Raw genomic sequence first — 288,358 nt, forward strand, 5'->3', positions numbered from 1 at the left:
TTCGCTGTTACTATGTGTCATCTTTTCGACACCCAACTCTAACCCTTACCCTAAACCTAACCTCCGTGGGGTGAGTCGCTAACCCTCCCGACGTTCCTTTGTCGAAATGACGGTCGTTCAAAAGAGCGAGATTTCCCCTGGTAAAGTCATCTTCCTTCTGGTAAGAGTCTGGGTGCTGGCCTGCTGGGAAATAGAGACGTTTTGGTTTCATTCTCTAGTAATTACTGTAGCTTGGCTGCTGCTGATCATTCAAACTCCAAGGTCAAAATGGAAAGCACTGTGGGAGTGTATTGTGTCAGACAGAGGAAATAAATCAGAAGCTAACCTAATTTTTTTTAAACAATATCTTTATTTTCTTTTTTATAGACATACAAAAAAAACATACCGGTACATAAACATACAATACAATAAAATCAAAGTTCAGACAAAACAAACAACAAATAACACAAAAAACAAAACACCCGTAGAACAGAACAATCATGAAACAAAGAGCACATACACAGTGGTGAAAGTGAGCCGGAACGGCCGGAACCCCCGTTCCGTTAAAACATTTGGGGCCGGAACGGAGTTCCGTTAAGACGAGGAGAAGCCAGCTGTCAAAATCCCATGTTAAATAACCTTCCACAAACGCACGTCCAGGAAGAAAACAATAGCCTATACCAAAGTCAGATTAACATACAGTAGGCTACACAAGTGTTACTAGTTAGGCTATATTTTCTGATAAAGTGCTTCTAAATTATTCCCGTGGGTTTGTGTAGGTCAGTGTGATCCATTTCTGTTCGCGTTTCAGTGTTTGTTTGACACGGAGCGAATAGAGGTGGGACGTTCGCGAACGAGTCGAGTCTTTTGAACGGCTCTTTGAAATGAACGATAGGATTCGGTTCACAGTAGGGAGCCGTTCCTTTCTAATGAACAGCGGCCGTCTTTTGAACGGCTCTTTGAAAGGAACGGATCCCAGAGATCCGGCTCACTTCAAAGAGCCATAAATCCCATCTCTAGGAGGACTCGCTGTGTCTGTGCCTGCATGGATGCTATTCTGCATGTGTAGTGGAGTAGAATTAAAAGTATTGGAAATACTCCAGTAAAGTAGGCTAGGCTATACTTAAAACCTGTACTTAAATACACTACTTTAGTAAATGTACTTAGTTTACTTTAGATAACTGGTTATAATAATATTAATAATAATATGTGTAATAATATAATAAATATAATAATAATATATAGATGCTTACCCTTCTGTATGGAACAATGAACAATATGAACAATATGAAGAGGCTTATTATAGATATTTCATTTAGGATTTCAATCATGTTTCATGTTACAGTAAGTGTAATGCCGTTGCCTAATTCAGGTGTAGGACCTGTAGTGTTTTTATTGTGTGTAGGCCTATAACTGTTCCAAAATGCAGTTTTCTATGCATTTCAGGGGTTTTGGGGGGTTAGAGCTAACTGGTTATAATAATATTAATAATAATATGTGTAATAATATAATAAATATAATAATAATATATAGATGCTTACCCTTCTGTATGGAACAATGAACAATATGAACAATATGAAGAGGCTTATTATAGATATTTCATTTAGGATTTCAATCATGTTTCATGTTACAGTAAGTGTAATGCCGTTGCCTAATTCAGGTGTAGGACCTGTAGTGTTTTTATTGTGTGTAGGCCTATAACTGTTCCAAAATGCCGTTTTCTATGCATTTCAGGGGTTTTGGGGGGTTAGAGCCTCCCAATTTTTTTCGGCCGCGCAGCTTCGCCGCGCGGCCAATTTATGACAGTTCCGGCAAGAATTTCAAACCACTTTCACCCCTGCACATACATCACATCAACATCCCAATACATAAGCCTCAAGGCCAGCCAAATGACCGTAGAGAGAAATAAATTATAATAAAATTTAAAAAAAAAAAGCAACTACCCCACTCCTGGTTCCTCCATCAGATAGGAAAGATCGTTTCCCTTGACATACTGAATAAAATTCCCCCATATTTTCTCAAATATCTCTTGTTTGTTTTTGAGAGTGTATGTAATTCTTTCTAAAGGAAGGCATAAAGATAGTTCCTTAAACCACTGAGCGATGCTAGGTTTCCCTGTCTTTTTCCACGAAAGGGCGATGACCCTTTTGGCTTGTAGGAACCCAAGGTCCAGACATTTTATCTCACAGTTTTTTATCTTATGGCCGATCGGGTAAAGGCCTAATAGAATATATGACTTCAGAAGGGTTGTAGGCTACTTGGTGGTGGATGGGTGTTCATGGCTCGTCATTTATAAATTGTTGCCACTTAGCTCTGTGCTGTTTATGTCTTTACTGTACCTCCGAAATCTGTACAGTAGGTACTGTAGTAGTTTTAATGGCTTTAGCCGAGCACTGGCATGTTGAGAGCTGTTTTCGCAGACAGCAGGTGCTTTACTCTTCAATGCAAACTGGGGAAAAAAAATGGTATTCCTCTTTCAAAACACTTCCAGACAGAGAAAGAGGGAGTGGCCTGAAGTACTCCATTTGGGTTATTTGTTGAAAACATATGACCGGAAAGACATGATTGAATTCACTTGAAACATTTGGCAGCTCTGTGTTGTTTTCCTGGTTTTAACAGACTGGTTTAATACAGTAAGTGTCACTCAATGCAGTCCTGTCCCAGAGATTCAAGATTCCCAAAAGGGCTTTCTTTTTTTTTTTTTTTTTTTTTTTAACATACATTTTATTCTGTCACATGCACAATCATTCACAGGGTCAACAATGTACAACATTTACATCATCACATATCACTTCTATGTGGTTCATTCTTCTGGATCGTGTAATCAGTCCATCAGTCCACGGCTCGAACGACCGAACGAACACATGGAGAGGAGAACGTGGCAATTGACTTTACCACACACCCTCGCACGCACACACACACACACACACGGCTCGAACGACCGAACACACAGAAAACGTAGCAATTAGCAAATCTACAAGCTCACAATGAGTCGCATCCCGGCCGAAATTGACTAGTAAAGGCGGCCGTACACTACACGATAATCGGGGCATTTAATTACCCTCCCGACAGTCGGGCTGCCTCCGACTGAAAGGGGCAGCAGACAAACACAATCACAACTACAATATTACCGCTGACGGCGTCGCGCGCAGCAAATACCGGAGCGTTGAAACGGCACATCTGTACTTAGACAGGGCGAGCTCCAGACAAACACACTCCACCTTGTACACGAGCACATAGTAGCCTACGTCCTTTATACAGTGCTCCCCAGACCCCCGCACCAACACAACAGTGACCACCGAATGCATGCAACAACGGCCAGAGAACCCACATAGCAAACAGGTTTGGCCCGAATCCGGCTGAAATCCGGCAGGTCTCATCACAGTGTCTCTACATCATAATAACAGCTGGGTTTCTCAATCACTTTCTCATAGTCCAGGGTGCCTCAGAATAATATTTAGAATGTATCAATATCTTGTAGTGAGCTTGTAAATCTGCTACTTTTGGTGAATATCCCCTTAGAATAGGGATGCTGGGGTTTATTGATTGAATGCCAAGTATAAATGTTTATTTTAAATCTGTCCTAATGAAAGATTTAAGGGAGCCTCCGCACACTCAAAAGTGTGCAAAATCATGTTCTTCATTTTCAGTTAAATAAAGTGCAAGCTTTTGGTCATAGACCTTCTTCAGGCATGCAGCACCTCGATGAGTGGTGGTCCTTTCACTATTAATCTGTCCTATAGATTCAGATATTTTCTCAAGTTATATGTTTGTTAGGCCTATTATGGACAGTATTTGTTATTATTTCAAATAATAGTAAATATGCTACATTTGCATAAAGCAAGTATTTGTCTACTCCCATCACACACACAGATCTAGAAGACATAGAATGTAAAAATATAGATCTAGAACACATAGAATCAATCTAAAAAATATAGAACTAGAACACATAATTTATAGATCTAGAACACATAGAATTCATAGATCTAAAACACATAGAATCAAAAACATAGATCTGGAACTGCTCAAATTCACAGCTCCACTTCAAACCGAGGTTTGATTTTTTTTTTTTGCTGGCTGCTAGCAGCACCTTGACCAGATACATGACGTCTCCATTTGTGTTTTCTGTGTCAAGTTTCCTAAATATAATACCACACTTGTCTTTGGTATTTCATATTTCAATACTCTTTTATTACTGACCACACTTCATCCCAATATTTGTCAATTTTTGGACAGTTCCAAAATATATGTTTGTGGTCAGCGTCCACGTTTCCACACAGTCTCCGGCATGGTTGTTTCTCTGCTGCGACTTTTCCTCTGATCTTTGGAGTTATAAAGTATCTAGTTTTTCCAGCTGAACTCTCTCCACACTCTAGAGCTTGTGGCCGTGCGTTGTGTCTTACAAATATTGTACCAGTCCTTTTCGGCAATCTGCACCCCTGTCGATACTCATGAAGCGATACTCAGCAAATCCAGTTGCCCAGATTTTCTTATTGTGTAATTTCTCTCCTATCTTTGCAGAAATTGGCCCCTGGCGTGAACCAGTTTGCCTACACCTGTGTTCAGGATCATCCCATCTGGACCAACCAGCAATTCTGGGAGGCCACGTTCTACAGCGAGGTCCAGAGCCAGATCCGAGCTCTGTATCTTACTGCTGCAGAGGAGAAAGTGAGCATCACTGCAAGAATCAAGGTAATTGTAAAGACCCAGCAATTACTCCCAATTAGACCCAGGCTTATATGCCTCCCTCTGTCCAGTTCACCTTGTCCTCCAACCCATTGTAAGGCTGGGTGATATGATTTCAAATCAGTATCAAAATTATTTCAAACTTTTTCCTCAATTTCCCAAAGGCAGTGGTTGTTGATCAGTTCCTAGGCCATGCCCACTGCCCACTGCAGCGTCCACGTTTTTCCCAATGACCCTAAGCGGGACAGTGGGGGTGCGGGGGGCTGCAAGGGAAAGTAGCGCTTGTTTTCGGTGATGACGACGGAGGCACGCCATCTCAGGCGACCGTGAGACACCGCCGAGCAAGCGAGTCGCCGTGTCGCATGAGCCGACTCAGCGCCGTTAACGAGTTATATGCCCCCTCAACGACTTTTGGAACCTCCGTGCGGTCCAAGTGAACACAGCGAAGCATTCCCTACCTCCTTGCCCACCACTGGCCCCCACCGCTATGCTTAGGTTCCTTGGGAAACACCAGGTCGCCCCACTGCCACGTGCCCCTTGCTCATCAAATCTCTGGGGACCACTGCAGCTCTGACAGCTCCATTTCTCAGGGGGTACTCCCATAGCCTTTTGTCTTCCCAGACTTTCCCACAAGGCAGTGGGACGGTGGTTGGTCACTTGCCAGGGCATGTTTGTTACACGTGAGGCCACGCATCCGTCCTCTGGAGACCACCACAGCTAATAGAGGCCAGCACCGCCATCAAAAACGGGTCATAAACGAGGTCAGAGAGAGAAAGATGAGGCTGGCTGGGCACTGCGTCAGGCATCCTGAACTGGTCCAGAGCAAACTGACACTGTGGGAGCGAACCCAAGGCACGGCCAGGAAGGGGAAGAGGCGCACCACCTTCATAGACACACTGCGGCCCGACAGTGGAGCTAAAAACACTGCAGAGCTAAAAACCCTGAAGCTAGACAAAAGTGTTTGGAGGGCAGCGAGTCCTGAGTTGTTTTTTGCTAATCTGCACTCTTGCATTTGCTTCGATTACAATTAATGATTACAACGTAATGAACAAAGTATTTAAACATATATTTTGTGAAAATTGCAAATTTACAAATGCATTATTTTTGAATGGCACCATTGTTCAACAAAGTATAAAATAGTGCTTAAGTGTTTACAGACTAATCAATTTAGTCGATAAGAATGCATTTGTGTTGATTTGTTTCATATATACTGTAAGAAAAAAAAATACCTTGCTTCTCGATTATTCCGTAATAGAGTAAGTCGGCTATTGGTTTTAAATATCAGTTTGGATATATTTGGTTAAATGCCCAGCTCTAACCTAGTGGTTCTTGAGGGGTGTCCACAGATGAACCCAGTGGTTCTTGGGTGGTCCCCAGATGATTAACTTAATGTGCAACATTGTTTTCTCACTCAACAGTAAACAAACCAACAGAAAGTTGAAGTGTACAGAAGGTATCTGCACTTTTGGGCCGGTCGTGGCCTGAAAAGGTTGAGAACCACTGCTCTAACCCACTGTGCATGTTTCTTCCAGGACCAGGCTCCTCTGCTCCCAGCCAGCAGAGATGGAGAGCATACAGCCATGGACCTCGCAGCAGAGCAGCTGCGTGCGTGGCCCAGCCTGAGCAAGGAGAAGCAGCTGGAGTTGGTGAAGAATGAGGAGAGCACAGTGTTCAGCCAGGCCATTCACTACGCCAGCCTTATGGTCTACCTGCTGGTACCCCTGGATACCAGCAAGAACAAGCTGCTCCGCAACGCTCCCGTCGCCGACTGGGAGAGCGGCAGCAATAGCATTGTCACCAACAGGTCAGGATAATGGCGGCACTTAACAACTAATGGAAATATATACTGTACAGTATATCAATATTACAACTTAGAGCCAAAATGAAACCAAGTTTTCCACTCACTCCTTATAGTGACGCAGTTCCTCCTGAAACGGTCCAGAAATGAGGTACAGAGCACTTGGGTGAATGTGATTTGACAGTCAAAAAGTAGGCAGGCCATAACTCATTGAAGACATTAATATGTAAAGACGGGAGGGCTGATGATAGGCAATCAGTATCACAACGTCGCGCTATAGACTGACAAGGCAGCGGCTAAGGAAACAAATTTGTGTTCATAGGACATCAGATGTCGGCCGCGGCTTGTGATTGGCTGGACCAGAGGCAAGCCAGTGCAATAGACTGGCTCTGCTGTGCGGAGAGGACGAATGGCTCCCTGGGCGTAGGGCTCTAAATGTTTCATTGTGTCAATTGTTTCAATACACAAATACTCAACATCCAGTGTTAGGTATGGCCATATTATCACTACAGATATGCTCTAAAAGTGTGAAAAACATATTTTTTATTTCCTTTCGGCTTTAATAAAGGCATTTAGCAGACACCCATATCCAGAATGACTTACACAGTGCAAGATCATGGCATGAACCCTAGAAAGAAAACAGAGTAAATGTAACTAGAAAAGTAACTAGTAACTAGAGTGCCAGGATGCTGCAAAGTACAGTAACTAGGATACCAGCCAGGTTAAGGGCCGTTTATAGTTACGTATGTGTGATTTTGTGTACGTTTTTGGGTGAGAGAGTACGTACGGTAGATCCGTCGACATGCATAGTTCCTCTCTACGTTATTCACGTGCCGACCCGCTCTCCGCTACAATCGACCGACGTGATGTTTGTCTGCTGTCTGTCAGCAACGTTATCGCGGTAAATGCAACTCCACGAGGGACCGAGGTACAGATTAACCACCCGGACTGAGTAATTATAACAAAACAGTGCACTGCACCCGTCTCGCTGTTGGAGAACAGGCAGTGTGAGTGTGTGTGCGCGCGCGTTTGTGTGTATGTTTTCTCATGCCAATAAAGCCGTTTGTGCCTGTGAGGAGTCCAGACGTCCTCTTCAGTGATTGCAATGACGTTCCTTTTTTCCCGTTTCTTGCTAAATTATATTTCTTGTTGGGACACATGTTTTCAGAACCGCTGTCATAAGTAATTTTCCTCACTACTACCACGGTTGACAAAAGTTCGCCATGGGTAGTTCAAGCGTACATATGTTTTTATCGGTTTTAATCCGTCGGGTTGAGTGTTGAGTGAGACAATTAAGTACGGACCTACGGAGCAACCGGATTAAATCACTCTCCCCCTCCGTTTCTTGTGTATTCCTGCGGTCCTTATGTACTACTATGCATGGTACTTTAGTAAACGGGGTTGTCGCACATAAGGTGTGAAACCCAGTCATACCAAAACAGAAGCTATTTATGTATCACTACATGTCAGGATAGGTTTTTGGCCGTATCGGAAATAGCTTTGGACAGGTGGAAAACTATAGTTAAACTTGCAGAGTGACACATTACTTTACCTGGATAATTAGGTTACACCTTCTTATAGTTGACATGAAATAATAATCCTGCTAGTGTTTCAGACGTTTCAGAAAGCATATAAAAATAGAGCTTGTAGTGACGGCACTGTCTGCTCAGCGTTCGTTGAAAACTAGGATAAAGAGTGATGTCACTATGTCATTACATTTTTCGGTTATAAAGGACTTTGATTAAATGCATAGCAGACAGCTGACCCAGAAGACTGGGCTTCACACAGCTTGTATAGACTTGGTGAACCCTTATATATATACTGCTCAAAGAAATGAAGGGAACAAAATGTTCCGTTAATTTATTTGAATTTATTTGAGTATAGTATACTGTAGTACTGCTCAAAGAAAGCTCAAAGAATTAAGGGAACATTTTGTTCCCTTCATTTCTTTGAGTAGTGTACATGTGTGTGGTCAGTAAAGCACAGACACGTTTAATTAGAAAAGAGTCGACAATTGTGTCCGAAACAACCCACAGTGGCCCTCGGCATCCTACAGTGACATGGGACATCAGATGTCCGTTTGACATCTGGTTTCCTTTTGGCGAACTGGGACTTTTATACAGCATACCTTTCCAAAATTGAATCTCTTTATTTGCATTTTTGGCCCACAGGCTTTTGGATCTGTGGTGCCAGTTGCGTTCCCAAGTCTCAAGTCTGCACATAGTTTAATTGTGAGTGTGTTTCATTTACAGTAAATGCTACTGTGTGCCACCATGGACAGCTCCTGTGACACTCACTATTACTGACTGCCATTTTGAACATGGCATCCTTCAGGCTTCACTGGCAGCATTTTCTTACCTTTTAATGTGCATGACAGTGCACGGATCTTGCACGCCGTTCACAGCTTTCAAACAAAAACATCTGCTTGGAAATCCGTTCAGGCATTCATGAGAAAGCGGCCATCATGTTTTCTTCATATGTAAACAAACATGGCCGCCATGTTTGAAAGATGGGTTTGGTCTGGGGGTCAAGCAATTTCTCAATCACGATCATGCCTAGTATAGGTAGTAGGAAGTAAAAAATAAATTAAAAACACTTATATAACTGGACACACTTATATAACTTGTCAAACTCGTCATTAGCAGTCAATGAGTTAACATTACCTTCAGCTGTGTTTACCTGAGAGAACAGCTGCTTTGAAAAGGATATATTCCAATATGTCCAATTTCAGAAAGGAGAAACATTCACATAATGAAAAATAATTAATTCATAATATTTTGGTCACAAAGACCTTCATCGGGCCTCAATACCTTATAAATCATTTTGACCAACTGGGGCTGTGTAAGGTACACGGATCACAGCGTTATCTGGAGAAAGCCTCAAGTCCCTGATTTGGGAGTATGTGTCCCATCCTAATAACGTGATGATTGGTGCGTGGGTGGTTGTGGCATTGGTCACGGCGTACATGATACTCTGACATTATAGCCAAATGAAACGCAGCACTTCCTTCCATATGCAGCCACATCCGCTCTGTGGGCTTACGTTGTCCTACCACACTCTGGAGTAACGCTTACACAATACTTTACTTTGGAAATATAAAACCTGCAGGGTGTTGTCAACTTTCCACTCAACAAGAGACCAAAGTAAATGGAAGTGAAAGTGATTTCTCTTAAAGGAACCAAAACTGGGCTTTTCTTAGAAGCTGAGATGGTGATGCCAAGGATTCATATCTGGATTATCTGTGATTATTGTTCCACAGTAGCACTAGCCAGTCATCGGTCGATTCTCCTGCAGGACATATTAGACACGGGAACTTTGCAGAATATTCACAGCCAAACGTTCACATGCCAAATCTCAAAATGTATTCCCCAAATATACACAATTACCCTTGGACAATATTTGAGTGTTTGTTTTGTTTCCATGTCTGTTGAAAGGAAAAAGAGACTGGGAACTTTATTGGTTTCTGACCACAACTTGTCGTTGCTTTCATTGCTTTGTATGAATACAGTATATCGTCTTGTATGAAACATTATGTCTGACTGAGAACACTCCTGTGATTGATCCTGGTATCTTGTGCCATTCTGCTGGCTTTACTCAGGCTTTACTCAGGCATTGTCAATGACACAGTTGACAACAGTTGACAAAAGTCATTCTTATATGTGAGTCATGTCAACAGTGTTTTCATTTAAAAATTGTTGTTTTTCTTAGCAGATACTTCTTATCAGTGTAAAACAGCCATAGACTTAACACTATGTAAAGAATAATGACTTGCTGTTCATTATACTGTTTATTTCACAGCTACATACTAAAGAAATCAATAATTTGACAGAAGATAAAATAACAAAATCATTTCAATGATTTAAACATTTCTGCTAAAAGAAATGGTCTGTTTATTCTAGGTTTGGCTCTGCGTGCATACTGTAGCAACCTAAACCTTAAGATTAGCCTACTTAGCGTTATAATTCACATTCAGCTGGAGCAGGACCAACAACCAAGCTGTATATTATCCCCACTTGTTTCATGGCTACTTACAATTACTCCATTAAGTAAGCGTATTAGCTTACAAGTTTCCACTTCCATTGCTGTTATCAAGAAATAACAGACCACAGAATGCTGTGATTGAGCGATCACGAACGAGCATTCAGCCAAGCCGTATAATAAATCACATCCATCTCTGTCGACACACAGCTTACTGAGACAACACTCCATGTGCCTATCAATCACCACCTCCCTGCTTCAGATTCTCTCATTAATGGTTGTGGGACTGTGTGTGTTCTGCAGCATTGCAGGCAGTGTGGCAGAGAGCTTTGACACAGAAAGCGGCTTCGAGGACTCTGAAACCAGTGACGTGGCCAACTCTGTGGTCAGGTTCATCGCTCGCTTTATTGACAAGGTGTGCACCGAGAGCGGCGTGACCCAGGACCACATTAAGAGTCTTCACAGCATGATACCAGGTAGTACTCACACTGTAGCACAAGCTGTGCCCTGAATTCATTATTCCTCAGCTGATGACGTCACACTCTGTCAGTGTCCTATTTCTCTCAGCTTTGCATGGTAACGCTTTTCACCTCAAACTTCCTTTCAAAAGCAGCTCATACAAAATTGGATGTGTGTATTCTAAGCACACATCCCTGAGCTGATTAACTCCTGACATGGGAGTTAACCGTTTAAATCTGTAAATATAAGCTGTGGTTGTAAGTAGATGTGCACATAAATGTATGTACATGCACGCACATAATGGATGTGACACACAGACAGTGATCATTATCCTGTAACCCACAGGCATTGTGGCGATGCAGATGGAAACGTTGGAGGCTGTACACAGGGAGAGCCGGAGGCTGCCTCCTATTCAGAAGGTGAGTAGTGTCTTAAGGGTGATTTATACTATACTGCGTGCAAGTGTCTGACGCTGAAAATAGCTAAGCTCACATCACATTGTACGGCACCACATCTTGAGCTATAGAGACAAGCTATTTTCAGTGCGTAACAAGTATAAATCAGCAACCAAGTATAAATTAGACATTCAATCTGTGTACAGTAATATCAGGTTTAAAGCAACATATGGCTCATAGTACCGCTGTGATGGGTTTCATCTTATGCATGGAGCTCCTGTTATCCAGTCATTTACTTTAATAATTAAAGTATTGTCAGCCAATCACACTTTCATATTTTACCCCTTAGCCTTTTTGACTCCCGCTATTTACCATGCCTGCCAGGTCTTAATAAATGCTTTCACACAAACACAGACAAGCAACATGCCAGTGGGAGCGTCGTGGGATTGATGGTGAGCAGTCTGTCCAGACCTTTGGTCTTGCTACTCTATGAAGGCTAACTTTAGCTTCCGTGGTGTGCTGGCTGCAAGTAGCATGTTAACTGCTGTGGTGTGTAAACAACATTGCCTTATGGCCATAGAACTGGGTGATGGAGATGATGATGATGATGATGATAATAACACCAACAACAACAACAACAACAGTGGCAACAGTAATGGCGGTAATTATATCATAATTGTAGCAATGATAAAGTTCAACTTTATTGATCCCTTTGGCTAAATTGGTCCTCTGCAATTAACCCAGTCTAACCATTCAGAGCAGTGGGCAGCCCCAGCTCAGCACACTTGCAGGAGTATCTCCTTAACAGTGGTGTATTGGTGATTCAATGTTTGGGGGGTCGCTTATCTAGAGACGTCCCGCGCACGTCGCTTAACACCTACTATACAGGTCTATTAATATGCATATAGGCTTGTTTCTTTGTTAAAACACCCTGTTGTGACACTAAGGCGTTGGCGAGATGTGAACTTGGGGGTTTGGGAACAATGCATGTCCGTTTGCGTGAGAGGCGAGACCCTTGCTCAGAAAAGATATGGGGCGGCGGGGGGCGCACAACCCAAGATTAATTCAACACTGCTCCTTAACATGCACACCTTTTGGTGCATGGGGGAACATGCAAACTCCTCCTTGCTGTGAGGCAACAGTGCTAACTGCTCAGCCACCGTGCAAGATAATATTAGCAGCTGTGTGTGAACACATGTACACATGGCTGTGCGACACACTGCTTGTAAGGGACCCAGCTGGAAGCTGTGTAGAGGTGGTGTGGGACTTCCTCTGTCCTGGTCTCACTGTTCCACACAGGACAGATCATATTATCTTATTATCTTTTGGACAGGCCTCAGTGCTCCCAGACAGGCGCTCGCTGTGCTGGGGAATGTTGTAGCATGCCTCCTCCAGGTTCTGTTTTTAATGACGATGCAACTGAATATGGAATTTGAAATGGCGCAGAACACAGGCGTCCGTCTTTTTTCAACAGACATTATTGGTGAATTGATAAGTTAATATATATATATATATATATATATATATATATATATATATTCGTTTTTTATTTAAAAAGTATCTACAAGCTCACAACTTAACTATGTGAGGCCTTTTGAGCTTGTAGATCCAGACCACTTGGAGACGTGTCATTGTTCTAGTTAATGGGATCTGGCATTTCACTGTCAGCTCGGAACCTGGCAAACTCCCCTCTAAATAATAACTCCAACCGGAACCCCTACCTCTACTGTATTTCGTCAAATAACCCAGCCTGCATGCATGCGTATGTGGCTCAAAACGAAGCACAGTGCATATATAATATAGGACATTACTCAACACTTGAATCATTGGCTATAATCTTTGATTGCCTTTCAACAAAACCCTATTTGATAGATATAAGTATCACCAACATGTTACTTAGTATAGAGAATGGGAAATTATTGTGATCGGTTCTTTATTGACATGGCATGCATAGCGCAGCACACATCTTTGTGTTTGAATAGAGTAACGTCTTATATAAACACAATTGACACAAGGAATTGACACTCGCATGATTAGAATCACAGAGATTCATTGAGAATTACATTGTTGTCATTGCTGTCTGTCCATGGTAAACTTTGTGTGGACTTTAGCCCTATATCCTGATCTAATTTCCAACCTGAAATTAGATCAGGCTATAGCGCTGTGGCAGTGAAGCGTCACAGACAAGATGTATGAACCGTGTAGCTCTCGCTCACAGCGATAAGCTGTTTTTTACATTTTTTTACGCGTCTGGGCACTGAGCACAGGGATGTGTAACATTTCCTAAACCAAATGATACATATTCAACATGTGAGGTTTGAGTGGGATTGAAATGGCCATTTAGAAAAGAATGGTGTCCCTGCTGCACGGGGGAGAAGGTGTCAGTGCTTGCGGAGCCCAGAGGGGAGCGAATGGCCAATGAAATAGCAATGGAAAAACTGTCAATTTGATCTGTTTGTGTGGTAGTTGGTCTTAACGCCGTCATGCAAGTGTATACAGAAAGAGTTAGAATTGGGTTTTTATGTGGCCACACCCCCAGTTCATTAAGTATGCATGGGTGGCATGGTGGGTGGTGACCCAGCTGATATAGCCACACCCCACAGTGTTGGGTGAATGGTAAATAGGGGAGGAGTTGATACTGTGACATACTTAGTATCTGTGTTTTTTAACTGACACTTTTCACCACAAGGTGGCAGCCTCCAAGAGAAAACAAACAAATACTAAGAGAATACATCATTTCTAAAAAAAAACACATAAGGGGGTCTAATGAAGTACTTTCAACCTCCTAGACACATGAAAAACAGAAAAAGTACAAAACTATGGCACCACCTCTTTAACACATTGACCGCCATTTTAACATACCTCCGTACTCCCACCTGCCATTCGTCTCCATAGACTTCCATGTAATTGGGTGTGCACGGATCATGCACACCCATGCCTAGATAATGCACCACGTGTGTCCACATTGCTCACAGCTTTCAAACAAAAAAATCCGAATGGAAATCCGTTCAGGCATTCATGAGATAACAGCCACTATGTTTAACAAAGATGGCTGCCAAAATGGCTGCCATACTTGAAAGATGGGGTTGCTATGGGGGTTAAACATGCAATTTCGCGATTGCTATCATGCCTACTCCATTTTTTTGGGGTCAAAATTTTTTTTTGAAAAAAAAAAATTTTGAATTTTTTTTTTTTTTTTTTTTTTTTTAATTCTCGGGACTATCGGGCCTGGCGGGGAAAGACATTGGAATAATCTCGGGACTATCGGGCCTGGCAGGGAATGAGTTAAGGGGTTAACTTCCATTGCTGCAAAAATATATTGAAACTTCTGAGAATTTATCGTGACACATCAAGACATGCTGTGCTGAACTCTTTGAAAATGTGATGTGAAAGTGCCTGTATAATAAAAAATATAATAGATACGTGCTGTTGGTCATAGCTACGCTTTTTATCTCACCCTTCTTGGAAGTGTGAAACAGCTGTCTCCTTTTAAACGGAACGTTCTGGGAATTAATAAACTGAGTTGGCTAATTCTACAGATATGAACGCATCAGGAACTGCCCGTCTGTTGAAATACTTAGGAAACCAATGATTGACCAGAGAGATATAATGAACAATTTTTACACAAATCCCAATGTCTACAGAGATTGATTTCTGGCTTTGTCTGTGAAATGACCTGTGGTTTTTATTTATAGGTCTCTATGATGCACAGTGTGCATGTAACCAGGGTTCTATTTGGGGATGGGGGATTCATGTCTCTGCTTTGATAGCCCTCCTAATGTGTAAAAAGAAAATGTCTGAACCAAAAGCTCACAACGCATTGTAATGGGCAATTAAGAAAATATATACTGTAGGGCAATTAAGAAAATGTCCCTCCTCTGTTTTATTACAAATTGAACCTGGCATGTAACGGAGTGATGTATATGTTGGCATTCTTTTTTGTGTGTGTGTGTGTGTGTGTGTGTGTGTGTGTGTGTGTGTGTGTGTGTGTGTGTGTGTGTGTGTGTGTGTGTGTGTGTGTGTGTGTGTGTGTGTGTGTGTGTGTGTGTGTGTGTGTGTGTGTGTGTGTATTTCTTTTACATGGGCATGTGGAGTTCAGTTTTCACTAGTGTAAGCTTTTGTGCAGTATAATGTTAATCACATCGGGTTTTTTTCTCTCTTTTCTTTTTTGAGGAACATAGTTGAACACCATACTGGCGATGCTTCATAATAGATCATGGCAACAGTTCTTTTTGTAAATGAGTAGTTTACTTTGAACAGTATCAGTTGACCATTCAGGAAGAAAGAACCCATGCACTGCTCTTGTCCAGCGCCCTCAAGTTTTTAAAACTAAATTAACATAATTTAACTTGAGGCTGCTGAGTAAGAGCAGTGTGCAGGTTCTCTCTTCCTGAATCAGTCCATATTATAAGATGAAAGCGGTGTATTTTGACTGCTGGGCAAACACATTGGAGAGATATTAAACTGACATATTGGAGTAATTTCAAGATGTCTCTTTGGGTTCAGACAACCTGTGATGAGCTTTTACCATCATTTTGTGCTTTATTTACTTGTTTGTCTGTCATTATGTATGTATGTATGAGATTTGTCCACCCAGTGAGATTCTCGGTGCACTTACTTTGTCTCTTCTCCAACAGCCTAAGATCCTGCGTCCAGCGCTGCTGCCGGGGGAGGAGTTTGTGTCTGAGGGCTTGCGGGTGGTCTTGGACCCTGATGGCAGGGAGGAAGCCACTGGGGGCCTGCTGGGGGGGCCACACATCCTGCCAGCAGAGGGTGCCCTCTTTCTCACCACATACCGTATCATCTTCAAAGGCACCCCTCATGATCCACTAGGTCAGTGCTTCTCACACCTTTCTCATGTCGAGGACGTTTCAAAATGTTTCAAGACTATTTAGAAAATAGCAGATCTACAGATTGTCTATATTTAAATAGCCCAAGTATTTATGGTCAAAGTGGTTAAATTGAGTGTAGAACCAGAGCACTGCGTGATTCTCTCCCCCTAGATGCTCCCAGACTGGCTTTAAAGCACATACTGTGTACGTACACTGTTAATACAACTAAAGACTTCAAGGTGTTGTTCGATGGAGTGTTTCCAGTACTTGGTGGTTTCCAGAGCGTGTTCTTTCCCTGTGTGTCCAGTGGGGGAGCAAGTGGTGATCAGAGCCTTCCCAGTGTCCGCCCAGACCAAGGAGAAGAAGATAAGCATCCAGAACCAGCTGCAACAGAACATGCAAGAAGGCCTGCAGCTTCGCTCTGCAACCTTCCAGGTAAACCGCAGTCCATTCTCATGCTGATCTCTATTTCAGGGGTCTTCAACGTTTTCAGGCCAAGGACCCCTTAGCAAAGAGAGAGATGAAGCAGGGACCCCCTCTACATCTTGTAAAAATGTGTGATGGAGATTCTCATCGATTTCATAGATGGATTCATAGACTTGTTTGACACTTAACCACTTAAAATCATAAATCGTCGATACTTAGTAAACTTGACCTTTCACTCTGTACTTGGTCTGTTCTTTTTTACCTCTACATCAAACCTATTTGCCAAAAATACCCGATCTACAAGCACTCAACGCCTCGTAGTGAAGTTCTCCTCGGAGTATAGCTATGTGAGGGTTCAATTGTTCATTTAAAATAATTATCCTATCACACAAGGATTTGGTGGGCCCCCTGTAGTAACTCTGAGGACACCCTAGGGGTCCCGGACCCCCTGTTGAAGACCCTTGTCCTAATTCAAGAATCAAGCAGAAGCATGAAGGTTTATTTTTCACTAACTTATTCAAGTACAACTTGCAAGCAGCGAAATGTTGCAAAATGTTTTCCCCCCGCAAAACTATTGTGCAACATTCTGAGCCACAGGAAACTAAGATGTGCAATAAGTACTGGGAGCTGACAGGTGTGGTGCTCCATCTCAACAACCCACCTCCTTGGTCTAGCACCCTTGTAAGGGGGATATATACCCAGTACCCAGTACCCACCCTTGTTGCTCAGTTGATACAGACAGTAAGCCACTTTGACCTACTTACTTACTTACCTGCTTACCTACTTACTTACTTACTTACTTAACTTACTTTTGGATAATCTATTGATGGTGATAGATGATAATCCCATCAGCTCTCTAATACTGTATATGTTTATCTGAATATCTTGTATATATTCATATATTAATTCAGGCTGATGATCTTGTCCTAATTCACTCTGTACAAAATGGCTAGCACAGCCGTTGAATGAATTAAGATGAGGCCAAAGAATACACATTCCACAAATTAATGTTTATAAGTCATCATGACACGTGTGTGTTAGATAACAGTCTGCATCTGGCATAATTCAAATTTGATGGTAAGAATAAAAGGACTAAAGGAATTTTAAACCAAGCATGTTTGTTTTTAATAGTCTTTCATAGTGAATTACATTTTATGGTTCATTCCGATCCTTTTAACTACAGAGATGATTACAAATTACTGTGTTTATGTGGTGTGGGTCACTGAGAGTGTAAGGGCTCCTTTTGGTTCCATTTGTACACTCTGAGATAATATTAACACTGATGATTTTACTGTGTATCTGGGCTGTATTATCAGAACCTTTGTAAAGATGGTGCTAAGCTGCTGGAGAACCACAGCAGAGGATGGAGGTCAGAAATGCAGGCTTAGGGGAAATAAAGGGAATGCAGGGGCTGAGTCAGATGGATGGGGAATTAAGGAACGATTACCACCCACCCACCCAAGTCACACTGACAAGATGTACTGTGAGAAACAAACAACTGCTAACCCCTTTTCTGCATTCTGTTTAACATATACGCCATTATACTTATTCATTGCATCTTAGACAGAGAACTGCATTTCTGCACCTATACGTCATACACAATATTGTGTCTAACATTACTTTCGGAACTGGTATTATCTTAATTGTTACTGAATTGCTGTCTTTCTTAGCTGTCTCTAGTGATTCTCAAACCTCTTATCTTAAAAATTTTCTGAAATGCCCTTTCAACATTGCTCTACAGTAACGCTTTATCTCTTTTTGTAGCTGATAAAGGTGGCCTTCGATGAGGAGGTGAGCTCGGAGATGGTGGAGGTCTTCAGGAAACACCTCCAGCGGATTCGCTACCCACAATCCATCTTCAGCACTTTTGCGTTCGCTGCAGGACAGACGGCCCCCCAGCTAATCGTGCCCAAGCAAAAAGAGAGGAATACTGGCTTCAGGTTAGTTATTTATCAGGAAAGAAGAAGTTAAGTCTGCAAACTGTAACGTAATTCTCAAGATACAAATTGAATTAGGTCAACGTTTAAACCCCGCACGGGTCTTTATCAGGTCTGATGAGGCTTCAGGTTAGTTATTTATCAGGAAAGAAGAAGTTAAGTCTGCAAACTGTAACGTAATTCTCAAGATACAAATTGAATTAGGTCAACGTTTAAACCCCGCACGGGTCTTTATCAGGTCTGATGAGTCTGGGGTTAAAACATTGTCCTTACGTTACAGTTTGCAGACCTCCTTCCTCCTACCTGTATTGTATTGTATTTATTGTTTTCCAGCCAGTACATTTATTTCTTGGATGTGCATGCTTTTCCTTGGACAATTTGTATTTATCAGGACATCTTCTTCAACACCATGAGCTCTAGACTAACTGCACTAACTAAACAACACATGATGTCCCGTCAACCTGTACACCTAATCGTACACTGATTCCGGTTGCAAATCATATCGTCCTCTGGGCTATTCCTGTGTATTATGACTCAACAGTGCGTCTCTTGTTTTTGGAACGGCTGGGAGAATCACCTCCCATGTGATGCAGAAAGTGTCGGTGGTGAATTATGTTTCTGTCTGCTACGTTGTCCTCCTCACAGGACGCTGTCCAAGACCATCGTCAAGGGGGCCAAGAAGGCGGGGAAGATCACCATGGGCCGCAGTGGTCAGACCACACTGAAGAAGAACGACAGAGGCAGCAGAATGACCTGGCATGATGATGATGACATTTCAAGTGAGTGCAGCAACACATTTGCTATTCACAACAATGTGTGAGGCGGGGTGTTTTATCGAGTGTGTGGATTATCCGTGTGCACTTGTTGTTTATTGAAACAGTATAAAATAACTATGAAGCGCCTTGGGTGTGTGTGTGAGTCAGTCACGCAGGCAATGAGTCAGTCATTTGGCCACTGTTCACGTCAATAACATCATCTGTTTCTGAAGAACCAGGCGAAAGGGTTTTCTATCCAAATCTGGGTCAGAGTGAACAAGGTTAAACTTGAGTTGCTAGATGAAACGTAACCCTGTATCAACTAAAATCAATGGTTTTCAACCGGGGGTCCGGGGACCTCCCAAAGGGTCCTTGAGGAGTTACATGTCTGTAACTCTGAGAGTGGGTCCATTTGGTTCCATTTGTAAACTCCCAGAGTTGAATTAACAGTGTAGATTTGGGCCCAGAAATGAAGATTGTATCAAATAGAGGTCCTAATGCATATCCAGCTGGGGGCCCTTGAAGTTCAAAAGGTTGAGAATCACTGGACTAAATGTGCAGTGCATGTCCTGAATGCGTCTGTGCAGTATCGGACGATGGGGAGCCCCAGCTCAGCAGCACCTTGAGGGCATCATCAGAGAAGTCCACCATGGAGCAGCTGGTGGAGCGCGCCTGTTTCCGAGACTACCAGCGCCTGGGCCTGGGCACCATCACCGCCAGCTCCTCTCGCTCCAAGACAGGGGAGCAGTTCAGAATCACTGCCGTGAACAGACTCTATTCCCTCTGTCGCAGGTACACCACACTAGAGATGGGATTTATGGTTCTTTGAAGTGAGCTGGATCTCTGCGTTCCGTTCCTTTCAAAGAGCCGTTCAAAAGACTGGCTCATTTTAGTTACTAGTTACTCTGTAGATTTTTATTATAATTGCGAATCACTTCAACCCTGTGTACATTTCGGCCATTTGAAAATAGCCAATCTATGGGGCGCCCGCTGGCCTGGTGGTCAAGGCGCGTACCATATACTAGGCTATGATGCCTGCTGGCATCGCCGGTTCGATTCCCGATCCGGACGACCTTTGCCACATGTCATTCCCCATCTCTCTCCCCATTTCCTGTCAGTCTACTGTCCTATCAAATAAAGGCATAAAAAGCCCAAAAACAAATCTTAAAAAAAAAAAAAAAAAAAAAAAAATAGCCAATCTACAAGCTCACAATGCGTTGTGTTGCGACGCATTGTGAGCTTGTCGATCTGCTATTTTCAAATGATGTTACTACATTTTATTCATTGGAAAACCTGCATGTGAAATGGGACATTCTGCATAATGAGTACTTTCTACTATTGGTACTTAAAGCTATACTGTGTAAGTTGCTCAACTAGTGGTCAGTAGCGTCCGCGTCTTTCGGCCGTTTTTCGCCGCGGACCGGGCCTCACACCCCCGCGTCACCCCCGCGTCTGCCTCCATCTCGCCAAGATCTATCTTTGGAGGGGTCCCTGGTTCCTGTGCGTTCAGGCATTCCGGAGAAACGGAGTGTTTCACCCGAGTATAGATAGACACACGGGCGCCTACAAATATGGCCGCCCTATTGTGATAGCTAGCGACCCCTCTTCAAGATGCGCTGTGATTGGCCGGCAGTGTATAACCCTCGCTGTGATTGGCCGGTAGTGTATGACGACGTCATTTTGCCGGGAAATCCCGCCCCTGTCACTGCTAGAAGAAAATATATAAAGAGAAGGCTTCAGAAGCTGAAAATAACGGAGTGGGTGTTCTAAAACTTTAGCGATTTAAGAGTTAGGACAATTTTAAGATTTGTTTTATAAAAAAAGTTACATGGTATAACTTTAAGTACATTTGATACCAATACTTTTCTGCTTTTACTCAAGTACGTTTTAATTCCAAAGTTCTACTTGGAAGCAGAGTATTTCCACATGCAGTATTGATACTTTTACATAAGTAAAGAATTTGAGTAGCTACTTTTTCCACCACTGTTCATTAGAAAGGAACGTCTCCCTACTGCGAACCGCATCCCATCATTCATTTCAAGGAGCCGCTCAAAAGACTCAATTTGTTCGCAAACGTCCCATCTCTACACACACACACACACACACACACACACACACACACACACACACACACACACACACACACACACACACAAACTCATGAGCTGTATAGTTCAAGACATGCATACAGTAAATCACCCAAGTCAGTTTTCATTTTGTTGCAACATTACACAACCTACTGCATGAAGAGAAACATAAATCCAAAAACATTGTGAATTGTCCATGGCCATGCTCAGTCTCTACCTCACCATGTTATGCATAGTTTTAAACATAAAATATCTCTATATATACTGGCTTGCCATGAAAGAGACTTCCTCCCACATGTTTTAATGAAGAGAAATGTGTTGTGTTGTATCTCCATTTCTTTCTCTAAATCTACTTATGGGAGGTTTTTATAAACTTTGCCCAGGGATAAACATAAATCACCAAAGGCGTATCACAGCCTTGAATCTACGTGTGAAATGGTTCAACAGTTTCTTATTTACATTTTTCTGCATCGTCTCTCTAAATATACTGTATAGCCTATCGTCATAGTCGGGTGGAAACCTTGTATGTCCAAAACCGTTTGTTTTTATCATTTAAAAAAAAATGAACGAAACTAGTGAAAACAGCCGATCTACAACCACACAACGCCTCGCACCGCGAGGCGTTGTGTGCTTGTAGATCTGCTGTTTTCACTACTTTTGTGCGACGGCCTTGTCTGATGAAGCAGAGCTTTGCTTCGTGAAAACCCTACAAATTTGAAACTTGGAGATACAAGGTTTCTGCCCGACAGTGAAAATATACTGTATATATTCCACTCTCAGTTACCCGGGGCTGCTGGTGGTTCCTCAGGCCGTGCAGGACAGCAGCCTTCACAAGGTGTCCCGTGGCTACAGACACAATCGTCTGCCGGTGGTTTGTTGGAAACACCCTCGCAGCAAAGCCATGCTGCTGCGCTCCGGGGGCTTCCACGGAAAGAGCATGGTTGGACTGTTTAAGTCCCAGAATCCCTCCTCAACAGGTGTGTGCATGCACAAACATACACAGACCCTTATAGTTATACCAAATATGACATGGGTCCGGGACCCCTAGGGGGTCCTCATAGTTACTACAGGGGGTCCTCAAATTTATGAGTGATAAAAAGTTTTTTTTTCCTCCTTTTTTATATTATATAATATATCCATGTATCCATATTCTGTGAACTTTAGCCAAAAATAGCAGAGCTTGTAGATTGTAGCTTGTAGACTTGTAGCTTGTAGAGTGAAAGGTCAAGTTTACTCAATTTTCTAGGTTTTTTTATTTGTTTATTTATTTTATTTTTCATAAAACAGTGCTATATTGAACACCAAAACCTCCTAGCTCCACTTGAGCTCAATGTTTTCTCGTTTTCTAGAAAATGCACATTTTGCAGAGATATATATTATAAGCTGTATTAACACTTTAAGTCTACAAAAAGGATTCCATAACTATTTTTAACATTGACTGTGTCTGATACGAAAGGGTCCATTTGGTTCCATTTGTACACTCTCAGAGTTAAATGAACGCACTTTTTACTGTGCAATATTTCCCTGTGATCTTCAGCGCCGGCTTCATCAGAGACTTCCAGCAGTCTAGAACAAGAGAAGTACCTTCAAGCCATCCTGGACTCCATCCCCATTCACTTCAAGACCAATGGCAACAACACCCTGTCCAACCGCTCCATGATTGGCCTCTCGCCAGGTAGATTCCTGAGTGTTTTAACTCTTTATTCAGTGTTGCGGTCCATTCTGGAAATCCATTCACCAAGTTATATTAAGGTTTATCTGATAAGGGTAGATACAGTGTACATAAACAAACTGAAATCAGTTATCCAATTTGCAACACACAGGCCTCGAAGGGCTTTTGTGAAAATAAGAGTTTAAAACACAAGGTAAAGGGAAGGTAAAATGAGGTAAAACAAAGTAAAAGACGGAGTAGACATGAGTACATGCTCATCCAAATCACCTGCAAAGTCGTTTTGGTCTACGGCTACGCCCATTGATGATGCCCAGAACCGAAGCAAATGTACATTGAGCTTTGCCTAGACCCAAATGACAGAAGCAAAATATGTAGGTTGCCTTTCTGAGGCTAAGTAGTTCAGAGGCTGTAGAAAAAGCTATTGCAGATACAGTATGCCCAACTGGGCTGTTTTTAATCCTGAAATAGCCTGGCAGGCTTCAAGGATGAGACGGGTGCAAACACACACACACGCGCGCGAGCACACACACGCACACAACGTACAATAAAACACATATGGGTACAGGATTATTTGCTGAATTAACCAGAATTTGGTCTGTCTCTTTTCAACATATACTCTTTTCTTTTTGTCAGATTTCAAGTGATCAGGTATCAAGTTACAGTTCCTTTCACAGAAAAAAGCTGTCTTTGTCACTCCTCAAGGTTATCTCCAATTAATCATTGGCAGTGTTGATGTGATTGATTTCTTTGGCCGGGGAATGTGCTAACAAGGCTGTTTTGGAGCGCCTTTTCCTCCGAATATGCAGACCGTTGTGATTTCCAAATTATTTTTGTGCGGCAATAGCCATTAAACACTAATTTGTCTTTTGTTGACTATTTTGTCCTGGTCTTTGGCTCGAATTCAGCCGCTTATCTATGGGAGACTTCCGCTGCTGTGTCTTCATGTGTATGCGAGATGCCTGCATGTTGGTTGGTTGGGAAGGAACTGTGGTACAATATAAGGTTATGTAAGAGCCAGGAGGTTATCCTGGGGTGACACCGCCATTCATTTGTATCCTTAAACTTCACCTCATTCTATCAACAGGAGATGCACTAAGTCCGTGTGACCAGGACACTAAAGCCTGAGTCACAGTATACTTGGTTGCATGCCATTTAACGCACCGACAATAGAAGCTCTACAAGCTAACTGTGTCACAGTGTGACGCTTTGTGAGCGTGCAGATCTGCTGTTTTTTTGGTGCGTGACACAGACGTGTAACTACAACAGGATTCTAAATCCCCATGTAACCCCTGTGGGAACTGGGTGAAAAGGCATCCGAATCATCATTAATGCCACCCGTGTCTGAGCTCTAAGCAGATCTAAGACCGCAGGGATCAGATGGAGGTCGTCTTAATTTGGAAATAGGATTCCCTTTATCTCCACAGCGTCAGTGCAAGTTCAAACAGAGTTGACAGTGTGAGATTTCCGAGTTTGAGCCTAAAGACTTAATTGAATATTGAAACGAGATTTTCCATTCACTTTATCACCGAACCATCTTTCTCCTTCCTTGATTCATGTTAAGCTCGAACAAAAAGGGAATAATGTCCTGTGTATGTATTTGTTCTTCAGGCAGTGAAAGGAGGAGCTCTAGGATGCCAAAGATGGCTCCTGTCCATTTAGACATCCCATTCTCAAACAGCTTCACCAGAGGTGGTGAGTGATGTTCTGAACTTACTTCTCAACACGTACCATGCTGTATGCCTCGACCAGTGTGATAGGTCATTTTTCACTGCCTAATAGAGATAGATGTACATTACAACAAGTCCCTAAGTTATTATGAGCATGACATTCGGAGAGTTTGGTTATTTTTAAGTTAAATCTGATTGTCACATCAATATCGGGTTCCTGCAGTACATTTTACGACCGCAAATGTGACCGCAAGATGGCATATAATGCCACACCAATTAATAATTACTTTTGCATTAATTTATACTGCTGTTTGTGTTATGGCGACGATGCACCATAAATATTTTCGGCATTGTTTATTCACATCGTTTGGCGTATAATGACCTTTAGGAACGTGTTTCTAGGACGCTTGTTGGCGCCAAATAAGGGAGGTGTGCCAACAATGAGATTGCATATGCCGAGTGCGCCATTCGAGTTGGCAAACCATGGTGGACAGAATAGGTTACCACCTGATTTGAAATTGCTCCGACCCCAGCACGATCGCAGATGAGCAGGGTCCTAGAAATCCATCTTATCTTTTTACCCTGACCTGGTAAATAAGAGGTCTGATTGTACAGTACTATAACCTCAAAGATCAACAACAGTGATGTAATGCAACCTAACTCATGAAGCATGACTGTACGGTCTGGTATGTGAAGCTGGCGAAGGAAATCTACTCATCAGCACTAGGTAATATGTCAGTGCTTCATCTAGGTTGCTGCTGCATACATCACATGCTTTTGCTTCATTAGAGGAGGTCAGGGGGGAAATTCTTCAAAAGCTGACTCTGCAGTTTAGTTTTTTTAATATATCTTTTTTCACACTTGATTAATATATACCGGTAGTAAGATACATAAATCTGGAATGGTACAGTACTCCCTATGTGTTACACACAGAATTGCAACACTGCCGAGCAGCATTGGAACTGTGTTTTGTGGACTAAGGGAGTATGATTCTTACAGCTCTTACTGTCACCGGCTGTTTTTTACCGTAAACTAAGGTTCATCATACTTCTCTTCACACATCGTCATCATCAGTCATAATCATGACCGGTCATGCATGTTCATATTCATGTTCATGCATGCTATTGAAAGTCATTCTTTTCAGTCACTGCTGGTGGTGAGGTGGTGAGCCCAATCAGTAGTCCCTTAAAGGGGCCACACCATGCTTTTCAAAATATATATTTTCTCTCTGGGAACTTGTGGGAAGACCAAAAAACAAGAAAAAAAAGTAAAATGTGAAATTCATGGTGTAGCCCCTTTAACACACTCCTTCTCTGAAGGACTGTTCTTCTATAATTGTCATGGTCAGAAGGCTGTATCAGTTTACAGTACAATGTCCATCCAATGTTGACGTGATTTATTTCATTTTCTTCCCTCCCTCCCTCTTCTTCTCCTCTTCCCTTTGTACTCATAATCTCCCAGTTCTTGGGTACAGGGATAAACTTTTCAATCACTCACACCAAAAACCTACCACTCAGGGGAGAATCCACAATCAAGGTATAGTGAAACTATCTCTTTTTAGATGCTCCCCCCCTAGAAGGTCTGCCATTAGACCTGTTAATAACACATCATCATGACTTGATTATTCTTTCTCTTTACTAACCCAGTGGTTCTCAAAGAGGGGTCTTGAGGGGGTTCCAGGGGTTCCAGGGGTCCCCAGCGAAATGATCGATAGAACTTAAGTGGACGCTTACAGTTCTGTAACTCTGACAGTGTACAAAAGGAACCAAATGCATTTGATTCCATTTGTACCTTGGCCTCCGTGGCCGTAATGCATAATATCACACTGGGGTGGGCTTGAAATTAAAACGTTTGAGAACCACTACACTAAGCGACATGTGTATTTTTCTTTCTTTTCACCTTGACCTGTACTAGTCCAGCGGCACAACATTACAAACTCTTAACACAACTCTTGTCAAGCAATACTACTAATCTTGGCTTCCTGTGTGGGTAACCTCTGGGAGCTGTGGTTTTCCCAGCGCAAAGTGGTGTCTCTGATGTGGTGGTGTGCATTGTGAATGTGTTGTCTCAGCAGGGCTCGATGTGGTCACTCAACTGCCTGAGCCCAGATTAGCGAGGGAGTTTGCCTGCTGGCAGCTCAGCCCTGATTGACAGAGAATGAGGCCCCCTTTTGGGCCTGCAGTAGAGACAAATGTGAAAGTAGTTTATATACGTATGTAGGATTTCTATAAATAGGCTTCAATTGATGCAGATTTTTATCTTGAGAATGTTCACAAACTGTGTGATACGTCTTTTAATGCATTAATAGGATTTTCAGGAACATGGCAAGTAGCTTTCAATGTCTTTGTCTGTTATTGGGTAGGCAAGCCTATAGATTCCCTAGTGTGTGGGCTTGGTTTTACTATAGAGTCAGTTTAACATAGTGTGTGGTGCGTGCATGTGTGTACACGCGCATTTTCAGACCATAGCAGTTTTATTAATAAAGGTCAGTGACCACTGATGTGATTGTAATGCTTGACTGTTGTGGTCAATGTCAAGGTGGACTTTATTGTCTCAGGTACTACAGGTACATCAGAGTAAAGTTAGCTTTTGTTCGGTTTCTCAAACGTTGTAACAACAGCATTAGTAATAAAAGTTAATAATTATTAAAAACTTATATTTGTCTTTAATTGTTGAAATGAATTACACAAAGTTGAGTATGTTGAAGAAACTGCAGCCTCTGAAATCACATGTCCTTCTTTATAGTTAATTGAATGAAATGATCTCTATGAAAGGATTATTTTGCATCAAGACTGTACATGGACATGTGTGTTCCTTCTGTGTTGTCTATCTTTAATTTATATTTAAGTGTATTGGAACACTCTTTTAATGTACAGTACCAAGTTGTAGACAAAGGCATTCTTGTAGGCTAGGTCTACTAGTTGTGATCTCTCTCTGTGTGTGTGTGTGTGTGCGTGTGTGTGCGTGCGTGTGTGTGTGTGTGTGTGTAGGTGTGTGGGCCAGCCTGCGCTCCAGCAGCAGGCTCAGCCATCATCCACCAGCAGATGTGGGTGCCAGGCTTGCCGGGAAGGATCTGGCGCCCCCTGCAGGTAGCAGCAGTCTGCAGGCTCAGCTCCTCAAACAGCAGGCAGCCCTCTATATCTTCGGAGAGAAATCCCATCTGAGGGTGAGAGCGAGACAGACATGAAATCTGAGAGCCGGTGGTCTCTGTGTTATAAATTAATTTAGTGACTTCCTGTTCATTTGTATTTGCTAGTTTTACCAGGCAATTTCATTATACAGAGAGAATGATAACGTGCTATTAATAGAGATGGGTAAATGTTATACCGCCTAGGTCTGCTTTCCTCTCGTGCGCATGGAATTTTTGGAATATCCTTTTAATTACATTTTCAGAATACCGCCAGACTGGGGGAAAGACTAAAAATATACAAAAAGAGCAGAATTAGGCACTGTCCATTATTATTGCTTAATCCAGCAGACAGTAAATGGTCATCCTATAAAAGATGTTTATTCTTTTTGCTTACAATTCATATTCATCTGTAGTTTTTATAGTTATTCTAATACTTCATACTCCACTCAGTGCTATTTTTCAAATTAATTTATTTTCTTTTGGCTAAAAGGGGAAAGTAATAAAGCAATGAATTGCATGTCTGGGGGCTCATAATATAATAACAGCAGCACATAAGGTAATAAGAGAAATATGTGTTGTCAGAGGCTATTCTGTCATTAACAGCCATATAAGAAGCTTTCACTTTCTGGGAAAGGTTCAGACTTTAATGTGTCTTTTCTGTATCCTGGCTTTGTCTGATTCTCAAAGTGCTCATTTTATAACGTACAATAATACAGCCAAAATAAAGGCAACACCTGAGTAAATAAATGAGGCATAACGTATTTTGGGAGCCGGTTGGGTACATTTTCCTGGCATGGATTAGGGCCACTCAGCTTCCTAGAGTGCATGATTCAATATAGCCGTTGTCCTGTGTATCAATGCCAGTCGCACACAGTAATTGCACTTGGCTAATAGTGTTCTGTGAAGTGTTTGTATCCGGAGGTGAGTGACCTTTTGCAGGATGACCCCGCCCCCCTAGCCACTGAATGGTTTCAGAACACAAATCATAATATCCATACTCCATACCCTGAAGATGACCTATGTTGAAAAGTTGCTAATTAAAATGTTTATTGCATCGTAGCTACGAGCAGTACTGTGCGACCTATTTTCTTTATATTTTACAACACGTGTATCCCCTGTGGTTAGCGCCTCATCACAGTTGGTGTGCGCTCCTACTCTATTGTTTGATCAAATCATAACTGTACCCTAACTAACTGTATATACTAGAGCATGGGTCTTCAACGTACTTTAGCCCGAAAACAGTCGATCTACAAGCTCATAACGCGTCACATAAGAGGTTAAGAGGTTTGGTGTAGAGGGGAAAAAGAGCAGAGTACAAAGCCAAAGGTCAAGTTTACTATGTATTCAGGGTTTAAGTGGTTAATTGTCTGAAAATACTCATCAGATCATGTGCAAACAAACAAAAAACACTAATGACAGTGTGTCAAACATTAATGAAGTGATCTATGAATTCTACGAACAAGTTTAATCAGCAGCACGACTTTATACAGTATGTAGTGGGGATCACCGTTTCATCTCTCTCCAAGCTAAGGGGTCGTTGGCCTGAAAAACTTTGAACACCCCGGGACTAGAGGACTCTGGATTGTGTCAGATACAGTGTCTGCCCAAAACAGTAAACAATTAACTGAATTGCTGACCCTCTGAATATCCCAGATACTTCAAGAAGCTGGTTGTGTATTCTAATGCCCTCCCAGCTACTCTAAATGTTAGTGTTTCCGTTGGCTTTAACCGAAGGGACAAATACTTCAGCCCAGTATCTCTGATAATAACATGATGGAAAGAAGAAATAGAAAGAGGAAGGAAGGCAGCAAAAGGTGTTTTGTTATTACGGTTGCGGTTGAGGTTACGGTCATGCAGTAGGAGGTGCAATCCCAAGATAAACCCTTTAGGGTGTGCAGCTTAGTCCAAGCAAAAATGGCAAGGTGGAGGGTAGTAATGAATCAACTCCTATTATTATGATTATTATGATTATTATTGTTATTATAGATGTGTTTATTATTTTTGTATGGATTCTTTTATTATTATTATTAATTTGCTATTGTTCATTATTGAAATCTCTTGATTTTTGACAGGGCTTAAAGCTGGATTCTTCAGTGAACTGTGAACTGGTACCGGTAGAGTTTGCAGACACACGGCAGGTGAAGGCTGCTTTTAAGAAGCTGCTGAGGGCCTGTGCTCCCAGCGCCACCTCCACAGACACAGAAGACTCCTACCTCAAAGCCTTGGAGGACTCTGAATGGATCCAGCAGGTGAGACTCTATCTGTGTCACAAAATGCCTAATTTATGCCTAGGTTCAAGCACTGATATTCAAACCAGTGTTGCGTCGCTGTTCAGATTCAGATTCCTTTATTTACCATTGTGTAATAAACATACAGTAGGAATTTGTTTTGGCAGTGTGTGCATTCAATCCATCCATTTTTTTCACATATAACATGAAACCAACAAACACAAAACAATGCCGTGCAAGAAAATAAATAATAATATAATATAAAGTAAAGTGCAATAGTGTTCAGTCCAGTAGTGCAACATAGTCATATTATAGTCATATTACTGGTATCCCTAGGGGGCAGGGGAAGAAGGGAAACCAGCGTCCGTGAGCAGCCTGGCGGCTGAGGGGAAAAACTGCGTCTGTGGCGCTCTGTCTTAGCCCCCAGATGCCGCATCCTTCTCCCAGAGAGGAGCAGGGTGAGGAGGCCGTGGCCAGGGTGGGAGGGGTCGGCCATGATGCCTTTCTTGCCCTCCTCAGTGCCCTGGAGACGGCCAATCACCCTCTCTGCAGAGCGTATCACCCGCTGCAGCTTGATGAGATCTTTTGCAGCTGCAGCGGGGAACCAGGTGATGATGGAGTGTGTGAGGATGGACTCAATGATGGCCGTGTAGAACTGGGTCATCATGGCCCTCGACAGTCTGTATTTCCGCAGCTGCCGAAGGAAGTACATCCTCTGCTGGACCTTTCTTAGGAGGGTATTGATGTTAAGTTCCCACTTCAGGTCCCTGGAGATGATCATCCCCAGGAACTTGCAGTACTCCACAGAGTTCACCTGGGTGCCTTCCAGCATGATGGGAGGGGGCGGGGCTGGGTCCCTCCTGAAATCCACCACCATCTCCACTGTCTTAAGGGCATTTAGCTCCAGGTTGTCGTTGTTGCACCAAATCCGCAGCCGCTCGATCTCCCTCCTGTAGGCTGACTCGTCCCCCTTGGAGATGAGGCTTACCAAGGTGGTGTCGTCCGCAAACTTGAGGAGCTTGACCGACGGGTGGAGAGAAGCACAGCTGTTGGTGTACAGGGAGAACAGTAGTGGGGACAGGACACAGCCCTGCGGGGAACCGGTGCTGGTGGACCTAGAGCTGGAAATGCTCCTCCCCAGCTTCACCCGCTGGGACCTGTTGTAGAAATAGGGCATAAATAATACGCATACATTTCTTTGACATAATAGGCCTACAGTATGTCCCACTAGTGTCTTATGGCGCCAACATTGAACGGACGTGCGGGTGGGAAACCCCACTCTCCTGAGTATGACATAAGAGCAAAATGGCCGCCGTGTGAATTTGGTCAATGGCCCTGAGAGTCAATGGGTGAGAATTGTGTGAGAGTGACCCAACCCTCCACTCTCACTCATCTTCCTGTGTGTGACTTTCACATCATGGTAAATCCACTCTGCAGACCATTTTCCCAAGGGAAATGGATATGTACACAAAGATGGGGAGAGCGGTGGAGCGCTTATCATGTTATCTGATTAACCTCCTGCAGCCTATGTCCTTACATTTAGCATGTCATAGACATTGGAACAATGTTATCTGTGGGAAACCCTGCTTTGGCAGCTGGCAGAGCTCGATCAGCACTTTCAAAATACTAGCTAGTCACTAGCCGCGAATTGCAACACTAGATTTTTTTTTAATCTGATGAATCTAGGTGGTACACAGGACAGCTGAGTGATTTCCCATGAGCGCTTCCAAACTCCAATACTTATAAAAAATTATCAACTGAACTGAATTTCTTGACAGAAGGTAGCTCATAACATATCTATGGTGGATTTTTCTGAAACAAACACTTTGCAGATAGAAAGAGCTCCCTATGGGAGGTATTGCAACCCTAGATTCATCAGATTAAAACAAATCTGATGTTGCAATTTGTGGCTAGCTAGTCACCTGCACCCAAACGTGTGCAACGACCACACACAACTATGTATAAGTCAGGCTTGAGAATAACAGCAATCAGTTACAGAGTGAGCAAACCGCTTGTGCATGTGCAAGTTTATTTTCATTCATGTGTGTGTTTATGTCGATCTCCCACAGCTTCACAAGATTCTGCAGCTGTCTCTGATTCTGGTGGAGCTCCTGGACAGTGGCTCATCTGTTCTACTCAGCCTGGAGGATGGCTGGGACATCACTACGCAAGTGAGGAAAAAACACACGCACACGTACAGAGATCTACATGGCGGCTCTCAAACCTTTTAATTTCAAATACAGACCTGTAAAGCCTGTATCAGAGTCGGCACCGCGGTGGAAGGCTATCCACCACGGTGTAGTGCGGTGTAGTCTTTTTGAGCGTTAACATTCAAAGCATGGCGCATTAGTCAATGATCAGGAAGTGATCTGTGAATCAGCCACACCTGTCAACCCAGTGGCTCAAGTAAACATTGTCCGTTTCTGACCTGATTTCAAGAACCCACTGAACTGCTCTCAAACCATAATATAATACTGGCTTATGTCACTGATTGGTGCTGATTTGATTCATGCAAGTGTATGGTTTTGATTTAGAGGAATGTAAACAGAAGTCTGTTTTTATCCGCATCAATTCTCTGTTGTCCTGCGCTGCTACACTCAGCATTTTGTAACATTTCTGCTTGGTGAGCTCACATTTTCCACAACAAACCTGTTAAAATGTGCAATGTGTTGTGTTGCAACAAATGTGTCCTTCAAATGTGTTTATGGTGGTCTGACTCTGTAATGGCCCCCGGGGCCGCTGTCTTAAAAGCGAAGGCGCTGGTCCATCCTCACCAGCCACACGTTAACAACTGGAGCATCTCCTTCTCCACGGCGGCCTCATCACACACACAGTGCAAACATCAGGCCAGGGCCAGGAAATGGGCTCCATAACGGGTGTCTGGTGGAAACCTTGTATGTCCAAAACATTTACTTGTCAGGGAATGTAAAAAAATATAACCCAGGGGTCTTCAACGTTTTCAGGCCAAGGACCCCTTAGCTGAGAGGGAGATAAAGCAGGGACACCCTCTACATATTGTATAAAATGTGGGTTTCAGATTTTCATCGATTTCAGCGATTGATTTGTAGACTTGTTGTACTTGCAGTCTATGTTGGATTCATGGTAAAATGTGTTTTTTGGACATTTAACCACTGAAATTGTCGATACTTAGTACATTTGACATTTCCCTCTGTACCTGGTCTGATCTTTTTTTAACATCTACACCAAACCTATTTGCCAAAAATAGCTGATCTACAAGCTCTCAACACCTCGCAGCGTGAGGTGTTGAGAGCTTGTAGATCTGCTATTTTTGGCTAAAGTTCTCCTCAGAATAGGAGGGTTCAAGTTGTTCATTTAAAATAATTATTCTATCACACAAAGATTTTGGCAGCCCCCCTGTAGTAACTCTGAGGACCCCCTGTTGAAGACCCATGATATAACCTGTTATCCAAGGGATCCAATGTAGTTATTATTATTTAGTCACAAGCGCTTGTTAAAGGGGCACTCCACCACTTTTCAACCTATGTTCATATAATTGGTCCTCACTCAAAAATAGTAAATCAACATTCTTTTTTCTTTTTTTCTTTTTTTTCCTCAGAGGAGGGTTGTGGGCAGGTCAGAAACCCATCGTCTTGTGACATCATCGATTGCCAATCCAGCTTATAGAAACGGCAGGCTTTCTACTCCTGAAAAGTTGCAATTTTAAAGTGGAAGCCATTGTTCTCACGATAATAAAAATCTAAATATTTTTTTCAAAAATATTGATAATAATTTTTTTTGGAAAATGATGATGTCACAAGACGATGGATTCTGAACTTCCCACAGCTCTCCTAGGAGACTTGGACTGAGTAGAAAAAAATGGTGATATTTTATCATGAACATTAGTGAGGACCTATTATATGAAGACAGGTTGAAAAGTGGTGAACAACTCCTTTAATAATAGTTTTCTTTGGTTCAATATTTATGTATTTACTTATGACGAGGTAGGGCATTAATTTGTGAAAAAAAACATAGGTTGAAATGTGGAGAGATACAAGGTTTCTGTCTGACAGAAATGATATACTTTGACCTCCATGCCTCCAGCCGTAGACCAAAGACACCCAGCAGACAGGATGCTGTTCTGCTGAGCCTCTCCCTCTGTTTTTCTCATTCCTTGCATCTCTTCCAAATGCCAAGGACCCTCCAACAGCCAAAACATCTGGCTGCGCCTCCTCATTGAAAATTAATTATTACAAAAATAACAAAATAATGACATGCCCAAAATAGTGACACCAGGTTGAAAAGTGCTTCAACTGGCACAATAATCTTATGCATGAATGGTAAATGGTGCATTTATATATCGCATTTCTCCAATTAATTAACATTCACACACTGATGGCGGAGGAAACCATGCAAGGCACCAACCTGCTCATGTGGAGCAGTCAGGTTCAGTATCTTACTCAGGGACACTTCCACACTAACCCAGGGGGAGCTGGGGATCAAACCGGGAACCATCCGTTTCCCGCTCAAGCTCCTTTGCCCGTTATGAATAAAAAAAGATTCTTCATTTTCCTCTCATTGGCCCCCCTGGTGCCACCTGGCAGCCCCCTGGCGGCCGTGGCCCCACTATAAAAAAAACACTGTCTTATCTTATATCCGTTCCTCAATCTGTAGTATTTATATAGGGGCTTATTTCTGTGCTAGGGGGAATGGTGCTGTGAATACCAGGACGTTTCACTACTACTTATGGCTGGATGTTCTTGTTGACCCCCTCTGGGGAAAACGTGCACTGTTTTTCCCACTCATTCCACACGTGCCGGGGCTCATTAGTTGGCTGGGGGAGACAGCGGCATTGGAAGCAGGCCAAGCAGAATGTACCAAGACAAAACATCCCTCAACTGCTTATTGCTGTGGCATGGAGTGATTCTCTCAATTGTTGATATGTTCAAAATAAATGCCCCAACTTCTAGGGTAAAGCACTTAGTGCGATGAGATGTTTGGTATCTCTTCCACATGTATGTGTGTTCAGAGTTTGAGACTGTTTCTGTTAACATTGCATACGGTGCAGCCAAAGAGTGGCATGCACTGTAGTAATGGACAAAAGATTCTGTACGTACAGTCGTACCTACACAGTATTTTGAAATATGTATATACTGTATAAGGATGGGTGATGTTAGGAAAACCTTCGATATTTGATAACGTTGTTGAATACCTCGCTATCGATATCACTCACGATATTAGTAAAAACATTTGCATTACACCAATACCTAATTTAAAGCTGTCTTCGTCGATATTTATACCTTGCATGTTGATACCTTGATATCGATATATTTTCGATATATTGCCCAGCCTTACTGTATCCAGTATGTACAATATATGGTCACAAATAATATTTTGTCAATAAAATGCCCTTTCGGTCTCTTTTTTTTGTTTGTCTCTCCCAATCTGTTCCCCTCTTGCAGGTGGTGTCTTTGGTGCAGCTGCTGAGCGATTCATTCTACAGGACGTTGGAGGGTTTTCAGGTGCTGCTGGAGAAGGAGTGGCTGTCGTTTGGCCACAAGTTCAGCCAGCGCAGCAACCTCAGCCCCAGCAGCCAGGGCAGTGGCTTCACACCCATCTTCCTGCAGTTCCTGGACTGTGTGCATCAGGTGAGGAGTCTCTCTTCTCTCTTCTCAAACACCCGATAGACCAGGGGTCTTCAACGTTTTCAGGCCAAGGACCTCTTAGTTGAGAGAGAGATGAAGCAGGGACCCCCACAACCTTTTCATTGATTCCATATAGTTTCATTGTTTGACAGCACAATCGTCAGTGTATTTTTGATTCATGTAAATTTCAGATATTTAACCACTTGAAACGTCATTACTTAATTAACTTGGTCTTTCACTCTATACTTAGATAGATAGATTGATAGATAGATACCTTTATTATCCCAAGGGGGAAATTCAGTTGTCCAGTAGTAGCACAGCACAGCAGTATACAGTTATTTACAAAGTTACAGAGACGTAAGAAAAGATAGATAAGAGGGAAAAAAAGTTTAAAACAAAACAAAGACAAGAGCAGTACAGTACCAATAAAGAGAAGGTGCATCAATAGAGGGGGCGAATAATATATAAGTATATATACATAAAGTGTCTTGCAAAAGAGACCATAGCAGTCAATGCTAGTTAGTGCAAACAAGTATCTCACTGTCATTGTTAAACAAAGCAAAAATACTCAGAAACTACCAACACTAACAACCTACAGTATTTTCTGGACTATAAGGCGCACCTGACTATAAGGCGCACTGTCAATGAATGGTCTATTTTCAAACTGTTTTCATATATAAGGCGCACCTGACTATAAGGCGCACATAATAGACGCTACCGTTGCGTTATGCATCCAACAGATGGAGCTGTGCTAAAGGGAATGTCAATGTCAATGAATGATCCATATATAAGGCGCACTGTAGTTTTTTGAGAAAATTAAAGGCTTTTAAGTGCGCCTTATAGTCCGGAAAATACGGTAATAGTGCAGTGTCAAAAATCAGTGCGAAAAAAGAAGAAACTAGGAAGCGTGTCACCGCAAGGCGCACATGAGCACTCTTCCTGGAAGGTCCTTAGAGGTCAAAGTCAATACAGCAATAGTTCCTTAGAGGTCAAAGTCAATACAGCAATGGTTCCGTAAGTCTAAGTTAGGAAGGGAGACATTTTCAAGCGTCCGTTATGTGTCTCGTTGTACAGCTTAAGGGCAGCCGGTACAAAAGATTTTCCTAATCTCTCACATCTCCGTACTGGGTAGGTAAAGCGGTCGTTTCCTCTCTTACTCCAGTAACTGGTGATCTCTAGATGGAGGGGGTGGGAGGAGTTCTCCAAGATGGAATCTAGCTTCTTCGCAGTGCGCACCCTGGTTACTTCCTCCACCCCCTGCAGAGAGGACCCAATACCCAGAGAGGACCCAATACTTAGTCTACTCTCTACACCACCAAACCTCTTTGACAAAAATAGCCGATCTACAAGCTCACAACGCCTCGCAGAGCAAGGCGTTCTGAGAATATGGACGCTAGGATTCAAGTGGTTAATATAAAAAAGGAGAAAAAAGGATTCTATCATACAAAGATTTGGAGGACCCCCTGTAGTAACTCTGAGGACCCCCTAAGGGCCCTGGACCCCCTGTTGAAGACTCTAGCAAATTGTGCAAAGTCACAGAACACAACACTGTTACTGTACTACTTCATGAGCTCATCACATTCCTCCATAAAAGTGGAGGAGAGAAACTCAGCTGTCATTCTATATACTCGATTTAGTTTCGTACTTCACAATCCCCACGTCGGATAAGTAATTTAGACAGTGTTGCACGCCAGGGACTTGCGCAGCAGGCTGCTGCCCAGATGGCCCATGAACCCAGTCAGGGTTTGCAGGACTTTTACGTGCTAGCATGTTCCGGCATCCCTTCGTGCTTCTCAACGTGTCAGGATAGCATTTTTTTATGCTTCAGGATTATAGAGGCGTGGGATGATGGAGGGCTGAAGCCTGATTTATACTTAGTTGTGCACCTGTGTTGTGTGGCGAAAATAGACATATTAGCTGATATACAAGCTCCCAACATGTCCCATCGCAGCACGTTGCAAGCTTGTAGATCATCTGTTTACTGCGTGCGACACGGCACGCAACCAGAAATGGATCAGACACTGGAATGATACTGGGTGCAGCTGGAAGTCCAGAGAACTGTGCTCACTCTGAAATGCTAACTTTAGAGAATGCAATGTGTTTTGTATCTCCTGGGGTCCAGCGGGCCCACTCCCATACACTTACATCAACACATAGTTTCTGCATTTGTCTTTTGAAACGTACTACGCCTTGGCTGCTAGGGCAGCCTGTTGGGGGCCCTATGTGCTGGAGAGCCATAAAGAGGGGGGAGCGGAGGATCGGACAAGTGCTGAAAATAGAAGTGCCTCATCCCCGAAACAGCTGTTGTTTTTGCCAATAGACCCAGGTGGCCTCCAAATATTCGGAGGAGCGCTGAGGTCTTCTCTCCGCTTGGCGCCCTCGTACCTCGTTAAATGGAGACACTGGTCCTCTTGGCTCCGTCCACGATGTGTCTGACAATGGTGATATCACTGACCCAGGCCCTGCGGGACGGGACGGGTTCTGCTCTGTTAGTAATTGTGTAGTGTATCTGTTGGAGAAGTGTGTAGCCATAATACGGGGGACCCTACAACACTCTCCCTCTCTCTCGTTGCAGGTTCTGGGGCAGTATCCTCTGGAATTCGAGTTTAATCAGCACTATCTGAAGTTCCTGGCTTATCACCACATCTCCAACCGCTTCAAGAACTTCCTGCTGGACTCCGACTATGAGCGACTAGAACACGGTCAGTCAGTGCACTGTGCTGACATTTAGCTGTCATCTGGTATTAATCCATTGAACTCAGTGAATCTTCTGTACTGATTTGCTGGATGGCGCCTGTTATTTTGACATGAACATGAAAGCAGAAAACTCAATAATTTGATTGTGTTATCAATATAAAGTGAGTGGAACATAAGAGATGGAACTTGGTGTCCACTTGTTGCCCCCAGTAACATAACAGTAACATTAGCAACTTAACAAGCAATTTTTTTATAATCATTCACTGGTATATTTCACAATAACCATTCCACATAAATGTTTTTTTGACAAAAGGATACTTATTTCCAACATTGTCCCAATAAAAAAACAACAGAAACATTTTTCAACATAAAAACTAAACAGCACAATCCTAACCCCAACCAAACCCAAACCAAACAAAAAAACATAACTTTTCAATTATAATTCATTATAAATCAGTGAACCTGTTCATGTCTGTGTTTTTTCTCCCTCCCTCTGTCAGGCACTCTGTTTGAGGACAAAGGTGATAAGCAGGCCAGGAAAGGCATCTGCATCTGGGAGAGCATCAACCGACTGCACAGACGAAGCCCTGTGTTCTTCAACTACCTTTACTGCCCTGCAGAGACGGAGGTGAGCTCCTATCATTACATACTGCCCTGTAGAGACCGAGGTGAGCTCCTATCATTACATACTGCCCTGCAGAGACGGAGGTGAGCTCCTATCATTACATACTGCCCTGTAGAGACGGAGGCGAGCTCCTATCATTACAGCTCATCTGCACTGCCCTCCACGCGAGCGTTGTGCCAAATACTGTCCTCATCTGGAGCGCTGGCCATTGCGTTGCGACGTAGCCTGAACCAATCAAATAAATAAATAATAATAAAAGGTTTGGGGGCAGGACATTGCCGCGAAACCTCGCTCAAATAAAGACTGCGATATCTGCCCTCCCCATATTGAGAGGGTTACGGGGGGCTGTGGGATTAATCCTAGCCTCGCAACAGCCAGACTCTCCAAAAGGAGAGTCTGGGAGTTCTCCATAGACAAAGCATTATGCAATGACGTAGTTACTCACTTTGACTGACAGGTCCAGTCAGCGCATCAAAACATCGTCGGGAGAACATCAAATACGTCTTTTCCAGACAGAAATTCCAAAGGTGCAAACTGTTGTTCGTTTTCAAGTTATGAGATAAAACTGCAGCTTTTATTTGCGATTTGTGAACTCGTGTCGGACATGGGGTCCGCCATGTTTGTTTACAAAATGCGAGAGCTGTAGCAGCTACTCGACCAATCAGGAGCGGTGTGAGGAGGGTTCGCTCGAAATGCAGCCTTTTGATTGGAAAAGGCTGCATTTCTCATAAAGAGACTCGATGGGAGGGACATTAGACCGAGAAAGGAAGCACATTGGTGATGACGTAGCTCGGGATGGCCTGCGAGGCTAGATTAATCCTTCCATTCATCTATATCTAAATTTATAATGGGTTGGGTCTGAGCTGTATTTGCTGTTTTTGTCTTGTCATTGTGTTGTTGTTTTGTTTTCCTGTTTGTCTTTCGTTTTGTCTGCTGTTTATATATTGTTTGTTTGAAAATGTAATAAACATATTCTTAAAAAAAAAAAAAAACTGCGAGGGAATATAGAAGGGGTAGACGACAACGCTGAACAACGCGTTGTTGAAAGTTGAAAGTTTGTTTATTTGACAGGGACCGTACTCATTAATCGACATGTCAGTTTTCACTTCAATGTAAATGAGCCAGAGTTAGCCGTAGGCTAATTTTCATCTGTAGTCCCTGGACCCCCCTTGGTGGTGATCAACCCCCCCAATCCAACCCTTGATGCTGAGTGCCAAGCAGGGAGGCATTGGGTCCCATTTTTAGAGTCTTTGGTATGACCCGGCCGGGGAATTGAACCCCCGACCTCCCAGTCTCAGGGCGGACACTCTAACCACAAGGCCACTGAGCTGTTGCTCGCGGTATGGCAGGATGATCCCATTGAAACAAATGTATTTTAATGAGATGTCATCGTCACCCGTGTCGCTCTCGTGCAGTGCAGATGAGCACTTACAATTTTACAATTTAGGCATTTAGCAGACACTCTTAATCCAAAGCGACTTACAATAAGCAAGGTAATACATCAATACAATAAGCAAGGTAATACATCAATACAATAAGCAAGGTAATACATCAATACAATAAGCAAGGTAATACATCAATACAATAAGCAAGGTAATACATCAATACAATAAGCAAGGTAATACATCAATACAATAAGCAAGGTAATACATCAAATTAGACCTGTCACCATCATCACATTTTGGTTGACGATGAGATTGTCGTTCAATTGCGCTTAACGATTTTATAGTTTTTTTGGCATTGGACATTGGAACACATGAATAAAATGTACATTTCTGTTTGACTTTTAAAGGCTTTATAAACTAAAAATGCACATGGCAGATATGACAAATAACTTGACCCATAATGGGTTAAATATACATAGAAATGACTGACAATGACCGGTACCAATAAGCAAAATGAATGATGTACTATGGCCAGAACAGGCCTATCGTAAACCGCGTCTCATCTCGGACACCTCCCAGGACAGTCATGCTCACACATCAGTCAAGTACAGACATGTCCTTGCTGTGAGTCCGTGTCAATATGCAGACGGGCCGGTGTTCCGACCACATAAACCTAACCTCAGTAAAACTAAGGCGGGTGAATGCTAACTGCTAACCTGGTGAATGTTAACCTGGTCGGACCATATTCTAACTTGTGTTTTTTCGTAAATTAATGCCCTACTACGGCATCACACAAAAGAATCAAAAGTAGCAGATCTGCTGGCTCGAAACGTCTATGTGTTTTGAGATTGTAGATATGCTACTTTTACTCCATTTTGAATTTGAACCCTGAAAAGCAACCGTTTTGGACACATGAGGTTTCCGCCCCACATCTCTGTCTCTATCCCACCATGCATCATGGTGTTGTTTCTCTGATGGTTTCATCCAGACGGAGCAAAGTAGGTCGGGAGTGGCTTATTGTCGGTATCAGCCGGTAACATGCGGGAGTCTGTCCCCGTTACAATGCGCTAGACCCCTGGGAGATGGACTGCTGAGGTGGAGCGCCACACCTACCATCAGCTCCCAGTACTTGCCGCACGACTTGCCAAGCCGTGCTACTCATACGCTGAGTTGGCGGTGCCCGGAATCGAACCCATGACCTTGCGGTTCAAAGGCGAGAGCTCTACCGACTGAGCTACCCGGGCAGCTGGAGCAGCTGTCCAGATGTCCAGATGAATTGTGTGTTTCCAGATTCCATTCATAGTGATAGATTGCCTCTTGCACAAGGCTGTTCCTTCAGATGGAAGAACAGAACTTTGTTATATCATTTGATGATGGTTAATACAGGGGTTCACAAACCCTTCGTGTCCGGAGACCCCCAAATAGCCCTAGCCTCTGGCTGCAGCCTCCTATTGGGAAACAGCTAAATGGTAAATGGTAAATGGTGCATTTATATAGCGCTTTTATCCAAAGCGCTTTACAGAGATTGTGCATTACATTCACCCATTCACGCACACATTCATACACCGGTGGCGGAGGAAACCATGCAAGGCACCAACCAGCTCACCGGGAGCAATGTGGGGTTCAGAGTCTTGCCCAAGGACCCTTCGACATTAACTCAGGGGGAGCCCAGATTCGAACTGGGAACCCTTCGGGAACTCTAATAACGGTTTCTCTACCCCTGAGATATGCCGCTAAAATAAAACTAAAATGATAATGACTGAAAAAGCTGATCTACAAGCTCACGGCACGTAGCCATGCGATCCTTCTAGATCAATAATGACTTGCCCAAAATAGTGATGCCAGGTTGAAAGTGGTTAAAGTGGCCCTGCTGTGTCACCAGGGGTAACACACAGGTTACCCCTCGGAAATCGGTGCGTTAAAAGAAACCTGGGGATGCCAAACCCATGAGATCTAGTCTGAGCTCTGCAATAAAGTTATTATTGTTTTGGAAGGGATTCTCTGGTCATAAAGGAAGCATCTCTCTTGCTTCCATCCAATTCCCAAACGAATTAGTTTGGGACACCTCGGCACGAATTAGTGCCAAGTTGTCTGGGAATGTTACCCCACATTTCTCTCTCTCTCTCTCGCTCTCACTCTCGCTCTCGAAATACTGTCTGCATATGGAGCGTTGGCCAATGCATTGTGACGTAGCCTGAACCAATCGCCGCGAAACCTTGTCGCTCGCGGTATGTCAGGACATCCTCATTGAAACAAATGTATTTTAATGAGATTTCATTGCTCGCGTCGCATCGTGGGCAGTGTGGATGAGCTGTAACACTGGTTGTGCTGGGCAGTGCCAAGGTGAGAATTTGTGTTAAAGGACATTGCAGAAAAAGAGCATGTGTGCTCAGGGATCAGATGGGGGTCCGCCACCAAATACATGAAAATGTTTGAGAACCACTGTTTAACACAACGGACTACTCTCTGTCACCATCTGATGCTAAATGAAACGTTTTCCGTCCCGTAGGCGATACTGAAGCCCTGCATCGGTGTCCCCAGCCTTACCAAGTGGAACTACTTCACGGACGAGACCCTGTCCACTGGTCCCTGCTACGACTGGAGGATGATGACGGCACGCTCTGAGAGCACTGAGGAGACTCACACCATCTCCACCAGCAGGAGGAGGATCGTCTGGCCCTGCTACAGCAGTGTGAGCCGAGCCCAGCCTGATGCCATCACCAAGCTGATGGCTGTAAGTGGTGCCTCGAACTCCTGTTCACTTTGCATGGCTTTTGTCATGGCATGCTCTGACATCACGCTCTGGCTTCACTGTGATGTCACACTAACAGAATCCCTTTTATGCCCATATATGGAGTTACCTGATGTCATCAATATTAAGCCCATAGCTAACAGGACTTCATATGGGAATGCCTATATATGACACTAACTTGCTGGTTCTACTGACAGGGATCTCCATGTATGGGCATAAAAGGGTATGATGTCAGATGTAATAGACATCTGACATGACTTTCACATAACAAATAACTGAGTAGGCATGTTTGGGCTCTCACAGCATATCTCCATATACAGTACATGGATATCCTTATATGGGTACCAGGGGTCTCCATATATGGTTAACTGGTCCGATATACATCACTGGCCAAATGGCAAGAATTGGCCCTTTAGGGCAAGGTACATGTCGCCCTGAGGCGTCTTACTTGTGTTATTATCTTTTATACAGCATTGTTATATATATATTTCTTTGTTCTTCATGTTCCTCTATTTCAAACTGGCCCCCAGGTGCCCCCTTGAGTGCCCCGCAGCCCCCACTTTGAAAAGCATTGTGTTGCTACTACTGTACAGCCTCTTTTCCTATTCTTTCAGGACATTGAAAGGCTGGAGGCTGAGCTGAGCCAGGCGCCAGAGAGGTGGCAGGCCACTCTGGAGAGAGTCCGAGTCAGCATTCAGGAAGACCTCAAGCAAGAGGGAAATGTGAGTGTTGACATGATGATGATGATCATACAATGCTCACATAGATCAATGTTTTTACGGCTTGGCTCTGCAGGAGGCTAGCCGTGTGTGTGTGTGTGTGTGTGTGTGTGTGTGTGTGTGTGTGTGTGTGTGTGTGTGTGTGTGTGTGTGTGTGTGCGTGTGCGTGTGCGTGTGCGTGCGTGCTTGCGTGCTTATTACTATATGTGTGAGGACCAAATGTCCCCAAAATAACTTTTGTTTTGGTTAATGGTTAAACATAGGTTGACAATCGGAAAAAAATATTCATGTTGGGGTTAAGGTTACAGTTAGACATACAGTTAAGAGTTTTCCCTATTTAAATACTTGTGTGGCAATGTTGCACACTGAAAAGTTGCTGATCTACAAGCTCACAAAACGTTGTGAGCTTGTAGATCTTCTATTTATTTATTTATTCTATTTTCAATCTGATTACAAGAATAGTAATACAAACTATGTATTATAGAGTTTTATATTTTCTGAAATATTTAACTTTTTAATTTGTATAATGGAAGCCAAAGAGGCTCCGATCAGACTGAAACCTTGCCCACATCAGAGTCATATGTCATTAATATGTCATAGAGGACTGATGTCATAGATGACTGACACACATTCAAGCCACGCCGTTCCTGTGTGGATCCCAAGATCCACATTATTAATTTTTTATAGGTTACGTCACATTTATTTTCACTTCTGGGTTTTCAACAGCAGTCATGATGAAGCACCGTGTAAAATTCGATCTCTGTTTATTAGGAGGTTACACAGGGATAACCGTTAAGCATACAGTATGTGTCATTTCAGATTTTTTTTTTGCTATAAAAAATAGCAGATATACAGTATATCCAAGCTCACTGCAAGCTTGTACATCTGCTATTTTTGAACATTTTTGAAAAATTGAGAACTACTGATTAGAATTTTGTAGAATTGGCTTCAGATCAGGCCTAGAATTAGTTCGTGCTTTAGCGTTTGAAAAATAGCAGATATACAAGCTCACAGCGCTGCACCGAGTGCCGCGCTGCAAGCTTGTAGATCTTTGAATATATCTTTTTAAAAGCAAACATTTGTAACTCAAATATTTGCTTCTGGAGGGTCCCTAATACAATATTTTGAGATGGGGGTCCATGGCCAAATACATGTAATTTTGGGGGTCCTTGGCATGAAACATATTGAGAACCACTGACAGAAACATACGTTTTTTTTTTTCAAAAAACCTTAGAAGGATTTAGAATCGAGTCAAAATTCAAATTTTCACGATTTTTCAAAAAAATAGCAGATCTACAAGCTCGCCGCACTGTGAGCTTGTATATCTGCTATTTTTCATTAGTTAAAGCATAAAATATACGTAATTGTGTGTGTGTGTGTGTGTGTGTGTGTGTGGGTGTGTGTGTGTGTGTGTGTGTCTGTGTCTGTGTGTGTGTGTGTGTGTGTGTGTGTGTGTGTGTGTGTGTGTGTGTGTTGCAGCTCCGTAAGCAGTCCTTGGTGTCCATCTCTGGCCTGATCCCCACGTCTGGCCTGCAGGCGTTCCAGCGCCGCTCTATGCTGCACCTCCCAGACAGCGGGATGGCCGACGACAGAAGTCCCACCACCACAGCCAACGGGGTCAACCGCCGCGCCGCCACACTCTACAACCAGTTCACACCTAAGAACGAGGAGAACCGGTGAGTTCAAAGCCCCGAAAATAAATCCCTGCCCCCAGAGTTCTAGAATTTGCAGAGGGCCTATTTTAGTTTCAGAAGATTACACAGCCCCACGGATGTGCTGTGCTTCAAGACATTCTCTGTAACATTTATCTCAGAATTAAATAAATTTAAGTTGATGTAAAGTATTTGCAAAACATCACATTTTTGTGTAGGGATGTAATCACGCATTAAGGTTACATCAGGTTTAAGTACAGCATATTAAGTCACTGTCGCATTCTTTTTTTTACTGCCACTCACTTGCTCTCTAGAGTATAAAGAGCCAAAAACAAATACAACTACTTTTTCAGGTCTTACGAGGGGATTTTGTATAAACGAGGAGCATTGCTGAAAGCCTGGAAACCTCGCTGGTTTGTGTTAGACATCACAAAACACCAGGTGAGTAGGCTACGCTACAGGACCTTCTAAATTAACATGTCTGCTGTAAAAGACAATAGTTAATCAGAAGTGTGTGTGTGTGTGTGTGTGTGTGTGTGTGTGTGTGTGTGTGTGTGTGTGTGTGTGTGTGTGTGTGTGTGTGTGTGTGTGTGTGTGTGTGTGTGTGTGTGTGTGTGTGTGTGTGTGTGTGTGTGTGTGTGCAGATGAGGTACTATGACACCGGTGAGGACACTAACTGCAGAGGCCACATAGATCTGGCCGAGGTAGAGTCAGTGCTGATGACGGCCCCGACTATAGGAGCTCCCAAACACATCAGTGAAAAGGCCTTCTTTGACGTGAGTAACTCTGTTTTGCCATTTCTTCTATGAAACTGGGATAAAGTCAATATTGACGTAGATCTACGCCATGTGAAATCCAACGCTTCACTGCCATTGGCGGCGATCTACATCAAACCCTGGTTTTCAGTGATTATGCTAGAGGGTGCTCTTAGCCAACGTATGAATGGTGCCAGGTTGCTAGGAGACAGATGCAACCGGAAATTACGTCATCCCCCCCAAAAATCTCTCCGTTCGACTCAATGTTATCAGATTTAGAAAAATCCATTATATCTTGGATTCTTTTCCCAGATTGGGTTTTTGTTCAAAACCATGTTTTTTCTACAGACCCTAACTAAGGAATTTATCCTCGCAGATCCAATTTCTCTTTTCTGGGTGAAAGAAAAGACGATCGTCTGGCATGTGCTTTTTGTTAACATCCTTACCACGTGGTGTGTTCCTGTTGCTGATGAAAATACTTTCTATGCACACTGCCAATAGGCAAAGTACGTCTACTGTTTTCGCCACTAGCTTCTACAATGTGTGACAGTTATTCTATAGAGGGTATGCGCGTGACATCATCATCATCATCATACCCGGAAGTTATGCAGGAACGCCTACTGAGTGGCAAAAAAAACCTACTTTCTGGCCTTGACAGCCCATACATCCAAACAGAAAAGTCCTATCTGATTGCATTCAACCACGATAATTCACTTTGCCACTCGATTTGCCATCACTTTATGCATACGCATACCCTCTATTCCTCTAGTCGAGTCTATATCTAATGATTGCTGAATGTTGTCTCTGCAGCTGAAGACCAGCAAACGTGTTTACAACTTCTGTGCTGCAGACGCATCCAGTGCCCAAGTCTGGCTGGACAAGATCCAGAGCTGCATCTCTGATGCCTGACCTCTGAGCCTTGAATTCTGAGGTCAGGGTGTGCCAAAACCATCCAACCTGTAACTGTAGAGGTGCCGCCAGGTAGCTGAGAGCAGAGACATGTCTTCCACTCAGCTCAGCTGTTAAATTACATTGATATGGTGACCACAGTGAACCAAGTGCCTGGTAGTGGAGGATGTATACATCCATCCATTCTTTCATATACCTTTCTGCCTGTTATTCTACAGCCTGTCAGGCAGACTCGCAGCTTTAGTTTGAGATGAAGAACACTCAAGTCTCTGCTGTCAGCTCAGCTCAGGTGTGGTGCACAGCCTATTCCATGCGTGCCATACCTCGGCATTCGGTGTGACAACTGATTGAGGAAATGAAAAAAGGATGTGATTGGTTGGACACTCCAACAAGCACAATTGACTGCGTTCATAGATGGGAAGCCGGGCAGGGAGGCAATCTTTGTCGCTGCATTAGAGACTCCTACAAGTTGGTCTGGGCGCCCAGCCGCCCACAGACATAAAAAGGTAGACGCCTCCTCCAGCTCTGGGGCATTGGTAAAAGAAGACTGGCAAGCTTCCGGAATTCTGAATGACGCTTCCTTGTGCGTCACAGAATGGGATGCTCGGTAGGCCAATCAGATGCGGGACTCCCTCTTTCCCACTGCAGGGGGCATAGCAGAGTGCCTTCCACAGTTCCGCACTTCCGCCAGTCCTGTTTTACCAGTCGTGCCAATGAACTGCAGCAGCGGATGAGGTATCTAGCTTTTTATATCTGTGTGGGCGCCTGTCTCTGCGGGTAGCTTGAGTTAAACCCTCACAGTGAAACTCTTCCCCACCGTCAGGTGAAAAGAAGTGATGTTATGTGTATTGGAGGAGATGTGGTTGCAGACAGGACAGTATGCCAACCTCCGCAAGACCAACCAGTAGGGGTCAGCAGTGAGAGGGACTACTTGGGGGATGGGCGGGGTAATTGGCTTAACAACTAAAATGGGTGGAAAATTTAAAAGCAGAAAAAGACAATAAGAAAAGCATGTGATAAGCTTATGTCAGGGGATTGCACTACCAAGGCAAGTTTAGTCTACTTTAGCTGTAAATAGATCAAAGCAATATCACTGGCCATTCCAAACTGTGGGTTCATTTTAGAAGCAAGAAATATAGAATATAGAATTTATATCAAATATTTTACTATGAGGAAAGTTTGTTGCTGCTTAAGGAAAAGTGTGAACTGCCAAAAAAACTCAGAGATTTTAATGCACAATACGACGAGGCAATTTGTTTGCACTTACCGTAGCTCTATAATATGCACTCCTTATGGAATTTTGATGTTCTAACCTAACCGATGCAGACAGCAAGGCAAAAGGCATTACTTTATAATGTACATATGACATTTCCTCTATCAAACAAATTAATTAATTGAAAAGATTTTTGCACAGTAAAGTTGAAACCCGTTACCTGACGTTCTCTATTTAAATAAGTGATGTTTTCTCTATTTTGTTTAAACATTGTGAATGTTTATGACTCATGGATAACATGTTCATTCCTTGTTATGTAAATTATTTTTTTATTAAAAGTGTAACTCCATTCTCAAGTCACTTGAGTCAAAGTGTGTAACTCAAGTGTGATGGCTTGACTTTTTATGTAAATACGTGTGACATTTCATTTTATATATGTATGGAACGTGTGTATGTTTTTCTAATCTTAACTGTAATGTGACCAACACATTTATTGCTATTTGTCCAAATATTTGAGCAGCCTATTCCCTGTTAATGATGCTTCTGTTTTGAAAATGAAGAGGACTTGACTGTACTTTGTGTGTTTTTAAGGGCTTTTACTGTAAGTGAATGAGTTTATCAGTGGGAAGTTATGTTTGGTGTTTGAAGGTCATACAGTATGTGTCTCCTCTGTTCTCTGTGCATTGTACAAACTTTCATAAAACAAAGCAAAAAGAAAGATTACATGTTACTGTTGGCCGATCTTTTTACTGTTTATGTTGACACTAACTTTGTTTTTAAAAATAAATCAAAAGTGCTTGAAACCTTTCCAATTCGTGCTTGTTTTGCCACGCGGATACTGTACAGCAGTGGTTCCCAAACGAAACCTTTTAGCTCATGACCCAAAAGAGAAATTAGACATTTGCCCGGGACCCAAACAAGTGAAAACCGCAGATCTACAAGCTCACAACGCGTCACCGTGTTGTGAGCTTGTAGATCGGCTATTTTCACTACTTATGTTGTTTTATTTGTCCATCCTTAAAGGCTCATCAACAGTTATACATTGTGCATTGACGATGTCATCCCGGATTAATGTCAGGAAATTGCTGTCTAATGAATGAGCGATTTATACCAGGGTTGTTTTCAGATCAAGGACCCCTTATGTGAGAGAGAGACAAAGCAGGGGCCCCCACTACATACGCTGTATGAAATTGTGTTGCATATCAAAACATGTTTTTCTTTTCGCGTCCTTCTTGAGAAAGATTTCCATGCAACTTGATAAGAGGCTCTCAAAGCTAGCTCATATTTAGCCTGATTGTCTCATCAATGTACTGTTAACCGTTGAGAGATATGAGACTAGCCGATACGTATTCCACATGGTTATTCTTTTTTTAATGCATCTTTGATGATGGCTTCATAGATTAGTTTCACAGCAATATAATCACTGTTGTGATTAAATGTAATGTTAGTTTGTTGACAAATTATCTTAATATCTTTGCTAATAATATGTTGGTTGCTAATAATATGTTGGATTCATGTTCATGTGTATTTTCAGTCATTAAGGAAAAAGAAAAGTCAAGTTTCTATCACAAAAAATTGGCGACCTCTCTGAAACCCCCTACTGATCCTCCTCAGACCCCCTGTTGAAGTCCCCTGATTTAGACTTGCAGTAAGTCATGACTGAACAATTTCTATTTGAAACATACTTTGTCTTTCATGTCACATGATGGGGTTCTGGGATGAGAACATACTTTGGCATCAATGATCCACATTAGTGGGTTCTGAATAACAGCTCATATTGTGTTATTTCCTGGGATGTTCCAAGCTTCACACAGGATACCACAATTCTTCTGCAACGGGTTACAGGATACAGGCAAGAAAACATAAGCCATTCATAATAACCGTGTTTGCTGGCCTCGTATGGACACCTCATCGTTATCAGTGGGCCTTTCCTCAATGAAAGTAAGTGGATACAACTTGGCTTGTGCTCAGAGACTACTTCATGCTTGGAGAGAGGATGAGGGTGGATGCCTTCCAACAGTGAATAAGGATGGTGCAAGAAACCCAACACAGGCCCTGTGGCGCCTAGTTGGCGGTGCTGTGTGGCACTGATGTGGTCATAGTGAGGCTTGTCTCTTAGTGCAGGGCTGTCGCACCAAATTCTGGGCCCTGGGTACAAGGATTCACTTCGGACCCCCCATGAATGTTCTTCATAGGGGGAGGGGGTTTAACCCATTAAGACTGGGAACGCATTATTACGCATTATTTTGTGCTTTAACTATTGAAAAATAGCAGATATACAAGCTCACAGCACCGCACCGAGTGCGCGCTGCGAGCTTGTAGATCTGCTATTTTTGAAAAATCATGAAAATGTGTGCAAGTCTTTGAATATTTCAAATCCTTCCAAGGTTTTTTGAAGAACCTATGTTTCTATGTCAGTGGTGCTCAAACCTTTTCATGTCAAGGACCCCCAAAATGATATTTATTTGGCCACGGACCCCATCTCAAAATATTTAGTTCCAGGGACCCCCCAAAATTTGAGATACAAATGTTCACTTAAAAATATATATTCAAAGATTTTCACACATTAATTGTCATGACTTTTCAAAAATAGCAGATCTACAAGCTTGCAGCGCGGCACTCGGTGAGCTTGTACATTTGTTATTTTTCAATATCTAAAGTATAAAATAATTAAGGCCCTTCCACCTTGGGCCCTAGTAACTCAGTCCCACTCCCCCCAGGGTGACCAGATGTCCCCCTTTGTGTGGGACAGTCCCACATTTCCATGACTTTTCATGTGTCCCACACAAATTGAGACCTTGTCCCACATTGAGACTGCCAGGCTCCTGTAATCAATAATAATCAATGTGCAGGTGTTGATAGGTGAGCAAGCTAGACTGGACCACACTGGACACATACTATACAGCATGATTGCTCTAGCAGCACGTGAATAAATGATAGGGTTAGGTATCCTCCTAATAATTGGCTTTCCATTGTAAATCTCCATTGTCTCTTGTCCTGCAAGATGTTTTTAAGCCTGTTAAAATATCCCCTAGGTGGCTACAGCATGTTACCAACAAAACAATAGGCAGTATCAAATGACCTCAAAGCATAGCAACTTAAAGGGGAAGACCACCCATTTTCAATATTTAAATATGTCATTAATATACCTTAGAGGAGTTGTGTGGAAATAGAGAAAAGTTCCCCCCCCTTCTGTGTTGCCTAGAACTGGAGGATTGATTTGGGGGTTTGTATTGTAAAGTACAATGTGTGATGTCATCAAGTTGTACTTTACAATACAAACCCCAAAATCAATCCTCCAGTTCTAGGCAACACAGAAGGGGGGGGGGGGGGGGGACTTTTTTCTATTTCCACACAACTCCTCTAAGGTATATTAATGACATATTTCAATATTGAAAATGGGTGGTCTTCCCCTTTAAGCAGCCTAAGTTGCTAACCGTCCCACATTGTCCCACACAAACAAACAATACTTCTGTCGCTCAAATGAATAGTTTGGATCTGGTCACCCTGAGCTAGAACAAAGACGTGGCAGTGAGGGCATGTATTCTTCAGCACATTATCCCAGCTGGCTTGTAGGAGCAGGTGCAGATGCTGCAGCAGGCTAACATCTGGACAGACCCTCTCTGGCAGTTCACTCCATATTTAGCCTCTCCCTTGGTGTCCGGGGATTAGGACCCAAACAGCCATGAAGGGAGGAAGCGGCAGAATGCAGCACTGAGCAGACTTTTAGGAATGGTGGGGTTAATACTCATCAGTCCCTGAAGGGATTATTTGTGACTCTTTCTCTCACCAGTCCTTGATCTAGTTATAGTATGTTCACCGTAACTACTGTGTTATGGTGATCATATTCAACAAGGTCCCTGTTTTACTAACCAGTGTAAATTTGTTTTCCAAGTACATTGTATTACCACAATAAAGACACGTTATTATATAGCTGTGATTATTTTAAATCTTTATTTTTTTGTTCCTTTTTGTTAGTTTCACTGACTTGTGAATTAATGAAAACGAAAGCACTGTAAACTCATGATATAATAAGCCCATCTTGTTTGGAGCCTGTGTCCATGAGTTCACTTACTATAAAAATCACACTCGTGTGAACTGAGCGGTGGAGGCTGCGTGTGTGTGTGTGTGTGTGTGTGTGTGTGTGTGTGTGTGTGTGTGTGTGTGTGTGTGTGTGTGTGTGTGTGTGTGTGTGTGTGTGTGTGTGTGTGTGTGTGTGTGTGTGTGTGTGTGTGTGTGTGTGTGTGTGTGTGTGTGTGTGTGTGTGTGTGTGTGTGTGTGTGTGAATGTGTGTGTGTGTGCCTGGCCTCAGTGGCCTGAACAACAGCGCCCCTCCCTTAACATGTGTGGTCAAAAAAGGTACTTCAGGCTACAGACAGACAGACAGACACACACACACGGACGGATACACACACGGCCACGCTATGGAGACGGTGTGACCACCGCTCAAAAAGTGACAGTTGCATTATTGATGTGAATAGCTCTAATAAATATAATTTGGAATAGTCTATTCAACAGCCTAAAAATACACTGTTTTGTGACAGGCAAAAATCTCCATAACAAATCTGTTTTTTATTGGTCTTCCAAATCCCTGCAGCTGTTCTAATTTCCTGACTACACTTGCACTGTCTGCAACGTGAGAATGCCACAGGCATGATGGACTGAGCTGATTCACAACTGCTAGGGGCCTGCCTCAGAGAGGGCCCAAAGCCCCCCACTGTGCACCTGCTAAAACATTAAATAAATAGACTCCCAACCAGGGGTGTCGCACCAAATTCTGGGCCCTGGGTACAAGGATTCACTGCGTTATTTTGTGCTTTTAACTATCGGAAAATAGCAGATATACAAGCTCAGAGGCACCGAGTGCCATCGTGACATTCTGTGCAAGTCTTTGAAGGTTTTTTGAAAAACCTATGTTTTTATGTCAGTGGTGCTCAAACTTTCTCATGTGAAGGACCCCCAAAATGATATGTATTTGGCCCACGGACCCCCATCTCAAAATATTTAGTTCCAGGGACGCCCCAGAAGCAGAATTTGAGTTACAAATGTTCGCTTAAAAAATACATAATTTATATTCAAAGATTTGCACACATTTTCACGACTTTTCAAAAATAGCAGATCTACAAGCTTTCAGCGCGCCGCGCTGTGAGCTTGTAGATCTGCTATTTTTCAATAGCTAAAGTATAAAATAATGAAGGCCCCTCCACCTTGGGCCCTAGTAACTCAGTCCCACTTCTCCCCTAATTGTGACGCCCCTGCTTCCAACATTGATCTCACTGACCAGACACTATATCATTTAGTCTCCCCAAGTTCTAAAACAGGCATGCATGATAAATTCCATTCAAATACTGTATTATGCCCCAAGGCCTTGACTCATCCATTTTAGAACTTGGGGTCATATTAAGAGATTAACTAATGCATAAATCAAGTGGGCTTTCATTGATTTTGTCGTGAAAATCTTTGAATATAAATTATGTATTTTTTAAGCGAACATTTGTAACTCAAATTTTGCTTCTGGGGGGTCCCTGGAACTAAATATATGAGATGGGGGTCCGTGGCCAAATACATATCATTTTGGGGGTCCTTCACATGAAAAGGTTTGAGCACCACTGACATAGAAACATAGGTTTTTCAAAAAACTTTAGAAGGATTTGAAATATTCAAAGACTTGCACAAACTTTCAGTAGTTAAAGCACAAAATGTGAGTGAATCCTTGTACCCAGGGCCCGGAATTTGGTGCGACACCCCTGGTCCAGTGCACTCTGTGGAGGTTACTGTGAGAAGACGTGTCCACCAGAAAGAAGGCATCTGGCAGACATTTACTCACTACCAGACCATCTCTAAGAATGTTCCCATTTCAAATCTATTTAGATGAGGATCTATTGGACAGCAGTCAGATGGACTTGTTACGGGCATTATGGCTCTTGTGGACAGGGACGTGCTGGCCATTGGGAAAAGCGGGACAACTCCCGAACGGCCGTTCGGGAGTTGTCCCGGCCGGTCCAGGCCGACTATTAGGAAAAAAATCTAAATAAAATGTCGGCCTTCGTTCCATTTTGGGGGCTGGGCGTCCAACAAAGTAAATCGTCACTGTCGGGCAGAAACCTTGTATCTCCAAGTTTCAAATTTGTAAATTTTTTCGCAAAGTAAAGCCCTGCTTCATCACACAAGGCCGTCGCACAAAAGTAGTGAAAACAGCAGATCTACAAGCACACAACGCCTCACGGTGCGAGGCGTTGTGTGCTTGTAGATCGGCTGTTTTCACTAGTTTAAGTCATTTTTTAAATGATAAAAACGAAACAAAAGGTTTTGGACATTTGGCGCTATATAGAGAGAGATCCCTCTATATAGCGTGCAATGAGGGCCTCTCCAACTCTTTTTCCCAGGCTGAATCAGGGGCCCAGCACGTCCCTGCTTGTGGACACATGGGGCCAGGGTGAGACAGCCAGAGATATCTTTGGACATTATTTTTGGAATGTCAGGGCTTGTGCGATTAAGCCACGGAGATAATAATTATTAAAAAAACTACCAGTGAACATTCAGAATAGCCCTAAGAAAATGTGCCCACAATAGAGAAATGTGAACAGCAAATCTATTTTTTGGAAAAGTAATAATGTTAAATGTTAAATAAATCTAGGGAGAGCTGCTTTCATGCTTGTGTTTAGCGTTAAGCTTTTGGAATCACACTGCTGGATCCTATCAGTCTTCTTCTTTTGTTTAGGAGAAATCTATCTATTTAATAGACACCCATGAGATTCAAACTCCAGACAATGCATGGGCCAATCATAGGTCAATAATTCCATAAAATGAGCAGGTTGTGTCAATTATTGTTGTTGGTAGACACATTCCAGGTTATAATATGAGCTCAGTGAATTGTCAGATGTTATCTATAAGCCACTGTTGAAGAGGTGTCTTTTACTGTAAACAATGATGCTAGTCAGACAAGTGTATGAATGCCTGTTCTCTCCCACTGACCTGTAGGTGAACTTGTCTCGAGCTTGTCGAGCATTACTATATTTTCCCAAATAGGCACAAAGGTGTGTGTTTATCCCACAAAATCAAAGCATGCAATATTATTGTACTTGCCTGTTGCCATAAACAAGAACAGACAAATGCCTAGAGCAGCGAGTTTCCCTTTTTTCCTATAGTTTGGGTGAGGACAAGAGGGTGTAGCTTAGGTGGGGTGTAAGTGTGAGGCAGACAGAGGAACAGTGGGCCTTTGTTACTTCTCTATGTTTTGAAATGCTTGCTTGCCTTGCTCCCATGCCTACCTTGGTCCGCATGCCATGTGCACTGTGTCAATTGTGCTTTATCGTAACAAGACACCTTTTAAAGGACAACTCTGCACTAAATGAGATCTAGGCTCATTTTCCTACCTACAGTATATTGATCCCAAATGACTGTCCATGGGGTCTATTAGGCAGAAATGCCCCTGTCGTCCAGTTTCCCCAGCAGCCCTCATAGCATAGAGTGGAGTCCATATGCCTATCGCTTTTACACTATTTGTTGCGGTCAAAAGTGATAATTTTCTTTTCATGAATGTGTTACTAGTTGTCATTACAAACGCATCAATAAAAAACCATCTAAGTAAAAACATGATGTAGGTAGATGTGAAAATCTTAGTATCAACATGCCACGTCGATCATGATGTGAATGAATCTTTCAATGTACTGTACAGTATCTATAATTGTGTGTGCGCTGTCACCCAAATAATCAAAATGTCCCCTGTTCGAACCTAGCTGGAGACCTGTCTTGCATGTCCTTCCCCCTCTCTGTCCTGTTTCCTGTCTCTATAGCATATTTAATAAAGCATACATTTGTATATCCTAAAAAGCATGCAGCACCTGAAGATCCCTTCCAGGGCGATAGTGTCCCCTAAAGACTATAGTGTCAGACATTTGGAGCCTAGACTCTAAACTACACAGTAAAACGATATTCTGAATGAATGATAGTTTAACTCTGTGAAAAAATGCGTAAAATGTTGCAGCGTAGCTCTCCACAGTGTGCATTTTCTATAAATATTTTCGGTTTGAGACAATAGCCTGAAGGTCATATGGATGGTCTGTCTGAACTGCTGACCCCTCAGAGACAGAGTATTATGTTGGGATGAGGATACGGTGTAGCCTATCTATGCAACACTAAATGTGTCAAAAACTAAGTACAAGTAAGAGACATGTCCTGATATAAATGTATGTTCTATTATACCAGGTATATAGCCTACTGCAGGGGTCTTCAACAGGGGGTCCGGGACACATCATCTCTCTCAGCTAAGGGGTCCCTGGCCTGAAAACATTGAAGACCCCTGGCCTACTGACATTTTTAAAATACAGTTGTATATGTACCAGAAGGTTTTTTAATTAAAGGCCCTGGCATAGAGCAGTAACTCAGTGGTTCCCGCTCCAGTGACTTTGTTGCATGATTCTGTCCTACTTAAATTATTCAAGCTTATGATGACACCTACTGGTCATGTTTAGTAATTATGACATAAGTGCCAAGGCAAAATGCACTCAGAGAGGAGCAGTAGCTATGAGCACACCAATAATTATTCTCCTCACTATTTATCATTACCAATATTAAAAATAATTTATTATCCTATATTAAAATTGCCTAGAAGGGTGGGTCGACGGTGAACATCACAAACGTAACAAGCGAGGTTGCTCCGATCAACACCAAACTTGGCACCAACACTAGGGGCCCCATGTGACCCCTGGGAGCCACAGGTCACTGAGGTCAGCTCTCTAGTCACTCAGCAGCTAACCTTGCGTCACCAGACTTTGCACCTCGGAGGAAAGCCTGTTATTCGTTCTAAAACTAGCCTTGTGATCCGGTTTAGAAAAAAAGCAGGTATTCACGCTACAAGTTAGAATAAAATATGACATATAAAACGATTATTTCACCAAAAGAAACGATTATACCGATTTAAACAAATTTGAAACTAGGGGAATCATTTTGGAGATGCACAGCAGCGGTGGTTCCGGCCGCCTTATGACTACAACAAACTACAACATGACGGAAAGTTCTTTCCGCTCCTGACCAGATCAGAAACCCGAAAATGATATTGATCCCAGGCTACCTAGTCAACCTAGTCAGCACCATAGTAGTCACTAGTCAGCACCATGGTCAGCCCCATAGTCAGCACAATGTGGCGCCCAGTCACCAGTCAAAACCCTAGTCCAGACCATAGTCAACACCATAGACCAGAGGTCTACAAGAGGGGGTCCGGGACCCTTTGGGGGTCCTCAGAGTTACTACAGCCACCACATTTTCGTGTTTTTTACATTACATCACTGGAACCCTAGCATCCAACAGAGGATTGGTGTAGAGGGAAAATAAAACAGACTAGTAGGTATTGACAGTTCAAGTGGTTAAATGTATGAAAATACACATTAATCCAACCTACACAGATGATACTGTGCTGTCAAACAAGTCTAAGCTGTATAAGAAATTGATGAACATTGCAACACAATTTTATACGATATGTAGTTAGAGTCCCTGCTTCATCTCTCTCAACTGAGGGGTCCTTGGCCAGAAAACATTGGGAGACCCCTGCCATAGACATCACCAGTCAACACCCTAGTCAACACCTTAGTCAAAACCCTAGTCCAGACCATAGACATCACCATAGTCAAAACCCTAGTCAGCACCATGTGGCAACCAGTCACCACTAAACACCAGAGTCAGCACCATCCAGTCAGTACCATAGTCATCCATCGTTAGCCCCCAGTTGCTAACTAGTTTGTGTCAAAATATCCTTGACCTCCATCTGCTCCCCAGGTTGGTGCCTTGCATGGTTTCCTCCGCTGGCAGTCAGTGAATGGGTGAATTCAATGCAGGTGCAACAGAAATCTACCATTTTGTTAACTTAATACCCAGAAGAGGAACGCTTGGGTTCAGTCCGCATTTTGATGCTAAAAGGAGGTTGATGACACTGGTTTTGAGGCTCAATCCTGGCATGCAACCATGTTGAGACAAGAGTGATCCTGCAAAGGGCTGGGTTAAATCTGCATTTTCATTCATTCATTATACACACAACCACCAAACATTAATTACTATAGCCACTGACATTTTATATAACAGTGTATTGAACAAAAATGTACACATCTGCTGTTACAACAGCAGGAAAACAACAAGGCATTGTACACAAGTGATAAACTACTACAATAAAATAATCTTGGTTGAAAACAAAAAGAGAATCTTAAAACATCTGAACAGAAAGCAACATTTGAGATCTAAACTAGCTCTCCTGCCACTGACAGGATGCCTGTACTGTTGTTGCATCCTTCGGTGTAAGGAGCAGGAGCAGTGAAAAGGGACTGACTCAACAGAAATGCATTTGATTCAAGTAAACACCTCTGGGGGCACGGGCTGATTTCAGTCAGCCACCTTGCCTCCATTCCTCATACCTCAGGCTTCTTCCCTGCTCCAACACAATCCAAGAAAAACGGCCTTTCATTGGAGTGTCAGTGAGAACACAAAACAATGCTGCTTCGGAGCAGCAAAATCTCCCTTTTACAACCTTCTGAAACACAAGACAGTACAATTGGGCTAACATGAAATATTTGGTAACCTTACAGTATGTGCAACAATGCCCAAATGAATGAACAAAACAATACAGAGCAATGACAGCTTTGTCTAGAAAACAAATCAATGTGTAGTAGTTCTGGATTAAGTGTGATACAAACAACAAATATGGATTACATTCTATTAACACAAATAACATGAAGTAAGGCATAAGGCATTATGCAGCTTTGCGTTGGATTGAAGATTAATTTCAGAATTGTATAGCTTGCAAAAGAACACAAATAATTTACAAGTCACTTGGTCAAGGCACTTAACATAAACAATCAACGGTCAGCTCTCCAGCACTTTTCTCCTGTACAATGACTGGATCTTCAACGTTCGACAGCAGGATAAATATAAAACACAGAAAATAAATATAAAATATAAACTAGTGTTAACAATTCAACATTACGTCTTACAAAAAGACCTATCCAAAACTCACTTAGATTGTCAGAAATGACTGCATGTACTGTATGTACAAATATTCAGCCCTGCCATTAAAGCCCACATCAAAGGCCAGATCTTGTGAATAGACGCTGTCCTCTGCTCTATCCTGATCATGTGGAGTGAATCAAAGGGTATCAAGGCAATAATATTGAAGGCACTGCCATCCGGGTGGATTTGGCACACAATGTCAAAAGGCAAAATCTCTTCTTTGGAGCATTTTTGTGGAAAAATAGTCTGTCAGCCAGTGGTTACAAGGCTGTCTCGAAGATCACCAGGTTGCCTTCAGGTGTTGTTAAATGTCCATTAGCTGCACTGGGTCGGGATCTGCTGTCGTAAGCCTGAACATGAGATATGATCATTTGTCAGGTTTGTTTGAGCTGCCTTCAGTACAATACATTTGTAAAAAAAAAGGAAATGTTCAAATGTAAAAAAGGATAATCACATTTGCACAATGTATATTATTAGCAGAAACTATGTGTCCGTTATATGCACAGGGGGTGAACTAGCCTGGCTTTTCTTTTTGAGCCGAACACAAATGAAAATAAAAACGAGGCTAGGGGGGAGCTGACACAGAGCATCACCACAGGTCCAATCAGCATACGTAGAAGTAGAGCTAGCTTTGGCACTGGGTTGGGGTCATCTCACCTGTTTGGCTGCTTCCATCAGAGCTGCTGCTTCTTGCTTGCCTGTTTGCTGCACCATCTTGTAGAAGATACCGCCCGGGTCTTGGAGCAGAACGTAGGGCTCATCGTAAGCATCGATCTGTCCCGCGTCTAGCACCTGGGAACAAAGTGTCAAATAAGTGAGTGTTGAAATTAAATCTATGTTGCACGGCGATTATAAAATTCAAGCTTATTAGCGATGACCGGCAGAAGTGATATAGGCAAAAATGTGTGGAGCTTTATCTCAATTAACTACAGGTATTCTGTTTCACCCAACATGGACGCTGGATTCTAACCTTGCCCACACAGAGAGGACAGACATGTCTTGGCAAGAAGGAAGCCAAATCAAAGGGCTTTGAAAAAAATAAAATCACACCCAGTGTTAAGTGAGGGGCTTAGGTGGCCACTTGTTATAGTTATAGTGCTCAGTGTGAATGGCCCTTTAGGCTGCTCAACAGCACCACTTAAAGTTAGGTCACCCAGCGGTATTGGAGCTGTTGAGGCCGTACTCCAAACATAGAGACAGACATAGAGACATACACACTAGGTCAAGCATTGGAGCGCTGAGGCACCGCTCAAAAACCGAGGTTATTCTCATCTCTACCTTCTCATTGTGCAGAGTAGAGGGAGCGGCTATTTTAAACATTTCAATATTCATCTGCAGTGGAAATACAGGTACAGATAGCCCCATATAGAACCTCACCCTCCGCTGCATACTGTTGTGCTCCAAGATGAGGTCCTACATGGATATCCCCTGAGTAGAATGCCTCCACGCCGAGGTAGATCACCCTTTTCACGAAAAAGTTAAGGTAGTTCCACTCTCCCAGAGTATGATTTTCCATCCCCCGGTACATAAAACATGCACTACAGCATGAAACAACCGCTTAAATCGCTAGTTTTGTCAGCCAGTGTAAGTTTTCCCATTCAATCTGAACTTCCCCGGCGGCAGTTGCAAGTACTGCTTCTTATTCTGCTACAATGGGAAGGGAGCAGTACTGGCACCTGCCGCTGGGGGCTTTTCCGAATTTAATGACACTAAATAAGCGATTTAAACCGTTTGCCAATGCCGTAGTGCATGTTTTATGTACCGCGGGATGGAAAAATCATACTCTGGGAGCGCGGAACTACCTTTACTTTTTGGATACAATTTCGGGAAAAGGGTGATCTACCTCGGTGTGGAGGCATTCTACTGCAGCCCGGGGATATCCACATAGGACCTCATCTCGGAGCACAACAGTATGCAGCGGAGGGTGAGGTTCTATATGGGGCTAAGGCACAGATGGATTAGTAGCAAAAGTGAAGTGTTATTCCCCCGCTGCTGTGGAGAAGAGAATCTCACCAGGATTCGATCGCTGTCTATGATTGTGTTGAGGCGGTGAGCGATGGTGAGCACGGTGCATTCTCTGAACTTGTCTCGTATGGTTTTCTGGATCAGTTCATCTGTCCTGCAGGGTTGGAGGACAGCACAGAGAACACACTTCAGGAAACATCGACTGAAGGAAAAGACCAGATGCCTGGTTGGCTAATAACTAGTAAGACACCTCAGGGTGACTCGCGCCAATTCTTGGCCATCTGGCCAGTGATGTATATGGGACCAGTTACTCATATATGGAGACCCCTGCATGATAGTCAACAATGTTATGTCAAAACATGCCCATATATGGGTATTACCACATATGGGCATTCCCAGATATGTCCTTAATATTGATAACATAATATCCTTAATAATGTCCTTAATATTGATAATATATAGGAATCTCCATATATGGGCATAAAACATATGTTAATTAGTAAAGCCATGCAGGGTCTTGGCGAGTTAGGGCCTGGGTTTGATGCATGGGGATCTCCATATATGGGCATAAGGGGGTACCCTAACAGGGCATCATCTGGGAATGCCCATACTGTATATAGACATTTTATTTATTTTATCCTTTATTAATATATATCCATATACATATATGGACTTAATATTACAAATGTTGGCCTGGGATTGATCAGAAATCTCCATATATGGGCATAAAAGAGATTTTGTTTCTGGGTATGATGAAAACGCTTGAGAACCATAGGGCGTGTGTATGGCATGCGTATGTGTGCATGTTTAAGTTAGCGGTACCTGGGGTCCACGTTGGCCGTTGCCTCGTCAATGATGAGGATGCGGTTCTTCCTCAGTACGGCTCTGGCCAGACACACCAGCTGCCTCTGACCGACGCTGAAGTTGGAGCCTGACTCAGCCAGAACAGTCTCCATCTTACCAGGCAGTTCCTCCACCACAGACCTTAACTGGACCTGAGATGGGGAGACAATACAATAGAAATGTGAGTCTGGCGGCATGAAAAACCTTGAGTGTTAAGCTGCGTTCACACTAGCAGTGAAAAAGCTACAAAACGACCAAGCGTCACCGCTGAAGTGTTGCTCAAGACATACTGCGTCAATGAAAAGGGTGGGGTGAAACAGGGCGATTGTGAGAATGAGTGAAGCAATCCAGAGAGATGGCAGGAATTGTGTAATGTACAGATCTGAATTATTGTCTGAAAGAGATATTCAACGTTTTTCCCTTTTAATTATGGGCAGAGAGAAGGTAAAGGGCGAAACAAAAACATATGATTGACTGACAGTGTCATTGTCGCATAAATGGAGAGATGAAAATAGTTGAGGGCAGCTCATCTTTCTTTGTAGCACATCACGCCCATCAAGCAGCAGTATAGGTGTCAGTTTGTAATTTCTACAAGCTTCAAGTTCCTACTGTGGCTTCCTTTGGAAATTACTGTGTGTGAACACACACAGCTTATGTTTATAATTTTCTTTGCTACAAACCTATTATCCATCCCCCTTACCTAAGCATACATATTGAGTATTTATTCTATTTGGAGCAACGTATTCGTTGACATCGATGGACTGCCATAAGCAAGCAAGTAAGTAAGTAAGTAACTGGCCTCTTGGAGAGCATTCCACAGGTCTTCATCAGAGTGCTGGTTGAAAGGGTCCAGGTTCTTCCTCATGGTCCCAGTAAACAGTACAGGATCCTGGAGAGCAGTCAGTTATAAAGTACACACTAGTACACTCTGTTGTATGCATTTGTACACATGTGCTTTACCAGTAAGATAAAAGGGAACAAATCAATTAAGTAAAAAAAAAGATTATTCCACTGTATTTCAACCATATGTCCATGACAGACAGATTTACCCAACTCCAAGGCATGGTGCATGCAAATTGCCCTGTACCTTAAATGTAATGTATTTGTGCTTGTAAAGTATGGGGTTAATATCTTATTTACTATGGCAGAATCTTATTATGCAGTTGCTTTCTGCATTTGAAGCAAATCTACTACTAAAGCAATTGTTTTAAAAAGGTGACCAATAAAAGCAACAACACACATGAAACTTCAAACCAGTTTCTCCATTTTGCCAATTCAACATTGATAAAAAACAAACGGTCGTAATGGTCGTAAATTAACTTCATCATACCTGAGGGATTATGGACATCTTCTGGCGCAGGTCGTGGAGGCCGATCTCACTGGTGAGAATGCCATCGATGCTGATCTTGCCCTGCGGCTCTGCCAGGCGGAAGAGGGCTGACACCAGGGAGCTTTTCCCGGCACCCGTCCTTCCCACGATGCCAACCTGACAACAAGAGGGAGCAGAGAATCCATGTCTGACTCAGTTCAGGCGTTCAAGAAACCGACCACATAACTTCTGTTTGTTGAGGTGTCGTACCTTTTCTTTGGGTCGGAACATGGCCTTCATGTTTTTCAGGACCAGGGGGCCGTCGGTGCTATAGGAGAAACTGACCCGGTCGAAGGTCACCATGCCTTGGCTGGGCCACTCTGGAGGAGGACGCTTGTTGGTTTCCCACGGTGCTTCGCTCTCCAGCTCTGTGTACTCCACCACTCTCTCCACTGACGTCATCTGCAGAGAGAGAGGATGTAATGACCAGCAACTCAACTAGACTGCACCTCCACAACCCACATATGTCCACTATACTGGACGAGTTATACTCCGTTGCCCCTATCCATACCAAACTTTGCACACACTCCTTGGCTGGCAAACCACAACCTCCAGCACTCATTTCTCACATGGCCTCATGGCCCCCACCATGAGGCAGGATTTTTGCAAAACACATTTTTGGACACTGCTCCTACAGATTTTGCCCTAAAATCACGCAAAGCGGTACACAGTATCTCTAAATTCATGTCATCAACATGGATCTGTCCCATTTCCCATATTCCCTCGTGATTGGCTACGATTGCCTTCTAAAGTTTGTGTATGCGACCTGACGGTAGCTTATCTCCCGATTAGGGAGTCTTACTGATACTTTTATTTTATTTTATTTTTTGTGTGCGACAAGATGCACAACCATAACACACTCATGTGTAACTGACCTCAGTTATAACTAGTGTATCATTTATTTTCTTTCAAGCGTCTTGCAAATAGTACACTAGGTTAAATGTAACAGTTAAATGTTATGTCATACTGAAAGCTGCAACAACGACCAGAGTGCATAGCCAGACATGCAGTGAATTGTGGGTTAAATTAAGTTTAGCATTCCAACATAGTAGATATAAATTCTTACAGGATTAATCCCGCCCCAAGGGCTTCCACTCATACAAATGTCAACATAAGTGCACCATAAGTGCTTATGATTTGAAACATATCTGGCTAACATGCCTCTGTGTGACAACCAGAGTGTTTTTGACTGGTCCTCAACATACTTGAATCGGCAAAACAACTCTTGTCTGCCAATTAATTATCTACACCCACATTAGAGATAGAGAAATGGAAAAACAGATGTCTTGTGCATGGTTTACTGAGGAAACATGCAAGCACGTTATAATCTGTGTAACACACTGAGATCAAAGAAGACTTCCCAGACTCTGGAATCAATCCATAGTTGCCAGACTTTTTTTTTTACCTGCTTCCATCATCAGAATTTTACTGCAGTGAAATGTATTAAACGGTGTCCCTTTGTGTTTGTGTTGTGTCTTTGGCGTTCAATCCAAGTTAAGGTTATAAATACATGTTCGACGGGTCATGCAACTCATGGCCCAAGCCCCATTGGGACCCAGGCCCTAGGTTGCATCTTACCATGTTCTCCACCTCTGCGCTCTGCCGGACCCCCCACTGGAACATGCCCATGAGTGTGATGGAATAGGACAGTGCCAGGCCCACTGCTCCCGCCTCCAACTCTAATTCAACCAAGAGGAAGCACCAAGGCACTTTAAATACACTGCATATTATACATCAGAGCTTCACTTTGTATTTTTGACCACAAAGCAAACGCACATTTTATTTTTGAAGCGGTGAAAGCCGCTTCCAAGGTGTGGCTTTGTCTGTCCCGTAAATGTCCCGTGCATGCTTGACCAATTGAGGATTGGTCAAGCTTCACATGCCAATTTGGCCCTCCAGACAAAATCATTCATTCATTCAGAATTCATGACAATATAGAACTAAAGCACATAGAAAGTATATATCTAGAACACAGAATGTATAGATCTAGAACACAGATTTCATAGCTCTAGAACACATAGAATAAAAATTCACCGCTTCACTTCGAACCGAGGTTTGATTTTTAAAACTGTTGCTGCTCTGTGTTGAAGATATTTGCATGAAGGAAAAGCCACAACAAATTCAAAACAATTATTAGTTTTACAGATTTGGTTTACAAATAGTTGTCACAAACAGCGTCTACTACATTTAACGGACATGAAAACAGTTCCCATAGTTGTGCTTGGACCTGTGAATGCTGCTTGCAGCTTTATATGTATATTAAAATCTAATGTTTGTTCATTATCCTTTTACAGATAAAAAATCGTAATAAAATACAAAAAGTTGCACTGAAGATGAAAACATTGATCCACCAATGAAACAAACGAACAAAGACATGTTTCCTCACGGTCTTTGAGCAGCAGGGCGCCGAAAGCGGTGATGGTGACAAAGATGGAGCAGATGGCGTCGAGCCGCATTGCAAACCAGCGAGACGTGGTCAGGAACAGGAACCACGCCTCTATAAACAAGACATCAAAGATCACCATTACTTGGCTATAGGGCTGGAAGTTATGGAAAAAATGAAATATCACAATATGTTTTTACCTAATACCTCAATATGGATATTGTGACAATATTGTGGTGATGACTATTGTATTGGTGATTTTACAAAATATTTACACCATGACATTTTTAGTAATGCACATATAACTAAGTGGCCTGGCGGGGATATGCACTCTGACAACCAACGTATACATTTTTAGACGTATTAGAATTATTATAATGTTTGTTTTGTAAGTCCCTAGAAAGTGTGCAGGACCTTTTTCTTTGATATACTGTATACAACTGGTATCAAAGATCTCTTTGTGAACGTTTGTTTAAGGTGTGTGTGTATCAGCCTTCTTTTCAAGCTTTAAGTTTAAAAAGGATTGATGGGTATGAAATATATCTTGAAAATCCTGGATCACAATATACAGCTTCTGTTATGATTTATTAGGCATGTCCTGGTCCATCTACAAAGGCACACGTGTGACAAATGAGACCATTTTTAAATGACACTCTTGAATGGAACGTGTAAAAAGCCGGGGAGGGAGTTGTAGACGTACCCGAGTGCAGGTCCTGATGGGCATCAAAGGTTTTCTGGAACCTCTCCTGCGCTCTGAAGGCTCTGATGGTCCACAGGCCCTGGAGAGACGAAGACAGGTGCGAGAAAACAGGACTCCGAGCTGCAGGAGGACAGGAGACACAAAGTGACGTTGAGACACAACAAGACAAACGTTTTGTTTTCTATGTAGGTTTTGTGCTTTCCCTTGGATTATTTGGTATTTTCCTTACTGAACCTTTAATGCATGCTATTTAATGATCTCTTCTATAAAATAAGCCTATTGGCTTCTTCCTCTTCTTGCACAATAACTTGTTTCTATCTGTATCTTACAAAGCTCTAAAGGCCACCGCCCACTTTCACGCCCACTTGCACCCGCTCTCACTCATAGGCACTAGACAGACACGACCTGCCCCGGTCCCGCCTCGCCGCTCATTTGCTAGGTCTAGGAGACGTTGCCATGGTGAATAAACCTCCCAGCCTATGGAATAAACCCCTCAGCTGGGAATGCGGTTCATTCTAGAGATGGACCGATTGCAAAATTCTTGGCCGATACCGATCCACCGGTTTTATGAAGGTCTGACCTGCCAAAACCGAAATCACAGACCATCCAGTCTAATATGACCGTCTGGACTAGGCAGGAGGAAAGCAGGTGACGCATGCTTTTTTCCCCCCTTCTTTTTGGAGACGACATTGACACAGGATTATGGAATATATCCTTACTTAGGTAATCAGCACCATCTGTATTCTGTAGGCAGCCACTAAGTAGGCTGGCTGCTACTTGCTAATGTTTACTTTAGTCACAGGACCAGAGTATTATGCTGTGCTGCGCAGTGCCATATACAAAATCGGCATAAAACCGGTATTTATGTCAGTGACCTGCCGGTCACCGATTCGGCCGGTTTTATATAATACCTGCCGATTTTTGATATTGGCCGATACCAATGTCCATCCCTAGTTCATTCACTAGGATGCGTCACCAGGCTATTCCAGAGTCTATGTAGTGTCCGCGCTGACTCGTTGCACTGTTTGGAAACACGCTGGAGCAGCATGCATATGGACCCGTACACGCTGTGTGCGTGTGCATCGCTGCGGGGCTGCGAGCCAATGCTTACTGCCATAAACTTCACATGCGCCTCCCTGCAAATGCATGCTACAAAATGTGTGTGTGTGTGTGTGTGTGTGTGTGTGTGTGTGAGAGCACGCGTGTGCAACAGCGAGACAAACCTTGCAGTCTGTGTGTCCTTTCCATCGCTCAACGCACCAAAACATTGCTCCACTTAATGAAAGAGTAGAACCAACGGCAGCTGAACTGCATTCGATAGCTAGCAATGTTGTGTAACTGCGTTGTATAGACTCTATACAACAAGGCACCTCGCGACTTTGTCTACAGCCTTTGACACTCACTGGTCGACTCAAGACGCTTGACGTCTCTGGACGTCTTCAGGTAGTAACGGCGATACCAGAGGAAGACACCAAGGAGAGGCAATACAGGAATGAGGATCCAGGGGATGACCGACGCCGACACAATGACCACCCCCATGATCTGTAGGAAGATCTACCCAAGGACAAAAACACATAACTATCAACGTTTACATTTTTGTATTTTTTGTATGTCTTTTTAGCTTTTATTTCTTTATATACACGCACCACGCACCACGCACCACACACACACACACACACACACACACACACACACACACACACACACACACACACACACACACACACACACACACACACACACACACACACACACACACACACACACACACACACACACACACACACACACACATTGAATGCCTTATGTGCACTGAGGCTGTTGTTATTGTCTGGGCCACTAGATGGAGATATATCCTTACCTGTATGAAGTCCACAAAGGTCCAGGGTAGGTTGGCATCCAACAGCCCTATGTCCTTAGAGAACCTGTTAAGAACTCTTCCTGGAACACAACAAAAGAAATACTTACTAAAGTGTTGCATACTGCAGAACTAATCAATGCCAAATTGTGCACACTGCCAGTATGTTTTTTTTTTTCTTTCTTCTTTTTATATAATTCACTTGAATTTTTACTTGGCCGATGCCCGTTGGCTTGGGAATGCATGCCTCTTCGGTTATGCAATACGCGTTGTACCCATTGTCAAGAGTACCCCTTATACCTATTTTACCATTAATCATACTTGGAGGCCAGTCTATGATGACATCAGGGATCTCCATAAAAGGACACAGAAAGACAGATACAGAAATGTGTGAATCTATACATACACAGTAGTAGAAGGGTTCCCGAGACTTCTGCTTACCTACTGGATTGACATCGAAGAAGCGGACAGGTGTACGCAGTATGGAGTTGAACATGCGATTGTGAAGCGCCTGTGCACTTTTCACCAGGATGTCGAACAACAACAAGCTCCTCGTAAAGCCAAAGATCAAGGTGGCTATAGTCAGACCTGAAGGAAAGAAACAGACGCATTCTACGTAAACGTCCAGGAACATTACATGCAGCCATTGCATGTAATAATCAGTATCTCGGTTATTGTCGCTGCAAAGATTTAATTGAGTTGATTAAGCTGTCATGTTACAATATTGAGTTGCTCACCTGCATAAATGCTCAGATAGAAATCCAGGTCCAGCTCTTTGGTGACAGTGTGATTACTTGCTGTCAAGGTGATGTTTTGTTGTTGTGATGTGGTGTTATTTTGAGCATTATCAAGCTTCTCCTGCTCTCCAGCCCTGTTGGGAAAGAAAAAGGTCAAGGCACAGAGGAAAAATTGCACCCATGGGGAGACAGTACATTATTTTAAATAGTTGTCTTCCTTACCAGTAAGCAAGCCACCAGTCTTGAAGAATGAAGGATGCCTACATAAAAAAATAAAAAAGCATGTAAGCATATACTGTAAGCCTTTGACCCTGAACATATATACAGTAACATAACGCTTTGTTGTTGTTGTTTTTTTTTTCTTTTCATATTGCTAAATGGGTAATGGAAAAAAATAACTAGTAAAATGTATTATAGGTGCAGCACAGTATGAGTAATGAGTCTAGGTCAGGCATTTTGAGGAGGAAGAAAGAGGAAGAGGAAGGAGACACACTAGACCAGGGGTCTTCAACGTTTTCAGGCCAAGGACCCCTTAGTTGACAGAGATTCATAGATTCCATATAGTTTCATCTTTTGACTGCACAATCATCAGTGTATTTTGGAATCATGTCAATTTGTGTTTTTAGATATTTAACTACTTGAACCGTCAATACTTAAAAAACTTGACCTTTCACTCTGTACTTAGTCTGCTCTTTTTTCCCCCTCTACACCAAAGCTCTTTCGCAGCGCGAGGCGTTGTGAGCTTGTAGATCTGCTATTTTTGGCTAAAGTTCTCTGAATATGGACGCTAGGGTTCAAGTGGTTAATATAAAAAAGGGAAAAAAAGGTTTCTATCACACAAAGATTTGGAGGACCCCCTGTAGTAACTCTGAGGACCCCCTGTTGAAGACCCCTGAACTAGACGGGTACGGTGCTTGGGAAACATCTATCCATCCATCCAATCCGAACTCTAACACACCAAGTTGAGAGAGTCATTAAAATAGCCTAAAATAAACGTTTACAGAAAGTTTCAAAAATGCCCCGCTATTCCTGTGACGTCCAAGATCGTTTTGAAATACAATTCTGAAATGTACCAAATCTGAAATGTACCACATCAACAAGCATAGAACTCCCTTATTCAGAATTTGTGGATTTGTGTGTGTCTGTCTCTAACTGCAAGCTCACCAATTAATGATTATTGTTCAGTTCCATCCAAAAGCCATTAACTCTGTTGGCAATGTTCTGTTTGAAAATGTGCTGTTTTCATTAAATGATCAAATACTTATCAATAACTTTCAGTTTCTGTCTGGTATAAACACTGGTGAGAAATATGGTATAATTGTTCCTTATAATATTATTATGTTGTTCACCTTCCTCCAATGATCCTATTGAGCATGTACACTTTAAAATGTTGGCATGTAATTTGCCCAATTTGCAAGACCCCAAATTGACCGTCCAAAATAAACTTTTTTAAGAATCCACCTTCAGACAAAGAATCTACCTTCAGACAAAATGTTCTGAACAACCATACAGAAGCCTATCAAGAAAGTGCAGCAACTCACAACATGGCAGCCACCATCCATTGAATTCAATGGACTGGTGTCGCCATCTTGTGAGTTTCCGCCAGTATTACTTTCAATGGTTTTCACTTCACGTTCTCTTTCTGGATAGCCTACCTGGGCCAGAATGTTGATGAGTATCATAAACAGCAGGATGAAGCAATTGGCTCCAGCCCGTAGGTATTGTAAATACAGGCTCATCCCGATGGTTCCCTCCGAGCGACTCTCCTCCACCAAAGTTTGGACCGTCTCTGCCTGTGGGGAGAATACCAGAGAGCAATTTCAGATTAACCCAGTTGTCGAGTGTGTATAAAGTTGCTATGATGAGATATATTTTAATAAGCTAAATCAATTATGAGATTTTGAAAATATTCTTATTTTCAATTGTCTAAAGACCTTCAGAATACGATTTAAAAGTCTTTGGATTATATTTTATTCTCAATCATCATTTCAGCCCATCATTTAAATTATGTATATGTAACTTAGATGTAGAGTTTCAGTAAATAAATGATGACCAATATAATACACAAAAGCACAGAGAAAACATGCAAAACATTCCACAATATGCCACCACCGCTTTTATGTCTGAGCACAAAGAAACAAATTCCAAATCAACTGCAAGTTGTTGTTTTGCAATAAATGTTTGAATATTGTGATATTCTAATATATAGGTGAATATACTCAGTTTATAATGGCAAGTCTATTCGTTACAGGTCTACATTCTCAACTCAGGCCCCATCTATTTGCGCTAGTATACAGAACAGCGTATCTCTTCATATTCAGGTCAATTAGCTTTGTACTTACCTGATCATCCCAGCATATTAAATCAAGTTACAACAGGCACTGCGTAGATGTCAAGTCAACATTGAAGCAAAGCAACGGTGATCAAGATTACCAAGAACAGATTTTCAAGGTATCTTCATGTTGATACCTTTAGATTTGTTCTTTTTTTCCCCCCAAGCAAGCAACACCGTCATGCGATGGAGTATAAATTAAACTAAAGGTTAAATCCTACTTTGTCACATACATTGCTGAATGCGAGATTTGTTCTACGCATTAATTTCACCCCTCTCTTGAAGCGGTGAGCCGCACCCTTGATGCTTAGTGTGATAGGATCATTCTTTTAAATGGACAACTTGAACCCTCACATCCCTATTCTGAGGAGAACTTTAGACAAAAATAGCAGATCTGCAAGCTCTCAACGCCTCGCAGCGCTTGTAGATCGGCTATTTTTGGCAAATAGGTTTGGTGTAGAGGTAAAAAAAAAGAGCAGACCAAGTACAGAGTGAAAGGTCAAATTTACTAAGTAAACGATCAACGATTTAAGTGGTTAAATGTCTGAAAAAGAGAAAAACAGGTTAACACTAATCCAACTTAGACTGATGACAGTGCTGTCAAACAAGTCGATGAAAATCTGCAACACGCTTTTATACAACATGTGTCCCTGCTTCATCTCTCTCTCAGCTAAGGGGTCCTTGGCCTAAAAATGTTGAAGACCCCTGCTTTAACGTACAGTTTAATTTATACTCTATTGCGTAACAGAGTTGCTTGCTTGACAAAAGTAACAAATCTTTAAGGTATCAACATTGCGACATGAAGATACCTTGAAAGTTGGTTCTTTTTCAGAGTCTATGGAGTGAAGGTTGCGGGTCCCTTTTTGTCTTCAGTGTTGGTTTGCTTCAGTGTTGACTTGACATCTACCCAGTGCCTGTTGTAACTTGATTTAATATGTGGACACGCTAACCACAAGGCCACTGAGCTGATTTGAAATGAAATGTAATTAATCACTTGGTTGGAATGTGCAAGGAAACATATTAATAATGATCTTGAGTACAAAACAGAAGCCTCAGTATTGCCCATACGCAGATCCATCACAGCCACTGTCAATCTCAAGACACCAGACTTGTTATTTTGAGGGCAAAACATTGTTTGGGCACGGTTGAGATAATATTCACCACCATTGCTACAACCTTGGAGAAACACTGACATGGTGGCATGACATGACATTATCAAGACGAAGGCGTATCAAATAGCAAGGTTACGCCTTTTGCTAATCAGTTTTTCGGTATGGACCTGGTACAAATTCAAACGTGTGACTCACTCCTGATATTAGATCAGATTGCACGAGAGAGAGAGAGAGAGAGAGAGAGAGAGAGAGAGAGAGAGAGAGAGAGAGAGAGAGAGAGAGAGAGATTTAGAACAGGGGTCTTCAATGTTTTCAGGCCAAGGACCCCTTAGTTGAGAGAGATGAAGCAGGGACCCCTGGATTCATGTAAATTTGTATTTTCAGATATTTAACCACTTGAACCTTCAATACTTAATAAACTTGACCTTTGACTCTGTACTTAGTCTGCTCTTTTTCCCCTCTACACAAAACCTCTTTGCCAAAAATAATCGATCCACAAGCTCACAACGCCTCGCAGTTCTCAGAATATGGACGCTAGGGTTCAAGTGGTTAATATAGAAAAGGAAAAAATATGTTTCTATCACACAAAGGTTTGGAGGACCCCCTGTAGTAACTCTGAGGGTCCCAGACCCCCTGTTGAAGTAAATGTCTTGCCATACGCACCGGTAGCTCGGCTCCGTCTTTGACGGAGTGTACAGAAGAGGTGTGTGAGATGACGGAGTTCTGCGACAGGGTGCGCTTGCGCAGGGAGGCCTCCAGGGGATCCGGTTGCTCCTCTTCCTCCTCCTTCCTCAGCAGGGAGGTGAAGTCCACGCCGGAGCGCTGCAGCTCAGTGTAGGTGCCCTGCGCCACCATGTGACCCTGGTGAGCAGTGGTGGACAAAGTATTCAACCACAGTCAGGGGAAAAGTGGGACTGAGTTAAGCCCTTTGCACACAGGCACGTTTATCCGCACGGATAAAACGGACAATTTCATTTTTTTAAAAAGAAAACAATGATTCTCTACGACCTCATGCACACCGGATCCGAATTAGCCGTGCGACGAGTGGCTGCGGCCGTGCGTTTTTTTCTCGATCGAACCCAGTTCGATTCGTGCGTCTTGTCGCATGCGGTAAAAAAACTCATCACTCCTTTTATGACTCCTTTTGGGATCCGCAGCGCCGATTCCACACAGCATTGCACACCAAATCCAATGTGTTTTATTCATGCAACAAACGGAAAAGACGCAACTGTCCTGTGTGCAAAGGGCTTTACTAGGGCCCAAGTTGGAGGGACCTTAATAATTTTATACTTTAGCTATTGAAAAATAGCAGATCTACAAGCTCGCAGCGCGGCACAATACCGAGCTTATATAAACACAGTCGTGAGTCATGAAAATGTGTGCAAATCTTTGAATAAAAACAATGTATTTTTTAAGCGAACATTTGTAACTCAAATTTTGCTTCTGGGGCTCCCTGGAACTAAATATTTTGAGATGGGTACGTGGGCCAAATACATATCGATTTGGGAGTCCTTCACATGAAAAAGTTTGAGCACCACTGACATAGAAACATAGGTAAAAAAATAATAATTAAAAAAAAAAACGTAGGTTTTGAAATGTTCAAAGTCTTGCACAAAGGTTCACGATTTTTCAAAAATAACAGATCTACAAGCTCGCAGCGTGGCACTCGGTGCCGCGCTGTGAGCTTGTAAATCTGCAATTTTTCAATAGTTAAAATACCCAGGGCCCAGAATTTGGTGCAACACCCCTGGACCCTGGTGAGCAGCAGTGGACCAAGTATTCAACCACAGTACTCGAGTCAAAGTATAGATACTCCTGGTCAAATATTACCCCACTACATGTGAAAGTTGCTCAGTCAAATTATTATTCAGTCAAAGTATTCAAAGACAAAGAGTACACCAGTAAGACTCCCTAAATCGGGAGATAAGCGACCGTCAGGTCGCATACACAAACTTTAGAAGGCAATGGTAGCCAATCAGGAGGGAATATGGGAAATGGGACAGATCCATGTTGATGAGATGACTTTAGAGATACTGTGTACCGCTTTGCGTGATTTTAGGGCAAAATCTGTCCAAAAATGTGTTTTTCAAAAATCGGTCTGACGGTGGTGCTAGATGGGACAGATGCATGTTGATGACATGACTGTAGAGATGCTGTGTACCGCTTTGCGTGATTTTAGGAGCAGTGTCCAAAAATGTGTCTTGCAAGAATCGGCCTCATGGTAGCGCTAGAAGAGGGCCATGTGAGAAATGTTGTGGTTTGGCAGCCAAGGAGTGTGTGTGCAAAGTCTGGCATGGATAGGGACAACGGTGGCGGAGATATGAGTAGGGGAAAATTGTGATGTGATGTGACGTGACGTGACGTGACGTGACTGACTGATTGACAGCCGGTGGAGGTTTTGATAGTAACTGCGACAGTGACAAGCTCAGTCACAGAGTGCAAAGCAACACGTTATGAGCTTGTACTGTAGATTCTCTAATTTCACTATATTTTATTTCATAAATGTTCCTACCAGGTTTGGTGGATTTCTGTTATTGTTGCTCCTCATCCGAGTTTAGACGACCACCTCCTCACAACTAAAATGGGGCTGGTGCGTCTCATGCAAAAGCACTTATTTTGGCCTTTACAAAGTTACTTTTTTCTTCATGAATCGTCTATTTATAGTTCCCTGAGACCACCCAAAGTCTTGCTAGTCCACCACGTATTGACCCGGAAGAGAAACAAGCTGAAAACAATGACGCGGTTTCCAGATCGAGATTCTAGTGTATTGCGAGATTTCCGGTTACGCTACGTAGCTACGTAGCCACGTAATGTAGCTAGTTTTGGTCTGGACTCTGGAAAACGTACGTAAAGCCATGTGAGGGACTCTGGATAACGTACGTAAAGCCATGTGAGGGAGGAACACATTTAGGTATGCATCATGAAAACACCCTTGAACGTTCATCAGCACCCTGTCTTCTTCACGTAAACCAGCAGACACCCTGCATAACTGGAGTACATTTGTGTTTACACAGTGCTCTGAACATCTAAACTGTCTGACCATACTGTGAGATTTTAAAATGATTTTTTTTTTCTAATCGCTCCACTGGCCAAGATTTCTAAACACACATAGCAGTAGATAAGCTATATGTTTGAGGTCTGTAACGTATACCGCAGCTTAAGTGTTTGTGCATGTAATGCCCAGACGGGTTCCTAAAGCTAGCAATGCCCAGATCTCTATGTACCAATATCATGGACTCACACCTGCAGTGGTATGCAGGGGCGTCACAAGGGGGGGAAAGGTGGGACTGAGTTACTAGGGCCCAAGGTGGATGCCTTCATTATTTTCTACTTCAGCTATTGAACAATAGCAGATATACACCGATCTGCTATTTTTGAAAAGTTGTGAAAATTTGTGCAAATCTTTGAATATACTGTATGTATTTTTTGAGCAAACATTTGTAACTCAAATTTTGCTTCTGGGGGAACAAAATATTTTGAGATGGGGTTCCGTGGCCAAATACATATCATTGTGGGGGTCCTTCACATGAAAAGGTTTGAACACCACTGACATAGAAACATAGGTTTTTCAAAAAACCTTAGAAGGATTTGAAATATGCACAAATCTTCACGATAAAAGAAAATAGCAGATCTACAAGCTCACAGCGCAGCACTCGGTGCCGTGCTGTGAGCTTGTACATATATTTTTCACAGATATTTTTTAATAGTTAAAGCACAAAATAATGCGTTTCCAGTCTAAATGCATTAAACCTTCTCCCCCTATGAAGAACATTCATGGGGGGCCCGCAGTGAATCCTTGTCCCCACAGGGCCCAGAATTTGGTGCAACACCCCTGGTGGTATGCCGCTTCAATGTTGTGATACAGCAACGAGGTTGTCCATGGCGACAATACCAGTAAAAGCGGGGGGACTAGGTATTCAAATGAAGGTGACAAGGGTGTTTCAGGTGTTTTGTACAAGATGTTAGGTGTTCGTGTCCTTTTGCTTAACTCATTGATTGCCAAGGGCCGAGTTATTACAGTAGTCCCAGGCTGCCACAGCCCAAGTTTCCCGAGTTGGCAGCCATTTTGAAAAAAAAAAATTGATCCGTGCACTAGAAATCTAGGAACGTGGCATCCTGGTACTTGGCGGCCATCTTGAAAAGGGCATTCAATGAGTTAAGTAAACATGTGTGGCTCCTGTGGGACATTTTGTCCATCGACTGGGGCACCAACCTCTTTAAGAACCACAATCTGATTGGCCATCTGCAGGTACTGCAACTGGTGGGTGACCAAGATGCGGGGCTTGTTCTTCAGAATGCCACATATACATCTGGATGGACACACACGCACACGCACACACACACACACACACACACACACACACACACACACACACACACACACACACACACACACACACACACACACACACACACACACAGTGTAAACATGGAAACTTGGACGCAGGAACACATACAGTAAAAGAGATCCTAGAAATTAAAGAATGGCACACCTGATGCCCAGAAGCCTAATCTCCTTTGGTCAAGGAGGAATTCCTCCTTGCTTGAACAGTATATAGATTTGGTTTCAGAATCCCAATTCACAGATTTACATCTCTTGTGTGCAATGCTAAAGCCTTGTATGTGTGTGCATGTGAACTATTCATAACGTTGCATGTATGTGTGCATTGCATCAGGATCGTCAACAGTAAAAAAACAAAAACAAAGAGAAAGGTGTCACTGCAAAAGAACACACGTAATAATTTATATTCTGTAGTACAACGGTGTCCTGCGCTGAACATAGAAGATCTACAAACCCACAATGCCTGTAGATCCGGTATTTTCACCACAGGACACCGTCATACGACTGAGTATAAATCAGAATAAATTCCTAACTATTAACCAACAGCCTGGCAGACGTAAACCTCTTGCCCATTCCTGATCACTGATGTTCACATGGAAGCAGGGGCGTCACAAGAAAAGTGGGACTGGGTTACTAGGTCCCAAGGTGGAGGGGCCTTAATTATTTTATACTTTAGCTATTGACTAATAGCAGATATACAAGCTCACAGCAAGCTTGTAGATTTGCTATTTTTGAAAAGTCGTGAAAATGTGTGCAAATCTTTGAATATATGTATTTTTTAAGTGAACATTTGTGACTAACATTTTGCTGGAGGAGCTCTGGAGGAGCTCCCTGCAACTAAATATTTTGAGATGGAGACGGCCAAATAAATATAATTTTGGGGGTCCTTCACATGAAAAAGTTTGAGCACCACTGGCATAGAAAATAAAAACCTTAGAAGGATTTGAACAAAGACTATTCAAACTTTCACGATTTTTCAAAAATAGCATATCTACAAGCTCGCACTCGGTGCCACGCTGTGAGCTTGTATATCTGCTATTTTTCAATAGTTTAAAGCACAAAATAATGCGTAATAATGCATTCCCAGTCTAAATGGGTTAAACCCCCTCCCCTATGAAGAACATTCATGGGGGGCCTGCAGTGAATTCTTGTACCCAGGGCCCAGAATTTGATGCGACACCCCTGCATGGAAGATTGTTATGTAAGAGAAAGACTGGGAGCTGTTTTTCATTGTCTGTCTGACAGTGGTGGTGACACTCCCCTTCCTGACTGCTTCCCAACAGGGCAGCATTTGAACTGACTCATAGCTCCCCTTCCTTTCACTAGAACCTGCTGTTTGATCTTGCATGTAGCAGAGTGGGATGGTGGCGGCAGTCATTGTCTTTACTTTAACCAAACAAAGTTTTTCCTTTTACAAGAAATATTGGCAACAAACATTGCACAGGGAACAGTCTAGAGTCTAGACGGACACAATGAGAGCAATTAAAGCAGCACTAACTATGAACATTTTTTTTATGAATACGTTTTAACAGTATACATACAGTATATATGCAATATGAGCTTATTTTATCGCCGTTCTCTACTGTAAGAGTGATCCTCGGTTGCTAGGAGACAAGTGCATGCAGAGATAACCCGGCAATGAAAAGCACTTCTCCATAGGGTTCAACTCCTTCCTCTGGTTCTAGGTTTCCACAGCGCCCATAATCCATTCACACACGCTGTTTAGTGGAGACTGGGCGGAGCTACAACAACAGGATGGATTTTTTCCCTCTCGTTCTATTCCAACACATTGAGGATCGTGTATACAAAGACACAAAGCACACGCACGTGATCGCCCTCGGAAAACACGGTAAAAACACTGAAAACGCTGGCAGAAGCTACAGGATTAATTCATTAAAAGCTGGTACGATGTGTGTTAACCTTTTGGTTGCTAAGCATTAAAATCTTCAATGTTTTCCATTGCCAGAATCTTTAAAATCTTACCTTTTAATGTGCACGGGTCATGCACGGATAATGCACGGATGATGCACCACACGTGTGCACGCCATTCACATCTTTCAAACTAAAAAAATAGCTTGGAAATCCGTTCAGGCATTCAAAAGATATAGGCTATAGTGTTTTCTTCAAATGTAAACAAACATGGCTGCCATGTTTGAAAGATAGCGCTGTTCTGCGAGTCAAACATGCAGTTCGCGATCACGATCATGCCGAAACCGGAAGTAGGAAGTTCATCATTGAATATTGGCCTATCACAGATATATCAGTATCGGCATAAATGTTGTCTTATATTCCCTGGTAAGAAAAAGATTGTTTGGGTAATTTAGAAATAGATCCATTTGTGTTTTATTTTTTCCTCAATTGTCTTTTCAATAGTTATAAATATAATTATAAAATGTCCAGTACTTTGCATAGTCAAATCCTTTGTGGTGCACAGTGAAATCCTCTGTTTAATTTAACAGAGGATTTGGCTTTGTATAAGTGTTGTGGTAATCCTGCTGCACATAACGATATAACAAAGCAAATATTAACAGAGGATTTCGCTTTGTATAAGTGTTGTGGTAATCCTACTGCACATAACGATATAACAAAGCAAATAATAATAACATATCAGCTGCACCCTGACCTCAAAGAAGGTCGTCACCTGATGTAGTGACAACCATGACATCACATTATTTTATAAACTGGTTAAGTCACATTTCGTTAAAACAGGTTAATCAGTGTGTTTGTGCTGTGCGCACATATTATTTACTTGCTTATCAATCTACCTTTCCAGGTAACTTAAGGTTTCTGTGTCCTGCACTGACCTACTGTAGTTACTGAGGGCTTCTGGAGGCCATGGATTAAGCTGAGTGAATAGTTGAGCCACTGTAAAGTCAGGGAGAGTAAACGCTGCATACTGAGTAGAAAAGGCACAGCCAAGTGGCATTTCTGCCCACCCCTAAAAGGGCGAATAGCATTCTAACATGCTAAAAGGTGAGACAAGACAAGTTGGGAAACTGTTCCCAGGGATACAGACAGAAAAACTGTGGCCTGAAAAAGTTGAGAACCACTGACTTACACCAGTACGGCTATGATTTGCAGTAGTGGTAGTTAACCACTCTAAACCTGGGCATCCCTATTTTGGGCATGTCATTATAGTCTAAAACTTTCAAACTAATTAAAAAATACCGTAAGAGTACCAGAACAGAGGGAGGTTGAAACAGGTTCCCCACTGCAGCAAGACTCTGAACCGCAACTCACTCTGGATGAGCATTAGCAAATATCATGTGACATGGTTGAACTTACTGTTCAAACAAGTGTCTCCCAACCTCTGCATCCACAGCACTTAGAGGATCATCCAGAAGATAAATATCAGCGTCCTGGTACACAGCTCTGATAAGACATATTATAACATAATGCAAAATTACACTCGATTCATTACTGAGGAGAAATAGTAATCTAATGTACATGTTTTTGTCAAAATCTATTAACTTGATATTGACAGGGAAAGTTATTCCCTGATAAATTATAGTTCAAGATTGTCATTGTCACTGACATTCTTGTACTGTGAGCCTCCTCAACAGTGACAAAATAGAATAGTAAGTACAAATAGATTTAAATACATTAAAATTTTAAACTGCATCTGCACCAGAACCATAGATTCGCAAGGTTGTAATCCTCAAGCACCTCTCTGGCAAGTTTGAGTAAAAAGGTGCCAATTGCATGTCGGAAGTTCAAACTTGAAGGTATGAAAATTAAATTAAGTCAATTAAATCAACTAATTGATTAGTCCTTGTCATCGACTATTATTGTCTAAGGTTCCCTTTAGTCGAGGACAGTCCTACAGTCACCATACCACTCTAGACTCTACATCTGTATAAAATGCTTAACTGATGCAGGTCCACCGTTAGCAGGCTTTTTACCTGGCCAGGTTGACTCGAGCTTTCTGTCCCCCACTCAGGTTGGCTCCTCTGTCTCCAATCACTGTTAGGTCCCCATCTGGAAGCAGCTCCATGTCCTGGAGATAAAATGACCAGGCGGTTAAGAGTGACCAGCCAAAGTTTTTAAACTAGATTCAGATTACATCGTCCTTCCTTTTGGGATAGAAAACCTTTTAGCTATGGTGACTTAGCATTCCACAGCCTCATTCAGTACTACTGGGCTTGCAATATCCAGATGACCTGTCTGTATCCCCTGCCTTAGCCACAGTGCATAACAATTACCTGTTGCAGCTACACTCTAATTCACTCTAATTTTTTTTACCTGGTTAGTGAACATCACAGTAATGGATCGTTTTCATCCTTTGTTGAACTATCATTTGGTCCTTCCATTAGATATTTTGTGCACAAAATATTTTCCAATTCACCCTGCAGTACAACATCGTCCACAGAGCACACTATATTATAAATGCCAGGTTAGCAAAGTTGTACTCCAAGATACTGTTAGTGATGGTTGTGCTGATTTTAATTTCAAACCCGGTCTGATTTTCAGATTTTAACTGGTTGGTGTTTTTGAGTCTCAAAAAGATGGATATCGGTTCAATCGCTCCACATAAAATATTTTTGAATCTACAGTATCAGAAAGCTTTCCATCTGACAATAAATCCTAACCCTCTTACAGTAATTTTTGGAATTTCAGTCTGCGAAGGATACTGGACTTACTGGTTGTAGAAATAAAACATATACAACTTCACGGGGAAGACAGTAGTGGTATTCTGATTAAACATTCAACAAGCACCCTCTCTTAAAGGGAGGATGAAATCATTTCTACAGTATGCATCTCGAAACGGGAGCCACACGTAGGGAGGATTGAAGGTTTCCTAAGGACTGACACAAACACCAACGTAATATTTTTCCATTTTCTTTAAATAGAATCTTAAAATGTAAGAATTATAATGTAATAATGCAAATGCAAGAAGGGATTTAATGGGAATGCAACAACGTTTCGGTATTATAGACCTTCATCAGTTTATCTTAGGATATTTTCAGGTTATCTTCAGGTTATCATCTTAAGGACCTTAAGATAACCTGATCTTAAAGATCTTAAGATAGCCCGATGAAAGACTTTCTTAGAGGTCCTACACCCTTTTACTGCCTACGACGAGTGCTCGTCACGTGTCGCTCACTGTCACGGCGAGCGCTTGTCAAATCCTGATTTGGTGCAAGTCTGAGAGCACAGGGGGAGGGGGTGGGTGTCTGCGGTTTGCGACCAAAGTGTCTGCGCCTGAAGTCATGTGCCACGTTAACACACGTGGATTTATTTCCTTTCGGTTTCGTTTTTGAGGCCCTGGATCTACTTCTCTGCTTTGTACTGATTTGGGGTGAAAGCGAGGCACGTTCCACTGGCTATATCTTTGTACTTTTTTTTTTGAGACATGCAGGCATCTTTTAAACAACACCGCGGATGGAAATAATGGATGGATATTATTCTATAAAATCTCAAAGGTGAGGGATTTTGATGGCAGGGAACAGACAATATGATTAGCCTAGCTATGGCAATAAAAGAGTTAACACTTGGACTGCTAAAATTTTTAATCAAACTAATGTAGATTACTGCCAAGGCTTTTTGTGGTGTTTTTACCTGATTTTCGAGGGCTCCATAAACACACCATGTGTCCATTATGTAAACGGTCCCGGTCACGGGAGATAGCTGTCTTTTCTTTCACGGGGAAAAGAAAAAAATACCACCGCGATGATCTGTGCGCAAGTTATGGTCCATAGAAAACAGGCTGTTTTGACCAAACGCACAATCTGGGAAAATAATCCGAGATACAGTATATCCATTCTTCTAGTCATGATGAATAAAAGTGAATGGACGGCAGGATATCCTGACTATATTATTTTCCATGGCATCATGGGAAACTGAGTCTTTTCATCACTCCCGCCCGCGGTAGAGCGCTGGCTATTGTTTACAACGCTAACACGCGTTCCTGGACGCCTTAAGGGTCCCCCTGCACTCCAGGGGTGGAAACGCTAAGACGTTCCTGGACATCTTACTCCAGGGCTCCACTGGCGGCGTCGCGCTGCTCTGCGTCTTGACAGCGTCATTGACACCGTCACATTGACGTCCGACTGGCTCTACTGAACGTGAATTTGTTGATAGATGAGGATATGGCATTATCAACTGTAAAGTTATGCCTAATTTATCATTTATGCTGTGTAAAGTGCCGAAAAAAGTAACAGATCTACAAGCTCACAACACGTCGCATGCAGTCAGGACATGCTGTTTTGTGAGCTTGTAGATCGGCTATTTTCGGTGCACCCGCACCGCCACGACAATGTATATAAATCTGGCTCTAGTGTTCAGAGAACTTTAGACTCAGTCACTCACTGCTGACCTGTTTTAGGAGGAAGAAATGAGAAAGAAATTGTTTCCCAGCCTGTTGTGTTTATACATGATTGTATCAAAGTAAGAAGACCACGTAATTACATAAAGAATATTCACGTACTGCTATATAGCCTACATTTAAATACAGCCTACAATGCATTTAAGGTAAGACGATGAATGACAGATGGACCACAAAGTTGTATTCCCATTCAATCTTTTTGTTGCATTTGAAAACAGTGTCCGTGAGTTTTTGAGCGGTGGTCACACCGTCTCCATAGAGTGGCCGTGTGTGTATCCGTGTATCCGTGTATCCGTGTATGTGTCCGTGTATGTGGGTGGGTCTGTATGTAGCCTGCCCTACAGTACCTTTTATGACCACACATGTTAAGGGAGGGGCGCTGTTTTCAGGCCAGGCCAGGCCAGGCACACACACACACACGCACACACACACACACACACACACACACACACACACACACACACACACACACACACAGGGGGGGGGGGGGGGGGGTTGATCGTGTCCCAAACAACAATAAAATAACATCTGGTTGTCCCAGAGGTGAACTGGCCCTTTAAGGTGTGCAAAAGACGAAATAATGTAAAGTGTCTCTCACCCTCTTGAGTGCACAGGCCTTGATGACCTTCTCATACTTCTGGGTGTTGAGCTCTTTGCCAAACAGGATGTTGCTGCGGATGGTTCCGGGGAAAACCCAGGGCTGCTGGGAGGCGTAGGTCAGCTGACCGTTGACCTTCAGCATCCCTTTATCGTGCGGCAGCTCTCCCAGGATGGAGCTCAGCAGGGAGGACTGGGGTTTGCAGGTAGCAAGGGGAGATTTGGGAGTTAAGAAGGAATATAGGAGAAGGCCCCTCTAAAGTTCATCACCACACATACACTTGTAATGTAATGAATCAATGCAAGTTCAGGAGTGGAGACACTCCCCGTTCACAATCACCTCATCAACTACACCTGCCTTCACTTATCAGAACCAATCTTCACAGTATAAATAAATACACCTGTTTGGCTTACTTTGTTTGTACTGCTTAACATCCTCCACCACCCAACCGTCTTCTTCCTCCTGGATTCTCACTCTTCCTCCTTCTGTCTCCCTGATTCTCACTCTTCCTCCTTCTGTCTCCCAGATTCTAACTCTTCCTCCTTCTGTCTCTGTTTCTCCAGGAACCCATGATAGAGGGCAGCGGCGGAACAGAGACGACCGATTATAGCGATTGGAGCTCCTGAGACTACCCAGCCAGAGTCTCGCCCTGCCAAGGAGGAACCCATGGCAGGGCGAGATTCATATCCCAAATGCAATGTGAATTCATCCCAATTCACATTGATCTCATTTCATTCAATACATTGTTTCTAAACCTAAGTAGAGGTGTAGTCTCTTACTCGTGAATGTACATTTGAGCACTGAACATGTGTTTCTTGCCCTCTCATTCCATAAGACAATAAGACAATATTTCATCACGACTTGACAACTGCAACTCCCTCTACTCCGGTCTCTGCAAAAGGATCCTATCCCGCCTACAGTTAATCCATAACTCTGCAGCTAGATTGCTCACAAATACAAAGAAACAAGACCATATAACCCATATGTTGGCTGCTCTTCACTGGTACCTGTGAGCTCTAGATGTCCTACTAATCACTTATAAAGCCCTACATGGACTGGCTCCTACCAATATATTAGATATGCTGCCCCCTCATGAGTCAGGGCGCATCCTTAGGTCCTCAGATGAGGCCCTATTGAAAGACCAAAATACCAACATGGTAACCCGGGGTGATCGGGCATTTGCTGCCCGGGCACCCAGGTTGTGGAATGCACTGCCAGTGCACCTTAGGTTAGCAGCTTCCCTGCCTCTGTTTAAACCCCTGCTTAAAACATACCTATACACTAAATGTTTTTCTTAATTGTTGTGATGTGAAAGTACACATTTTTAATTGATACTTTGTGAATCAAATGTGTTGTTTTTGCTTTGTTACATGATGTTTTTAGTCTTGCTCTGTGTGTGCAGCACTTTGTGACTTTGTTTTGAAAGGTGCAATATAAAAAAAATTCATTATCATTATCCTAATATTGTGATGGGAATTTACAAAGCAAGCGACTACTGACCTTTCCTGCCCCCACGGGCCCAATCACGGCCAGGAGCTGCTGTGGCTTTACGGAGAGGGAGACGTTCTGCAGAGATGGAGAGTCCAGGCTCTGCACGGGTAGGAGGTGCAAACAGTAAAGGCCTGATTTATGCGCTGACGTACAATGGTGCAGCTTGCTATTTTTGGCAAATGACACCGTTGTTAACATTTGATGGGTCATAATAAACCACACAGGATCACAAAACTTTACAAGGACAATGTCAATGATTCACCACACACACTGCAGCATGACAAAGCAAGATACGGAAAAAGCCTGTAATGCATGCAGGTATCAAAGTCCGACAATATCATACAGGTCAATAGATGTGCAGAAATGTGTGGGTTCAGATGTGGATAAACACCTAATGGCTATACCTTGTCCCAGTAGCAGATCAGATCTTGGATCTCAACAGACGCCTCCTTCTTCTCCTCTGATGGCAGTGAATCACTGGTTTTCTTAATCTCATCCAGCATCAAGAAAGTCTGTTAAAGTAGAGAACAGAATAGTGAAGACTGGTGACTGGAGTAGTAGTGCAGAGTCCAAAACAATGTGCATAGTGTAGTGTAAAGCCCAATTTATACTTTGTCATACGAGAGCATCAGTCAACGAAAATTGATTTTCAATCAAACAAACAAAGTCAGTTCATATGACGAAGCATAAATTAGTCTATGAGAGGGTTAATAGACGGACAACGCAATCCACAAACTTAAAGTTATACCATGTAACTTTTTTTATAAAACAAATCTTAAAATTGTCCTAACTGTTAAATCGCTAAAGTTTTAGAACCCCCACTCTGTTATTTTCAGCTTCTGAAGCCTTCTCTATATATGTTTTCTATGAGTTGTGAGGGGGGGAGAATTTCCCGGCAAAATGATGTCATCTCCCACATGATACACTACCGGCCAATCACAGCGCCGATCATACACCACCGGCCAATCACAGCGAGTCTTGCTGTCTCTAAAGGAAGTAGCTTCCCTCAGCAACTGTGTTTACATTGGTGAAGGAATCTTGCTTGCTACTCCCTCAATTCTGGTCTAAAAATGATGGGAGACGGCTCTACGGAATCGTATCGGCAAGGCGGAGGTGCTCGCGACGACCGCGGTGGTCCGCGGACCCCCGTTCCGGTGGTCCGCGGCGACTCCGGATGAAAAAAGCAATACCACTACTGACCACTAGTTGAGCAGCTTCCACAGTACAGCTTTAATATTAACCCATTTAGGCCTAACCTATAGTTAGGCCCAAATCAGAAATTAGCCTACAAAAACAAATATGTTGATACATACTGTACATGTACTGTAAGCCCCTCCCATACACTAAAATGTGTACCCGGCCTGAATTGGGTTAAATCACACTGCTCTTCTTTGTTGAAATATTTCCAAAAATTAGATTTCCACCACTTTTCTTTCCCTTTATTTATAAGTGTTCCTTCCTCAACAAAAATAAAGGGTTAGACAGTGCATTAATGACCTCTGAAATCATTGATGTTTGATTAATCGCAAGTAATTGAACAAATTATTACATTAAAATCCATAATTGAAAATAGCCCTAAACATCATAGTAACGAAAAAAATACAATTCAACATGTCCTGTAACTGATAATACCTAATTAAAAAACAAAACGAGATGAGCTGATGAGCTGGCATACTGTAGCAGACAGATTAGTAGACTTTTGTGGGGGACTGGGGACATATACAGTAGATGGTCTTCTTTTGTGGGGACACATACATGCATGCATGCCATGCATACAGTACATACAGACCAACCATGTTCTGGACAACTGGCCCCTACACTGCCACACAATAAAAATGCTGATGCGTCACATTACCTACAGTAGTTGCACATTTACAGAATAGTTATTGTATTGTGTTGTGTTAACTATTACATAACACCTAATCTTCACAACGGATCATGAAATGAAATGAAATGACAATGAGTGTATTTCAGATGGGAGTCATGTGCTGCTGACTTGCCTGTGCGGGGTGAGTGCAGGGTGATAATGTTTCAACACTGGCATCCACAACGTGCATCATAACAGCTAGTCTAAAATTAAACTGAACATAGAGACACCACCTGGGCCTCTGGGAGTTGTCGTGTGCCGCTGGGATCCCTGCCTAACCTCAGGAGAGACAGAGCCAGCCAGGCTTTTTCCATTTGTTCCCTCCTGTGTCTATCATCTTACTGCACTGTTTGATAAGCATTGAAAAGGCATCTACATAAAAGCAAAAAAGTTTTTCTTTTTTTAAAGTTGTTTACTTCTTTTTTTCCAGCATTTATAGTGGCACTATCTGGCACATTTTGCCAGATAATCAAGACCTCACTGAAGAGAGACACATCATTTATCTTGCTTTCTTAAGTTGCTACCATTTACTTGCACAATAATAAACTGTTAATGGGACTATCCATTCATGATATCATATACAAAAACCTGTGACCGAGTCTGACTAAACCCATTCTTCAAAAAGCGCATTCATTCATTAGCTTATTTGCCTTCAGGTACACCCTGTCCCTGGAAACACACATGACTGTCTGGCCTAGAACTGAATCCTTCCTGTCTCTCATTCTCACTTCCATCTCAATAAAGAAAATATAAAGTACACTGGACAGCTTTGCTTAGTAAAAAAGGGTACTTGAATGCATATGATCCGAAACACGTGCCAAGCTAGTCACATTCACTGCATGCCTTGCTGACATCACTGTGGATTAACCTGGGAGTTTCCAACTCCTGGACAGTCAGCTGTCTTTCAAGGCACACACTGCAGTGATCCCTCACTCCTGTAGGTTTGCACTTTACAATATCCGGACGATAAAAACTCCCCTGTCCCCCACCGGTCTGAAAACTCACCACTTGAGACTCTACCTCATCCTCCAGCACTCCTTATTTCTGTCTGTACTTGTTGACTTTCTAGATGCATGCTAAATTTAATTTAGAAACTGTAGTGTAGATGTCAGTATTTTACTTGATCACAGATACTAAGTATCTTTTTAAGATAATATGTTATTTAGACAGATGTTTTTACATCTACCTGATATCCTTTTTACTTTGCACATAGTTGTTTTCTTAGCCCTCGAATTACTTGACCACGCACTTATTGAATGACCAGTACTGTTCATATTGCTTACTGTAAAGCCCGGGATGCGAATCCGGGTCTCCCACGTTAAAGTCCACTATCTTAACCATTGACCCAAAGGGATATCCCTATGGACCGAGGGAGATACTAGACTTTTGAGGCCATCAGGCTGAGGCTGTGAATCACTCTGCTACATTACTCCCACCTTGCACAGTGTTCATGTTGCACTTTGCTTTTAGTAGGGAGGTAAGGTAAAAACAAATGGTCAACTCGTTAGGAGGTGGATAGAAGCACCAGATTTGGTACACACATTCTTAAGGTGAATCTCACCATTTCTGAAGGGGGGGGGGGGAAGGGTAGTATGTGAGGGGGAGGGGCTTAACTAATTCATATAGGTAGTATATCAAAACAGTCCTCAGTGACAAAATGATATACAGTATATATTTTGAATTTCAAATTGCATAACTAGCTTCCGTTTGTTTCCCATTGCCACCAAATGAATTTGAACTACCATAACTTTTACAATTTACTAATGCCTGTAGTTGGAAGTATATGACATTGTCCTTTGGGGTGTTAGAATCGCCCAAGGGAAATTCATGCTTTTATAAGATTCTTTAGGTGTCTTTTGAGGCAAGTGCCCATACTATAGTGTAGTTGGCTATTTTCAATTTCGTTAATAACTCACTTCCTGTTTAAGATTATTTTGGGCACCCCTTCTAGGATGTTTTAGGATCACCCAAGGGACACGTGTACCAAATTTCAAGCTTCTATCCACCATGTAAAAGTTTCATATAATTCTCCCTATTTGGATAAGTTCCTAAATTGCTAAATTGCTAACTTGCACCGCACCTCGTGCATGCATGTGTGATCAGTCAACATTAATTTGTGTTAGATAATCCTGTTAGAGCTTCAAAGAAATGGTATTAACAAGATGTTTTCAAAATGGGTTGACGTCTTGAACTTCCACTGAGTGAAAGCTTTGTCTATAAGGAAAGAAACACTGCAGCACCTTGTGCACAAACAATATTAGAAAATCTATTATCTAATAGTAAGCTTAACTCTTTGAGCGCCAGCGCCCTCTAGGGGCCAAAGAATGCCAGCGCATCTCTCATAGGCGAGCGCTTTAGCTTCCAGGACTTCAGCTTCCAGGACCTGACGTGCTCACGTTGATGCACGGCATGGAAATGTCCCGGATGAAGATGCTAACAGAATGGCTATTCCCATTTTGTCATCTAAAAGATCATTTTTGGGCGATTTCGCCGTAAATAAACCTCGCGCCGCTTTCCTAAAACACAAAAAAGAGATATAAGCCTTTAAAGATGCGGTCTTTCATTGGATTAGGCGGAGATTGGCGATTGCGTTCGCAAATTACGGCCGGCCGGGACGTTGTTAGCTTTCGGCTAGTAGCTACAAAAATCAAGCCAGGCTTCAGAAGGCCTCTTATCATTTTATTCATTTAATTAAATAAAGCCGAACTACTTCGGGATCGGCACACTCGTGTACTCATCGGAAGCGGCGCCGAACATCGGGTGAACATTGGGGAGCTCAAAAATGTATTTTAAACCATTTTTAATGGAATATATCGTCGGACAGAGTAGAACGGCTAGCTGGCTAGCGGCTAGCGAGCCAGGACCACCCACGACTCTACAAGCAGCTCGGGGTAAGTGAATTAATAAAAAAAAGATTGTATTGGATTGAAATAAAGCCGAACTAGTTCGGGATCGGCACCAGATGAGTTAATGGAGCTTTTCAGCTCATGTTTGTAGTTTTTGCTGTTTTCAGTTTTGCAAAACTGTTAGTCGACTGCACTCTTATTTTGAAGTTCTCAGAATGGAAGTTAAGGAGTAGTTCATCCAAAAAATTACTTATGTTCTATCAATTACACAGCACACTGTCACACCCCAAGAAGCCTCAGATTCATGGAGATTGTTTTGTTTTTGCTGCATTCCTGAGCCAATAATTTGTTGACAGCGGAGTCGACTCAACCGAGTCTCCTACTGAGCAGCCACCCGGTCATCAAATTACTGGCTCAGGAATGCGAAAAAAAGAAAGAAATAAATCTATGAATTTTAGGCTTCATGGAAGCGAGAGCTGTGTCCGTGTGCTCAGTAATAAGTCGGATTCTTTTCCGGTGGGGGTTGGCTTCCGGTGGTGGAGAAGGTATAAGGCTTGGTGAGCTAAGGGTTGCTTCATTGCTTTTTGCAGATGACGTGGTCCTGATGGCGTCATCGATCCGAGACCTTCAGCTCTCACTGGATTGGTTCGCAGTAGTGTGCGGTGGCCGGAATGAGGATTAGCATCTCTAAATCTGAGGCCATGGTTCTCAGCAGGAAACCGATGGATTGTGCAGTCAAAGTGGGGAATGAGGCTTTACCCCAGGAGAGGGAGTTTAAGCATCTCAGGGTCTTGTTCACGAAGGAGAGAAAGGGGAAGACAGAGAGAATCGGAGCAGGGAGCGGTTTTGCAGTCGCTAAATCGCACTGTGGTGAAGAAAAGAGCTGAGCCGGAAGGCAAAGCTCTCAGTCTACCGAGCAATCTTCGTTCCTACTTTCACCTATGGTCATGAAGTGTGGGTCATGACCGAAAGTATAAGGTTGTGGACGAAATTGGTTTCCTCAGACGGGTGGCTGGTATCTCCCTTAGAGATAGGATGAGAAGTTCAGTCACCCGAGAGAGAGAAGAACCGTTGCTCCTACATTTGGAAAGGAGTCAGCTTAGGTGGTTCGGGCATCTTAGCACGGATGCCCCCCGAGCGCCTTCCTAGGAAGGTCCTCGATGCACGTCCCACTGGGAGGAGACCCCGTGGCAGACCAAAGACCAGATGGAAGGATTATATCTCCAAACTGGCTTGGGAACGCCTTGGTATACTCCCTGAGGGAGTGGAGGAAGTTGCTCGGGATAAGGAAATCTGGAAGTCTCAGTTGGAACTGTTACCCCCGCGACCCGATTCTGGATAATCGGTTGAAGATGGATGGATGGATGGATAGATAGATGGGGTGTGTAGAAAATACAAAAAATTGGGGGTCAATTACTCCTTTAAATGCTTACTTTACATATGGTTACATTTGAACAACTTGATGAACATGCTTTGCAATGATCAATGTAAATCAATGTGTTCAGTTCAGTTCACTGCTGTAGCAGGCGTGCTGCTGTAGCAGGCGTGCTACAGCAGTATGTCATGTAGTAGAAATATTTATAGAGTAACAAATATGTGTATTATATACTTGTTTTCCTTCCATTCACTGTAATTGAATGGGTGGTCAACCAGCTACAGCTGTCAATCTTAACAGCTGAGTTCTCCCCCACGCTTGCTCTCTCACTCTCAATCTGTACTGTGTGTAACTATTTGTATGTTGTCTTTATCTTTAGTACACATCCTTATAAGACCATGTTTAGAATAGCATCTCTGTCAGAATGGACTATAAGAACTGTATGATAATGGTGCAGGGGAGGCTTGTGCCCGGAGGGGCTGACAGGACAGGCCAGGAGGCCTGCTCCTCTGATGCTGTGTAATGCTGTTACTCTGTTCAACTTTTTGCCTCTTTGAATAAATCTTTGTCAATTCTTCAAATCCTTCATCCTTGTGGAACATTAATTAATTTCTATAACAGTCACTGTAGACCAAAACAAATCATTGAATTGTCACGTTGAAATGCTGAATGCCAAAATAATATTTTAGTGTGGCACAAATGCCAAAGTTAAAATTAACCAATTCTGCACCTGACCTGATCAACCTATCAACCTTGAACCCCCTCCCCTTAAAAAAATATTATGTATTAAATGTATTAAAGCCACGTTTTGTGATCAAAATAGATTCAAGATGTATTTATCTATTTTTATCTCAAAACGGCAGGTGAGGAGTTAATCTGTGATTATTAATCACTTTATTTCTGCGCATTGCCTCCATGCGTTAAATGAAGCACTAATTTGCAGATTCCACAGGGTCAACTTGGCGGCTTGACACCCCCCCCATACCTTGATCCTGCGGATGCTGACGCGGGACTCGGACAGCTTCTCAATGGCGGCGGGGAAGAAGAGGGTGACGGTGAGGCGTACGGCGCTGTACAGCCCCACAGCCACGAAGACGCGGCTGGCCGAGATTTTGTTCCCCAGAAGCACGTAGACGGTGAAGGTGACGAAGACAATAACCTTGCTGGCTGCGAAAAAGGAGGACATGTTGAGGCCTCGCAGGTAGGAACTCTTCATGACCATGGAGATTTCCTTCCTGAGGAGATAAGAGGAGGATGTTGGAAGTTAGGTTACCAGTAGGTGAAACGATTATAATGAACCCATTAATACCTGAAAAGTACAGAAAAAGATCTTCTAAAACAGTTTTATGTTTCTTTATCTGTGGTGCTCAAACCTTTTAATGTCAAGGACCCCTAGAATTATATGTATTTGACCGCAGACCCCTATCTCAAAATATTTTGTTCCAGGAGCCCCCGCTGGCCTAGTGGTCTAGGCACATACCACATACTAGGCTATGATGCCTGCTGGCGTCGCCGGTTCGATTCCCGATCCGGACGACCTTTGCCACATGTCATTCCCCATCTCTCTTCCTATTTTCCTGTCAGTCTACTGTATCCTATCAAATAAAGGCACAAAAAGCCCCAAAACAAATCTTAAAAAAAATATATATATTTTGTTCCAGGGACCCTGACAAAGACGAGTTACAAATATTTGCTTAAAAAAAAAAATCTAAAATAGCAGATCTACAATCGAGTTCCAAAGCGTGGAACTCGGTGCCACGCAGTGAGCTTGTATATCTGCTATTTTTTAATAGTTAAAGTGGTTAAAATCTAGAGTGACAGGGATGCATTCTGGGTATTACTGGGTTTAATGTAAATGTCATGTTTTGTCCATTTCAGTGATTGTTGGCTGGTTTGGTTTCACACTTTTTACAACACCGTTAAAAACTATTATTTTACCCATTTTTGTGCCCCAGCACAAACATGTCTGGGTAGTGTGGGCCATGTTAGCGCTGGACAACACAGTCCGCTGTAGTGTAATTGATAGGCAGTTGACATCTGATCCTGAGCTGAAAGCTTGAGCTGTGCTCATCAGGTGGTTCTCAGAGCAGTTAAACTGTGTCTGCCAAATTACATCAATCGATCGTGCATTTTAATTATAAGGTGATTTCGACAACGCTAAGGAAGACTAGTTGGTCGAAACGCGCCCGTTGTTTCTGTCCGTGAGACAGGTAAATAAACCATGTGAAAAGGACATTCATTGTGGTCTGGCTATTCTCATGTCATTATCGAGCCATGCACCTTAAAGATGTATATTTAATTTGGAGTGTTGCAGGCTTTCTGCTTTATTGCAGTCATTTCTCTCAGAACTTAAATACTTCAAAAGATTTACTGTCTGACACGTGGTGAGATCACACGTAACACGCTCAGTTGTGTCAATGAGTAGTCTGAACTTCATGCTACATGCAAATAGATCAGCACCATGAGCTACTGCAGCCCAGAGTGAAAGGATGGCAGGGAGTGCTCGTTTTGGTTCAATCAACATACCGTTTTTGTCGCACCACAGCAATAATGTGCAGTTGCACATGGGCTCCTAATTACATTTTTAGGTTGCAAAGATTACATTTGAGGCGTATTTGCGACCAAAACGATCACAATTTCGAGCCCTGCGTTCAGTTTCATACTTCGCTTTACCTCCTGACTTCAGAAACCAGTGCTGAGAATGGTTTCTCCCAGGCATACATCTTGATGATCCGGATTCCAGACACCACTTCATTCATGGTACGGATTCTGTTATCAGTAAAGGCAGCAGTTTTACTCCTGCAAGGGAAAGGGGTGGGGTTAATATACACACTAAACTGATCTTAAAGTTAATGAGGGATACTTTAACTCAACCTACACAACTGTCTTATAATCAGTAACACTGTAGGACTGTGTAAAACACAAAACGTGCCAAAGCAGGGCAAAGATAATATAGAGCCAAATTCCCAGAAAAGTGCTATACTAGACTTGTCTGTTGAGTAACTTTGACCTATGCCCCCCAGCACTTAAAGAAACCATGTCCAGATCATACTGGTGGTCTGGCCATTGACTACGTCTCATGGTCTATTTGACATAACTGCAGCAGATTTTACAAAGCATACCTGATAAAAACATAAATCCAGTAAATGAAGAAATATCTGTTATACGATATACTGTATGGCTGAATCTGTGAACATGAAAAGCATTGCTTTTCTCATTCTTATGAGAACCAAATTCAAAGATTTGGAAAAGACCTATTGATGGAGATGAACTGCAAGTATTTTGCAGTTCATCTCCTTTCAAGAAGCTCTTATAGGGCTAAGGTTTAAGGGCTTATTATGGCCAAGATACCATTGGGCATGTAGCGGTGAGGTTAGGCAGATAGGGAATAGATGTAGTGAATAGGAATCAACGGAAGGTGTGTCTGAGTTTGAGTACCTGAACTTGGAGAAAAGTCTGCCAAACATGGTTTGCGTGGGCATCAGGATGACGAGGACAGCCATGCCTGCCAAGCATGATGGGCCGATCTCCACCCACAGCAGCCCTAGGACCGCTGCTGCCTGGAGAGGCCCCACCCACAGGAAGTGCAGGAAGATGGTCACCTGTCCATGAAAACAACACATTTTTATATATATATATATATATATATATATATATATATATATATATATATATATATATATATATATATATATATATATATATAAACGTGGAGCCATGACGTCACCTATTGGCAAATGGCAATAAATTATGTATTTCACATTTAATTTGCCACTTGATTGAGTTAGTCTTATGTTAACAGAAGGGAGACTGCAGACAGACAAGTAGTCACATTTATTTTTAGAAGATTGACAGGAAAGAGGGAGAGACAGGCAGCAACAGTTATCGGGAACGGGACTCAAACCCACTTTAGAGCCTAGATTGCCAGACCACTACACCAGGGGTCCAGGCCAAGTAGTCACATTTCAGTGGTATCACTGTTTTTACGAGTGACGACTTAGAAGAGGGGAATTCCCAATTGTACAACCTTAATTATTTCCTGATTTAACCTAATCTACAAAAACAGGACAAATACAAAAACCTGACTTCCGTAGCCCTAAACATAAGCAGGTTAACTTAAATTTACACTGAGCACAAAGTGTGTGTAGGTGGACAGCATTACTTCAAGTGCTGCCAGAAGAGACCACAGGCTTTTAGGTAGTCTTCTCAGTCTTCTCCAAACAATCACTGGAAGCAGTGGTGATTGGTGATTAGAAAAACCAGTAGAAGCCCTAGCAGGGGTTCTCAAACCTTTTTAGGCTGTGACACCCAAAATAATCATATTTGAACTGGGGACCCCCACCCTGACAAGCACTTGGAATTGTAGGTATTACATTTAATGTGACTCGGTTCCACAGATAAATATTGTGAAAATAGCAGATCTACATGCTCACAAGGCGTTGTGAGCATGTAGATCGGCTATTTTCACAATATTCGCCTCTAGCTTACTTAATATTTGACAGTTTGTCCAGTTTGGTATTAAAACGATCTTGAAAGTCCTTAAATTGTCACTTTATAAATGTGCAGATACCCTGTATACACTTATACTGTATGCTGGATGGTTTAGTGAGAAAAATAAATTACATTAAGCTAATCATCTGGGGAATATATGACAATGTTTACAAAAGGTAATAAAATCAAGTCCGGTCAAATACCGAATTGAGTTGATGATGTACAGTAGGATAAGTAGATAGTTAAAGTAATGGTTATAAAACAGTGCAGTTTTGTCTTCTCCACATAATATGGGGTGGTGTTGTCGTGAAGCCCAACTGGCCAATGAGTCATCTACCTATATACTGTATGTCTATGGACAAAAATACTTAAGACACAGCATTGGCCCCTGGGGTCATATGTAAATGACACCGCCATAGTTGAGTCATGCCTGAGTTACATAAATTGTAAGTCAGGGGTCTTCAACGTTTTCAGGCCAAGGACCCCTTAGCTGAGAGAGAGATGAAGCAGGGACCCCCAGATTCCATATAGTTTCATCGTTTGACAGCACAAACATCAGTGTATTTTTGATTCATGTCCATTTGTGTTATCAGATGTAACCACTTGAACCGTCAATACTTAATAAATTTGACATTTCACTCTGTACTTATTCTGCTCTTTATAGATTGCTTGTAGATCTGCTATTTTTGGCTAAAGGACCCCCTGTAGTAACTCTGAGGACCCCCTAGGGGTCCCGGACCCCCTGTTGAAGACCCCTGTCGAGACTAAAATGTCTGTTTTATAACCATTACTGTTACCAAGGTGTATGAAAACCCTTTTTTTATTTAACCAAGTAAGCTATATCTATATACCGGTATAACTAGAAATACTGTTCTTCCTTTCTTATGTTTGCCAACGTGACTATATTCTGCAGTGTGCCAACTGTCATGTGAAGCTCAACCAATACTCCAATACTCCAATACTCCAATACTCATTGGCTAGTGGCTCTGCCTTTCTACTGTCTGCGGCACAAATTGCCAACTGTCTGCGGCGGAAATATGCGGCGGAACTCACTCTATAAATAATGAGGATAACATAGTGTTCTTGCCTTCGGCGAGCCCACAACTATCATAAAACTGTGTGAAAATCTGACGTGATCGAGGTATGATGAGAGATCTCCTGCTTTAACAGACACGGGGCATACATACAGTACATGCAGATGTAAAGCTTGACCCAGCTAATATGGCAGCTGCAGTGAACAGCAGTGGTCAATGAGGTATCTACTTGTATATACTGTAACTATGAAAACCACATGAGCATGTGGAATTTTATCAGGAATGCAATCATAATAATCGACTACCATCAGAAATGTGACATGCAGGGTGAGATTCAGTGAGGAGAGGTAATATAGTAGTGGCGGAGGACAGGCATTTAAAAAGTGTAAACGGTACACTAATGAAGTACAAAATGATTGTAATATCCATCCAACATTATAACCGGACTAAAGAATAAACGCAAACATGACAGGTGACATAATATCACACACTTCAGCCAGGCAGGGGATGAACATTTCCGTTCATGGTAAAAGAATCCTCAGTTGGGGCGACACTGGGGCAATGAATCAAGCACGTGACCTTTATGCAAGGTCTACTTAACAGCTCATTGCTGTGGAAACAGAATGCCAGGGAGCAGCAGAGTTTTCACCGCAGGAGTTGTACCTACTGATTAAAACGAAACTCAAGACTTTAAAGTGGAGAAGCTGGCACAGAGCCAGCTGAGCGGTGAGATTTTAACCTGCAGCTAGGGTGGGCCTGTTTTTGTGAACTGAGATTGAACTTGGGACAGGGTAAAGACACCACACCTGTCCTGAGGTGTTCAGTAATGCTATAATTCTAGGGAGCAAATTTACATCAACATAGCCACAAATTTGACTTCAGGAGAGTAAGATTGCCATGTAACGTGCCGAGTGCATTCATGGTCCTTGGTGGGATGAACACTAACCATTTGAGTGACCCCCATGACCTTTCCCCTAGCGACACCCTCAGGCCAAAATGTCAACTCTGAACACTAGATATTTTATAATCTAACTGTCAGATTCCAGCTCAAACCCTATTGGTGTTTGTGATCCCATGGCATTTCCTCTAGCTCCTTGAAATGATGTCAAGGGAAGGCATACCTCATCAAACTTGTTAACGTCGTTGGAGAGGAGGTTGACAATCTGACCAGTGGTGGTTTTCCCCATTGCAGTACTGCTGAGGGACAGGGCCTGAAGGCAGACAGGTGTCACAATTTACAAATCACAAATTAAAGCAACATTAAAATGAACTTCGCTCTTGCAGCAAAAGTGTGCGACTTCATTTCATTGTAGATCTAACATATCGTTGTTGTCGGGTAGATAACTTGTATGTCCAAAACCATTCGTTTTGTATTTATCATTTTAAAAGTGATTTAAACTAGTGAAAATAGCCGATCTACAAGCACACAACTCCTCGCACCACAAGGCATTGTGTGCTTGTAGATCTGCTATTTTCACCAGTTTTGTGCGACAATCTTGTATGATGGAAGCAGAGCTTTACTTTACGAGAAAGAAAAAACATACACATTTTAAACTTAGAGAGACAAGGTTTCTGCCCGACAGTGATGATATTGTATGCTGACCTTTCTGTAGATCATGTGACACATGGCCACCCTGAGCTTCATGCCTGCTCTCTGGACGTGGAAGAAGTACAGGTGATGGAGCACAGCCAGGAACAAGGTGGAGAGACACAAGCCTGCAGCATATCCATAGGCCTCATTCAGGCTCATGTTCCGGCTCCCCGTGACCTCTGGTTTGTTCAAAATCTCGAAATACTGGATCATTTTCCCCAAGAACACTGGCTGGATCACCTTAATGACCTCCTGGTTGTTGCGAAAGACAACAGAGATCCGTGGGAAGATTATGACATTTTGAACATGGACTCTGCAAATGCTCTTTTTTCCAAGTTATTTGTGTAAGTAAGTGTAGTAGTAACAGACAAGAAGAAACTTCTCGCTGGCAGAGATAATTAATTATTGCAGTTTGTAAGTAAGAAAAACAAAACAAAGATGTAAAATAAAGGACAAATAATGGTTTAATTAAACAATTTCAACCTGGCATCCCTATTTTGGCCATGTCATTGTACAGGTAGGTCAAATTGCAGATCTACAAGCTCACAACACGTTGCTATGCGACACTATTTTCACTATTCATCGTTCAACATTATAAAGGGCAAAAAGTGAAGACTGGGACTTGTTGTTCTAGAGTGGAGCAACTGAAATGTGCTAGCATTTCTTCTGAAGAAGCTAATGAGAGACATGGGGGAGATGATTATAAACTTAAAGGCCGGCTGACGCGCCCAGAAGTTTAACATTATGATACAGTAGGTCACGTGGTCTTTCTCCAAACAGTCTGAAAAGGAGGCGGGCCGTATCCGTTAGTAGTGAATGTATACTTCGTCCGTCGTGCGGTGCCGCGCACAACGTGACGCGTTGTTGTTAGCTTGTAGCGCCGCACCGCACGGCTATTTTCGAGAGCTAGTGTGTGTGTGTGTGTGTGTCAGAGACGTGCGCGCGCATGTACACACACACACACACAGGCTACACAGTACACACAGAGTGTATGAGCTGCGGACTTCAGTGCATGCTCCGGTGTGCGTTCCATTACAGCAGGAGATGGCTGCTGGGCTCAGAGCTTGGGAGGAGGAGAAGTCAGAACGTTGGACCCTCGTTACTAAACTCTTGACACCTTTTTGGTAGAAGACTTGTACTTTGTACGCGGTTAGGGTGGATTCTATAGCAGATTCTATAACATTTTTACCCCTAGAACTGCTTGTTTTAAAATTTGTTTTATGAAGTCGCATCTGTTTTTCTCCTCACACGGTTACGTTGGGTTAGTTAATGCTCAGCGCTCAACTTCGCCCCTCCCCCCATATTAGCCAATCAAATTAATATATTGCAGTTACTGTACAGAAAGTACTACTTTCAGTACAGTAACTACAATAAATTAATTTGATTGGGTAATTTAACATGGGGGTACATGACATCATTAAAAAATTATGCTAATTTGATAGCCTTAATTAGCTGTTTTGGCCGTGTCAGCCGACCTTCAAGTGAAAACTAATTTGTGCTGTGTGAGAGATGTTTAATTGATAAATACTGTAAGGAGTATGGCTCATTTCTTCAGACCATTACTGCAGGGTAGTACAAACAATGACCAATGAAGCAGTGTTAAGGAGGACTTATTCCATTGTGCCTCAAGAAGAGAAAACACAGTAAGATTAGGCTAAAGTGCAGTCAGCTTGATCTGCAGTTTCACGTGGCAGTGGCACACAGCAATAATCGCCTGACTGTCACAGGCTAGGGTTGTTAGATAGAAAAAAGGAAGTACAGTGGCTTATGAAATTTTTCAGTGACGTGTCTTATAGGAAAACATCATAGATTTTCAAAGAAAATCCCAGAACCTTTTTCTGATGTGTTTGAAATGGCAACAATCAATACTGTTATGGATATTTTGGGGATTAATAACACAGTCACAGACCTCAATCAGTGTAAAGATGCCCAACACTGCATAGGACTTCCAGTAGCACTGAATGATAACTTTGGTGAGTTTAGGTGACCTCAGCTCTTTGGCAGCTTTCTGAACCTCATAATCCCAGTACCTGTAGGGGAGAAATGTTTCATGTCACTTGGCTGTACATTCAAGTTTAGTTAAACTAAAGGCCTGTCCATAGTATCTCCTAAACCAAACATTTGTTCGGTGAGTTACGACTTTACAACGTGAGATTTCCTTTTCGACGAAAAGTTCGGTTTCGGACAAAGGGTGAACAGGCCTTTATATTAATGTTCCCCTCCGGGCAGTTTCACTTCCTCTGTTCCATCTAAATTTCTCACGAAGCCATGTATGTTTGTGGTCTGTGTTGGTGGTTGACTATTCACTCACAAATGTCATGTAAAGAAAGTGACAGTGAACACTGCAACATCTCACAGAGCATAGTGGAAATGGAAATAATCATTTTGCTTCAACTAATATATAATACAATATAATAATAGCAACAATTAGGGAAAAATGGAAGCAATGTAATTTCTGTTTCGAGTAGCCTACTGTAGGCTACTCACCACACGAGCCTCCATGCATTCCAACGCTACTCTTGATTAACATTCAGTGTAGAAACCTCCAGTGAATGAATGCCAATGGCACTAACGATGACCGTGGATTACGTGGAACAAGCCATTCATCAATGTCTTGCTTTGACATATAGCCAGATCCTCCATGAAACTATTATCAGCAGAATGGAAATAATTGTAAGGACCCATATTAAACAACACAGTCAATGAGAAATGATCACGTATTCCATTCATTAAAATGTTCTTGGATTTATGCTTATAAACTTAAGTATTGTTGTTGTTTTTTAACTGCCAATAAAATATTCTATTTATCTAATATCATTTCCTATGACATATAAAATGCTTAAGACAAAACAAAATTGTCTACGGTCACTTTAAGAAGTGTGAAGTGTAATCTCAGAATATCAAGGATTTGTGCCAAGGTTTAAAAACACTTTTGCCTCTGGAAGAGGACCAATTACAGATTACTCTGTAGGTATGCAAATGAATGTACCACACCAGAGTAAGAGTGTTTATTCAGATTGAACCATGGCAAACAACAGAAATCCAACTGCACCTATTAACCCCTAGGGAAATTAAAAGCACAAAGTCTTTATTTGTGTGGGCCTGTTTGTTTGTCGGCTGTAAACGGAAAATGCACCTACAGTATTTAGCTGTCAACATACAGAGAATAGCCTGGATAAATGTGTGGGCAGGATGCGGCTAACAGATGTCTGAGATATACTGTAGGTATACCTCTCGCTGAGGTCCCTCCAGAAAGCCCCATAAAAAGGAATCCCACAGTGGAGATTACGACAGGCAAAGATACATAATAACATATGTGACCAGTGCTGGTAAAAACGTCCAAATGTCGTCCATTTTCAAACAGTAGAAAAGTGAGAAAATGAAGTAAATTTAGTTTTTTAGTTTTTTTCCATATCACACAGTTTGATGTTGAACAAGGGTTTCATGTCAAAAGATAGTTGTTTTAAGGTAATGAAATGGCTACTTTTATTTGTTAAACTAGGCTGCTTTTGTAAGGAATTGTCCGTGTTTTTTGGAGGGAGGAGAGATTGCGCTCGGAGAACTCATTGTCTCGAATTACACGCTTTGAGCACCGCCCCATACAGCGTGGTGCATCTGGTTGTAGTGTGTAAAACTGTAAACACACTCAGTCAGTGACTAACTTCATCTCGCTAATGTTATTGGTTTGCAGAAGACAGTATTCTGGAAGGATTTATTTTTTGATTTATACATCGTGATGTGACTCTCTGAGTCGCTCTCGGGCACACAAAGAAAGACGTGGCGATGGCTTCTCGTAATGGAACAGCCAGCGCTAGTGGGAAGCTAACGCTATACAGCGTATCTCACATCTCAGCCTCTCATCTGTAGTAAAAATAAAGCCCTGCCGCTCACGAACGCTTCATACCTTTTGTAAGAACATTCTGTCCAAAAAGTAAAGGTCCTATACCCTTCTCTCAAATGTTTACTTTTCAAGCGTGGAAGTAAATCCAAGCAGCGTGTTGAAATAAAGAGATATAATGTTCACAAAAGGTAAGAAGCGTTCGAGAACGGCTGGGCTTTGTGTTTTACTACAGACGAAAGGCCGAGCTGTGAGATACGCTATAGCTATGATACATCATATGAAAGATTAGATTCTGTACTTGAATATTCTGTACAAAAATGAAAAATGACCTATACAGACATAAGGCACAAAGTACCAGACCTAGTCACATATACGGTACGTCAGCAGGACAAATCTAACAAAGCGTTTCTTGGGAAATAAAAGTGATTCCTAAGCTATCCATCAACCGCCATTATCCCAATGACAAAACAATAATCGGCATCAGAGATGTTTGATAATTGTTCCATTATTGGGATTGCAGGCAATTATTGATGGTACAACCATCCCTTATCCATTGGTTCCCAACTGGAAGGAATCACTGGCGTTTGTTGGCCATGAATGCAGAACGTATACAAACTAACACAATAATTGTGTTCTTTGTCTACGACCCTGTCACAGCATCTTGTGCACAACTTTTGTCTCCCACTCCCAACCCACTTGTTGAAAAGTGGCGTAACAGTCGGATGTAATCGAATGTGAGTGACAAAAGCTTCCAGAGTTCAATTACCTCTGTAGCTCCTGTCCCAACTTCTCAGAGCCATCCTCTTGTAGCACTTCATACATGTCATCCTCCTCCAACCTCCGCTTGGAGCCGATACCAAACAACGGGTTCAGCCAGCTAATAATACCACAGGAAGGGAAAGAGGGACAGAATGATCCAGTAAGTAAGTACATAAGGAAACGCCATACCTAATTGAGTACTGCAACAAAACTCTGCAATAAAGTGCAACTAGGTTGATTTTGTAAACATGATGTGTGTGTGTGTGTGTGTGTGTGTGTGTGTGTGTGTGTGTGTGTGTGTGTGTGTGTGTGTGTGTGTGTGTGTGTGTGTGTGTGTGTGTGTGTGTGTGTGTGTTCTATGAGAAAGTTGAGTTTAGGGCTGGGCAATATAGATAGACAGATATATACAGTAGATAGATACAGCTTTACTGATCCTGTGGGGGGGGGGATTCAAATGTTATGTCAGTACAACAGTTATGAAAAACAGCACACGGGTACAGAAAAGGAGAATACCATAGTAAGCTATATATATATACAGTGCAGGGGTTGACACCAAGGTCTCAGAGGCACTTGCCTGTCAGGCAAGTACAAGTCATGTTCTACTTGCCCAAAGGTCATGTCCACTTGCCCGAAAAGTAAATAATCCATTATAAAATGATAGGTAAGATTTTAATTACCACTCAATTTAACACGTATTTCTTTACTTTCTGGGGCTGTGCGACAAAAAATAAATAAATCATACCTGACCTCAATACTTCCTAATCCAAATACCTACGTAGCTATGATTGAATATGTCTATCTATAGTTTTGGTTTCACACTATATTTTTAAATGTAGCACTAGCAACAGCACAGTATAGGTAAACAGAGTAAACAGTGCTTTTTTTTACATTCCACAGACCAGAAGGCACAAGGCAGCCCTATATATATATATATATATATATATATATATATTAAGGCTGGGACTTTAAAAGTTAGCGTAAAAAATTAACGCGATTAAAAAAAATTGCACATTTTAATCGCACGTAGTTTTTGCACCACAAAACCTTCAGTTTCGGGCATACCATTCATAGCAATGCACCAACCAAGAAGAGACAACAAACGCAAAGGGAGAAGTAGCCGATCAGAGCGCTTTGCTTGGCCCAGTGGATGCGAAATTTTGATTCACTCGTACAACAAAATGTGTTTTACTTGAAAAAAATGCTTCTCAGGTCAAATATCGATGTGCGATTAAAATGCGATTAATTGCGATTAATTAATCACAGAGCCTGTAATTAATTAGATTAAAAATGTTAATCGCATCCCAGCCCTAATATATATATATGAAGAGAAAAAAATAAAATGTGATCAACCAGGCTTTTTACCCATTGATGATGATGGCACATATCAACACTTTCCCCTCCTGAGTCCTGATGTTGTGTGTGTGTGTGTGTGTGTGTGTGTGTGTGTGTGTGTGTGTGTGTGTGTGTGTGTGCGGCTGTGCGCGCGCGCAGACGCGTGCGTGTGTACTCTTCGGTCACTAGGCTACGTCAAATGATTCAGCAGGGAAATGTCACTGGAAATTGGCAAAGAAAACTTGGGCGAAGCCCTGATGCCTCTTATCACGCCATCACAGGAGGCTTAATGTGACAACATGTAAAACAAAACAACTTGGTTTGAAAGTCGAGGGCAAAGGAAACCGAAAACGTTCATTTTAAAACCAATACTTGTGTTCAAGTTCAACACTGCAGCAGTTCAGTATTGTCGTGTTACGTTGGTGACTTACCAGAAGAATACCTGGGAGAAAAGATTCGCTGTGGCAGAGGGGTTCGTCTTGTTCGCATCTTTCTTCAGCTTCTCCATCGTGCTCCGAACTTCTCGGTTTCCCTCCACTTGTGAACTCCAGCTATTCTTCCTCCTGTGCGGAAACGACTTGTTGTGTAACTTTGTAATAGGCACATGTTACACGGCGGTGCGTGAGACCGCCTGTCATGTACTGTGCTGTACAGTGACGGTACTGTGCTGTACTTCCCCCCAGGCTGGAGCCCTGCCTGCTGCTGCTGCTGCCCGGTGTGTTTCGCTTGCCTCTCTCTCTCTCCAGTCTCCACTGAACATCTTACGTCCCATAGCCCGGAGGGAGATCGAGTTGTGATTGGTTTAGTCGGTTGCTAGGACGATATATGGACTTCTCAACCTTTTCAGGCCGCGACCCCCCAAAATAATCATATTTGAACTGGCGAGTGGCGACCGGACCCCCACCCGCCCCTGACAAGCACTTGGAATTGTATACGTGTATTACATTAAAGTTTGACTTTCGGTTCCACAGATAAATATTGTGGAAATAGCAGATCTATGTGCTTGTAGATTGTCTATTTTCTTTATTTTTTTCTTTATTTTGATTTTTTAGATTAGTTTTTTGTGCTTTTTATGCCTTAATTTGATAGTAGTAGACTGACAGGAAACGGGCAGAGAGATGCCAGCGGAACGACATACGGCAAAGGTCGTCTGGATTGGGAACCAAACCGGCAACGCCAGCAGGAATCATAGCCTAGTCTATGTGGTATGCGCCTGGCCCTGGACTTTGAGAATTTTCCGTTAATCCGTCCCTGCCTGTAGTTTAATTGATTGGCCAACCAAGCTCTGATGATTAACTGTCAGTTCAGCATTTGTGTAGCCAGACAACTGTTTCACAATCTCTAAATGCTATGAATGCATTTGAAAATTGTGAGAGACAGCAGTCTGGCTCGAGCGGATACGGAATAACGGTGCATGCATGTATGCGTTTATGCAAAGGCGGGCTCTAGAGCTGGCAGTTTTGGTCTGTAGGCTACAGGATTTCCACAGGGCTTTTTTTTTTTTTTGAGGGGACAACATATCAACATCACAAATTACAAAATAACAGGAGAAAGTGCAAAAATAAAGACAGAAAAAACTAAATAGATAAGCTTGAGGTTTTAGACTTCTTTAGGCCTCTCTGGACTAGAGCTACTGGTGACGCAAGTTTATTTGCCAAAACCAGCCAATCACAGCACGACCAGCCCAGAACCCTTGGACCAGCCCTCCGGGCAATGGGATCTTGTGCGCAGGACAAGCCATGCCCCCGATTTCGTCCTTGACCATAGGCGCAAATCGCGGGGGGACAGGGGTTACGTGTCCCCCCCCAGGTCCAATTGGTCCCCCCCCAAAAAAAAAAAAATCTAAATTTTTTTTTTTTTTTTTCTAAAAAAAAATTTTTTTTTTTCTAAAAAAAAAATCTTTTTTTTGAGAAAATAATTATTGATGACATTTTAAAGTATTTAAGAGTGCTGCTGGAATAACTCAATAGATAGTCCCCCCAGGAATCCGCGGAGAAAAAGTATTGATTCCGCGGAGAACAATCCTGATAATGCGGAATTCTGCGGAGAACATTTCTTGATTCCGTGGACATTAAAAAACAACCTAAAACCAGTAAGACTCCCTAATCGGGAGATAAGCGACCGTAGGTCTCGCTAGAAGAGGGCCATGTGAGAAATGAGGGGTGGGGTCTCCGCGTTGCCTTGGCGGACGAATAGGTACCGGCCCAGGCTCTCCCGGACGCTCCTAGGCCGAGTTAGGGCATTTTATGTGAGCTGCAGTGGAGGGGGTCCTCCACTGGGGGCGCCACCACTTTTGCATCCGTTCTGGAGCACCAGGAGTGGGTGGTCCCCGGGAATTCCCCGTGAGCAGCCCTGTGGGGGTGGTCATTTGGTCATTTTTGCACATTTGGTATTTCTTTTACACCTGGGGGTCCCCCAGGGACCTGGGGGTCCCTGGAACTCCGGGGGTCCTTGGAGGTTGTAGTTTGGCAGGCAAGGAGTTTGTGTGGAAATTTTGGCATGGATCGGGGCAACGGTTGTGGAGATATGAGCAGGGCAAAAGTGTGACTCACTCACTGACTGACAGACAGCCCGTGGAGCTTTTGATAGTAAATGCGACCTACGGTCGCAATGACCAGTTATCAAGCTAAAAATTATATAGTTCTAACAATCAAGTAAAACCCTTCATGAAATAGCTACAATTAATTGTAATTAGTGGTTAGAATAATCAAATAATCATTTTTGAGAATAAAAATCTAATATTAAATCTATTATTTTTAATTGCTATGGTTTTTAATAATTACTTTCTGTTGCAAAGACTATATTGTCATCCAAACCATGCCCATAGTAAACACATTTTAGAGGATATCCTACCTACTACCTAGAATAGGTGTAATATTTATTTATTCTCTTCTGCATTAGCAGGACCATAGAGAGGAACTATAGTTCAGGACACAGTTTCTGTCAGGAACGATTGTGGGACCGGACCATCCAGCAACAACAGCAGGAGGGAAGCTAAGCTCTGTATGAGGTGGCCACTGGTCAAATCATGTACAAATCGTTTTATAATAGTAGTAATAACAGTTGACTCTCAGTCTGAGAGTCTCAGAGTGAGTGATGACATCATAATGTGGCGACTTTGTTTTGGCTGTGGTGGATACACTCTCTTGCTGTGGTGTGGAAGAAGCCAGAAGGACAGCATGATTTTTTCATTGGACTATCTTTTCATTGGACTACATTTATTGGAATTAAATGGATACCGACCTCACAACCTGTCCCAAGTTGCTACAGAACTAGAACTGTACATTTCGGGAGGACCAAGTTGACCAACAAGCAACAATGGTAACTATTTACTTTTTCATGTAAGCTTTGGTTGTGTTGGTTATTGCAGTAGTGATAACTTGAAAAGTAAATAAATAATACATCATAAAACCGTTAAGGCCCGTATCTGAAGGAAAATGAGGGGGTAAAACTGGCCGAAAACCGATCTCTGCACGCCAAAAAAACGAAATCGCGCGCGCGCACGCGCATCGCGCACGCGCGCCCGGCGGCGCGCAGCATTTCGGGGATCTACGCGGCTGTCCTTGACTTCACGCGATTGGTCTGAAAACAATGAACTCCGCACGCCATTGGTTTTGATGTATAATAACTTGTACCCGGCATAGAATTTTGTCTCCGCCAGGCCGAAAGGCATGGCTGAGAGCCTGAGAGGCTGTGACTATGATTTCGCGCCTGTCCATCCGTCCGTCCGTCCGTCCGTCCGTCCGTCCGAGTGCGTGCATGTCCCCGTGTTTGTGGACAGCTAATCTCCGGCACCTGAAACTGTGCACACACACACTCCCTGGGTGCCAGAGCAGAACCTCTGCCCCAATTTTTTACATAGGCCTGTTATAGCGCCACCAGGAGGCAGATTTGTGCAAAACACATTTTTGGACAGTACTCCTACAGAATTTGTCCAAAAATCATGCAAATCGGTACACAGTATCTCTATAGTCATTACACGAAACGCGTCTTTCAGATTTTTCATATTCCATCCTGATTGGCTAAGATTGTCTTCCAAAGTTTGCAAGAGTGCTCCCTTTTGAACAAAATGCCTCAAATCATGAACACAGAGTGAGATTTCTGTGAAATTTTGCATGCACATTCCCACTAGGCCGAGGAACAAATGCCACTTCAAAATGTTCAAATCAGCCTCATGGTGGCGCTATAACAGGCCGATTCATGTTTTTTACCAATAACTCCACCGATCAGTGTAAAACTTTTTATGCGCACAACCTAGAGGCCAAGGAAAAACCTTTGCCCTGCATTTTCAGCTTTTTATAGTGCCACCAGGAGGCCGACTTATAACACATTTTTTGCCTCTAATCATAAACGCAGCTTGCGATTTCCGTGCAATTTTGCACGCACATTCCCAATAGGTCAAGGGCCAAATGTCACCCCTTTCACATTGGCCTGCTATAGCACCACCAGCAGCTCAATTTTTGCAAAACACATTTTTGGAAGAAAATGCCTTAAATCATGACAGGCCGCAGATGACATGGCACCCTTTTCACATTTGCCTATTGTAGCTCCACCAGGAGGCCACAATAACCTACCTGACCTGGCGGAGACCTGTGCTTGGAAGTGCACTGCTTCTTGGTGTGGAACATTAGTTCTATGCCAATCAGAGAAATTGAAACACCTGTGTTGGTCCTCAACATGGCCGTTTAGGACTACAAATACAACCCATGAAGACTATCTGTCTGGAGGGCAAGGTCATGCAATTAAGCTTCATTGTAGACAATAATTTATAAGATTAGAGCCGTACACTGCCTAGCTATACTCTGGATTTACAAATATTTCTGTTCTAATTAGCCCCCCCCCCCCCCATTAGCCCCCCCCCCTCTTACCTTAGCCCACCCCTTGTTTCCCCTACCCTGTAGGCCTGTACATAACTGCAATGATGTTTGCATTTGCTTTCTATTTGTTATGTCCATGAATTGAATACCAAGGACAGACGTAAACAAGACTGTTAAAGGACTTATTTGGGATGCTCCTTTTAGGCATGGTGTTTAGCTATACTTGTACTGTAACTGTACTACATGTTTTTATTGTTTGTATGGAGTGTAAAATGGAGACATTTTTGTAATAAAATATTCAATCAAAACCACACTCGCAATTTCCCAGAATTGCTTTTCTAGTTTTAATTATTATTATATATTTTTTTAATTACCCCCATCTTAGAATAATTACAACAACATGGCTATTCCCACCCTGATGTTGCCACACTGCTGCCATCCATAATCACACAAGTGTTCTGTTGCAGTTACTTTGCGTAGGAGCAGACAGGGAGTGTAAACTACTTTGGTGTTGACTGGTTTTCAGCCTCACCCAGATGGTGAGACAATGAGAGCATGTCAGGTGAGCTCTGTTAATCTAGCAGTCAGTTTAATAACCATTTATATTCAGTTTGATAACTGCTATATCCTGAAGATTAATAATTGAATGACGGCCATGATGATGAATCATTCACGGCCCTGTGGTTGATTATTTTTAAACATAAATACATTCATATTACAAAAATAAAATGTATCAAAGACAAAATGCGTACTGTATGGTTCCTCTCATTCAGTGTACCTAGTCTGTACCTCTACTCTCTACAGTACCATTGTACCTTAAGTTGTCAGCTACAGATACCTTGGTTCAATAATCAATAGTTTTGTTATAATCAATAACAAAACTAGAGTCAACTGTAGTTTATAGAGTTCATCCACAGGCAGGGTTAAATAGTGTTGAAAGATGATGAAAAATCAACAAACAGCTCAGCATGGTTTTGATTATAATAATAATAATAAAACTTTATTTGTATAGCACCTTTCATGACATGAAATGCAGCTCAAAGTGCTTTACAGATAGGGTGACCATATTTTCAGCCACTCAAACCGGGACGCAAAACACTGTTGCCTAAAACTGGGACCCTAAAAGCAATGCGCACGTTACCGCGCACGCGCGTGCCCATTCTCTAACGTTCGTGCACGCGCGCACACGCACCACAGGGTTGCAAACAGGCAGTGAGTGATTGACAAACAGGCTCAGTGTTGAATTCAGACACGCAATGAATTTCTTCCTTTTTTCTGATTGGTTAGGTGAGCATGTTTTCACGAAAAGAACATGATAAATGTCTATGCAACCACTGAAAACAGCTACTATTATTTTAATTCTGGCGAAAACCGGGACAATTTTGTTGTGAATGTTGAAAACCGGGACATATTAGTGTTTTAGAGATATTTGTCGGGACACCGGGACACGTAGCTTGAAAACGGGACTGTCCCGGGTAAAACGGGACGTCTGGTCACCCTATTTACAGAGCATAAAATGAAGCACAAGTGCTTAACAGAGAAAAAATCACACCCGTGTGAAGTGGAGCTGTGTGTGTGTGTGTGTGTGTGTGTGTGTGTGTGTGTGTGTGTGTGTGTGTGTGTGTGTGTGTGTGTGTGTGTGTGTGTGTGTGTGTGGATCATGTGTACCGATTTTTGTGACATTTGAAGAAAATATGTAGGAAAAGGAGCAAAAAGTGTGTTTTGGAGAAAATTCAAGATGGCGGAAAATCTATCATGGCGCAAATGGGCGTGGCCTATATGGGGAGATGCGTCATGACCCAAGGAATCCAGGGAAAAAATAATTTTAATTTTCCGACCTACGGTTCAAGAGTTACAGGCCAAAACGTAAAGTGGGGTGTTATGGCGCCACCATGCGGCCAAATGACAAAATTATTTTTTATTTAATCCTTGAAATCATTATGAACCTCCTCTCCAAGTCTTGAAACTCTAGCCCCTATGGTTTGCGAGAGACAAATAATTGAATGTGAGTTTTTGCAATTCCCATTATAAGTCAATGGGGAAAATTAATTCACTAATAAATTAATATCAATTAAACTATAGAACCTTTCTCTTAGAAAAGTAATAGCCCACGATTCCCGAGTAAGCCGGTCGATTTGACATATGGCGCGAGTGTGTGGTGGCAAAACTGTGGGACTAGTGGCGTGCCGAAGTTTAGGAAGTTCAGGCTACATACACACACACACACAGACAGACAGACCCACACGGCCACGTATAGGGAGCCTGTGCTTCACACAGCTCCAAAAGTAAAAAAAAAAAAACATAATAAAAAGAAATAATTACAATGATCACACAAGGTGACCATAGTGTCTGACTCCTGCACTCCCGGCCTGAACGCTCCTATGCAAACTGCAACAGAACATTTTTCTGCCAAGTTTCATGTTAACAGGTCCCTGATATCTCTTTTACAAATGATACACAGACTCAATTTGACCAGTTTCCCTAAACTGTTGACATGACAGTCTAAATATCATATCCCAGAATGTACTGGTTAAAATTAAGAGAAAGAGGAGCTGAACTTAACTGACAGGAGGGCTAGCTCACACTTGTAGAGCCATGTGAAGGAGGTAAGAAGCACAACACTTTGTCTTCCTCCTGGCCAAAATCAGGCATGGATATCAACAAAATTGATCAGAATTGTTGATAAGCCATCTGAAGAATGTTGAATGGCAAACTGCATGGTGTGTGTGTGGTGTGCAACTGGTTATCTAAAGTATGGCAAACTACTTTTCTAATTGATTGATTACATGCTTCTATTAATCACGTATGCCCTATGATTAGTCATGATTATGTAACGCAAAGCTAACATACAAGCTCACAAGTCACAAAGTGTTGCATTGGTGGGACAAAAAAAATAGGAACAATTAGAATTCACAGTGTAGTCCCTTTAAAGGACACTGATCAAACACAATAACAATATGTAGTTAATGTAGGCATACTGTACATCACATAGGCTATTGTTTCAGTCACAGTGTTATTATTTAGTGAGCTTTAAACATCATATTCACAGGATCATTCATAGTTATTATTGAAAACACTCAATTACTTATCTTACATTGAATGGTACGGTACATTTTTGGTAGTTGTGTTGTGTATGTTAGTGAGTACGGTAGGCTAACTACCAATATTTATATGTTGTGTAGTTGTGTATGTGTTGTGTCATTCATTTTACTCAAAGTTCCAGATAGAACATGTGGATTGTTTTTGTTTATTTGTGACTCAACGGGGTGGGCTGTAGAGTATCTGTGTGCCGTTTGGTCCAAAAAGTCCAGGGCTGAATTTTTGACCTAGTCCAGCCCTGAAATAGTTACCACTCCATCTTCCCTGAAATGTCCACATTTCTGCTCAGGTTTATGGTACTGTAGTCCTACTGTATGTATCCGGTAGTTAGATAATAAGTTCTTCAAAAGATCTTGATAATTCTGTCCCCTATAAAATCTCTCGATTACAGACTTCCGCATTTCCCTGACGATGGCTAGCCAGATTGGATACTGATAGACTGGTGCAGACATCCAGCATCCTCTAAAAATGTATTAGTATATCTGTCCCTATCTCTCTCTCTCTCTCTCTCTCTCTCTCTCTCTCTCTCTCTCTCTCTCTCTCTCTCTCTCTCTTTCTCTCTCTCATATACACACACGCACGCACGCATGCGCGCACGCACGCACGCATGCATGCACGCACACACACACAGGAAAGAATGTCCTATAAATAAACAGGCAGGCCAGGTGGCTCCTGTACTAATATAAAAGACCTGCTGAGAGAGTAGCACCATGACCTGTTTCCACCTCCACCTCTGTTCCCACTCTCTCCTCACCCGACCCCCATAGAAGGCTCATCTCCTCAGAGGACCTTTTGAGGATTCTGTCTGTCTGTCCTGGTTCTCAAACGTATTCTTGTCAAGGACCCCCAAAGTTAATCTCTTTAGCACCCCATCTGAAAATATTTTGTGTCAGGGACCCTAATACAAGATTTGTGTAGTTAAAATCATATATTACAATTGCCCAGAGGGTGGGTGGATGGTGGACGTCATGTCATAAACATACTGTAACATGCAGATTTGCGAGGCGCGGCAAAACTAAATTGTACACCTACAGTATGGGACACTGGCACTGCAGCAGTGTTACAGCAGTGTCTTCAAATGGCCCTAAATTGGTGACTGCATGCTCTGAGAAGCGCAATACAGTACAGGACTGGATTTGAAGGCTGCATAGCGGCCTGAAAATGCAATGTTTCAAAAAATGTCCCAATTAGCCCTTCACTATGCCCCTCCCAAAACGTTTTTGTCCAATGCTAGCTTAGAATAACTTCCTGCTTGCCAAGGATTGCCTTGGCAATCCTTGGCAAGCAGGAAGTTATTCTAAGCTAGCATTGGCTAAAAGCTTTTTTGGGAGGGGCTTAGTTCACAAAGGATTGCCTTGGCAATCCTTGGCAAGGGGCTTAGTTCACAAAGGATTGCCTTGGCAATCCTTGGCAAGCAGGAAGTTATTCTAAGCTAGCATTGGCTACAAGCTTTTTTGGGAGGGGCTTAGTGAAGGGCTAATTCCTAATCATTTTTCAAGCTTTTTTGAAAATAGCATATTAGTCAGGGGATATCTTAAAAAGCCCTGGAATAAATTCCTTACCAAAAACTTTCTTCACCAATGTGTTTGTAAAGGTGTCTAGTAACACATCTCACAAAGACTGAAATTCAGTTTCCCTAGGAGAATCCGTTACAGCTGATGAAAGTTGGGGTCCCATTAAATTAACTATGCAGGAAAAAAACACACCAAAATATATATGCTTTAAGTAGCATGTGAGGGGTCAAACAAGGGGTTTTTCATGATTCTGAATCCATTGCTAGCATTTGTTTTGCACGAAAAACATTCATTGGGATAAAGGCGGCTCCCACAAAACTGTGAAAATTGATGACTCATCACTAAACCATTGGTTTATGGGACCATTTTCAGCCAAGGAATGTTTTTCGTGCAAAATAAATGCTTGCAATGGATTCAGAATCATGAAAAAACCCTCAAAACCCTCGAGGGTATAACATACTCACTAATTTTAAACAAATAATTTGTATTATTTGTATTATTAGTTATTTAATCTTGCGTTAAAATAACCAAACTAGTCATCTGTCCCTATTTGACCCGTGAGTTGGATAAAAAATAACCCAAGTTGAGTTGTTTTTGACCCAGCAGTTTTAGGGATGTTGAATTTCAATCTTTGTTAGATATGTTGTTACTAGACACCTTTATGCAGGCTTGTCAACTCTCCTGGATTTCCCAGGAGTCTCCTGGATTTTGAACCCCTCTCCTGGGAGTCTCCTGGATTGGCAAATCTCCTGGATTTTGTATCAAACTCCCAAAATTCACCAGAACACAGGAAATGACATCTACTATGTAAAAAAATTTCTGGGGGAGGACCCCCAGACCCCCCGCTTTAGGGGTGGGGGCAATGCATGCAAGAAAGATCATACAGATATTCACTTACGTAATGACTTAAAGATGAGAAATCATTATTAAAGATGTCCTTTTGCTTCAGTCATCAAATCTGTACACCAACATTTGGCATTTTAAGGCTGAAATTGTACCCATGCTAGTAAAGCAAGCCTGATAAAAGTATCAAACATGCACAAAATTCACCAGAACACAGGAGATTAAATCTACTATGTTAAAAATGTTCTGGGGGAAAACCCGCTTTAGGGGTGGGCGCAATGCATGCAAGATCATATAGATATTCACTTAAGTAATGACTTAAAGATGAGACGTCATTATTAAAGATGTCTTACTTTGCTTCTGTACAGATCTGTACACCTACATTTGGCATATTAGGCTGAAATTGTACACATGCTAGTAAAGTAAGCCTGATAAATGTATCAAACATGCACAAAATTCAACAGAATACAGGAAAATATATATATTAATACGTTTTGGGAGAGGACCCCCCAGACCCCGGTTGGGGAGTTCCGCGCACCCCCCAAAAATAAATCTCCTGGATTCTGACAGTCCAATGTTGACAACCCTGCCTTTATGAATACATTGGTGAAGAAATCTTTTGATAAGGAATTTATTCACAGCTTTGACAGGTATTCTGATAATATTCCCTGACTAAGACTGAAGAGACACAGCAAAAATCGTGTGTGAGCACTAAGAGTTGTGGAAATAGCAGATCTACACAACTCACAACGCCTGAGCAAGCATGTAGATCGGCTATTTTCACAATTTCTGCCTCTACTAATTTTGACAATTTGGCCAATGTTTAATTTGTAATTTTAGAGGTATTCACTTTAGAAATGTGCATGGACCTATACACTCAGACTTTATGTTGGTCTGAGAGAGTCAGAAAACATGTTGCACATTAAGCTAGTCGTCTGGGGACCCCCCAAAATAATTTGGGGACCTGACCCACAGGTTGAGAACCAGGCATAGGCCACTTCTATATACTTCTGCAGTATGTATTCCCTCCGCAAGGGGCGCTTTCTTCTGCGTACTGCAGTCGGACTCTATTGTGGCCATGGATTGTGGGTTTATCGTGGCGAAGAAGAACGTCACTTCCGGAAATCACAGCGCTAATGTTAGCCAGCTAAGCTTAGGTACTGTAGACAGAAAAAATAAAATACAAAGCTTTTATTTGTATTCTTTTATAAATAGGTGACTATGAATTAGCACCGAGCTTTCCACTTCACTTCGATCAAACGTTCAGGTAAGCATTATGTGTATAGAATACTTTGTTTAAGCTGCTATTTTTGATTGTTTGCAAAATAATGCAAGGCAGCTAACGTTAACCTAGCATGAAATCTAACTGTATATAACGGTAGTTGTTTACAATTTGCCTGTAGTATAGGCAGGACACTGGTTCTCAAACTTTTTAATGTCAATGACCCCTAAATTGACACTATTAGCCCGCGGACCCCCATTTGAAAAGATATTCCAGGGACCCCCGACCCCATAAGAGAAGATTTTTAGGGCTCTATCTGCAGCAGTGATTCTCAACCGTTTTAATTTCAAGGACCCCCAGTTTGACATGCATTAGGCTACGGACCCCCATTTAATGGCATTTCTATATGTGGGTTCCCAATTTATATTCTAAAATCAATGTTAATTTACTCTCAGAGTGTACAAAATAAATGGAACCAAAAGGACCCGTTTGCCATTTGTACACTCTGAGTAACATAACCATACGGGTCCATTTGGTTCCTGACTATCATTTAGCTGGGGACCCCCTGGAACTCCCTCAAGGACCCATGGGGGTCCCCGGACCCCACTTTGAGAAGCAATGGCCGACAGCACAGGTCTAATTGATTGACTTTATTAGAAGTTTGCATAGGAAAAGTACAGAACAGTACAGTTCAGATGGTCTACGAATACTATAAACCACAAGACATTGGGGTCCTTTTGCACTCAATTCTTAAAACCAGGTACCAGGTCTGGTAATGTTATAATTATGTGCTCTGATTGTACAATCTTGGCATTTAGCATTACCTATCGGTCTTATCCAGAGTCACTTGCAAACCTTATACAAAATGCCAGTTCAGAATAATAATAATAGTCCACAAACAAGTTAACAACAGGGTAAAGTACCATGCATAGTAATACAGTAGGTCTACACTAGAAACGGAGGGGGAGAGAGATTTCTTCCAGTTGGTCCGTTTGATGTCCGTTCTTTCTCCCTGTCCGTACTTGTCCGTATGATTACGGTCTGTACACCTCCAAACTCTGAACGTACTGGATTTGTCCGTAGCAAGAAGTACCCACGGCCACCGTTGTCAACCGTAGGGGCAGTAGTGAAGAAACTAACCTTTGAGTGAAAAGATATCGTTCTTATACCTATATGATACCAACATGGAAAGCTCTGTGGCTTGAACGCCGTTCTCTTATTGATTAATCACCAGAATCGAGAGATGGGGGGGCTACTCGAGGTGAGTGTGGTTCATTCAGCCAAAATTAGTTTCACTTGCGTTTCGAATCATATAGCCTATCCTTTGACTGGCTGGTGATATAACATTAACTGACACAAAGTATTTATAAAAAGACTTGTGTGGATGACAGACAGAGACATTAGAGTGAAATCCTGGTCGGGGGCGCACTGAGATTTGCTTTGCTTTGCTTTGCTTTGCTTTGCTCTGTTCTGCTCTCATGTGCTCTGTGCTGCGAGGCGCAAATGTGGCACGCAGCCCCAACAGGAGCAGAATTGGAGCGGAGAGCGGGTCGGCACGCACAAACCGTAGACGAACTAAGCATGCCGACGCAATTACTGCACGTACTCTCTCACCCAAAACGTACACAAAATCAAATCATACATACGGAACCATAAACTGCCCTTTACTTGAGGCTTGGATAAGGAGCTGGGCAGACTCATTCAGGAGGATGGGTTATCCTCCAGATATGAAGTTAAAACTACAGTACAGGAGTCGTCACTGACTCACCAGGGCCAGGCTGTTCGTCAATGGAAACCCTGCAGAACCCCATTGGAAAAGATTTTGTGCCAGGGACCCCAATTATAGTGGTTAAACAATTCTTTATGCTACATTCATTATTTTAACGGGGACCCCCTCAAGGACCCCTGGACCCGCTTTGAGAACAACTGGTCTATGTTGAGCTTGAGATGGTGCGAAGTCACCATGAGATGTCAGGCGGGCATGCAGCAATGCACTCTTCAACCTGTGTGAGAAGTGAGAACTGATCATGTGACAGTGCCCACTGGCCAAATTACCATGTGTAATGGGGACACCATATTAAGGGGTAAATGGAGGGGCCAAATACTGATGATGATTAAGTCACCATGGATAAGACCCTGGTCCACTTAGACCCCGTTCCCAGTTCCACGACACCACTCCCATAAGAATTCCGCAAAATGAAATGTCAGATATGCCTTCCATACAGACAGCATTTTCGGGTGTTGAAAATGGAACAAAGTAAGACCAGATCTTTGGGTAGAAAAGCTGACAACGGTCTCCCCTCACATCTCCGTGTCAACAGCAGAAACGGTGAAACCAGCAAAACGTGTGATGTCATGTCTGACGTCGGCTCAGCTATGAAGCAGTGGTGTAAAGTAACTAAGTACTTTTACTCAAGTACTGTACTTAAAGGACAACTCTGTCCTAAATCACTTCTAGGCTAATTTTCCTACTTATATTGATCCAAAAAGACTGTCCATGGAGTCTATTAGGCAGAAATGCCCCTGTTGTCCTGTTTCCCCAGCAGAACGCAGCAACTGTCACAGCATAGAGTGGAGCCAATATAAGTAGGAAAATGAGCCTAGAAGTGATTTAGGGCGGAGTTGTCCTTTAAGTACAGTTTTGAGGTATTCTTTTACTTTACTTGAGTATTTCCAATGTCCAAAGTGAAAGAAAGTGACAACGCAACGACGATATCCCGGGACCTCGCCGTTTTCTCTACAGAGCGTTGTCGTCTGAACATGGCCTTAGAGGGTTCTAGATAACCAAGCACCTGGTGGACATCTTACAATAAAATGTGTGTGTCGAATTTTAAGTTAACAGTTCTCGATTATGTACATAAACATATGTACATTTATTGTAAGATTTATCAGGGGTGAAACAAAATATTGCAAAACTGTAATTTTCACGACCTACATATCTACCAAAGAATAATGTATTATTTTATTTTTTTATAGTGGTTGGTTGGAAAGAGTGGAGTCAGGCATGTGTGCATCTGGTAAGTATACTTCCCGGGGCCCTGCTCTCATCCCGCGGATGAAGACTAAGCATCGGATATACTACATCACTCTCTTCTCTGTGGTCCTGCTTGGACTCATCGCCACGGGGATGTTCCAGTTCTGGCCCCACTCTATCGAGTCAACCGCTGATTGGAGCCTGGACAAACGCAGCGTGCATGATGCACCTCTGGTCCGCCTCCCAGTTTCCAGTCCCATCCCAGAGCGGGGTGACCTCAGCTGTCGCATGCACACTTGTTTTGATGTGTACAGGTGTGGCTACAACCCTAAGAACCGAATCAAGGTGATTACCTCTCAGGGCTGCATGTATGTCACCTGCAGCCTCTGCAACCTACAAATGAAAGCATTTCTGTCTGATTTCTGTGTTAATGGAATGTTCACATGTTTGCTTTGTAGGTGTATATTTACCCTCTGCAGAGATTTGTGGATGAGATGGGGGTTCCCATCAGTAGCACTGGACTATCAAGGGAATACAATGACCTGCTCAGTGCCATCTCAGACAGTGACTTCTACACCGATGATGTCACCAGAGCGTGTCTATTTGTTCCTTCCATTGATGTACTGAACCAGAATTCCCTGCGCATCAGAGAGACTGCACAGGCTCTGGCCATGCTGCCTAGGTAAACATAATCTCTAATAATAACCTAGGCCCATTTATGAATTATTTGTTCAGGCCTTGAGCCCTTTGGCAGTCTTTTTTACATATTCACTTCGAGATCATGATTAGGGTATGATATTTCACAGTACTGCTGTATGGTATTTAACAAATTACCCTTGTATGCGGTACCCCCCCCAACACACACACACCTTTTAATTAAATGTACTACAGCCCATCCAAAGCAAGTATTTTACTTTGAGGAAAAACATTAATTGAACTGAAACGTGTGTGCGTGCCTATTTAACTGATAACATAGCAATGAAAATATGGATGACATGAAACACATGCCAATTCATTTGTACTGTGACATGAAACGCATGCCAATTCATTTGTACTGTGGGCACTGTATTGCAGGGAAGGGCTTGTGGTTGGTTCTCTCATACCACAGTATACTTTTTAAAACGGTAAACTGTTACATCCTTATTCATCATACTGATCTGTGTCTATGTATTCCTCTTTTCTGTTAGGATTCAAATATAAGTTGAGGATTCCACTATATTTTGAGGATGTTGAGGACCATGTCAGTGCTTAACCAGCGTTGAACCCTAGCGTCCCTATGTCATATTGTAACCAGGGGTGAGATGCCATGGGCTCGGTTGGGCTCGGCGAGCCCAGACTTCTCAAGCTGCACGCACGCACGCCCCACATGCACGCACACACACGTGTGCACGCACGTCGTCAAGTTGTGTGACGCCGCGGTCAGCACGAACACTTCAGTCCCCCTACCTGGCTAGCTGCTTTGCATATACGAGTAGGCAGTTCTCACCTACATCCTCATTTACACTTGTATATACGGCCAGCAACACGTTCGCCTTGCCTTCTTTGCAGACATTTAGCTCCTTTCGGAACCTCTCCCTCCGCTATGCAGCTCCGAGATAAGCTTCCCCAATCCCCACTCTTGTGATCCACAATGTGTGGGTGAGTCTATGATTGTAAAGTAAAGTCTATGTAAAGTTATTTTATATAAAACTTGGAAAATACATTAATTGAAACTAATTAACAATGTAACTAAATAATAAAAAATATAATTAGGCTACATTAAAAATGTTGTGATGTTGAATACAGTATTTCAACTAGCACCGTGCGGCAGGCATGCGTGCACACATGCGCGTGCACGTGACGTGCACATGACGTCATGAATTTAGAGGGGCACCACTTCTAAAATCCATATCACACCACTGATTGTAACGGGAACATTTGGCGAAAATAGCTGCAACGTGTTTAGCTTGTAGATTGTCTATATCCAGCCAAGAGATTTGGTTAGAGGGAAATAGGGAGCAGAGAGGAGAATCCTGGAGGACCACGGTCAACAAAGTAGGTTTAAGGCAGTTAAGTAATGTTATATGTTTGTGTTTTGTAGATGGGACAAAGGAATGAATCATCTGCTGTTCAACATGTTACCTGGAGGCCCTCCAGACTACAATACAGCCTTGGATGTACCCAGAGACAGGTATTGGGATTGTATTTGTGTTCTTTGTTGTTCTCTGATGATACATCTGTGATCTTTGAAGACATGACTTGACAGAATGTAGTAATTCTCATTCAGACCACTAGAGGGAAGCACAGTATCATAATACTCTGTATTTCAGTGCTTTCCCATTGGTTAGGACAAAGCAAAAGTTAGACTTAGTCCGTTTTGGATTTAGTTTACTTGTTATTTTCCACTCATATTTTGTGCTTAATTTAAAATGACATCTGTTGCATGGTATCCAGCAACATATTGCAAACCTAAAATTATATTCATAATAATTGGCAAACACTCAAGATGAGCATTACATCCATTTTGAGAAGAGATGGGAGAGATTCTAGCAGCCTACTAGCCTAGACCTCAAGCCAATTTTCTCAGCCTTTCTTGTGATTGGACTGTTGGTTCTGGACTGGTTGGAAAAGAAGAAGGGTTTTAGGAACACCCAGCCTTGAGACAATGGACATTTATCTGGAGCTGTAGGGAATTTCCTGGGCTCATCCAGCTGGGCTCCATTTGGCACAGAGTCTCATCAGATCCAGGTGTGTGTGTGTGTGTGTGTGTGTGTGTGTGTGTGTGTGTGTGTGTGTGTGTGTGTGTGTGTGTGTGTGTGTGTGTGTGTGTGTGTGTGTGTGTGTGTGTGTGTGTGTGTGTGTGTGTGTGTGTGTGTGTGTGTGTGTGTGTGTGGCATAACATTAAGCATTTTTTAGTTCTTGTACATCAGACAGCTTGACATAAACTTAAATGGATATTCATCTTGCCATAGGTTTGAATTTGTTTGAAGTAGGTGTTTTTCATTACATATCATAAAATGGCCTTTATTAAACCCAGTGGGGAAATTGGTTGACTCTACAGCAGTAGCAGTTCCAGGTACAGAGAAAGAAAACGCTCAATACTACTATTACTCATAATAATTATATTATTGATTTACTCATAATAATCATAAATAATGTCATAAAATAATGTGCTTATTGTGACTTCATAAAATCTTTAGCAATGTTGATTAGGAAATTATCAAACAAGCTAATGTAATAAAGTAATGTGAAGGCACTGTAAAATGTTCACGTCCAGCACCTTCTCTTTGTTAATCTGTTTATCTGAATTAAGAGTGTGACCGTTTTTAACATTTAAAGCAGGGGTCTTCAACAGGGGGTCCGGGACGCCTCAGAGTTACTACAGGCGGTCCTCCAAATCTTCCAATCCTTTTTATATTAACAACTTGAACCCTAGTGTCCATATTCTGAGAACTTTAGCCAAAAATAGCCGATCTACAAGCTCACAACGCCTCGCAGCGGATCGGCTATTTTTGGCAAAGAGATTTGGTGTTGAGGGGGAAAAGAGCAGACTAAGTACAGAGTGAAAGGTCAAGTTTATTAGGTAATGACGGCTCAAGTGGTTAACTATCTGAAAACACAAATTGACATGAATCCAAAATACATTGACGATTGTGCTGTCAAACGATGAAACTATATGGAATCTATGAAAAGGTTGTGGGGGGTCCCTGCTTCATCTCTCTCAACTAAGGGGTCCTTGGCCTGAAAACTTTGAAGACCCCTGATTTAAAGCAATTCGATTCTTAAATATTTTAAATATTTCATGTACATTGTGTGTGCGTGTGTGTATTTTAGAGCACTGCTGGCCGGTGGAGGTTTCTCCACATGGACCTACAGACAAGGCTATGACGTCAGCATCCCAGTGTACAGTCCCCTGTCTGCAGATGTTGAGCTGCCTGAGCGACAGCCTGGGTGAGCTCATCATCACTTAACTGCATCACTCATCATCTTGTCAAGGGGTCACATCATGACTAGATTACAGTCACTACATCTTATTACTGTAGTGACAATCTCCATGTTCTCTTGAGGTCAAATGAGGCATCATGCTATTTTCATATCATGACTGCATGTTCATTGCTAAACACAACTGAATACAACAAAACATATATCATCATTCTTTTTTCTTTATAAATTGTACTTTGTTGTACAAAAGTCTCACACAAAGATAGCGAAAATAGCTGATCTACAACACATCGCAACACGTGATTCTCTAGAAAATAAGTTGTGAGCTTGTGAGTTTGTAAGTTGAAAGTACATTTTCGAGTGTGTAACTTTGTTAAAGTGCTATAAACTTTGAACTAATGAAAATATTAACAAGAGCTAGTGACTTGACCATATCCTGAAATGTAACCATTTGCTGGACTGCAACAAATTATAATTTCTTGTAACATAAATTGCATGATGGCTCAACAGTTAAATATAATTGGTGACTAAGGGCACGCATTTCCATTCCTCCAGGCCACGGCGTTACTTCATTCTGTCATCTCAGACAGCCATCCACAGAGAATACCGTGCTGAACTGGAGCGTTTGAAGGAGGAAAATGGAGAGGCACTGCTCCTTCTGGACAAGTGCAGTAACCTCTCTCAGGGAGCTGCCTCTGCACGCAAGCGCTGCTACAAGGGACAGGTGTATGACTACCCACAGATCTTACAGGTGACTGATATATTGTCTGTATCCATGCAGTAACTGTTAATGTGCACATTTAAACGCAACACACGTGCGCAAATAAGGTGATGCAGCTTTAAAACGGACCTGAACCAAGTCTGACAAATTAACATAATGAATGCTTATGTTACTTAAACCCTCTCTAATACCCAGGGGGGGGGGGGGGGGGGACTCCACTGACAATAAAGTTTTGGAATCAAAACACGACAACACAACGCTCTGACAATGCTTTTCCATTGCAGACTCTAATCACCTTTAGCCATAGTTTAATCTACAGCTTTTTATGTTAAACCTTAGAATATTATAGCATGATACTATATAATGTAGAATCCCATACTGTATAACCTATTCTTGTTGTGTCTCTGCAGGAGTCCTCATTCTGTGTTGTCCTGCGCGGAGCTCGTCTGGGTCAAGCTGCACTTAGTGATGTGATGCAAGCTGGCTGTGTCCCTGTGATCCTAGCTGATTCCTACATTCTGCCCTTCTCTGAAGTTCTGGATTGGAAGAGGTACACTTATGGCACAAATCAACCATAGAAAGTAGAAACATGTTGTTTTTTTCTCTCTTTCTCTTGATAAAAGTCAGGACTGAAACGTTGACATTGAGACACTACAAAATAAGAGGTGACACCCTGCAAGGAATACAATTCCCAACGCCATGATGAGATGTACCTGTATATAAGTTATTCAGCCAACATGAAATTCTATGTGTGTGTGTGTGTGTGTGTGTGTGTGTGTGTGTGTGTGTGTGTGTGTCCTTAGGGCATCTGTGGTTATTCCAGAGGAGAAGCTGTCAGAGATGTACACCATTCTGAAGAGTATACCTCACAGACAGGTGGAGGAGATGCAGAGACAGGTACGACTCCATTATACAGGTGTATCAAGTGGCATGGCTTTAGTTAAGTGCTGATTTTACAGCTGTGGAAGAGTTTTGACTTGAGCAGTTGTTTTCAGTTCTGAGATGCATGTCTTTACCGCACTCAGCCAAACAAGCATGTCTATGTGTGCTGTACCATTACAAAGCCTCTCTGATGGGACCAATTGACAGGCTCTTGGAAAGCACAGACACTCCACTATGCAAGATTGAATTTCCTCCTTATTTGCTAAGTCGTGGCAAAAACTCTTCCTCCGAAAACACAACTATGTTGCTTTTAGCTACAGTGAAATGGATGGCAGACAGCTCGCTCTCTATCTTTTTTTACATTTAATAGCCACATTGAACCACAATAAACAAAAGTGAAAGCCCCTATGAGAGAAGTGCACAGGTTCAAGCTGTTTCTCATTCCCTTGTATCAACGCTGGTCCATTTACCAATTATACTGGCCAAACAGACATCTTAGACCTAGAGCTCGGAGACTGGCTTGGAGTTGGATTACAGCAGACGAGCTGTAAAACATGGCTCCCTGAGGGGGGTGTAGACTGGCCTCTCTGTAGCTCACAGCTAGCTTAGCGCTGTAGATATGATGTTCTAATCTACTGACCACAGTGCTCCACTGCCTGCTGTCTGATGTTCAGACGCTTGCTTCAAGGTTATCCTTGGTGTCCCTTTCGGGACGGGAGGCATTTCTCCATTTTAGAACGTCCATTGGTGCACAATAGGATGGCCTTCTTAGCCATCTGCATAAAATAGAAATAGAAATGCTTGATAAGGCTATGCAGTTGTAGCTACTTTCTTTCTTTATTAAAATGCATATTGAGAATAGAATGGGATTTCCACAGGGTTGAGAAGCTTCTCTTGTATCTTGAACGTTTTTGTATTGCCACTGTGGTTAATGTTGTTCAAGTTATAATGGTTGAATCATAATTTGCTCAAATATCACTATTACCTGCTTATATTGCCATACGTATTGGCACAGTGTCTAAAGGCCTTTTTGAAATAAACATACTGTAAAAGATCTACTTGTCCTACTGAGCATCATACACATTGTTAAGCGTCTTGCCTAACTGAGTTAGGCAGGTAGTTATACCATCAGTATTTTACAGCTTTCTATCTCCCACAGTTGTGTTGAGCTATAAACTTAAATGATACTGTAATCCAGTGCAGGACAGTTACACAGTTGTCTTATCCACAAATCCACTTTCAATTTCCATGTTCTGCAGCACATCTGGTTAGCTGTATTACCCTTTAAAGTTAATACCTAACTTCAAGTATCATGCAAAGTCGTAGATATACCATTACTTACAGATGGCAGAGTAACAACAAGAAACTATTTGAAGCAGGTGTCCAGTTTGACTTGTGGTCAAATCGTAGGACTACAAAAGTTTGTTGCATGTTTCAGACCAATATTTGTTGGCAACAGCATGTTTGCCTGAGCAGCGTGGATCTCATTGTTGTGATGAGACAAAAATGGGAACCTAGAAGACCTTCCCTGAAGGAATCTTCCCATATCTTCTAGATCTAGAAGGTCTTCAGTGAAATTCAGTGCACCAACGTGGCATGTTTTTCAAGAACAGCATGTCTACAAGCTACATTGTGAGATTGAAGACTGGCTAGTCATTCTATATTTTGATTATTATTTTTTTGACCATTGATATGACAATTTGACAAAAGTATAAAGCTTTAAGTGATTAAAACGACAAAAGGCAACATTTATGCCATATCATCATATAGTCTCAAACCACAATAAAATATCAATATATTGCACAACTTGCCCAGCCCTAGATAGATTACACAGTAAAATTCTGGACCCAAATGGAGAAAAGAAAAAATCTAAAAATAAGTTAAATTATTAATGCTGAACACATGAACACTGAGGATTTTACTATATAGTATGGGCTCATTGTACAAAGGTCCGCATGGGCTCATTTGTACCCCACTCTTTGTTGTGGATTTATAAAGTGCTGTACAGGCCCATTGTATATCTGTTCATACCTGAGCCTGTCTGGAGAGGCTCCTCACTCACCCTACGTTGAGACACACAATCTCCAGCAATACCCAGGTGGAATAGATGGGAGGCATGGCTTGCTTTCAAGACTTAGCACATTAATCCTGGCGTTCCTATTTTTTTGCATTTTTTCAGAGATTCACCAAAATGTACTTAATTTTTCAATAGAATAATAAATTAAAAAAAATAGCAAAAGGTGTTATCCCCCCATATCTTTTTAGAAGAAAAAAAGCATAATGATTAACTCATAAGTGTTTAAAACATTTTGCAATACAAAAAAGTATAATTCCAAAGTATTCAAAACTCGTGAATATAGCAGATCTGAACGTCATGTCCTGAGATTGCAAATCTTCTATTTTCACTATTTTAAAAAATGGCAGAGAATGAAAAACATCTGATACTTGTGTATTATCTTAAAAAATGTCTTGCTATATTCCAAAAGAGCTGCGTCCATGACTGTTTTAATGACTTTGTTGTCTTACTCTCCTAATGGATATTGGAAAGCTAGTATTTCCCAAGTTAAACCAACAGAGGGCTCAGCTGTCATGCTTCACGAGGAGATGCTATATGAGTTTTAACACTCATATAGAGAGATTTCTATCGAACATGTTAAATAAACTGAATCTGATATGTTATTAATAAGTAGTTTAGGATGCTGCTAAAGAGCTACAGTTGGTGCCAACCGGCAGCATCAATTCAGACAACTCAATCTCATTGTCACATTTGGCTTGATGTTGTAGTGCCAATTTAGGTTAAATTATGAGGCTGTGTTAAACAGCTGTGAGATGTTAACAGTATTCAAAGCTTCTTAGCCTGTTCTGCCCTGTTTGGCTCCCTTGTGCCTTGGGTCAGACCATGAAAATAGACTACACGAAAGGCTTTATTAGATCAGCACAGCTAAAGACAGTAGTTTTTAATCAACCAGCACCATGTCCATGTAATGACGTCTGAAGCCCACTCCCAACTGAGTTCACCATTCACGATTGGACCATTGGAAATGCATTAAAATCTATGCACAATTTCTGGCAGTAAAAAGCAAGTGTGTATGTATTAATAACTAGCCAGTAAGCCTCCGGTTTCAGAATTGAGTGGTTAGTACTGTTGAAAAAGATTTAGCTGCTAACCATACTCTTATGAGAGGAATATGATGATTTGTGGTCTGTTTGTGAAGCATCTAAACCAGGTGTAGGCAACCTTAGACACACGGGTGCCAACAATGGCACAGGGGAGGGTGATCACTGGCACACTGGCAGAAGTGTGAGAGAGAGGGGTTTTATTTTAAAATCACATGTTGTTTTAAACGTGGTCAATTAAATTCAGTCACATAGTTTGCACAAATTACATCCTGCACATAATTCTATGTTCACTAAAACCCTGAACTTGGGGGAGGGAGTCGGGAGATAGATGGGTTATTGTTGCTTGAGTCTAATGATCATTATAACAATTTCCTGACACTCAAAATGTGTCTGAATTTTTGATGGCGTGTCATTAAAATGTATGTTGACATGGCACACTGACTATCTAGAAAATAAAAACATGGCACTTCATTTGAAAAAGGTTGCTGACCCCTGATCTAAACAATGAACTAGTTAGACTACATCAAGATCAAACTGTTTCTAGGCAAGCCCTATTTAAATGGTCCACCAATGCACTTTGACCATTTAAATAGGGCTTGTCTAGAAAATGTGAATCATTGTTTATCAAGAGTTGACTGACAGTTGAGGTCTGGATGTTTAAGCAGAGCTGGACGGGGTCAATCTCAGGGCTTACGGACCAACGGAAGGACGTCTATCTTTGTAACATTTTAAGCAGGTTACCATTTCTACATTGGGTGAGCCACGCTAGCCTTTTAATTGCTGTAAGCTAGTTGACCAAAATATGTTTTAGACTTAATGCATTCATATTGCAAAGATCTGTCCTTCCGCACCTCTTAGTGAAAGGAGCCGTAGAACGACCTGAAGATGAAGTGAAAGGCTTCGCTGCTGTCAAGACTTTTCCTTCTCTGCAACGCAGTCTCTTCTTCCCTCCTCATAAAAATTCCTCCAGGCGCGGGGAGGGGGGCAGGGAGGTGGAGGGGGTCGCAGCGGGCCTCTCAGGGCAGCACAGTTTGCTTTCTGCCGTCTCCCGGTCGGAAAGGAAACTTTCATCACCGACTGATTTATGGGCCGTCGGCGTCCCCCCGAGATTAGAAAGTCTTTTTGAATTCTCCTCACCCCCTCCATGAAAATAAAAGCTGTTTTTGTGTTGTTGTACATCGCCAACACTAAGGGGCTGAGACGTGGGGGCGTTTTGGGTGGATGAGAAAGGGGGCTACGTCAGCTCTCCTCACATGTACCACGAATGCTCTCTGCAGGCCATATGACAACGAATGCACGAGTCAATAAAATACACTGGTGCACTGTACTGGGACATGACAGAAGACACATCATCACCACAACATTGACTAACCCACAGGCACATACATTTATTCACCATTGGGATTCAGTGCTTTGCGGGAAGTCTACATCAGTGGGCATTGTCAGTCTTTGCCTTTCTCTTAAAGTTGAGCCCTTAACCACTTTCAACCCGACTATTTTATTAACGACATGCCCCCAAAAATAGGGATGATCCCTATTTTGGACATGTCGTTAATAATTAATAAAATAAATAAAAAATCAAAGACTTCCAAAATAGTGGAAATGGCTGTGGAAAATTCAGTTTGTGTTGAACACCCGGCCAGCACAGAGAAGCCCAGTCCGCGTAGCTATTTTCGCTATTCGGCGTACAACAAAGTACACAGGGCTTAACTGAGTCATAATTCACTTTGCCACATTAATTTGGGTCTGCATAGTTAAATTGAGAATTGTGACTCCCAGTCATTCACACATACTGACACACGTGACCTCTAGCACTGAACAGCTAATAAAGGGCAGTGTCTGCTCTCTGGGTCAATGAGGAGCTGGTGGGATGGAGTCAGGTCAGCACGCCATGGCGCCTCCTGGCAGGAGACCATGTTGTTTGAAGCTTCATTAACTCTTACTGGATGCTCTCTCCTCTGAACTATCCCTTGAAGTCTCTTAATAGATTAGGGGCCAAGCAATAAGACCGTTTTAGGAGTCAGGTATGGTGCTGGTAATAGTAGTCCGATATTCGTGAATGACGTCTTTCCATGGTTTGGGGTCAGTGTTTTATCCCGTGGAGTAGACTAGACGATCACTGGTTTGTTGTTTTCCATTCCATATCTGTGAAATGTGCACTGCAAAATATCTCCCAAGCAGTGTTGTTTGTAACGTGTGTGTGTGTGTGTATTCATGTTCAGTGTGTTCTGTCCTCCCTCAGGCTCGCTGGTTCTGGGAGGCCTACTTCAGCTCTATGAAAGCCATTGGCATGACAACACTCGATATCATCAACGACCGCATCTACCCATATGCTGCGCGCACTTACGAGCAGTGGAATAACCCGCCTGTGGTGGTATGTAACCTGTTTATGCCATGGTATTCATCAGTGACAAAGAACGTGTTTTGAAGTTGCAGTAAGTTCTTTGTACGAAGGTTTACTATATTCTGATAGTAATCATTGCTATAGGGTGTTTGTTCAATAACAGGGGTCTCCCCTGCCTCCAGCTCGGTAGTAAACAGAACATTCATTTTCAGGTCGGAATATCAATTTTATACAATCAGGAGAAGAAAACTCATATATGATACAGGATAAACAAGTGCATTTGGAAGGGAAGACGCAAAGAAATTAGCGGGAACTGGAACACTAATTGAAGCTGATGAATGGGATGAAATTTGCAACCCACCTGAGTCGCAATATATTTTATGTTAAAGAGCAGACAGGGAAACGCCTAGTTATGGAACAAACACTATAGCAATCTATAGCAATGATTACTATCAGAATATAGTGCTTTAACCTTTTAACAAAAAACTAATTTGTTTTGACCCAAAAATATCAGCCGGTGCAAAATACATTACAGTGTGATGATAGTCTGGCAATGCAAGGCTTGACCTTTATCAATACGTTTATATTCCCTACACCGTGACTGCTCAAGTTCAAGGGTGTTGCAATTGTTGTACATTGAACTTGATCAACAGTGTGGATAACGGTAAAAATAAAGATAGGAGAAGTAGATAGAAACAATGTAAAATAGTAATATCATCCTTTACTGTAGTTGACTACTGGGCTGACATTTTGTTTTCTTCTTATTGTTTGGAGTCTGTTTACTGCCTGCCTACTAGCGCTCTGACTCCCTCCAGCCCTGGATGGAGCTCTCTTCTCACCGTACAGAAAACCACAGTGCCACATATGACACTGTTTACCCCTCCGATTTTTACACTCTTTCCCTAGTAAATGTCAGCCACAGATTGGCTTCCTTTCTTCTCTCTCAGGCTCCCACACGTGTAGTGCCTTCACAGTTTTGGTAAACACCCAGCCAGCACAGAGACACCAAGTCAGTTTGTGTCAGCAGTTCTGCACTGGGAGGATGCCTCCAATGTGGTGAAAAATAAGTTCCTGCGTGTTTGAGTCACTGTATGTAGACAGAATACTGGAATGGTGTGTGTACGTGTGTGTGTGTGTGTGTGTACGTGTACGTGTGTATGTGTGTGTGTGTACACGCATCACTGTGGTTGGGGGAGTGTGCGGCTGCAGACAGCCTGGCTGAGCGACCATCTCTCAGGGGTTGTTAATCAGCCCAGTCTGATCTTCCAGCCTCCTTCCTCCACCCTCTGTGTGTGTGTGTGTGTGTGTGTGTGTGTGTGTGTGTGTGTGTGTGTGTGTGTGTGTGTGTGTGTGTGTGTGTGTGTGTGTGTGTGTGTGTGTGTGTGTGTGTGTGTGTGTGTGTGTGTGTGTGTGTGTGTGAGAGTGTGTGAGAGTGTGAGTGTGTGTGTGTGTGTGAGTGAGTGAGTGAGCAGCAGTCCATACTCAGATGCCAGGGCTGGTGAGTAAGGCAGCAGTCAGGTTGTGTCGGTGTAAACATGTAACGTTGATTTCTCATGACAGTTTGCATTTCTGTGCGGTTCGAAGCCACACAGCTTTGCAGGATTAATGGCTTTCTGAACGTACAACTGCTGAATCGTGACCACTGTTGTGTGTCGTCCCCCCCACCCCTTGCATCGGTAGGTTGTTAACCACTTAAGCCCTGTTCAAAAATGTTCAAATAACAGCTGATCTACAAGCTCATGATGCATTGCTTTCAGAGCTTTCACATCTGTTATTTATATTTATTTAAATATTAAAGGAGTAGTTCACCCCCAAAATGACTTTTTTCTATTGATTACTCACCCCATGGAGACTTGAGTTCAATAATAGTTTTTTGTATTTGTCACATGAACAAAGAATGTTCCGGAACCAAAGGGGGTACCCCTTTGGTTCCGGATGGGAACCCAAATGCATTTTGGTCTCCATCCGGAAACTATGGGGGAACATTTATTGTAATAAATTTTTTTGTCTTGGGAATGCGACAAAAAACAAAAGATATTATTGAACTCAAGTCTCCGTGGCGTTGAGTAATCAATAGAAAAAAGTCATGTTGGGGTGGGTGACAACTTTTAATGGTTTTACGCCTATAATGATATGCCCAAAATAGGGACGCAAGGGTTAAAGGGGTTAATCAACAATTACACTTGACTGTCAGAATATTTGGTCAACGTGTCCACCCTGGCTTTCTTACCCATCAATATCAATGGGGTCTCGAGGCTCGTCCATGGTCCTCCGGAGGTTAATTGTGTTGGGGTTCAGACCTCCTGACCATTTCTGCCTTTAGCTGGGAGATGAAATGCTCTCCTGACGGATTGGAGAGACGGTGAGAAGAACTTGAACAGAGCACTAAATAAATCAAGCAGCCCCCACCCCCTCCTCCCCTCTCCTGTTCTGTAGGCTTCAGGCTGGTAATTGAAAGCACATTTCTCAGGCTGTGCTGGTGCTTTTAGAAGGGGTTGTGGAGGTAGGGAACAGGCTGTTTTCTGTTGTTGGGGGTTGCAGCTCGATGGCATAGTGTACCATTTTAACATTACATGACGCACCTTTGTTTATTTGTTATTATTTTGTATTTTTTTATTATTGCCACAAGTTGAGAAACTGACTATTTTGTCAACATAATGGTGGATAAACGCCTTTTTGATACATCGGCATCATTTTGAATCTATCCTAAACACAGATTACATTTTCAACTCATGGTTTGTGTAAGTGTGTGCTCATGTTCAGTGCCTGTAGTGATGTGCATTTTTAATTTAAAAAGCCATGTTAAAATGGCTTTGGTTAGCTTGACACGTCAGCTAAATGCATTTTAAATATTAGTAAGTTGATAACGTATGTTATCTTGGGAACGATCCATGCCAAATTTTGCACACACACTCCTTGCCTGCCAATCCACAACCTCCACCCATCAATTCTCACATGGCCCTCTTCTAGCGCCACCATAAGGACGATTCTTGCAAAACACATTTTTCGACACTGCTCCTACAATTTTTGCCCTAAAATCACACAAATCGGTACACAGTATGTCTGCACTCATCTCATCAACATGGATATGTCCCATTTAGCGCCACCTTCAGGCCGATTTTTTAAAACACATTTTTGGACACTGCTCCTACAAATTTTGCCCTAAAATCACGCAAATCGGTACACACTTGCTCTACACTCATGTCATCAAAATGGATCTGTCCCATATAGCGCCACCATCAGGCTGATTTTTACAAACACATTTTTGGACACTTCTCCTACACATTTTGGCCTAAAATCACGCTGCGACCTGACGGTCGCTTATCTCCCGATTAGGGAGTCTTACTGGTAACCTATGTTATCTTGGGAACAATTTGTCCAACTTTAATCAAATGTCCCAACAAGATTAATCAAGCAGATCTCAAAATTTGAAAAGAATATTGAGAGCCATTTAGATAAGATCCTTGGCCTGTGGAAGGATGAACTCTTCAAATCAACACGTAGCTTCCTCCACAGAATCTGTTTGTGTTTAAATAACGAACGGTAGCAAAGCTGTAAAACTACAGTTCTCTTTTCAACACTTTTGAGGTGTGGCTTTCGTTTCATCTAGAAATTTACTGTGAGACAAATGACTTAAGTGGCCTCTGCTCTCTTTTATTCGTTCTAACACTTCTGTGTCGCAGTGTAAGTTTAATTATTTCCCCTTCTGCTTGTATGACAATGTCAGAATGACCACATAGAAGTTTCCAGTTGCCAGTAAAGTGACTTTTTATTGGTTGAAAAATGACTGATGTTGTGTGTGTGGCACTGACTGAGTCTCTGTAACAGACTTACATGGACGCTGTGAAAAAAGCCACACAACCACCAGCGTGTGTTTGTGGCTACCTGGGCCCAGATAAGAAACATGCGCTACGCATCCTTAAAGAAGCCCAAAGATTTACTATGTCACATATCTGCACTCCCTCTCCACTCCTTAGATTGGATGGTGAATCACTGTAACCAGAATGAAACACAAAATGTTTATTGAAAGTGAACCACAAAGCTCCCTAATTTGTAATGTCTAGTCATCTAGCCTGGCATAGCAGTTAATGAGCAATTCCCATCTGTATTTTAAGGCAGTGTTATAGTAGAGGAAAAAATAGGCCAGAAGTTGACCATACCCCTACCCGGGGTAGAACAAAACGCGACATAGTTTTTTCATATCTTTAGGATGTCCCTTTCATGAAATGGATTGTCCCGAGTTTTGCTTTTACTGCAAAAGTCATGAAATTGATCCATGAAGGGACTCACCACATAAGCAAAAAAACGCCTATCCTGAAAGATGGAGTTCCAAGTCAAACCTTTGTCATTTTCTACCTGCAGGTTGTTTTTACCTCATACTTGCACAGATGGTCTACAGGTAGTGTCCTTACATCCCAGAACAATCAGAATGCAAAAATATGGTTCTGTTTTGAATCTGCTGCCTTTTATATAAGGACTTTCTATAGGCGGAAATTACATTCCTAAGGAAAATTCCCCTGTAATCCTTCTATAAGGGGTAGTACAAACTATGACAACGTTTTTTCATAACTTTTACTTGTCCTCTTCATGAAATGGATGGTCAGTAGTTTTGCTTTTACTGCAAAAGTCATGAAATTGATCCATGAAGGGACTCACCACATAGGCAAAAAAACGCCTACCCTGAAAGATGGAGTTCCAAGTCAATCCTTTGTAATTTTCTATTGCTGGTTGTTTTTACCTCATTCTTGCACAGATGGTCTACAGGTAGCGTCCTTAAATCCCAAAATAATCAGAATGCAAAAAAGTGATTTACCAAGAAAGTGCAGAAATATCCCCAAAAGTTAATCATACACCATTTCCACTTACTGGTAGGGAAGGAGCTGGAAACAAGGGCCTACTACAAACTTGATATCCCGGTATCAATAAGCTTTGGGCTTATCAAGCTTGTTATTAAGCATAGCGGCCCATGACATAATGTTTAAATAATCAAGACAAGAGGCGATCAATACATTGTTACGGTACTATTCATAATATATAGCCATTTAACACTTACTGCACACTAATGAATGATTTTCTAAAGATATTAAATGACAATATTTTTTACTTTTGTCAATTCTCATCCTCATAGACAAACTCAGACTCACAACAACTGGCCAATACAAAAAGATACCAGTTCTGTTCAGAATCTCACATCTCACATCTTCCCACAAAATATTATAAAGCGCTCAACAGTGGGCTCGATAAAAGCCCATGGGTCAATAAGCAGGATCGATAAGGTGCTCATTATCAATACAAATTAACGAACTCCATTCAGATTGTCAATAGGGAATACACCAACAACCAAAACAAAAGAAACCAGAAGAATAATGTCATAATATGCTTGTATTGTGAATCAGGAGTTTTTCTATATATGTGTGCCATTCTTACTGCATGCCAAATAATCAAACAGCAGCTTTTTCTCATTTCAATATTTTCATATCAACAACTAATTTGAGTGTGAGGGGGACTGACCAATTTGCAAAGCTGGTCAATGGATACAAAGCTGTGATCTCCTAAATTCGGACATAATTTTGTCAGGAGATTTCGTGACGTAATTGGCTGTGTATCTATTGGTCAATGGCTGGTCAATGGATTAATTGAATTCCGTCTTACTATTTATGTTATGGTAATAAATATGGTATGATGGTATATATTATTATAATATAAACGGTAAGAAGGAATTCAGTTCCCAGTGGATTACAACCAAGGGCCACTACAATGCTCTACAGTCAAGGCTGGTCCACAAGGCACAAGCTGGTATAAAAGGATTGTGTAATTTCTTGTTTATTTTAGTTTACAGGCAATGTACTGTAAATACAGGAGCAATATTATGTACAACACAATCCCACAGAGACATTGAGGCACGTACTACTTTGACTGCAACAATCCTTATCATAGCAGTAGAGTTGGGTGAGGTCTCTTACTGCTTGGAGCAGGCTATTTTTTGAACAGGACAGGCTTTAGTGATGTATCCTTTAGCATCCAACCCTTCCCAACTGGATTCCACAGAAGGGGTTTGGGGACATGATTGTGGCACCATATACTGTACCAGTTTGGTACATAGCCTGTTGAACATTCAAAACTATCCTCAGTGGGAGGCAGATGTGAGACTGGCATGTCTGTCGTTGATGCAAGAATACAACGGAGCTCATCAAGACTAGAACACACCTGGCCCTTTGCCTTCTGTTTTAGGCCATAGAGAGTGAGGGCATATTGTCTTGAACATCCTGAAGCCTCTGGTAGACTATCTGTCAAGCCAAAGGTTCTCAGACCCTGACCTAATTTATATGTACAGTACTATGGATATACTTGTGTTGCTTGGAATAGCTGCCATTTTCATGCATGCTGGTCATGGGATAGACAACGATACATCCCAATGTCTGATATTACAAATACATTGGGAGTGGCTTTGTGTGAGAGTCTTCTAGCATGGCACGCATTGACTGGATGCAATGCAATGAGCAGCCTGTTCAGAATAAGCAATAATACAGCTTTCAACAAGCTGGTGAAGCACATTCATGAACTTCGGGATCTGAGAATCTTTGGCTTACTGCATGCCAAATAATCAAATATTGGTCAGTCTCCCTTACACTGCTCAAAATAGTTGTTGATTGAAAAAGAAATAGATGAAAATGAGAAAAGGCTGCTGATTATTTGGCATTAAGAATGGCGCACAAAGTGTAGTGTATTCTACTGAATATAGGCTTACATACGTACATACTGTACTGCATCTAAGTCTGAATACCATAGACTGCTTATAGAACAATATGTTTGCTGCTTTTGAGGTGAAGAGAATTAGGCCTTGGGATGTAGGGACACTACCTGTAGACCATCTGTGCAATATGAGATAAAACAACCAGCAGGTAGAAAATGACAAAGGATTGACTTGGAACTCCATCTTTCAGGGTAGGCTTTTTTATGGTGAGTACCTTTATGGATCAATTTCATGACCTCTGCAGTAAAAGTAAAACTACTGACCATCCATTTCATGAAGAGGACAAGTAAAAACACTGTCAGGGTTTGTACTACCCCTTATAGAAGATTATCTCCAGGATCACAGGGGATTTTTCCTTAGGAATGTCATTTCCGCCTATAGAAAGTCCTTATATTAAAGGCTGCAGATTCAAAACAGAACCATATTTTTGCATTCTGATTGTTCTGGGATGTAAGGACACTACCTGTAGACCATATGTGCAAGTATGAGGTAAAAGCAACCTGCAGGTAGAAAATGACAAAGGATTGAATTGGAACTCCATCTTTCAGGGTAGGCGTTTTTTGCCTATGTGGTGAGTCCCTTCATGGATCAATTTCATGACTTTGGCAGTAAAAGTAAAACTCGGGACAATCCATTTCATGAAGGGGACATCCTAAAGATTTGAAAGAACTATGTCGCGTTTTGTTCTACCCCTTATAGAAGATTATCACCAGACTTACAGGGGAACATTCCTTAGAAATGTAATTTCCGCCTATAGAAAGTCCTTATTTAAAAGGCTGCAGATTCAAAACAGAACCATATTTTTGCATTCTGATTGTTCTGGGATGTAAGGACACTACCTGTAGACCATCTGTGCAAGTATGAGGTAAAAACAACCTGCAGGTAGAAAATGACAAAGGATTGACTTGGAACTCCATCTTTCAGGATAGGCGTTTTTTTGCCTATGTGATGAGTCCCTTCATGGATCAATTTCATGACTTTTGCGGTCAAAGTAAAACTTGGGACAATCCATTTCATGAAGGGGACATCCTAAAGATATGAAAAAACTATGTCGCGCTTTGTTCTACCCCGGGTAGGGGTACCTCGAAAACTAAGGCTTTTTTTTAGGGTTTTTTCCTCCTCTATTAACCAAACGGTGTGCCGTGAGTCCTCGTGCGCCTTGGGATTTGGTGACAACCTCACTTTATACACATTATACACTTTATATCACATTATACACAACTGTAAAAAAGTTATGAATTATTATTTTGTATATCACAGGCGATAGAGTACACACATTTCTCTCTCTCACACACACACACACACACACACACACACACACAGTCACACACACACACACATATACACAAGCACGCATATATATATTAACCTCTTACAATTTTTTTCACCAACCTTTTGCAAAGAATTGCAAAAAGTTGCGTGCTAGTGCATTTTCATGTGTCTTCTCTTCACCGGGAGTATTCGATTTACAGCTCGGATCATTTTGATGTAAGCTGGAGCCAGTACATCTTCCAGCACTTACAAAAATGTTTTAATGCAGCGCCAGGAAAGAGCAGCCAAGTCCCTCATTGGCTGTAGATGGCCACTGACGCCCCTTACTCCCCACTACCTGCAATACTCGCCATTCTCCCTGGTGTCCTCGCTGCCCTCCCCTGCGTTTTATTCCCTTTTGCCTTATTGCACATTCCCCGTTCTCTGCCCTATGGAACTCACCTGGATCCCTGCTGCACTTAACTCATACCCTGCCAAGCCCGAGGAACCCGAGAATTTTGGGATGTCCCTCCCTGCCACGCCCGAGGAACCCGAGAATGGCCGCCATTTTGAAAAAAAAAAAAAAAAATCATTTTTTTTTTTTTTTTTTTTTTTTGGACCCCAAAAACGTTAGTAGGCATGATAGCGATCGCGAAATTGCTTGTTTAACCCCCATACAACCCCCATACAACTCAGGTAGCAGACCTCCAAGCTCACAACAGTGTAAAACATAGTGGCTTGTATCTCATGAATGCCTGCCCTGAACGGATTTCCATTCGGATTTTTTTGTTTGAAAGCTGTGAGCAATGTGGACACACGTGGTGCATTATCTAGGCATGGGTGTGCATGATCCGTGCACTCCATGAATTACATGGAAGTCTATGGAGACAGTTTGGCAGGATTGGAGTACGAAGGTATTGTTAAATGGCAGCAAATGAGTTAAGATGTACAGTGAAACACCACTTGTATTTACAGTACATCAGCAGAGCAGAAGATAAATAAGTGGTTCTAGTTCCTAGAGTTTTTAGCTTTCAGAACATTAGTTCTTCTGTCAGGCTTAACAATTTTGCTGCCATTTTAAACATAGCTGTAGTAAGCAGCTGCCAAATTGTCCTTACCTTTTAACGTGGGCACGCGCACGCATCGTGCACAATCTGTGCGCGACTCATCTAGTAGACGTGTAGACTCGGTGACAGCTTTCTAATAAAAAAAAACCCATTGAAATAGACATATCCGTTGCCACGCTGTATCCCTGCTAATCCGCCAGTGTTTACATGAAAAAACATTGAAAAAAGCCAGCTGTGCGCTATTGTAACACGTGGACACGTTTGCGCACAAAACGCACGATATGTGCGGGGATCATAATCCAGGCGTGTAGAGACTGGATCAAAGTTTCCAAACGCAAAAATCAGATTGAAAAACGAGCTTTCCATCGCCGAGTAGCTTCCTCTTCTGTTACAATGTAAACCAATGGAGGCGGGACTATGGCCCAGGCTCAGACCGGATACGGAAAGCTAGATCCGGTCCAGACCGGAAATACGACCGGATACAGTTAAGGGGCGGGCATAAAGAGCCAGAATCAGCGAAAATCTGCGATAATACTTTTAATCCTTTCATAATGATTAAAGCTAATTAAACTTCCGGGATCGACGGGCATGGCACCGCGGTACAGCGGGAAATCTCCGGTTTCGACGGGGATCGCAGAGTATGAGTTAATTGCAAACTCTTTTCTTATTCTACTTTTCTCTCTGGCTTTTACTTTCTTCCCAACTCTTGTTCACTCTGAGAGGACTTGTGCCTCTCAACTTATTCGTTTACTGCAGTTTCTTTTATGATTTACTTGGCATGCAGGGCACTTTTCACTGGTTGCCTGGCATTCTCTGTGCTGCTGACTCTATTAATCTCAGAGAAATTATTTAAATTAATGCTCCATAGTAAAGCAGTCATCTGGAAATCACTGCAGGTGACCTCACTGCCCAGTAAAGTTAAATTATGGCACCTTAAATTATGGAAAACCTGACAGACAGGGGCAACATAGGAGAGACGTGAGGCTGGCAATAACTTCCCATAGAGAGAGAGACTGGTCATTGGTGTGTAAGCTCCTTAACTCATTGCATGCCAGGCCCGATAGTCCCGAGATTATTTCAATGTCTTTCCCTGCCAGGCCCGATAGTCCCGAGAATTTCCGCCATTTTGAAAAAAAAAAAAAAAAAAAAAATCAAAAAAACATTTTGTTCAAATTTTTTTTTCTGACCCCAAAAAATGTAGTAGGCATGATAGAAATCGCGAAATTGCATGTTTAACCCCCATAGCAACCCCATCTATCAAACATGGCAGCCATCTTTGTTTACATTTTAGGAAAACATAATGGCTTCTATCTCATGAATGCCTGAACGGATTTCCATTCGGATTTTTTTGTTTGAAAGCTGTGAGCAATGTGGACACACGTGGTGCATTATCTAGGCATGGGTGTGCATGATCCGTGCACTATGAATTACATGGAAGTCTATGGAGACCAGAGGCACCGTAGAGTACGAAGGTATGTTAAAATGGCGGGGAATGTGTTAAACACCAGGGGCCAGTTGTACCACCAGAACGTAAGTTCTGCCCTAAGTTAGGGTGTAAAGTCCTTACTAGAGGCTTAGTAACTACTAGTTAGTTTGTAACTAAGTGAGTTACTAACAGGTGTTGCACCACGACTTCTTAAGGCATAACGTAACTAGTAATGCGTAGACTGTTCCTAAAGTAATGTATAGTCGCAAAAATTACGTCATAGCTCCCGAATCCAATGAAAACGAACTGTTTCTAGTAAGGAAATAAAGCTTGTATCGTCTTTTGTCAACAGAGAGCTCTGTCTCTCCACTGGCATGTACACAAGTCACTGATATGCGAGCGCATCCCTGCGCACTGCCCTGCAAACGGATTGTATCACAAATTATATTGGCCTCATACATTTTCCCCCGTTGTGAAGTAACGCAGGGCAATGCATATTTGGAGACACGGGGGAAGAGAGCGCACCGCTCAATTCGCTGTTGTGCTGTATGTGGTTGAAAAGTACTCAAATAATTAATTAAAAAAGTATCAATCCTGCAATATAGAAATACTCTATTGATAGCAGACACATCGTGAGCTTGTAGATCGGCTATTTTCAAATGGCCGAAATGTATATAGGGCTTAATGTATGTTCTAAACAGATGGGTCGTTTCATTGTTGAATAAATTAAATAGCCGATATAATGCTGTCTGCCACGTTAGTAGTGAAGATGCTCTACTCCCATAGAGATAGGTTGCTTAGTAAGGTCTTAGTGCTGCCCAAAGGCTGGTGTAAATATTTAGTAGTTACTTACAGATACGTTAGAGTGGTGCAACAGCTGAAATTTTAGTAATGCGTAAGTCTTGACTTAGAAGCCATTTACCTTACAACTTGGCTACGTTTGAACTTAGTGTGAGGTGGTGCAACCCCGCCCAGGAGCTTTAAATATATATATATTTGAACTGCTGTTTGTGTCATGACCACATCCACACAGAACGCCAATATTACACACCGATCAAGCGTGACCTTGCTCTGAATTTTTATTCAGAGCAAGGTCATTCTTTCACAGGAAATACAGGCGTCAGCTATAGGATGGGGGGGGGGGGGGGGGGCTCAGAGAGAAATGAACTGATTGTATACATTTCTCTTATGCAGGGCTGCAACAATTAATAAAACTAATGAAATGAATACATTATAAAATATAGATAATTTAATAAAATTGTGTTACTAGAAAAAGTGCTGCTCGGTACACAGGTCGGTTATTGTGGGCCAGCAATGTTCTGAATTTGCCAATCAGGATGGAATATGAAAAATTGGATGGATCACTTGACTATAGAGATAATGTGTACCGATTTGCGTGTTTTTTGTCAAAATGTGTCGGAGTAAAATAATATCAATTAAATTAAATAGCCGATATAATGCTGTCTGCCACGTTAGTAGTGAAGATGCTCTACTCCCATAGAGATAGGTTGCTTAGTAAGGTCTTAGTGCTGCCCAAAGGCTGGTGTAAATATTTAGTAGTTACTTACAGATACGTTAGAGTGGTGCAACAGCTGAAATTTTAGTAATGCGTAAGTCTTGACTTAGAAGCCATTTACGTTACAACTTGGCTACGTTTGAACTTAGTGTGAGGTGGTGCAACCCCGCCCAGGAGCTTTAAATATATATATATTTGAACTGCTGTTTGTGTCATGACCACATCCACACAGAACGCCAATATTACACACCGATCAAGCGTGACCTTGCTCTGAATTTTTATTCAGAGCAAGGTCATTCTTTCACAGGAAATACAGGCGTCAGCTATAGGATGGGGGGGGGGGGGGGGCTCAGAGAGAAATGAACTGATTGTATACATTTCTCTTATGCAGGGCTGCAACAATTAATAAAACTAATGAAATGAATACATTATAAAATATAGATAATTTAATAAAATTGTGTTACTAGAAAAAGTGCTGCTCGGTACACAGGTCGGTTATTGTGGGCCAGCAATGTTCTGAATTTGCCAATCAGGATGGAATATGAAAAATTGGATGGATCACTTGACTATAGAGATAATGTGTACCGATTTGCGTGTTTTTTGTCAAAATGTGTCGGAGTAAAATAATATCAAATTGTTTTGTAAAAATCTGACACCGGTGACGCTATAATGGAGTAATGTTAAAAGGGTTGTGCGAATGTGCATGCAAAGTTTACAACATCCAACAGATCCTTCTTGATAACATGACTATAAAGATCATGTGTACCAATTTGCATGAACATTTGATAAAATCTGAAGGAGTAATATAAAAAAGTCTGCCTCCTGGTGGCCTTATAAAAGGCATATGTGAAAATGCACGCACGCGCAGACCGACAGGGTGCAAAACATATTCTCGGTCATGTCTTCAGCGTGGCTGAGACAATAATTGCAAGACAGTAGATTTTCAGGGGATTTGCAGAACATTGACCTCAACTCACATATTTCTGTTTTTACTGACCGACAAAAGGTGAGTAGCGACTCAGCCTAAAAGTGAGTAGCTACTCACCTCACCTTGGAGTATGAATGAGGCTTAACAACTCTCTTTTGCTTCTTGTCCTGTGTAGAAGTGGTCCAGTGTGAACAGTCCACTGTTCCTGCCCCTCATCCCACCCAGATCACCTGGCTTTACAGCGGTGGTGCTGACCTACGACCGCATTGAGAGTCTCTTCAGGGTCATCACAGAAATATCCAAGGTCCCCAGCCTGGCCAAGCTGCTGGTGGTGTGGAATAACCAGAACAAGAGTCCTCCTGAGGGTAAAACCACAATTATTATTAATAATAATCAGCTGTTGAAATGATTAAATATTGGTGGGTTTGGTTTCATTCATGTATTTATGAATCCCATTTGTTGGTTACAAGAATGACCTGTAGTAAATAGAGTACACAATTCAGCCACTTAAGAAGTTCTATTTAACAAACAGCAGTACCCACCTCATGGAACCAAACACACCTCTAGGACCCTGTAAAATCTAGTCTATTGTCCCATAAAATTCCATTTGAATTGTTTTTACCATTCATCTGTTGTTTCTGGACATGGCTATTTACTGACTTTTCCCCCAGGTTTGATTGTGATTTTCAGGCAATGCTCATTGCTTTGCCTTGCCTGAGGTGCAATAAAGGTTTTTTTTCTCTCTCTCTCTGGTGGAATGTCACCCTCAGCACACATTCCTGTCTTGCATCCAGGGATGTGTTTTTGTCCTGATTATCATCACTTGTTGGGCTCAATTTCCATGCCCTTCCCTTTGTTTTTGATGTGTGATCTGGACTTTGAACATAATCTTTGCAAATGTCCCTCCATTTTCAGTCAATTATATGCTGGCTGAATTTGCACCACAGCTGTTGCCTTGACTCGTGGAAACCATTTGGGAGATTCTGTTATATATTTTGAAGCTGGTTCTCAACCACTTAAACTATATACCTCATTGACCCCAATGGTGTCCCCCAGGGCTCTATTCCTTTTCCCTCTACACCAAATCTCTTCACCGGAATCAGACGATCTATAAGCTCACAACGAGTAGCAACGCGGTGTGTTGTGAGCTTGTAGATCTGCTATTTTTGCTGATTGTTCGCCCCCCCCCCAGAATAGGGATGGCAGTTGGGTTAAAATCATTCTTTTACATTGTGGTTGACCATCTTACAGTTATCATTCCATAGCAAATATGTGCATGTTTTTGATGCATACTTAGAAGCAAGTACGCATACATGCACAGCAAACACTCCATGGTGGGTTTTTCTTTTTATGATACAAATCCAGTTCCAGCGGTGTTGAACATTGTGCATGATCCCTTGCACGTTATTAAGAAAGGATTCATTCAATTCAACATGCTTTTCCATGCCTACATTTTCTATTGACCGATCCCATGATCCTTTGCACGGCAATGCCATCTGCTTCCATAGAAAATGGAAGCAGACGCTTTGTGTATGTGTAAATGCACCATTAGTCCATGGTTAAGAATTACCCCCACCCACCACACACACACACACACACACACACACACACACACACACACACACACACACACACACACACACACACACTGTGTATCCCTCCAAGCACATACTGTAAAGTGTTCTTTTACCAAAGGGTAATGACGCATCAACCATTTGCAGCACTTTAGCAGCAAGTACAGGTTTGATGTCTTCCTCCATAATATTGTGACAGGGATGTTTGTTAGAGGCTTGTTTTCTCATCTCCAACCTCAAGCCCATAAGGTTTACATCCCTTATTACTATACTTACACAGGCCTGACTACTTGATCTTTGCATTCACGTGATTTACACAGCATTCTTGCTAAATGCTTACAATTCACTATAGACATCTGTGCTCAGTATGCATTTAATGTTCATAGATAGGAGTTTGCAGTGCTTTATTTGTTGTCCTTCTAAGAGGTCTATGCCTTCCAACAGCCTTTTTCATTATGTTGAGAGAGTTTTGCTAAACTTGGCAATTGGAAGCATACATGGAATGATAGTGGCTGAGCACAGTCAGCACACCAAATTAAACTGCCAACTTGATGCGAGTAGGAGAAATGTTTTTCCCCCCTTTTCATGGCATAGAGATACGGTATATCTCTATCTATGCCATTGGGCTTTATAGGCTCAGAATGGAGCTCCTGATATACAACAGATGAGTGATAACAGTAAGAGCAGCCAAGGCTTGTTTTTCTTGCCGAAACACTGAGAGGCATGACATGCTCCTTTCCAGAGCCAAAGCCCTCCAGCGTTTCCTCCACACAAAGAATGAGAAAAGAGCAGCAGCTCTGTGACATGTTGTTGCCCTTGTAAAGAAAGCGGTAAAATATGTGGGTGAAATTGAAATGTTAATGTTGGTTATGCAAACACATCAGTGCATTTCATATTTGATCAATTTCACCTGAACCCATCAGTAGGTGTCCTGCCTAGGGTTAGGGATGGGACGATATGAAAGTTTCATATCACCATTATTGTGACCAAAGAAATCGCGATTTACAATATTATCGCGATAATCAAAATATCCCCAATATCCATTATCCTGGGGTGGAACATTTGCCAAAAAATAGCAGATCTACAAGCTCACAACGCGCCGCGGTCGGCTAATCTTTTGGCAAAGAGATTTGGTAGAGACGAGTGAAAAAAGGGTTTTAATGGTACTGGATATGCAGCTCGGCAAATAAAAGGTGAATTGATCCCAGTGCATGACGGAGGACGATTTCACGATAAATTTAATCTCCATGATACGATTATCGTTAGTGTTTTTTATCACGATAAACGATAATATCGCTTATCGTCCCATCCCTATCTAGGGTCCTAGACTCCTACCTGATAAGTAAGAGCACGATACTAAAGTATCATATTATGTATATACTGTATGCAGTGATGTCATTACGTGCGCGTCCCGCGTCAAATACGCGTTCATGTCGCCCAGAGACGCATTCACGTCTTGTTTCTGGGGTCCCGGGGACGCGCCTCCATTATTAATCCATAATTTACCGCATCGCGGTAAAAGAAAAACATTAGCGATTAGCGAATCGCAAAGGCCGCGATGTTCTGCTAAGTAGACTTCCCAAGCAATATGGAGACGTTTAAATTTTTGAAATCCCTTCATAATTGACTACGCAATGATCAAATCAAACCGTGGTGTCTGTCTTTGCTTCCTATTAAACCTGCGGAGAGGAGAGGAGCCAACTGTCTGTCTAACAGCACGTACAAGTTTATTTCCGTTCCAACAGAGTAGGTTCCAACGGAGTAGGCCTACTCCATAGCTACAGGTAGTGAATGTTCTTGTAATCATTATAAATATAATGTCCTTAAATCCTTGTGCATTGATTAAAAGCTGCCGTTTGTCATAAGCTGAAAGTGAAAGTGATTTCTGTGCAACGGTGGCTGCCCCTCCTCTTTCCCCCGCACACACAACTTTTGGTGTGTGTCTTAGGGTGCTTTTTTTTTGCCTTGATGAAACTTAAGCAAGGCAGCGACATGCGGTACTTTCTTCCTTGACAATAATGAGAGGCAGACAATACCATTACTGACATTTTGCTGAATATAAAAACGTTTTATATTGCTAATAGCAAAGTAAAAGGGAATCTTTTGGAAACTTAATGGGTCTGTTACTCGGTGAACAAATGGAACCAAATGGACCTGTTCCATTTGTAGGCCTACTCTAGTTTTTTAAAATGTAATATAAATTGGGGTCCCAGTGATATAAATATAATTAAATGCGTGTCTGTAGCCTAGTGTATTTAGAAATCCTAGTTCTAAGTTCAAACATTAGCCAAATTGTAAAATAAATATAAGAAATAGGCAAACATTTTGAAAATAGCCGATCTACAAGCTCAGTCTTTAGACGGCCTTAATAACCTATTGTGGTGTGTAAAATAGCCTATAGAAAAAAGTTAATAATAATAATAATAATGGTAATAATAAGGGTAGTAATAATAATAATAATACATAAAAAAGTATCGAAAACGGTATCGAAAAAGGTATCGTATCGATTCCCAGGTATCGAAAAAGGTATCGTATCGATTCAGAGGTGAACGATACCCATCTCCGCGGCGTTGAATTTTTTTGGGACCCATAAAATATCCCTGGGACTCATCCGAAAAACTCTTCTGGGGTCCCGGGACTCATTACATTAAAAACCTATTAACATCACTGTGTATGTCTGCTTGGCCTTTGTGCTGTTTTTTTGTCTTAAGCTTAATTCATTTACACCTTGTCCTAAAATCCGATTTTATATACGTACATCGTGCATTAGCTTGAAAGCGAGTGTCTCCACCATGCACCAAAATATAAATTGGGGTTAAGACACGGAGCAGCCTGTTAGAGATGTGGCGGAATGAGCTCGTATTAGTCGTTATTTATTCGTCATGTGTTCTAATTATTCCCCTTAACTAGGCAATTAGGTATGCGACAGTTTATGGAGCCTTATCCCACTGACAGCTCAGCTTTCAGAACAGGGACTGTTCTTGACTGGGAATTAAATCTATCCTCCTCCTGCTGTAAGAGCCAGCCAATGTAATGAAGCAGTGAAGCCACTTTGAAGTGCCCCCTAATGGCCCAGTGCTGGCTTTTGATTAGAGGCGTCAGCGGCGCCTGGCTGGAGCTTCGTGACCCATTAGAATTAACAAGGGGCCATTGACAGGTCAAACTCCTGGGGCTCAGCTCAATATAGGAGGATGTATTTCTTCCTCAATCGTACAGAGGCCCGATGTATTTGGTGTTTTCATGTTGCTCCTTTTGCTGCCCACAAAAGAGCATTGAATTAAGTTAAAATATTTTACCTTGAGATCTTAGCACTTTTGTAACATAATCTTCAAGTTCTTTGGTTTTGTTATACATTTCTGGCCCCTTTGTGCTGAATTCGGTTGAACTTCTAATAAAAAGATTATACATCACTGAATCGACTAAAACAAATCTAAAAACAGTCATGTGTAGTTGCACTTTTGAATGGAGAACCTGAATAGCCTGTCATTGTCTGTCTGGCCCAAGTTCCACCATTAATGAGAGAACTCATCTTATGTCATGTGCCTGCACCATAGTCCGTGCCCTGGATTCTGCCCAAGCTTTTTGAAACACTCGTCTGAAAAAACAAACTCTTATTGCTCTGCCTCATGAAGAATCTGTGGTTAGATTTGCACATGCCTGAGGTTGGCGTAGTGATACAAGACAGCGAGTACATTTTTACTGCCACAGCCCTCTTTTCCACTGCCAGGATCATCTTCAAATATCTCTCTGTGGTGAATGACATAATTCTCTCCCCACCGCCGCTGATTGAAATTGGTCACATTTTGAAATATGTCTTAACCACTTATTTTGAATATTTTAGAAAACTTTAGCATAATGTCATTCCAGATCTTTTTCAAAAATGGCTGATCTACGAAGTCCAATGTATTGTAACCTGTTGGGAGCTTGTTAATGTGCGATTTTTGAAACATTTTGCAAAATGAAAATATTTATACCAAGGTTAAAGTGATTAAACCTCTGAATATACCATACCATAACCTATAGCAATGATGAACAACTGTGTGTTTGTGTATGTGAAAACATATAATAATCACTTATATCCATGTTTATCTTAACTTGTAGAGTCTCTCTGGCCAAAGATAGCTGTCCCTCTCAAAGTCGTGCGGACCAAAGAGAACAAACTCAGTAACCGCTTCTTCCCCTACGACGAGATCGAAACCGAGGCTGTGCTTGCAATTGATGATGACATCATCATGTTGACATCTGATGAGCTGCAGTTTGGCTATGAGGTGAGAGAACTCTTTTCTGCCATTTATATTCGCTTCCAGAAGACCAAGAGAAAAAGAAAAAACCTTGACCATATTTCCCCCATCTTCCCATTATGGCAGGTAAAGCAGCCAGGCCTTTTAGTTTATCCTGGAATTTGAAGTCAGACTCATTCAGGGAGATTACAGTCCCAGTCTCCAGTATTGTGGATTTGAACTGCATGTTGGTGATGTGTTTGATGTATGAGGAACGATGACAGGTCCAGAGCTGATGCTGTCCATGCTCACAGATCTCTGCAACCCCACTCAACTCCACTCACCTGCAGGCATTTAGAACCCATTTCATTCAATTGTGCTCAATTTAAGGATAATTACACAGAATGAGGGGCAGTATACCTTAGAGGAGCTGTCTGTCTATTTGGCTGTGCGATGGTGCTTCTCGCTCCCAGTCGTTGGATTTGACGGCCTGCAGATATCAAGCCGTAGAGATCCAGCCATTTGGTGGAGCAGCCTTTCGGAGAGAGGGCCTGAACCAGTTATCTTTGAAGAGATTGCAATAATGATCTTTGGCTTGTACAAAAAAATATCCAGACCGCTGTATTTTGAAAAAAAAGGTTGAATGATTCTTTAGTAGGAAATGTTTCTTTGGCTAGGTTCTAACCCATTTAGGCCTGAACACATTATGACGCAATATTTTATGCTTTAAATATTAAATAAATGGCAGATATACAAGCTCACAGCGCGGCACCGAGTGCCGCGCTGCGAGCTTGTAGATCTGCTATTTTTGAAAAATCGTGAAAATTAGAATTTTGACCCGAATCTATAAGAGTCTTTTGAATCCTTCTAAGATTTTTGGAAAAAACCTATGTTTCTATGTCAGCAATCTGGCCAGCCATCGTCAAAGAAAAGGTCCTTTTCACTTGACTGGAGCTCAGTTAGTCTGTTCTTGAGAGACAACTATGTCAGTGGTTCTCTAACCTTTTCATGTGAAGGACCCCAAAAATGATACGTATTTGGCCACGGACCCCCATTCAACATATTTAGTTCCAGGGACCACCCAGAAGCAAAATTTGAGTTAAAAACGTTTGCTTTGAAAATACATATATTCAAAGATTTGCACACATTTTCACGACTTTTTCAAAAATAGCAGATCTACAAGCTCACAGCGCGGCACTCGGTGCCGCGCTGTGAGCTTGTATATCTGCTATTTTTTTAATATTTAAAGCATAAAATATTGCGTCATAATGTGTTCAGGCCTAAATGGGCTAATCTACCACTTTCCAATGCAAGTCATCGGTTCTCACTTTGGCCCAACAAAGCTGAGTGTCTCCGACAACCTGTCTCCTGCCCTGACATTGCTTCTAGGTGTGACAACCTGTCTCCTGCCCTGACATTGCTTCTAGGTGTGGAGGGAGTTCCCAGACAGGCTGGTGGGATATCCTGGCCGGCTGCACCTCTGGGACCACGAGATGGGGAAGTGGAAGTATGAGTCGGAGTGGACCAATGAGGTGTCCATGGTTCTCACTGGAGCTGCCTTCTACCACAAGGTATCATGGGAGTCCCTGGTTGAATTTCAGTAGTCTTCCTTGCTGTCCTTTATCCACGTGCACCACATGGTTTCAGAAGTCATTGCTTTGAAGTGATGTCACACTAATACATTTCACATTACATGATAATTACATATGATAATAATTCTGCCAATATTTCTTAGTCAATTGGCTCATGCCAGACCTTTTTCCTGTCCCAACAAAGCACCAAAAATAGTTTTGGAGAAAGGTCTGGTTGCACAGCTCCCTCTATATCTACCTGGGGAGTGTTGGAGGCAGGAACACTAGTGACTGAGATGGATGAGTACAGTGTCATAGGTGGACCAAGGTTATCTCACTGTTACTAGAAAGCTCATCGCATCAATTCAAAGCACACTCCAGAGATGGAGTCTTTACTCGCTACGGTCAAAGATTACACTCATTTCATTATAGAGAGTTATAGAGAATTGTGTATATAAGAGTTATTGTGCATAATGACATGTTTTATTTCATGTGCATATGGCAAGTTATTGCAGATTTGTATAACTAATTTTGCATTGTGTGTCTGATTCCATTCCAGTACTTCAATTATTTGTACACATACAAAATGCCTGGAGACATCAAGAACTGGGTAGATGCTCACATGAACTGTGAAGATATCGCCATGAACTTCCTGGTGGCTAACATCACTGGCAAAGCCCCAATAAAGGTACAGTCCAAAACATTCATTATCCTGGCTGGTCTTGACTCTATAGATCATGGCGAAAGCAAGAAAGCAGTTCTGTCAGACGGGCCCAGCATCTCTGTGTCCGATCAGTTCTCACCCTTCTGTTCCACCGCACCCCCGCTGGACTGGCTGTGCCCAGGTGCACTAAAGCCCAGCCTTAACCTCTCTTATCTGGGTGTCACTCACTGACACTCCCCTTTTGAGTATGTTTTCCTAAGCTCACTGGGGCTCATGTGCACCCTGCCATCAAATCATGGACCACCACACCCTCCCCTGCACTGGCCCCACATATCTCACACATGCTCTCTCACAAAACACTAATGCTCTACAGAGACAGATTTGGCAGTAGGCAGGCTTGCATTTGTGATTGGAATTCTGCATCGCTGGAAATATGCATATGAGCAGTGTAAAGCTATTTAGAGCAGGAAAAAAGAATTCAGAGACAGGCCAAATTTGGACTCACAGTGATGTTAAACTCCATTTTCCATGATCTGATCTCAAAACCTGCGTTAAAGTGACAAGTGTACTGTAACTGCCCCCAAGTTATTTTGTCGACGTCTGTTTCTAATTAGGTAACCCCCAGGAAAAAGTTCAAATGTCCTGAGTGCACTGCCATCGATGGTCTGTCCCTGGACCAGACGCATATGGTTGAGAGGTAGTGGTTTACATTTTCATTTCTGTTTACAAAGCATAGTTATCCAAATTAATTGCTATAAAACGAATTACTAGGAGAAGGAAAAACATCTATGACTGAAAACAGTTTTAAAATAGACCATGCATACCTTTTGCTTGGTGTCATATCAAATATAATTTGGCAAATTTGCTAATTAGATACCTTTGGCTTAGAAAGGACCTGATATAAGTGTTCAGGTCTGATAAAGAGTCGATGGGCTCAAAACGCCACATCCAATGGTGTAAAGGAACCTAAATAAAACATTTAAGCTTTGGAGCATGATCCAGTGTGTGGACTATACTTTTCTTTATGGATTCCGACCTCAGCCCGGCACCTGTTTTTTAGTGAGTGGATGTGCAGGCTTTATTGTTCTCTACAGTGTTCATTGGTTATTGAGTTGTCTTTTTATCCCTAGGTCTGAGTGCATCAACAAGTTTGCGTCAGTGTTCGGTACGATGCCTCTGAAGGTAGTGGAGCACCGTGCTGACCCAGTGCTGTACAAGGATGATTTCCCAGAGAAGCTGAAGAGCTTCCCCAACATTGGGAGCCTGTGACCCGGCTGGACAAGGGTTTGATTTCCCACAACTTCCAATCCAGATGTCCCTATGTACCGCCACCATCTTTGCCTTCTTTTATTCTGCAACTGTATTCTGCTGAAGAGTTAAATGCTCCCTGATTCAGTTCTCTAGACCTTTACATGGAGTTTCAAGTAGGGCTGGGCGATTTGGACACAGTCAATTATCACAATACGTTTGACCAAATCCCTCTGTCTATAGGCTAGTGTATTGCGACGATATCGTATTGTGAAGATAATGATTTTTCCCTCTTTGTTGAGTCTATTAATTTACTTTTATTTATTTACATAACTCAACAACATGCATAAGGAATAGAAATACAAAAACATGACGATACATTTATGAATTTCTTTTCATAAATTAACATGGTTAAAGTATAAATTATGGCTTAAATGCTTAAAACTAGGAAAAGACAATGCTTATCCTATATCACAATATTAGAATATCCAAAATCCCAGGCGCTGTCTATTCCCATATCATAACATCTATATATTTCCCAGCCCTTGTTCCAAGTTCATTCTTGACATTGGAAGAGCATGAAGTAGTTTCTGCTAGCAAAGGTCCAGTGTAATGGTGACGGGAGGATTAATTAAAGACAGAACCCGGTGGAAGCTACAGATGGTGGTCAGTGTTGGGGGTCATTTACTAATTTACTATTACAATACAGTAAGAACATTGTGTGATGTGTCAGTGCCTGGCATGCATTGATTTGTATATTTTGGTTGACAAAGTGTAAAATAATGACCATGTCTAATGTATAGACATTGCTGCTGTTACATGAACCGCTTTGAACGACCAGACCAAACCAGATGATTGAGATATTGAGAGACTGATTACTGTTGTGGAGCCGGAGACCCTGAGAGCTCTGGCTGCTCTGGTAGCCGTGTATAGAGCAGTGGTTCCCCAACTGGGTCGGGACCCATTTTGGGTCACAGTCAGATTTTCCCCTCCCCCAAGAATTTGCTGTATTTGAGATTTTATAAATCTTCGTACAAACAAACAAATCTGAGAAATTCCATGAATCCAAATATTATAATAATAAGTAGTGAAAATAGCTGATCTGCAAGCTCGCAACGCGGCACAAAACGATGCTTTGTGGGCTTGTAGATCTGCTATTTTCACTAGTTTGTGTCCCGGGCAAATTCTCTTTTGGGTCTCGAGCTAAAAAGTTTGGGAACCACTGTTATAGAGGACTTGGAGATTTAAAGCAATGTGAGAATTGTATAGTTATACAGTATACAGTATGGGAAAGTAGTTTTTTTTCTTCAATGTACAGTATATGCTTAAATACTATTAGGTTATTATAAATATCTATTGTAACAGAGATACTGTCATTATGGTGCTTCAGTAGCAAGTCGGAGAACTATTGAAGCCTCCATAATTGTAAATGATTACTAATAGTGAGCAAGACTTTTTATATATAGGTTGAATGAAAAATAAATTCAGTAGGCCTAATCTCTGACAAGAAGATTAGGTCATTCATTATTAAATTATTTACAATGCCATGCTGCATAAATATGTGGACCTTTTTGTCCATACACAGATGTTTTATTGTTGCGACAGTCCCACATTTACGCGTGTTTACTTTGAATTTGGATGTAAATGGTGTTATTTTTGTTGCATCTTTGTATATGATTTTATGCTGTTTGTTCAGAATGCATTACTGTTTGATGACTGGACTTGGCCGTTATGTGATCTTTTAACCATGCTCCATCTTTTCTGACATTGTAAAAGCTATGATGGCTAAATCACAAATCAACAATTATTTTTAAGATGTTAATATTGCCATTTTTTTATGACTTTATTTTTACGAGTTGTATAGTAAGTGATGAAGTTTTGTCCTTAAAATGTTTGTTGTATAAATATCAAACAAATCTATATAAGACTTTGTTATACAAATAAATTAAAGAAAAAACGTAAACCTGACTCGTGCAATATTATATGACGATAGTGATGTCCAGAGTTCTGTTTATGTCCGTGTAAAAGTACTGTGTGTGCGCAGCTGCTCGCACACTGGTTTGTTCCGGGATGAGATGAGGTAACATGCCAGACACAATTTATTTTGTGTGTCCCTCTGTCTACTTTTGACGTTGCCACATAGGGTGTCCGTCCAAACCAGTCCCTGTGTGAGACAGTGGGTCCGCTCGCAGCTCCACTGTTCCTCCTCCCCTGTCACCTGTTGTTAATATACGCTGCCTAATCCACCCTGTACAATGTCAGCAGTTCAAAAGGGCGCAGTTCGTATTTTTGTCAACTTCAATTAGTGTGACATTCTTGTGGGTTGTGCGATCTCATTTCAGCGCTTGTGTCCCTTCAAAGGGGCTGAAATGCATAGGGATTTCTGAATGTGACTACAGGAATGACACAACCATGATATTCTGTCAGTGTGGTGCGCTGGAATGAGAGGCCCACCCTGCACTCCACAAGATGGATTGTTCTGCATATAATAGTACACGTCTTTATTCTTAATCCATGGACAACGAGTCTCTTGTGCGTCAGTTAACTGGAAATAAGTGAAAGTCTCAATGTTGTTGCGACAACAGTTATGTTGAGCCTCCCAATGATGGCTAAATGTATTTATTTGTGTACTAATCAGTTTTTTGTAGAGTAGACTAGAGCAGTCGTTCTCAAACCTTGACTCAATGCACCCCTGTAAATAACCTTTTTATCAACGGCACCCCTGAATTACATTGTTATTAATTAATACCACGTTACATTTATGTCATATTACGGTTGTGTAAATGTGTAAATACTTGTGACAAGGAAAATTTGACAGAATATTTGTTTCTATTAGGACAGATTGAAAATAACCTTATATACAGCATTATTTGAACCCCAGCATTCCTATTCTGGGGGGAACATTCGGCAAAAATATCAGATCTAACGTGGCGCGTTGTGAGCTTCTGGATCTGCTATTTTTGGTGAATGTTTTGGTGAGATATTTGGTGTAGATCGGAAAAAAACACACCAAGTGCAGTGCAAATCAATTCCATTTCATTAAGGTTCTAAGTATTCTGAGGCACCCCTGGACTTGTGTCATGGCACCCACTTTGAGAAACCCTGGACTAGAGTCATATATAGATATTGGTCATCAGAAGCCCCTTACTTGTCTTCTTTTGTAAATGATTTTGACCTGTTAATTATATTGTACCTGATACATTTCAAAGGTGCAAAAATAAATATTGAATCTTCATATACTGTAAGTGCAATAACTTATTGTACTTTAATCACACAAAACAGAACAGAATAAAACATGATTACGTTATAGCTTAGAGCCATGAAAATCTTCAAACTTAATTTTTGAAACCTCAATATATAATTATTCCATATTTCACCTTGAGAAAGAAAATAAAAGTTCAAATAATTGAAACTCAATTTGTCCTTATAACTAGTCCATATCACACCAAAAGAAAGAAAAATTATACACTCACAAATGGTAAACCAGTTATCTCACAAAGATAAAACAATATTTTACATCAACTTAGAAACATTTCAATGGGTCATATAACATTCCAAATCAGTCCATTTTGCATGCACATAAATTGCACATGCACATACAACAGCACACAGATTTATATACTTATGTTTATACTGGTTACCTAACTTCAGTAGTATTAAAAGATGGGGGTGAGGGGGATAAGGGTTGTGAAAGTTGACATCACTTGTGGACCGGACGTTTTGCAAAAATCTATTATGTACTTCCTATCCAGCTGTAACTTTCTCTATTGGATTCTATGGTTGCCAATGCAAGCTCCGGCTTGCTTTAAATGGGATGGACTTTACTGTGCTGTCACAAGACAAGGGATTATTGGTGATGTTAACATAAGAACATAAAAGCATGTAGTAAAATGCGAAAAAGATGGTGAAGGATAACAGAATGAATCTTGTTTGTGTAAACCTGAGCTACTGTCTGTCCATGAGCTTTGTACGGAGACCGTTTCCATTATATAAACCCCAGAGGCCACGCTTCCATCCTGCAGACCAGAACTGACCCAAGAAGACAGGCATATAATCCCACAATCTACAGCCTCCACAGTCCACATGTCCCAGTGTTAATTAAAAAGTCCTCCCGGGTTGGCCGTGCGGCTGTGCCCAGCCCCGCACCCCGAGGTGGGGGCTGAAACGTTGGGCCAGCGGAGATGAGTAGAAGAGAGCGATGAGAGAGCGAGAACCAGTGCAGTGTGGGGGCTCCTTTGAAAGCAGAGCCATGACAGCTGAGGGGGAAGCATGTGCGAGGCATGTTTGTTTTGCATTTACCCCCTGAGCGCAGCTGTGTGCACTGTCCTTTTCCCAGAACACCGGAACACAGGGGACTGATCACGGCTCGCCCTCCCAGCAACCCCCTCAGTTAGACCAGAGAGAGAGCAAAGAGGCCCCATGTTCAGATTGTAGAGCAGACCAGGTTGGATATATGGACTGTGTAGTCGGTATTATGCATATGCATTAGATTTGAACTGCAGAGTAAAAACTGGATGTCATTTGGAAGACCCCACGTTGATCCACTGTGCTGACAGCTTATACCCTGCATCCTGGCTCACATACCTACCCAGGAGGTTATGTGTGGCTGTGGAGTGAATGTGGTTCAGGTTAAAGCATTAGAAATGGTTCCACTGCCTTAGGTGTAGATACAAAGTATCGGGTTCCTTTTACAAACCCTCAAGAGCCTTTTGTTTTGACTTAGGTCTAAATCAGATCTTGGGGAAAAAATGTAAAATATCAGTATGCCCAACTGATAAACCATATCTATGTCATTGCCAGAACTCTTGGCAAAGTGTGATGGCAGCAAAGGCAGCATTACATCTCATTTTTGTCTCCCCTTGTTTCTCTCGTATATGCAGACGTGTCCTGAGAGGAAAATGCGAAAAGGTTGTAACAAGGGAGGAGACAGGGAACTTAATAACGCATATGTCTTTAACTGTCCAAGCTAAGCTCCGACCCCAAGACAAAAGAAAAATGAATGAAGCATGGGTTCAAACTTCAGACTGCGCAGGCCAATGTCCCCATACTGAAGCTATCTGCAAGATCCATGCATAAAGCTAATGACTTCAAATGTTTGGCTTTGAATATGAGAGAAATGTGACAAGGACAGAAAGAAATAAAATACACTTCTCCCTGTACCAAACCAAATTGAGTAGACCACGAAATAACATTCACATAGCCTACGAGACAGGCCCGACTGCCTAAACATCAAAGATGATGACATATAAGATTATTTTTTTTAAAGCTGCTGAGAGCTGACATCTTTTCAGTGTTTTAAAGTGTCAATATTAGAAAGAATAACCTCCCCCAGGTCAGTCTGCTGTCTTTCTAGCTGGTCTGGGTGTTATTTCTGGCAGGCTGACTGACTGGTGGGCACTTGTCTCGGTGGAACCTTCAGAAAGTGGAAATGCAAAGGGTACAGGCAGGTCCACTTTGAGCTTGTCCTCTTGAAAACAGTGCTGGCTGTGTTTGGAGGCTGGTGCTCCCAGGCTCTGCAGCCCTGAGAGCAGCAGGCCTGCTGTGTCCCTCGCAATACTCCCACACATCACTTCCTCACCGCCCTCCACCATCTCCTCCACCCTTCCTCTCCACCCTGGCCTCCAGACTCTAGTGTGGCAGGTAGATCTCTCCCTCTGCCCACACTCAAACAAAAACATATTTCATTTCTTTGACTTTTAAATGCTGAAAGGTAAAACCAAATAGCGCTGGATGATGTGTAAAGCAGGGCTGCAGCTCCAGGCTTTGTGTTGTAGCTGAGAAAGTTCATAATATGAAAATGTTGCCGTCCTCTCTCTGCTTTAAAAAGCCATGCAATACGGTATGGAAGAATGATATATTAAACACAATATGTTTAAAGGATTCTTAAACACATTATTTGGGGAATAAAAAGAAAAGAAAGAAAGTTGAGAGGGAACATTACACTCAAAATTTAAATAAGAAGATAATAAAAATGTGTTTGTACGGAAAAGCTACAATGACATTGACAGCTCTGTACAGAAGAGCATTTGCTGTATTTGAGCAAATTAAGTGCACGATTCATTTGAAATAATTCAGCTATGATTTGGGTTTTACTTTGCCTTTTCTTACCGGCCACTGCACAACAAAATACAGAGTGACCATTTAACTCTGGATTTCTACACAGAGTAATAAAATCCTCAGTGTTAATGTATCCATGTGTAACTCCTCTCTGAGTCAAATTAACACTGAGCATTTGACTTTGTATACTGCAGCGTGGCTTATATTACAGCACTTCAACACAATGATTCTTGTTGCTGTCTCTGGCCCGAAAAAAGACACATCCAGCAACGCCGTGTCCATCATCCTTCCATGGTCTCTTCATGGGTCATTTAGCTCCATCCATGTTTTCTGTACTCATTTCCTGTTTTTTAAGGTAGTCACTGTTTACACGCCAGTTATACATTTTAGTGCCCACTCTCTTCATATTGGGTTATTTTGTTTTGTTTGGGAGGGTTTTGTGAGGAGGGATTGGTTGGAAAGGATCTCCCAGTCAGCATTAACACATCATGTGGCCCATGATATGGCTGCACTGTGCTCCTTGGCCTTCATGCGCAAGGCAGCAATGCTGGAGGATTTGCGGTCAGGGTCCATGTTGAGATCGTACCCGTTGATGCCCGTGCCCACGCCGGGTGGGCCCCCAAATAGACTGCCCATGTGTGTCTGTCCCATGTGACCCCCTGGGCTTGGCACACCCAGGAAATCAGACACCCCTCCGGCAGAGTGCGGGTGGGGGCTCATGCATGAGGTCACAGTGTCACAGGGTACAACACAGCCTGGCACAGGAGATGCTCCGCTGCCGCCACCGATCCAAGATGGATTCTGGATCTGAAATAGAAAGACAGTGGATGTGCATTTGAGTTCACTGTTGATGGTTATACTCAGGGGCGTCACAAGGGGTAGGAAAGTGGGACTGAGTTACTAGGGCCCAAGGTGGAGGGGCCCTAGTAACTTTAGCTATTGAGAAATAGCAGATATACAAGCTCACAGCGCGGCACCGAGTGCCGCGCTGCGAGCTTGTAGATCTGCTATTTTTGAAAAGTCGTGAAAATGTGCGCAAATCTTTGAATATATGTATTTTTTAACTCAAATTTTGCTTCTGGGGGGGTCCCTGGAATTAAATATTTTGAGATGGGGGGGTCCTTCACATGAAAAAGTTTGAGCATCACTGACATGGAAACATAGGTTTCTTGGCACACATTTTCACGATTTTTCAAAAATACCAGATCTACAAGCTCGCAGCGCGGCACATAGTTAACATTCATGGGGGGCCCGCAGTGAATCCTTGTACCCAGGGCCCAGAATTTGGTGTGACGCCCCTGGTTATACTGTATATACTATATAGTCTATCTGCAGGTTCTCGCCAGGGGTCCTTGAGGGGGTTCCAGGCGATCCCCATAATACGGACCCATTGTTAAACCACAGCATTACTCCATCCTATGTTAAAATGTACAGCGTTGGGACGATGGTGGATGTCACAAGCGTAACATTGCACCGATGCAGACGAAACAGAAGTCGTTGCCTAACAGCACTGATTTTAGCATGTGGCCTAATTAGCCATAATTGGACAATAATTGTTATTTATTCTGGACAAAATCCTATCCAACAATAAAAACATATATACAGTATAAATATTCTAAGATTTGGTCTGAGAGACTAAACTCTAAAGTTGACTAAAGGTTCATTGATATGAAAAAGCTTGAGAAACACCGGTCTATAGAAATAATAGAGAATTCCACCATCTCTCAGTATCGGCCTGTTTCAGCATTAGGGACACCATTAATAATAATCAATCTGAGTCATATTTCCTGACGTCATTCTCACTATTTTGCCACAGTGAACAAACGAAGGTAGCAGCTAAACAGTTTTTTCCCCTTTAAGCACTCTAACGTGTAGTTTTCTCGTTCACAGAGTTCAGTCCTGCATTAGCTCTCCATGACTGTCTACTTAAATATCCATGCTTCCTGTTTCGATTCCCTCACTCCGAGGCCCTTGCTCAGGAAGCTGCTATGGGAGCTGTATTTGGGAGGGGTGTATGAGACAGGGGCAAGGGTGCTGGGGGCCCAGGCTGTCATCATGATGGCCAGATGTGCACAGAAATGATTTGAGAAGAAGTACTAGCCTATTACTCCACTGTGCTTTGCAAAGAAGACAAAGAAATACACCATACACACACAGACACTTGTCCTTCTTAAAGCCTAACTAAATGAATAATGCTGTCTAATGCTTCGTTTATGCCATACTATGGTGTGCATGCTGATAATAGCTTTACAAGCTCACAACAAGCTTGTAGATCTGCTATTTTTGATCTGGCTTTGACTGGCAAAATACGAAATGTTTGGCACATATATTATTATGCCTCCCAGACAACTCATGCCCTGCCAGCGTTCACTTACCTGTGCATAGTTCTCAGGTCGGGTTAGAAGAGGCAGCTCGTACGCTGTGGAGAAGTGCGTTCGGACCTGTTGCATCTGACCGAAACGCTCCCTCTTCCTCCACTTGGCTCGTCGATTCTGGAACCAGACCTGCAGGGTGAAAAAAAAAGTCAGGATTTAGTACATTCATTTCATCTCTGTGAGACCTGCCATCGAAACCCTCTCGTGATTTGGTGGCGAAGTGTCTGGGTTTGATTCAAGGATTTCCCAGATTCAGGGAATCAGGGCCTGATATTCCAGCGTGTGCTGTGCAGGTTGCTTCTGAGATTCACTTCCACCCACTCTGTGTGTGTGTGTGTGTGTGTGTGTGTGTGTGTGTGTGTGTGTGTGTGTGTGTGCTGTGTGTGTGTGTGTGTGTGTGTGTGTGTGTGTGTGTGTGTGTGCGTGCTGTGTGTGTGTGTGTGTGTGTGTGTGTGTGTGTGTGTGTGTGTGTGTGTGTGTGTGTGTGTGTGTGTGTGTGTGTGTGTGTGTGTGCGTGCGTGCGTGCGTGCGTGCGTGCGTGTGAGAGAGAGAGGGGGGGGGGGGGGTTGTCGTGCAGCCTAGAACCGCATATATATTTCATAGATCTCAAGGAAATACTTTACTATTGATGCCAGTATTTATACAGATAAGATCTTTCCTTTGAATAGAAAAATGATCCCAAGGCTCACGGCCAAGGCTGAAGATACTACTATTACAGATGCTACAGATAGGCATGTTGCATGTTATTTATGCACACAGCTGAATCACCTCTTAAATTCAATTGGTGAATACCAGTGTCCTGTCAAGGTATTACTATTTTCTCACACTTTTTGTCTTGGGCTCCTGACAATGTTCAACTTTCGTTTAACTGCCCATACTTTCCAGCCCTCTTTTGAGAATTGGGGAAATTGAAAAGTGATACGGGATTATAACAAGAGCTTGTTTTCATTTTCTGTTTAATTTCCTGAGGCCTAAAGCTCTTGGCTTTGAGATGCTACCGTCTCTAGCATAAAAAAGGCGGGTAGATATGATGATGGACAAATACATTATTTTCTAGATGTTCTCAAGCATTTCCCTCTCCCTCCCCTCACTTAATCTACCTGCTATATTTCTTTGAATGTTATGCAATGCACAAGCTCACTCTTTTGTCTCACTAATGAATCCCCTCTTCACTATATCTGAGCATAAGGTTGGAAGGTGCCTAGTTTTGCACTCAGCGTTGACAATGTAACTAACAACCAACCAGACACTTCTGTACTCTTATCTGATGGACCTTTGTTTAGAGCAGAGTCTGCTGGCTATTATGTAGGGAAAACATATTTTGTGCATACTCAGTAGTGACAGTAATTGGCAAAGACCTTGACAGCTAAAGTAGCTCAGAGACTTACAATGAGGCTTTATTTATGTTACAGCCCAGAGAGAAAGAGCAGAGAAACGCCAAACTGGCCCCAGCAGGAGGGCTGTTTGGGGTTCAAAACACTTTGAAGTTAGAGACCCGCTGCAAGGATTGATAACCTGCCTCTGCTGTCACTCATGTCAGCCTCCACGCCACAGCAAACGAAGCCAAGTCTATACCTGGGCTCGGTTCTCCCAGAATGATGTGGCACTAACAAGGTCTTGAAATCTTGTTTGAAAGATGCTGCCATTTTTTAGTCTTTCCTAAAAGCCAGTGGCTCAGGAGTGGCCGCTTGGGAATCGGAATCTGTCCTTGAGCAAGACACTTAACCCCTAACTGCTCCTGATGAGCAAGTTGGTGCCTTGCATGGTTTTCTCTACCACCAGTGTGTGAATGGGTTAATGTAAAGCATTTTGGATAAAGGTGAATCAGTTCATTGAAATATGTGGCCATGGAAGTGGTCCTCGGAGAGGTGGAGATAGTATCAAACACCTCTTACAACGGGAAAACGTTTGGATTTTCCAACTCAAAGCTGTTTCCAGATCTCAATGAGGAAATATAGGGTGCGTTTGAAAATTCCCACACCGAGCGCACTCACGTCACGTATTAGTTTGTATCGGCCAGTGCGCTCAGTGCTGTATTTCCGAACGCGCCCTTGTGAATGAGTGAATGTTATAATATAAAACATAAAGTATGATTCAGTCCTTGATCCTTAATATCAGGAGGTTCGCTTCAATAAAGTTTATCAATGATGAGCAGCTTGGACTATTCTTAGAAATGGAACCAAATTGCTTATTTTTTTAATTCATTTGTATTATTAGTTTTTCTTTCTTATTGCATTACTTTACATTTCTTATTGCATTACATGCCACATTCACTCTGCGGAAACAATCAATCAAAAAACCAAAATCTGTTATTTTCGTAGAGCAACACTGAAATACAACAAATAAGTTAGATGTTACAACTTTCAACATGGCATGGTCGGGTAGGTGAAGATCGTCAAAAAAGATCTAGAATTTTCAAAGATAGCGAAAATAGCAGATATATGTTGCAAGTTGCAACATGAGGCGTTGATTTTTAGTTTTGAGTATTTTGCTGTTATTGAAATAGGGCTTAAGTGGTTAAATGGACTACACAGACATATCTTCAGTCCTCAGCTTGGAAGTGTAAGCTCATATGAACACCTGTGTTTGCATGCTGAACTCTACTTGTCAAAGACCATCTTGACTCTCTGAGCTTTTTAGACTGACAGAATGGTGAGCCTGAGAGACGCAATGTTGTTGAAACCCCTAACCCTTGACCCCTGACCTTCCCGTGTATCTGTAGTGCATATGACTCAGAGCTGAACTTACTCTCTCCCTTTGAAACCAGAAGACAGAAAAAGCAAACATCTCCAGGGCTAACATTTTAAATAAAGCCCTCTTGTTCTGTCACACCAGAGCCACCAGACAACGAATGTATGATATCACCATCTTTACCACGATACCAATGTTCAGAGTTTGTAGTTAAATCATCCTGTCTTTTAAAACCAAAAATATGTAATGAAATCACCCACTTCCAGACTCTCATTGGGTTTTGCTGAGCAGTTTGTCCACTTACAGCATAACCTCAAGATTCATGAGCTGTGAGCGCGTCTTCGTGTGAATGACCTGGATAAAGTGCTGCGCAGCCCCGCTCTTTGACTGACGAGGCATCTTGTCTCTTTTATCTTTTTAACTTGAGTGTTTTAAGAGGGCCGTTGGGAAGGCTAGGGGCTGTAAAGCCAAGACCAGCTGAAGGCAGGCGGTTGTGTGTGATAGCGAGAGGAGCACAGCAGAGAAGCATACCTTCAGAGTCTCAGAACTGAGTTATAACCCTCTGGCTGCAGACACTTCCTGTGTTTCACTGCCACGCTTTTTTTTTTCTTCTGGTCACTGTTCCAACACGTCATGTAAAAGACTGGATTTAATCTGGGGCTAATCTCACTTTTTTCCTCATTTCTCTCCCACCACTCACTGTGCTAGACACTAGTCGCTCGACAAAGAGATGTGTGAAGATGTATATAGGATCTCCTTTTGTCATGTGACGGCAAAGGGGAAATGCTTCTAAAAAAAAGTTCCCAAAAGTTGTTTATGTTGTCAAGCGCATGATCAGAAAGAACAAACGCTCAGCTTGCTTAAAAAGCTCATGGGAAGGTTTTTCACACCTTCACTGGAGACCACAGCGGGGACACATTCCTCTCTGAACAGGAAGTTAATGAAAGAAAAACACAGGGAATCCAGGGGCTTTTGGTTGTCTCTGGTGCACACACTTATATGCACATGCAAGCTTACGCACACACATACACACATATGTGTGTGTGTGTGTGAGTGTGTGTGTGTGTGTGTGCGTGCGTGCGTGCGTGCGTGCGTGCGTGCGTGCGTGCGTGCGCGCACTCACAAACACTGCCTCATAGTCTGTCTGCCGTCCAACGAAGTTGGAATGCAAGGGTGGTCATGAAAGGATTATATGCAAATCATCCAGGAAGGTCACAGGAAGGTTTCAGGTCTCGGGGTATAGGATGCCGCAGGGCTGACTCAATATACTGTAGCTGCTAGCATAGCTGAGCTCAGGTTCAGGTGCAGGGTAGAGAACATGATGGAAGCTGGAGCAGAGTAGAATGTGTCTCCTCGTATGTTAATGACAGTCTGCTTCTCTTGACAATGAACATATGAGGCCCAGACAGCCCCAAACCTCAGACCCCGCTGCCCCTCTGTCCCCCCCCCACTCCCCCCGCCCTGTGTTGGCTCCCACTCCCTTTCTCTTTTTCTCCCTCTACTCCCACACTAGCAGATAAATCTCTCACGCTGTTCCATGAGTGACGTTATCTCTGCAGAGCTGCAGATGTTGATGGATCCATGAGGTTCTGCTCTCCAAATATTGTCTGCTGCTCTCGGACGGAGAGCTTGTTTGATTTACTGGAAGGCAACATCCATGTGGATATATGGCCTTGTTGCTTGATTATGCCTCCATTGTTTTTATTCCTTACTCTCAGTCCAGCATTACAAATTGACATGTGTCGGTTTCATTCAATGCTCTGTATATTTGATATTTAATTTGTTCTCTCTGGAGCTGTACACATAAGACTTGGCTTCAAGTAAGACTAAAAAGCTCTTAACGCGACTTAACTTGTACTCCTCTGCCGTGGGACTTGATTTACTTGTGACTTGACTGCTTTAAGACTTGACTTGAGACTTAAAAGCAAAAACTTCCAGTAAAACCCTGAAGCAATAGCTTATTCAAAGAATGCAACTTCAAATGTATCACTATCACAGGTCTGGATTAACCTACTGACTTGAACTTGTACCAAAAGACTTAAAAACAGCTCTGGTTGTCTCTTTGGTTTTGTAACTATTATAACCAACACAATATTCATAAAACAAGACATGTTCAATTCCATACGACTAAAAAATGAATGTTTTTCCTACGCTACAACTGTGCCGTTTCAACTCTTCGGTATTACTCTTTTCCGGCAAATGTCCTGCAGATGCAGTACATTGCAGTTTATTTCCCTGTTTTGCCTTTCTAAGTTTTATGGAGCGTATTTTTGCAGAAACTTGCAACTGGCAAGAAACCACTCCATTCACATTGAAAAGCAGAATCCACCTTCATAGATAGATTTAAACTTCGAAGTCAGAGAAGGACATACATAGCAAAAATAGCTGATCTACAAGCTCAATGTTCTGCAAATCCCCTGAAAATGTACTGTCTTGCCAATGGCAGGACGTGTGAAGCTTTGAAATGGCACATCTGTAGTCTCTGGATCTTGTTGAGGGCTAAAATATGAATTAATTTGTTTAATCTGCTGTCCAGGGCTGCTTAAAAATCTCAGCCACAAAAACACAATCAGTGACTTATTTTGTATGTATTTCATGTGTTACATGTATTACACTTTACCTGCACGCGGGCTTCAGTCAGGTCAGTCCTCAGTGCCAGCTGCTCGCGGGCGTACACATCAGGGTAGTGTGTTTTCTGGAAGACCTTCTCCAGCTCCTCTAGCTGGTAACTTGTGAAGGTGGTGCGGTTCCGTCTTTTCTTTCCTTTGTTGCTCTCTCCGCCGTCACCTTTATCCAGTTGGCTCGCCAGGTCGGTGCCCAGAGGCCTATCAGAAGCGACCTTGATGGCCTGGTCTTTTACACCCAGATAGCCTCCGTCCATTCCTGGGGTGTCAGAGGACTGGGAGGTCAGTTCAGAGTCTGTGAGACCTGTGCTGTCTTTACCTGGCAGGGAGACAGGGAGAAAGACCATTAGAAGTGGTATTAATTGTGAATTATGACAGGGGTCTTCAATGTTTTCAGGCCAAGGACACCTTAGTTGAGAGAGAGATGAAGCAGGGACCCACATAACCTTATCATAGATTCCCCTCTATACCAAAGTTCCTTGTCGAAATTAGCTGATCTACAAGCTCACAACGCCTCGCGCTTATGATCATTATAAAAGGGTAATAGTGAAGGAATGCATGAAAGGCAGCTGATGCTGTAGCGTCTTTATCAGGCGTATTGTCATTGACACAGCATGTCATGTTCACTGGATAGAAATGAAAGACAATTGAGATAGATGTGTAAAGTCTATGGTATATTATACTCTGCACTGTCTGCAGTGCCAGGAACAGATTCTTCTTTCTCTGAGTTATGTTGTTGTGTGACAAATGAAATCTGTCAGGCTGTTTGTCAATCTGTGCATTGGGAGTTTATCTGGATCTCCTGTTGCAGTTCATCAATAATACTGCTATCTCATATGGAATGCTATCTCGGGCTTCAACTGTAGTCTGATAAAATAAGACAACTGCTGCAAACTGCCCATCAGCAGTAATTTGGTGGCCAGTCATTTCTAGGCATGTACACATGGACACATGTCCACACACTGATAATAAACTCCCATAATGCTCTCTGTGCCAGTGTGCTTTTCTATGTTGGTAACTCTTTGTGCCCTGTTCCACAAGCTTAGATCATCATCAAAAGCCTCTTCTCAGAACTCTTCACATGAACTCTCCATCTGAACTTTCTTTTACCCACAATGTGAATTGCAGTTCAATTTGTAATATTTTATTTCAGAGGATATGGTATTTGAAAGGGTTTATAGAACAAAGGTTTCAAGTTTATGGCTTCATGATGCTTTATGAGACCACAGCCACCCTGTCAGGAAACTCTCTCTGGCTCAGTCTAGTGGTGATTCTAAGCACTGCATCATTTCTTAGCGTGCCTTGCAAGGTTATTTTCAGGACCTGGGGTTCAACTCTGTTCATCTTGTGTCCCTGGCTTGGTTAGATCCTTATCAAGTTAGAGCCAGGAGATGGGTGTGTTTATGGACTCCTTTTGCATTTCTTAGCACTCAGCACAGGGCAGAAAGCAACACACACACACACACACACACACACACACACACGCAAGCACGCACAAACACACGCACACACAGACACACAGACACACACACACACACACACACACACACACACACACACACACACACACACACACACACACGCACACACACACACTCATGCACACACTCGCACGCACACGCGCGCGCACACACACACGCACACACACACGCACACGCACACACACACACACACACACACACACACACACACACACACACACACACACACACACGAACACACACACACACACACACACACACACACACACACACACACACACACACACACACACATGCAGCCATGTTGGGTAATGTGCTGCAAGGTAGTGGGACCTGATTGTTTAGATTAGGGCTGCACATGCATGCACGCATGCAAGTTTGTACATAAACTACACACACAGATGCACGAATGCACAGATATCATTCAAATATGATGGCAAGACAGGAAACTAGGCCAACTATAAGTCTCGTGGTGATCAGTGATATCTTTTTGAGGTCAGCAACGGGTCAGCCACCAAAGGGCTACACCAGGCTATTTCATTGTGCTCATTACTGATCATTATTGTTTTAATGTCCCCATCTCTTATGAACAAATAATAATATTAAGTAGCCACCTATTAGTGATAAATATTGGACACATGATGTGGGCTACGTATGTGTTCAGCACATATATAAATATCAAAAACATAACAAAAATGGCAATTAGAACTGAAGTGTTCAAACAATTGCTTACCTATTCTTTTTTTTAAATGAATTTTTATAGTGTTTTTGCAGTTTTTTGTCGATATTTCAATATAACATTTGTTCTACGTCCTAGTATTTCGATGCAGGTGAATGTTAACCTGGTGAAACGCTAACCTGCCGATGCTGTTGAGTAGCTAACCTGCCGACGCTGGTGAATGTTAACCTCTATGCCTAAACCTAACCCAAACCCTAACCCTAACCTCAGTAACCCTGACGCTGGTGAGTAGCTAACCTGCCGACGCCCGTAGTCGAAATAATGGGAAGTAGAAATAGCGAGATTTCCCCGTTTTTGCCTCAGACAGCCCGGTCCTGCATGATTCAATGAGCCAATAAGGCTTCAGTTATTGAGAGAAAGTCTGGGAATGGAACTATATCTACAGGGCAGAGATGCCGCCTCTGAGTAACTGGGTCTAAGGACCCATGTTTGGGTGGCAGGACCCTGGCTGGGGGTGTAATAGCTCCAACATTGCTGTGCCGTCCGTGACTGACACATCCTGTTAGTCATGAAAGGAGCAAGTGTGTTTTATCCCAACATAAATATTTTCGAGTTATTTCACCATATTCCCCTGGCCTGCAACCATGGCTGCCACAAGGCAGGGCTGTCAAGCTGTTTGAAATCAGGAGCTCCGTCCTGATCAAAGGCTGTTGTTTATATGTCATGTCATTGATGGGTTGTTGGCAGGCACAGGGTATTGTGACAATCTCCTGCTTGTTATCCCTGCTATCAGCCGTGGCTGCAGGCCTCTCCATGCAGCCCAAGGTGCACAGCAGTGAGCCCTCCCTGAGGCCAGACCATATGGAGGGGGGAACCATGAGAAAACCTTATTGCAAATAATGTCTGTCAGGGTATCCCTGTGGAACCAGCGAAGAAGGGGAGCAGGGAGGCCTGGCTGTGCCTGGCTGTGGAAAACATCAACTCTCTCAGACATTATGAAAGTATTATGTCCTTAAAGGTTTGAGCCAAATTACATGACGTAGTACACTAGTGGTCACCAACTAGTAAGTGCTAGTTAATATTAGTTTTTGGTACTAGTGTAAGCCCAACACTGCAAGAATCGACCTCCCAAAGCTTTTCTTGCAAGTGTGTGTATGTTTTTTATTCAAATTAATCTGCTGTACAAAATGTTTTGAGATGCAACCACAGAATGTTCCTTCTTTTTTTCTCTCGCTCCAGTGGATTCTAGATTCCTCACTAGTTCCAGTTACTGCTGACATGAAAGACATGAGAAAACGTTCCAGGGTGTTTTGTTTTTTTGTCACACACTGAGGCTGGAATCAATATTACAACTGTTTTCACAATGTGTAACTGAAATAGTTCCCTATCCCTGTTTAACCTACAGTATATAGAAAAGTGTGCCAATTGGTGCAGGTTGGTGCTGTACGTTTACAGTATGTGCTCAGAGAAAGTTCCAGAAAAACCAAGCAAGTAAAATATATACAGTGTATTTCAAAACAAACTGAAATTTGGCTGTGAAGAGAAATGTTAAACTTAGGGACCAACTAGCTGTTTAATGTCGAAGAGTATTTGCACCTGACCTGAGTGAGAACGAGTCTTGTAAACGCCACTTTACAGGGTCTGCACTTTCCCTTTAAACGTGACACTGAATATCCCTGTAGTTTCATATATAATATGTACTGTGTGTGTGTGTGTGTGTGTGTGTGTGTGTGTGTGTGTGTGTGTGTGTGTGTGTGTGTGTGTGTGTGTGTGTGTGTGTGTGTGTGTGTGTGTGTGTCAGAATAAAGGTACTTTTTTTATAATAAAAAATATATTTTTTATTCCATTGATTGTACTTCATTTCTGGCATGGTGCCTTTGGGTAGAAGTTCCCAAAGTTAGCTTGGGTCAGATGTCTTTTGGAACAGAAAGACGGCCATTAATTGTGAGTTAAAAATGAGGGGGTCACATCAAAGTGTAATTTAATTGGCTGGTAAAGCAGCAGGGCGCCTTCCTACACTCTAGTGGCTGAGGTGGCTGGGGTCAGCTCACAGTGTTTAAAAGAAACATTATAAATTAGACACCCCACAGCGGTCAAAAGAGATCGACAACACAACGTTTCTCAAACTGGGGACTGAGGAGGACGGCCCAAATACTAGACCTGTGGTTCTCAACCTGTGGGTCGGGATCCCAAATCATTTTGGGGGGTCCCCAGATGATTAACATAATGTGCAATGTTGTTTTCTCACTCAACAGTAAACAAACCAACATAAAGTTTAAGTGTATTGAGGGGATCTGCTCATTTCTAAAGTGACAATTTAAGGACTTTTGAATACCTCTAAAATGACAAATTAAACATTGGCCAAATTGTCAAATGTTAGAGGCAGGAATTGTGAAAATAGCCGATCTACATGCTCATGTAGATCGCCTATTTTCACAATAGACCGGTGTTATACAAAATGTAATGCCTCAACTCTTAGTGCTTGTCAGGGTGGGGGGTGCCCAGTTAAAATATGATTATTTTTGGTGTCGCGGACGGGGTTGAGAACCACTGTACTAGACGTAGACAACAATACGCAGGAGAGAGACGGACAGAAGAGAAACACAAGGTGCACATGAGGCTAAGGACAGAAAAAGATGGAGGGAGAAAGTCTTTTAACTGGCTGCAGGAAGCAGATGAAATGTGCGTGAGCTAAGTATTTATTTGTAGCTCTAATTGAGTTTGTTTTTACATCTTATATGGAATGGGCTGTAATAAGGAGCTTTGTTCTCTGAATTTCAGCCAACTCTGAGGCTCACTTGTTGTGAGGCTTCACACAGGCTAGTCTCTCGATTACAGACTTCTGCATTGCTGCAAAAGTGAAAAGAACCGACCTTTTCTTTGACAGTGCGTGGCTAGCCAGATTGCACACAGGCTGACTAAGTGATATATAAGCTAAGTGGACAAGCTTATATACAAGACTGAACTCCTGAGTGCAAGTATCAATGACTGCAACATAGTATATCGTATTTATTGTAATTGCCAGGGAGAAACCTTGTATTGTATCTCATCTTTTATGTTTTTTGTAAAAGAAAAAAGAAAAATAAATCAAGCCCTCTTTTAAGCTTCATCATATGCCACTGCCTTCCAAAATGAGCAAATTTTGTGACCTGCTATTTTTGCTATTTTGAAGAAGAAAGAAATTCAATGTTTTCCACCTATAATAATATGCCCAAAATAGGGAGGTTGAAAGTGGCTAGGTCTGTCTGTGGGTTTTAGCATTAACACATGTTTGTAAATCAATGATATATCTACAAGAGTAGATAATAACTACATTGGATCCATTGGAACACAGGTTCAATTTCCTGAAAAGTAATGTTTTTGGAAATACAAGGTTTCTGCCTTACAGTGATGATATATTCTGTATATCAGTGGTTCTCAACCTTTTCAGGCCGCAACCCCCAAAATAATCATATTCAAACTGGGGACCCACCACCCTGACGAGCACTAAGAGTTGAGGCATTGCATTTTGTATAACACGGTTCTATTGTGAAAATAACTGATCTACATGCTCACAACAATGTTGTGAGCATGTAGATCGGCTATTTTCACAATTTTTGCCTCTAATATTTGACAATTTGGCTAATGTTTCATTTGTCATTTTAGAGGTATTTAAAGGTCCTTAAATTGCTACTTTAGAAATGTGCAGATACCCTCTATAGTACACTTAAACTTTACGTTGGTTTGTTTACTGTTGAGTGATTAAATAGTGTTGCACATTAAGTTAATCATCTGGGGACCCCACTAAATAATTTGGGGGCCCCCCTGGGGGTCCTGACCCACAGGTTGAGAACCACTGCTGTATATGATGCCCCTTGTTTCAGATTGCAAGTAACGACACCACACAGAACTGGCATTGGCAGTGGCCGCCTGTCAACACTGCTGTATGCAAAACCAGAGCTAATCACAAATTGATGAGCAGATGGAGATGGAGATGCAGTTTCAGTTTCAATGTTTCTGTTCGTCTTAACTGACCTTGTCTCTTGTGGAAAGCACAAATGACACCACTATGAATAGCATAACACTATGTGTCAAGTGTGGTGTCAGTTTCAGTCATCGAAAAAGTTCAGGATAAAATACACACAAGAATACTCACGCACGCACGTGCGGACACACTCTTAGCATATACACACGCACAGCACATTTCCTCGTCTCTGCAATATTTTTGCAACAACGCTGCATGTGTGTACGTACGCTACAGAGACACAAAACCCATGTGTACTTGTAGCAATTTTGGACCAGAACCTGCTGGGTAGCCATTCACTTTGAAATTCAACTCTACCGACGGCATAGAGAGAAGACCCTTCCCAGCAGGCTGCTATAAAGTGCACAGACCATTAAAACAAAATATATAGTGCATCCAGAAAACTAAAGACTGATAAATCATATCTCTCTCTCTCTCTCTCTCTCTCTCTCTCTCTCTCTCATTCTCTCTCTCTCGCATTCTCTTTCTTACTCCCGTCTCCTCTTTGTCCCTTAACTTCTCTCTCTCTCTCTCTCTCTCTCTCTCTCTCTCTCTCTCTCTCTCTCTCTCTCTCCCTCTCTCCCCTTCACCATAAATATTTGTCATCTGTTTGAAAGACATTGCATTCAAGTGGGTGTTTTCTGTGCCAAGCATCTAAAATGAAAAACCCTTCACAGTGAGGTTCACTGAACAACATTCATATTATTTCCCAAGGATCCAGTGATTAAAATCCATAATGGATTAATACACAGTTTAACAAGTGTGTTGAAATAGCATAATGAAACAGATCTGCTGTAGTTCTTCATAGATAGCAGTAAACACCACAACAAAGAACCCAAGTAAAAGTTCTATTACAGAGGCATAACACATCTAAAGTGTTAATTTAATACTGAGAGAGTGAACCGTGTCAGAGTTAAATCAGTACTTTGGGTTTTACTGAGCACTGCTGTGAGCGAATAATTTTTCACAAATGTTTGTGTTTTTACTTGAATTACACCCCTATGTGGTCCTTTATACTTTACTTTGTAACAGCCCTGGGCAAATGCACCCTATTGGAAACCCACAACATCTGAAATGAAATGTCCTGAAACCTGTAAATAAAATAAAATAAAATAAAATAAAATAAAATAAAATAAAATAAAATAAAATAAAATAAAATAAAATAAAATAAAATAAAAAATAGTATCTCTCTCTCTCTCTCTCTCTCTCTCACACACACACACACACACACACACACACACACACACACACACACACACACACACACACACACACACACACACACACACACACACACACACATTATACATACATTTACGGCTCTCTGTTCAGACTAGACTGCACAGGGCCAGGAGTCTATACGAGCCTTTTTGAAGCTGTGCTTCTCTCACTGGGCCATGCAGATTGAGGCTAATGTAAATTGCAGTGCCAAAACTTAAACTAAATGGTAAAACGATCCTGAGTCCCTGTCACCTCCACTCATGTCATCGACCTGCTGAAGTGTGCCCTGGTTGTCTACGCTTCATGACTGGTTCCCATTACTCCCTGCTCAAACCAATCAGCGGAGACGGCCATTAAGAAGGACTTAAAATGGTTGTGCTACAGCATGGACAGCAGCAGAAGAAAGCACAATAGAAAAGCGTAGACACGAGCACATTGATAATAATGGTGCTATTGTATCCGATTGTCAATAACCACCTCTACACAGCGAGTGTTCATTTAGCTCTGAGAGTTTAGACATGTAACCAAAGAGACTTGAACACTGAGTATATTTTACAGTGATCCTGCAAGGGGAAATCAGGCTACAACTGCAAGACAACAGAACAGTACAGCAAAATGTGTGTTACTTTAACTTTTGTTGTGTGGCTGAAATTGTCCCTTTTCCCAATAATAAATAGATGATAACATGAAGTGCTGCTTCTTTGATCTTGGATTGGTCGCATGTTATTGCTGAGACCATTGCACTTCTTGGTTACGTTGCAAAAAAGAGAGCATCAAAACGTGATCCGGCTCTAATTACAGGTCAATAACTAGATTGCAGTAAAACACTTTTACTTGGAGTGAGGTTCAAGGTTTATTACAAATAGCTCTGAGCCAAAATGTTGCAAATGGCAGTGCTTTGATGCCGTGGGGTTACTAACTGATTCTCCCTGGTCTGTAAACACAGTGGATCTCTCGCCCTCTCCACACAGATGAGGGCAGGACGGTTAGTGCAGGTCAGTTCTAACCAGGAAGAGATGACACTGAAACAACAGAGCAGTGGTTCCCAACCTCTTCTGGAACAGGGCCCACATGAAGATCTCGAAAGTGATCACGGGCGCGGCCCACCAATCTGACCACAGTCTATCGTTCATAGGGGGAGGGGGTTTAACCCATTTAGACAGTGAACGCATTATTACACATTACTTTGTGCTTTAACTATTGAAAGATAGCACACACACACACACACACACACACACACACACACACACACACACACACACACACACACACACACACACACATATATATATATATATATATATATATATATATAAATCTGCAATTTTTGAAAAATCGTGAATATTTGTGCAAGCCTTTGAATATTTCAAATCCTTCTAAAAAAATTAAAAACCTGTTTCCCATTTCAAAATATTTAGTTCCAGGGACCCCCAGAAGCATTTTTTTTTAATCCATATATATTTTGTAATATTAAAGTTATATTATCATTAAAATCGTAGTGTTTTGCCAATTATTTGGGGGCCAACTTGTAATATCCTCACGGTCCACCAGTGGGTCCAGAACCACAGGTTGGGTTTCACTGCACTGAAACAGGTTGATCTTTATGTGACTTGTCCACTAATGTCCCAGTGAATTAATCATATAGCATCCCAAAAATAGCATAAGCATGTCGCTTTCAGCTAAGAGATGAAAAAACAAGAGCCCCATAGAACCTTGTGATATAAAAATGGGTAAAATAATTCATTGTCCAATGATCACTTCAGAGCTGACACAGTAACCCTTTGAGTAATTCAGATTTAGAGTAATCAACCTTTGTCACTTTATAATTTCAATTTTAAAATCATCCTTGTGTCTCCATGCACACACCAAAATAGCCTACTGGTGATGTGAAGTTTGTAGGCCAATTGTTACTTAAAGGGGAATACCACCCATTTTCAATATTGAACTATGTCATTAATATACCTTAGAGGAGTTGTGTGGAAATAGAAAAAAAGTTCCCCCTCTTCTGTGTTGTCTAGAACTGGAGGATTGATTTTGGGGTTTGTATTGTAAATTACAACTTGATGACATCACACATTGTAATTTACAATACAAACCCCAAAATCAATCCTCCAGTTCTAGGCAACACAGAAGGGGGGGAACTTTTTTTCTATTTCCACACAACTCCTCTAAGGTATATTAATGACATAGTTCAATTTTGAAAATGGGTGGTCTTCCCCTTTAAATGTCCTTCTTATTGCATTTCCCAAAACCATAATCGCCCACTTCATTTTGAACATCAATTAACGTTTCATCGAGCATACAGTATATCTTTCTTTCCTCGTTGATTGGATTCCATTCGATTTGAAACTCCGTCAGGCAGCTCAACGAGGTGATTATCAGGCCTGCATTTCTCCATGAGTGATGAGTCACATTTAATTAGAATTTATAAAACGACGCCACGTCATGAAACTAACATTAAGAAATAAGTAGAAGCTAAATAAATAAATAAATGAAACAGGAAACAGGAAATTGTCCATCGTGTAATAAGAAGAGTGGTCTTTGCCTATACCAAACATGCAGTAGGCCTACATTTGCCCGAATATAGCCTATATGACTGCATGCTGTTCAGTGGTGTAATGTAACTACTAAGTACATTTACTCAAGTAGGCTGACTCTACTTACAGTAAGTACATTTTTTATGTATTTTACTTCACTTGAGTATTTCCAATTTATTTTACTTATAGCCTACTCCACTTAGGCTACTGCAACAGCTACTAACCTACTCTGCAGATATAGGCTATTAAAACATACATTAAATAACCGATCTACAAAGCTCACAAAGCGTCGCATCCCAACGCCTTATGTGAGCTTGTACATCTGCTATTTTTGAACATTCGTAGGCTACTTTATTTTACTTTTGGTGCTTAAAGACAGAGTATAGCTATACTTTGATGGAAACACTTTATACTTTTAGGCCTACTGAACTTTATTTTGGACGTTACTTGTAACAGAGTATTTCTATATTGCAGTAGGCCTATTGATACTTTTACAGTTTACCCAAGTAATTGTAAAATATTTGAGTAGCCTACTTTTTCCACCACTGCAGTCTGCATGTGAGTCCCATTACAGTAAGTAGCCTAATGCGTGAGTTCTATAATAGCTCCGTGCATTTTACTGCTTTATTATTTCTACACTCGCATTAACTCGCTTGTTACACTGACTGATTACCTGCGCTGAAATAAGGGCGACTAATAGACCTACCTATAGGCTACTGGCGCAGCAGCCTGACTTGATGAACAGACCTATAGCCAATTTTTATGTATCACGACTCTTTTCATTTCCTACAAAAATGAAAAAATAAAAATAAATAGGCCTATATCATTTTATTTTTAGGAAAATCAAACAAACAAATAAATACGTCTAAGAAATGCCATAAATAAAATATAATATATCTAAGTAGTAGCCTATAGCCACTATTATAGCTGCTATTTTCGCTAGTTTGGGTCTTTTGGGTCACGGGCTAAAACATTTGGGAACCACAGCCCTATAAAACCTTATTTCTTTTTGGCAAGTCACTAAGCTAGATGCGCGTCATGCTCAGTTAATTTGTAGATCTGTTCTTTTTGGCAAGCGACAGCATCACACGCATGCCATGGAGCCTATCCTATAAATTAAGCAGGTCGGGCCCAAATAAGCGCTGATCTCCCCCGCACTGATAAACTTTAATATTTCAATTAAAAGGTCTATATAAATAACGTAAGTTTAAGATTACAATAATAAATCACTAGATAGGATACAATTTAATTAGCCTAATTTATGACCAAACTTACAGTAGGCTAGCTTTAATTGTTCGCATTAATGCATAATTTCGAATTAATTAGGCTATACAATGAGCCTGGAAATAGAATATAAAGGTTTAATATATGGTTCTGTTGTTTATAAAGAAACGTTTATTTATTTATTCTTAAATGTTTAGTCATATCATATGACGTTCCTTCCTCTGCTAAGTCTATAAATCAACCATTATGCTTTGCATATATTGGCCAATAGAGTATTTTCATTTTATCTCGATTTACCAAATCCATATGCCTGGCCTGTAGCCTAGTTAGTAACTATTATCAAAATATTGTTAAGATAACTGTTATTAGACCTATAAAGGATCAATCACTATTCATGTCAAGGCCTACATCTGTCATTATTAAAGCCTACATGTAGACTATCATATACAGGCCGGCCCTTCCGAAATATTAGAAGAAGAAAAATATAATTATTAACTATTATAATTATTAATGATGATAATTATGATTATGGCGGTGGTTATTAGACATAGGCTATTATTTGTTGCTAATAATAACAATTTCATTATTACTTAATAAGCAGTGATAGCCTACACAACACTATGCTCGTCAAAATTGTCATTAAAAGTTTAACTTTACATGTAGCTTAAGTTTAACAGGCATAATGTTAGACCTAATTGTGTCTTAATTGTCGAGTAGCCTATTATACAATTGTGTTTGTCTTCATTATTATGTTGGATACATACATTTTAAAATAGTAAGCCTATGGGCTAATTATTATTACCCTTATTAATTATTGGTGTATTATTTGTTTAAGTTTAGTGCAAGTTTTTCAATGAATATGGTCGAATAATCAAGGTCGAATAATAGGCTATAGGCCTATGCTCTTAAAACTATATGCAAAAATTGAACCATCGAAATTGGGATGACACTTTATAGAAGAAAATCATGGAAAAGAAAATGTGTGGTGCATAATCAACAACATAATACTATGTCTGGTGAAAATGGAAGGACATGGCGATCGAGGGAAAGCGACGAATATCGTCACAGTCGGGCAGAAACCTCGGATATCCAAGTTTCAAATCTGTGCGTTTTTTCTTTTTTCGTAAAGTAAAGCCCTGCTTCATCATACAAGACTGTCACACAAAACTAGTGTAAATGCATGCAGATCTACAAGCAGATTTTCACTAGTTTAAAATGATAAATACAAAACGAACGGGTTTGGACATACAAGGTTTCCACGGTCACCTCTCTCACTCTCATCACTGCCTGTCAGGGTTAAAGCTCACCTCTCTAACGTGCTTCATATGACCGGAGCTACTAAAGTTAGAGCCAGTATAATTGAGTTAAATGTAATAGTCGGCCAAGAAAGATACATTTATATTCAGTTATACACCACAAAGAAGAGCACATATTTGTCATAAAGAGTTTTGTTCCACTTGGGTTGTTCAATATACAATTACACAGTTCAGTCTGCGTGCATGCTAGAATTATTTGCCACATATTTTTGGTATAGCTACATATTCGTGTGTGTGTGTGTGTGTGTGTGTGTGTGTGTGTGTGTGTGTGTGTGTGTGTGTGTGTGTGTGTGTGTGTGTGTGTGTGTGTGTGTGTGTGTGTGTGTGTGCTTGCGCGCACAGCTGCTGCTTCATAGGCAATTGCCTTTGTTATCTTCTTATTATCTGCAGCACGAAGGATTGTAAGACCTTTTCCTTTCTTTTCTTTTTTTACATGTGGAGCTATACGGAGCTCACAACTAGGCTATATGAAAACCTGTTAATTCAATTGTCCGATTCAGTCCCAATATTAAGGATTGTAATGAAGATTATCGCATTATGTGCCCTAATCTAATTCCGTCGCCGAAGGGAAAATGTGAAAGTCGAGAAGATCTATCCCAGGGACAGTTATTGGCCCTGATATTGGTAGTAAGTTGTGAAGTCCTGTGAATTCATTTTGTAAATACAGTTGTTACAGAAGCAAGTTAGCAAAAAAAGCTCAAGGAATCCACTAGGCTACCAGACTTTGGAAGGAGCTCAGCGGAGCACACGGCGGATGAAATCGAACCAATCAAAGGGAAAAAGTGTCTGCAAAAGATTGAACATTTGCTTTTTCATTCACGATGGGCCTACATAAAATAGCAGAAAACAACGCTAAGTATGGATGTTTAGGCTGTGTAAATAAATACAAAGTTACGTAGGCTATGTTGTACTTGTACTCACCATAGCATGGGGTGAGCGCTCCGTTGTGCAGTTTGCCTTCCTCGGGGGGTGTTTTGCAAGAGGACCTCTGAGTGAAGATGTGGTATTTGCTGAAAGTGCCGTCCCCAGCGGTGGCATCCAATGACTGGCACTCCTGTTGGAATGGGCTCCGGGACTTCTCTCCGTAAGCCTGACCTTTGTTGGGCAGGAAAGTGGGGCTGTATTTGGTGTCACTCGCCTGGAATGTCCTAAAGGGGTTCGATGGGTGATCCCTACCTTGCGCTAGAGAGGCGCTATAATATGAATCCATGGATGTCATATCGCTGTATGACACGCAGGTCTCCGCGTTCATGCCTAAAAAAAGTCGAGGGAAGGGAAAATACGTCGAAACTTTTTTCTTTTGTAAAAGGCAAGCAAACAGATACTCTCTCTCTATCTCTCTCTCTCTCTCTCTCTCTCTCTCTCTCTCTCTCTCTCTCTCTCTCTCTCTCTCTCTCCCTCTCTCTCTCTCCCTCTCTCTCTCCCTCCCTCTCTCTCTCTCCCTACCTCCAAGTCAAGAGATGAACGCACAGAAATACGCGCGCCCGTGCACGGACTCACACAACTCAGCATACACCAGGGTACAGCTGGAATTGGTTATAAAACCATTCAGATCTTTTCCAGGAACCACTGTCGTTTGACCAAGCACTCAAAACTCTCCTGCTGCAAAGTTTAGAGCACAGATCGTCTCTGGCTCACAGTGAGTGAGGATGATGGTACCAGATGAGCTGTGTGTGACACTGTGACTGTGGACTGTCCTCGAGACCTCTCTCTCTTCCGAGTGATTCTGTTGATGAAATGAACGGGGTGAGGTCAGACCTTCGCTCGCTGTGAAGAAAAAAAAACCCGTTTTGTAGCAAAATATGCGGGGGCCTTTAACACATGTGATAGGATATGAATTATAGCATATAATTGATAGAAGCCTACTGTGATGGAGAGGACGCGATTTTCCGCTTCATTAGTGATGGTTCGTCGAGGGGAAGTCATCCATAGACGGAGCTGTTTTCTGAATGTCAACCAGATAGTTTTACTGTTTGGCCTCCTTCTACGAGACTTGCCTATCAAAGGCATTATAGCCTATAGTGTAGTGATTCGTTCTACTGACAGTGAAGTATAGGCTTGATTTATGTAATGTTTTTCACTGAAAATCCTAAACCAACTCACACACATTTTTATATTAATAATGCTTTGACACTAATTCTCTTAAACAGTTAGTTTTTATTGTTTTGTCATAAATAGGCTATAGTACAAAACATTATTACAAATATAAAATAAAAATATAGGTCTACATATAGCCTGTTGTGTTGACGTTTCCAATAATGTCGAGAATAATAAAAATAATTATAATAACAGGCCTAATAAAATAATAATAACATTATAAAATATTAAAAAGGATAGACATAGCTGACCTACATTATGTTTTGTCGCATTTCCTATACGCAACAGCAGTTTGAAAGTAGCCTTCAGTCTGTCCGTAAACTATTTTTCACTTACCACAAATTCATGCATTTATCCTATAGGTCTACGCGAAATTATAAAGAGAACACGCCCAAGCTACACAGAAAATCCCGGGCGTTATTTATCCAAAAAGGTCAAATTGTGTGTAAGGAAATAGACCGAAGTGGTTGATATTCAAGGGAGAGACTGAACAGTCCTGGAAATTTGATTTAGGCTTGCCTAGCCTGTATATTTGAATTAGCTGCATAATAAGTATTTCACTAGAAGTTTGTAATTAACGAAATAACAGTGGGAATAAATTTATGTTGATTTTGGCCGGCTTGACAATTAGCTGATAGATTGGGAATGAACTCTGCTGATATGTTTGACTGTCCCATAGCTGTGGGACAACATATGAACAGACTTCATTTTAAATGCATCAGCTATAATACACTTTCCATGAAATATAATAATATTAATAAAATCATGAAATGATGGGGTAAGCAATATGCCAAGATATTTCCATAAATATTGGGCTACAATGTCATTTCTGTATTTTCATGAAAGCTATAAAGGCTTCTATCCCATCACCACCACAGTGCAAATATTATCCCCCCATTTAGATTAGGCCATACTGAAATGTAAATGACAAATCATTGCGACTAATTTCTGTCCCATTTGTTTTGACATACACCTTACAACTAACTTAGTGTACAATTTAAACTCAGTGGTGCTTTGTTCGGCACTCTATTCTTTGAATATCATATTGGGATTTGACATAACCTCAAAATAAGATATGTTGATAGTCGATAGTAAATATCAAAAGTGTGTGTAATATTCTAATAATGTATAAAAAGGAAACATAAACGTAAACATTTGGTCCATCCATCACCCAATGCTGTACCCAGCACTGCAGCTGTGGCCTGGCTTGGTCACCGTCCCATGTTAGACATGCCATGCAGACATGATGTCACCTTGGATGTTTGTTATATATCAGGGCCCACAGTCCCACTCCAAAGTACAGGTCTGCATTTCAGAAGAAGTAGTTAATCAGTCACGCAAAGGGCTACATTAATGCAAAAGACCCAAATTCAACAGCTATTCGTTGTGCATACAGTATGCAAATTAATTCACACACTCGTGTTTCCATGATGCAGGCAGTGCCATGCACACATTTGTATACTGTGGAGTGTGTGTGTGTGTGTGTGTGTGTGTGTGTGTGCGTGCGTGCGTGCGTGCGTGTGTGGGTTCGTATGTGTTTGTGTGCGTGTGTGCATGCGTGCGTGCGTGTGTGCATGTGAGAGAAAGACATGCAGACAGACAGACAGACAGACAGACAGACAGACAGACAGACAGACAGACAGACAGACAGAAGTGGGCTACAATGAATAACTCCTCTCTTTGCATCTCTGATCATTTATGTTCAAGATTAAAAGTACAGAATATGATATTGTAATGGTTGAACTTATATATTAGACTTATTGTTCATTGCTTTTAACTAATGAGGCCATGTCTTGGTTCAACAACTTGTTTTTGTGGCATCCAATCACACATAATTACTGACTAGAAAGTTTAGTCCACACAAATTGCTCGTCACCAATTGGGAGGTTTAGTTAAACCGTATAAACCCTGGCTAACCTGGACGCCAACAGAAACTGTTCAAAGCTGCATGCCTTGTCCAGTGTTATACTGTTGCTCCAGTCTGTGCTATGTCTCTAGTGCTGGTCCAGGAAGTGTAAAAAAGTATTATCCCTGTAACTGCTGTAAATAAAGATGGAACATAGTGTGTTTTATATTTCCATTGGCATGTTTAGAGGGTGGCTCATGTATTGGCCAGGCAGAAGCGTGATTTGATCTCCTTTCATTTCTTAGAGAAAAGCGTCCCCAGTCTCACTTACTGTAATTGGTTTATTATAAAAACCATGCACGCCTTTGGTACAGCAGCAGTTCAGGATAGATCTAGAGTATGAGCGTGAGGCACTCCAGTGAGCGATTACGTCCCTGACTATTGAAAAGTTATTAACGTGTCAGTTTTTTGGCATGGCTATTGAAAGCTTCCCACTGACTATAGGCCCACCTGCATTGAATAAGGGAGCCTACTTACTGAGTGTGGCATTAAAGCACGCACACTTGTCTGCATGTATATGCGTGTGCTCAAAGACACACACGGCGTGCACACAGACAGACAGATGAGTGCTATTGTGACTGCAAAGAAATATTCAGTTCTGTTATTTAATGTTGTAATTTCTGTTGAAAGTCTTGCAGAGGCAAATTATTACTTGTCCCTGCATGTGCTTAAGTGCCCGAAAATGTAAATAAAATCTGTGATCACAATATAAAGTTTCATATCTATAGATTATTTTGTGTAATATTATTTCACTTGCAGTGAGAGAAATGAGATCTGTGGCTTCTATACTCAATAAAGAAACTATTCTACTCAAACTAGGAAATAAACTCCCATGCAGAGCAAAACTACCCTTCACTGATTTTGTTCTTTGTTCATAACTTATAACTGCAAAGTTTCAATGCAGATGGTTTCTTGTTTCCAAGGGCAATCCGTCTCTGTATGTCATCCTGTTGGATGAATGGAAAGTTGAATTACATGGAAGGTTAGTAGAATTCAAGACACCAAGCATGTGCCCTGCAGATTTAAAATAGCAAAAATAGCAGATCTACAAGCTCATAACGTGTCATATCGCAGGTGGTTAAATAGCCTAAATTATGGGTTGTGAGTGTGACTAATTTAGTGGGAAGCCCTGTATAACATATTATTTCCTGTATTTTTCTTTTCTCAGTGCAACACATTATCCTCATGGCACAATGGGTAAGATTGTTGTCACTGGACCTTGACTTGACCTTGTAATGCCCCCCAGCATATGATTTCAGATGCCTCATTCCACCGGCCAGACATGTGCGATATTTTGCAAATCGAGACGTTAAAAGAAAATACAAGGATATGAATGAGGCATTAGCCCACATCCTCACTTTGTTGACTGCATTAGACTTCAGAATCTCCGTTTCGGCTATAGCCTTTGGCAAAACAGCTTGATTGAGGCCTTTGATGGGCATTAATTCGGCGTGGAGACGCAGCTTTGTTCAAGAGTGGAAATGAACATAAAACGGAAAGCAGAACAGGAAGGGAAGAGGGCCACAAGCTGATCTGATTTAATTTTACATAAAAGAGACATTCCATCTTCATGAGACACTTTGACAACCCAACCTTTCTATATACAGTATTGGCAATGTTAATTCTGGCACGAGACCTTCGAAAACAGTATAAATCCTTGTCTAGGAATTGGTCTGCCTGACTCCTTCTGGGTTTGGCAAGTTGTACTGTGGGGGTAACTGAACAGACAGGCTGGTATCCCAGCTGGGCCATTGAGTTATGGAGGTGAACCCAGCCCTGCCCATGAGCTAAACATCTGTAATTATTCTGGACCACATTTGACATGATTCTCACTATAGAGAAAAAATGAACTACACGATGTGGTGAAATATGTTGTTTTGGTGTCATTGATATACAGTATACACAGTGTATTTGACACAATCCCAGATTACTCTCATGTCAGATCTCATTTAATCATTTTCAGTGTGACAACTCTATAGTGCTTATATTGTGCTATATTGTACTCTGTGAGGACCATAGACAATCAAATTAAAACAATTTTGATGTGCACAATAATAAAAATGAGCCCCATCTTCTACAGTATATGGGAAGCATTGCCACGCCATGTGGCCCATAGGGCAGGAGCCTATCTCCTGTTTTTGCAGTGTGAGGCAGCTTGATGCACAATACATCCCCAGCCTTGATTGATGTACAAGTATCCTACACCCCTGGACAATGGACATGACACTACTGTATATGTCACAGGGACTACCCCCAATCCAAAACCTTGATGCTTAGAGCCAGCAAGCAGTAAGGAATGGCTCCCAATTGTATAGTCTTTGGCATGACCCGACCAGGGACTGAACCTCGACCTTGCAATCTCAGGTCGGACACTCTAAACACAAGGCCATGGTACTGGTCTTCCCAATGAGAAAACTACTGCCTAATTATTGAAATAAAGGGGTCAAGGGACCTTACTGTATCAATAAACCTGTATAGAGCTGCCATGAAGGACAGCCAGATTGAGGTCTTCTAATTTACAATCATCCCAAAATGATCAACTCTAGGAGCTTTTTTGATTGATTGAATAATGTATTAACAGCTTGTAATTTGTACAGCGGAACATTTTACAATGATTGTTAAAAGGTAAATAATACAGTCAGTGTGTGCTTCATGAACTTCAGCTCCAAAACGCTGTATGTGTGTGTGTGTGTGTGTGTGTGTGTGTGTGTGTGTGTGTGTGTGTGTGTGTGTGTTTACCGGTATATCACACACGCACACGCGCGCACGCACACACACACACACACACACACACACACACACACACACACACACACACACACACACACACACACACACACACACACACACACACACACGGCCAATAAAGTGATTAGGCTTAATTTTATTTATAAATCTGACCCTTTCAAAGCTTATGAAAGCTTATCATATCAAAAGTAATGATGCTCTTTAGTCAATACCATGCCATTTTCACACTGAGATACTGTATGAAATGCCCAAATTAAAATCCACCTTACAGTATTACAGCCGCAGGTTATATTCATCAAATGTGCATTTCTGCTTACTGACCAGTTTACCTAAGTATGTCATGTGCCATACATACTCAGCCAGAATAACACAGATGTCACAATTTGACCTGTGTGTACAAGGAAAGAGGAGATCTCTCATAATGTGTTGGTTATTTTTGTCCTCCAAATATTCAGAGAGATGGCTCAAATTACACATTAACTGTGACCAGAGAAAAATGAGAAAAATGGCCTCAAAGTGTGTGACGTAAAATAAGTGGTCGCATGTGAGCCGAACCCACTGCACATCTAAAGCGGCTCACAATGTTTAGTTTAAAGTCAAGCTGAAATGGAAAATGCCTTTTTAACCTGTTTAGATCGTATGCCGGTCATATTGTGCACCTATAACATGCCAAAAGAAAATTAATACAATTACAACCAGGGTGAAGTGAGCAGTGCCTTTATATACAGTACATGCTGAAAACATCCGGTGAAGCTTGTCCAATGCCAAGCTGTAGTGGAGCTAGCCAGATGTAGGAGAGGTTAACACCGCTCAAAAATAAATATACAAGTATACGACATATAACGGGTACTCTGACAAAAGCCTTGACACTATATGACACAGACATATCAATCGGATCGGCATAATGTATGTGCGAGGGCCGAATAGCGGCCCGAACCTCTAGTACTGCAAAAAGTCAATCATATTTTCTTACTGCAAAACAAAATATGACATGTAGGCTTGAACCAACCATGACATCTACTCATCAATCAATCTTCAACTGTAATACTCCATGTTTGTTATGACATGCCCAATTTTCCACATTCAAACCAAATGCAACACTATAGTTCCATCTGCCTATCGTGTTTCACTTGGAAATATGCCATAATATACTCTCAAAATTCCCCCTATTTTATGTGGGCTTTAACACAGGAATATATCACTTCTCTTTATGCTGCAGTCTTAGTATACAGGACATGATCATCTTGCTGATAAGCCTCATCACCAAATAACACACATAGTAAAATGTTTTAATTTAACACAGAGAGGGTAAAAATGGACCAAAATGAATACATATGGGTCCAATTCAGAAACATACTCCACATTTGTAAATATTAAAATGTGTTTTTCCCCCTGAATGTTTAACAATAAATTAAAAAGATATGTCTATGTTTGCCAAACAAAAACAGTGACACAGTGCTGAAGGTAATCAAATTTGAAGTAATGAACTTGAAATGGTTGCAGAAAATTATATTATAAAATATGCTTAGTTTTAATATCTATCATCAAAGTAATTTCTCATTCCTTATGTGCTTTTCCCCCTCTTACATAGTGTAAACATATAACAATAATGTTATGTTTAATACCCACAAAGCAGTTTATTACAGAGTAGCTGGAATTGACAGTGACATGGTCTAGAGACTCTAGAAGACTCACAACAACATTTTCTTATATCTATGAACACACAAATGGGAAATCCATTATCTTATAACTCTGTCTGAACCTAAAGTGCTACACAAGCAAACACGGCTGTCATAAAACTACAAAACATGCTGGCAGAAACAATAACTTGTCTCTCGCCATGCCGCTATGTTGTTTTCCTGTGAGGAATAGTGATTTGGTTATCATTTTGATTGCCTTTTACTGTTGAGATGCTGTTGGCATGTGTTTAACAGATGCTAATCAGTGTGTGTGTGTGTGTGTGTGTGTGTGTGTGTGTGTGTGTGTGTGTGTGTGTGTGTGTGTGTGTGTGTGTGTGTGTGTGTGTGTGTGTGTGTGTGTGTGTGTGTGTGTGTGTGTTGAATATCTACTAGCCTCTGCCTCCTTTTACCACAGTACCCAGAGATGGTTTGCCACCATGATCGTCTTTCTTGGGTCCTGATTGCATGACGCAGAACACACAACTCTTGATGCCTTGTTTATTCTGCTCTGCATGCTGAGTTGTGTGGTATTTTGTTGTCAGTCCTTTGTCATATTACGCAGAGTACTGCAGGACGTGTTAAGCCTAATTCATACTTGCTTGTTGTAGTGTCATGTCGCTAATGGCTGATTTTCAAGAATATAGTCTATGATAGATGCTATACCGGTACATTAGGCCTATTGATTCCAATCTTTTACAGTAAATGGTGGCATGAACACACCTGTTTTTGTGTGTGTGTGTGTGTGTGTGTGTGTGTGTGTGTGTGTGTGTGTGTGTGTGTGTGTGTGTGTGTGTGTGTGTGTGTGTGTGTGTGTGTGTGTGTGTGTGTGTGTGTGTGTGTGTGTGCGTGCGTGCGTGTGTGCGTGCGTGCGTGCGTACGTGCGTGCGTGCGCGTACGTGTGTGCGTGGACACTCAGTGTGACTTCTCGGTGAGGATGAGCCCGGTGGTAACTATATGAGGCACTGTCATGCATATTATGTGCTGCTGAAATTGGTTTCACATGACTGGAAGACAACCGCGTCGTCAGCAGATTTTCTGATCAAATTAAATGGAGAAAAAGGGCAAGGGAAAGAAAAAAGTGCTTGCAGTTATCTTGAATTTAATTTAAGGGGGCGGACTGATGAAGGAGAGACCAAAAGTCATCTGTTCCTGCTTTCTTTGCACCCTGTCCTTGCCCTCAGACAGTTGGGGTGTAGTTTTGTGTGCAAAGCGTTATGTACCTCTGCTGCACACACAAAAAAGGTGCATAATGCCGTTCTGCCTGTGTCAGTGAAACATCTGCCTGACTTCCTGTGGAGGCCCTTTAAACATCTGGCACCTTATGTCAGGCACCTGGGGTTTAAAGATGGAACAGGTAAACTCCCCATGTACCACTGCATTCCTGGATCATAAGCACATACGTTTATTTCCAGATGTTGTCGCATATGCTTCAGCGAATGTGCAAAATATAGTCACACATTTCATAATCAAATTACATTACATCTTTTCGTCTTTATTAATCAATTTATGTAATAATAATAATAATAATAATAATAATAATAATAGTGTATAGCACCTTTCATGTCATGAAAGGTGCTATACAAATAAAATAAAGTTTTTTTTTTTTTTTTATTATTATTATTATTATTATTATTATTATTATTAATCAATTTATGTGTGTGTTTGTGTATGTATGTGTATGTGTATGTGTATGTGTATGTGTATGTGTATGTGTATGTGTATGTGTACCGTATGTGTATGTGTATGTGTAATTGTAATTATAATTGTGTATGTGTATGTGTATGGACAGTATAATTTCGATTCAACATTTGTTTTCCACCGGCCCAACTCAAAAGCACCTTCACTATTATTGGGGCTTGTGAGATTTGTGAGGCCGCCTAGAAACTGATGCCCAACCACCTCCCCCACCACTCAACATACACAAAATCTGCAGATGAAAGTTTATTAGGATTTGGAAAAATGCATCCCATATGTGACTACCCGGAGAGTCTGTTCTTGATCTTGGGATGGCTCCTTTTGTGATATGATCAGTTGGGAGAATTATCCCACTTCATCAAATTCAGAGCACACCCAGCCAGCATGCGCTCCACACAGGGGGGCGTGGGGTAAGGGCGGGCGGGGGGGAGAGCCTGGTGTGTTTAAGACACCATTCTCCCCTGCAGAGTCTGTATATTAGATAACAACTTGAATGAATTACTGATCAAACCGAAAATAGTAATTCGGCAGTCGGCGTCATCGTTCCGCTGGTTGTTTTGGGTGTGGGCTGGCTGGTGAGCTCGTCTAGGACCACCAGTGAATACAAAAAGAAGGTATACTGTGTAGTGTATGGCATTCTTTTTATCCATGCTGTTAATGCAGATCGTGCTCAAAGTAATAACCGTGGAGTGGGAGCTCTTATCCTACAGTTGTTTCTGAATGCTTCAGTGCAGTGCAGTAAGTCTGACTCCAGAAAATAAAGACACACTCACTACCAAAGTGCTATTTAGGATGTCAGAGACAAAATAAAGACAACCATTAATCATAAACTTGCCCATTTAGCAATCACCCACTGGCATTTAAATAACTAATGATTTGCATGTTTGGCAACCTCTCATGCCTAGTATGCACCCCTACATATAATTTAGTTTGAGAAAGCAGCCATTCTGGGTCTATGGGTCAGAGGGCCTTTAGGGTGGTCTTCAGGATAGCTTAACCATCTTTGGAAACCATGACCACAAATACGTCCACAGGGTTCTTCATAGGATAATGACACTTGAGCACTGTGCAGGCTCCCTAGTGGTAAAGCGATGGCAGTCTTTCAGCAGATGGGCCTACTGTTATTTTTCCAGGACAAAATGCTGATATTTGGGGGCATACTTATTTGACATTTAATTCCTCATTCCATTTCATTTACATAACTGTTGGGTCTAAAGTTTTGAAATAGATTAAAGAGGTGGTGCCATAGCTTTGTACTTTTTCTGTTTTGTCTATGGAGTTAACATTACTCTAATAGACCCCCAGGTGTGGTTATAATATGCAAATATGTCTTCCCTGTGTATTTTTGGTTACTTCCTGAAAGCTGAAAGCCTCTGAGTCAAAAGGTCCAATTGAAATACACAGATATAATGACATCATAATATCATATCATATCATATCATATCATATCATATCATATCATATCATATCATATCATCCCCTCCCCTTTTTTCACCATCCAACAACATCTGTTGAGATATGTGCACAAAAGACGAAGAGACCTAAAAGGGAAGCACCTTCGCAAACTCCAACCACTTCTCAGAGACTTGTTGTGCAAATAGGTTGCAGGCGGCAATTGAGATGGCCCAGTATTCTGAATAAATTACACAAATGTCCAGCAATTTGTTGACTCTGTTCACCCCCCTTCTTTGCAAATATCCAGATGCTGAATGCTGCACTATGTGCTGGCTTTTAGAATGTAACTGGACTTCTTCTACTGTTTGTTCTTACACACATGTACAAAATAGGCTATATTTGTAGGGCATTCTGGGATCCTAAAACAGAATTACTTTCACAACGTGAAGTGTATGCTCTACTGTATGTGTTCTCTTCATTTGTTATATTCTCAGCCAGAGACAACAGATGAAGACAAATGTCTTCACTTTAGACATCAGGACACACATTGTGTATTCTTGGCCCATTGAGCAAGATATTTTCAAGATCGCTGGCTCAAGATACAAAACTCTGTCTTGTCAGTAATATTTTAGTATCTCACCATGAAAATCAAAATAAAAGTATGATGAACCATGATTCTTGGCTCCTGTGGGGTTTTGCATTCTTTTGACTCAAATAGGCCTAGCATCATAGCTTATAAAATCAGCAGTTCTTGTCTGATTGAAAAAACAAATGCAACGAATGAAAGCTGACGCTTGTGGATCATAGCCTACTCAACGACTGATTTAGAATGTGTCAGTAAGCTTATTAAACAGGGATGGTCCAAATTCCATCTATCAACACTTTAAAGTGAAAAATGCTTATAACTGGGCTCAGTGTGTCTAAATTCATTTGAAAGTAAACTATAACTATCAGGAAACCAATGAATGACACAATAATATGTTTTGAATCTTTTTAACCTTTCATGTTCAAGTGTTTGTACAGTAAAAGTGGTTGGCAGATTTAATGTATTTAATACCTATGAACAACAGATTCCTGATGCTGAGTTTCTGCCTGTGTGATTTACCTTTTCAACCAGTGTGGTGCAGAAAGTGTGGAATGTAGGGAGGAGAGAAAAGTGGTCTTTCCTACTGTACTCCTCTTTACACCCCCCATCTCTCCTGCATATGACTACCATATGGAAGCACTTGCAAGGAAAATTAGGTACAAATCAGAATGACTTGACAGCACTATTTATAGCCATAGCGGGCCAAGTTGTGCATCTCTTGAGCATCCATTCTCCACCGGTCATCTCTGATGTTCCACGGATGTTTACAGCTGTTTACTGTATTCCAGATCATTACCATACCATTATCAAAGGTTGTTTAATAAGCAATCAAGTTGTTTGAAGAAGTATTTATACCTGTGCACATTTTTCATTCATACATTATATATTTCTCATGCATAATCTGGTTGGGTAGAGAGGAAGAGGCTGTCTGGTAACCAATAGGGCTTAATGGTGGTTAATGATCAGTAATTATTGTCCAGTAACATGATGTATATGATTCTGAAATGGGCATTTTACATAATGAGTACTATTACTTTTGCGCCTTTAAGTATATTTTAATGCTAATACTTTTGTACTTTGAGTCAAGGAAGATTTTGACTGCAAACAAAGTATTTTATTTTATACTATGGTAGTGTTACTTTTACTTAGGCCTACAAAATACAAAATACAATAAATCTGAGATCCTCTTCCACCACTGCCCATTCTCATGGAACAATGTCAGGGGCGTCACAAGGGGGGGGGGGGTTAGGGTTAGGGTTAGGGACTGAGTTACAAGGACCCAAGGTGGAGGGAGGGGCCTTAATTATTTTATACTTTAGCCATTGAAAGATAGCAGATATACAAGCTCACAGCGTGGCACCGAGTGCTGCTCTGCGAGCTTGTGGATCTGCTATTTTTGAAAAGTCTTGAAAATGTGTGCAAATCTTTGAATATACTGTATGTATTTTTTTAAGCAAACATTTCTAACTCAAATTTTGCTTCTGGGGGGGTCCCTGGAACTAAATATTTTGAGATAGGGGTTCGTGGCCAAATAGGCCTACAAATAATTTTGGGGGTCCTTCACATGAAAAAGTTTGAGTACCACTGACAGAGAAACATAGGCTTGAAATAGTCAAAGACTATTTTCACGATTTTTCAAAAAATAGCAGATCTACAAGCTCGCAGTGTGGCACTTGGTGCCGCGCTGTGAGCTTGTATATCTGCTATTTTTCAATAGTTAAAGTACAAAGGGCCCAGTATTTGGTGCGACACCCCTGCACAATGTTGCTGGGATGAAAGCAGCCTGTGATCTCCACAGCTCGGCCTCTGACCTCCGGCAGTATTTGGATTAGACGAGGCAGGATCCTCCGCGTCCTTCGTGTTTTATCTGTGAGACTGGGTCGGAGCTGGACGGACGGACGGACGAACGGACAGACAGACAGGGGGTGGGGCGGGGCTCTACCTCTAACCCTCAGCCTTCCATGTTTATTTTGATGGGTGGACAGAACTCTCGCAGCAAGGTGCCCGCTGTCAACACTGGGACCTCTGAACCCAGGCTGCCGGACGTCACCCAGACTCCAGAGGAGAAGACCACAGCGGCCCCTGGGATGCTCACCCAGAGGGCAAAGGTCACGGTGGCCACATGCACAACACATATGTCAGGAGATTCTATTCTTTATTTATTCTTTAGGCCTACTTATTCTCTAGTAATCAGCATAATTAAACATTTAACTTTGTGGTGATACCCATGTTGAGATTATTTATCTATATTTACAAACAGGGCAGGAATTTCAGGGAGGCCATGAAGGCCATGGCCATCGTTGCCCCTCAGGTTGGCCTTGTGCCCCTCAAACCAATGGTATGCCCTGAGGCCACAGTGGCCTTAATACCCCAGCTGACTGTACCACTATCTCCTCTGTCTCTTTCTTGTCAATATGTAGACACCAGTGTCTTTCTTGTCATGTAGACAATGGTTCAAGACAATGGTTTCCAACAAACACTTTTGTTTTAGATTTTAACTGCTAAAATTAATATCTGTATTAGTCTCTTGAATATTACATTTTTCTTGTATTCTGTCTTCTGATTTACATGTTAATATTGCTCAATCTGTACATGTATATTGCTGTTGATTATTGTATTTTATCTTAGCTATATTGCAAATGAGGGCCTAAACGATTGTTATGCTATTAAGCAATTTTGCTTAATATCCACTCAAGGTCAAGGACCCCTGGACTTTTGAGAACCACTGGCCAGTACACCCAGAAACACCATTGCAAAGAACAGTACCAAAAACAAAAAAAAGTCTTCTAAGCCAATGAATAATGTGATATTAACTTAACAGTTTAAGCGCTGCGTTTCTCAAATGCCTTTGACATTAACACTCTAATAAAGAGACTAACCACTTTCCCTCACAGCATGTGTTCTCCATCATGTCTACTGGACTAGAATACATTTAGTATTTTCTTCATGGCAATATTATTGACCACTCCTTTTGTATGTCTGTGGCAAAAATATATTTTGAGGAAAATGTCCATCACAAGCCCAAGGGTTGATGACCCCTGATCAATGCAGTAAGTTTGATTTTGCAGGGCTGAGATTCTTTTCACTTCAGATAGTCTACATTTCAAATTCATCCTTCACCCTTAAATTCAATTAATTCTTTCAATGGACTAAACCTTGTTTTATTTGATGGCCATTCTGCCCTAGCATTTGGCCTTCGTGCCCTCAAAAAATTGACAACACCAAAGGCCAAATGGCCGTGCCCCTAAAACGATGAAATTCTAGGCCTGTTTACAACTCATAGTATTTATTGCTACACTCAGTAGCATTCTATGTATAACAAAACATACATACATTCATGTATGTATGTATGTATGTATGTATGTATGTATGTATGTATGTATGTATGTACAGTATTTTCTGGACTATAAGGCGCACCTGACTATAAGGCGCACTGTCAATGAATGGTCTATTTTCAAACTGTTTTCATATATAAGGCGCACCTGACTATAAGGCGCACAAAATAGAGGCTACCGTTGCGTTATGCATCCAACAGATGGAGCTGTGCTAAAGGGAATGTCAATGTCAATGAATGATCCATATATAAGGCGCACTGGATTATAAGACGCACTGTAGTTTTTTGAGAAAATTAAAGGCTTTTAAGTGCGCCTTATAGTCCGGAAAATACGGTATGTATGTATGTATGTACGTACAGGTATGTGTGTGTGTGTGTGTGTGTGTGTGTGTGTGTGTGTGTGTGTGTGTGTGTGTGTGTGTGTGCGTGTGTGTGTGTGTGTGTGTGTGTGTGTGTGTGTGTGTGTGTGCGCGCGTGTGTGCGTGTAGGCCTGTGAATGTATCTATATTCGTTTGGGGGTAAGCCATATGTTTCCTCAGCGCCATACATGTTCCATGGGTTTAGCATTGGGAGTAGTCAGGGTTGTGTTTGCGCTGGGGTTAGGATTAGGATTGGAGTTGGGGTACGGGTTGTGGTGTTAAGGTTGTGGTTAGGGTTAGGGTTGTGGTTGGCATTAAGAGTTGAATGAACATAGGGGTTAGAGGTTAGTGTATATATCTCCTCAACTCTCCATTTGCTGTGTCTAAAATGGCTCAGTATCAGAGCTTGGCTCTCTTGTTACAAAAACTCCACTACAGTCTATTTGACCATTAATGCCAACACAGGGAATATTACATGTTATATACTGTAATTGCTCTATAACGCAGACTGTACTTATGGGAGGAAAAAAATCCAAATATGAGAAAGCTGTCTTTAATTTATCAAATCAGACGTTGAGTTTTGTAAGTCCAGAGAACCATCTTTGATCCGTCTGGGAATGCTCTGTAGATGTATGTAGACAGAATGACTTACAACCTACTGAGAAAGCTTCATGTTTGTGGAATCGTTTTGCGGTGCAAATGTCTGCAAAAAGTTTGCAGTGTATCTTCCCTCAGCCATGGGAGCCCAGACCCAACCTCCAACCATGATTAGGCTAGCTCATCTGAATGTTTTAGAGCGCAGAGTAGTTCTCAACTTTTTCTGGATCTGGGCCAACTAGAGAATCTCAAGATTGTTTGCGGCCCACCCATCTGATCCAGTGTGCCTTTTCTGAGCATGTTCATTTTAACGATCAATCAATCGACTGTGTTGCTGCTTTGATCAATGGCAAAGTTCTGATTTATTGTTATAACAATGAAAATGTTAAGGTTTTAAAGAAAAAAATACAGTGACTTATTCTTTTACATTATTAAAAAGAAAATCATGTTATATTAAAATGTTTTGGCAATTATTGGGGGGCCCCTTGCAATATCCTCACAGCCAGGCACGTGCACACATAGACATCAAAGGGGGCTTGAGCCCCTGCCCTTCTATCCGTCTGTAAAATGTGCCCTCTCCAGACCACAAATGCAGTTTTTACTATGGTGAAAGAAATGCAAATGCCCCCCTTTCCATGCCATACCTGAAGGCAGCGTTCAAGAGAATTGCCTTTTCCAAACTCTCCCGAATGCAGCATCTTGTGTAGAAATCCATGGTGTTACACCACATCTCCAGTATTGACTTGATTATGCTTATTTCAGTGTGGTATCAAGGCTCAAGCACCAAAAATTGCTGACCTCCAAGCTCATAACGCATTGCAGCGTGACGCGGTGTGAGTCTGGAGGTCTGCAATTTCCGATATTTTCACCAAAAGGCCCTTTTAGAAATGTCAGCCCCTTTATTTTGTACTAACTCTCATAATTTTACATTGTGGTTAAAATATATCAGGCTATCATAATCATCATATCATATTCAGAATATCATAGCTGATAACGGATATCCATGTCCCTTCACTGTATAATCACCAGTGTTCTTTGTGTTGGTTATTTTCATAACATGCTGACATGATCTCCTGCATGGATCATTTATTTGGAAAACAACAAAAGACGAAAGTGGCGATCTCATCTTACATGAGTTTCCACATAAAGACCTTGGGTGATGTCACTGAGGGGACTCTGGATTTATCAAAGGCTTTGACATGGGGATTCTGGAGCCTTGGTTTTCCATAGATTGTGTTACTACTTGCTTTGGTTTAACACTAAATGTTACCACATCACACACTTTACAGGGCAATGCCATGGATGTGCTTGGTATCACTGAACATGGAACAGGGGTAATATCATGAATAGACACCTCTGTAATTAACAGCCTCATGTCAGTGAGTCAGTCAATCACGCCTCATGTCACGCTCCATATATGGCCATTAATTTATTAGTGAATTCATTTTCCCCATTGACTTGAATGGGGAAAATTAAAATGGTAAGACAGACTTTGTTTGCAAGTGTGACTCCTCGCGTCACGGAAACCTACACTTAAATGAATTCTGTCCTTGTCCCTTTTAAGCCCATTTATGGAGATCCCATATCTATGTGGGAATGCCCAAATCTGGACATATTGTGTCAGTTTCATGACAACCAGTGTGGTTACCGTGACGCGAGTCACACTGGCAAATTTATTCTGTCCTTGTCTCTTTTATGCCCATATGGAGATTTTATGCCCATATATGGAGATCGCTAGTTTATTTGTATTTGTAACTTTGGATATGTGACTTGACTTTTACTCCACTACATTTCAAAGACAAATGTTGTACTTTTGAGCTTTGCAGGGGACTTCCTCCAATCATGATCAAGTGGGGGCAGGCCTTGGTGTGCGTAAGGCCCACCCCCACTCGACCATGATTGGAGGAAGGCCCCACTCTATCCTGATTGGAGGAAAACATGTCACCCAACAGTTTTTGAAAGGAGATAAGGCTGAAGTTCAAATATGGACCAAACACACTATTGTAACCAGTACTTCAGCCATTTTCAACCATATCTTCATATAATTTGTCCTCATTATACAATGGCACCTTTGTGTCTCAGAGGAAGGTTGTGGACAGTTCAGAAACCTGCCTACCAGTGACTTCATCAGTAGGCAGGTTAGGCCATTTGAAACAAAATGTCAATACATATTATGTTTTTATTACTGCAATATGAAGACCTTTATTTCAGCCTGATAACTTTCTAGAAAGAGAAAAGCTGTAGGTTCTATTATCTTGGAATCCTCATCAATGATGTCATTGATAAGCAGATTGGTAAATGTCCACAGCCCACCTCTGAGACACAGAGTGAGTTGACAGAAATGGTACCATCTTACAATGAGCATTAGTGGGGACCAAATATGAAGATTGAAAATGGGTTAAGTTCTCCTTTAATCCCGATTTCAAATACAGTGAAAATATCAGATCTACAAGCTCACAACATGTCATTGCAACACGCTGTGAGCTTGCAGATTTGCTATTTTCTCACTTACTTACTAAACGCATGTACATTTGAATTCTGAAGTATTTTTAAAAGCAAGTACGCCAGTGCTTTAACTCAAGCACAACTTTGACAGAGCAACTTTCACTTGTAGTCGAGTAATTTCACCAGGAGTATCTATACATTGACTCAAGTACTGGGTCTGAGTACTTTGTCCACCACCGCAGGTAGCCCAACATGACTGACCTCTCTGGCTGAGGTCATCACAGTCACACAGGGGAAACAGAGGGACACTCATTGGCCTCTAATACGTTGGAATGTCCTGGAAGCTACAAGAAAGGAGTCCTTTCAAAAAAGGGCCTAATAAGAGTCATGTTCTTGATTCAATTTGAGAGGACACTTGCTTAAAAGTGGTCAGATGTCTTTTCACAGCTCATTCATTTGCTTGGGTTGGGCAGCCGGAATCACATAAAAGGATGAATTATTGATATTTCTTGGCTACATTAATACATCACACATCCATCCCTTCTGTTTGTGTGTGTGTGTGTGTGTGTGTGTGTGTGTGTGTGTGTGTGTGTGTGTGTGTGTGTGTGTGTGTGTGTGTGTGTGTGTGTGTGTGTGTGCGTGCGTGCGTGCGTGCGTGCGTGCGTGCGTGCGTGCGCGCGCGTGCGCACATGCGGGCGTGCGTGCGTGAGCATTTGCTGTATATTTGTTATTTATGAAAAACTGTATATTAAATGATCTATGAGCTCTGAAAATATTCACATGTAATAACAGACAGACAAGACAGTTAAAATTGAAAGTTACTTATAATAACTTAGGTATAAACATCTGTTATGTCTACTTCAAAATACAGACATGTGATTTATTTGTGTACTATCTAATAACATTTCATAGCACCTAGTGCTGAGTGCCATTTATTTAATCTAGTATATAACATTTTCATAGTACTTGAATATGAGCTTCTATGGATGTGTATGGATAATGTGTTATGTCTTTTCGCATAGTCTTCATGTAGTACTGTACACTATCAACATCATTGTCAGTGTTGATTCATGAGTAAAAAGTAAAGTAAAGTTAATGAAAGTTGTCCTGGGAATTGGGGGTTCCCTGGTGATTTACTGAGTAAAGTGCAAACCATAAATAATAAAATCCTTAATTTAGCTGGCCTGTCTGCCTGGGTTTGAATCCCACCTGAGGCCCTGTGCTGCATGCCATCACCCCTCTGTCCCGCCTTTCCTGCTTCAGCACTCTGTCTCTGTAAATATAAAGCAGAAATAAAAACAAAACAAATATAATTTATAAAATGTTTCCGTTGTAACCTTTTTGTAACAATTCTAACAAAACAACATGCCTCTGTGTGGTTAGCCAAAAGCTCTTAAGCTTTGCTTTTGATGTCGTATGGTATTTGTCATCCTCATTTTATTTATTTTTTCGTGAATGGATTGTTTGATAATAAAATAAAAGACTGATGAAACATTTTAAATCTTTATTTCCTTGTGAGATATTACCTAACTGCAACGAAAAAATAAAGGACTCCGTTGTTACTACTGCATACGTTTTGGAGGTGTGGAACATTCACATGTTTCCTGTGGTCTGTCCACCTTGGACACATGTCAGGATGTGCAAGTGCTGCCATGCTGCCAACAAAGCCCTGTTCATCCTGCCTCAGGGATGACCAAGTGATTCCAATTACAGCTGCATGTGTTGTTTACTGAAGCTGGGGTCGTGCAAGTCAAACATGAGGGAGTCGGATCCTACACGAAGAGACGAGAGTCGCTATGCAACTACACTGAGAAATCCTGAGTGTAGAAATGTACCTGTGAGGGTCCATTTCACGAGTTAACCTCTTGAACCCCAGCATCCATTATTTTCTGGTACTTGTAGACTTGGAGATTGGTGTAGCGGGAAAAAAGCGGTCCAAGTACAGAGCCAACTCAGGTCTAGGCGGTGTACTGTAGAGTGACCCGATATACCAGGGGTCTTCAACGTTTTCAGACCAAGGACCCCTTAGTTGAGAGAGAAATTAAGCCCACTATCTTTCCATAGATTTAGTTTCATAGTTTGACAGCACAATCATCAGTGTATTTTGGATTTCATGTCAATTTGTATTTTAGGATATTAAACCACTTGACCTGTCAATACTTAATAAACTTGACCTTTCAATTTGTTACTTGGTCTGCTCTTTTTCCCCTCTACACCAAACTTCTTTGCCAAAAAATAGCCAATCTACAAGCTCACAATGTGAGCTTGTAGTTCTGCTATTTTTGGCTAAAGTTCTCAGAATATGGATGCTATAGGGTTCAAGTGGTTAATATAAAAAAGGAGAAAAGAAATCTATCTCAAAAAGATTTGGAGGATCCCCTGTAGTAACTCTGACCCGATATACATTTACATTGTTGTACATCAAAATAGTAAACACCCCCCGCCCAAGGACCACTGTCCTAGACACCGTCAAGGTCTTTTGACAGAAGAGCTGTTGTTCCTTAACCCCCACCGTACATTCTTTGCTCTGATGAGCAGACTCCAAGGCTGAAAACTCCCAAACTGCACATAAACAATGCCGGACAATTAATCAGATTAACACGGAGACAACTAGAGACAAAGCAGGAAGAATCGATTTGCTTTAGTATATTATTGTGACATCCGTTGACCCAAAGGCATTTGCCCGAGAGGGCAGAGGAAGGGGAAGTTGGACGTGGGGTGTGCTGTGTGATGCCTGAGGACACATCCACCCTGAATAATGGGGCTCTCATACACTCTGGCAGAGCCACATTGTACACGTTCCATTCCAAGTCCTAACTCCTGGCGCAGCACAATTTTTAGCACCATCCTCAATGGTCCAAGTTTAATTTGATGGCATCACACTTGTGTAATTGTACGGTTGTGTTTCTAAAATAGCTGTAATAACATTCCAGCCAGTAGCCTAATGAATTAGATGGTCATTATGAAACCGTCCTATGGGTATATTTCTAATGTTGGAATTTTACTATTGACTTAATAATACCATAGAATATTACGATATCGCGTGACAGCATGACCAAATAGTTTTTACTCGTAAATAGGTGAGAATAGTGTTTATTTTACTCTTAAATTTGAATTCCTTGGTATGGCTCTTATAAAGTTGGGAACCAAACAACCCTGTGATCTGTAACACAGCTCAGTTGAATCTATATTAAGGAGACGTTTAAGAAAGTAGTGCATAGTTTGAAGCAAGGCCTCTAGATTTTCATATATTGACAATAAGCAGTTTCACTGACAACATTGCAGGAGTCTGGCAAAGGTGGAACCAAGCATATTGGTTCTTTAAAACACTATACATGTAAGATATTTACTAAACAATTTTATATTGCCCATGTTATATCATTATATAGCATGATAGCATTTTATAGCACCCAAGTGGGTATCAGCAAATTGTGACTCCACTTCATCAATTATTGTGTTATTGTGTAACTGTACCATATTTCCCATTTACAGAAAAAAATAAATAAATAAAGGAATTTTGACTTTGTCATTGTCATGAATATTTCTGCTCTTGTGTATAATGACAATATGTTTTAAATGCGTAATATTTGGTAGAGACTGGTTCATGTTCAAACAAAACCTATATTATCAATATTTACAATATTGTTTCTCGTATTTTGTGTCTTTTGTAGCCTATTGTTTTTATTTTCTATTATCCTAGCTCTTCAATAAATAAGTGAATTGTATTTTAATGTCCTTTATGTGTTTCTTTTGCACTTTGGACTTTAACATGATAAAACTACGGTGAACAAAGAAAATAACAGTGACCAGTCCAATACCAAATCCAATTTCTGATGTACAAGTACAATAGACTAGAATTCCTTTAAGCCCTTTGGGGTAACATGTTAATAGGATATGTTCAATATGAGGTTTAAAGAGAGGGCTCAACTAGTAATTGGTCTGGGCTTCATTCTGAGAAGGCTCGGTCCATGTGGCCTGTTGGCCATGTGTCTCTAAGCAAATCCAACTCATGAATTATTTATTGTGTGAATAATGTGATCACTGATATGTGCTGGGTGCTGTGCCGAACATTGTGTTGATGTTGTTCCCATGCTGGATACCACAACTGAGTGGAAAGCACCATAAGTACCAAAAGGAATTTCCAGATACAGCCTCTGAACTGAACTGATCTGAACTGAACTGAACTCAGAGAGCAGGGGTGTCGCACCAAATTCTGGGCTCTGGGTACAAGGATTCACTGCGTTATTTTGTGCTTTAATTATTGAAAAATCAAACCTCGGTTCGAAGTGAAGCGGTGAACTTTTATTCTATGTGTTCTAGAGCTATGAACTCTGTATATACATTCGGTTCGAAGTGAAGCGGTATGTGGTCTAGAGCTTCAGAATTCAGAATTCTGAATGAATTGAATGAATTTTATCTGGAGGGCCGAATTGTCATGTGAATCTTGACCAATCCTCAAAGTATTGGACATTTTTAATCATCCAATCATCAGACCGGGACGGACACTACACACATATTCTGGACGTACGGGACAGATACAACCTGTTCATTCTGGACTGAAATGACCATATATGGACGTGGGGGACACACATGGGACACACATTTACGGACAGATAAAACCTGTTCATTCTGGACTGAAATGACCATACACTGTATATGGACGTGGGGGACACACATGGGACACACATTTACGGACAGATAAAACCTGTTCATTCTGGACTGAAATAACCATATATGGACATGGGGGACACACAAGGGACACATTTACGGACAGATAAAACCTGTTCATTCTGGACTGAAATGACCATATATGGACGTGGGGACACACATGGGACACACAAAGCCACTCCTTGGAAGCGGCTTTCACGGCTTCAAAAATAGCAGATATACAAGCTTACCGCGTGGCACCGAGTGCCGCACTGCGAGCTTGTAGATCTGCTATTTTTGGAAAATTGTGAAAAAGTTTTTTTTTTTTAAACCTATGTTTCTATGTCAGTGGTGCTCAAACCCTTTCATGTGAAGGACCCCCAAAATTATATGTGTTTGGCCACGGACCCCATCTCAAAATATTTAGTTCCAGGGACCCCCAGAAGTAAGATTTGAGTTACAAATGTTCGCTTAAAAAAATACATATACCGGTATTCAAACATTTTCATGACTTTTCAAAAATAGCAGATCTACAAACTCGCAGCGCGGCACCGATAGCTAAAGTATAAAATAATTAAGGCACCTCCACCTTGGGCCCTAGTAACCCAGTCCTACTTTTCCCCCCTTGTGACGCCCCTGTCAGACAGGACAAGATTTGAATAGACATCCTTTTTTATTCCATGCTTTACATCCATTTGCTATCCGCTGCTGGTGATTCAATTACAGCTAAGAGCTAATCAGTCAAGTGAAATCACATGAGTGGGTAAATAACCTATTCAAAGTCATATGCACCCAAATACATTTTCCCTTCTTTGGTTCTCTTTGATAAGAGTGGAGCGTGGTTTGTCTTAATTCCCAAGACCATTATCCCATATTTAGCACCTCTAATAAATGGGACATCTTTTAATAAAAACACTGAAGCTGTCCTCAGATGTTTTTGCTTGTTATTCAAAGATTAATGAAATAAGTAGACCTAAAATATTATAATACAACTAATATTGGTGATTATTATTTCCCTATGCACTGCCATTTCTAAAATAACGGCAAATCGTTTAATTGAAAGTAGAATTGAATTCAAACTGATGTCTGATACCTTTTCAAGGTGACAGTGCAAATTTAGTTTGTGTTTTCTCTTTCTCTCCTCACTTCTCTTCATAGGAAAGGGCTTGTAATAGAGTCGCTGGAAGGAGCAATGGCTTGCAGTGGAAGAAGTGAGGGGAAGGAAATAGGGTCTGGCATGTTGACTCAAGACTAAATCCCCTAGGAACCCTCAGTGGACAGCTATTAAAGTTTAATTGCTTGCCTTGACTATCGAGAAAGTGCTCAGAGCACTGTCGGGGTACATTTTTGAGCTACCGGGGAGAGGAAATTGTTCAATAACACTCAGATCCTTATTAAGGACTCTTTTGGTCCTCTCCACACACCTGTACGAAGGACATGGACACTGAATTACACCCTCACAATATGTCATTACCTTACTGGCATCCAGAAGGGATGAAACAAAGATGTACAGTACAGTACAGTACAGTACAGTACAGTACAGTACAGTACAGTACAGTACAGTACGTGAGAGAGAAACTGTGGATGACAACAGTGCTTTAGATTTCCAAAAAAACAGCCCAATTTTCCTCTCTTCACAGTAAAAAAAACACACAGGCAATATCTGAGCTTTGTTTCTCTGTCATTTGCATAATACACTTTGATGGGTGGATAGTACTCATCTGCAACCCTGGCTCTTTTCTATCTCCAGATTACAAAAAGGACTGTTTCCAGCGCCACGCAGGCTACCAAGAGGGGACTATCAAAGGGAAGGAATGGGCTTTCAAGTCAGGACCCTTCGATTGTGTTACAGATTGGTTCCAGGTGAGCCAGCTTTGGGAAGTTCAGCCGGAGGAAAATTGCCCCATCGTGCAGTGCCTTGGAGAGGCAGGGAGGCTTCACGGTTGGCATGGTGCTCCGGAATTCCAATACTACTCACGTTCGGTGGGATTTTAAGGGATGAATGCCGGGCCTCAGAAATCTTGTTGTGGTTGATTGCAGTTACATTAAAAGCTAAGACCAGAAAAAGGGGGTACACAGAGTGTCTGGCTATTTCAAAAGAGCATGCTGTATTGCTGGATAGTATAGCCCATCCACAGACAATAATTGCCACCATAAGGGTCAAAGCATCCCTTTGATTCCTTCATGAGATAAGTCCAGGATTTATTTGTCAAAACAGAGACATTTTCCAGCTCCACTCTGGTGTTAACATTATTTTGAAAATGAGAGGTTTGTCTTCTTCTTTTCCACACATTATTATGCCATGAAACTATCTCAAGGACTCTTGACAGCTAAGTGTTGTCCAGACTTCAGCAAACAGTGCTTCTATATTATACCATAACTGTTGCTCATAATGACTCCGTTTTCCTTTTTGCCCACACTTTTACTTGATGATTTTCAGTTCCTTGTGGCCACACTCTTCGGTGAACACTGTACTTTGTCTGTATTAAGATTTCACCACCTCTTGATTTGACTCACCACCACTACATAACTCACGTCTCCAAGGCAGTCCTCCAACATTTTCATGTCAAGGACCCCCAAATTGATATGTATTATTATAAGCCATGGACACACACATTTGAAAATATTTTGTGCCAGGACCCCCATAACAGAAGATTTGTGTTGTTAGATTAGATTTAGTTCAGTATTCTACAACTGGGGAAATAAGAGTGTGGATAGTGAAACCTAACCTCTATCCTTGGGAAACCTCTTGAAATTATAGTGAAATTAAACTGTTCCTCATTTTTCTGAGGATCGACTCCCTGAGAGACCCCTGAATGGGGTCCACTTTGAGAACCACTGCTCTATGTGAGCTTCAGCCTTCTCAGAGAAATCCTTCTTTTTTTACAGACAGTTTTCACAATAGTTCATAGCCTACAGAGGAAATTGACTAATCATTTGGTTTGTTTGACAGTTGCAGATATCTGGTTCAGAACAGCAGCAACTAACTAGCGGATCAGAACCTCACAGTGATGTGTCTCCTCAACATAGTCTCTTATAACAGCGTCATCGCTGCTGTACCAAATTGTTTTTGTTCGCTCACGTCATTATAAATATATAGGTAACCTCTGTGCTTTCCAACTTCCAAGTATGAATAAAGGTTTGAATGAATGAAAATATGCTTTCATGACATCTGCCATCATCGTCGTTCAATATTGCAAAAGAACAGTGCCCAACACTGCCAAATCTCAAATCCAGCACATGGCACATTTAAACACATCTTAAACCAGTGCTCCGGGGAAACTCTAAACAGACCCTGAAGTGTTTCACGCGTATACTAGAGAATGATTCTGTACGTCTGTTACACACACTCTGTCAGCTCTGATCTGAAGCAGGCAGTGTGTGGGAAGGCCAATTAGGCTGAGACAGAGCTGAGGCATGTCTGGGTGTGCCAAGCCATGGCATTATGCATCACTCACCTGCCTGACCAAATGAACTCAGACAGTGAGACATCTGCTGGTGTTTTCTAACTGGGGAGACTTTTAAGAAAACTGCCCTCAATTATGTGTCCTACTTTGTTCTTCAGGATTTTGAAGCTATGCAAAAAAAAAAAAGTTCTGCATTCTATTTTAGTTTGTTCTCTGCTGGGAAATCTTTTTTTCCTCCCAATCAAAAGTTGCATTTGTTAAAGCAAAATTATGCTTTGGCAGATGTTTAATATCTTCAATAGTTGCACCATTGATTAAACATGAATTAAACCAAAATAGCCTCCCCATCCCCATTGACATAGCACAGTGAGATCTAAATGTGCATGCACACACAACACGTTTGTGTAGTAAATGAAATAATTATATTGCATCGCTTGAATCTGACTCTGTGGTATTTATATATTTTTTTATACGGCTGGCGTCTAGATTATGATGTTGTCGGATGTCTATAGATAGATAGATAGATAGTAGGGATGTGAAAAAAATCGACTCAAAAATCGACTCATGCTCACCGCGACTAAAAAAGGGTTGAGTCGATTTTTTAATTTTTTTTCTAAAGTTTTTCCCCAAAAAATGTTTTAATCGCCTGTTCAAAAACAATATAAGCATTAATGTTTTCCAAATGTGAGAGGACCGGTGTGTGTGTCTCTGTGTCGGGGACGAGTGAACGTCTGTGTAGTAGTGCATGCATGCATCGCAGATTCGCATGCATACGGCGCTAGTCAGGTCCGCGGACTACAGGTTGAGAAACACTGCTGGTCTGTTCGTGTGCACGCGTCATAGCAGTGCGCGCTGACTGACTGGATGTGTTTTGTTTACATGCCTTTGTGCGCGCATGCATGCTTGACACGAAAGCTTGCTTGTTAATGGCAGCGTCGCCTTGTGTGCAGTGATTTTGTCAAGATTGACAATAAAACAACACAAAATACACTACTCGTCGTTAATGCGACACACCCGTGGACGCGGTCGTGGAGGGAGAGCGAGCAGACCAAAGCTCCACATTAGGGTGCCAGCCAGAGCGCTCCCACTACGTTCCATGGACTTTGTCACTCCACTTCTAGTCTCTAGAGAACAGACTGTGCTAAGGCAAGGAAGAGCAATTATTTATTATAATTATTATTAGGGCTTTGATGCAAGTTCTGATGGGTGCAGCTACATAAGTTGTGTTTATAGTAATGCGCCGTTGTGCTCTCCTCTCAGCTGCTGCTTAGAGAAAAAAAAGTGAAAAAAGTCGATCGACGCGTCGATTTTCGGCTTCGATGCGTCGATTCGTAAATAATGCGTCGATTAACATCCCTAATAGATAGATAGATAGATACCTTTATTATCCCAAGGGGGAAAATCAGTTGCCTAGAGGCAGCACAGCAAGTTACAGAGAAGTATGAAAAAGATAAAAGAAAAACAAGAACAGAGTACAGAGTACAGTAAGAGCAAGGTACATCAAGAAAGGGAACGAGTTACGAAATATATATATATATATATATATATATATATATATATATATATATATATATATACACATAAAGTGTCCTAAAGCACAACTATCAATATAATAATACATAGAAATGGATTGCAAAATACAGACGGTAGAGGCCATAGGAAAGTGGCACCGGGGACGTGATTATGGCCATATTTGACGAGTTGGGAGTGAGAATGTGTTAGTTACGCCAGTGTTGCAACCATAGACTGTAAAATAAATCACAACAAGTGTGAAGTGAGCAGTGTGTTTTGTGAGGTAATTTCATTAACGTACAGCGTGACGGACATACATACACACAAAGCCAGATGTAGGAGTGGTTAGCACCGCTCAAAAATATGAACAAGCATCACGCCATTGGTTTCTACAGACCGTAAACGATTTCAAATCCGCCATCTTTCTATATCTGGTCCGACATGTGAACGGAAATTACTGCTATTGTCTGCAACCGCAGCGAATGCAAGTCTTCACTCGGTCGAACCAATAGAGTGTAAAATTCGCCCAAAACCTCATTGAGGGACATTGTGATTATAATGTATTGCGACCGGTAGAAGTTGAAATAACAACATCTGCTGGGCCATTAATGGGAACAGCAGGCTGAACGAGAACCCGGAAATGAGCTTCAATTCCAGCGAACAGGGTTTGCTGTTTGTTTGCGTAAAACCTTTGTCTGTCTGTGGGCCCTGACCAATTGACGTCAAACTTGGCATGTGTGTCACCGATGACCCGGTGCATTGTCAAGTGGGAATTCTGTTGGACCGGCAGTTGTCCACAACCGAAAAACCACGAAAGTCTGTATCTGTGGCTAGATCAGATTCCCTGATTGACCAAGCCGTGCCAAACTTTGCATCACGTCTGTGCCGCTGCACCAGTTATATGCTAGCATGTGTAGCACCCAGGATTCGTACCCGGGTCTCCCGCTTGGAAGTCTAACATCTTACCCAGCAGACCAAAGGGTGGTTATACTAGGGGGACATACTGTATAATAGACTTGAGGCCATCAGGCTGAGGCAGTGAGTCACTCTGCTTGCTACACATGCACAATAGAACCCCATTCTTTTACAGGGCAATGCACAAAATGTCTGTATCTGTCTGTCTCCTATTCTTTCTCTCATTCATGTACTGTACGTCATCCACACTACGTCAGCGCTTTAGGCTCCAATGTAGCCTGATGTATTGCAGGTTCAAGTCCAGATCCCGACGATTTTCCGATCCAGATAATTTTGACTGCATGTCTCTCCCCATCTCTCTCTCCCTGTTTCCTGTCCATCTCCACTATACATAAAGGCAGAAAGGCCCTAAAAACACTTGCATAGACCATATTGCAGTGGACCTGTTTAAAGGACTTTAGTCGGATCTGTTGTGCACACTGGCTTTTTAATATGCCGGCTTTCGGCAGGGTTTATATATACACATCACTTCTGATAGATAGGGTAACGCCTCTGACACACCCACAGAGTAAGAGAAAATGTATCTCAAAGCTCATTACACACAAGCAGGAAAGCTCCCTGTCTGGAAAATGTCAGTAAGAGCATAAGTTAAGCAAGAGTTTATGAGAACATAATAGCCTACTTAATTTAACAACCTCCTAAAGAGAATATGCTCTCAATAGCAAATCATTTAGTAAACTATGGTCCTATTTGCAGAGTAAAATAGAGTACTGAGTACAATAGACAGATACAGTCTATGGTTGGACACCATTTCACACCATTTGAGGAATATGTTGTTCAGAAACTGTGGCAAACTTTCAGATGACCTACCTGAGATAGCTCACCTGATACAACTCATGATGAGTGTATCATCTAATCGCTATCTAGCTTAATGGCATGATTGTTCATTAATTTAATTTTATATCAAATATAACTATCCACAGGTTTCCAACGCCCCATAGTGCATTGCGCAGGCGTTGTACCGAGCTTCCGGCGCCGCAGCCGAGTGTGATTTACAAGCTCACAACGGGTTGCATCTGCGACGTGACGTGAGCTTGTATGCCTGCTGTTAAACCGGAAGTGTGGTCCAAATAATCTCCAGTAAACTCCCACGGAAACAGGTGGATAGGTGTAGGCTACTTACCAATCTTATTTTTGGGGGGAAATGATCAGGACTGCTTATTGATATAAGAAAATAAGGGAGGTGAGTTGTGTTTGGTATCTAGCTAGGCTAGTCAGTGTAGGTTCTGTAATGTACTGTAGAAGATTAAAGAATTACATATTAGACAAAATAGAAAAGTCGGTTCACTTGTTCCCCGATGATTGAGTTTAGACCGAGAGGAAAGTTTGTTTCCGCTTTTGCCGGAGGCTGACCTCAACAGCAGAGTAGATCCAGCGGGCTTCGGTAGGGACTACAATTACTCCACCCTCTGCTGAGGCCAGACAGAGCAAATAAGCAGTTATTCCACTGTTGTTTGAAAGGATTGCGAAGAGATCGGTGCTGTAATGAAAAGAAAATAGAAGCGATGATGTTCCCATGACGGATATGGTAAACCAAATTGAGACGGGCTGCACCGTAGGCTCTGAGTTCACACCTCTCTGGTCCCACCGCACGCCCCCCCCCTCCCCTTCCCCCCCTCAACCAGTGGCGTCAGTTCCGTAAAAGATAAGGTATGGCAACATGACTGACACCAGTCATGTTGCCATACCTTAGCAACAGGCATGATACATTTATTTTAAGAAACATTTATTTTAAGAAGTACATTTTATTCAGTTTCTACGGTTTCTTAGGCTGGATAAGGCGGCCTGGAACGGTTGTTCTAGTGCAGCTAAACTTGGAATGTTAGTAAACGTGCCACAATTAACAATAATGCATTGCACCTGTGCAGCTGACCTACGGAACTTGGGAATATACCATTCTGTCAAGATGGGGAGAATAAAAGTGTGGAGAATATAAGATAGACAAAGAGACATTCATGGATTTATATTTAAAAGTAACTTGTATTTTCCCCCTGGACCCAGGGTATGGCAGCTGCATACCCCTGCCATACCTAATTGACGCCCCTGCCCTCAACGTTTGTCCCTCAGACCCACTGACTCACCCTTTCCGAAGAACCTGATCCAGCCTGAAGGCCCAATGTGCTCACGTCCTGTGGAGGATTTGTTGATGTCTCCAATCACTGCTCTAGCTCTGCTCATCTTTGTTTGTTTTGCAGAACAAACAGCAAAACACAGCCTCACTTTTAAGATGGTTCGTCCCGCGGAAAACAAAGAGAAGATCGGACTGCTGGAGGAGGATGCTGAGCCCTTGATTGCATCAGTAAGGTCATAGTAATTATGCTGTCCTGTGCGTGTCTTTGTCCTCAAGTACACCATAGCAAAATTATGTCAGGAGTAATTATGAATGAGGAATGTGCAGGGGCTCTTCTTTTCCATAATCAAACAGCGCTTAAAGTTGTATTATACCAACTGAGAAGTGAGAAGCATTCATAACTTGAGTTGTTTATGGCTAGTGATTGGACTGTTTTATGTCATGTTTTTATGGTCATTCACAAGTGGACACATAACCTGGTTTAGCTGCGAGTGTGCATATACAGCCAGTACAGTACAGTATGTCTATATAGCGTGTGTGAGTGTGACGTGTGTGTGTGTGTGCATGGGGGGGTCTTTGAGGACAGTGGGAGGAGATTGGCTATAAGAATGAAAGACAGGGGAGGGAGGAAGTGCTGTATTTATGATGTCAGTCCCTGCTAGAAAAACCAGCACAGACCAGCACAATTTTCATGCTGGTCTGTGCTGGTCTATGCTGGTTTATGCTGGTTCATGCTGGTCTGTGCTGGTCCCATGCTGGTCCACCAGCACAGACCAGCACCAGCACCAGCACAGACCAGCACAGACCAGCATGAACCAGCATAAACCAGCATAGACCAGCACAGACCAGCATGAACCAGCATAAACCAGCACAGACCAGCACCAGCACAAACCAGCACATGTTGTGTTTTACTGCTGGTCTGTGCTGGTGCTGGTCCAGCACAGACCAGCATGAACCAGCATAGACCAGCACAGACCAGCACCAGCACAAACCAGCGCATGTTGTGTTTTACTGCTGGTCTGTGCTGGTGCTGGTGCTGGTCCAGCACAGACCAGCATGAACCAGCATAAACCAGCACAGACCAGCACCAGCACATGTTGTGTTTTACTGCTGGTCTGTGCTGGTGCTGGTCTGTGCTGGTGCTGGTCTGTGCTGGTCTGTGCTGGTCTAAGCTGGTCATATACAAATAGGGACAAACACCCATTTTAACTAACAGGTTCCAGTGGCGCCGAGGATAAGTGCAGGACTGAAGTGCCGGAGGTAGTAAGTTCAAATCCCACTCACACCCACAATGTCAAAAATAATGTCACAATCTAATATGGAATACAGAACAGGATTCAAGCACCAGAGCAAAGAGCAAATTAAACCAGCAAAGACCTGGTCCACTTCTCAGGGGGGTCCCCCGGGGGTCCCTGACCACACCAGCACGCACCAGCACAGACCAGCACCAGCACAGACCAGCAGCGCTGGTCTGTGCTGGTGCTGGTCTGTGCTGGTTCATGCTGGTTTAGATGGTGGGACCAGCACAAACCAGCACCAGCACCAGCACCAGCACAGACCAGCTAGAAAACACAACATGCGCTGGTTTGTGCTGGTGCTGGTGCTGGTCTTACTGCTGGTCTTGTGCTGGTTTTTCTAGCAGGGGTGGTTCTCAACCTTTTCATGCCGCGACCCCCAAAATAATCATATTTTAACTTAGGACCCCCCACCCTGACGAGCTCTAAAAGTTGAGGCATTACATTTTGTATAACACAGTTCTTGTGAAGATAGCTGATCTACATGCTGACAACGCCTTGCAACGCAAGGCGTTGTGAGCATGTATTTTGGCTATTTTCACAATTTCTGCCTCTCATATTTGACGATTTGGCCAATGTTTAATTTGTCATTAAGAGGTATTACTTTAGAAATGTGCATATACCCTCACACTTAAACTTTATGTTGGTTTGTTTACTGTTGGGTGAGAAAACAATGTTGCACAGTTAATCATCTGGCGACCCCCCAAAATAATTTGGGGGGAACCACTGCAGTAAGTAATGGTGTCCTCTCCTCATTAGCCTCTCGATACAGACTCTGAACAGACCGAGAGGGCGTTCCCTTTTCTTTGACGACGGTTAGCCAGATTGTCTCCTCATTGACTGACGCTGCTGCTATGATTCAGATTCAGATTCAGATTACTTTATTAACCATTGTGTAATACACATAGGAATTTGCATTGGCATACTACATTTTTGCATTCAAATCAGAACGCAACACGTAGTCACCACAGCAGCCATGGGCGGCGCTATCTTGGAATGCAGGTCCCTGAAACCCCTCTCTAGACCACACTCGCTGTTCCTGTGTTTGAAACCAGAACCAGGGGCTCTGTCTGTCCCTGTCCTCGGAAACCCTGATGAATTTCCTGCAGAGGGAAATGAATGGAACACTAGAGTATAGTAAAGACTGTACAGCAGTGGTTCTCAAATATCTTCATGTCAAGAACTCCGAAATTTGTTATGCCTTGGACACCCATTTAAAAAGATTTTGTGTCAGGGAACCTCATAATTATAAACTAAATTGTAAGAAACTCATGGGTTTTATTAATGTTCTTAACAAGTGTCTTATAAGTGTTTATCTCCTCAGGATCTCCTTCTCAGATCTGAACCCATTTAATTTGGCATTAGGAACCCAGTACGATCGCATGCCATTGCTGTCGTCGATCCTAGGCAGGGTTCGAACCCACGGCCAGGCGTGTGCTCTAACTGCTACACTAGGGCGGCCCTCAAGTTTAATTATCTTGATATACAGTAGTTGTTGGAAAGTGTCAAAATGTTCGTTTTCACACCTCAATCAGCGCTTTGCGGCTATATTTGACAATTGACCACTAATGCTTAATTAATAAGCTAGGTGGAGCTCGGCTCCGGAAGCTGCCTCCTGCACTCCGGTACCTCTAAAAGGTGTGACTGACGGGTTCATGAGCTCAGGCATCTAATCAGGTATTAGTAGCCTACTTTAAATTAGTAAGAAAGATTTCTTTTTTGATATAAATCACTCTATCCATTGTATTTGTAGCCTATTCTTTGATAAAAAAATCACACCCAATTTGAAGTGAGCGGTGGCACGTTTTGCTATGGCAAAACGCTGAGGAAAAAGGCTACAGACATACGACATATGACATCACTAGACAAACATGATGCTACGTACACACATTTTACTATGGCAAAACGCTGAGGAAAAAGGCTACGGACACACGCACAGCCACTTATAGGAGCGGTTTGCACCGCTCAAAAACATTATTCAAAGGAAGCTTAATGACACTATCCATTGTTTACATGCAAAGTGACAAGTGATATACCGGTAGAACATGGGAGTGAGATGGGATGTCATACTGCAAAGGTCATGTGTCAGAGTCATACCCTTGATGCAGAGAGCACATGACCAATTTACCCCACTATAACAATGTAAAGTTCATTCTGCCCCCTCACATTCCCATTCCTTCAGTCTACAGAAATTTTGTGTCAGTCCTTGAGATTGAGAAAATATAGTAACAAAGCTGTCTTTATGTACTAAAACTCACTCTCTGTCCTCAAACCTCACAAAAGGGCACATCTACGCACTAGCAGCTAGCACGTGACGATTTTTGGGGTGGTCTTTTTGTGGGGGTCCCTCTTGCCATTTCACACCAGAAATGTATTACAGTGAATTTACCATGCTAGTCTAACCTAACGCAGACATTCTATGCTGCCCGGCAGATCTCGCCGGGTCCTCCGACGTCTCGAAATGGCGCGGAGGGGGACATGACTCCTGCTGCTGTCCGCTTTGAGTAAATGTGGAAGTGATCCGCGGTAGAAAACGAGTGATAAATCATAGCGATTTTATATAATTATAATGGATAAGCCTTAACAAAACAGTTCACATGAACAATACTGATGTAAAATAAGATATCTGAATGGCTACATTTATTTTATATACAATTAAAATGTCATGAACCAGCTCAGTAATAGGGGGGCTTGCCCACTAGGCTTTATTTTTCTTCCGATCGCCAAAATAGGCCTGGGTTTCGGAGGCTACATTTAAAGTTGTTTGCAGCTACAAGGTTAACGATGTGGGAGGGCACTTAATCTCTGCATCAGGTGAAAAGTAAAACAAACTGACTGATGGCAGTCAGCTCATTTAAATTATAATTAGGCATATAAATAAATAATAATTATGATAGTGAAAATTATTTGTCAAATGTTTGTCTTCAACCAACCCCCCCTCTACACGTGTCTGGGAAGTACAGTAGCATGTCTAACAGCCCAAGTTGATCAGACGGCATGTATTATAACTAAGCCTAAGCTTAACCCATAACCCTAACACTATTAACCTCACACTAACCTAACATTATCAGACTATGGGGAGGTACAGTCCCCGGCCCTGGAAGTGCCGCTTTGGCTGTTCAAGTGACGTGGAAAGTGGGAACCCCACCAGTAGACCATGGCCTAACAGGTAATCACTTTTGCAAAAGGTAAAATAACACATTTTCATGCATACATTCTGATTGTAGGATAAGACTGGTTGTGTTTGAAAGCATGACTCAAGTCAGTTTTAACATCACTGAGTGCATCTGTTGGTGAACCACATGGCCACATGCCCCCCCCCCCAAATAAATATATGTATGTACAGATGTGCCATTTAAAAACATCACACGTCCTGCCATTGGCAAGACAGTCGATTTTTAGGGGATTTGCAGAACATTGAGCTTGTAGATCAGCTATTTTTGCTATTTTTATGACCTCTAACTTCAAAGTTAAAATCTTAACTATGAAGGTGGATTCTGCTTTTCAATGGGAATGGAGTGGTTTCTTGACATTTGCGAGTTATTGCCAAAATGCCAAAATATGCTCCATTCTCCATAAAAATTTGCAGGAAGTTTTCGGGAAAAGAGCAGTAAATACCGAAGAGTTGAAACGGCACACCTGACCTGTATATAGTTTTTCAATTATATTGTAGTCACATTTTAAGGCAATGTAATCCAGGGAACAGGTGCAACTAATTACACAATCAATTATTTCTTTCAGATTTGTCTTCTATATTTTCAGTGAGTGTATATCAGGTCCCCTCAGCAGCTTGCAATAATACACTGCAACAGTTCTTTGTAGACAGGCTGTTGTATACGTAGCTTTGAATAATATTACATACATCATAATTAGTCATTATCCAATTTATTGCAATTCAATATTATAATATTAAATATCTTGATTATATATTATATTAATTATAATGTAATAATTCTATAATAAGACAAGATGGCTATAAAAAGTACATTTTCCCACCAATGGGCCATTTGAACCAGCAACAAAAAACACCAAAAAGTTGAGTGATCATTTTCAGACTTCACAACTTGCACGCACACATGCACACACACACACGCACGCACGCACGCACGCACGCACGCGCGCGCGCACGCACGCGCGCGGCCACGCACACACACATACGCACACACACGCACATACAAACAGCCAAATGTGACATCCACCAACTATATGCAGTCGCATACATCACCAAAAACACATGTTCTCATTTTTACACAAACTCACAGAGACCAGCTCGTTGTCATGGAGCATGGCAGATGTCTAAAGTTTGTCTTGATCACTTTTGACCTACAGTGTATTCTAGGCTCCTGGTGGCTGTGTTATTATCCTTTGCGTGCCAATGTCTGTATCTGCAACGGACTCCTGAGGTTCTGGTAAGTTCCACAACGCCCACATGCTCTGACACACACGCCTGTTGTGAAATGTCAAACTCTAGCCTTCCCTTGAAGGGTCCTCAGGCCCAATCTTGAGCCTGACCCCAGATCATTCACAGAGTACCTGCCACGTCAGTCCTTCATCGTCGTCATCACTGTCCCACTCACAAAAACTCTTTCAGCAGGTCTAGACATAGCAGGGGCAGGACGGAATGGGACACTACAGTCACTTAGCACAGAGGGCAATGGACCTGACTAACACTCATACACACCCACACGCACGCATGAACACACACATACTCACAGACACACACTCACACGGGACACTGTACAGTATGCACAAACGCACAAGCATGTGCGCACACATACACACATGCTTGCTAGGAGACGCACTCACACACACGCATGCAAGAACATATACACACACGCGTGCATATTCACAGACATATGCACACACAGGTACAAATGCACACACGCACAGACGCATGCACACACACGCACACGCACACGCACACACACACACACACACACACACACACACACACACACACACACACACACACACACACACGCATATCCAGACTTTCAGGTTATTCCTGTCATTTAGAATAGCAATCAAGGTTGATCTAGTTAAGCCAGTCTGTATAATTGAGGTCTCTGAGGAAATTCTGACAGATTCCAGATATTCAGTCTCTCTGAGACAGAGACGGCTCACCACAGAAACACTGGGAATTCTGGGATATACAGGAGTCACGGCAGAAACTCTCCCTGAGGATGTAAACCAGACATCATCGGCTTGTGTGTCCTTACGTTGCATGCATGCTTATGCAGCAGGAAACAATCAAGCACACATCGTACCTCAGTACACGCTCATTACAAACACTCACGCTTTGTCATTGAGCAGGTCCACAAGTGTTTTTTATTTATTTTTTGCTCAACCAATTTGACATATGATCAATGTGTGCTGTGTTTGTCATTCAACTGTCATGTTCCAAAGAGGTCACCGTTACTGTGTACTCTGTACTTCCTGGTTCACTGGCCTTTTCAGATCCATTACAAGCACTGAGGTTCTACTGTATTTAACATTGCTGTAGTTCATTAGAGCTCCCTCTTTTGGTAAACCTGTCATGTAGAACACCTTTTCAGGCTGTGACCCCCAAAAGAATCATATTTTAACAGGGGACCCCCCCCCCCCCCCACTACCACCTTGACGAGCACTAAGAGTTGAGGCATTACATTTTGTATAACATGGTTCTATTGTGAAAATAGCAGATCTAAATGCTCACAACGCCTCACGTTACATCGGCTAATTTCACAATTTCTGCCTCTAATATTTGACAATTTGGCCAATGTTTAATTTGTCATTTTAGAGGTATTAAAACGTCCTTAAATTGTCACATATAAAGTATTTCTTAACTCATGGCGGGCATGATAGTTCAAATGTCTTCTTTATTAATACTGTATATTCCATTTAGGATTTTCACAATGGTTTTAACACAGGCTTTATGCCCTCATGTTTTTAATGTTTTGTTTCTGCTTTTCTAGATCTTTTTACAGTGGTGTGATGGTTTTTACTTTTATATTTATTGTAGCACACATTATAAATACATTTATTATTATCTATACATTTGTTCAAGGTCAGTGACAGAGATTTTTGTAGCCATTGATGGTTGGTGTTTTATATCATCTTCACAAGTGGGGGGAGATATCCAAGTGTGTTTCTAGTTTAACTTTCTTGGATGAAACTTACTTACATTACTGTTATCTAGACATCAGTTTTGTTTTGGTTTTTCAATATGGATAGATTTCACCCGAGGTAACAGAGGAACTCCAGAATACACAGAAGACTACAGTTCCAAGTTTAGGTTTGGATTGCCATCCAAATTGATTTGTATCTAAACTCAGAGTAAACATGACACATTCCATCTGCTGAATGTGAAATGAAATGATCTTTGATGAAAACCTCAAAATGTTTTGAAACACACAGATATATATTTCAGCTCAGTTCATCACTGTCTTGTATCCGCCTATTTTGATTTGTTTGAGAACCATCTTGGCTCCTGGAGATTCCTTTGCAGAACTATGTAGATTTTAACCTATGCTTTTATTTTGATCAAAAGTACAAAATTACATAGCTTGGTGATAAATAAAATATGCTTCTCACAGAATAGGCTACAAGTGTAAAAGTACAAGGATAATGCATAAAAATATTTAAAATGTTTCTTCAATCCAAAATTTGACACTTTCCAAGAACTATATCAAGTTAACCTATCTACCTAGTTTGGAGATGTGTGGAGATCATTGATTTACAGTATGACCAAATGCGTTGAACCCCACCCTTTTAAAGTTCATTGGTCAATATTTTCAAAATGAAAAAAGGCACATGCCCTTAATTGGAATGCCCATTTATGAGCATATTGGTTGGATCCGTGGTTCTGGACAACTGGATATCCAAACTACTCGACGGTGGGCAGGCACCACACTCCCTTGGGTCCTTGCCACTGTATGCACAGAGTCGGTCAGTCCCAATTATGCTCATGACCATATACAACTGGATGTCTGTATCTGTCCTTGTCTCTTGCTGATGTCATCAGTATATACTGTATGCCCATATAGCATGCTTCCTTTTGTGGCCATACGTGGAGCCGACTGATTTGTTTGCGCCTGATGCAATGACGACACATTGAGGTTAGATAACACTCCATATTTGGGCCTAGCTGCATTGGGAATTCCCAGAGTGCAAAATACATAAAAAAGGCATTTGAAATACAAATTTAAAATACCATGTGAAATATCCTGGTGACAGTATTCTGGTCAGTATTTGACCAAGTACTGATAAAGTATTTTGAAAATGTTTAACTTAACTCAAAGGCAAGTTAAACGGTATCACAAAAGATTATTGGAAGAAGCTAGATACTGTAGTAATATAGTTTGCCTTCATTGTATTTATTGTAATTTATTACAAAACTTTAGCAAACCATTAAATGCGTGTTCATGCATATTGATCCCTTTTTAATTCCTTACTTGCCTTAAAGGAGTAGTTCACCCCAAAAGGACTTTTACTCACACCATGGAGACACGAGTTCAAAAATATTTGTAGTTTTTTGTTGCATTCCTAAGACAAAAACATTATTCAAATACATGTACCCCCATTGATTCCGGATGGAGACCCAAATGCATTTGAATCCCCGTCCGGAATCAATGGGGGTACATTTACTATAATCAAATGTGTATCTTAGGAATGTAACAAATACAACAAAATATCCATGAATTCAAGTCGCCATGACATCAGTAATCAATAAAAAAAAGTAATTTTGGTGGTGAACTACTCCTTTAAGTAACGCCTTACTTACATTACATTCTTGCCCACATATAGCAATGCCAAAGATTTAATTTCTATGCTATGTGGTTGTATTTAAAATCTAAAATATGTCTCTCTAATACACAACTGAACATTGAAAACTGGCTAATCTGGACTGACAGATGATATTCCAGAGCAGCCTCAGAGGTGGTCACCAAACTATGAGCCTCTGTCAGTGTTCCGTCTCTGGGCAGACTTCCCATGAGTTTCTCGGTGCCCTCTGGGCCTGGCTCTGTGGGACAGAAGTGCCAGGCCTGCTTTGGTTTCACGCTGCCAGATAAGATCAGTTTGTGTGTGGATTCCTGTCACTGAGAAGACCAGGTTAGTGTTGACCCAATAGCAGCTGCAATAAGGCCTGAGGTCTGGGGTTCTGACTGAAGCCAATACCAGTCACGCAAGGCTAGAATAGGAAGACAAGGGTCGCAGTTTACCATTCACCTTCTCAATTGCTTCCCTTACACACTGACAATACAACAAAATAAACGCTATATGCTTCATTGAAGCATACAGTACAAACAAAGAGGATTGAAGGATCTGCAATTCTCTCTTAGTATTAAGTTAACAACTGTATCTGTACTTTGCATGCGAGCGAGAAAGACATTTCATTCTACGGCACGGCAAAGACTCAAAGGTTGTTTTGTTTTAATCACATTGTTGATTCATTTCACAGTGGCACCACTGTCTAGGCCATATACTCTACAGTTGGCTCACAGAGGGATAGTTGTGCATGTGAACTATATTTTAACATTGTGAGAACAGCCTCTGACACTTGGCATCAGTAACATTGTGTGACGAATATGTTGAGGAGCTGTATGCTTATTTCACACCACAGAGAGCGTGCCATGTGTTTGAAAAAAAAAACTTTCTGTTAGCCATATGTCATCAGTCTATTTTACTACCAAATGGAGAGTGCCTCATTGTGTGTGCCATTTCCGCCTCTGAATGAAAATAAAAAGACCTAAATTGTGCTTTTTTTTTTCTTCATACAGTATCTCAGAATTATGAGGCTTTCCCCCCTCACAATTGTGCAATAGTAATAGTGCAATAGCTATATCAATTGTTAGAAAAACAAGAAACCTCACAACATTTAGGCTTTTTATTCCAACTGAGTGACGGAAATTGGCTTCCATAGTGACGTCCAGTCTCATGTATGAAGGAGTGATTGATTGATTATTTTATTATACAGAAATGGAGAACAGTACAAGTATAGTCAATACAATTGAAATGTAGTACAGTACAAGTACAGTTGAACACCCTGCCTAAAAGGAACATCCCAAATTAGACCTTTTACGGTCTTTTTTACTTTGGAAGCCCTCGGTAGGCCCCATGCCAAAATGCTGGATGTGTACACATGGATGCTAATTAACAACACAAGGATTATCCTGCCCACTCCCAATTGAGCACAGTTGTCATCCAGTGACGTTTACTCTAAAATAAGACACAGACAAACATGGGGTCCACAGAGCCTTACAACATATCAGACCTGTAGTTATAACATGTCTTTTGTTGATAACCTCATATGTGTCTCAATGTCATATTTAAAATCATGGCTCTTTGGAAAATATCCTGCAGCACCAATGGCATTACTTACAAGTGCACTGAAGTATGGAGAAAATAGCGCATCTGGTGCAACAAAGAGAAGGAATGGTTTAGAGGCTTCAGTGGAGATACTTATCTCTGTGGCTTGAGCCGAAATACAATTGTAAACAAAATAAGTCCTAAACCACACTCCAAAACAACAAAACCTCTGTATTTGCATGATGGTGCATAAAAATCCACTGTCTCAGTAATAATGATAATGATGGGTAGTTAAGTACGGATGCTTGTAATCTGTCTGTGAAACATGTGGCCCATGAATTATTAATGTTGACCAACTAATTGAAGGGCTTCAAGAGGAGACAACACATTCCTGTCCAAAGTCTGGAAAGAGCCTGCTCTTTTTGCTGTGAGACATCATGTTCATGTATGTACTGTATGTATGTATGTATGTATGTATGTATGTACGTACGTACGTACGTACGTTGTACGTACGTACAGTATGTGTGTGTGTGTGTGTGTGTGTGTGTGTGTGTGTGCGTGCGTGCGTGCGTGCGTGCGGGTGTGTGTGTGTGTGCGTGCGTGCGTGCGTGCGTGCGTGCGTGCGTGTGTGTAAACCCGCACATGGCCTGCAGGGTTGGAGTAAGAAGGAAGTGAAAAGAGGTAAAGAGAAAGGAGTAGCCCGGTGAGTTGCAGTTGAATTCCTGCACTCGCCTTGGCTGCACCAGGAGTGGTCTGGGGCTAAAGTGTTTGTGGGGCCCTTGTGGTTTTTCAGCCAATAAATCCTCTGCACATATTTAATCCAGTCAGATGTGCTGCAGCGGAGAGAGGAGCGCTGAAGGACGTGCGGCCATTACTCAGGAGCCCACATCAGAGAGAGGAGCTGGAGATCCAAACACCCACCCACCTCCCTGGTTGTACGCACACCCAGAGAAAGCCAGATGCAGGGATCACAAAGGAGGTGTGAAGAGTTCTGAGGGCTGATCATATCCATGCTCCCATAGGCTATTCGCCGTACGATGATGCAGTATTAACCATGGCTAATGCAGTGTGTGAGAGATCCCAAATCCTGTTGCTCTGATCTCTCCAAGAATGTCATCTCGTGGTTTTCTACTGCACTACGATAAAGGGCAACGAAGAGCAAGAGAGAGACTGGTGATTTATAACTGCATGCTTCAAAATAGTCCATCCGACGTCCAAACTTTTTCAGCTGGCCTGTCCGTGATTTGCGTCGGACAGCGCGCAACCATGTATGTTTAACTCGCAAAGCCAAACCTCTGGTCAGAGAAAGATTGTGTGAGACAAAGACAGTGGCAGAGTGAGAGAGAAAGATTTGTTTTCCCCCCAATATTATTTTAGGCTGTTTTCTCCTTGGTTTAGACAAGACTGAGCTGAGAGACAGGAAACTGAGGGCAGAGAGGGGAAAAGACCTGCACCTCTGGGACTTTTGATTAGTGGTAGCTGCCCCTCTCCAGTCAGCTACTGTTGCACCCTGACAAATAGTACATTTGATTTGTATTGCACATTTTACACCATGTGATTTTAATGTGCTTCACATAAAAAAACGATATATAGATTATTATTATTATACACAAATAGATAAATACAAAGTACAGCCCATTGCCCCACCCACACATAAATAGCTTTTATAAACTCCACCCCCATCGACAATTCAGATGATACAACATTTGGACCCCCCCCCCATCACGGCATCACCGCTGCAATGACTCATTCATGCACACTAAGCACACTATACACACAAACACGAGCGCAAGCTCACACACACACACACACACACACACACACGCACGCACGCACGCACGCACGCAAAAGGCCTGGGAAAATAAGGAAGCCTATACGTCCTACTACTAAAAAGTCAGCACATCTCAGGTCATTTTGTTCCAGAGAGTAGGACCATATAGGGACTAAATGCACCGTCACAAGATTTAGATGTTACTCTAAGTAGCCTACATTTAGGAAACCTGATGATGTTCTGATTGGTTTAACGGTAATGAGCAGCTCAGATATGTATGTAGTGAGTGAGAGCATTTAAATCCCTGTAAATAGTAAGAAGTATTTGAAATCAATGAGCCAGTGAAGTGATCTAAGCAATGTGTTCAGCTTTTCTCATCCCAGTGAGTGAGTACACTGGCTGCAGCATTATACAGTAAATGAGCTGAAGCCGAAGTACAGTAAAAAGCGATATAACCTTTTGGAGACAAAGTCAGACTGAGGCAATACGCTTCTTACTTTGGAGATGCTCTTAAATGATTAAACGCTGTCCTATGTTAGTGATATCATTTTGGAAAATAAGATCTGAATCCATAACCACTTTTTTACCTGCTCACTGTGTTTCAGAGACAAGCTATCGAAGCCAATTAGATGTCCTGCCTCAGTCTGACCCTTACAGTAGCAATTACTACAAGGATCTCATTCTTTTCTTAGTTCAACTGTAGAAAGTTTTTGGACAGCCGATGTCCATGTCATCACTGCAATTAATATGTTTCCCCACCTGCCTTTTCCCACCAGGAGAAAAACAACTCCATGTGTGAATGGTGTTCATATAGGCTACAGTCAGGCAGCTCAGCATTCAACACCGTAGTCCCCCAGAGCTTACACCAAACTCAGGAACTCTAGCCTGTGCAAGATGGATCCTGGACTTTCTGTCTATGACAGGAGGTGGTTCTAAAACCTTTACCTCCCTGACCCTCAACACGGGATGTGTCCTGAGCCACCTCTCTACTGGGAGTGTGTTTTTTGCAGGCCTTTCAGTCCAAGTGTATCAAAAAAGCAACTGGGTTAAGCACCGTTGGTCCGACCAGTTTAACATTCACCAGGTTAGCATTCACCAGCATCGGCAGGTTAGTATTTCACCAGGTTAGCATTCACCAGCATTAGTTTTACTGAGGTTAGGGTTAGGGTTAAGGTTAGGTTTAGGTGTATCTCCGTCCCCCCGACTTTCGTCACCTCCGCGCAGCCAACCACAAGCTTCCGCTGCCTTAACCAAGTTGCTTTTTTGATACACTCGGACTGAAAGACCTGCAAAAAACACTCTCCCCTCTCTACTACCTGTACACCTATGACTGCCTGGCTACGCACAGCTCCAACTGAGTGGTCAAGTTTGCTTGACTAAATTAAATAGAAATATAGCTGCAAGCAGCGATAAAGTGGCCAAGCCAGGAAAAACTAGAAGCAGTGTTCTTCAGGTCAGGTAGGTTTTTTTAGCCTCCTGGTGGCGCTATAATAGGCCAATGTGAAAAGGGTGCCACGTGTTCTTGGGCCTTTCACGGCAATCGGATGCTGCATGCGTGATTTGTTCCAAAAATGTGATTACATGGGCACATTTCCTAATAATGACTCATCGACATCGGGTCGAACTCCTTTTTTCTGTGGAAACGTCTTGACCTCCGACTTTCCAGTAAACTGATAACAATTTCACCTCATCATAGGTCACAGTCATTTTTGAGCACTGTTTCTCTAACCTCGCATCACCAGTCTTTACACCTGGGAGGAAAGCTGGACTAGACGTGGCCTAAACTGGAAACAAGCAGAAGAAGCGTCGCTTTGTTTTGGGGCATTAACGAAAAAGTTTGGTGGTCAGAGACAGTATGGACAGCTCTTTGCCCTTATGAAGGACAATAGCCACACATCTTCACCTCAGACTAGGCCAGGGGTCTTCAACAGGGGGTCCTCAGAGTTACTACAGGGGGGCGCCACCAAATCTTTGTGATAGGATAATTCTTTTAAAATTAACAACTTGAACCCTCGCATCATTATTCTGAGGAGAACTTTAGACAAAAATAGTAGATCTATGCTGAGAGCTGCAATGGATTCAGCATCCTGTCAAACCCCTAGTTAGACCCCTCACATCCTACTTAAAGCAGATTTTTTTTCTGGGTATTTTCCTCCTGTATAGAAAGTCGATGGGAGCCCAACTTGATTTGGCCACTGTGGGTATTTGCAGTGAGCAGATTATGGTAGATTTTTTATCCTGGCTAGTAGACCTAATTTCCTGTCAGAATCAGTTGAAAAACTAAATAATAAAATTTTGTCCAACCTGAGTGTATTTTTTCCCTAGATTTACTAGACTATTTCAGAACAATATTCTGATAATAAAGTGAAATCAAATCAAATTGGAAAACAATATTAAAAACTCCACAGATAACAAAGATAACTCAACAAAACGTTTTAACACCAAAATAAACACCATTTGGTTCAACTGCAAGTGGTGCTTCATCACAGTTTAAAAGTGTGAACTAGACTTTCAATAAAAGGGAGATGTGCGCCACCTTCTGTTCATTTTGGTTGTTCCCTGCTTAGTTTGCTCTTAACTGTCTAAGATTCAGCAGTTCACTTTGTGTTACCCTTGTCTCCTGTGTTGCTTGATATTAACTGATTGGACTGTGATCTAGTATGGGGACTTTTTGTTAAATAGCTTCTGCTCTACTGTATGTCTCAACACCAGGCCTATAGTCTCTTAGGCCTATAGGCTACAGGTTAAGCTCCATGAGAGATCAAAGATTGGAACCAGATGGCCCTCATGACGTTTATTAGAGGTTTACATTCTGTTTATGCTCTGGATGCTATGATGAAAACAGCAGCCTCTCATGGGGTTGCCTTTGGAACAAAAACTATGGCAGGTTGGCAGCTTTTATTTGGGGCAGACATCTGTCAAATCGTTGCACTTGTTCAGCAGCCTGACTAAAAAAAGATGTGCCTTAATATATTTAGACTTATAAGACATAAGGTATGCAGGGGTCATCAATGTGTCCTTACACTGACAAATCTGTCCGTGGCAGACTTGTCCATGGAACATTTTGGATTTTCTTTTTTACACACCACTGCAATGTTCTTATTTTGATCATAAGAACCAATTACAATTTACAATTTAGGCATTTAGCAGACACTCTTAATCCATAGCGATTTACAATAAGTAAGGCCAGCACATGGTCATCAATACATCAACATTAATACATTGAATGCATAGAAATAGTCTTCTCCACTACATTATCTTCAGAATATGTATGACACTGACACTATGGCGAAATAGGAGTCCTATGCCAGTAGTTCTCAAATGATTTATTTGTAACAACCCCCTTAACAGACCTGTTATGGTCATTCTGGGCTAGCTATTTATGTGTTTATGGTAATATTATTGTCCTCTGTGGCAAAAATGTTACAAAAAAAAAGGGGGAGACATGAACATTTTTGCCAGGCGAGTTGCAGCGTTCTGGATTCTGGAGAGTTTAAGTGAGCATGCCAGGGGGGCAGCAAGGAGGGGAGTTACTGTAATCAAACTTTGAGATGAATGTCAGGCCTGGATAAAACGTGAGGAAGGGTCTGATCCTTCAGATGCTATTAAGTGAATAAGTGTAAACCTACAGAAATGAGTGAGTGACCACTGCAATGTGTGCCTCAAAGGACAGCTGACTGTCCAGGACAACATCCAGGCTCTTGACAGTTGGAACAAAATCCACCAGTGAGTTTATGAAATGATTGAGATCCTGCATGAGCAGGACTTACCTGGGAAGAGACGTTCAGTCTTCGCTTTGCTGAGCTTGAGGTAGTGGGAAGACATCCACTGTGAGATATGACAGGAAGACATCCACTGAGATGGGTGGGGAGGAGAAAACCAGTTGAGGGTCATCAGTAAAACAGTGATAGGATAACTTGTGAGCAGAGAGATGACAGAGGCAGGTGTAAAGGAAGAAAAGGAGGTGGCCTAGTTGTACAGACCTCTGGGGGACCATGGTCTGGAGACTGGAGGCTATGGGGGAATGAAAGCAAACCTTTCCAAGAAACATGCTTTATCAGTACGGTATAGGACGAGAACCATTTTGGTGCCGTCCCAGTGATGCCATGGTATCTTAGTTTCTTTGAGGCACTACATTGGCTCTCTTTCTGTACTCTACAAATATAATGTGACTATTCATCTTGTTTATTGACTGGAGTCAGTGATATCACAGCCATTCTAATCTGCTTATTCCGATCTCGCTCTGGATACCAGTGTAAATTGTAACATTTGTTTACCTTATTAGCCCCACAGTGGAAATTACGTTTTCAGGTTCACCCAGCTGATGGCTGCTCAGCTGGTCATGGGGGGGTAAACTGGTGACCTTCTGATTACAAGACGGCCTCTCTACCCACTAAGCTGCGGCCGCCCTAATGACATATGGTAAAGAGCAGCCAGCCAGGCATGTAATCCCATCCACAGTTCCACACTACCAGCACATGCAAATCACATCCTAGGTTTCACCTTTTCAATTGACCCAGTGCCCCATCTTACAGTTTCCTCTAATCTGCTTTCTTATTTGACCTAGTGCAGGAGTGGGCAACTTTGATGATGGTGAGGGCCACTATATTTCCACCTTCACTCCAGAGGGCCACATTTGTCATTCTAGTATTGCATACAAAAGAAGCAAAAATAGCAGATCTATAAGCTCAAAACGCATCGCGCAGCGATGCGTTTTGAGCTTGTAGATCGGCTATTTTTGCTTCTTTTGAATTGGAATCCTGAATTATTTTTTGTTATTTCTTAATTGGAATCCTGAAATGTAACATTTTGATTTAATTTCAAACACATTTAGTTATATGTTAACTTTATGAACCTAAATACAAATACATTGGACATACTACTATACTAGTCATTAAGCTACTAATATAGACTGACGTAATTAAAGCAGGTCATGTTTGGAATTGTAACAGCTGAAATCAATAATATATCAGTATTCTAATATTAACCTGTGGGCCGCATTAAGTGAAAGTGGGGGCCGCATGTGGCCCCCGGGCCGCCAGTTGCCCATGTATGGCCTAGTGTGTCAAAGTCTGAGCTTTAAAGGAATTATAATGAACTTTAAGACTATTAAAACATGTATATGTATATACATTATTAGCAGTCATTTCCCTTCATCAGTAACTATATTATTGTGCTGGGGTGTTCCTTGCAGAAAGACACATCCCGTCTGTATTTCTGTTCTGTTCCACTCTTTATGTTGACATTAAATGTCAACAGAAACAGTGGAGGGATGTTTTTGTCAGGGGAGCTCAGCCAGAGCTCTTAATTGCTCCCTTTGAACTTTAAAGGGGTTGTGCACTAAGGTAATTGATTGGGCAATAAAAATGTAAAATCCTCGTTAGTGATCTCTTAAATCAATGAAAGCATCAAAGACAACGACCTGTTTGATGCCTGTCATAGAGGGGAGGGGGGATGTTTTTGTGTACACACAAGCTTGCATATTTTTCCTTTAAGTAATAAGTATTATTATTGTTGTTGTTATTATTATACTATACAATGTGCTGAAAACATGTAACAGCACATTTTTCACAATTAACAAACACAACAGCACTAGTAATATAATTCAAAGCAGACAATGAAACTCAACAGCCAACTATTTATAAGTCAATAAAGGCCAAAACTGTCGTTGAAATTAAAAAAAGAAGAAAACAAAAAGAAGACAGAAATCGGATTTACGGTCAGGCTATTTTAAAACAACCACCGGGGTCCTTAGGCAGTTAACGTTAGCATTTAGCAGTTAGCTCTATGGTCAGATAGCTGGAGCTAGTCAGCTATTGGTCGACACGAGCATCTGTACGACTAAAATACCACTCGATTTACACGAAGCACATTGTACCTTAAACAACTCAGTCCAGTGAACAAAATCTCTTTGAGGACAAAGAGTACAAAGGTATGAGAACATTTCTATTAAGTAGAATGACGATTTCTGACTAAAAATGTATGTAATAGTCGTCGTAATGTCCAGTCATCTTCTCCCCGTGACGACCGGACAAAAACCAAAGTCGAACCTGTGTAAGTTTTGCCATGAATTCCGTTAACCGTCTAAATTAGGCAAAGTGATGTGGATTCGTTTTCTTTAGCTTGAAACCCCGGAGCCTTTGTGTCGTGGTTTCATCATAATAATAGTAATAATAATACCCTGGCAAAGCAGCATCAATACCTGCTTAGCTTGCAGGCTAGTTAGCCTGCTAACAATGCAACATGGGGGATCAGGGGATCAGAACAACAGGGGCACGTTACATTACCTGCTTCTGGACTGTAACAGGGATAGCGTTATCCTCCGCATGGACTAGAGCCGAGGTGACGTTACCCGTCTGTATCTCAGGACTGTCTGTAGCAGAAGTGACCGTTACCTGGCTGTCAGTATCTCTGCACTGCACTGTAGCAGACGTTACCGATCAGTATCTCTGGCCTGTTAACAGGGGCAATGATACCTTCTTCTGGACTTGGAGTTAAAGATCCATAAGGGTCCATTTGGTTACCAACTCTCCATCATTTCGCTGGGGACCACCTGGAACCCCCTCAAGGACTACTGGTTGAAAACCACTGCTGTAGAGCAGTGGTTCTCAACCTTTTCAGGCCGTGACCCCCACAATAATCATATTTGAACTGGGGACCCCCAACCCTGACAAGCACTTGGAATTGTAGGAGTTGGCATTACATTTAATTTGACTCGATCTATTCCACATATTTGAACTGGGGACCCCCAACCCTGACAAGCACTTGGGTCTGTTTACTGTTGAGTGAGAAAACAATGTTACCGGTAAGACGCCCTAAGGGCGAGAAGCGACCGCCAGGGCGGGCAGAAACATCAGACTTGTAAGAGGGGGCGGGGCTTCAACAATTACAGCTAAAGCCAGCCTAAAGGCCTCTCCATACTTCGACCGAAATGTTCGGAGAGTTGTGTTTTCCGATGTGCAAATTTCCGAACTCTCGTTCGGTCCAATGCTTTTCAGAAGTCCTGAGGGATATCATTTTATGGTAGAAAAGGACCTTTTGACCGAAAACGGCGGTTTCGGTCAAAGTATGGACAGGCCTTTACACCTAACAACTTTGATAAGATTTTTGACAGATTTGGAAAGATTTCTCAAAGACTACCCTCTCACACTAAGATTTGAAAAAGACTTTCCAAAAACTTTATAATGTTTTTTCAAAGATTTCAGTTGTTAGATGTGAGATGCCTCTAAAGATTTTGTAAAGACTGGTTCAAGATTCCCTTTTATTTGCTGAAATATGCCTATTAGGATATAGCCTTGTGTTCCTATATAAATTATAATATTATAAAGCATTAGGCTAACCATAAATGAAAATAGCCGATTTACAAGCTCAGTCACAGTGCGTCGCATCGCAGTATTGCTATATTGATACTTTTACTTGATTACTTTTTCCATCACTGCACATGCAGTGCAGACACACCGAGCTCCGCCTTCCTCCCTCAGCCCTCTCCTCTCTCAGTCTAGCCGGCTTGATCCTATCAACTTATTATCAACGTTGAATGTTTGGAATAATGGAAATGCGAAGGGCTGTCGTAGGCCTAGTAGCCGCACCAACAACGAACGACCAGGTTGGCAGCTCAGCAGCGTCTTGGGGAATGAATGGTTTAGCTTTTGGCTCGTTCTGTTTTGGTTGTAGGCTACGTCATTGTATTCATTCAGACTCAGCCCCGATTTGTGAAAATATTAAACGAGTTTTATATTCTCGTAACAGAATCTGGCTCTCAAGTTGGGGTAAAAATCGAGTCGGAAAACACTAACCCTACCTCACATTTAACGATTGAATCACGGGAGCGCGCCGCGACTTTATTTCGACTGAGAAATATTTTCAAAGTTGTTAGATGTAAGAGGGCCTTTACGGGGGCATCAACAAGTCCAGACACCAAGTTTCGAGACGGTACCATGCTGCGAACTGGAGTTATGGCTGTTTAAAGCCCAGCCAATAGCAGGAAAGATGGGGATGGGGCTTCAACAATTACAGCTCGTCCCTATTGGCCGGAAAAAGTGTTAACATTTAGCTAAACATTTGGGGACCCCCACAAATATTTTGGGGACCCCCTGCGGGTCCCGACCCACAGGTTGAGAACCACTGCTGTAGAGGGGAACAATTTTACTACTAATGGGGGTAACAACGTTACTACAACAGGGGTAACACTTTCTTCTAGGACTGTAAAAGGGGTTAATGTTGGTGTAACGGGGGTAATGGAGCACTATATCTCAGTTCTTTACTAGATTTGCTTTTTGTATCACAGTATGATCAATCAAACATCAGTTAGCCTTGACAACTGCCGACACTGGGCTTTGAAAATGAGAACAACATTTTTACCCAGGACGGTGCTGATTTGATTCGATATACATTCTGTCTGTGGATGTGATGGAAACAAAAGGGAGATGTTTGTTTGTCTCCTTAGGTATTAGGTAACACTGAATGTAGGAATATTTACAGATAGATATGGTTGGAAACACTGGTGTGGTGAAGCGCTGACCTGAAATCTCATTTTGTAATTGAAATAAGAAAATGCTTGTAGGATGTTAATATCAAACTTGGTCAATAGTTTGAGTTTACAAAAGAGATGTAGATGGTTCCCTGGACTTGGAAAATGTAGTAGTCTAACACACCTTTTCTGAATTGTACGGAGTATTTAGCTCAGTAGGATACGTACTGGCCCAGTACAGCTTTACAGTAGGTATGGATTTAAATTATTAAGCTGTCGTAAAGGTTAGAAGGCCAGAGACCTAACAATTCTGGAAAATGTTATCTCTCACTTTTTTTTAAATTGATATGCTTTTTCCAAAACCTTTTATTGATTAAAATCTAGTGGATGATGCCAATCAATTACTTTGCCCTCAATAAAGAGCTTAGCTTTGTCTTTACACTTAATCCTAACAATATAATGACTGAGGTACAAGGTTTGCCTCACTGATAAGGGTTTTGAAATGTTAGTGGGAAAGAACCAGATTTCTGTCATCTAAGAATAAAATAAGCAATACAGTATATTTTACTGCAGCATAATCATTACTATAAACAAGAAATAATAAAGGACCAAGATTGGATTTACAACTTTTAGAAGACCTTGCTCTCCATCCATAACAGAAAAAAAATCCTCATTTCCATCCATTTTCTTTTTCTTTTTTTTTTCTTCTTATCCCACGATTTTGTAACCCATTTTTTTCACCCAGTGCCAATTGCCTATTGTAATCCTGGGCTCTGCACTCCCTCTGCCACGCCTGGGGAGACAACGGACTGACCTCATGCTTCCTTCTATGCATGAGTAGTCCAAGTTGCTTCTTTTCACCTGACAGGGGGGATTTCCCCGGTTTGGACGTAGCGCGTCTGCGCGTGGAAGGAACACGTTATTCCAACTAGGGCCTAGGGGGAGGCATTATAGAGACCAGGATTACTGCATGTTTTTGTGAGGGTACCTACCCTAGGAAACATGGGGAGAACATGCAAACCCCACACAGAAAGGCCCTATTGCCAACCCCACCTAGGGTGTGGGCGCTGATGACGTGGAGGAGAGAACACGCCCACAGCGTTCCCCGGCGGGAATCAAACCCAGGACCTTCTAGGCGATGCGCAAACCACTGCGCCATGTGCCCCTTCATTTTCTAATACAGTGGAGATTTTGTCTCAGATCTTTAAGGGCAGACTTGCTACGTGATTTTTACGGGAGCCATGTATTATTATTTGAATTGGAGGATTATTTTAATAATTAACTTTATTTAATTTGTATAGCACCTTTTTAAGAGCGGTCACAAAGTGCTTAACAGAAGAAATCGCAAAACATGACATACACCAATGGGCATGACACAAGTTCTGCTTAGCAGAAAATAAAAACAATCCAATAAATAAATCGATAAACACAACAATAGATAATAAAACAGAAATAAATCATAACATCAAAAGCTACATTAAAGCAGCTTTGTAAAAGTGATAGGTGAGTTTTCAGAAGCCATTTAAATTGAGACACCGACTTGGCAAGCCTGATGTCCTGGGGCAAGGCATTCCAAAGTATCAGAGCTAAATTAGCAGGCCCAGTCTCCTTTTAGTTTTTATCTAAGCTCGCCAGTTGGCTTGGACGTGGCCTTGTATGCACCCTGGGCACGACCTGCGCTGTGAGTCGCCTAAACGGAAATGCTCGAATTTGGGGAAAGTGCTGAGGGAAGTTACGTTATGCGGTGCAAGTCTGTTTACATCCCCCCGTTGAAACAAACCTAAATAGATTGTTGCTCTTAATAGGTGTAATGTTGTCAGAATCCATGTTTTTGTTTGGATATTGGATATTGTTATTGCGAGCGCAACCAAAGGAGCGGGAGAAGTAGAACTGTTTTTCCCCCAGCGGGGAATATGTTTGCAGGAACACCGCACTGTAAAAACAAAACAAAAAAAAAAACACATTCTAGGCACTCTCTGCCTCATATCGCGCCCAGGCTTTTGAGTAAGCCTGGTTGTGTGAGGTTACCTTGTATGTAATTTACAGAATTTCTAAATTTATTCAAAACAAAATGGGCAGCCAGTGGAGGGAGGCCAAAATAGGTGTGACATGGTCGAACTTTCTGGAACCAGTTAAAAGGCGAGCTGCAGCAATTTGAACCAACTTATATATATGATGGTGTAAAAGAGCTCTGGTCTTCATATCTGAAAATAGGATGACCATTGCAGACTTTGAAGATTCTAGGAGCAACACCAGTTTCTAGGGAAGACCCAAAATGTAAGTTAGTGGGTCAATGATTGAGGATCTGACCTCTTTCACTAGAGCTGTGCTAATTTCATCATGTCCTGGTGCTGAATCTGCTGATCATTTAACATTGTCTAGAATATTTAGCACCTCTTTGGTGGCAGTACGTTCATTTTTGGTATTGGCTTAAGGTATTGGCTTTGTGAAATGGATGCACAGTGGACGTTTAAAAGAACTGAAATTGTAGAAGTGAGGAGTTTAACCAAGGCTGGGTAATTGGAAATCACTTAAGGGAAACAAACACCGGAGGCGGCACGGACAAAACATACTGTCAATTATTTAATCACTTTGTTAATCAAATCAGTTGACAAATAAAATTGCAATAAATTGCCAGTTTATTCTGCATTCAATGCGCTCTTCAATGCGCTGCTTGTTTTGTATTGTTTCATAGCTCAAAGCAACACAATATGATGGTATGATTACGTAAGGGATAAATAAGGGGTGGCTATCGGCCTGAAGGGATTTTTATTTCTCGATAATGTCCTCCGAGCCAGAGTCAGACGTTATCCCGCTTATTACACGGCTACTTAATAAATACATTAATAAATTGACCCAAGTAAAAACAAAGCGAAATATTTCCTTGCTTACATTAGTGAAAGTATTCCACAAGAGTTGCATTGGCCGTCCGTCGAGCACAACGTCGCCTCGGCGCAAACAAGGAAGTGTTGATCAATTATAATCCATATTTGGTTACTCCATTGTCTATTTCTCATTTCAAATGTTTTCAAAAACATTCTTGAGAGCAATTTTTAATTGTAAATGACACTGTTTACATGGCTGTTATCTTGGATAAAACATAACATTCATGCACATGCAGTGAAGCAGGTGCTCTGAGCCTTTGATTAGGCATCGTTCTGTTATAGAGTGGAGCGGTCTGTTTTTTTTACAGAAATAACACACCACTGTAATTACTCTCCTAATATAACCTGTTTGAGTGAGCCAAAGAGAGAAACAAATCTACTTGGGAAATCAGAGTGTGGGAAATAAACAAGAAACCCAGGTTCAGTTGCAAAGCCATGAGGTTTATAAATATGGATGTTTTCTTAAACACAAGCAATTGCAAAAGCAATTAATTTAGACCGCAACAGAGTGCAATTAATGTCAACTGTGGCATTATTTCTCTTCATTACATAATATCTTCTCTTTAGATGCCTTCAGCAATGGTTGGCAACAATGCTGCCCAGTCTGCTAGTCCAGAGTTGGGACCTGGGAATCATTCTGAGGCCATGAAGCAGATTCTGGGAGTGATGGACAAGAAGGTTCGCAACCTGGAGAAGAAAAAGGTAACCCTGTTCCTTGCTGACATTGGTGTTTCAATGTCTTTCATGTATGAACGCCATTCATACACATACTCTTTCTTTGTAAAGATTCAAATGTTTTTATGTGTGGTTCATGTTTTGGGTGATAATTTCAGTTCGATTTGTTATCCGGTCGAGCAATCAACTTATTGATTTTATTCTCCTGTCCAATGCTGAAATATTTCTCCTACAGGGTAAACTGGATGATTATCAAGCTAAGAAGAATAAAGGGGAGGCACTGAATCAGGATCAGCTGGTATGTATAAGACACTGTCTAGTGTCTTATTAATTTGGACATTACAGTAGTTCTAACCTTTTTATTATTTGCCTTTTATTTGTTGTAGCTACTATGTCCAATAATTCCCTTTTCAATTATTTCATTATGTAAAGAATATTTGCCTTTATTTTTACATTTATTTATGCTTCCAAGTTATTTACCTTTGAAATCCCATCTTACCTGGCTTTTGTAGTGTAGTTTAGTGAAAGGAACAATTAAATACTGTCATATTTTATTTTAGACTGTTGGCTCATTTCAACCCACAAATTATCAGCTGGTGCTTTTTTTCCCCTCACTGTCTTCATTACACCATACAATAACGTACGTGTGTGTGTGTGTGTGTGTGTGTGTGTGTGTGTGTGTGTGTGTGTGTGTGTGTGTGTGTGTGTGTGTGTGTGTGTGTGTGTGTGTGTGTGTGTGTGTGTGTGTGTGTGTGTGTGTGTGTGTGTGTGTGTGTGTGTGTGTGTGTGTGTGTGTGTTCCCTTCTTCTTAATTAACACTACATTTTTTTCTCTCCCTTTAAAAGGAGGCTTTAGCAAGGTCCCAGGAAGTGGTCCACAACCTCGATTTTGCTCGTGAATTGCAGAAATGCTTCCTGGCTTTGGGCCAAGACGTGAGTCCCTGCATTATGCTTGTCCCTTTAGCTTACTTATCCGATGAGATATACTGTAGTTGTTGTTTTGAATATCATTCATCCACATGTTTCAAAGGCTGTCGACCCCATAACTGCCTCTGAGAACACCAATCTTGTTTGTTTTTTAAATCTGGGTCAGTCGCCATTTGATTTCACTGTTAGAAATCCTGATCGAGATCAAACTATACACTATTGTGATACTCATACATATTCCCCATACTTTAAAGGACAACTCCGCCCTAAATCACTTCTAGGCTCATTTTCCTACTTATATTGATCCAAAAAGACTGTCCATGGGGTCTATTAGGCAGAAATGCCCCTGTTGTCCAGCAGCTCTCATAGCATACACATCAAACACATCAATGTCATCGTTGTCCCACACAAGCCATCACACTCTGCTAAACAGATGATATTCTCTTATGTATTTTGCCAAGTCCCGGAAAAGATGCCCTGTGATTGGCCAGTACAGTCACTTTGATTGGCACCTGTGCTGAATGCTCAGCCCAAAACATGATTTATGAGAGTGTGATGGCTTGTGTGGGACAACCAAGATATGGATGTGTTTGTAATGACAACTAATAACACATTCATGAAAAAGAAAATCACCTTTGAACACAACAAATAGTGTAAAAGTGATAGGCTTATAGGCTCCACTCTATGCTATGAGAGCTGCTGGGTTCTGCTGGGGAAACTGGACAACAGGAGCATTTGTGCCTAATGGACCCCATGGACAGTCATTTTGGATCAATATAAGTAGGAAAATGAGCCTAGAAGTGATTTAGGGCGGAGTTGTCCTTTAATATTTATATGGATACATGTTTTCAGTTGTTGCTATACCTAAATAAACGTTAACAGTAATTGGGACAGTAGTTAGTAGTATGGATGGATTAAGAAGACTACATTCTCATACAACAGAAAATTGTGGCTTGTATAATGGGTCGTAAATACAATATACTCCAGTCCAGAGGTGTTGGTCAATGTTCATGGTACTCAATAGTCAATATGGCAGTATATGGGTGATACATAATTCTGTTCTTATAAAGTCACTTATGTTAAATGCCTAATTAACAATTGTATGGAATAATGTACTCTGGAAGATATTTTTGTGAGCACTCTTTTCTGACTTCCTGTGTGTACAGATCCAAAAGGCAGCGAAGAAGACTGCAAGACGGGAGCAGCTGCAACGGGAGGAGATGGACCAGCGGAGGCTGAAGAGTGTTCTGGAGTTGCAGTTCTTGTTGGACCGGTTAGGAGACGACAGCGTCAGACAGGACCTCAAACAGCCTGATGCCAGTGGTTCCCCCTTGCTCACTGACGCAGATCTCACATCGCTTGATGAGTTCTACAAGCTGGTGGGACCAGAGAGAGACTATGAAGTCAGGTATAAAAGAAATGCTTTGTATTTTTGGTGGTTAAGATAAAGAGGGAAGTTGGTGCTGAATGTATTATGTTATAGCAATTTATTTCTCACCCAATTTGCCATTGTCAATTTCCCTCCATCTGTGTATACTGTACAGTATGTCTGTATATACACAGATGTTACTGCCAATCTTGGGGAGTATGTTGACAATGCAACATGTTTGCAAAGGCACAGACATCCAAATGATAAAATACAGTTTCATGTGACTGAAAATTATAATAATAATAATAATCTGCACACTTCCAAGGGTGATGCGCAGCATGGGCAGAAATATGATTATCCCCCGCAAAATATAATTTACAATCCAGACTGGTAACTCTTTGCTAAAATACATTTCATCTAGTCGGTGCTGATCAAACGGTATGATTGGCCAAATATAATTACAGCCATGATGTTTGTTACTACTGGGTGACATTATACTGCAGGGTAATATCAACACTCAAATCGAATCCAAGTTAAGTCCTGGAAAGTTGGCAAGCATCTCATGTTAATAAAAAAAAAAGAGGGGGGGGAAAAAAGAAACTAACAATGATGTCACTGCATGTCTCTGAACTGTCCACAGCCCTCCTCCTGAGACAAACCGAGTAGATTTTTATGTTTTACTATATTCTAATGAGATTAGTGAGGACCAATTACAGTATATGAAGATGGGTTGAAAATGCGTGAAGTCGTTTTTCAGTTCACAACTCTAAAGCACATGCTTGAGAGGCAATGGCTTATGGCTGCATCCAGTATTGATACTGATTTGTGAGAGAATAATCATTGCACCATTATAGCAACTAAATGACTTACGTTAGTTGGTCATTTAATAAACAAATGTCAAATTGCACGTTGGTAATTTAATATACAAATGTCAAATTGCACGTTGGTAATTTATACAAATGTCAAATTGCCAAAGGAGTATTTATTTGCACAATGGCCATAGACCTTCTTGTTTGACTTGCAGGTTGACTGAGCAGTATGACGGAGCATCACTACACCTGTGGGAGCTGCTAGAGGGCCGAGATAAGGCTGTGGCAGGAACCACGTGTAAGTTGTCTCACATGTTTATTTTAGGGTTACCATTCCATAATGTATTGGAAATGTCTAGCATTGTTCATATGCAACATACTTTATTATGGTGTGACAATATAATCCATCTGTCAGCAGCGGGAGCATTTGTCATTAACCTGTCTCATCTCTTCTATTTATTACCTGCATATATCCAGTGCTAAAAGCATTTAATAAAAAAAAGTTCCATCAAATAATGAAAAATGTATAATTTTACAAATAACTAATAACTGCTTATAAAATAAGCGTCAAAAAGATACATTCGTACTGATTTACTTTACAGCTAGTAATCGTTTTAGTACGTTTTATGTCCATCGGTAAATAATTACTGTACTCTAGTTATCTCTTGGTCAGGAATTTAATAGTGCTTACTGGTTGGTACTTTAAACAGTTGTTAATAGACAGGAGTAAAGGTGGTTGCACACTGCTGCGTTTTTCGTTGCGAAATGCGTTTTTCAGGGCAAGGAGAAAGAGAGAGATAGAGAGAGCAAGGGACCGAGTGGTGCGCGAAACGGGCGGCAGTGTGCAAACGTGACTGACATAACGTGAGGTTGATTTTTTTTATTCACGTGCTCCGAAATTCACTCCGATATTCGGCCCGAAAAACGCAGCAGTGTGCAACCACCTTTAGTCATGATTTGGCTTTTTTTTCCCTCAATGCAACAAACTACAAATAAGCAAAGCCAAATCTGCTGGTTGGTTGGTTTTTATTATATCTCATTTTCCGTTACGCTGCAGCTTCTGTTAATTCCCAAATTCTCTTGGTTTTCCAGACAAAGCACTAAAGGACACTCTGGACAAGGTGCTGCTGAGTGGCTACTTTGACCGAGCACAAACGCATCAGAATGGAGTGTGTGAAGAGAAGGAGGAAGAGGAGGAGGAAGCAGTGGTGGTTGAATCCAAGCCTGTGGAGCAGCCGTCAGAACCTGGTAGCTACAGTCACACAACACAGGGATCTTCAACGTTTTCAGGCCAAGGACCCCTTAGCTGAGAGAGAGATGAAGCAGGGACCCCCTCTACATGTTGTATAACATTGTGTTGCAGATTTCCATCGATTTCATAGATGGATTCGTAGACTTGTTTGACAGCACTCTCGTCAGTCTATGTTGGATTCATTTTAATGCGTTGTTTCAGACATTTAACCACTTAAGTTGTCGATACTTTGTATCACTCTGTACTTGGTCTGCTCTTTTTTTTTTTTACCTCTACAACAAACATATTTGCCGATCTACAAGCTCTCAACGCCTCACTGCGAGGCGTTGAGAGCTTGTAGATCTGCTATTTTCGGCCAAAGTTCTCCTCAGAATAGGGATGCGAGGGTTCAAGTCGTTCATTTAAAAGAATGATCCTATCACACAAAGATTTGGCGACCCCCCCTGTAGTAACTCTGAGTAGGGGGTCCCGGACCCCCTGTTGAAGACCCCTGCGGCCTAACACACATGGATGTAGAGCAGTGCTTCTCAAACATTGTCATGTCAAAGACCCCCACATTGAAATGTATTTGGCTGCGGACCCCCATCAGGGACGCCCAAGATTTTGTTTAAATGGTTTAAGAACTGTGAGCTAGTAGATTATCTATTTAAAAATAGGCAATGTGAATAGATTTCAAGTGGTTAAATTGACCTTTGTGCTATATAACTAGACCAGGTCAACCGGTTGTGCCAGACCCCGGTTCTGCCAACCCTCTGGGCCTATAAATTTATAGGCTGTCTGTCCCTTTATAGGCTGTCTGTCCCTCCCTCATGTCATCATCATTTGTGACATCATTGTGACCAACAGACAAATTGTGACCGACAGACAAAGCAAAAGGCTTTGTCTGTCGGTCTGTCCCTCCCTCATGTCATTGTGATGACATGAAGGCTTTGTCTGTCGGTCTATCCCTCCCTCATGTCATCATCATGTCATCATCATGACCATCTATGGAGAAAAACAGGACAGACCGACATTTGCTTATGTAGGCCTACCCATTTCATGGGTCTGGCAATAACTAATTTAGCTGGGAGCCCCCTCAAGGACCACTGGGGGTCCCCAGACCCCACTTCTTAGACCATAGTTTTCAGATATTGAAGATGAGACGGACGTGTTTGTGATGGTTTTGGTTTGTTTTTTCAGAAGGAGCGGCTACTGAAGAATATACAGAGACTGTTCAAGTGGAATCCACAGAGGTGAGGTTTCCATGGCAACTGATGGTGTTCTAAAAGTATATGTAAAATAGAATGTGTTCGGATCAGTTGACATGGTGTCAGCAGTCACTTTAGGGTGCTAAGCCAGGACACTGGTTTCAATGTTCAGTTGAGTTTGTGAAGCAACTGCAAGGCAGGCAGTATCAGGCTTTCTTGGGACTGTTGCTATAGCAGTGGACAGCTGAGGGTGTGAGTGGTCAACTGGTCTTAGGCTGACTGTCTAAATTACTGATAGATCTGGATTATGGTGGTTTTACTGTTGTTTTTTTAACATACCATATTTATTTGTATAAATCTTTGTGTAGGAATATCACTTCAAACACTAGCCATGTTTTGAATAGAGAATACGGTACAAATGTTGCTACCTTCAAAAAGGAGATATAATGTTCCCAAATTCAATAAGGTCAGACTACAGTCGTTGAGTTTGAGGCTAAATTTAGAACCTGGCCAAGGTCCAGTAGAATAATGAAGGACATCACTGAGTTTGTCTGTTGTATGTTTTTATGCATATTTAATTCATTTGTTATAGTGTAAACTGATACAATTTACGTAATATTTGTGATCTTGTTCTTCTGCTTTTGCAGTTCGTAAACAGACAGTTCATTCCAGAAACGTCGTACAGCGGCACAGACAAAGACCAAGTGGAGGAGTGGTCAGTGGAGGCCCAGGTATGCACTTTATTTACTGTTGGATATCTATATCAGTCAGGGTTTAAGTATCCCTTCTGTACCTGCCATTTACTGCTGTGTGTTGGGTACAGATGGTGAATTCCCTACAGCACCAGCCCCCTGCCACATTGGTCCAAGAACCACCCCACACTGTGAACCAAGCCTCCCCTGGCCAGACCACAGGTGCAGACCCAGTGGTCAGAAAGCAGGCGGTGCAGGACCTCATGGCCCAGATGCAGGGGACCTATAACTTTATGCAGGTGAAAATACCTATTCACAAGAAGGGCCTGTCACAATCATTACACTAATCTAAATTCTTTAAGATAATCACAATTAGCCAGTAGCTATGCCCCTCCCAAAAAGCCTTTGTCCAATGCTAGCTTAGAATAACTTCCTGCTTGCCAAGGTTTGCCTTGGCAAGCTGCCGGTTGCTAAGCTAGCATTGGACAAAAGCTTTTAGGGGAGGGGCATAGCTACTGGCTAATTATTTCGCATAATCGTTTCCGTTCATAGGTACAAGGGTGAGTTGTGAGCTTGTAGGTCTATTTCCGCCATTTTATACAATTATTTAATGTGTGGTCTGTTGGGTACCAGTCATTGACATTTCTTTGTATATTTATGTTTTTGCAATTGTTTTTTTTTTTACGAAGCATAAAAGCCAAACGGAAAGGTAATTTATATTTGTTCCAATGCAAAGCCAAATAAACAATTAACACGTTAATCGCAATTATTTACATGACAATCGTCTAATTAAGAAACTAATATGTCATGATCATGCTGCTGTACATTAAACTTTTGTATGGTTACACAAGGCACATAAGGTATATAGTACCACTTGACTTTCTCTACTTGGACACAGCTGACCTATGACCTAACCTGAAATCTTTTCTTTGCTACTTCAGGACTCCATGTTGGAGTTTGATGGACCAGCCCTGGATCCAGCCATTGTGTCTGCCCAACCCATGAAACCTGGCCAGACAGTGGACCTACAGCAGCTGGGTTGTGTTCCAGGTCTTTAACCTTTTTTTAATTTTAATTTTTTTCCTTTACTCTGCATTCTTCGTCGGCTTGGAATAATACTGTACATCTGTCGGTCCATAAACAAAGCTTAGTATTATTGCTCTGAAGTGTCATTTAGAAGAAAAGCGATTGGGTAATATAGCTTTTAAATGTGTGACTTTGCAACTTACTGTCAATGTATTTCCTCCTGAACAGCCCACTCAGAGCCTCGACTACCCCAAACAAACACAGTTTCTGGAACGCAAGAATCATCCCAAGTAAGTACGATGGAAGCAATGAGAGAGAGTTCTGTAAAATATTATGGAAGACCATTACAGTAATCTAACCTAAAATATAACAGCAGATGAGTACATCTTGAATGAGGCCCAGTTGTGTATTAGTATGTTTTTCTTTGCCATCTCTTGGCCCATAAAGTAGACTTAAAACAATAAATAAAATACAGAGTGTCTGGGTTTCTTCTACCTTGCTTAGTTTTCCCCCTCAAAACGTACCTTTTTTTCCCCTCACAGGCCTCCATGGCATCATCGTCACCCCTCCTCTACCAACCCTCTAACACAACAGAGCCCTGCTCGCAGACAGAGCCCAGCAATCCCACCCAGGTAAACCCATTGCTTTACCTCACTGGTCATTGGTTGTCTGTGTAGGCATACAGTATGCCTATGGATACAGAACTTTCAAAATGAGAGGTAGATGTTAGTCAACAGGCACTCATCAGAGCTGTCCTTAAGTGTGTCTGAATGCTGTTGGTGTTTACCATGTCTGTTTCCCCTCACCATCTCCTCAATCCTTCTTTCCTTCCTTCCTTACTACCTTCCGTCCGTCCGTCCTTCCTTCCACCCTCCCTCCCTCGTCCCTCACCAGGCTTCGATGTCCCTGTCTTCTGAGCAGCCCCCTGCCCCGTCCTCCCTGCCCCCTGCCTTCCCACCTGTCTCCAAACCGCCCCACAGTGGAGGCATCAATGTGAACGCAGCACCATTCCAGTCCATGCAAGCGGTAGGCTTTGTAAATGGATTTAACAATACAACACTTACAACCAGCCCGCTTCCATGTTGATTCTAACATGGTATGGTTATCAATTTAAATTCCTATGTAACATTGAACACACTTTGAACACTTTACACGAAGAGCAACAGACAATTAGGCAGTTACTTCCCCCAGTAGGCCACTGCGTCTTTCACTTTTCATCTCCTCCTCTCCACTGAATGCCCCTCTTTTCTTTCTCTCATGACTATAAAGGTTCAGAATCAACTGCATGGGAATTTGTAGTTTTATGGCAAAAATGAATTCCAAAGATTGTCATTATCTACTCGCCCTCATATTAATTCAAAAGAGCTTATTTTTCCACAAAACAATTGTTTGCTAGCACTGCTCTGTAGCAACTTTCTCAAACAAGGAAGCCCCAATATCCTTCTGTTGGTACTTGCTCTTGTTTTGGACACCTGAGCATGTGTCCTGTAACTTTGTTGAGCTTGTGTATGCTCCAAGCAGCAACACTGCCCCCATGGGAAAGAGGCCACATTTGTCCCTTCAGCATAAGGCCCGGCAGGACAAGTGGAAGCTGGTGTTCCGTTAGGTAGGGTGGCAGCATTAATTGATGTCAGTCCTGGTACCATTTCCAAACTGGACCAAGTTCCATGAGACTGGTCAAAGGGAAACAACACTCAAAGAAGACCGGTTCCTCACCCTTGCTTCATAGGTATAGATTTAGTAACCTCTGCCCAGAGTCATGTTTTTCTATGTATTTTTGTGTCAATTACGATGTGCTTTCTTATTTTCTATTAATGTACTGATTTATGTTCTATAAGAAGCCATGTGGGTTATTTCATGTTCATATTATGACCGGTGTGCATATTGCATATTGTTGTTGTGATTGGAAAACCCTGCCCAAGACTCCACCAGGGCTACCTCTGCTGGAGTGAAACCTGTAGTTTCCTGCCACCCAGCTGCTGTAGGTCCACTATCTGCCCACGATTTCAAAACGTAACTCTGAAAGCCACATGTCCCATGTATCGTTTGTCTTTGAAAAAGGATGCCATCATTGTCTTTAATGTGCGATTGACATGTTCTGTCAAATTTGTCAGTGAGCCAACTGTAGTCAGTGTATGGTGAAATCCAGAGAATGAGATTCCAAAGCTAAAGGCAGTCCAGGTTATGGGTTCAGTGGTAGGTGGAAGGGGGTTGAGTTACATAACAGCATTACAGCACAGCTTTCTCCTAAAATACAGAATTCACGACCCTCGATGTACTCTTCATCAAAAACCATCTCGGTTTTGTTGTCGTCTGCCCTGTACGCACACGCACATGGTGCTCTTCTATCTCCTCCTGGTCAGGGCCGAGGAGGACAACCCTCACATTTGTGACTGGGTCCCAGCTCTTGTGGCCCTGCTGTTCTTCAGTATTGTTTCCTTTGCTACGCTCACAGGACCATGATCTTTCGAATGCGCAGACATTACATCTTTTAGGTTGGTGCACTTCCACCAGATTCCTCGAGTTTCCTCATCCGTGTGCATGTGTCTGTGGCACCAGCGTGCACTAAGAGGGCCTCGGACAGCTGCAGCTCGTCTCCTTCCAACATCTTTCTTTAGGCATTGATGTCCAGGGCCAGCTTGACATCCAGCAGGTTGAGCATCTTGCTCTGCGTTGTTTGCATCTCCAGCTCTTCTGACCGAGCCTGGCTCACCTATCATGCTAGTCTGATTGGCACTCAGAACGTTTGTGGAATCTGGAGAGGGTGACTCTGGCAGGCCAGGGTGAATGTGTACAGAGAGAGACATCTATAGGAGCAAGAGGATTCTTTCCCAAGTCTTGCTATTCATTTCAGATTAGATTTCCCACTGGATGGATGGAGATGACTTAATGTGGATTATGAGTATTTCTATTGAGGACGGACTGTGTGGAAGAGAAGACATGACTGCATAGACTGATCAGAGACTGGAGTTTGAGTTGGCATGCTTTCTTTTAGACTTGAATGATTTGGGAGTTTTACATGTCTTAGAGAGCTTTAATTTAATTTGCTGTAAACTTTGGAGGACTTTTTTGTTATTTTATTGTGTGTGGTTAAGAAAATATTTGATTTGAAGCTATTTGTTTTTGCTGTTTATTAAAAGTATTTATTTGCTAATTATTTTATTGATTATTCTGAGCTGACCTTCCCACCTCCCTTATATTGCTGTAATTGGTGTTCTGAATAAGTTTGTAGCAACCGTTATAATTTACAGGCAAGATTTGCACAATGGTACCAAATGGATGTCTAAGTTGCAGGACCCAGGGTGGATTGATAATACAAGCCCAGGCTTGTGGATCTTCTATGTTCGGTTCTTGCTGGTTGTGGTGGGCCGTTCTGGGCCAAGATGCCTGGACCAAATTTGTCCCAGTCACACCAAAAAATGCGTAGTGTGCATAACGGAACACCAGCTTCTACTTGCCCTATTGTCTTATCCTGAAGGGACAAACGTGGCATCTTTCCATGGGGCAGTGTTGCTGCTTGGAGAATACACAAACTTGACAAAGTTACAGAACCCATGCTCAGGTGCCAGTCATAGTGGAGTCCCTGCTTCATCTCTCCTCGGCCTGAAAAACATTGAAGACTTGTGCTTTAACCACTTAAGCCCTATGTACTTTAACTACTTTGTCGTATCGTATGACAAATGGTGAAAATAGCCAATCTGACAAGCTCACAATCTGTCACATCACAAGCTTGTAATGTAGATAGACTTCTTAAAAGAAAATGTCACCTACAGTATAATGACATGCCCACAATAGGGTGCCAAGGTTAAAGTGGTTAAAAGACGAGGTCAAAATCGGCCCTGTTGTTTTGGAGAAAGCTCCTACAGAGCTGTGCCGGCAAACTGTCAGATGTTTTACAAAGAAACTTTACCTGTGATTCAACTGGCATGAGGACGAGCAGATGATGACATGACTTGATGGGTAAAATCTTCTGTTAAAAGAGATTTAATGTTTGATCTTCTAGATGGAATTGTAAAGGAAATTAATGTGCATGTATGTTACTACATGAGCAGTTGACATTTCAATACTTTTTTTTTCTCTCTGTCTTCCCATAGGTATTTAACTTGAATGCTCCTGTGCCTCCAAACACGGATGGTCAAGCAGATTCTCTTAAGCAGACGGGTCAATTCCCTAGTGGATATGGTCCAGGATTTAGCAGCCAAGCAGAGCATGTTGTAGACCAGTCTGACATCCCACAAGAGGCATTGCAGTCAGGTGAGGGAGAGTTGTCTCGATTGCTGATAGTTTTTAGAATAGATTGCTTTTTAAAATAACTGCTGCTTTTGGATTAGCATAATTAAATAGAGATTTTTCTGTTTGCTCTTACTCAGTTGTTGGGGGGTTCCAAACCCAAGACCAGGTCATGACCCCGGCAGCTGGGCACCAGCAGTCATCACAAGGTCCAGGGTTTAACCGTTCGGGCCAGTCCTTCTATAACAGCAGGGCCATACCCAGGGGTGGACCACGGAATGCCCGTGGCATGATGAATGGCTACCGTGGATCCTCAAACGGTTTCAGAGGTAGGAGCCTCATTTGACATTTCCTATGAGGTACTGTACACAAAACGCAGCAGTGTGCAAAGGACCTTGACGCCTGATTTATAATTGGTTGCATGCCAGGGTTGTGCAATGAAAATAGCCGATGTACAAGTTCACAATGGGTCGCACTGCAGCACGTGGTGAGCTTGTAGCGCTGCTTTTTCAGTGTGCGACACCAATGCACAACATTGTACATAGAAACATTTTATACAGTATTTAGAAGATGGCAGAATGGTATGAGTCAACAGATTTTGTATTTTGTCTGCAGGGGCATATGATGGCTATCGCGCTCCTTTCTCAAACACTCCAAACAGTGGTTATGGGCAAACTCAGTTTAACACGCCCCGCGACTATTCAAATAGCACCTACCAGCGGGTAAGGATTCCTTTATCACTTCTTTAAACATATCTTTAGTTTCGACGCACTGTACCATCTCTGATTGATTACCTGCCAACATTAGACTGACTTCGTGTTCACTTACTGTAGTTGCGACCGTCAGGTCACAGTTACTATCAAAACCTCCACCGGCTGTACGCCTGTACGTCTGTATGTCCGTCACGTCACGTCACACTTTTGCCCTACTCATATCTCCGCCACCGTTGCCCCTATCCATGCCAAACTTTGCACACACACTCCTTGGCTGCCAAACCACAACCTCATTTCTCACATGGCTCTCTTCTAGCGCCACCATGAGGCCAATTCTAGCAAAACACATTTTTCGACACTGCTCCTACACATTTTGCCCTAAAATCAAGCAAATCGGTACACAGTATGTATACACTCATGTCATAAACATGGATCTGTCCCATATAGCGCCACCATCAGGCCGATCTTTTTCAAACACATTTTTGGACACTGCTCCTACAGATTTTGCTCTAAAATCACCCAAAGCGGTACACAGTATGTCTACAGTCATGTCATCAACATGGATGTGTCCCATTTAGCGCCACCATCAGGCTAATTTTTACATGCGGCCTCACGGTCGCTTATCTCCCGATTAGGGAGTCTTACTGGTATTCACTGACTTGGTATTAATATTATGACCCTGGCTGCATATCAGTGGGACGTGTAACACCCATGAGCAATTGGCATGCTCACTTTTACCGTAGTCTGGGTTACTGCAATAACCAAAAATCCCTACTGCCCCAGCCCTAATGGGCATGCTCACTTTTACCATAGTCTGGGCTGAGTTGTCCAAAATTAAGTTTATTTTCCAGGAGAAATTACAATTCAGAAGCACAGCAGGAGAGAAGGTAAAAATTCACAAGTCTCCTGCTATATTCAAATATGTTGGCAGGTATGTCTTATTCTTGTGCCCTGTACCATGTTGTCATCAGTTGACCTTCTCAGGTGTCATCTTCAAAAGGCTGTATAAATAATTTATCTTGAGGTCATTTCTAAATGTCCTGTTCTGTTTTCCTAAAGGAGGGCTATCAGCAAGGCTACAAACGGGGAGCTGCCCAGGGACCTCGAGGTGTTTCCCGAGGTAATGCTCAAGCGATGAGATCCTAAAAGATCTTAAAGACTGTCGAGTTCAGCCATGTTGAACATTCAGAATTTATGAATGTGTTCGCCCATGAGTACACTTTTATAACAAGTTTTTGTTTCCCATTGGTCAAATTTGTTTTTTATTTTTCATTTATTTTTGGGCCTCCTTATCAGAGTCAGCCTGCTTTGGTATGTCTAGATATTCGTACATGTTTTAACACGCACTGCAGAACTTGACATCCACTTAGATTTATCAGCAAGTCTGTGTGTTTAAAACAAATAGATATTCCTGTAAACTTGAAAGATTTCATTAATTTATTTTTTGTACAAAATAAATGCAAAAAATACCCTGCCACTGTCGGTCCAATCCCATGAAATCTTACACGTTATCTTTCACAATCCCATGACGTCTCCCTCTTCTTTCTTTTTCTTTTTTTTAATGCTTTTTGTTTTCATAGCAGCTCTTAATATTTTTATTTTTTCACTCGCCCCCTCCTAGCACCATCACCTTTGTAAGCTGATGTTATCAGTTGAGAGACTGTTTCAATAAAGATGTGTTATATTACCTACTGTCTGCTGCTAGTTTTCTTTTTGTTTGGTCCTGGGTTGCGTCCTGTTATTTGGCTGCCTTTGGGGCTTGTCTGTTCTTTGGGGCTGAAGTGGGTTGGTTCAGTTGGAGGATTTTGTTGGTCATCAGTCCTGGATGCCTTTTCCCTCCTTACTTGCTGATCCTTGCATTCCAGTAAGAGTGCTGTCTTCTGTCATTGGGCCATATATACTGTATAATACAGATTTAATGATAATGGTTTATGTGACAAGCATTAAAAAAAAAAGAAAAAAACTATATTGTCAAAGCCTATGGAAGTGAGCATGTGAGGTAAGTGTGGATGGACTCCATTTGGCAAAAGACACCATTCTGCAATCTGCATGTTAAGCCGATATTGCTGTTCTTGATGAAAATATAAGGCAATAGTTATTTTTCCTTTTTTTTTATCCTGGCCAATGAATTCTGTTTTGGGTGTATTTAATTTTACCTCAAAATCAACTGATATTTAACATTACCACCATTGTCTCGCGTAGCCAGACTATCAGATCTCTGCCAGTCTGCCTACCGATAACGTCTTGTGACATCTAAATTCAATATGGTGGCTAAAACATGGTAGAAACCATTTGGATATCAAAAACTAAAAGTGCATTAGAGAACAAATTCAAAGTCTTGGGTGGCACTTTATATTGGAAAGGGGTTATGTTTATTGGTTTTTACAAAGCAATTGTCGTAGGTTTGGACTTTGGCTAAAAGAAGGCTACACCTAAGTTCTTATTTTGTTTGTGTGTACTTGCCGGTTGCAGGCAAAGCTGTACTGTGTTAAAACCCAGCCAAGGAATGAGCCATATGGCTATGCAGCAATTTCAGCAAACCACCTAACCCTGGATACAACTCATTTCTTCCACCTTCCAGCTGTATCTAGCCAGACTCCAGTCACTTACTGTACTGACCTACTGGGACCCTGAAGCAACACTGTTTTCCTATCTTTGCCATAACCTGTTTTCTCACAAGTGGAATTGCTTTTGTGTTGTCTCAACATCTGATCATGCTAGAGTTTGTGTGCCTTTGCTGTTGGGCTATGTACAGTCGTACACAGTATGTGCCTCTAACTGACAGTACCTGACAGTTACCTACAGTAATATACATTTAGTGGCTTGCACAGATAGATGAAGTATGAAGACGGTAAAATATAGAATGCTATGTATTTTGCTATGGCATGGAATCCAGCCAAACTGAGTCGGCATGCTTGACTTGGTATACAGTAAATACATAACTTGATATAATAAACTGAGTCCAAATGAAATGCATTTCAACTGTTCACTTTGTGACTAGTTATGATGTAGCTTTGTCATTCAAATGATAACTAATTAAAACATCACCTTGAGTGATTTAACGGGTGAATGATAACTTATCTTTAAACATATAGATTGCATTTTATTTAAAAACCCAGAAATCAAACATCTATATATGTGCAAAATAACAATCATTTGTGAAAGGAAAATGTGGGGCACAATTAAAATTGTTGGGCAAAACAGTGATTTTCTTTACTTTTGGTAGAATGTCAAACATTTACATTAAGATGGAGCTGTAAGACGTGATGAATGATGTATAAAACAGTCAACACCTTGTTTGCCATGGTCATATTCTGCTAGCTACATGCAACTACCCTCCTTTTCAACTAAATAAATGTAACCTCAGGAAATAACAGGAATGAAGCTTAAATCCAGAATAATTCTCTTTTCAAGAAATATGCATTCCCTCCAATTAGTGATTATACATCTAATTGCCTCAATTTGTGAAGGACATTTACTTACTGACCTGGTTTTCATGGCCCACTACTCAAATATGTTTATCATTGTTGGGTACAATAGACAATGATGCATTAACAAATATTGCAATAGAGGCCAACACTGATGAAGTTAATACCTTAATTTGTACAATAGACTTTTGAACGTCACAACCAATTTATTAAAACTTTCAATGATCACATCAATCCATACAAACATTTCTCATACTTCTATTTCTCATACTTCTATTAACGACAAACTGAAACGCTTTGCAGATTATTTAACCCTTAAATGTTTGTCATACTATAAGTAGCAACAAAATAAGTAGCAACAAAATAAATCTGTCCAGTCAACCTTAATGCTCCTCTGGTATCCTGAAAAAGGTCACATGCTATAACTTTCTTCCTTTTTTATTAAACTCTTAAAGTAACAGCATCTGTGTGCAGGACATTTAAGGCTGTAAAAGAAAATGGTGATGGCCTCCGTTGAGTGTAGAATTGATTGTGTTTGAGGAATATCAGTAAGATGACATGAGGGACAATTGTTCTGGGACTAGCCATCCATACGTATATTTGTGTTCATGGGTTGAACACCCAGGGCTCTATTATGATCCAGGTCTTATGCCTTAACTTCTTTGCCTTTTTTTTTTTTTACTATTTTGAAAAACATTTTTAAATACTTCAAATGCTGATCTACATCTGCACGTTGAGAGCTTGCAGATCAGCTATTTGAAATATTAAAAAAAATATGTCTATATGGTAAAAAAAGGCAAAGAAGTTAAGGCATAAGACCTGGATCATAATAGAGCCCTCAGTGTTGTATTTTAATTACACTATATTCCACAAAGAAAACAACCCAAATACGTCTCATGCTCTCAATTCATATGAGTGGTTCTGTCCACAGAAGGATTCTACACATTATACCACGAATGCCATTAAAGGTCACCCTGTGGCTCAGCTGGTACGAGTGCATACATAAATAAGGCCATAGTCCTTCCTGCAGCTGGCCTGGGTTAGAATCCTAGTTGGATTATCTGACTGAGGCTCTTTGCTCTCATCCTCTCTCCTGCCTTTCCTATTTCCATAAAAAATAAAGCAGCAATGCCAAAACAATTAAAAAAACAAAACATTTTAAACCTTGTCAAAACCTTCAATAGTAAAAATAGATACCCAATAGACTTGTTTGTAAAACATCAGGGTATACGATTTCAGCTCTGTTGTTAATTTACACTACATAATACAGTAGGATAAAGGAGCTGAGAAATTAGGTCAATTCTCTTTGATAAATATAACCTCAAATTTATGACGTAAACCAGAAACCTAACTGCAATCCGCGAAAAGGCAACTGCGCACATTTGGATGTACCGGGTTCACTACAGCTGTTTTATTTTACAGTCATTATCCAATGCCGGTATCATTCCCAAAGGCAAGGGGGTACATATTTGTTCTTCTTGCAACCACTCTTCTTGCATTCAGGGGTGCAGCCACACAGCTACTGGAAAGGTCTGTGTTTGGAGAGTCAAACTTGTCCATAATCCCAGTCCTATTTGCCAGCTGGAAGATTCTTTGTCCTGAAAGCAGCCTTAAGGTATGTTATGTTGTCCTTGTACATCTTCTTGGTGGCCTGGGGGTAGATCATGGTGAACAGGTACTTCATTGTGAACCTGGGGCATATCTTGATGTGCTTGAGGTACAGGCTGGTGGTCTTGGGGTTGGTCTTGGTGGTCAGGAGGTATCTGATTGTCAACTCCATGAAACTCTGGAACTGCATTTCCTTCAACTGTAACAGAGAAGATGTCATTACCAATTACATCAAGGATCTTCAACAGGGGGTCCTCAGAGTTACTTCAGGGGGTCCTCCAAATCTTTGTGTGATAGAAACAGTTTTTTCTCCTTTTTTATATTAACCACTTGAACCCTAGTGTCCATATTCGGAGAACCTTGGCCAAAAATAGCAGTACCTTGGCCAAAAATAGCAGGTCGATCTACAAGCTCACAACGGCTATTTTCGGCAAAGAGGTAGAGGGGAAAAAGAGCAGACTAAGTACAGAGTGAAAGGTCAAGTTTATTAAGTAATGATGGTTCAAGTGGTTAAATATCTGAAAACACAAATTGACATGAATCCAAAATACACTGATGATGGTGCAGTCAAACAATGAAATTATATGGAATCTATGAAAAGGTGGTGGTGGTCCCTGCTTCATCTCTCAACTAAGTAGTCCTTGGCCTAAAAATGTTGAGAACCCCTGAATTACGTTATGTTAGAGGCCAGCCTACAATTTAAAACAGCGGTGTACACTTTTTAAAGCAAAGGGTACAAATACAAATGAGAACACTTACTATGAACCTCAGGAGGGGGTTCTACGTTCTGTGTCTTCAGCCTTTCCATGTGTTCTACCGCCTGAAAAAGTCAGAAGGACAGTGGACTGACATTAGTAGGACTCTGTATAAGCAAGTTCATTTGACATTCCACGATTTAATGCAGAGCTTTGTCCATATTTAATGATTGTTCATAATTGTATCAAAGATTCCACATTAGACACAAGACTCTTCACATTAGGATCATGTACTGTCAAATGTTCCCCTTTGAATACTACTGGGGAGTTATGAGAAAAGTAAGCAATATTACACATGCATCATATTTGCTCACGCTATCTTGTTTTTTTTTTATTGATGCAGAAATAAATAGAGAGAATCGGCAATGCTCCAGAAAAGTACAGTATAGCCAACCAAAAAGCTACACAAGGTGCACTACAAAGATGTGAAAGTATAGACCTGGCACAATGTGGGTGGGCACAGATGTGAGCTTGTACATCGGCTATTTTAAAATTGTGAACATTTAAATATTTAAAGGGACATAATACAGTCATTTGTCATGAAAGTGGACTTCCCAAGCAATATGGAGACGTTTTAATTTTGAAAATTGCTTCATAATTGACTAAACTATGATCAAATCAAACTGTGGTGTCTTTCTTTGCTTCCTAGATAGCCGCGCATCGCCGCTCCGCGAATGTTTTCGTTATTTTTGGGTGGGCACAAAAACGCCGCTGGGCGGGAGAGAGGGGGGTTAGATAACTGCACTCCTAATTTGGATACGGCCCCCCCAAAACGGGAAGTCCCTACTGCATTCAGGTGCCCCGGTGTGGTTAAAGCAGTATATTCTGATAGTAATTATTGCTATAGTATAGTGTCTGTTCAGTCCCTTTCTCTCCACTTATTTAAGAAACAGAAAAAACACAGGTCTCCACCAGGCCACACAAATCGGCCTGTTATAGCGCCACCATGAGGCTGATTTAAAAAATGTGGGGCAGAGGTTCTGAATTAGCATCCAGGGAGTGTGTGTGCTCAGTTTGGCAGCGATCGGGCCAACGGCGCCGGAGATTAGCTGGTAACAACCAGGCCACACAAATCGGCCTGTTATAGCGCCACCATGAGGCTGATTTGAAAAATGTGGGGCAGAGGTTCTAGATTGGCATCCAGGGAGTGTGTGTGCTCAGTTTGGCAGCGATCGGGCCAACGGTGACTGAGATTAGCTGTTCACAAACTGCGAGGACGCACGGACGCACGGACGGACGGACGGACGGACGGACGGACGGAGGGGAAAACATACTCTCCCTCAGCCTTCGGCTGGTGGAGACAAAAATTCAGGTAAGTGACAACATTACAGCCAGGAAAGAGTACACATTTATCAGCTTAATTCTTTGAGAGTTCCTTCCAGTTCCAATTTTGTCAGCTCATTTCTTTGTGTCATCACTTGTATCCTGACTTGAGTTCTCTACCTGAAAATGCATTTTCTGTGTAAAGAGCTGGAGAGACATGGACTCTCGTTACTGAACAAACATTCTATAGCAATGAGTACTATTAGAATATAGAGCTATTTAGCACTTCATTTTTTATATGTCCAATACTTCTAGCATGCCTGTTAGTGTGATAGTGGATAGTATCAAAATGCCATGACTATGCCATACTGTAAATGTAGTGCATTTACTTTATGAACGGTTTGGCTGACACACAAAAATGTCAAGATTGGGAATGACAATTATATTAAGTTACATGTGTTATTATATATTATTAAGTCAAGCTAATAACCACCCTGGGCTCGAGTGTAAATAATAGGCTGTAGCAACCTGTGGTGAAGGAGTTGCTACAGTACAGAGTACACTGCCATCCTCCTAGCTTTCTAATACACTTAACCACACCAGTAATCACTAACTGCAAATAATGGGTTTAGGAAAAGAAAGTGAGCTAGGTAATAAGTTACCTGCTGCAGTTCTACTTTCTGTGCATTCAGTTGTTCCTGCTGTCTCTCCAACTCCTCTCTTTGTTTCTGGAGGTCAACAGCCTTCTGGTTGAGGTCTTGCTCCTGCTGAACGAGATGCTCCTCAAACTCTCTCATCTCCTCGTCTGTGTACGCCTGGTTCTGTTCCAGGGTCTGAGGAACACAGGGGTCATTTATGGGGTCACTGCAATCTTGCTATCACAGTAAAAATGAACTACAGCATATTTGCGTGACAAACAAGCAGAACAAGATGGCATTATATACGGTCTTACCTCCCAACTATCTGGCTCTAGGAATTCCTTTTTCCTTGTAGCGACCAGGAACTCGTCCATAGAGACCAATCTGTCTTTGTTGGAGTCTACCTGATGGGAGCACAGAGAACTTCATGAATCAGTGCATCACTGTTCACCGAGGCTAAAATTAATTAACAGATTTAAAGCGATGATTCACAAGCGAGTGGCATCCATCTACCTCATTCATGACATGCTCCCTCATGCGTAGCCTCTCCTCCTCCATCTCCACCATGTCATCCTCTTCATTGGTTGGATCATAGATCTTTTCCAGCTGAAAAGACACACACACACACACAAAATATACCGGTCACTAGAAATATCATTCATTGCTATAGCAAGTATGTAGTCAACAACGTGCCATAACATTACCTCCTTAGTGAACAATGCTTCCAGTTCCTGGTCGTCAAAGAAGCCATCTCCATTGGTGTCTGCATGATGAAGAAAGATATAATGTAAGTCAAACCACATGGTGCGATAGACAGCTGCATCCATGCAATATGGCATGACAGACATCACCTGCTCCTGTCTATGACAGCAGGGCTTACCGTGCAGGTTGAAGAAAGTCTTGGGGTCAAAATCCTCTGGGTCCAAACCATCAGCTTCCTCCCATACCTCCTTGAGCTGATTCTGGCTCCCCTACACGTAGAAACAAGCACACTTTTAAACACAGTGCACGAGAAGTTATTACATTTGTGTTTTGAACTACTGGCAGGTCTGGCAGTCAAAAGATGTAGCACCACTGTGTCCATGCACCTCCGTCTGACTTACCGGGTGGTTGACCTTTGGATGGTCAGCGTGCTTCTTCTTCAGCTCCTCATAGTGCTCCTCCTCTTTTTTTCTCCCCTCCTCGTCCAGTGACTTCAAGTGTTCCTGTCTGTCGTGCTCCTTCATCATCTCATACCTCTTGAACTCCTCGTGTCTTTCTTTGTCAAAGTTCTCCAAGTCATTGGTGGCCTGGATTAAAACATGTGTAGGTAATATGAAGACACGACACAACACGCTTCACTTCAATTCAATATGAGCTGAAAAATCCAAAGTTTAGAGCAGTGGTTCTCAAACATTTTCAGTCAAGGTCCCCCCAAATTGATATGTATAAGACCATGGACCCCCCCCCATGTGAAAAGTGTTTGTGCCAGCGACACCCAGAAGATATTCTAATCATTACAAAATGTTCAAGATTTTCTTTTAAATAGCAGAACTACAATCTGCATTGTAGATTTACTATTTTTGAATATCCGAAATATAAAATAGGGTTAAAGTGGTAAAACTGATTTTGATGCTATGTTGACCAATTTTGTTTTCTTCAAGGACCACTGGGAGTCCCCGGACCCCACTTTGAGAACCACTGCATAAGAGCGTCAGCTGCGTCACGTTGTAAGCAAAACTCACTGATTTGATGAGACGGTCCAGATCGTCCACTTCAAACGTATGTGGATTCATGTGGTTCAAGTACTCAAATTGTTTCAAAAGAGCCTGATGATCCACTGCCATGTCTGTTTAGTGGGGACACACAGTACCTTATATCAATAACAATATTCAAGATGACAAATGTATACTTACAGCCATTATGTTATCAAACTGATTGTAGATGTGCTATTTTCACTATGTTTCAACAGGAAAATGTTTACATACTTTATGAATGGAAGCTATTTTAAGGATTATGCAAAATAACAGAATATCTCAAATAATGATGTAATGATGAACAGGTTACAATGTAAGGTAATTGTGACAGGCCTATTACATGGACAATGTGTGTAGAATCAATCACACACTGCTTTCTTCAAGTTATAGTGCTACTGATTCGTTCCATGTTAATCCTAGCCTGGTAAACCAACCCGGTCGCGGTAATTACATTTCATTTAATAAAATAAAATGTAACTAGCCTGGTTTCAAATGAAATTATCCCTCTGGACTCTCAGGATTAAGGCTGTCATAGATGCATAGTTCACACTAAATTAACAATATAACCACCTCTACTTTACATACACACACCCTGTGTGCTATGGCCCCGGAAGAGCTCGAGCTATAGCTAAAATTATGAGCATATTATTGCTGTCGGGCAGAAGTCTAGTATCTACATACTTCAAAGCATATCATTGCATAATCCTTTAAGTGAAAGTGTTTAAGTGTCTCTGCTGGGTTTTATAAATGTTAAACTAGAAAGAAAAGTATTAACAAGAGCCGTGACTAAATAATAACAACATTGGATCCATGGGAAAGCAGCTTTTTTTTGCCCATTTCCAGAAAATGAACGGTTTTGGACATATAAGATTTCCACCCAACAGCAACGATATGCATACAACAAACTGTTCTTTATTATTTCTTGATTTTCTTCCATTATGATTTTTTTCATTATCCTTTTTCATAAAATCTAAAATTAATTCCTTGTAATTTAATATTTTACATTTTAAATTCTTTCTTATCAATGACCTCTGCGATAGATAGATAGAGCGAGTCAGAGAGAGATAGAGATAGAGAGACCTTTAACCACACCTTTATTAATCTTTAGTTACACTTACAAAATACTCAGGACATTCTACAACATATGTGTAAAAGGTATCAAATCAAATACATTAGATAAAAAGAGAGAGAGAGAGAGAGAGAGAGAGAGAGAGAGAGAGAGAAAGTGAAAGTGAAAGTAATTAAGAGCTAAGCAGACAGCATACAGTACCATTTCCTCCTTCAAGGTCTTGCTTGGCCTTAATCAGAGTCCGGAGTCGGTTCACCTCCTGCCTCTTCAGCTCATCCAGTTTGGTTCTGACATGATGGCTGACAAAGTCCAGCTCTTTGGCCAGCTTGCCTTGCTGCGTGATAAAATATTAAACATTAATTAGGAGTGTAATAGTACAAACTCAAATCCAATCAGTTTGAAAGCTTTAGAGGTACTGTATGTTTGTGGACCAATTTGATCTAGTACTATTAAAGGGATATTCCACTTTCAAAAAAGCTTTTGGTCATTTTATCGTCTAATCAGGCTTTTATGAACACCCTGAACAGTTTTTAATTTGCTTGATTCAATATTTAGAGATTTCTCATGTAAATGTTAGTTCCTCTCCACATACACACCCATTGTAACTTCAAACTCCATTTTAAACATGATAGATTCATTAAAAACACCCATTATTTTTTCTGGTGACTCATACTACCCTCCTAATATGTGAGCAATAACTTTTTCATTTATTTTTAATAATTCTTTGGGAAAATTGAAATAATTAAATACAATAACATTTTATTAAAAATAAATGAAAAAAGTTATTGAAAAAACAAGGACTCCCACGTATTAGGAGGGTAGTATGAGTCACCAAAAAATATGGGTGTTTTTAATGAATCTATCATGGTTAAAATGGAGTTTGAAGTTACAATGGGTGTGTATGTGGAGAGGCCCTGAGCCCGTAGGGCCTGATAACATTTACATCAAATATCTAAATATTGAATCAAGCAAATAAAAAAATTTGAAAGTGGAATATCCCTTTAAATATTCATGAGTTTTGAAATGATACGATAAAACCTCTTATATTGTAACTGTTAACTCGATATTGTGTCATCTTTCATGATCAGAATAGCATTATTATATTATACTTCGTTAAATTATGTGACTGAGTTTTTGATAAAATTTAAAAGTTAAAATTAGTTACAATTAGTCAAATTAAATAATAATATACTCTCAATATAATACTAGTGTACTAGGCACTTTTCCCCATACTCTATGGAAACACCAGTAACCTACTAAACACAATAGTCAGTTAATGTATATTAGTAGTAGACATTCCCTGGCCAGGCCACAGCTTCTAATAAATTCCAAAGTTTACACAAGCAACTAACAATTGTAACCAACAACATAGGTTATTAGGTTTGTATGTCAAAGTGGTCTTTAGATTAACTGTAATTGGCCGAAGGCGTGGCCGAGACTATGTTTTGCCTCCTGCCGTCTGTCCATCCGTCGATGAACGATAATCCCGGCACTGTTGGCCCAATCCACGTGAAAATGTGCTGCGTGTATCAAAACAGCATCCCGGTTCCAGCAGTAGAAGCTTGTGATTGGCTGAACCGGAGGTAGGGAGCGCTCTGTTGTATTCCCCTGGACCGTGCGGAGGTGCCGAGAGCTCACTCGTGTATAGGTTATAGGCAGGGGTGAGATGCCATGGGCTCGGCGAGCCCAGACTTCTTTTTTTTTCAAGCTGCACGTACGCAAGCCCCACATGCACGCACACACGACACGCGCGTGCACGCACGTCGCCAAGTTGTGTGACGCCGCGGTCAGCACGAAGTCCCCCTACCTGGATAGCTGCTTTACATAACAATACTCGGGTAGGCAGTTCTCACCTACATCCTCATTTACACTTGTACACTGCCAGCAGCACGTTCACCTTGCATTCTTTGCAGACATTTCTCCTTTCGGAACCTCTCCCTCCGCTATGCAGCTCCGAGATAAGCTTCCCCACTCTTGTGATCCACAATCGTTTGCGTCGTGTGGAAGCTCAGCCGTTCACAAAAACGTTGTACCTTTTGTGAACATCTCATCTGTTTACTTCACAAGAGTGGAAGAAAAACGAAGCAGTGTGTTGTTTTGTCAGAGCTGCATGCATAGCGGAGGGAGAGTTCCGAAAGTGTCTATGATTGTAAAGTAAAGTCTATGTAATATGTAAAGTTATTTTATATTTAAAAAAAATACATTAACCCATTCAGACCGGGTACACATTTTAGTGTATGGGAGGGGCTTACAGTACATGTACAGTATGTAGCAACATATTTGTTTTTGTAGGCTAATTTCTGGTTTAGGCCTAACTATAGGTTAGGCCTAAAAGGGTTAATTGAAACACATTAATTGAAACTAATTAACAATGTAACTAAATAATAATAAATATAATTAGGCTAGATTAAAAATGTTGTGATGTTGAATACAGTATTTCAACTAGCACCGCGCGGCAGGCATGCGTGCGCGCGTACTGTACGTGACGTCATGAATTTAGAGGGGTACCACTTCTAAAATCCATATCACACCACTGGTTATAGGTAATATAATAGGCCTACATGCGATGTTTCAAAACATATAACAAAAGAAATAATCATAAACATTCTATATTTATAAGGTCAAGTATTATCTATCTATAAATGCGAGAAGTCTCTGTGTGTCTGTAATCCGCGTATCTCGAGAACCGTTCGTCCCACCGGCTTCAGATTCGGCACGCACGTTCCCCGCCGCGGCACGGAGTGCAGTGCCGGGTCTCGACCCGACCCGACGTGCGGTTTTCCCGAACCGGCGCGAAACGTTCGGAATCTCCTTATGCGGGGTTGATTGTTGACATCAGGCTGTTCCGGAGGAAATCGGCGAAAGCTCTGACTCATTGTGACATCACTTCATAAAAGGCTCTGACATCACGTACGCCACATGAGTCAACAAAAAATCTCTGTGAGTGTGTATGTATGTATGTAATCCGCGTACCTCGAGAACCGTTCGTCCCACGGGCACGCGCGTTCTCCATATATGGGCATAAAATGAATGCCCCCATATATGGGCATAAAATGGATTGCAGACAGACAGATACAGATATCTCCATATATGGACATAAATGGACAGAGGCAAACAGATGGTCAAAGATCTCCATATATGGGCATAAAATGGACGCAGACAGACAGATACAGATATCTCCATATATGGGCATAAATGGACACAGGCAAACAGATGTTCAAAACGGGTCCTATGACAACAGGTATAATGAGGTTTGCATTAAAGGGGGAACCGGCACTGTGTCTGCAACACAGTTGGAGGCACAGACAGATACTCCATATATGGGCATAAAATGGACGCAGATAGACAGATATCTCCATATATGGGCACAAAATGGACCCAGAACTATAACTGCAGTGATCTCCATATATGGACATAAAATGGACGCCGACAGACAGACAGACAGATACAGATATCTCCATATATGGGCATAAATGGACACAGGCAGACAGATGGTCAAAACGGGTCCTATGAAAACAGGTATAATGGGGTTTGCATTAAAGGGCGGGGCATTCATTCCCTATTTACATTGTTCCGAGTTGGCCAGGTCGCCGACTAGACGCTGAAGGGCGGCCCAGCTTCTAGTAGTTATAATAGCCCTACATTTACAGTAGTTTAGGCATTTTGGTTTGATGTGGGCAGAGCAATTTGTCCTTGTTTGTTATTTGACTATTTTTACTAATTAAAGACACTTCACAGTGAATTAGTGATTATTATAATAAATAGCCTATGTCATGATTGTTGTTATAGCTAGATCAGATCTGATCAGATTGTGTTTATAATATAACGCCGGCGCACCTCCGTCATCTCCACCGAAAACAAGCGCTCCCCCCTTGTTCCATTGTTGGAACCGGGATGCTGTTTTGATTCACGCGTTGCACACACACACTTCCTGGATGTCAGAGCTGAACCTCTGGCCCCAATTTTTCAGATCCACCTGTTATAGTGCCACCATTTTTTCATTTTATTTTGTCCAGACATCATGCAAATCGGTGCACATTATTTCTATAGTCATATCATCAAGACGGACCGATTTGAACAAAATGTCTCAAACCATGACTGAAGTCAATTCTGAACACTGCTGGCCCATAATAACCTTCCTGATCTGGTGGAGACTGTCCAAGGAGCAATTTTTCTAGTTGGCTATAATTTACTTTTACAACCTGCTAATAAAACAAAAAACAAGACAATGTATATTACCTTTATATCTTCCATGTCTGTGTTATGGAGTTTTTCTCTGAAATGTTGATCTTTCTCTAGAAAATCAATGACTTCCCTGAGGTATCGGTCATAGTGGAGTCCAGTGTCCTAAAGCAGACAACATAACATGAGTCACATGACTGTCAACATCGGTCCATAGAGATAACACAAAAAGCACTACGACAATCAATTAATCCCTCCATCCATTTAATTGAAATGTTTGTGTAATTGCTTAAAGCTATACTATGGAAGTTGCTCAACTACTGGTCAGTAGCAGTATTGCTTTTTTTGTTTTTCGCCCGGAGTCGCCACGGACCACCAGAACGGGGCCGCGCGACCGCGTGACCACCGCGACCGCCTCGCGGAGGCAAGTAATCGCAACAAAACAGTTTTTAGGCCATGTCATGTCACACCAATGCAACTCCTTTGCACACATTTTCACAACTATTCAAAAATAGCAGATCTACAAGCTCGCAGTAGCCTGATTTCAGACTCAGCTCTGAGAGTGGGCGGATCTATGGGCTGGAATCAGGCTAAGCTCGCAGAGCTTGTAGATCTGCTATTTTTCAACAGCTAAAATATAAATTTTAGCTTTAGCCCTCCTTATGACGCCCCTGGTTGCATGTTGCAAGGTGTTGCATTGGTGTTTGGACTGGCCTTATTAGCGTTGGGTAACTAATAGCTCTACTTGATGGTGAAGAATTGACTTCACTATTTGATGGACATTCATTTTAAAGAGGGAGTAATTTTCTTACCACGTTAGCTGGGGCTTCTTCAGCTTTCGGCTCTGGTTCTTCAACCTTTGTCTTGTCAATGCTGATGGGCACTGCCTCCAGCCACAGCAGCTGGATCAGCAGCAACAGCCAGCTGACCATGAGCCTCCGGTTCCAGCACATCTGGACACACACACACACACACACACACACACACACACACACACACACACACACACACACACACACACACACACACACACACACAGCCAGTGAGTAAATATTATAACAACACAAGGCTTCTCTATCAACGTGACTCTGTTATCCTAAGTGGACAGTGATACTGGGGGGTCTGTGTGTATGTGACCAGCAAAGCTATTTTTAGCTGTTCAGTCACTTGCATTTCCTCATTACGTTCAGCTCTAACGGGCTTGTAACGCATCTCGTTCTCGTTCATGGATCGAAGGGTTGAGCTTTTAGCGCTGACAGATCACTGGCTATTGGCTAAACATGAACATGAGGAAATATGTGCTTCACATCCACGTAAATGGAGACGTAACGTGTACGTTAACATAAAGTAAATATGCTACCTCATAATACCCACGGTGATAATAATACTCACTTTGATTAGAATCCTGAACCCCGGCGGTCTTCTTTAACGTTTCTCTCAGCTGGTGTAAGTGTGTGTATGTATGGTCGGTGGAGCTAAACGTTAGTTAGCTACTGAGCAGCAGCGTAGATCGTCTCACGTAATGTCATTGGTTTAGATGTACAAGTCCCGCCTTCTAAACGATTACTTTAATGTCGCAGTGGTCTCCTCAACTGTCGGTCAAGCGTGTGGGGGGGAACGGTAGCATGTTGCGTTGCATTTGACTTCACTCTGGGACGTGGCGAGATGACTTTACTGCAGGTGGGAGGCCCTTGCATCTCATTATACCGAGGGCCAACGACCTGGTGGCAGAAAAAAGAACTTCTGGGGACTCAAATTAGGTGATATAGTGGTTCTCAAACTTTTTCACCCTGGCAAATCTAGTCATTTTGGTTCCATTTGTACACTCTTTGAGAACTTATTGACTTTGTTCCTAACTATCATTTAGCTGGGGACCCCCTGGAACGCCCTCAAGGACCCCTGGGGGTCCCTGGACCACACTTTGAGAATCAAGGCTCTAAAAGTAGTAAAGTGTATTTGCCACTACCAGTCTTTAAAGAAAATGACCTGTTTTTAAATGACCATAATACATTATACAGTATGTGATAGAAAAAGTGATGTGTATCATGTCAAATAGTTGGCATAGGCAATGTGTTTTTGATCTATATCAAATAAGAAAACCAACAGCATTTAATTGCGACCGTAGGTTGCAGTTTACTGTCAGAACCGGCACAGCTTGTCCATATGTATACGTGTAACACCTAACACTGTGGTTCCCCTGACACATCACTGTGACATCACAAGTGACATCGCAGTGATGTCAGATACTCAGAGCAGGGATAACACCTAACACTGTGGTTCCCCTGACACATCACTGTGACATCACAGGTGTCATCACAGTGATGTCAGATACTCAGAGCAGGGATCTCCATATATGGGCATAAACAGGTGACATCACATTGGTGTGGCTGGTTCAGACAGGGATCTCCATGTATGGGCATAAAAGGGATTGTATGTTGTGATGTCATGGGAACCACTCTATGCCCATATGGAGATCTCTGATGTCATCAATATTAAGCCCATATCTAACAGGACTTCATATATGGGGAACTTGTCAAAATACATCACTGGCCTGAGGGCCAAGACATGGCTGCTTTGAAAGCCAAGTTGTATGGAGGGCAGCTTCACCTCTCTCTCAGCTAAAGGGTCCTTGGCTTGAAAAACGCTGAAGACCCCTGCTCTAGAATGTTTGTACAGTTTCTCCAGCTCTCCAGTAAACAGAAAATGGGGCATTTTCGGGCTGGAATACAAATTGTATCCAATCAGGAGAGAGAACTCCTACAGCTAGGATATAGGAAAAACTATTGAAAATGGAAGTGAAACTATATAACATTTTAAGCTGATCTTTGTGAGGTTCTATCTCCTTATTGGAGAAAACTGGTTGGCTATCTCAACCTGGAAATTCTGTTTACTAAAGGGATGGGAAGACCCCTGTTACTGAACAAACCTATATGTACTCACTTTAGCTTTAGGTTTCTTTTTTAGTATCCTTATTGCTGATGTATTTGTCCAATTGAACTTTGTTGTTTCAAGTTAACACTGTGGTAAATGGTAAATGGTGTATTTATATAGCACTTTTATCCAAAGCGCTTTACAGAGATTGTGCATTACATTCACCCATTCACGCACACATTCATACACTGGTGGCGGAGAAAAGCTTGCAAGGCACCAACCTACTCACCGGAAGCAACTAGGGGTTCAGAGTCTTGCCCAAGGACCCTTTGACATTAACTCAGGGGGAGCCCGGATTCGAACTGGGAACCCTTCGGGAACCCTTCGTGCTCTAATAACGGTTTCTCTACCCCTGAGCTATGCCGCCCCTGTGCCTTTCAGGTTCACTGATATTTTACTTCATTGCAATTTATGTTCATGTGTAGCTGCCTGCTGACTGTTATTCAGATTTGGACAGTTTGATGTCCAATTTGAATGCTTTTGGACAGTTTACTCTCCAAATCAAGTCCAACTCTTCTTTCTAATGTTGACCAAATGTGCAGAGTAAGGGTGTGAGTGGGTGCCAGAATGTATCATCTGGAGGTGTTATTATAGACATATTGTTGGACTTTATTCTGAAAGCTTTACACTTCTTTGTAATGGATTATTGAAATAGCAATAATACAATAGCAATATCACACTGGCATGTTGGAAGATGGAGTAGACAGCAGTCCACCACAAGATGTCACTGTCAGCATGTAATGCTTTTAAATTATTTAAATAAATGTACTACATTAGTGTGTGTATGCTGATGCTGACATATTTGTTCATTTGTTTGATTGCTATATAGAGTGATTGTTCAGTAAAAGCGGTCTCCCCATCTCTCCAGCTATTTTTAAAACAGGAGAGAGAATTCCACAAAGAAAATGCCTTGTCCTTAATTTGGGGCGCCCGCTGGCCTACCGGTTCAGGCGCATATCACATAGGTTCTGATGCCTGACAGTGCTGCGTGTCACTCCCCATTTCCTGTCAGTCTGCTGTCCTATCAATAAAGGCATAGAAGCCCATAAACAAATCTTCAGAAAAAGAAAAAAAGAAAACGCCTTAACTTTTTTGTAGTGTAGACTAGTTATGCTAATTATGACTGCTTAATTATGATGCTTATTTATTTATTTTCTTTTGTTTAATCACTTCCAGTTTCACATGTTTATCCTGTATCCTGTAAGAGTTCTCCTGATCGAATGCAATTTGTATCCTGGCATGAAAATTTATTTTCTGTTCACTGAAGAAAATTCAGCTGGAGAGATGGGGAGACAACTGTTACTGAACAAACACTCTATGATTGATCAGGATATGCCGTATAACACTTAACACATATATTTTAGCAAAATGAAGTATAGTTTACCCTTAAACGTACTTATTGATTGATTGATCGATTGTGATATGTGTACTTTAATATTTTCATGGAAAGAAGAAGGATTATTTTGAGCCTTGAGTGCATTATATAAGTAGTTTTTGTAGAATCCAGAAGTGGAAAGTACCCTTACAATGGTAGGATTAGCATTAGCATGTACACGTATTGACATAATCTGCCATAGCAGAGGAGTCATTAGTGTACAGTGACTGCATGAGTTTGATCCTGGCACATGTTTTCCTTTCCTCATTTCCTTTTAAAGCATCACTGACAAACTGAAAGGAAAGACTGTTGGCTGCTCTCCCTCTCAAGCTGCTACTCCATCGAATAGTTTGAATCCAGCCAGAAGGCAGCAGTCTCTGATTAATGGGCCCATGTCCACCTCTCACCCCAACCCTGCTCACTGGGCTCTTGGGGAGATCTTGGATAAAGCCATGAGGCTGTACTTACAGCTACTACTATACACCTCAACACATCCTTGATCTTGGCTCTTGAAGCCAGACTTGGCCATATCTCTTGCAGCCATACATGTGACTGAAATGAATAATCCCTAAAAGTGAATTCACCACACTGAATAAAAACATAATAATTACTGCTTATTGTTTTTTACATGAGAGGTATATACTGTATAGTGCATGTGTGTGTGTGTGTGTGTGTGTGTGTGTGTGTGTGTGTGTGTGCGTGTGCGTGCGTGCGTGCGTGCGTGCGTGCGTGTGTGTGTGTGTGAGAGAGAGTGTGTGTGTGTGTGTGTGTTTGTGGGGGGGGGGGGTTGATATAACTTCTGTGCTGTGTATATCAACTTGTATCGTCTGTGGGGTAGTGCATTAACGACTTGTGATTTTTGCAAGTCGACTCGACTCAATAAAAAGTTGAGTTGAAGTCGACTTTATCGTTTGATGACGTCGTCACATCACACACGACCCCCCAATTATTTTGGGTGGTCCCCAGATGATTAACTTAATGTGAAACATTGTTTTCTCAGTCAATTGTAAACAAACCAACATCAAGGTTAAGTGTATAGAGGGCATCTTCACATTTCTAAAGTGACAATTTAAGGACTTTTTAATACCTCTAAAATGGCAAATTAAACATTGTCCAAAATTGTCAAATATGCGAGGCGTTGTGAGCATGTAGATCTGCTATTTTCACAATAGAAAGTATATATATATATATATATATATATATATTTTTTTTTTTTTTTTTTTTTTTTTTCAACTTCGACTTTCGACTTTCTCTGGTGGGAGTCGACTTGTGTAATGAAGTCGACTGAGTCGACTTGTCGACTTTTTCGTTAATGCCCTACTGTGGGGTGCCTGCTGGCTTATCGGTCCAGGTGCGTACCACATAGGCTCGGTGAAGCCTGACAGCATGTTGCTAGTTCGATTCCCGATCCCAACTACCTTTGCTGCGTGTCACTCCCCATTTCCAGTCATGTTTGTGTCCTTTCCTCTCTGTAAGCACTTTGAAAAGAAACACTTATTTATAAGAGTATAGTGCCTTAGTGCCTTGACCCCATAACCACAGCATCCCCATGGTACAATTCTGGCTTGGCAATCCTGTCTTACTTGTCACTACCTCCATCCACTCTGGCCTTTTTCCCTGTCTCTCTTCATTCTCCTTTCAGAATAAAACAGATATTTCAGCAGAAAACGATAAGCATGAGTGCTTTCATATCTGCACCAGCTTTTGACAGCTGTGCTGATTATTTTATGTTTTAAGGATAATCAGTAAAAACAATCAAAAAAACTAATACAACTAGACAACTAATAACAGATTAAAAAAGAAAATCACTTTTGACTGCAAAAAATTGCTTAGTAGCAATATGCTTATGGGCTCCACTCTATGCGGGCTGCTGGAGTCTCCTGGGGAAACTGGACGACAGGGGCAATTCTGCAAAATATATGGACACTTGGAAAGTAATTTGGGATCAATATAGGAAAATGAGCCTATATGTTACTTAGTCCAGAGTTGTCCTTTAAGCATCTCATGGGCTCGATCAAATAGAAGCCAGAATTTGGTTTCTTGGGTGACATAAAAACATTTGGCTGAGCCTGTCAATAATGCTCCATTAAATTAATTTGGACTGGTACAGACAGTGAAGCATTCAAAGAAAATTGCATATTTATGACAAAATGTTTCTGTAAAGAGTTTAATAGTTCAGTGTGTTGGAAAACAATTAGTCTTTGTCTCAGAATTAATGTGATGAAAGAAACACTGCTGCTCCATGTAATGTAGAAAAGATAGAAGAATATCTCTTCAAAGGTTAGCCAATTATGCAGGGTCTAAAGGACACATTTGGATTCAGCACACACTTTGTCGTTGCTGTCAGATGGAAACATCAGAACTGTTACTTTTCAGGAAATGGAAAAAAGAACATGTGTTCCAAAGCAGTTATTATTTAGTCACAAGCTCATGTTAATATATTTCATTGGTTAAATATGTGGTATAATACCCACAGAAAGACAAACCACTTTCACCTTCTGTATCAGAATTGTTGTTCAAATATAGCAAAAATAGCAGATCTACTAACAGAGCTCGTAGATTGGATATTTTGGATATTTTGCTACTTTTGCACAGCACACTTGTATGATGAAGTCTGGCATTCATTTAGAAAAACATAAAAAGTTGAAAAATGGACAGCAACAATATCTGACTTCTCTGAGATGAAGGGATAGTAGTTGAATGTGTTGCAACCAAGATGATTTTCTGTGTAGGCACCTGCCTGTTAGCTCGGATCCTGGTTATTGTACTTCAACATCAAAATGCATAACCCATCCCTAAGTGTTAAGAAGTGATCGAAGAGAATGAAATGGAGTTATTTATTACATTTATCTGCAGAGCCCCTCTTCCATAAGCCGTGATTCAGCGGGAGCAGGCTCTCTGAGGAAACAACGATAACATTGAGTCACCTTGCTGCATTGTGAGCCTCTGGCGGAGTGGAGAGAGGCAGGAATCAGCAGCAGCACAGACCATGCTGCATAGCTGCACACTGGACTGCGCATCAATTGTGTGCATGTGTGTGTAAGGGAATGTGAGGATGTGGATGGGTGAGGGGTGGAGGGGATAATAATAAATTGTGAAGCAAGGTCAAATAACAATTAATAGACAGAATCTCAGATGATTACACTGTAATCATCTGAGATGATGCATGCGTGCGTGCGTGCGTGCGTGCGTGTGTGTGTGTGCGCTTTAATCTAATAATATCCAACCTAGATATTTGTGCACTGATTGATATCAAGCCATGTGATAATGTTTTAATCTTGTGGGATGTGTTAATCAACATTTGTTCTTGGAGTTGCACATTGGACCCCGTGAAATTGTCTTTATGTGTAACTATTTGTTCTGATCAGAACAGTGCTTCACAAGCTATGGGGGACATGCCAGAGACATACAGTAATAGGTGAGATACTTCCACTCAAAGTTGTGTCTAACTCATTAAGCTCGAGGTTGTACAAGAATCAATAAATTGGTAAAGGATGACCATGAATATTTAAATGAATTTGACTCCTAAATTATATGTAGTGACTGTGAATTGTGCTGTCACTAATATAAAATATGTGAAAAAAATGTAGGCTATACCACAAATACTTTTTATCACTCAGGAGATGTATTCTGGGTTTGTGTGTCTTTCTTGTACAGTATGTCTAATTTTCTGGAACAAAGTAAACTGCTCATAAAATGCTGCATCAGCAACACTGATTGGATGGGACGGAAACCAGTAAATACCAAAAGCTTGGTGCCTGTCTTTTGTGTGCTGTGATACAGCTACTTATGGCACTGCTTTGTCTGCCTACAGGCCCTACAGTACACCCTCAAGCAAAAGTATGGCCAGCATCACACATTTGGGCTTCAGCTGTTTGATGCAGTGTAAGCATTATTTTAATGTGTCATGGTTGGGAAGGCACTCTGTCCTTAAGGTCTTGACTGCAATGATGTGAAGCCGATCAGTTCAATAAACTCTATAATAGGCCTACTACTACTTATACACAGATGCTACAATCTGTGGCTTATCCCAATGGTTATTATTTCGTTTGTTCAAAGATTTGTTCATTCATGGTGCTTGAACTGAGAGTCACATTTTGCTGTTCCTATCAAAATGCCATCAGTTGTCTTTTTCCATTAATAGCCTAAAATCACATTTCAGTTTTCTATTGTATGATATGACAGCTCAGTTTTTAAATGATAAAATAATTAAAGTCTCATAATATGATGTTCTTGCAAAAGCAACATGGTGCTGCAACTTAATAGCTAGCAAGAGGTTAGACACATCAGGGATCTCGTGCAGCGTTATCAAGTCAAGTGTCTGATGTAGGTATCCATGTCACACGACCATTGTCCCTGGAATGCGTTAAGCTTCAAGGAACAGTGCTTTAATTCAATGCATTCCTGCAGGGCTAGGCTACACCCCGTGCGTTTGCCGCACTGGGGCTGTGTGTGTGTGTGTGGTGATGTTGAGGAGCTGTAGTGTAGTAGATAGATGTCAGAGCTAGTTTGAAGCAGCCTAACCTAATGGGTGCTGCTGCTGCTGCTGCCGCTGCTGCCTGGGAACGAACGAACGACACACTCGGATTGTGCCCTTCTTCGTCGGCTGATAGTGTGTAGTGGGACAAAAAACGCCGTGTCGAAGTTTGCTCTTGCTTCCCCTTTAAAACTATGCAGCCCTAGCGGCGGAGCAGTGCTCGGGTTCCCTGGAAAGTCTGCGGAGGGACAATAAATGCAAGCCACTGAGCTACCAGACTACAGGGATCATGGCGGCACCTCTCGCGCGGGACACTCTACCCGACCACTGGTCGTACGGAGTTTGTAGAGATGGCAGGGTCTTCTTTATCAAGTGAGCTTCTTTCATTTTTTTGTTTGGTCTTTTGTTTTCGTGATGTTATGCTGCACGACGTTTGTCAATAACAAAAGCGTGTGCTGCGTGAAATTGCCTTGATTATTGTCGTTCAGTAACAGGTGTCTTTCTTCTTGCAGTGATAAAAGTCATACCACTACTTGGCTGCATCCTCGCACTGGTGAACCTGTCAACTCCGGACACATGATAAGATCAGGTAGGCACAGCAGGGTCATATTTGGCCGCATTGAATCAGTTTTCTACAGTAGTGGTTCTAAAACTTTAAAATGTCAAGGTCTTAACTCTGACAATATACCAATGGTTCCATTTGTATACTGTCAGAGTTACAGACTTGTAAGGGTCAATTTAGACCCCCCCTAAAAAGGAACATAGAGAGTGACAGACAGTCCCTGCAATCCACTTACCACAGTCCTGTGTCCTTCTTGTATTTGTGTTGTAGATTTGCCCAGAGGGTGGGAGGAAGGCTTCACGGACGAGGGGGCCAGCTACTTCATCAAGTGAGTAGCGTTTCATTTGAGAAATCCCCAAAGCAGTCTTGTCAGTTTTGTTGTGCAGTGTCAAGTCAAGTGTACAAGTCACTGTGGCTGTGCGTATAGCCTACTACAAGCGTGGATGTGTGTACAGTATGCCTGATGATGCATGATGCATCACTTCTACCACACACATCTATTTCGCTGCATGACATGTGTGCAGCACTGCTGCATCCAAACTCATTTTGGTGCTGCCTGCAGGCTGCAACAGACTGTTCATTGAAGTAAAGTCTGCAATGACACACACACACACACACACGCACACACACACACGCACACACACACACACACACACACACACACACACACACACACACACACACACACACACACACACACACACACACACACACACACTCTCAAAATACACATATGCATGCATAATAACACACACACACACACACACACACACACACACACACACACACACACACACACACACACACACACACACACACACACACACACACACACACACAAACACACACACCTTTTTATTAACTCTTGTTTTGCCTCCATGTTTTAGCAAGGAATTGACTTTGTGAAGCAGGACAGTAGGAAAAAGCTATTGAAATTCAGCTCACACCCTCCCAGCAGGACATCTACTCTCTCCATTAGATAGCAGTATTAGTGTGTGCAGCATTAGTGTGTGTGTGTGTGTGTGTGTGTGTGTGTGTGTGTGTGTGTGTGTGTGTGTGTGTGTGTGTGTGTGTGTGTGTGTGTGTGAAAATGAGAGCGACTTGAAAGGGGGCAGGAGAGTTATTTAACTGTGTGACCGTATGGTGACAGAGATGTATAGCATGATTACCTTCTTCAAGCAGAGGGGACAGAATTTCCAAAGTCACTCCTTTCGACACAGTACTGTTGAGGGGGGAAAATGAGATGAAGAGAAAACGCATGGCTGAAAGGGACATGGCTTACCTGAGCTTTTAGTTTGCAGAGAACACGTCCAAACACTGTGATTTCATTTCAGTTATTTGTTTAAATGTCATCCACATTACTGCACTGTAAAATCTGCTGTTAACTGAACTCTGTCAGTATAAGAATTGGCATCTCATATCATATCTATTATTATTTCCCCCAAATTTACAAAATTATACAAATGTTCAAAACTGCTGATTTACAAACTCACAACAAGTCACAATGCCTTTGAACTGGTAGGAAGACGATTTTCACTATTCAACAAGTATAAGTGGGTAAATGAACACTCATAACTTTACAGTGCAGGGATATGTTCCTTTCTAGTGTTTGCTAGGAGTCAGGCCTGTGGCTGTTTGTTGATAATAACAGATGGATTGCTGTGAGACAAACCCAAGAGCAGCTAACAAATCACACTGAAACTCAGCTGATAAATCAGGCTAATCATGACAAATGGCAAGGCTACTGTAAAACAAAGTGGAGGCATAAATTCTGGATCATTGTGTATTAGTAGCTACAGCAACTCTTCCCATTATGGATGGTTTTGTTTTGTTGTCCCTCTACCCACAATCCCATCGAGACTGCTTTTAGTGCCCCATTTGTCCAAGACAGAAGGCCTGTATTGAGGGGTTTTGCATCAGGATGGTTGTAGTAGTGTTTGATATTGACAGTTAGTAATAAGAGGGCATTGCTCACAGAGATACATGGTGCACTGCGGAAACACACAGATTAGTTCTGAATGTAAGTCCTGGATTTAAAATGATAATGTAGACAAAAATAATGAACTCTTAACACCTAAGCTTAGCATACTTTGGAAGTATAAGTAGCTTTATAATAATTTGTATTATCTTTTTATGAAATGGTGCATTATTAGAACAAAGGACTCAGCACTGCTCATGCACTCAAACTTTTAAAACAATAAGCTTGAACTAGAAAACTGACAGATGTGGATTTACAATAAAAGTGCACATCAAATAATGTCAGAAATGTGTGTTGCTGACATGTTTGTGTGTTGAATGAAAGGGGAACTTGTTGTCTATCTCTTCTGGCTCTGCCGTGGGAGAAAAAAGAATGACCCGACCCGAGTGCGAGTAGGAGATATATGGTAGCCTAAATGTCAAGGCTGTTAAATCAGTTGAACGATTGTTGTCCGAATGACTTGCTGGAAGGATCCTGTTTTGGTTCCGTTCCCTGCCTGCGTCTGTGCCATTGTGTCTTTGTTTGTTTTTTCTTGGCTCTTTTTACATTAGAAGGTGAAGGTGAAGGCAGATGTCTGGTATCTAGGCTAATGTTTAATTTATACTTAGTAACGTGCCAGTGTCACACACCAAAAGTGGCAAGAATAGCGGATCTACAGTACACACTCACGTCACGATGCAATGTGTTGTGATCTTGCAGATCTGCAATATTTTAGCCTGTGACACTGGCACGCTAATAAGTACAAATTAGCGTGCCAAAGACATGCAAGTCAATGGTCTTCTACCATTCAATGCACTTTTAAGTTTATCTTCAGTCTAACTTATACACAGTAAAATGTACAATTAACTCTGGGAGCATAATAATGAACCGTTACGATAAATCTTTACACTCTTGAACACTTGTTGGACATTGTGTGAGATGAGTGAGTAAACTTGCAGAGTTAACACTGATCTTACTGTGTAGAAATAATAAACTCAGTGTTCATTTATTTCCAACAAATCTGGTAATTAATAATTATCTGGTTACAGATCATAACTGAAGGTTTTTACTCTTCATTATTTGATTTTTGTCATTAAATAAATTATTGTTTACGCCGTGGCTTCTGTCTAGAAGAGTGTGTGTGTGTGTGTGTGTGTGTGTGTGTGTGTGTGTGTGTGTGTGTGTGTGTGTGTGTGTGTGTGTGTGTGTGTGTGTGTGTGTGTATGTGTGTGTGTGTGTGTGTGTGTGTTTGTGTTTTTGACATATTAACCTGTTTCAACTTCATATTTAGAAGTCAATATGATGTCAATGTGTCAATATCACGTCATGTCAGAATCAGATGTAAACATTTAAGGACATAGGAATAAGTCATTGGCCTCCTACCCCATTCTGTGCAATGACTATACGTTTATCTTGAGCTCAATTTATACATAGAACTGGAACTGGATAAGGACAGGTAAGGGTTCATTTTAATTAACCCATAGATATTATTCCCTGTGGATGTGGTGTGGGAATACAAAATAAAAACACATCAGAGCAGTTCTATGTACTGTTGATACCATTTACATCAAATTAATTATCAGAGCACTAAATAAAAAAGCATTGAATCCTTGAATAAACTTGAGACTACAGCGCCTGAATGGTTACTGGTTAGATGTCTTTCTACAATACAGTATGTGACTGTGGGTGTCCGTGTTGCCTTTGAGAGTTTATGTGTACTGTTTTAATAGCTTTGTGTAAGAGTTGATAGATGCTACTGTAGGTGTGAGATGAGCATGACCTTTCATTACAACTTTCACAGACACAGACATCCTTTCTTTTCTGCTTATGTAGCTGTTTATTATTTTCAGATAATAGCATGATGTCAGCCCCTTATTGTAGACAGTCCCTCTCAGCAGTTTATTTGATTTATTGGAGGCAAATGTGATGCCAGGTTTTCAATATTTGTCCCATGTGTGTTTACTGTAAGAGAATTATGAGATGGTCAGTGAATGCAAAGTCCACCTGGTTATTCCCTCCAGCACTCAGCTAATTATGTTATGATAGGACATAGTGACACAGAGCTGGTTTATTGCTACTATCGTCTTTTGTAAACATACATTTATTTGACCAATACGAGGAAGGGAAACCATGTCTCTGCCAATATCCCATCAAGACTATTCAAGACTCCTGGCATTCATCCATTTCTACCATCTCTTTGAGCGATCTGCACAAGATTCAGGATATTTTGAATGACGGCAATAAGGCATTGCTTTGAATCGTTTTCAGTGTGCTTACTCAAAAGAAAACCCTGCGGAATTTGTGTGTATTATTCTATTTTGTGTGCAACAAAACAGTCCTGCTTATCTTTGCAGGATCAGGTCATTAATTTGTTTCCCCCATTGAATCATGTGAAATTAATTAAAATAATGCAAGAGGGGCTGGATCACTGAGTAAGAGTGCATTCCACATAAATAAGGTTATAGTCCTTCCCACATATTTGAGTTATGTCTTCTACATACTGTACTCATTTGTGAATAATTATTATAATTATGTGAGGCATTAGCCTATTTCCATACAGGCTACTGAAATCTTGCATGCAACAGAGTAGCCTTGAATTAAGCCGACAGCCTAGACTCAGAGTGAGTGGTAGTAAAGCACATTAAAGTTCGGGTTAGATTTATAGACAGCGGAAAGTTTGTATCACTGTCTGTAGCCTGCCGTTGTCAATCACCTGTAGTTCAACTCAAAGTTTGAAAGTTTGCTTGATTTCTTTTAGGTGAACTGTGACAATAACTATGTTTTGAGTTGAACCTGGTTGATGTTGGGGTCTCTGAATATATTTGAAGAGAGTTGGGCCGGGTACTGTCTGATCAGATGCGGTCAGATGCAGCTTTAGTACTGCGGCTTTGGATGGGTGCAATTTTCCAAAACAGGACCTGTGCAGGACTCTGCTTAGGTTGTTGTGTGTTGCTAGTGGGACTAGCAAAGGAATGATTGTTGAGACTGTGATGCTGCCAAACTCCCATTTACATTTAGCTTTACACAGTAAAATATATTTATTAAAATGGACTGCTTTTACACTAAATTACCACAGTTGTGGCTGTAGGCTGGAGACCTGAACTGAACTTGAATATACTTTCAGACTTTTAGAATACTTTTTATGTTTCATGTTCAAGGGTTAGGGTTTGGCCCAATGGTGGTGGCCCTAGTCATTACTAATCACCAAAATCAGTATTACTATTAATATTTTTCACAAAATAGCTAACGTCTTAAATCCTATATATTTAGTTGACCGGGGTCCCCCAGGGCTCTAATTGGTCCTCTCTTTTTCCCTCGACACAACTTCAAAACGTTGCGTTGCTTGCGACACATTGTAAGCTTGTAGATCTGCTATTTTCGCTGAGCATTCGCCCCAGAATCGGGACGCTATATACGGTTCATGAGGCTGAGAGAAAAAGATTAGGTGGTAACAGGTAGTTTAGAGAGACAGGAAAGCAAGGACAGAGACAGCTAAATTCACAGCAGAATCAGTTAAACAGTGTTCTAGCCCAGTGGTTCTCAACCTTTTCAGGCCATGACCCCCAAAATAATCATATTTGAATTGGGGACCCCCCACCCTGCACAAGCTTGGAATTGTAGGAGTTGGCATTATATTTTGTTTGACTCGATCTATTCCATTGTGAAAATAGCCGATCTACATGCTCACAACGCCTCGTGGGTGCGAGGCGTTGTGAGCATGTAGAACACAATTTCTGTATAATATTATCTAATATTTGACAATTTGACCAATGCTTGACCAGAGGTACTAAAAAGTCCTTAAATTGTCACTTCAGAAATGTGCAGATACCCTACACTTACCAACTGTATACTGTACGTTGGTTTGTTTACTGTTGAGTGAGAAAACAATGTTAACATTTAGCTAAACATCTGGGGACCCCCCAAAATAATTTGGGGACTTTAGGGGTCCCAACCCACAGGTTGAGAACCACTGTCCTAGCCTGTGTTCCAGACTGTGCAACATGATTTCCTGATGTTTGAGCATGTATTCCAGAATGCATTCATACTCTGTGTTTTAGCCTGTGTTCCAGAATGCATTCATACTCTTTGTCTTAAAGCCTGTATTCCAGCATGTGTTATGATTTCCTGAACAGGTGACTGCAGATATGATGCATTTTCCTGGTTTCCCACAGTATCAGTGTGTGCCAACTGTAACCAATTCTCTGGCACTACCCATCTATACTATAATTTTGCGAATGTCTGTCTTGTCTGAGTGAGTGAGTGAGTGTCTGTCTGTATGAAACAGCGTTTCTCCTCGGTGGCTGGAGCAATTGATCTGAAATCGCATCACCATCAGCATATGAACACACCTGACATAACTGTGAAGCCCGTTTGTCACTTTCACAAATCGTATGCTGTATAATAGCATTTTTATGGTGTATCTATATCTATTTAGCCTACAGTACCTTTTGTGACCACACATGTTAAGGGAGGGGCGCTGTTGTTCAGGCCATGCACAATCACACACAAACCCACACACACACACACACACACACACACACACGGGGGGGGGGGGGGGGGAGTGTGTGTGTGTGCAGGCGGGCAGGCGGGCGGGCGGGCGGGCGGCGGGGGGGGGGGTTCTGGCCCTGTTACAGATGGTGTGTGTGCAGGCAGGCGGGTGTGTGCGCAGGCGGGTGGGCGGGCGGGCTGGGGGGGGGGTAGCCATTAAACGAAACGGGTATTTCTTACATTGATGCTCCTACATATTATCATGCAATGCAAGCACCAGTTAAAGTTACTTTCCATCCCTCATATACTGTATGCACAGTGCACATCCCATAACCCACACACTGCACATCATTTTGGAGCTCATATCTTTGAACGGGTAAGGGCTAGTTTTGATAAAATCGGCAGTGCAGAGATGAATGCTCTTTAAGGGGTACACAGAACCAGCATAAAGTGGTTTTCCCAGTCCCCCCGCCCCCCTCCCCACCTGAGCAAGTGGATAGCTGGGACAGCTAACGTGCATAAGAAATGTGCAACTCTATAGCTCCCATAGGACATCAGGAATAAATGAGTTACAATGGTGTCCTGTTGAAACACAGTTCGCATTGTTGTATGAGCTTGCAATGCTGTGGGACTGGCTAGGGGAAAGTGTTGGATATCCGTGTCACCAAAAACCCACACAGACTCCATACCAAACACCAGATTCCATATTCATATCCCCTTGCTGCCTTTGCTCTTCTGGGATGATAATGTTGCTCCATCAATCCTTTATTATTCTCTCAGATCTCAGTGGAGTGTTTACTTTACCCCGCCCTCTCTTTCTAATTGGCATTATCTGCTCTCCATTGTGCCAAAGGCAGAACAAGTTAATTAGCGGAGAGATTTTTGATGAGTTTGGAAACAAAACATGATTGGATATTAAAGGTAGGTAGCTCAGTTTCCCCACATGCCCTTATCTCCAGGCTTGTCTAATGAAGTGCTCTGTTTCTAAAGACAGAGCATGTTCAATCAAACTTGCCTGTCTGATGGTGGTACTGTACAAACCAACCTTGTGTACATAACTGACCTAATGCTCTTGAATATCATTTCACTTCCTTGATCTTTTTAATCAGAGAGGTGTTCATGTTGATTGCTGTTCTTTTTTTGGTGCACGATAGGGCCTAAGATGTACAAGCTCACAAGCTTGTATTCTAAATTTTTATCCCAATTTTTTGTAACCCATTTTTCACCCAGTCCCAATTGCCTAAGCTGTAACCCTGGGCGCTGCTCTCCCTCTGCCAACCTGGGGAGGGCCACGAACTGAGCTTATGCTTCCTCCATACGGCCTGTTGGAAATCTGTGCTCTGAGGAGCACAACTTTCTAAAAATAATATGTCTTCACCTGTCGTCATCTCATATCTTTGACAGCAAATACTGGCTTTTGAACTGTTCCCTGAGCAAGGAAGAACATTGCTTATCACTTTGTACTGTTCTATTTTAAGTGAGACAACTTGACCCGTACAATTCTCTTTAAAACTGCTCCTTTCATCGCGGTGACAAATCTTTTTAGTCTTCATCATAGTAAACAAAATGGCTGACATCTATGGAGACATTTGATGTATTCACCGCCTCAGGATTGAACGTTTTGCATCACACACGCACGCACGCACGCGCGTGCGCACACACACACACACACACACACACACACACACACACACACACACACACACACACACACACACACACACACACACACACACACACACACACACACACACACACAAATAATGACTTATATCAAGGGCCTTGAATTTAATATATATAATTTAACCCTCAGTGTCACAAAAGTGTATTATACCAGCGTGATATGCCTTTACAGACATCAGTCTGGTCTTCCTTTGAGGACTGCGTGTAAGAAGGTTTTGACGGTATTGGATTGCTCAGCAACCACATGTTTGCATCAAGGAGCATGGATGTGAGGGAGGATTGATTCGGCATCAGATATTTCGGTGTCAAGTGCCAGGGGAAGTGATGAAAGGAGAGTGATAAGATACATGTCAGTGAATACTAATCAGAAAGCTCTCTTGCCCCAGCCAGTGGACAGATTGGAGAACTGTTCCCGTGTTTTGTGATCCTTCCAGTGAGGCAGAGGTAGTTGTTAGGCAAGTTTAGAAACAACCCAATGCCTTTCTCACAAGTACTAAATTGAGGGAAAGTCTTTAAATGTCTGCTTTATTAGATTAATCACAAAGGAGCATAACAAGCAGGGTATTCAGGTTTGTCAGCTTGCCTTTTGTGTGTGGCTAATTTAGGGCTCACTTATTTTTCTGTTTGGTTTCATTATTTTATTTGTACTTTTCTTTATGAGACATCTGGGCTACTGATTCTATTCTTATTTGTAGGAAATGGATATAGGCTTTAACTGAACTACTTATCATACTGGGTGTGTTTTCTATCTTTTATCTGGTGTCCCTATTTTGGGCATGTCATTATAAGCAGCATTTGACAAAAAAAGTTAAACACTTAAACACACAAAAATAGATCTACAAACTCGGCATCACAAGCTTGTAGATAATCTATTTTTGCTATACGTTGTGCATCAAAGTATATAGGGCTTAATACCCATTGAGCTTTTGTTTAAACATAGTCAAGTGGACCTCTCCTGCTAGCTGTTTGTTGACACATTGATATAACCTTCAGCTGACATTAAGCATTCTGACAGTTGTGTCTTTGAGACATACAGTAGGCACACTGATTTAAGGTAAACCTACTGCTGGTAGATATTCCCTCTGCTGCTTTGATGTGTGCTGCATGTTCTATAATACTGTTACTGTTGGTCTATGTTTAGTCAGGTGGCCATTTTTGTTGTGAAGCTTCGAAGGTCTATTTTCACTGTTTTGTTCCCTTTGTCATCAGGATGAACCACAAGGTCTCCTAAGCTGTGAATTCTACCAAACCATCTGCCATAACAGTGTTTCGCGGCAGTGTTTAGTTCCTTCCACAGCAAGGTTGCTCATGTGACACTTAGCTAATCTCGCATAGCCAGGCTTACTCATCTGCCAAGAGAAAAGCCTGGGTGTGATATGAGGCAGAGAGTGTTTAGAAAGGTGGGACTTCCGCCATGTGAGTTTCCACAGATTTCTTTTGTTTTCTCACAGTGCAGTGTTCCTGCAAACATATTCCGCGCTGGAAACAAATCTATTCTACTTCTCCCACTACTTCGGTTGCGCTCGCAATAAACAATATCCAAACAAAAACAATGGATTCTGACAAAGTTACAACTATTAAGCAGGAGTTAAGAGCTACAATCTGTTTAGGTTTGTTTCTCTGGGGGATGTAAACAGACCTGCACCATGTGATGTAACTTCCCTTAAACGCAGCACTTCCTCCAAATTCGAGCACTTCCGTTTATGCAACGCACAGCGCAGGTCGCGCCCAGGGTGCACTTCAGCATGTGGTTGAACTTCAGCTTACGCTGATTGGTCATCTGGCCGTATCTGCCCTAGGCCTCGTAACTGTTATCTGGCTGATATGGCTTATCACCCTCTCAGTCCTTCTATCACTCATCTCACACAGGTTATACCCTTTATCACTCTCCTCATCCAGGACAAATGGAGAAGGTTGGGTATGTTATAAAATGCTTTATTACTATACTGTACCAAAACAGTTGTTAGGAATTTGTCTCAGTGTGAGAGAATAACAATCAAAAAACAGATGCACCACATATATGTGTACATTAAACATCCCATGTCTCCCCAAACCCAAAATGTGATCAAAGTAGGTAGGTATGTAGGTGTGTAGGTACTAGGTAGGTAGATAGGTTGGTAGGTGGTGTAGATAGATAGAAGGTTGGTAGGTGGTGTAGATAGATAGATATATAGATAGATAGATAGATAGATAGATACCGGTAGATAGATAGATAGATAGATACTTTATTAATCACGAAGGAAATTTGTTCTGCCATACATTCAAATATTGTCAGTAAAAAGACGAGCATCCTCCCGGTGGGGGCTCGTCACTGTTTGGTGAGTCAGTAGGATACAACAGCAGTGACAACATGGAAATGTGGGGAGCAATCAGATGGCATAACGACTAAATTGGGGAGAAAAAGAAAGAAGAAGTAGAATTTACAGAGAATTTCTTCATCATCTTCCTCTTCTTTTTTTTTCATTGTCATCCCCTTCTACTGACTGCAGTGCTTGCTTGGACCCTGTTCTGCTTGTGACTGTATTTACTATTATGTTTTATTCAGTAGTGAAAGCAAGGGTGCATATCTCATTACAACATCGTGGTAGTGTGGGACCACAGACATGGAATTTTCTAAAAAGCTCACTGCTTATAAAAAGAAGAAATGGGGGGAAAAAAGCAGCATTGGATTCGGCTGCAAACACAGTGGCAACCCATTTCAGAAACCAATTGGAGGCTCTCTTTTGACACACAATTATATTTACCCTATAATCACAATGTATACAGTAGATTTATTTTATCTTTTTCCTTTTTTACCTTATTCTTAAGCACCATGGACAGCAACACCATGGGCATCAAATTACTAGGATATACCTTTGACCTAAAAATACAGTAGACATTGTTTTATTATAAAATGGACAATAACAATAAATCACCTGGTCCTCTCCCCCCCTTCTCTCTCTCCCTGTGTGTCTGTGTCTGTCTCATGCAGGATTGTGAATGTAGTGCAGGCAGTGAAAATCCAACACTTTTCTTTTCTTTCAAAGCGGAATTGTGTGCAGGAATTTACAAGACAGGGTGCATGCGTTCATTGCGTTGTACTCAGATTCTGCAATGCATTACATGGTTGTGTGTCAATCACAGTGTTTGAAACATAATGTTTTTTAAAATAATATGTCAATAAACAGACAAAACATAAACAAGACAAGACAGATACATAATGTTTAAGGTTACAATATAAAAAAATACATAGGCTTACTGTATAACATAAAAGATATACCTAGCCATGAGACCGGCGCGCAAAAAATGTTTATGTATGAATGATTTAAAAAGTCGGATTCTATATATATTCTTTCAATGACTTAATTTATTTGGAAGTAATTTAGGGGAACAACTTCATGTCTAGGATAGGACTTCCCTGTGACCATTTTGTTTATCAATCAGATTCTATCCATATAGCATTAAAATGAACTTCAAAGTCAAAGAAAATAAATACAATTTAAAAAGCACAAGATACTTGTGCTGTACTTGTGCTGTTCTACATTTTTGTCTAATAAAATATTCAAACTATCAGTCACTGTTGCTTAAAAACCTTTCCTGAATTAGCCTTCAGATCCATTACAAGGCTCTTCCATGTGTTAATAATTTAAGTAATTAATTAAACTAAATATTAATTAAAAGACAGCAGTTCATGGACCTGAGTGTTCTACCTGGAATGTATCTTGGCAGCATGTCAGTAATATTCTCTGGTCCAGGGCCATGAATGAATAATAAAACAAAAAGAAACATACCAATGAGGTTATAAAGGGTGTGGCGCAGCACATATTAAGGCCAAATTCAACAACTGTGGGGAAATCATCACAAAACTTTCAGGATCTACTTTAATTCATATTAATTAAAAGATAGGTGTCCATGGATCTGGGCTTGCCACCTGGAGTATATCTTGGCAGCATGTCAGTATTCTGCAGTACAATGCCATGAATGGATAAAAAAAATCATTAAAGACTCTTAACTGTTAAACTGGAAGTTAAAACAGCACTGATGTGAGTGCTCTTTTTGGTTCTGGTCAATATATAACTTTGGATTAATCTCTTTGTCAAGTTTTACCTTACAAATGACATTAAAGGTTGCAGTGGCATGAGGTTTCAAAGTCACATCTCACTTGCTCCATACTTTCAATTCCAGTTTATGGATATGTATTTTAGAAGCAACCTTGCGGTAGGGTTATTGACTAGAAATGTTGCTGTCTTCCTGTTATCTTGTAAATTGTCCATGGCCTTGCTGAATCTCTTATTGCAGCTCTATTCCTTGTAGTGTTATAATCTCAAGTTCAAGGCACAAAGCCAGGCAATGACAGCCATTTTACTGTGACAGGATTTCTTAATTTTCTTTTCTCCTATGGAAACAATTAGCCAGTAGCTATGCCCCTCCCAAAAAGCTGTTGTCCAATGCTAGCTTAGAATAACTTCCTGCTTGCCAAGGTTTACCTTGGCAACAGCCTTGGCAAGCTGCCGGTTGCTAAGCTAGCATTGGACAAAAGCTTTTTCGGGAGGGGCATAGCTACTGGCTAATTGCTAGGTGTGTGACAAACTGTGTGTCTATACGTCTGTCTGTCTGTCTGTCTGTCTGTCTGTCTGTCTGTCTGTCTGTGCGTGCGTGCGTGCGTGCGTGCGTGAGTGCGTGCGTGCGTGTGTGTGCGTGTGTGTGTGTGTGTGTCCGTCCGTCTGTCTGTTACCAGCCAGTTAATCTCCGGCACCGTTGGCCTGGTCGCAGCCAAACTGTGCACACACTCTCCCTGGATGCCACCTCAAATCAGCCTCATGGTGGCACAGGCAAATGCGTGTTTTATCTTTAACTCCACCGATCAGTGTTGGCCCGTTTTGAACAAAGTGGCCCGTTTTGAACAAAATGCTGCAAAGAAATCATGAACTGAATCTGAATCTGATTGCGGTGAAACGCACATGCACATGCAACGTTGAGAAACACATGCCACGCTTTTAACATTGCCCTATTATAGCGCCACCAGGAGGCCGATTTTTGCAAACATATTTATTTTCTATTAAATATTGTCCAAACATCTCGCAAATCAGTACACATTATCTCTATTGTCAAGTGATCGAGACGGATCCATCAGATTTGTCATATTATTCCATCCTGATTGGCGAATTCCGAACATTGCTGGCCCACAATAACTGACCTGGCACTTTTTCTAGTTTGTCCTCATTTTCTTCCAAAATATGTCTGTGATTTCTTGAAATATCAACTTAATCATTCATTATGTTCATTCTCATAGTTATTAGTTTCTTTATTTAAGCACAGCACAGCTGAGCAGCACAATGAAAGAAAACCAGAAGGGCATGGGTTCACAAAATTCTTCAAAGACGAGAGGTCCTTGAACATGTTTTTTTTTATCAGCAATAAATTGTAGCGTACTTATTGAAATTAACAGCATCTCTCTCACCTCACCACTCTCCTTGTGTCCATGGTGCTGAAAGACACCAGTCCACTGGTGCTGCTATCAGGGGTGTCACACCAAATTCTGGGCCCTGGGTACAAGGATTCACTGCGGGCCCCCCATGAATGTTCTTCATTTAGACTGGGAACGCATTATTAGGCATTATTTTGTGATTTAACTATTGAAAAATAGCAGATATACCGGTACAAGCTCACAGCGCGGCACCGAGTGCCACGCTGCGAGCTTGTAGATCTGCTATTTTTTTTAAATCGTGAAAATTTGTGCAAGTCTTAATATTTCAAATCAAAAGGTTTTTTGGAAAACCTATGTTTCTATGTCAGTGCTCAAACCTTTTCATGTGAAGGACCCCCAAAATGATATGTATTTGGCCACGGACCCCCATCTCAAAATATTTAGTTCCAGGGACCCCACAGAATCAAATTTGAGTTACAAATGTTCGCTTAAAATATACATATATTCAAAGATTTATATACATGCACACATTTTTACGACCCGCGCTGCGAGCTTGTCGATCTGCTATTTTTCAATAGCTAAAGTATAAAATAATTAAGGCCCCTCCACCTTGGGCCCTAGTAACTCAGTCCCACTACCCCCCCCCCCTTGTGACGCCCCTGCCTGCTATTAATAATATATTCATTATTTTTTTCAACCTCAATGATGGTGAGTCTCTCAGCAATGTCATCTGCCATGTTTAACATGAATGATGATGTGTCGAACGTGATGCCCTGTAAATCCAGCACAATGTTGATTGCAAACAGAGTGTATGTACCTTAGTAATAACTTTCAGCTCCCTTTAGATAGCAAAGCAATGCATCAACAATGCGTCTAGCCTCATTGTAAAACCATCACACCCATGGGAATATAGATGATTGCAAGTACATTTGCTTCTTGTTCTTACACAGTGTGTACCCTGTGAAAATAACAACTGCAGCGACTGTAAACTAGCCTGGCACTTGCTTGCGCTGTGCTCCGTTTTGCACCTGTTGTATTGATAGGACCTTGTGTTGTCTAAAATGAACCTCTTGTAATGGTGCAAATCCTCTGACCAGTTAAAGATATGCCATAGGTTTGTACTTTTCTGTTTTGTTTGTGTCTATGGAGGAAATACACCGCTTTAGTGACACACTAAAATCATCGCCTCCCCTTATTATCATACGACAACAGCTGTGGGTGTGGCTAACTTCAGGTGGGTGGTGCTAAGGTGAAAACCAGGTATACTTAATGAACAGGTGGGTGTGGCCTAGCCTGGTTTAACCAGGCAATATCCACTGCAGTTAACAGCGTGGGTGTAGATTTCCCCTTGTGTTAACATGGGTGGATAGAGTTTAGCTGTGCTAGACTAGGTTTGGCCACATTAAAACATAATTTTAACACTTTCTGAACACTTTTTGTCTCCACCAGCCGAAGGCATGGGGGAGAGTATGTTTTCCCCTCCGTCCGTCCGTCCGTCCGTCCGTCCGTCCGTCCGTCCGTCCGTCCGTCCGTGCGTGCGTGCGTCTGTCCGTCCTCGCAGTTTGTTATCACCTAATCTCAGTCGCCGTTGGCCCGGTCCCTGCCAAAATGAGCACACACACTCCCTGGATGCCAGTTCAGAACCTCTGCCCCACATTTTTCAAATGGCCCTGTTCTAGCGCCACCATGAGGCCGATGTTTGCAAAACACATTTCTGTACACTAATCTTAGAGATTTTGTCCAACAATTCTAAAAATCGGTAGACAGTATCTCTACTGGTGGAGACCTGTGCTCGGAAGAGCACTGCTTCTAGTTTGAAATACATCTTCCTCCTAGTATAATCATAACAACTGATGATCATGTTTTAGCCGTTCCTGTGTTGACTTACTGCCCTGCTAGATCTGCTTTGTGCAACTTGACAGAGGATAACTCGTATCCTTTGGAAACATCAGCAATTTGCTACCTAATACATTGCTTTAACAGTAGGCCAGCAGGCCAAGAGATAGTGAAACTGATATCAGGATTCATGAAAGAAGAAAGACAGAATAGGTTTATTTGTCCTAGACTGGAGAGTTACGTTTCATTATCAGTAAGTCTTTATGTCATGTGATTGAAATAGCTTCCCAGGTATTTCTTAGCACATGGTACAGTAGTAATCTCTCCTTGCCTGTGATTCTCCCTGGACCTTCAAGGTGACACTGTTTAGTGACAGAGTGGTCTTGTTCACAGTGACTGATTAGCACAAGAGTCGTGTCAGTTAAACAACACATTGTGTTTTGTTGTTAAGTGCGAATTGTCTTGTCAGCCAGCTAAATAAAGGAGGGGAGGACAAAGGGTGGATTGAAGAGCTGATACAATGAGTGACTGTGCATAGTGTGCAATGCACGGGGAAAAGAGGCATTCCATCAGGCCTCGTCCAGACCTGTGATGTCTAACCCCGGAACCCGCAGAGAATGAATACATAAACAGCTGGCAGGAGGAGATGTGCTTCCTTTGATGATACATACATTATCTAGAATGGGCCAGTCACAGACAGCTATTGCTGGAGCTGGTTGAACAGTCAGAGCTGGAGCAAGATTCGGAGCAGACACAGGGAGGGACATGTCACCTCCAGGATGGGCATCAGCTGCTGTCGCTGCCTGCCTCTCAGCCAGTGGCCTGAACACCTGTCTGATCACGAAGCAGCGCAGGCTGTTGACCTGGAGCCCTCGGGACCAGAGAGGGAAGGGAGCCAGACTGACGCAAGGTAACACCACAGAGGATGAGTTGGCCTAAATATAGAACAGTCGAGTGGTGTTGTTGTCTTTTTGGGAGTAAAAGGGACAGTCGTGTATTGTAACATTAGGCATTTCAGGATGCTTGTATTATGCCGTGGTACGATCTCGCTGGATGCAAATGGGGTTGGTATGCAGGAAACAGCTGACCTGGATGACAGTGTTTAAATAGGATACTTCATATCTTTGTTATTGTATTTTTTCCCCTTATTTTCAACACTTGTTATTTATCTCTTTTACTCTTTTCATGTGAGTAAAAGGAAGAAGTACTCTATGTACTCCTCCCCCCTCCCATTTTTGGAGCTGTGTGAAACACAGGCTCCCTATACGTGGCTTTGTGGGTCTGTCTGTGTGTCTGTATGTAGCCTGAACTTCCTAAACTTCGGCACGCTACTAGTCCCACAGTTTTGCCACCACACACTCGCGCCATATGTCAAATCGACCGGCTTACTCGGGAATCGTGGGCTAGTAACTTGCTAAGAGAAAGGTTCAATAGTTTAATTGATATTAATTTATTAGTGAATTAATTTTCCCCATTGACTTATAATGGGAATCGCAAAAACTCACATTCAATTATTTGTCTCTCGCAAACCATAGGGGCTAGAGTTTCAAGACTTGGAGAGGAGGTTCATAATGATTTCAAGGATTAAATAAAAAATAATTGTGTCATTTGGCCGCATGGTGGCGCCATAACACCCCACTTTACGTTTTGGCCTGTAACCCTTGAACCGTAGGTCGGAAAATTAAAAATATGTTTTCCCTGGATTCCTTGGGTCATGACGCATCTCCCCATATAGGCCACGCCCATTTGCGCCATGATAGATTTTCCGCCATCTTGAATTTTCTCCAAAACACACTTTTTGCTCCTTTTCCTACATATTTTCTTCAAATGTCACAAAAATCGGTACACATGATCCACACACACACACACACACACACACACACACACACACACACACACACACACACACACACACACACACACACACACACACACAGCTCCACTTCACACGGGTGTGATTTTTTCTTCTTCAGATGCCTCAGGAGTTCAAATAAAACCGTGTGTTCCCTCCCCTCTGATTGAATTCAGATGATGGCTCATGCTGCCGCATTCTGACATAGCCCCAGTGTGACTTGAGCCACTGCAGATACAAGCAGGTTCCACACAGCTCTCGTCACTACAAACAAAAGGGATTTGATTGGTCACAGTTTACAACCTCATAAAGGCATTGTATGAGGAAGGTGCTCACTGCAAATAGATGTCGAACAGATCACTGAGCTTGCCTGAGATAGAGAGGAATCTGACCTGTCTTGCTACAGTATGTGTGTTGTCCATGTCCAGCAGCAGACTATACAGTGCAGTGCATAATAAACACATTCTAAAATGACTTTTCAATACAATTAAAAATAGGGCGTTCTGTGCATAGACTGTATAAAAGATATGGACAAAGCGAAGCCATTGGTTTCTATGCAGCGCAAATGGCACAATATGGGTCCTTGGCATGGGTGTTGCCATCATAGATTGAAATGCAACCAGAGGAGGCTATTGGCTGCCAACGGTCACGTGCAACCGCA

The 288,358-nt window shown here is 41.7% G+C and overlaps 7 protein-coding genes across 14 annotated transcripts in view; 4 read left to right on the plus strand and 3 right to left on the minus strand.

The window, feature by feature from the left end:
- sbf2 (SET binding factor 2) overlaps positions 1-49,008 on the plus strand; it is a 156,444-nt gene extending 107,436 nt beyond the window's left edge. Inside the window, exons 18-42 of one of the 2 annotated variants that reach the window (XM_080730700.1) lie at positions 4,501-4,671; positions 6,198-6,469; positions 10,745-10,917; positions 11,246-11,319; positions 15,933-16,128; positions 16,435-16,562; positions 18,318-18,493; positions 19,136-19,269; positions 19,833-20,037; positions 22,113-22,309; positions 22,870-23,007; positions 24,613-24,696; positions 26,133-26,207; positions 27,662-27,837; positions 29,874-30,050; positions 32,099-32,200; positions 35,450-35,635; positions 38,208-38,334; positions 38,830-38,957; positions 42,849-43,073; positions 43,706-43,813; positions 45,290-45,486; positions 45,816-45,903; positions 46,107-46,238; positions 47,028-49,008. In XM_080730700.1, coding sequence (XP_080586826.1) covers positions 4,501-4,671; positions 6,198-6,469; positions 10,745-10,917; positions 11,246-11,319; positions 15,933-16,128; positions 16,435-16,562; positions 18,318-18,493; positions 19,136-19,269; positions 19,833-20,037; positions 22,113-22,309; positions 22,870-23,007; positions 24,613-24,696; positions 26,133-26,207; positions 27,662-27,837; positions 29,874-30,050; positions 32,099-32,200; positions 35,450-35,635; positions 38,208-38,334; positions 38,830-38,957; positions 42,849-43,073; positions 43,706-43,813; positions 45,290-45,486; positions 45,816-45,903; positions 46,107-46,238; positions 47,028-47,126 — 3,768 coding nt within the window. In that variant the 3' untranslated portion in view covers positions 47,127-49,008. The remainder of the gene's footprint in view (positions 1-4,500; positions 4,672-6,197; positions 6,470-10,744; positions 10,918-11,245; positions 11,320-15,932; positions 16,129-16,434; positions 16,563-18,317; positions 18,494-19,135; positions 19,270-19,832; positions 20,038-22,112; positions 22,310-22,869; positions 23,008-24,612; positions 24,697-26,132; positions 26,208-27,661; positions 27,838-29,873; positions 30,051-32,098; positions 32,201-35,449; positions 35,636-38,207; positions 38,335-38,829; positions 38,958-42,848; positions 43,074-43,705; positions 43,814-45,289; positions 45,487-45,815; positions 45,904-46,106; positions 46,239-47,027) is intronic. The other variant, XM_080730699.1, reaches the window with a different exon arrangement.
- A 9,462-nt stretch (positions 49,009-58,470) lies between these two features.
- On the minus strand, positions 58,471-105,219 carry LOC308288271 (ATP-binding cassette sub-family C member 4-like). Its single transcript, XM_080729665.1, has 31 exons — positions 104,957-105,219; positions 103,201-103,311; positions 100,503-100,623; positions 98,606-98,845; positions 98,124-98,213; positions 94,916-95,079; positions 94,151-94,276; positions 92,463-92,712; positions 85,794-85,901; positions 85,399-85,488; positions 83,899-84,090; positions 80,878-80,972; positions 80,261-80,347; positions 76,847-76,943; positions 73,297-73,494; positions 70,845-70,982; positions 69,412-69,449; positions 69,190-69,323; positions 68,894-69,040; positions 68,456-68,535; positions 67,998-68,148; positions 66,595-66,714; positions 65,898-66,008; positions 65,090-65,190; positions 63,722-63,913; positions 63,473-63,628; positions 62,942-63,031; positions 62,122-62,294; positions 61,348-61,453; positions 59,992-60,126; positions 58,471-59,684 (listed from the first exon to the last, which is right to left on the minus strand). Exons 1-31 carry the CDS (start codon positions 105,031-105,033, stop codon positions 59,595-59,597), a joined length of 4,008 nt encoding a protein of 1,335 aa, XP_080585791.1. The 5' UTR covers positions 105,034-105,219; the 3' UTR covers positions 58,471-59,594.
- A 10,711-nt stretch (positions 105,220-115,930) lies between these two features.
- On the plus strand, positions 115,931-154,133 carry ext2 (exostosin glycosyltransferase 2). Its single transcript, XM_080729847.1, has 15 exons — positions 115,931-116,065; positions 118,997-119,339; positions 119,453-119,676; positions 121,075-121,164; positions 122,808-122,924; positions 123,471-123,666; positions 124,047-124,186; positions 124,440-124,533; positions 129,881-130,012; positions 143,100-143,289; positions 148,600-148,766; positions 150,146-150,289; positions 150,849-150,977; positions 151,568-151,650; positions 152,084-154,133. Exons 2-15 carry the CDS (start codon positions 119,025-119,027, stop codon positions 152,220-152,222), a joined length of 2,160 nt encoding a protein of 719 aa, XP_080585973.1. The 5' UTR covers positions 115,931-116,065; positions 118,997-119,024; the 3' UTR covers positions 152,223-154,133.
- A 4,611-nt stretch (positions 154,134-158,744) lies between these two features.
- alx4a (ALX homeobox 4a) lies at positions 158,745-179,661 on the minus strand (the record flags this gene model as incomplete). Its single annotated transcript, XM_080729995.1, is given in 4 exon segments — positions 158,745-159,065; positions 160,634-160,741; positions 160,743-160,762; positions 179,331-179,661. Coding segments are annotated over 4 exon segments (780 nt in total).
- A 48,357-nt stretch (positions 179,662-228,018) lies between these two features.
- caprin1a (cell cycle associated protein 1a) lies at positions 228,019-249,340 on the plus strand. Of its 5 annotated transcripts, XM_080729937.1 has the most exons (19): positions 228,019-228,148; positions 234,139-234,273; positions 234,482-234,544; positions 235,092-235,178; positions 236,339-236,580; positions 237,566-237,648; positions 238,443-238,598; positions 239,782-239,834; positions 240,437-240,520; positions 240,613-240,780; positions 241,423-241,531; positions 241,736-241,797; positions 242,050-242,139; positions 242,402-242,542; positions 245,602-245,761; positions 245,878-246,066; positions 246,353-246,459; positions 247,510-247,570; positions 248,923-249,080. In XM_080729937.1, exons 2-19 carry the CDS (start codon positions 234,139-234,141, stop codon positions 248,940-248,942), a joined length of 2,010 nt encoding a protein of 669 aa, XP_080586063.1. In that variant the 5' UTR covers positions 228,019-228,148; the 3' UTR covers positions 248,943-249,080. The 5 variants fall into 5 exon arrangements, with proteins under 5 accessions (XP_080586063.1, XP_080586065.1, XP_080586062.1 ...); XM_080729939.1 differs by lacking the exon at positions 246,353-246,459 and having other exon boundaries at positions 248,923-249,340; XM_080729936.1 differs by lacking the exon at positions 248,923-249,080 and having other exon boundaries at positions 247,510-248,371.
- Positions 249,341-249,652: 312 nt separating this feature from the next.
- Positions 249,653-262,621, minus strand: nucb2a (nucleobindin 2a). Of its 3 annotated transcripts, none has more exons than XR_013962182.1 (14): positions 262,522-262,621; positions 261,942-262,082; positions 261,187-261,294; positions 257,149-257,281; positions 255,867-255,970; positions 255,246-255,431; positions 255,023-255,113; positions 254,847-254,905; positions 254,656-254,748; positions 254,457-254,546; positions 254,167-254,337; positions 252,246-252,306; positions 251,219-251,685; positions 249,653-251,161 (listed from the first exon to the last, which is right to left on the minus strand). XR_013962182.1 is itself a non-coding variant. In XM_080729673.1 (13 exons), the coding sequence occupies exons 2-13, from the start codon at positions 262,080-262,082 to the stop codon at positions 251,489-251,491; spliced, it is 1,434 nt and encodes a 477-aa protein (XP_080585799.1). In that variant the 5' UTR covers positions 262,522-262,621; the 3' UTR covers positions 249,653-251,488. The 3 variants fall into 3 exon arrangements, 1 of the variants encoding a protein (XP_080585799.1); XR_013962183.1 differs by having other exon boundaries at positions 249,653-250,523; positions 250,740-251,685; XM_080729673.1 differs by having other exon boundaries at positions 249,653-251,685.
- A 7,580-nt stretch (positions 262,622-270,201) lies between these two features.
- plekha7b (pleckstrin homology domain containing, family A member 7b) overlaps positions 270,202-288,358 on the plus strand; it is a gene marked incomplete at both ends in the record, with an annotated part of 138,485 nt that continues 120,328 nt past the window's right edge. The window contains 3 exons of the mRNA XM_080729427.1: positions 270,202-270,284; positions 270,425-270,501; positions 270,745-270,802. Of these exons, the coding sequence (XP_080585553.1) occupies positions 270,202-270,284; positions 270,425-270,501; positions 270,745-270,802 (218 nt within the window). The remainder of the gene's footprint in view (positions 270,285-270,424; positions 270,502-270,744; positions 270,803-288,358) is intronic.

This window comes from Nannobrachium achirus, assembly GCF_963921795.1.
Source record: "Nannobrachium achirus genome assembly, chromosome: 7".
In the NCBI taxonomy this organism is placed as follows: Eukaryota; Metazoa; Chordata; class Actinopteri; order Myctophiformes; family Myctophidae; genus Nannobrachium; species Nannobrachium achirus.

Coding starts and splice junctions, on each gene's coding strand:
- LOC308288271 (XM_080729665.1), bottom strand. CDS start 105,033: ATGGAGAAGCTGAAGAAAGATGCGAACAAGACGAACCCCTCTGCCACA. Junction 68,536..68,893: donor CTTCGATGTCAATCCAGTAG/GTAAGCAGAAGT, acceptor GTTGTGTTCCAG/GAAGAGTTCTTAACAGGTTC. Junction 62,295..62,941: donor TGTGGAATGCTCTCCAAGAG/GCCAGTTACTTA, acceptor TCCCCATCTCAG/GTCCAGTTAAGGTCTGTGGT.
- nucb2a (XM_080729673.1), bottom strand. CDS start 262,082: ATGTGCTGGAACCGGAGGCTCATGGTCAGCTGGCTGTTGCTGCTGATC. Junction 255,971..257,148: donor AGACCTTGAAGGAGGAAATG/GTACTGTATGCT, acceptor CCCACTAAACAG/ACATGGCAGTGGATCATCAG. Junction 254,749..254,846: donor AAGCATTGTTCACTAAGGAG/GTAATGTTATGG, acceptor GTGTCTTTTCAG/CTGGAAAAGATCTATGATCC.
- caprin1a (XM_080729936.1), top strand. CDS start 234,139: ATGCCTTCAGCAATGGTTGGCAACAATGCTGCCCAGTCTGCTAGTCCA. Junction 237,649..238,442: donor GGCTGTGGCAGGAACCACGT/GTAAGTTGTCTC, acceptor TTGGTTTTCCAG/ACAAAGCACTAAAGGACACT. Junction 245,762..245,877: donor ACAAGAGGCATTGCAGTCAG/GTGAGGGAGAGT, acceptor GCTCTTACTCAG/TTGTTGGGGGGTTCCAAACC.
- ext2 (XM_080729847.1), top strand. CDS start 119,025: ATGTGTGCATCTGGTAAGTATACTTCCCGGGGCCCTGCTCTCATCCCG. Junction 119,340..119,452: donor ACCCTAAGAACCGAATCAAG/GTGATTACCTCT, acceptor TTTGCTTTGTAG/GTGTATATTTACCCTCTGCA. Junction 143,290..148,599: donor GAACAAGAGTCCTCCTGAGG/GTAAAACCACAA, acceptor CTTAACTTGTAG/AGTCTCTCTGGCCAAAGATA.